At 29.4% G+C, this 288358-nt stretch overlaps 1 protein-coding gene across 1 annotated transcript; it reads left to right on the top strand.

Moving 5' to 3' along the window:
- The first annotated feature begins 69036 nt into the window (after nt 1-69036).
- Nucleotides 69037-195900, top strand: LOC142333460 (uncharacterized). The gene is made up of 3 exons (XM_075380632.1): nt 69037-69154; nt 97648-98242; nt 194239-195900. Exons 2-3 carry the CDS (start codon nt 97656-97658, stop codon nt 195377-195379), a joined length of 1728 nt encoding a protein of 575 aa, XP_075236747.1. The 5' UTR covers nt 69037-69154; nt 97648-97655; the 3' UTR covers nt 195380-195900.
- Nucleotides 195901-288358: the final 92458 nt, after the last annotated feature.

Genomic DNA, 288358 nt, shown 5'->3' with positions numbered 1-288358 from the left:
ATAATTCTTCATTTCTAAAAAAAATAAAAGATATCTATGTAAAAATTAAATATGGTATAAAATGTTCAATCAAATTAGTTTTGTATCATGTTTTCAAAGTTTTGCATTACATTTTTCAAAAACAATAGATTTAAACTGAAGATTAAGTAACACTATTCCAAAATATTTAAAAAAAATTTTTTTAATTGTTAATTTTTATTTTTAATTTATCTAATGTTTTTTTTTTAACTGAAGGCTTTCCTCATCAGCTCAAAAACTTTAACTTACTGCTATTTTAATACTATGCAAAGGATTTACAAAGTAAACAAATTTGTTACATTTTTACAACCATTGTTTAAATATATAATAAGTAATAATACATAATATTGTTATTGTACAACACATATGTAATAATACTTAGGTTATGAGAAAAGGCTATGGAAAAATTGATACCTATTTTGGTAAGTGCAAGTATGCATTAATATTTTTTTACAATAACATATTTAATAACAGCAATAAACCTACCGGATGCCTGGGGGATGTGTAGGCCTACTACATACAAGACATTTGGTTGTTATACATTTTTAGTGCTAAAAAAACTTACTAAAATGGGTTTTACTGAATTGTATGCATTCAGTTTAAATATTTATTATTTTGTTAATATTCAATTTTTGATTAATATATCACTTCAGTAAATTCTTAGAATCAAAGAAACATGTGTAAGCTTCATTATTTTTATAATGCAGAACCATGAATATTGGTTATTTGGTTATTTTTGTGTTTCTTTATTTTTGTATGCAACATTATAACATATAAAAATCAAAAAATACTAGGTTTTTAGATGAAAAAAAAAATAAGCAAATAATCTCCTAAAGATCACATTGTTTAAAGAAAGATTTTGTATAGGTTATACTGAATTTTGCTGGAGAAGAATTAAAATTAAAAAAAAAATTCATATTAAAAACTAGTATGCATGCAGCTACAAATTACTGTTTTACAGAAGATAAACCACAGCTGGTGCCAGAAAGAACTGACAAAATAACAATTTGTAGAATTTATGTTGATCTACTTACATTTAAGTACATCATGTTTTTAATATAAGTCTAACGTACAAATTTTTTCTCTTGAGTTGAGTGAGATGTCTACAATCCACTGTTTCATCTAATACATTAATTTGTTTCTTTTCTTTTACTTTTTTAATAATATTTGGTACACGTAATTTGTAATGTTTCACAAATCCACCTAATCATTCTTATAGTGATGCATGTAAAGTACAAGAGACACTACTCATAGTTTCTTTCTTTAATAGTAATGATGTTTACTTCTAAACCAGTTCATAAAAGGAAACTGAAGAAATATGTCATGGGATTACTGTATTGATGTGGAATATAATTTTTGACTCTTTGAAGAGGTAATAAGAAACTACTCAGAATTTATGTAGATCAGTATATAATAATATACCAGCATTTCTCAACATAGGGGTCGTGAAATTACCCTACAACTTTACATGTAAACAATAGTAAAATCATTTTATGAGAAAAAAAAACATTTATTATAAATATTTTACTTACATCTGTAAGTACACATGCAAAGAAAATAAATTAATGTAATGGTTGCATTATTTTTCATTTAAAAGTTTCTCCACACATGGATCTACATTAGAAACTCACAAAATCAATCTTTCAAGTGATAAAAGATGATTCCTATATTTAGTTTTTAGCGCAAACATAGATGAAAAACCCCTTTCAAACCCATTTAAATACTTAAATAAAGGCATCAGATACACGCTTCAGATTCAAAAGTAAACTGATGTTCTGCAATTCCTTATGCTTATTTTATACTGCTGAGAGTACGACATGATCAAATGTATCATATGCATGTTTGAAAATGACACTCTCACAGCAAATATTCTGCAAGCAGACCAAATTACAAGTAGCACATACACATCAAGTTGGAACCTGTAAATTGCTCATATTATGGGGGGGGGGGGTTAAAAAAAAATTCATTATATTTTATTTTTGTATTTTTGGGGGTCATGGAGCTGAAAAGGTGGAGAATCATTGTAATATACTCTATAGATCATTTCAGTTCATCTGAAGAAGATGACACTGAAAGAAAAATATATTCTTTTCTTATATATATTTTACAAGCCAAGTAATAGTTTAGTGTACCTTTCTCAGATTAAAAAAAAAAAAAAAAATTAATAAGTATCCAAATACAGTGCAATATATCTTTAAGATTCCCTCAAAAATTCAAAATGAGTTTTCAAGATTAAAAAAATGTCGCTGTCATCATTATTTGGCTGCATAAATATGAATTATGTGGATTAATACTTAGTAAAAATAATTTTAACGTATTCATGCATTTACATTTTTTTTATCTTTGCTAAATAAAAATTTGATCCAAGACAATCAGACAATTTTAATAAATGATACATTTTTTAATCTTCCCATCAATTTCTTTAAAGTAAAAATATTTTATTTTTTTTAGTCTCTTGATTAGTTCTAACTTTATTAAATTGTACAAAAAATATGTGCTCAAATAATTTTTATTTACACTTACTAAACTGTGTAGTTATTTTATTTATTTGATCTTCATGTTTTATTTATTCTTACTTTATATATTTAATCATTAATATGAATTTTAACCACTTACTACTATGTTTTGTTTCATGATTAATTGTATAATTTGTGACACTGCTCTTATCAATGTTTTGCGATTGTTTTCCTCAAATCACCAAAGCAAATGCTTGGGCAGATCCCTTTTTTTATGTAAGTAGCGTGACTACCCATTCCTGATAACTGTAATAAATTATTATCTAATCATAATAAAATATTTATTTATTTATTTAGACAGAGAAAATCTTCAGTTAATGTTTATTTATACTGGTACCCTAATTTATTGAAAATAATCTTAATTTTTGTGTTCAAGTATTTAGAGATGTTATATTCAAGCTGCAAAAAATTATCTATATTTTATGGTTAAAATAATTAAAAATTAGATTACTTATTTCTTATTAAATGATTAATAAACCTAAAGTTGATCAGTTTGATGATATTAGGTAAATAACAGGCCAACATACATGTGTACATACACCTGAAATTTTTCATTGCTTAAAATTATGTATGTATTTTGTGTAGTTAGTAGATGATGAAAAGGGTCTGCAAAAACCCTGACGTAAAATATTTGTCAGATTAACATAATCTACCTTATATGTACAAGGCATGAGGTTTATATAAGGTAAGGCAGCGCTGCATAAATTATATATTATAATTAAATAGCCAGGAAAGTAAAAATGTAAATTTTTATATTATTAATTTCAGTTTCTCATATAAATAAACACATAATTTAGAAAAATTGTGAGCTTTACTATTTTTGTAAGTATAAACTTATTGAAAATTCCTGAAGTATTATGTACATGGAATAATGTAATGCATTATGTAGATATAGGTAAATCTTAATGTAGACATGGTGTGCATATGATTTATTAGTACTCCTGAAATTCAAGCTGATATTTCATCATTTAAGTCCATTAATAATAAATTAATTTTTATTAAATGGAAGAAGTTTCTTTCAGTTGAAGGTCAACAACCTTTACATCAATCATCATCAACTTTTATCATGAAACTTTACATTACTCAAGTTATTTTTCAGTAGTATATATTTCTGTCTTCACTACTTTCAGCACAAGCTATGTTCATGAATTGAAAATAATTTTGATATAAAATAAAGAAAGGCCATGATTATAATTGAAAAATAAATCCTGAAAACTATAACGAAAGTTAAAGAATGTGAAAAAGTTATTCCGTACTGTTAACAGCTAACTTATATTCTGGGATATTGGGAAGGATTTTTTCTAGTGACTGGGGAAAGGGAAAATTATATTAAAAAACCGCTAATAACGAAGTTGTAATACTTTCCTGTCATCGGTTATTTATTATTATATAACGGAAAAATAATGATACATGAAAATAAACCAAAAATTTTTTTTTAAACCGATATTTTTAAACTGATCGCCTCCTTCAACCCAATATTGCTTCAATGTATTTTTTGGGGTTTTTGCACTGCTACTATTCGTAGGAATACATTAAAAAAAAGTTTAAAAAATATGCAATAAATAAAACGATAGCTTTTTTTCGATTTTGGGGCAGACAAAGTTAATGGTTTCATAAAGAAGTTTGATATCTGAATTATTTGTCTTTAAAGCAAAAATTTTGGTATATTTCCTCTCATTTCCGACTTTACTGAGAAAAATTTTGGATGAGGAAGACACTATTATTCATCACAGTTTGGTTAACATACGGCTGCATTTGTGTTAGCTAAAAATTCACTTGGCAGAGTATATCCCGGAATACAAAAATGATTTTTTAGAAAGATGTGTACTGAATATATTTAGTGTAAACGTAAGTTACCGGTTGAGGTTCATGACCAACTCATCGAAATGTCTGCCAATAAAACTACAATTCACATTTGAAGAATTAGATATGATTTGGCTTGCTCGTCAAAGTGAATGTGGAAGTGTTAGTCACTGAAGCATTGAAATATTAATCCCTTTCGCTACGTCTAACTTCTGTGAAAAGAGTTTTTCGTCTATGGTTACGCTAAAAAAACAAATTATAATAATCGTCTTTTATCGCTTGAAAAAAGTTTACTTTTCCGTGTTTCTAACATAGATCCACGTAAGGAGAAACTTTTAAATGAAAAATAAATGCAACCATCTCATTAATTTATTTTCTTTACATATACACTTATAAATGTAAGTAAAATGTTTATAATAAATGATTCTTTTCTCATAAATTTATTTAATTACTGTTTACGTATAAAGTTGTAAGATAATTTAACGACCGCCCTTTCATATCACCTTTCAAATCCCAAGGTTGATGAGAAACACTGCTCTAGAGCTATGATGCCAGGAAAGTAAAAATATTTAAAAAAATAATGCTACTAAAAAAAAAAAAATAACGACAATATATAAATAATAAAGTTCGCTTGCCAACATATTAAAATTTAATTCAGTCGAACGCTTTCGGATTATTATCCATCTTCAGGAATATCCAATTAATTATAAGATATGTAAAAACTCATTTAAGTAGAATAAATTGAAATAAAATATGGTAAATTAAGTAAAATTTTATATATATATATATATATATATATATATATATATATAAAAGACAATTGATCGTCACGGTAATAAAATTAAAATAAGTCATATGTTAAAGTAGAATGCGTCTTGTTAATAAAGTCGTTCTTTAGCACTCCGTTATTCTTTCCATCATGTCCGTGCTCATATCCTCCGTGGAGAATAAACCTTGTAAATTTTACATTTGACCTTACAGCATACGATAAAAAATCAACACCACCTACTGTTTTCCGGCAAATGTTTCAGTGTATCCTCACCAAGACGAAGCCAGACGCGGTGATATACACTGATGGATCGAAACAAAACTATACCGTTGGTTGTGTTTTTGTTGACAATGAAAGAACTTGTATGTTTGGTCTACCCGGTATTACAAGTGTGTTCACCGCTGAACTACTCGCTATAAATAAGGCTTTAAATATCATTAACCCTAAATATAGAAACATTCTTATTTGCAGTGACTCGTGTAGTGCTCTCCAGGCATTAGAAAAATTTTATTCAAAAAATCCTGTCCTCATTGAAATTGAGTAATCGCAACACAGAAGTAAGTTTTTGCTGGTCCCTAGCCACGTAAGGATTCCAGGTAATGAACAAGCAGATTATGCTGCCAAAGAAGCGTGTATTCAACCTCCTTTCACCACCCGAGTTACTACCTTTGATTTTATTAATCGTGTAAAACAATCACTGAGAGCAAGGTGGCAAAGTGACTGGGCGACTACTGTTGATAATAAACTCCGACGGATTAAAGATTCAGTGTTGCCATGGGACTCCTCTTGCAGAAAAACTCGTCGTGAGGAAGTGGTCCTCTGCCGGTTACGGATAGGACATACGAAGATCACACACGAGTACCTAATGTCAGGAGGAATCGCATCCCTATGCACACGATGCAACTGCCGCATGACTGTGCACCACGTTCTCATAGACTGTTTATGTTATGCGGCGTTGCGTCGTAAATTTAATCTACCCAGAAACATCAGTGTTATCTTGTACAATAACGAAATTTTGAACCAGATGTTTTTGCATAGTACCAAATTACTGCAAAAAATTTTATATTATCATATATATTTTTATGCTAGACGAGTTTTTAATAATTTTTAACCTTTACTTTCAATTTTGATTTTTTTGATTCTATGTCTTTAATTTTATTATCCGAGAAAGGAGCCTTTTGCACAACCTATCGGAATTAGGTAAGTTTTATATGGTTTCTTTATTCTATTATGTTAACTTTTATATTTTAAAGACTCCGTCTGCGAATTTAATTTTGAAATTTATTTCACTTTTTTGACCTTTGTTTTAATAAATTTTTATTATATGATTTATATTAATTTTACACCTTATAAGTTTTATTATTTTAGAGTTATTTTACCCTTTTATTAATAAAAATTCCGGGCGATGATAACGCACAGGCGTTTTTCGCCTTAAACAAAAAAAAAAAAAGAGAAAAAAAGTAATCTCATTGTTGTGATAATATAACATAAAAGCAGTTTGGCCAACTCGATAATCATTAATTATTGTTAACAATTTATTTAAATAATATGTTGTTTTCGAATTAAGTTTGTTCGTTCATCAGTTTGTTATTTAAATAAATGCGTAATTTCTCTAGTATATTCTAATACTCGTATATCGAAGAAATCGTTTGGATTGTAATTATGTTTATATTCCAAATATGTTAAGCAAAATTAGAACGGTCCCTATTTCCTTTATTTATGCGCTTAATATGTTCTTTTATCTTAACTGAAAATGATCGATTAGTCATACCAATATATTTTAGATCACAGTTTTCGCATTTTAAGCTATATACTCCTAGTTTGCCTAAATTGTATATGTGTTATTGTATTTTATTGTATTGGAAGGATCTTTATTATTTATATAATTTACTATTTTGTTATTAGTTGTATATGCTGTATTTAATTCAAATTATTTAATGTTTTATTAAATTTCTTATAATTTATATTATATTATATTTTAACTTATTCTTTCCTTGTGATATTATTTGTTACTTTTATATATATAAAATTTAAAATAACGAAAACAAATAACAATGCGACAAACAACTAGAAGCACCTAAATTTTAAGATGTAATCATCACTTTTCATCAAATTAGAAAAATCGCTTATAAAATTAGTAAATAAAGGGTTTCCAATTTCTTATGTAGTAAAATACATTGAGAGATCGCCATCTTTCTCTTCTTCTTATACAGAGATGTAAATAAATCACCAGAAATTAAAAAAATAAATATTTTTTAGGTACATTAATTAAAATTTAAAAAAATTCATGTACAGATACCATTTGATTTGTTTAAAGAAAATAAGCAATTTTACATGAAGGTCACCAATCTACTAACACTAAAATGAAAAAAAATCTTTTTTATTTGTAATATTCTCATATATGATAATTGTCTTGCTGCATTATTCCGGTTATGAGAACGTTTGCTGTAATTATAATGGTGACGCTCCCGTAAGATGATTGCACATTATTACTTATAAACTGAGAAAAAAAAAATACTAATTTTTTTATTCCAGAAAGGAAATTTATTTTTATAACTGAATAATGCAATTATTTATTTGTACGGCTTTGATTTTGGGGTCATTAATTTTGTTCTTTAATAAACTAGATAATATAAAATTATGTTTCTTTAAACATATTTTTCTGTTTTTATAGTGAATTTACAATATATAAATGAATTTATTCATAAAGGAAATTCTGAAATACAGTATAATAATGTATCTAAACACAATTATTAAAACCATATTCATAAGTTAAGTTTAATGGATTAAAATATAATAATGCAGTGTGAATACATGCGTATTAATTAATTAAATATGCTAAGTTATACAATGATAATAATATTTTTATTATTCATTCAAATTAATTAAGAACAGTGGTAAACACGTGACAAACACGTGGCGGAATTTTAATTGTTCTGTTGTAATTAATTAGAATTTAATTTATGAGGGTGTACTATCTGAATTTTATGCAAATAAAGATCATACATAAGCATTAGATATTAATGGAAAAAAAAATTAAAGTGTATATTTTAAAAATAATCTTTGTGAATTATAAATTGTAGCGATGTTTTTTATCACGTTTAATAACGAATGTATAACTCTAACCCGTGGTATTATTACAAGAGTTATTATCGAAGCAATATATAGGGTATGTTTATGTGCGTGTTACAGAAAATAGAAGTTTATAACGCCCAGAAGGGTTAATAACTAGACGAACAGGAGTGGGGGATTTAAGATTATTATCTAATCATGTAGCATTATATATATTGCCATTTCTACCTTTAACGTGCAATAAAAAAAAAAGATCAAGAAAAATATTTAATGTTAACGTTGTTCACGTAGAATTAAAGTGTGAAACCAAGAAAGGTAAATGCTCATGTGGGATGTTATTCTTTAATTCAATGTGAATTTGATGCGTGGTGACTAGGAATATTCAAATTAGATTCTTTTGTTAGATATTACCAGGCGTGATTTATTTATTTGAAAGGATGTTCACAGACAAATGGAGAGAAAGGTATGAAATAAATGAAGGAGAACGCGTTAGATGATGTATATGGGGAGAGGGGAATCAGTAATCCCTATCATAAGTCATTGCAGCTCAATTAGGGCAGTACAGCCCCAGGTGTCTTTAACTGACAATGAGGAAACTATACTCCAGGGTGAAAAATGATCTATATTCTAATTATAAATGGTGTTTTGCCACGCAACGTAGTATGCGACAAAAGAAAGGTGTTCCAATTGTACGCGTTGTCATTCAATGAGTCCGACCGTGCTTGCTATAATCTATAAAAATGACCACTCGAGGCAAAACGGTTTTAATCGTTCATTAAAAGACGTCCATGGTCGCTGCATCATGATTTAGATGAATCGTTCATTGAACGTGATAAATCTTCTTAACTGTATATAAGCTTTACTAAGCCTTATACAATAGATCTGAGTTAGAATTCTAAACAAAACACATTAGATTTGTGTATAAGTACTAGCTTAAGCTATGTTATTAGGATGGTACATTATCAAATTCCATTTAATTTAACATTTCTTGAATTGTTTTAATTCCTGAACGCTTCTTTAAATATTTTATATAATTTATAGATTTTGCAAGGTTTCCGGATATTCAGTATAGGCATTTAATTAAATATTATTTGAAGAGATGGATATGTTTCGCAACACCAGTTACGAAACAGTTGCAAGCAAGAAGACCGACTTTTCGTTACTTTATCTTTTGTAATATTTTTGTATATTATTTTTTACGCAAAAAATATACAATACAATAAATTAAATGTAAAAACTGGAAACGGTATAATTTTTGTTTTATTTAATATTTTAAAAAATATTGTTTGTTTATAAGAAAATTAAGTTAAAACCGTAGTTTGTTGAAATAATTAAAAATAACGAGTAGATACAATTATCAAGTTTAAAACTCATTCACCACTATGACTTACTGTATAAACGCAATTGGAAAATATGAGGTCAACATAACCTGAAATTGAGTTTATGTTGTCTTTTGCCGACCTTAAATTGAACGTTACTGAAGAACGACTCGGTCAATCTTACTCAAATTTTCATATGCACAGCTTCGAATACACTACAGTACATATCTAAATTTCAATGAAATTGATCCAGTATTTTAGAGATTTACAACCAACCAGATTTTTGGAACAATTGAGCGTAACTCAAGAACGACCAACCAATCTTTATAAAATTCTCACGTGCATAACTTTAGATACGCTACTATAGCGTACAAATTTTATACATACATAAATTTTATACATTTATATTATATAAAGGCCTATGTGTATATATATATATATGTGTGTGTGTGTGTGTGTGTATAAGGGAATAACAATGTAAGTGAATGGTATTTTCTTACTTCTCATACCTCAAAACGTAAAAAAATTCAATTTTACCTCCCAATCTTACAACGAAAAGTAATACCGTACTTTTCTTTGAAAAGTCAGTAAAATTACAGAGATTTCATTCCAATGCATAATATATGGTATTAATATAACTGAGGATTAACCTTTCATGATAGACAGACAGTTTTGCGTAAATATCATATATTCAGTGATTAGTTATATTCATAATAAGTGACAAAATACTTTGGATGAGAAGACTTCATATGAATTTTTATTACTGAATCTGCTGAAAATATTAATTCTGATGGTAAGTATTTATATCTATAAGAAAAAAATAAAAATAAATTAATAAAATAAATATATTTCTTTTCAAATTAAAATGAATACTATGATCCAAAAATTACGCTTTTATTAGAATAAATTTCCTATTGTTAGGGATGACTTATCTATAAGCGGAAGGTAATGGAATATTATTAACATTCTTGAATGTTTCTCAAAGTATTAACATCATGACACAATCAGTATGAAAGAGAGTTTGAAAAGAGCTGCTAGAAAAGTAATAGGGGTTAAGAAATAGAAAGAAAGAGGGGTTATAAAGGGGTTATACAAAGAAAGAGTATATTACTGAAGCCATAATATGAAGACAGAAGAAAGAAGGAAATGGAAAAATGTAAAGGGTAATGAAAGGAAAAAAAAGGTATAGGAAATTCAATAATGAGTTAAGGAGGGAAACTGAGAGGGCAAGAGAGAATTGGATGAGAAACAAGGTGATGAGGTAAAACCATTAGAGAGAAAAGGAGAAGGAAAATTTGACATGATGACCAGAGAGGCCAAGCAAATATGTTTTCAAGGAAAAGAAGTGTATTAAGAATGGAAATTGAAAATAGATGGGACAATTGCCAGTAATCTTCAAGAAATTCTGCGAAGGTGGAAAGAATACACAGAAAGGTTGTATTAACTAAAACATTGACCAAATAAAGTTAGCTTAGAGGAAGAAGCAAGAGTAGTAAAGAAGAAAAAGGCTTTCCATATTCTGGAGGTGAAAGTGGAAGAAGTTTTGAAAGAAATGAAAAACAGAAAAGACTGCGGTCTTGATGAATTACCAATAGAAATTTTAAAAATTTAGGAAAGTTATGGAAGAAAAGAAGTTGTATATCTGTGTAATGAAATTTATGAGAAAGGTAAATGGCCAAGAGACTTCTTATTAACTATGATGACACCAGTTGAAAAGAACAAGAATGCTATCACTTGATTACATTCCTCACACACCTCACACTTGTGAGGAGTTCAGAAATATAAGTCTGTTGTCCCATGCAGCTAAAGTGGTTATGAATAGAAGGATAGCTAGCAGATTTTCTGAATCAATTGCTGAAAGCAGTTCAGAAGGTAATAGGTACATAAGATCCCACTGAATAACTGAAAACTACTGGCAAAAGGTATATTAAGAAAGGAAAAAAATGTTTATAGTTTTCAAAGAACTTGAAAAGGCTTTTGACCAACTACAGTAGAATAAACTAATGACCATTGTAAAAAAAGGTGTTGACTGGAAGGAAAGACGGCTAATAAATAAATTATACATTGAACAAGCTGAGAAAGTTAGAGTAGGAAATGATTTAATGAAGGAAGGCAAGATTGGAAGAGTTGTTAGATAAGGATGCTGTCTTCGCTACTCTGTTTAACATTTACCTTGAGGAGATCATAGGAAAGTGCATGAAAGGATAGGGAGGTGTGTGTGTTATGATGGGAAGAATCAAGAATCATGTGTGTTATGATGGGTAGAATGCTTCAGATTTGCTGATGACATGGTATTGCTAGCAGAACATAACAAGACTGGAATGTTTGAGGCTTAGGTAGAGTGTGTAAGGATTTTGGTATGAAAATCAATAGTAAGAAAACTAAGTGTATGATGACCGGCAAGGATAAGAAAAGGATGTTAGTTAAACTAGAAGGAGAAGAAATTGAACAGGTGGAGTCCTTTAAATACTCTTATCTTGGGGACACTATCTGTGATGATATGAGAATTACAAAGGAAATAAAAACTGAAATTGCAATCAAAAGAAGCTTTCATTAGAAAGACAAGCTTGTTGTTTAATAAGCTTCATGAACATCTGAAGAAAAGCCTTTCCAAATGTTTTGTATGGACTGTAGCATTATATGGGACGAAGGAGTGGATTTTATGCAATGAAGATGAGAAAAGATTAGAAGCTTTTGAAATGTGGATCTGAAGAGGGACTGAAAAGATTAAGTGGAACAACAGAATTACTAATGACGAGACGTTAGGTTGAGTGGGAGAGAATAGATCACTACTGCTGATGTTGAGAGATAGAAAAAGAAACTGCACTGGATATGTGTTATGAAAGGACTGCTTGCTTTAGGTTTTCTTAAAGAGTAAAAAGGAAGACGAAGATGGAAACTGCTCGATGATATTAAGATAAAAGGAAGTTATGAAAAAGTCACAAAGACATTTCCTGAAAATAGAAAAGAATGGGTTGCCAATGTTGAGTAAGGACCTGCTAAATAGCAAAATACTAATGATGATAAAATAATACAAGTATAATAATTACTATGGAAGCATTTAACAGAAAGATACAATTAACATGAAATTGCAGTTGAAAATGCATCTTGTGAAGTGTTAGGTTTGGAGGTTATTTCTGTATGAATGTGAAACATGGAAACCAAGAAATGAAGGAAAAAAAGGGCTGAACGCATTTGAAATATGGGCTCAGTGGAGGTTGGAGAAGATTAAATGGACAAAGTAAAAGCAAGAGTAGAATCTTAATCAAAATAGGAAAGATAACTGGGGAAAATTATGAGAAGATGATTTAATGAAATAGTGCTAGAAGAATCAATAAAAGATCAAAAAGAGATAGGTAAAGAATTAAAATTAATGTATATGGGTCATGTACCATCAACATCTTAAAAGTGTAAGTTGGAGATGGTGCAGCTATATGGTAGAAACTACGTAATTATTATTCATAGCATAAATTACAAGATAATTCGATTTTTAATTAATTAGTGTACCATTTCTATTGGCTTAAATGTTGAACCCAATTAAAATCAAAGTAAACCATTTTGATTTTTGAGATTAGTGATTTTAATGATAAAATCAAATATACTAACAAATATGGTAAGAATTTTAATGCTCCTGTTATTTAATTTTTTGAATCCATTAATTTCTTTGAATTATAACATTTAAAAGAAATTATAGTGAACAAAGCTCACTACCTACAACAAGTAGGTTTATAACCTACAAGTCATGAAATTACGAAGTTATATTGTCAGATATCTTCTGATTTCTAATATGTATCCTTTACATACACGCGCTGGCACATACACACACAACAAGAGAGATGTCAGCTCAAACCACATAATAAGCATTTAAAAAACAAATAAGAACAACAAAAATAACACACACGCACACACACACACGCGGGCGCGCACACACACACACGCGGGCGCGCACACACACACACACACACAAAAAAAATACATTAATATTATTTTATACATAAATACTCATATATATATATATATATTAATTCATTTTATATTTTATTTGACCATATCTTTGTCTGTACTATGTCAAAGACAAAAGTAAAATCTACCTTTCCACTAGCAGTACAGGATCTAACAATGTTTCTTACCTTATCTTATTGTTTCTTCAATTTTTACATTAAAAGTGCTTTCAAGGGTTTCCCTCATCATCAGTCAATCAAAATTTAAAAAAAAGTTACACATTAAAATTAAAACATTAAAAAGTTCCTCATATTTTATAGTATGTAGTCAAAAATTAAAATAAAATCAAAACAAAAATATTTCCTGTTGCCAACCAGATGTACAGTACTGTACTAATATTATATGAATTTTACTTAATAATCTATAAGAATGTCCTGCTATCTATGGCAGTTTTAATAAGAAAATCATTATTAAACTCTGTCTACAAATTAATCAAGTTGAACTTTTGTCTATATTTGTAAACATATTTTTCTAAAATGTCTAATTTTTTATTATTATCACATTCTTTTGTAATTTCAATTATTTTTAAATTTGTAACTGCCAGTGACGGAATGTTTGTTAACTATTATCTGGTCAACAAGATTAGAGAAGACTAACTTATTGATTTTATAAAATCTAAAGTATTCTGCAAATCTTGCCCTAAATGATCTATTAGTTTTTCCAATATAAACTTTATTACAATCATTACATGTTATTTTATAGACACCACACAAATAATTAGAATCATTATGTAATTTCATATTGTTTATGTGCTGGTTTATATATTTCAGCATTATAAACATTAATCATATTTTCAATAATATTATTAGTATAGAAATATTTTATACAAATATTGTCCCTGCCAGGTTTATTATTTATAGGTTTCAACATTGTTGCATTACTAGATTTCAATTTTTATTTTGTATAATATTGTACTTTCAATTAATCAGGTGCTATATCCATTTTTTACTGTAATACTTTTTATAATATTTATTTCTGTATAATTTTTCCTTATTATTCTGTCTGTAACGCACTATTCAACATGTTTGTAAATATAATTAATTTGTGTGCCCAAGGATGATTCAATCTTCTTTTAATAGTTATTTTACCTTTTGTTGGTTTCCTATATACGGACATTATAATTTTATTTCTACGTTAACATCCAAAAAACTTACTTTTCTGCATTTATTAACTTAAAAAGTAAATTTTAAATTATTATGATATGAATTAAGTTTTTTCTCAATTATAAGATGTTCATTATTTATAACGAGCTCATAGATTACCAAAACCAAAATATCATCAACGTAAAGAACCAATGCTTTAACTTTGAGCATGTGGGTAATACCGTAAACTTTTTTATTTTTGAATTCTCGTAAATAAATTTCGGACGTAACGGCCGATAAAGGAAATCCCATCGGTAAAGTATTCCCTTGTGTGTAAAATACACTATTACAATCAGTTTTTACGCATATTTCTAAACCAAGAACTTTACTCTATTTATATTGTTCCTTCTACAAAGTTCATAATTTTAAGAATCGGTGGTACAATCAATGATAATGAGCAGCAGAAGGGATTATGGAATGTAAAAAAAAGTTGAAAAACGATAATTTAAGTTTTGCATTACCTAACCTATCTAATCTTTCCAAGATTTTTTTACAAACTTTTCGTGTTATAATTAAAATCTTAATCGGTAGTTTTAATAGATTCTGTAAGTCACAGTATAGGTTGTTATTTACGCTTCGTACTACAATCGTCTTTTACGGATTTAAATGAAGTATTTTTCTTGGTTATCATTAAAAACAATTTTCAAATAACAAAAAAAAGAAATTTTTACCTTTCTTGTAATTTAAAATATTTAGTAAACATATTTCATTCGTTTAAAATTCTTCGCTTTATATTTTAAAGATAAAGAGTTCTACTTCTGACTTTATAGACAGATTGAAGAAAGAATGAAAATTGTAATTTGTAGAAATGTATATGTAACTTTATTCATTTTATTTTAAAGAAATTTAAAAATAAACTTAACCCTATACTTAATAAATTATATTTAAATCATAAAACTAAATTAATTCATTGTTTAGCAATAATTTTTAAACATTTAATTATAATTTTTAATAATGCAGTAGCAGTAAATTTATGAAATCGTGAATTTAAAAAAAAATTAGTTCAATAACAGCTAAATAATCGACAATTAAAACGTATATATTCTTAATAAATATATTCTATATCCGTAAAAAAATTATATAGTTCATAAAATGAGTTTAATTGTTATGATAGCTAAGGCGTTATTTAAAAGTTAAGTTAAAAGGAAGTTAGAATAAACGGCTGTGATATTAAAATAATGATGAACGGAAGCGATTAAGAAATAATTTTCATTTTTATATTTGCAACTTAAAGTTCAACAATAATCATTTCAAGCCTGGCATAGATAAGTCACTAAATTACTTTTGATTCAGCCCTCTTCATGTTTTTAACCTAAAAATTACCAGCAGATACTAACATAATAAAAAAATTAGCTCAGAATTTTATTAATACTTAGAAAAATGTTCTTCAAACACGAAACTAAGCGCACTCAGTTATTACATACATCTCACTCTTACGTAGAGATAATATTAACTTCCTTTATAATGAAAAAGTTTCTAAAATCTAGTTTTAAATATTAATTAAAGGTGCATTAAATATGAGTGGCAAATCAGTGAAACTCAGCATCATTTGTTCGTAGATGACCATTGTTATTTTTGCAATTTTGAGATCACACTTTTCGATATTATTATAGTGTGTCATAAATACTATATACCCTTATTCAATATTTTTCTTTAACTCAAAAGCTGTTAGAAAGTTTGAAGCGCTTAAGAACTATTTAAAACTTTAAAAAAATAACACTTTTATTTATTTATATAGATAACCAAATTCGTTAACAATTCCTGTCTACAGTTCTTCGGAAGATCAAGATATTTTTTACCCCTGCCCTGGGTATCTTTACCCACGACAAGAGTATCATATTACTGATCAATTACTTTTTGGTTTGATTAACTCAATTATATGCTGGAACGTACTGCCAGCTTCTGAACAATTTCATGAAGAGATTAAGAGTGTCATAAGAAGTCTGGAATCATGAAGTGTCTAAATGAATTATAAACTGTTTACAATTATTCAACACATTTAAGAGTAGATCGAAACGAAGTGAGCGCGCCATTGACAAACGTTGTACACGCATATCACGCAATTTTTCGCTACTCAAATGGTCTACATATAGATTACGTACTTTCAATTCATTATACTTGTATAGCATAGAAAAGTTACTAATTATTTTTTTTAAGTTTAAAATGAAATATTAATCATTTCTTTACTAATATGTCTAACGTACTCCAATTTAATAATTATAGGACGAAGGTGTAATATACGAGTATTATTTTTTTTTTTTTTTACTTATTTCTTATATAATTTTTTTTATTTTTTACTTTAAAGGTGTAAATATCTATAGCTTCCGACGGTTCGTGAAGTTTCGCGGCAGCGCAGTGTTAAATACCAGCAATGACTTGAAAATCACATCAACCACTTAGCTATCAATCTGCTCGATAACAGCAGGGACGTCCGAAGGCTGAAACGTCTTCATGTGTTCTACTTAAGAGCTACTGCATGACAGTTTGGTATTTGACAACGCCAAATCTAGCGGTATTGATTTTTATTTGTCTTTATTTTTTTATTTTATGTGGTTGGTTTTTGTGGACTGTGGAAAGTGTTGGTAGAAATATTTTTTTAAGATTTAAGATTGGACTTACAGATTTAATATTGGACTTTAAGATTACTTGTAACTATTATTATTGCTTATTTTAACCCCTTATCATATGATTCTTGTCAAACGACTTACTAATGGCTCCACTTAGGGATCCGATTGTAAATGTACTGGTTGTTGAACAAAAAGGTGTAAATAATAAATTAACAGTTTTTTGACTTATTTTAATGGAGAAGTTTGCTATAAAACGATTAGATCAATAGAAATGAAAAAAAGAAATATTTTTCAATACAAAATTAGGAAAAATTGTTTTTTGAAAAAGTAAATTATCAAAAAGTGTAAAAATTTAATTTTCTTCAGTTATTATAACATAATGATTAAAATAAAAACTACTAAGTTACTGTAAGGAACTTTGCATTATTGTTATTACTATTAAAAAATATATTTTTTATATCTACTGACATACACAAATTGTTTATAAAAAATTAATCACAAAATACCATTCAAACGAAGCTTGTTAACAGGGACTTTGTAGAGTTAAGATTCGTTATTGAAAAAATTATCGATTATTCTTTTTAACAAAGGCAGAAAATATAATTTAAAATAATTGCTATGTAAATACAAAGCAGTGAATAAAGCAAACTAAAATGAAACTTCGGTTTTTAATAATATTAATCAAGATAATAATAATAATACGATTTATCAATTTCTAAAAAAAGGTTTTATTGGAATGATTCCTAAATGTTGCCTGTAAAAGGGTGAAAAACCTCCTCGGTTTTATAATGTTAATATTTATACCAAAATGATACAACCAAGAAGAACTTTTATGCAGAAAAGAAATTTCCTACATGTAATATAAATTTAATAACAAGAAAAAAACTTTTGAAAATATTTGTTTGGAGAATAACGCTATATGATGGTGAAACATGGATGATAACAATAAAAGAGAAAAAGGAAAAGATAGTCTTTGAAACGTGGTGTTACTGGTAAATGTGGAAAATTAGGTAGTTTGATATTTAAAACGAAGTAATTTAAAATAAAGTAGGAAATGAAATTTAAAATGAAGTAGGCAAAGACAAATAGGGTAAGAATGAATTTTTATCTTTAAAGAAAATGAATGAATGTGTCAGACTCTTGTAAAAACAAAAACTCGGTGACTGGTGACCATGTATTAAGACATCCAGGTTCGATTAATTTGGTAATGGAAGAACATGTAGAAAGAAAAATATGGAGATGAAGATAAAGATCAAAATATCCGAAAATAGGTGATTTAGGATGTAATAAATTTTCTGAGGTTAGAAGATTAGCACAGAACAGAAAGGAATGGCAAACAGCATTAAACTAGTAAAATAATATACCAAAAAAAAGTTGGTAAAAACTTGATCATATTGTCAATAAAAGTATAAATTATATTAATATTTGTACATGCTTAAAAAAATATATAAAACTTATATAATATGTTTGCTTATTTATTTGTGAAAATTTTAACTTTTTGTTGTTATTTTAAATTATTAATTATAATTTATCATATTGGTCTTAATGCCATTGATAATCTTACGTTACTAGAAATAAAATGAATTATTTGTAAAAGCAAATTAAAAAAAAGCATTAAAAAATGAAAATTATATTCTTAATAAGGGAAATAAGCATAAGCATAAGTAAACTAATATCGAAATATTAATAATAAACAGTTTTTATTAATGATGTTTAGTGTATAATATACATATATAAAATTATCCTACAGACTCAAGATTTGTTTCAGGCCATTTCGTATAAAATTGTCATCTTATTAATAGAGATGACTTTATAGAGGATCAATCATCACTTTTAGTAAAAAATATAAAAAAGGCTGAAGGAGCAGTCGCAAATCCATCACGTAACGTACAAGGAACTTGGGTATCTAGTACTATGCTGTTTGGTACTCTCAAAACTGAACTGATATTATCTCCCTTCTTCTTCTACCGGCCTATAGATTTGACTTTCAATTATTACAAACAGATTCCCACTGGAAAGTAAGACCAGTAACTTAAAAATTACTAGAAGGAAATATACTGCCTTTTAAGGTAGTCAGTATGATGTACTGATAACTTTAAAATAGTGTCGCGTGTTCGCGGCTTGATCAGGATATTGAGAGACTGACAATTGAAAATTTTTATGTAACTGCAATTTATTGATTTAAGAATTAGAAGTAAAAAACAACACAAATCAATAATAATAAATGACAATAATAACAAATAATAATAATATTAATCACAACCACAACAATATTAATAATGAATAATAAGATGTTAATAATAATAATAATAACAACACAAATAATAGTAAACAGTGAAATAGTAACAGTGAATATAAAACAGAATTTAAAATAATCGTCAGAATTTCTTTACAGGTAGTTAAATAATGAAAACCAGAATTCAGTCACACTCACCAAAGATATTAGCATGACCGCTAATCTTAACACTTTTTAACAGCTAGTTTTGTATTAACAACAATAGTAAAATAGCTAAGACAAGTATAAAGTTCTTTCGCTGCAAATACCTTTGCTGTTCACAAATAAAACTACTCTAACAACTTATGAATGAAATTTAGTACATTATATCTCCTTCACTTATAGTCTTAGAGTAATTCACCGAACCACTTCTTGTTTTATTCCACTGGAATTGCTTGTGACGGGAATTCGCTCCTTCACTGACCTCCTTGCACAATATTCTCGCTTCAAACTCACATAATAACTCCTCGCTTAGAACTCTCTTGCAGACTCTCCTCGCAGCCTGATTTCAACTCGTCTTCCCTAGACTATTTATATTCCTATCTTCTTGACCTGCAGGATCAAACCTCAGTTGAGCGTGAGAACGATCGATCGAGCCCTTTCTTTTCCCCATGCCTTCCTGCTCTGGGTCCGGTAACTCTTCTCACGGCAAAACATCTGTTTAGGTGTGTCTGCGGACAGTATTGCAAAGGAAGATTTTTAAACGGACCTGTTAGTTTTACAAAAAGGGTTCCTGTTAGCTCCTTTCTGGATTCCTCCCATTATTGTATTTTCTACTACTTTCTTCTTAATTTTTAGGAATCCATTACTCAGATTCATTGTACAGGTTCATTGTTACAACAGATAATCTAGCTACTGTATTCAAAGTATTCGGTTTTTACGCACAATTTATTTGATCTCATTTTCCACGATAAAATACATAAATAAATACGGTTTAAGATTTTAATAGAAAAAATAGTCTCAAAAATTTTCAATTTCAACAAAAAAATTTATCTTTCTTGTTGGAAAATTCTAATTCTGAATTATAAAACTACCACTAATGATCAATTCTGCGGCGATATGTTTATTGATGTAACACCACAATATCAGAAACTGGACGTTTTTGTCTTTTACAAAAGATTGCTGTGTGTCGTAATCATCTACTTTCCCAAAATTTCACAATGATTTCATTAATTCAATTATTATGTTTTTTAACAAAGCTTATCGTTAAAAAAAAAAAACAAAAAAAAACTAAAAGGTTTTAATATAATTTAACGTAGAATCTACACTAAAGATACTACCAAGGACAACGATGAAATATTTTCAATGGACTGCGATGGCGCTACAGTGAAAGGAAGGCATTCGACTCATGACCAAGTGGTCACACTTGTCACTACAAACAACCAAGTAAATCTAATTTGATTTAGGTGTTTACTTTGTGTCAACTGTTGTATTGATGTATATAACAAAGCTTTAATTTATGGTTACCAAAAAAAAGGTTGAAACGACCGGTTATGTAAACTGAAAATTTATACGCAGTGTTACCGACTAACAATGGTGTGGGATCGTTAATCAATTTGGAATTTAATTTTCTGTATTAATTTTTTAATTTCCAGCCAAGTTTACGGATCTCAATCGCTCATTTTTAATCAAATTAGGCTACTTCATTTTGAAATAAACATCCGTCCAACTTTTTTCTTTGAATACAACTTACCACTTTGTTACTGGGAATTTCATGGTTTAAAATTTCCTCTAATCGGTTTAATTTTTATTAAATTAGATCGGATAACTAATCTAATTGTAAATGCATGCATGTGTTTTGAGATTTTACTTTTATAACTTATACGCTTAATAAAGATAAAAAATCAACGGCAAAAATCAATTTAATTGCTTTGCAGGTTTGTAACAGCAATGTTTAACATGCATGTTTAAACAGCAATAAAACATGCTGTTTAAACCAATAAACTTGTTTATTTTTTAAATCTCTTGAAATAGTGGGCAGTATTCCCTGAATTTTTGTCTAACTAAGATAAAGGTTATGACTTTTAAAGGCAACCTTTAAGAAGTAAAGTAGCATTGTATGATAGAGTGTTGGTGCAGATATCTTGGGTGTGGTATTTTTTACCAGTATTACCGTGATAAATATAATAAGATTTATCGATTTCAGTTTGTGTGTGGGATGATTCATAGTGATTTGAAAATTCTTACGAGAAGTGATACCCGGCTACGATTTTATAGAACAATGGCAGTGCCCGCTCTCTTGTACGGGAACGAGACATGGGTAATGTCAAAGAGAGATTATGATAAAATCCAGTCGACAGAGATGAATTTCTACGTCGTACGCATGGATGTACAAGAGAAGATCGAATAAAGAATACTGAAATAATATGAGCGAATTTGGAACCTTTGCGGTTGAGGAAAAGATTACGGAATGTCATGAGGATGGCGACTGCATCTTGACTGAATGGAGGAAAACAGGTTGCCGAAGCAAGCGTTAGTCTATGTAGCAAGTGGAGTGAGAACTCTGTGACGTAATAGGAAAAGATGGAACGATTTTTGGAGTTCGGAACAGCCAGGAATGTGTATACATGAAAGGAAAAAGAAGAAGAAAAAATAAAACTTAGTATGACAACAGGTTGTACAATTATCAGTAAAATTGCAATATAGTGTAATTAAGTATTACGTATAGTAGAAGATGCATAAGTTTCAATATATTGTTTTAATTCTTTGTAATTTAATCAGGTTATTCTTTGAAATGATCTTACAAGATAAAAATAACTCTCTTTAAAAAATTAGTAATGATAATATTCCGTATCCCCCTGCAAGCGTTTCATTCAGTGATCTGATTAACAAAATAGCTGTCAATATTTGACTATTATATGAAATGACTGTTTTTAGTTCGCATCGGTAGCAACATAGCACATTTCTGTTTTGCCGTTTTAAAAAAAGCTGTTTCTTTTTTAAACGTTATGTTGTAATAAACACTTTAACAAGATATAATTGAACAAAATCTGTAGTTGCTTTATTTTAACCAGTAATGTGTGTGTGTGTGTGTGTGTGTGTGTGTGTGTGTGTGTTATACACATACACGCGCGCACTAGTATATATAGCTTAAAAGAAAATAAAAGAATGAACAACAGAATAATAACAACTGCTCTTACTACTATTACTACCTTCAGGGTAAAAAAGTAAATACAATAGTAGATTCCTTGCAGGTATAAAACCTGATTGCCCAAAGGAACCAGACAACGTTAAGCCACCTTACTCGCCATCATGATAATAATGTTAAAATAAATTGTAGTAATAAAGCTGATTGTCATAACTTTATCTAAATTTTAATTTTAAAGACCAATTCGTAACGAACCCAACAAAATGTCTTCTACATATCTACGAGTTGCGAGGTATCACATCTAAGTAAAATAAATTTAAAAAATTAAATTGTATTGATGTTAAATGAAGTTGAGCAGATCCATTAAATAAAAAAAGACCGATAATGGTTCACAGTTTGAAAAAATGTGGTTTTGGATTAGTAAATAACAATCAGCCACTTTAATGCTTTCTGAAACAAAGATCTAAAAAACAGGTTTTTTATTTTTTTTTAAATATAAAACCTCTGAAATAAAGTGGCTGAAAAACATTTTAAAGAAATCAACAAATGTAAAATTGAGAAAGTTTAATCGATCACCATGTATACGTTTTAAATCTTACAGAAAAACGGAATAAATTGATGGCGATTGACTTATTTCTACTGAAGACCCTATTTCTTCCACTGTACTATATTAGCAACGCTAACATTATTTCACATATCCTATGAAGACTTCAACGCATTTCTACGTCTTTATTTTATTGAATAATACTTACACTATTTCATCTGTAAACTTTTTGGCACCGAGTTTTTAGTTATTTTAAAAAGAACTTATTTTCAAGTTTTCTCCACGCCTTGACATTTTTTACCTCCGCGACCACCGTTAGGTACTGCGCCTTGACCTACTCAAATTATTTTATGTTATAGTAGCTTACAAAACTTATCCGTATCATTAAAAATGTACTCATTGCGCTTGGTAGAAATAACATTAATTAATAAGCATACTTATTAGAACTTAATTACTTATTTGTTTTTTATTACTGCTTTATCTCGAAACTTTAATAGAATAATCAACACTAAACATATCGGTATAATGCAAAGTAGTATGATGAAACAGTATTAAAAAGAAAAAAAAGCAGGAAATTGCAATAGAAAAACTATTGAAACAATTGCATAAGCTGGAAGTCGGTCTCTTAGATAATATTATAGCGCGTGGGTGTCATTTAATTGGATTCTGCCATAAACGGTCAAACGATGCTAGAAAAACCGCAGTAACTATAGTAATATAAGAAACTGTGTGTCGGTATTAAATACATTAAATCAATTTGTTTTACTCTAAGTAGCTGGAAGTTGTCTTTATATGAACCTGCTCTGAGCTCACGCGAGAAACAGCGAACTATTTCATAAATTTAATTTAACTTGACCCAAACATGGTCAACTGGTCGGTCCAGTCTTCTGCCTGTCACATAACTCGGTGGCAATAGCCACCGTCAAAACAACATTTTGATAAAAAATATTGGTACTCACGAATGATCATTTCTTTGCTACTTCAGAAATAAAATAATTTACTACGATGTGGTAGTTGTTCAATTTTTTTAATTTTTTTTTCCTGTATCACATTTATAATTCTTTATTAAATATATATGATACTAAAAAATACAATCATTGACCTATAAAGAACAAATTTAAAATATTCTTTCATGTAAGTGTCTAAAGAGAAGACACTTGTTATTTTTATTCTTTGTATATGTTTGCACATTAATAATAAACCATAATTTTTTATATTTTTTTTTTACTATACCTTTAATTTTTTTCAGTGTTTTTAATAAATTTGAACAAAAATTTTGCATTAAATTCAAACATGTTTTTTTTACTTTTATCAGTATGAGGTGGATGAATTTCGGTAATATAATGTTTATTAATAGTATTTTACTGGTGAAATATTCGTTGAATATAAAGTTATTTCTCAATTTAATTGTGTTAATCTTTGTTCGTATAAACTAGGATTGTTGAGTTTCAAATTAAAAACAAATTTAACGTTTCATTTCTTAATTAATTTATTTTTCGAACACGCTTGTAGAAAACCACGGAAATATTTTAATTTCTTCTGTTCCGATTTTTCCTTTTTCTCCTGAAGAATTTTTTCATTCTTTCAATATGCTATGTTTTTCGTTCTATCCAGCATACGCGCTCTCTTTTCTTTTTTGCAATTATAAGAAGAACCTCTATTCTGTAAATTTTCCCTTCATTTTTTTTTTTTATTTTGACAATTTTTTCATATATATGCTTTATTTAAATCATCCTTTACTCGGTTTATGTACGAAGGAGAAATTTTACATCTCCAAAATTTATCAAAATGTTTTTCGGTCAATTTATCTGAATCCATTCGAATCCTACTCCCGCAAAATTTAATTTTGTCTTTTGGATAGCGGTTTCTGAAGCTTCAAAATTGCTATTTTTTTGTATTCTTCTCTTAAATTTTGTAAATATCTTTACTTGACTTCATTCTTTATCCATTTTTCGTTTTTCTTGTGCTATCGATCATTCTTAAAGTTTTCCTATCTGTTTTTAAAAGTGATTCTAGATTTTTTATATTGGAGGTATCTGTCTTACAGAGCCGTAAAGGATTACTGGTTTCAATTCTGTATTATAGTGCTTCAATTTTTCAGGTTTCAATACTGTATTGTAGCGTTTCAATTTTGCATTTATGAATAAATTTTTCTTATTGTACGTATTTTTAGTTAAAAATTTCATTCTCTCAAAAGTTATTTTTCTATTTTCAAACATCTTTTATCCGAATCATTTGATGTTATTCTTTCACCTAAGTATTTAAATTTATACATGTATTTAATATTTTCAAATTTGATTTCAATACGTTTCTTGTTTTGTTTAGAATTTGTCATTTATATTTTACAAAAGATTTATAAACCAGGTTTTTCAGCAATTATTTTCAAATTTTCAACTTTAGAAATTGCCTCGTTTTCTGAATTCACCAATAAAACCAAACCATCTGCGGAAGCTAAACAATGTACTCTTATTTTTCCTTTCCATGCCCCGATTCCAAAAGCAGTTTTGTTAACATTCCAAAATGTTTTCACTATCTTATCTATACTAGGTTAAAAAGTATAGGAAAAAGGCCATAATCCTTTCTCAGACCTGTTTTAATTTTGAAAAGATCACTGATTTCGCCTAAAAATGTTATTTTTGAGTATATGTTTGTTAGAGTTAGTTTTATTAGGTTTAAAATGTTCTGATTGACTCCTTATTTTTTCATCAAATCAGTAATAGTTACTTTGTTTACAAAATCATAAGCTTTTTTTAAAATCAAAAAATGTTACTAACATCAGTTTTGATCTTAACATCTGGTTTTTAATGATTAATTTCAAATTTGAAATTTGTTCTAAACAAGACCTACCCCTTCTGACGCAATTTGATTGAATCAATTTGAATTTCTTATCCGTTTTAATAGTAGTTTAGAGAGAATTCTATTTGTTACTGGTAAGAGGGAGATCCCTCTGTAATTATTCACATCTGTTTTTTCATTGTTTTTATGGAGGATGGATTACTGCAGTTCTCCAATCTTCTGGGATTTTTTCCTCCTGCCTAATTTTATCAAAACGTTCTACTGTTTCCGAAAGAAAAAGTAAGTTTTCTTTCACCGAATACACGAAGTGTTTTAAAATTTAATTACGATTAAAATTAACTACAACAAATCTACAATAAAATATTTACTTATATTTATTTCAATATTACAGGAAAATGTAATTTTTTTCCTGATGAAGGGGGAATCCCATTTACGGACAAAGTGTTGGACTCGCAATAGGTTCAGCGGAATCTGTTAACAATTAGCGAATCGTTATTAAAGTGTATATGTATGCCTGCGCCCTACCGATTAAACATAACAACCTCAACTCTCCATCCTGGGGCCGGATCCGCGATCAAGCACTACACACATGAAAAAGCCACAACAGATTTTAATAAAACCTTCCGGGTTTGTACTTTAGACACTTGGTCAATATCTCCAATTGGAATTATCACAATTTTTCTAATGAGAGGTAAGATATTAAAGATTCATTAAATTAAAAAAATAAAAATGAATCCTTTTATTTTATTATATTTTTCTCACTATAGCAAATGAAGAAAGATTCCAGAGTTCATATCTGTACACTAATCATGTAACCTAACCTCTGAAATATAAAATATTTAATATTTTAAATACCGTATTTATTCGAGTACTCCCCGCCCGTTTAGTTCAGAATCAGTAGGTCAGTAAAACAAAAAGAAAGTATCATGTTGAAAAGGATCATTTCATTACAATTTTTAATATGGGATTTTATTTTTAATTAATCACTGTCACTGTAAATGTCTGTAGAAGAGTTGCCGGTAGTCTCCACGTCGTTCTGCCAAAGGTCTTCACTACCATCAAGTTCATTAAATTTTCCGCATTTTTTAAAACTCTTCCTTACTAATTCCTTCCCAAGCATCTGGAAATACCTTTCCAAGCATCTTTAATCCAAACACAAATCTGGTTAAAATCTGGGCGTTTGATTCTTCCTGTAGACGTGAGAAAGAAATTTTCATCAGCCATCCATTTACTGTGCAATTGTTTTAATGCAGATTTAAACGGTTTATTAATGCAGACATCAAATGCAGACAGATATTAATGCAGTGGTTGCAAGAGATGTCAATCCGCCTGGAATTATTACTTGATCTGTCATACCCTTTTTTAAAATGTCTTTCACTTTATCAGTAGTATGCCCCCGATAACTATCCATTACTAGCATACTGGTATTTTTTTTATTAAGTAAATCTCCTGATCGCTTTTGCCATACACACCTGATCCAATCTAAAATCAAGGTTTTGTCCATCCAACCTGATTCCTGTACTCTGATAATAACTCCATTTACCTGTACGGTAGAAAGAGTTTTTCTTTTAAAAATAATTTACGGAGGTAATTTTGATCCATCAGAAGTAATGTAAAGTATAACACTACACCTTTGTTTTTCATTACCACCAGTGCGAATCGTAACACTTTTTTCACCTTTTTTGTTTACTATTTTGTCAAATGGCATTTCAAAATAAAAACGGGGGTTTGATCAGCGTTTGCTATTTGAGAAGGTAAATAGCCTTTATCTTTTCTAAGTTTTATTATGTATTTGTGAAAGTGACATATTTTTTGTTCATAAGCGTCCGGAAGTCGTTGAGAAATGGTCGTCTTTCGTCTTATTGACAAATCATTTCGTGCAAAAAATCGTGTTATCCATCCACGGCTTGCTTTAAAATCAACTTTATTCAATGATTTAGCGATTTCATGAGAATATGATTGACAAATTTCTGTCATGACAGCATAACCGCATTTCCTTTTTTCCATAAAATGTCATACAATTTTTTTTCTGTCTGTGTATTTTGGTTTTAAGCTACGAAAAGCCCTTTTATTACCAGTGCCTTTCACAAAAAGTTGTTTCTTCTTACGCCAGTCTCGAATGCAGCTTTCATCTACGTCAAATGTTTTTCCTGCCGCCCGATTTCCAATTTCTTCAGCCTCTTCTATAACACGCGGTTTTTCATTTACTATAAAAGATTGTAGACGCTGTCCTTTTGTACTCATTTTAATGCCGTAATTAAAATAAATCACCGTATTAAACTTTAAAAGATAAACTAAACAGATTAAATGCACATAACCGTCCACATATACAAACAATACAATGACTATGGCGAATAGACAACACGACGATGGGTAACTGATACTGTAACTGTAGTGTCATTAGAACCGGATGCAGCCAATACAGAATGAATCAGTTTTATAAAAATACCGTAACTTCGTTCCTATCGATAATATGAACGGATTTTAATAATTAAGGATGTATTCTGTATAAGCGGAATCCGGTATTGATAAACGAAAGCCTAATTTAACTATATTTATGTGATTGAATTTAGGTACTTCTAAGAAAACGTTTACTTTACATGTTATCAAGTTTACAAGTTATCCTGGCTAAAGGCTGTGTTTCAAGTAAGCACCGCACCCTTATTTTTTCTCTCCAATTCCAAGAAAAAAAGTGCGGGGGTACTCGAATAAATACGGTATTTTATTAGTCTATTATTATTACTATTAATAAAATTTTAAATATTTTATTAGTTTATTATTATTATTATTGTAATTAGCTTAAATTAGCAAATTTAGCGAAATTTTATGGGTATGGAACTTTTTATTTTAGCTGACCTGTCTGGATTTTTATAGGTTAAAAAGAGCTTGTGTGTACTATGTACGCACGTAAGGAGTTATACTTCTTTGGCGTGAATAAAAAAATATTTTTTTTACGCATTCAAACAAATTTGAACTGAGTCAAACGATCAGTGGACGACATTGAATACAATCAATAAAAGTTTGAATATATAACACTTAAATTAAATTAAGTAGTATTTATTTTATACAAGTTCATCGAATATATTTCGATTAGTTTAGCTCCATTAATTCTTCGGATGATGATTGAATTGGCACGAGGGTTATCAGCGGCTTATATATGTAAAATACTACAGAAATAGTTTTATTTTATTATAGTGTATTTTATAAAAAAAATTGTTTTTGGTAAATTTAAAATTATTTATGAAAAATCAAGAATTTATCTGGCGTGTGCTGTTTTCTTTGCCATTAAAAAATATAATTTTACTCATAAAAAATAATACTTAGATATATATAACCTTAAATCTTGATGAACAATTTTCACAAAAAAAAAAAATATATATATATATACGCTGCAACATAAATTAAGTTTTATGAATATGAACAACAATATTCACAGTTTAAAATATCCGTCTTCCGAAATCCGTGTATATAACTATGTATTTATTACGACTCAATATCTGTTATGTTTACAGCCCGTGCTATCACTTAATTGCATTAAACGACTCATTGGATCAGACATTACACGCATGTGCATGCAAACTGATCCACTAGGGCCTGCAAAAATCTTCATGGTATGTTACATCGGCGCGCGCAACTTCCGTAACTTGCTGAAAATACACTCTTATCAGTTTCTCCTAACGCGTTAAAAGAAGTATAACTTCAAAAAAGATGCTTAACCTTTCTTATTATTCAAAGTCTGCTAAAAGAATGAGAATATTTCGGTCCTCAGAAACAGCTGACGTGCGTAATATTTGTTTAGCTGCTGACCGCGATGCTATTCCCAGACTCTAGCTGTAACTCCATCTACAACACGAGCGTACCTGGGTCAAGTATGAAGGAAACGTTAGAAAGAGAGCTTTCCAGGCTTTAATCGTCATTTATCAGATATATTTATATAACCATGAGAATAACGAACGCAACGGGAGGTTCAGGCTAGAAGGGAAGAGCGAGCGAAGGCCAACTAGCCCTGAACAGCCACTAAAATAATGATTTAATTTTACATAATATATAACAATTTTTAATTTTAATTTTATAACTTAAATGAGATTATCATTTCCGTATAAATTACCATTCATTGAATCAATTTTCCAAGGCTTACTAGATTCTCCAAAAATGTATGTCTGCATGTATGTCTTTAATGTTAATGTATGTCTTTAATATAAGCTGTTTTTTTATATTTAAAACTCTCTTATATTCAATGAGAGAGCTCATTTCTTAAGATTTTTCTGTCACCAGTATTTAATGGCTTTCTTTGCTTATGTTACTTTACAATATACTTACTATATAACTTTAAAATATGTTTAAATTATTACTTCTATCAGTTACACGTTTAAACATTTTAAATTTAATTAATGTTGGTTTAAATATTAACAAACCGGTTATAAAAAATGTTCGATATTAAGATCGATTATTTTAATTTCGATATTTTTCTTATTTTGTAATTGTGTTGCTACACTTTATCACCCAATATGCAGTTACTTAGCAAATTCCTTGTTTCCAAAGTACTTTTTAACATCTTTAAAATAAAATTTGACAGGAAAATAACTTAACCTCATTCAAATAAGTTTATTTTGGTTTAGATTGTAATGATGAAGTGATATCCGAAGGATTTCGGTTGTTAGATTTTGTTAATTCGTCGTTTTTATGTATTTTTTGCATTTTATTTGATTTTTATGATTTATGAGTTCAATTTTTAAGATATTTTATTGAATGTAAAACTTATTTTTACGGTTGGACAAGCTTGTTTTTATCATAAAAAACTTATTTGTTATTATCATTTTTGTCACCAGAATTTACTACATTCCTTTTCTAATGTATTAAACACAATACATTATATAATTTTAAAATATGTTTGATTTATTTATTCTATCAGTTACAAATTTTTCGAATAGTATTATGTATATATCGGAAACATTATGTTAAATATTAACGAAAATGTAATATAAATAAAATTGACGTCTATTTCTTCACAAAATTTGCCGTTTATGAATGAAACATTTAAATTTTATAAGATTGAGTAGCAATATAATGAGACTGAGAAATAGGCAACTGAATAACGCATAAAACCGAGAACCTTAATGCACAAATAAAATTATGAAAAACAGTATATTACACAAAACTGTATACACTACAGATAATTTTTAAGTTTAGAATTTATCATCTACTACCTGAGAAGAACAATCCTAATTTGTTTATTTAAAACTGGTTACCTTTATTTTATTTATCGCTCCTGGCGTCTGGTCGTATTAGGAAACGTACAATAATTAAAACAGTTAATAACAGTAGAAGTGTTTTGGTAGTTTTTGATAATTTAATCGTTTTGATAATCTAATTTTGCATTAGAATTCTTTATTTAAATTAGCTCTAAATATAACTGATGTGGATTACAAATTCATATAATCATTTGAAAAATATTCGTAATTACATAATTAATTACTCTCAGAAAAACTAATTTTGATTGCTGTCTCTAAATAGCAACAAATTGAGATCTGCTTCTATTGAGAAGTAATTAAAATAATAATAGTAATAAAAATAAATAATTTTTTATCTACCTCATTCAATACTAGAATTTGACTTTTCATCAGCCGATAAATTTTGAAAATGAAAGGAAAAGATTATTATATTTTATTATAAGAGAAAGATATTTTAAAATTACTACGATGTTGTTATTATTATTCTTTTCTTTTATAACTGTAATTGCTAGTCTCATAAACAACCCAAATTCGTAAGATATAAATTGTCATTCGATGACTTACTCTCCCTCCCACTAAAAATATGATGTAATTTAAGATAGTAAATTTGTATATTTAATACTTCAAAATTTATCTTAGACAAGGTGTTAAAGATTTTTAAAGATCACTTTAAACAACAATGCTTTTAAAGAAAATAATTTACTCGTATTTATGTAAAATATTTGTTCTGGCGAGATAATAAATAATATTTTAGATATTTTTAAAAGCGTAATATTATTTATTTTTTAGTGAAAGGTACTGATGAATTAATTTTAATAGATGAATATTTATCGGCAATAAAAATAATAAAGAAACGAAAACAAAAACAAGAAAGATTGCGTTATTTTAGTATGCATTAGTATTTACAGCCCACGGTCTATTTTTTAATTATTTGTTGTGTAATGTATCAACTAAACTCATGAAAACTACGGCTACAGATTAATTTGCATGTTAATAGAATTTGAATTGCACTCGGATAAACGTAATAAGATGTGAAGAAGATGACGGTAATTTCATGCGCAGTGGACTTCGTTCATGCCGTTCACCTCTAGATCGGTTGACCTTCTCTGTAATAAACTAAACAAAATGGATCTCCCTATTATTTTAATTTCATGTTTTTCTATTTTAATTATATATATATTTTTATTTAATCATTATGATAATCAAAGTTTTTAAAATGTATAGCACGTAATGTCTTGAAAAAATAAAAAAATAATTGTTTAGTAAATTAGATTATAAATCTTATGCCTAGAATAAGCATCGATTACTTAGATAAAACAACTTTGGAGTATTAATTTTAAAGAATATCTTATGTTTTACCTGGTAATTAATTTGCTTTAAGTCGAAAAAGTTATAATATTCTTATCATTCTTTATTTATTATTATTATAACATCAAAAAACTATCTATGTTAATTAACTTTTCGACAAATATGTTATGATTTCTTCTTTAGTTTATTTTTATAATAAAAGTTTGATTTTTCATCTTAATTTTAAAGTCCCAAAATTTAGTAGAACTGAGAAATAAACTTTATTCTGTTATTTGTCCCAAAAATAAAAAACGATTTGTAACCAAGCTGATCTTATAAAAGTGAATTACACGTATTATTATTATTGTTATTAAATAATTTTTATCCCGCATTCCTTTTTCGATTTCAGATTGTTCCCAGATTGGATTAAAAATAAATCAGAAAGTTTGCAGAAAAAGTATTTTAAAAAATTCCTTAAAAATCCAGTTTAAAAAATTAAAAATTAATACATTTTTTTTAAGATGGTCCTTCATTTTTTTAAATTTTATAACTTTTATTTCACGTAAAATCAAAAGGATTAAGAAAAATATTAAAATATTTTTTTCTAAAACGGGATAAGAAAACTATTTAAAATTTTTAAATCGACAAAAATGTTTACCAAATTTCAAATTTAACATTTTATTATTCTTATGTAGTTTAAATTTAATCAGAACTATTACATTTAAAGAAAAACTTTTAAAAGAGGGATGTTCTTAAATAATTTATATTAAAGTCTTTATGTTTAAGTCAACTTTTCGCTATCCAACTTTTCAACTGATTTGAGCAAAGACTATGCGGGTGGGTACATCAATAAGAAGGAAGTTGCTTCAAGTTATTTTTTTTTATTTTTTTTTTTGCTTGATGATATCGCCACATAAGCTTGAAGCTTGTGCGTAGGATATGAAAATGGGATTTTTGTAACGCATGAAAAATGACATGCCTGACCGGGATTCGAATTTTGCTTTTAGAAATAAAACAAATTGTTTTCTGAATAATATAAAAATAAAATTTCAGTTTTTATGTATTTTGTTTTTCTAGAAGCAGAACTCTCTTTTTTTATAAATAAGCTAAATATTTCAATATTTTTGTACTGAATGGGAATAAGGGGCATTATGGAGTTCTTACAATTACAATATTCAGGATTCCCTAATTGGACAATCAGATTCAAGAGTTATGTGGTTCTACACTTTCTCACGCTGAGTTTTTTACCAGTTCCTGAGAATACAATATGTTATGAAAAAAGTAGTCCGTATGTAATAAAATTGTAGTTGTTGCAATATAATTAGAACATTCAGGGATATAAAACTAAAAGATGAAAAGATTTACATAATTAAGTAATATTTCTAAAGGCAAAAGAAGACATTTTGAAGAAGAAAGGTTCAATTATGTTTCAATATTGATGGCATATTTCAAGTGATTTCCTTTCTTAACTGAGGGTTTTTCGGGTGATGATTATGGAGTTCTTACAGTTACAATATTCAGGAATGATTGCCTTCCATAATTGAACAATCAGATTCTAGAGTTATGTGAATGTACATTAAAGGACTAATTGAAATTATACTTTATATTTTACTTAAGAAATTTTAATCATATTATAACAAAAGAAATGTAATCAGTGATTAATAGTTATGGAACTAAGTTTTACACAGCCTAAATCATTTGATATGATAGTGAAAGGATTTGTAAGTTGAACAATGAAAGAATTTTTTTCATACTTTTGATAGTTCCATAAATTATATCGGACAAATTTATGGACAAAACACACTTTCCTTTTTATAAAATACTCTGTAAAATATTTCAAAATAATGCTTAAAATAACCGGATTATATGAAATTCGAGTTTGAAGATGATATCTGTAAATATATATTACATGGTATCAGTAAATACTGAATATTACTCAAATTAAAAAAAAAATGAATTTGGGAATACTATAAAATTGTATAGACATTTTGGCTAAACTATGAGATGTAATGATCCTATAAAATCATATATTTCGAATTTTTTTTTAAATTGCCCTGGTAGAAAAAGAGTTACGTGGTTTAAAAAAATGAAATGATAGTTTTAGATGTTTACAGAAGCATTTTCTAAGCAACTGTTAATAAAATTATGATACTGAATATGGTAGCAAGCGTGACAGCCAACGATCGTTAACGGTCATGATATTAAAAGAAGAAGACGTATAAATTTCGTGAATTAGTTTTTAATACTTATCGCAAAATACCCATAAACGTACGTAAGTGTAACGTGACAAGTTACATGAGATGATGCTGTTACACGTTATGTCACGTGATGTTGTTTACGGATGATATAAGGAAAAATAAGCCATGCAGTTTTTTAGTATATACATATACATGTATATACCATATATATATTAAATTCCATATTACTTATGTACCAAAGATATTGACCAACTTATTAATGCTGTTAAAATATCTTAAAATATTATATTATACACGTTATATTATAGTATCGGCTATCAAAAGGAATAGGTAGGCAGAACTGCAGAGACAGTGCTAAATAAGATATACTGACGAATCAGTTACTTTCCTTTAAAAACTATGAAAGGTGTAGTATACAAAGAAATAAGTTCAAAAATTAAAATATATCAACTGCTGATTAATAATCCTAATGTAACAATTTTCCAAAAGACACCTTATCACTTACGGGAGACATTGAATCACATAGCATCCTTCATCAATCTCTCATATTTAGATACAATCCCTTCCTTCAATTTCTTTCTTTGAAATATGTCTCATAGTTTAGCCAAAATATTTAAACAATTTTATAGTATTCCCCAATTCAAATTTTTTTCTTTATTTGAGTAATACTGAGTAATTTTTGATACTATGTAACAAGACAGACTTGAATTTCATCTAATCCGATTATTTTAAGCATTATTTTGAAAATTTTACAAACAGTATTTTACCCGAATAATTAATTAAACGACTGCCAAAAAAGGAATGTAATGTATTTAAGATGTATGTTAGTTCCAACTGTAGCAATTCAACGGCTGAACCGATTTAGATTTATAACCTGCGTTGGAATCTTTACGTTTCCGGGAGTGTCATAGGGTATATATATATATATTTATTTATTTATATATTTAAATAGATTTTAAAATTTGAATAAAGTTATACACAGAATTGTCACCAGCACGCTCTTTAATTATCTTTTATTATAGGGTATTAGATTATATTAAAGGGTAATGCTTGTCAGAAATTTTTTTTTTAAATTGTGATTTTTAATATTTATCGCTTGTTTATATCTCTTCATTCGCGGTTGACTGTCACTATTAGTTTTATTGATGCAGGAATTTGCTTTAGTACGACTGGAAACTAATCGGTTGTCAAACGTCTATTAATTTATATTTTTGCAGTATATTTAATTTGTATTTTTTTTATCTAATTAATTTCTAATGACTAATATTCCCTTGATGTAATATTTTTTCATAATAAAGAAGAAATAATATATCTTTATATCTCGTCTAAAAAAAAAAAAAAAATAGTAGTTATAAAATTTGCTTCTGATTAAAAGTTATATTCTTTTTTTTAAACAATACAGATATTCGTGGACAATTTTGTTATGCGTGGAATAGCATCATATTATTAATATTAATTTTGGTTTGATATTAGGATTTTATTTTAATACAGTTTGTATGTTACACACGTAACCTAGTGTAACAATCATGGATAAGCTGTTAACTGATCGATTTGACACAACTGAAATTACGATTGGTGGAACCAACTCTGGTAGAAAATGTGGATCTTTGTCAACTTCAAATGTAGATCTTAGGAAATTATCACGGTGTAAGCTTATCCAAGAAAGTCTTGTGAGCGATCTGAATAGCTTGGACAGTGAAGACCATTAAGGATTAAGATTACCAATCAGCGACTCCGTCATGGCAAACAGTTCAGGTGCTGCGTAAGAACTGGACGACGCAGACTACCGGTGTCATCACCAACAACTTACTTTGTAGAAGAGGTATGAGGACTTATCGATGGAGAAATTAATACTAAAACGTACGGGAAAGATGCCGTAAAAACCACCTTCGATTGTCCTCTGTGAGATGACGGATGTGTTGCATCTCTATGAACTAATCGACTCGGTCGTGTCCAAAAGTGACTGCTATGTTAAAATTGTCAGTGCTAAACCATTACGTGTGACGTCGAAAAGCGTACACATCTACAAAAAGTAATAGAATTTGTCTGTGAAAACAAGCTATTAAAAAACTAGTGTTTCTTTTTCGGACACACATTTACGAGAAAGAATGCTCGTGATTTTTGGCTGGTTCTGAGGGATGTACATTATTCAATCCCGACTGAAATCAAGAGTGAAATTGAAGAACAAGAAGTTTTTAATTTCCCGAGAGAGGTTTAGAGATCTAGAGGTGAAGAGGTCTAGAGAAGCCAAGAGGGGCCAAGAGGCCAAGAGAGGTGTAGAGATCCAAGTGCCCAAGAAAATAATACTCTAGGATCTTACGTCGCGGTTGTGGATACAATACTCGTGAATTACAGAAATTGATGGATTACAGAATACAATAATTGACTTTCATCATAGAGTTTCTAGTTCAGAAAACTGGAAGTATGATAGGCTTATTCAGCAAGGTGATAGCCAAACTCTGTTAATGATCAGATTTCTTAGGACAGCTACCTGGAACTTGAATGGTCTTTCTATCCACAAAAAAAAAATTAGAGACGTTTATCTCTACACAGAATCGTAAGATATTGTTCTCCTCAGTGAAACTCAATTCTCTAATCGGAAAAATCTTCGTCTTAGGAGTTACTCAATACATACAAATAATCATCCGGACGGTTGGGCGCATGGAGGCACTGCGCTGATTATAAAGAATACGATTAGACATCATCAATTTCCAAATTTCTGCGAGATAATATTCAAGCGATCTCGATTGAAATTTTACAACGGCTCGGGTGTTATCAGTAGTTTATTGTCTTCTTCGCCATATGATATTTGAGAGAATTATTCTCTGAGTATTTTGCAAGACTAGTTGCACCTATTGAATTGAAATGTTCGGCTGATGTGGAATATGTGACCGGTTACTCGATCTCGGTGTTACAGGAAGAAACCTGGCCCTCAACGCCTGGGGAAAAAAGCGACAGGAAAGGAAGCGGATTATCTACGAGAAGTACAGGATCTCATTTCAACCAAGAAGCGGCTCAGGAGGAGATGGAAATGTTTTAGAAGACAAAGAGGACAAGAAATTGTTAAACAGGGCTGGTTGGAGATTAAAGTGAATCTTGAAATTTAACAATTCAAAGGAGGAGAAGAAATTACCAGGAGGTGAAATTTAACAATTACCTCAGTAATTTTTCACGAAAAACTATAAGCGACCATTATCTCAGTTCTCTCCACTAAAGAAGTTTTTGGGCTAAAAATATTAAAAAAATTATAAAAAGTTGAAAATAATAAAAATGCCGACTTTCTTGCTAGTCGCGATCGGTCTTTCAGCTACTAAACTTCTATAGCGCTGATGAAATGGAAATTCTGGACTCCAGTGAATCCTCTGATAAGTCTTTCTCAACTAGGGAAGTGTTGGATTTAAAAGGAGCGGAACCTAAAGATTTCCATGGACTTTGATTTGGTTACAACAAATACAAAAAAAAGCTGTTTATGCACCCATCTAAGGTCATAACTTATACGACCCAACTGTTTAGTTGTATCTTCGAACGACGTGTTACCCGTCGGAGTGGAAAGTGTCTCAAGTAGTAATAGTACCTAAGCCAGGCAAGTCGTGCGTTACAGTTTATTGGTAGCTTTATTGATTATTAGGTAGGAAATCGCAACTATCCTTATCTAACAAGCTACTTATGTACAATATGATTCTAAAACCGGTTTGGACATAACGAAATTTAAATCTGTGGTACGGCGAGTACCAGCAGTACAGAGATTATTCAGCGTTTCTAGAATAAATTTATGAGATTCATTACACAAGCGCCGTGGTTCGTACGGAACAACGTAATTCACGAGTACTTAGGGTTACCGAGTGTTCAAAAAGTCAATCGATTTGCAAGTGCAAAATAAAACTTACCGGCCTTGTAAACTATCTGGCAGTTAACCACTTAGACTACGGCGAAGATGTAAGGCGATTAAAGCGGGTAAATTTACTGGACCATGAACCTTATAGTGACACACAAAACTTCTTAAGCGAATCTTCTTAAGTTTACATCATCAAAAAAATTTGTTTATTTATGATCATTTACGTATATTTCTAATGTTATTTTATTCCTGTGTTTCGTTTTGTGTTCTGGTTTTACTCGTTTAGGTTTATGGTTTAGAAAATATTATGATTTCTAGTTCATTTCTAGCTGCAATTTATCGATGCATATGCTACATTTGATTTATTGTTGATTTCTAGAATGTATTTAATAAAAGTGTTTCAAGGGAAACGTCTTTATAACTTGATTATTGAGATTCAATTTACTTATGGATTATAATCTACGGAACCGATTGTATGTATAATTTGATATACAAAAAAAAGTCTAATCAGCGTGCTACCTTTTAACAAAGACTTAGTATATCCTATATTTTTAACCAACTTCAAGAAGGAGTATATTTTTAATCAACTTCAATTCGACTTATTATATATAAATTTGTTTTCTGTCCTGTCATAACTTTTAACCAAGTGCAAGAATTTGAATGGTCTTTCTTTAAATAAAACAAAGGGGTCCTACACCCTTATCCAGACTAATTTTTTTTTATGGTACTAGACCATTAAAAAAATGATTAAGCTAGAAGCTCCAAACTAGGCAGCAGAACGTATTTATTGCTTTTCAAAAATCTTTTACATTGAATATGGGCCTTAAATTACTCGATATTTGACGCATTTTCTCAAAACGATTATGTCTTTTATCGGCTCTTTCATTTCGCAATTTTACAGTCAGTCGAAGGACACGTTTTTTAGACGATTCATTAAAAATTCTTTCATGAATTGAGGAAAAACGCTATAATCTGCATTTTAGACAGCCTCTTCTTTAATGTGCGGTATCATACTATTGACTCCAAATTATACGCATCTTTCCCATCAGATCTTTAAGTCATTTTAAAAATCTCTACTTTGTTTCAACCGAACATTCTTTTAAATTGTTTTTGTTGTTAAGGTAATAATTCCTATTATCTTTTCTGCTAAAATCACTATAGTTACAATCTTTAGTACTGATTACCTTTCTTAGCTTCATTCTTCCGAAACGCGTCAACAAGAAATAAAAGAATGAAGCTAAGAAAGGTAAGCAGTACTAAATATAGAATAATTTTTACTCTTACGAGCATTCTGTTTCGTAGGCCTGCCCATATTTTCGCTTCAAAAATTACAAAACTAAAAAAAATAAATACAAAAAATTGTACGCTCTCTAAAATGGGAAAAAACGCAAGAAATAATTTTTCACTAAGCTCTAAATACAATCTTTGAAACTTATTTTTAAAAGTCGGTGCCAAACTTTAGAATTAGTCTGAAGAGTTAATTAAATAAATTTCATAATCCGTTACTGGTGTTTTGGTAATGCATTTAAAGTAGTTTCAAAGTTTGTCCTCTCAGCATAAATGAATTAGATAAATTAATTTGAATAAATTATTTCTCCCTTTTCAGTGAAATTTTCTCATTTTAGAGTCGCTTAAATCTCTTTTTTAATTAATTAATTTTTTAAATATTTATTTTATTTTATATAATTTAAATACGAGTATAATGGAACATATTATAATTTAATAACGTACAAAGATAGATGAGGTGTTCTGGATGTCTAAACAAATTGAAATTTTAATTATTATATTTATATACTTATTGCAATATTATTATTCATAAAATCTAACAATTAATTTACATACATAATTATTATATGTTTATATTCGTAGTTTGAATTTAAGCAAGCTTAAATTAATAATAATAATTATTATTTCTTCTTCTTCTTCTTCTTATTATTATTATTCTTAATAATTATGGAATTTCAAAATAATATACAAAATTTATTACAGCAAATATTAGACTAAATTCCTTACTTAATTTTTTTACCCAGCAATTTTCGTACGTTCGTTCTGTTATTTTCTTTAGATTTTACGCTTCATTAAACCGATTATTTATACCCTCGTAGATAAGTATTGGTAAATTAAATGATGACGGAACATTTAATTTAGAACGTCTGCTAGAAATTAATGTTCGTGAGAAAGTGTAATTTAGATTAGAAAGAGAAAATATGCGGCCTGAATTGTACAATATGCAACTGGTTCAAAACTCTCTGGTCATGTTTTATTAGTAAGCTATATGGTTTTCTAATGGTATGGTGTGGATTTACTGTGCAGTAGTTATTTCCTACGCGGCTAGTTGATGCATAACTCCAACGCATCAACGAACACTTCTAACAACGAACACAACTAAGTGGCGTCCATTTCACAAGTTTTTCAATTAAATTTTTTCTTACAAAAAAAAGTGTTGTAGTTTCAATAACGAGGACCAAAATAAGATGAAACAAAATAAAATATCTTTATTCAAGCGCGAGGCTTAGGTTATATGTTCTCTAATACATATTTGAAGAATTATGAAAATTTATAAATAACATAAATTATTGAGTTTTTGTTTAAAAATTATCGCTGTACATTTTCTTCGATGAACATAGAAAAACAAAATGAGAAATCTAATCAGGAACTCTTGAAAGCAAATCTACTATAAAAAGTACTTTTGCTAAACATATTCTGTTGTATTTTTGTATTTCTAACACACTAAGCTATACAAGTATTCTTATAATTATTGCACAGTGTACAACAATTTTAATGTAGGTAAATGAAAAACTAAATTAAAATCTTCAGCAACAAATTTAGTAAACCGTACACCAGCAAGAATTTTTCGCTTTTGATCTCTGTGATTGAAGTATTCAATTAATCAGTAACAAGAAAATTAATTTTAAATTAAATACGAACACTTTAAAATTACTTATAAGTTTTAAATGACGATAGTACTATAAAAAGGGGCATTCTGGGACAATTATGATTTTTCTCTCCGATGTTTTTTTTTGGGGTTATGAAATCAGATTTTTTTATAAGTTTTCCCACCATTTAAAAATAATCAATTTGTAATATGAAATTTTCCCCTGCCAATTATTAATTTTTTTTTGAATGCGCAATATTGTGCAATTTTTTTGGCATTGCATAAAATTGTGCTTTTTTTATAAACATTATTTACTAGTTTGAAAGTTATCTAGCGATAATTCATCTACTTCACTTGTTAATTTGAATGATAAGACCAACAGAATTGTATAAATACCTGCCAAAATTTCACTGCAATTATACCACGTTCTACCTTATCAGCGAAGTAAATTCTGATCAACGCTTTTTCATTATCAGACAATTAAGCGAATCAATTAATTAAATTATAAATAAATAATAATTATGGAATTTAATTATTAACTTAAATTAATTATAATAAATAACAATTATGATCTATAAATATTAAATGCAATTAAAAATACTTACGCACATTATCAGACAGGTGAGTGAAACGATATTAATTTTATTTTCAGTTTACAATTAATATTAGTATTATTTAAAGCGAGTAATTAAAATGGAATTTAGCTGGAAAAATAAAAATACACGCAGTGTCTAATTATACAATCATTATATAATTTTATAAAAATAATTTAAGGTAATATTAATTCAATTTAATTTTTAAAATGTGTAATTATATTTTATAAATGATTTTAATATTTTAAACCTATAGTTATTAGTTAAAATTCAGAAAATAACATCTATCACAATCCCACAATATTCCAATTATTATTATATTTATCATTTACTACAAATTTTAACAAGTTAATTTAACTTCAAGAACCACTACAAACATTAATTTTATTTCTATCGTGCAATTAATATTTTATTTTATATAAAAAAAAAAAAAAATTCATCTGCTTATAAATATTATTTAATGTGCAGAATTAAACTGGAAAACAGAACATATAAATTGCATAATTTTAAAATAATTATTTATTGTAACGTATTAATTTTAACATAAATAATTTTATTTATAGTGTGCAATTTTTTTTTATATTATAAATACTAAGCTAGGACTTCGACTTACAAATATTATTTAATATGCGTAATTAAACTGGAATTAAGCTAGAAAATAAAATATCGTATTGCATCGGCTTTAAGATTCACCTATTATTACAGATTAAAGGGTCAAAATATACGTCTTAAATTCGAGGTGTGTCTTCAGTTGAAGATCTAATGTCATATGACATAAACGCATAGTTAATAGAAGTAAAGCTAAGATTTTTGAATCCGTACACCTGTTCAACATTGAATGGAAATCAGACAGGAAACATGAAAGAACATTTTTTAACGTATTTAGAAGAACACAAAACTTCTACAAAGATGACTCACCTCAAAGAGCTTCTCAACAGTTTTATCACTGTTCTCATCATAATTTAGTGATGAGTTATGGTTATGGAGTTTGAAAGAGATTATTTGCGTTTAAAAAATAAAAGAAATTTTTTTAACAACCAAAACACGGAAAATATCCGGAAATCGATGCTGCTGTTTTGACTTTTTTTCAAGAAGCTCCGCACTAAAGGTCTTCCAGTGACAAGAGATGGACTGCTGTTAAAGGGCAGGGAAATTTCCAGGAATTGTATTCAATTTAAAGTTAGCCGTGGATGGTGTAAGAAATACATGAAAAGAAATGTCTGTCGCTGCGTCGTAGAACCTCCATTTGCCAGAAGTTACAATTAGATTCCGAGCATAAATTAGTGCAATATCAGCGTTACGTAATCGATTTTTGATTAAAGAATCAATACTGTTACAGTCAAATTGGTAATTCTGATAAAGTTGCTGTGTTCTTTGATATGCCTCCAAATTATAACAAGTAACGGTAAAAACAACTGGATAGAAAAGTAAGTAAAAAGTAAAAGTAAAAAGAGTAACTGTAGAGTGCTACTGCCGACGGAAATAAATTATCGCCATATGTAATTCTGAACAGAAAAACAGTGCCAAAAGAAAGGTTCTCTGATGGTGTAATTGTAGAACGCCTCAACAGAACGCCTGAATGACGAGCGATCTATTGCAAGACTGGTTAAGATGTGTATGTAGACTGGGTGAAATTCTGAAACGAAACAGTATGTCAGTGTTGGCCGCTTTTTAATTTTTTTTTTTAAAGTGTTGGCTTTTTTTAAAGATCGTATTCGTGCACTATACATTCAAAGGTTGACTGAAAACGTATATCCCCTTACACCGAGCGATATAATTAAACGAGAGTCATCATCTACAATTGTAAAACGGATTTCGAAAGTTTGGAATGATTTGCCATCAGAAATAGGTAAAACATCATTGTTGAAGTGCTGCTGTCGAATGCATTGGATGGTTCTGAAGATGACGTATTTTGGAACTACAGTGACGCAAATGAATCCCGACTAAGATGAAACTGACGATGACGCCTCAACAACATAAAAAGCTAACGAGATACACTGTTTAATCACGAAAAATGACTGTGATTAGTGAAAAAATATTGTACTTATAAAGCTAAATACGCACGTTGTTAACTATATTAAATTAGACATACTATAATACAAAATATAGTGTTAAGTGCCTATTTAAATGCTTTACTGCTTATTTGGAGTGTTCAATAAATTGATATAAGAAGCTGCTATTTAATTTTTTATTTTTATATTCATTTTTCAAAATAGGATGAACTTATTGAAAAATACTGATGTATATAAAATATTGCATGACTTATCGTAATTTATAATAAATAAATTATACAGTATTTTAATGTTTTCATTTTTTCTAGAAATTATTTACTAAATTTAGGGTGCGTCTTAAATTCGAAGAGCTACATATATAAAATGCATCTGGAAAGGAAAAGATTTAAAGTGCGTAATTTTTTTAACTGCATATAATATTAAAAGAGTATAATATAATTATTATTTTATTATTTATATTCATTTATTATTTAATAATCAATTTACTCACCTGTCCGATAAAGTGCGTAGTTAATTTTAACTGCATTTAATATATAAAGATCATAATTTATATTTATTTTTATTTTACTTTAATATCTAAATACCATACTTATTATTTATTTATAATTTAAAAATTTCGATTACCTTTCTGATATTGAAGGTAGCGTAGATCAAAATTCATCTGGCTGATAAGTAGAAGGTGGTATAACTGCAGTGAAAGTTTTGTGGGTATTTATACAAATACGTTGTTCTTACCATTCTCATAAACAATTGACATAGATACATTATCACTAGGTAATTTTCAATATAGTAAAAAAGTTTAATGCATAAGAATTATTTCGAAACCAACAAAAATTTCACAATATTGCGCAATACAAAAAATGATGGGAAAATAATTTTAAGAGACAAAAAAGTAGAAAAAGATGATAATATCATTCCAAAAATGTACAATATTATGCAATCAAACAAAATGGTGGGAATCTTATCACGTGATCAAGAAAATGATGACGTCATCGAGGTCAATTTTTTGCGGGGTTTTTCGCCCATAAAAACCCATTGACGTCAAGGCTAAAGAGAAAAATCAGGATCAGAGGTCAATGTTTTCTGTGAATGTACCTATTCGTCGGTTGTGTAAACTGTATAAATTAAGTAATGCCGGAAAACCGATTATTAATAATCACTTCCTTTATTTACTTTCAAAATTTACACTTCATTAATTATACATTGCAATGAGTTATAATAATTTATGTTTTAAGTTAAGTTCACATATATTGTTCACATTTTAAATATATATTAAATATGTCTAGCTAGAACAATAAAGATTTTGTGATGTTGCTAATACCTACATCTTAAAGGACAGTAAATTCATATAATTAATTCTAACAATAATTAAGTTCAGCTGAACTTAATTATTTAATAATTAATTAAATTCATATAATTAATTCTAACAATAATTAAGTTCAGCTGAACTTAATTTTATAATTTATAATTTTTTAATTATAATTATAATTTTATAATTATAATTATAATTTTATAATTTATAAGAAATAAAAAGAAAGAAGAAGATGACAGGAAATGTTTACATTAAGCAAGAGAACAAAGAAAACAAATGAATCTTAACATACTGCCTGTCAAAAAATAAGTTTTTTTTTTACAATAGCATGAGAATATCAATAAGTTATAATATCAGGTACATAAATGTTATACTAATACAATATAAATTATATCATTAAAATGATGTAGTAGTACAAGAAAAACCAAGCATATAAAATGATTCAGTAGTATAAGACAAACAAAATATATTTATTTTACTTTTTTTATCAATATAATATGTCATCATCATCATCCATCATGGATTATGATCACTGGCCTGTTTCGGCATTAAAAATTTTCTTGGGCATCCTATATCTCTTCTTCCCCTCAGTTTGTATCTCCATACTTAAGACAGAAATCTACAAAGCGGCATTCGCATCAGATCATCACTCCATCATTTATGATATTCCTTTAATGTACCCAATAATGGCATCACATTTAGCTGTATTCTTATCTCCGCATTTTTTATTCTGCCTACTCGAGTACATCCTTTGACCTTGACCGCTCTCAAATACCTCATCTCAGCAGCCTGAATAGATGACTCATCTCACCTCCACATCGCAAAACCCACATTTCACTACCATAAGTAACAACAGGCATGGCCATTGTTTTGTAAAACCTTAACTCTCCTGTCTAGCCTGTTTCCCTAACATCCTGCATATTAAACCCCAGACTCCCCCAAATTGGCTTAACTTCTTATCAACATCTGTATTTCTGTTGTTTGATAGATCACAACTAAGATAATTAAAGACTTGTACTTGTTCCAAGATCTGCCCTTCCAAGATTATTTTCGAGTGTATTGATCATTTACTTTTAAAAGCCATAATCTTTGATTTAGCAGGCAAGATTTTCATATCCAATTGCTTACATGTTTGATTTAGAATATAAATTGCGAGTTGTAACTTATTATCACTCTCAAAAATAATTATGGTGTCTGCATACAATAAAGAATTTAAGTACGTACCATCATAAAGCCTAATGCCTGAGTCAACCTGATGTTTCCAAGTCTTTAAGATTTTATCCACATAAATACTAAACAGTGTTGAAGACACTGGATAGCCTTGTCACATTCCCTTATTGATCTATAATTTTCCCGTTATTTTATTTCCACCATAAGAAATCACTAGATTACAGCAATAACTGCTACAAGATGTCTCGGATATCAATTTCTATGCATTATATCGCATACCAAGAGCCTCTGAACATTTTCAAAAGCTTTTTCCCACTCTATAAAAGCCATGTGAGTGTCATAGTTAATTTTGCAAATATTTTCTATAATTTGGGATAAAACAAAAACTGCATCTATACATGACCGACCTTGGGGAAAACCCATTTGCTCTTCTCCAATCAAATAATCTGTTATTGCTAGCAAGCGCTGATTCAAAATAAAGGCATAACATTTGTAAGCAGTATTAAGAAGACTGATCTGTAGGTAATTTCCTGGCTGTGATTTTAGTCCTTTCTTATAAATAGATATTACTTTTGAAGAAGCCCAGGCCTGAGGCATTCAGTGTTTCTTCCAACACATGATGTAAAGGTTTAATAATCTCAAATGAAAGAACTAGCCACCACATTTTATAATCTCAGCATTCAAACTATCTAACCTGTTGCTTTCTAATTTTTTAGATTCTTAATGGCTTTCTGAAGCTCATCCGTGACAATATCATCAACATGACAGTTGGAGCAGTCAACAAATTCAGAATCAGGAGAAGCTTCATCATACCATAGACCAATATAATGCTTATTCACTCCCTTAATCTTTCCCAAGAGCTTTGATGAGCCTGCCTACCATTGTGTTTAACATTATTTCTTATTCTTTTATAGTCATTCCTATTCTGTTGCATGGAATTAGCCAACCATTTAATATAAGCCTTTTGCTTCATGAAAATAGCATCTTGAATTTCATCACTCCACACTTGTAAACCTTTCTTTTTGTTTTGTCGCTTATAACTTTCAAAAGCTTCAGAGTCAGCTTGTTTTAAAGACTTCTTTCCCATTTTCTATCTAGATCTTCTTCTACAGGGACACTTCTCAATATGAATGTTAATCTATCTTGAAACATACATTCCACACCTGCATAACACAATAAAGGTACTTTGAAAGCTTCTTCACTACTACCCCTTCTATGTGACAGAACCCGATGGATGATACCATCGAGAATACAAATCAATCTTTCTTAATATCTGAATATGTATAATATATAATAATTTATAATAGTGATCACAAATCAATGATAATGTATAAAAATAGTAATACAATAAGAATAATAATCATAATGCACATAATATTAATTACTTTGTATTAATATACGTAAATGTATATATATATTCTTGCAAACTTGTACCTAAAATCTTATAGCGACTAGGATTTCTTTAAATGTGTTGTTCGTGTCGCACCTATTGCAAGAAGATATGTGTTCAATGACTCGAATTACCATGAAGTCACTGGCTAGAAGGTGCAAATAATGATGACTTATTGCATCTAATATATAATATTTGTTTGTTATACGTGTGTTTATGTGTTTATGTTGTATGTGTTGTCATGTATGTACCTGCATGTAGTATATATGTATATGTAAATGTAGTATAATAATTGGTCTGTAGAACAGAGTGTTAGAAATTTATGTAGCATATGAGTAAGATATAAGTATATTGAAATAAATACAAAATATTATGTTATAATAACAATGTATATAACATTTATGACCATAATATAAATCACAATTGAAAGCATATTAATAAAATACAATAAATGAATTACAATAATGAAGTATAATATCAATCAATAAAATTATTTTTTTTAGAAATATTCTCATTAGTAGCATGTGAAAGGTTTTTTTTTTTTTAAATAAACAATATTTAATTAATTGTCAGTTACTGACAGCAAACACAGCTTATGCACACGTCTTTGGAGCTGACCATTAGCAGTCGTTAAATTGACAACTCAAAGTAACTGGTCAGGTCTTGAATTAGCTTTAGTGATAATTCTGAATTTCCATTGCATTGGTGAAAAGTTCTTTTTAGAGATTAATACTAAGTCTCCAATAGATATTTTAATGCAATTTATTTCTCTGCTGTAGATAATGAAGATAGTCCTTAGACCATTATTTCCAGATGGACTGGACAAATTTCTGGAGTAAATGCCAACAACCTAGGCGGTTAATTTCAATTTCTTTGTAATCAGGTTCAGGTAAAGACAAGTGGACAACCAGTAAGATAGTGTCCAGGTGACAGTGGTTCTGGGTCTCTGTGATCTATAAAAACAAAAAATGGGCAAGAATTAAGACAGGCTTCAACCTATGTTAAAACTGTATACATTTCTTCAAAGTTCAAGATTGTTTCTCCTACTGCACAATGTAGATGATATTTTATGTTTTTAATTGCTCTCTTCCATAAGCCACAAAAAGGGGTTAAGAAGGTGGAATAAATGACCATGATACGTTTTGTTTAGATGAAAAGAGTTAATTATTTGATTTAAAATTTTCTGAATTTATGAATTCAAATTATGAATTATGAATTATATTCAATATAAAATATTTTTAGCATAATGGAGGTTGGAACCATTATCTGAAAATATTTGGGTAGGAATACCTCTTCATGAAATAAATCTCTTGAGTGTTGCAATGAATGACTATATGGTCAAATCAGAGACCAATTCTAAATGAATTGCCTTGGTACTGAGGCATATAAAAAGTGCAATATAAGATTTACTTTAGGCTTTGGACTGCTGGCATGACAAATTGTAAGTAGACCTCCATAGTCTATTGAACAGACAAACAATGGATGAGAAGGTACTACTCTGAAAGGTGGTAACTGACCTAGTTGTTGCATTTGAAATTTTGCATTAAAATGAAAGAAATTCAAACATTTATTAATGATTGATGAAATGCTTGTTTTAGCATTTAAGATCCACTATTTGTGGTATAATAAATGATGCGTCAAATGTGTACCAGAATGTAAAAGATGTAAATGCTCAGCAGTAATAATTAATTTAGTTATATTTGCCTTTGAGTGTAGGATAGTAGGATGTTTTGATAATATAATAAAGAGTGTTGTAATCTACCTCCCATTGGTCCTAAGTCATCCAAAAATGGATCAAGTGAAATGATTTTACTTTGATTAAAAATAATTTGAATGTTTTTAAGTTTATTTATCTCATCACTAAAATGTACATGTTGAGACTGTTTTATGAAAAAGGTAAGGGCTTGATTTAATTCCCTTGTAGTTAAATGATGAGTGATTAGTTTGGACCAATTTAATTTAAGATTGTGTATAAATCAGAAACAAAAGCTAAATGTACAAATTAGCTTGTATAAAGATGAAAATTGTTGTATTTAGTCAAATAAAACAGTATGTACTAAAGGTGTTGATATATTTTTATGTTTTTCTATAAGACATTCCGGATCCTTACTATAATTATTAAATTTAATATGAGTATTTGGCCAATGAGGTGAATACTATATGAGCAAAGGAGGACCATGCTACCAAAGCCACATATTAATTAATTTACTTGGATTACAACCCCTAGACAATGTGTCAGCTGGATTTTCCAAAGACTTAAAAAAGTGCCACTTAGCATTTGAGGTATATCTTTGAAATTCAGTAATTATATTACTTATAAATACCTTCAAAGCAGACGGATGTCCATGAATCCAGGACAATGCTATTATCAAATCTGAATACAAATCTATTTCATCAGTATGTGTATTCAGAACATTTATTATCTTCACTAATAAACGTGAGAGTAGTAAAAATCTAGACAATTCAAGCCTTGGTAGTGTTATTTGCTTTAAAGCAGCAAGTCTTGATTTGAAAAAAAGTAAATTACATGAAATTGTTTGATTAGAAAATAAAGTTCGAATGCAGATACAACAGCCATAACCCTTTATGGAAGTGTCTGAAGATCCATGTACTCGGATTGAGTTAACCTTAATGCCATTGTTGAATTTAATTTGACGACTTATCTTAATTAATTCAATTAAGTGCAACTGAGTGTATAATTTATATCATTGAGATAACATCATTGTGGGTAATCTATCATCCCAATTAATTTTAAGTTGACATGAAGATTGCATAAAACATTTATGATAGAAAACGCATAGGACTAATAAGACCTATTGGATCAAATACTCCTGCAATAATAGAGAAAATATTTCTTTTAGTTTAAATTTTAGTATCAATGGACTGAGTAATTTGAAATGATAATGTGTCTGTAGAATTGTTCTATAAAATGCCCAAGATATGTAACTCATGTTTCTGAGCTAAAGAAATGGAACAATTATTCTCAGGAGTAACAATATTATGACTTTTAGAGAACTACTGATGAAATGGAATATCATAACATTGGAGTAAATTAGAATTTTTAGTTGGACAGCTTCATCTAGATGGTCAGAGCCTGAAATAAAATCATCAATATAAAAATCATTTCTAATAGCATTGCATGCTAATGGGAAATCTCTTTGGTTTTCATTTGATATTTGAATTAAGCTTCTAGTGGCTAACTATGAAGGAGAAGCGGTTTCATATTTTATAGTTCTAAGTGCAAATTGTTGTAGTTGATTTGGAGATTCACACCACAAAATGCGTTGTAAATTAGTGTTATAAGGTTTAACTAGTATTTGATGAAACATTTTCATTATGTCTGATGTAATGGCATAGTTATGAATTCTAAATCTAAGTATTATTAAGAATAAATCTTGTTGAACAACAGGCCCAACTAATAGTATATCATTAAGAGATAAACCATTAGAGGTTTTAGCCAAGCCATCAAAGACAACTCAACATTTTAGTAGTTAGACTTGTGGGCTTAAATATTGGGTGGTGAGGTAAGTAATATACAACTGATACATTAGTTAATAAATCATATAAGTAATGACATATGACCTAATCTTATGTATTCTTGCATAAAGTGAGAATATTCCCTTTTAAAATTAGAATTGTTGCACAATCTTCATTCCAGATATAAAGAACCTATTTTTAGCATTAATGAAAGAATCACCTAGCCAGATTTTATCGGATTTATGTGTTAATGAGACGATAAATTTGCCTTCATTGTTCCTAGTGGTATTAAAGTTGTTTCACATTTAGAAGTTTTATTAACTTAAACATCAGAATCAGTTTCATGAATTATCCAAAAATTTTCAAATGTAGTTGAATGATCTCATATTGTTGCTTGTAAAAAGGGATGTAATAGTATTTTTATATTAAAATTTAGTACGAAGACAACCACTAAGAGTACACCCTAACTTAGTCTGTTGAATAATAGGATATCTTGAATCTCAAATAAATTTACAAGGTAAAATAAGATTTAAGTAAAATTCGACTCCAATTAAAATATCAATATTATTTGATGTATTAAAATTTAGGATCTACAAAGAATAGATTTAGAGGTAGATTAAGATGAGAAGTTTCAAATGTATGTAATGGAAGGTTATTAGTTGTGTCTGGTAAAACACCACAATACGCCTTGAATGAAAAGGTTTTGTATCATGAATGCAATGTATGTACTACACTATAATCAGATTTGGCTCATGTATTATTTATGCCTGAAATAGGCAAATCTTTATTGAGTTGAAGTCCCAATTTGTGAGCAAACTTATATGTGCAAAAGTTTAATTGACTGTCTGAGTCTAAGAAGATTCTACACTAATGAAAATGACCAAAAACCTCATCTACAATACATACAGCATAGACAAAATTACATTTTTGTTTAATTGTGAACAATAGTCATTATTAGTAAATTTATCATTATTTAATTTAGAATCATTAATTTTATCAGCATGAACGAGTGTGTTCAGTGGTCTCAAGAAATTTCATAAACTCTTGAAAGTTTGGACAGCCCTTATTTGATAATCTTTCCTTCCATAATCTGGCAGCATTATAATCTAGCCTTGTTGTTAGAAATTGAATTACAGTGAATTCTAATTTGTTAACTGGAAGTTGGATTGCTTCAAGTGAGTTGACATATGAAGAATGTCATTAATTAATTTAGATAGAAGATCTAATGATTCTCTTTTTATAAAATATTTTTAAATGCGATCTGCATTCAAATATGCAGTCATAAATTTATCAAATCTTTGTATGAATAAATCTAATGCGATTTTATAATTTTCATTGATTAACGGAAGATTTTTAATATTGGCTAAGGCTTCGTCTCTTAGCGACGAATGTAAATAATGTAATTTTTGAATATTTGCTTAATATTTCAAGTGTGGATTAAATCATTATATATATTATTTATATAATATATTATATATATTTAAATATATTATATAAATTCGAGGCCATTCAAGAATGTCACCTTTAAACAATGGTAAATTGATAGGTTACAAGTATAATTGTTTAAAACAGTACCTACAGAATGTTTTTGATTATTTACTCTATGCTGACTTTTTAATAAAGTTGCAACTATCAATTAACAAACTATCATCATCAACGTCCATTTCTAATTATATTTGAATGGAATCATATTTGGCGATGCAATTCAAGCAAATTTCGTAATTTGAGTTGCAAAGCGTAGCTGTCATCTTGTGACGCTTCAAATTTATCCGTGAATCTTCCAATTCTTGTAACGGATGCCTTAATTGAATTTCTTTGTCTTAATAATTGTTCTTTATCCATAACGATTACAATAACTAATATGACCAAAAAACAAAATAAAACTAAATTATACAAATAATATTATGTAGATAATGGCGTTAACGGAAATTACGAACCCAGATTAAATGTAATGAAGAAAAATCTAAAAGAATATTTTCGTTCATTCATAAGTTAATTATTATTATTGAATATCACCGATGAAGATTGAATTTTCCAAGCTGCAGATTATTTACATATATCACAATATTAAAACTTCACATGTAGCTGAAATTTCACATAATTATTTATTTATCCGGTCTTATTCATATTTTTTAATATCCGGCCCGGGGACCAAAAATAATGTACAAAAATTTCAGCCGTGGAGCAATTAGTTGTTTGTGTAAAGTGTATCGATTAAGTAATACTGGTTAACCAATTACACTGATAGACAAAAATCTGTTTTTTAATGTTTCTCTAAGTGTAATATCATTTCTTGAATTGCTTTTTTGCGTACATTACACATTTGTAAATACAATTTTTCTATTACCCTTAGTTTTAAATAAATTACGCTTCAAAAAAAGATTAAGGAAAAATATTGTTAAAATCAGTAAAATTTATAATTTTGCATGACCATACCTGTGTTAGAATGATTTCACTGATGCTTTTCTTTTATAAATAGCCTCAGGCACATCCCGAATAATTGTCCAGTAGTAATCTGCTAGCATGTTAGTATTCCATTTCCCTTTATAGCGGTTTTCCCACCGAAATGTCTAGGTGGAAACGTTCACCGTGTTCATCACTTCCGAGGTTGTCCGGGAAAAAATACAGGTGTGAGTGGAGTAAATGTATTTTCAAAGACATATTACACCCGTAGCTCTGTATGAAGTAAGAAGTTGATTAACAGTATCGTAGTAATTGTCAGATATTTTTCCGAGAAAAGTTTTGCAAACTCTTTAAAAGAAGCCCAAGCTGCACTTCCAGATTATTTAACACCGAGTTAAATACATCATCTTTGACCAACTCTCTTATTTGAGGGCCAACAAATATTTCTTCTTTAATTTTTCCTTCGCTTCCATTTGGAAATTTCTACCTGGTGTACAAAAATCCGGACTATCCTTCTTCATTTCTTTTACAAAATGTTTCATTAGTCCTAGGTTGATATGGAGAGGGGGTGAAAATATTTTTTTGGGTTCAACTAAGGGCTCATGAATAATATTTTTCCCATTTGGAGTTAAGTTGTCTCGTTTCTTCCAATGTTTGGTAACATAATGTTTATCCTTAGCTCGGCTGTCCTATTCGCAAAGAAAACACATATACTTAGTATAGCCTAACTGCATGCCTAACAAAATAACTATAACTTTCAAATCACCACAAATGTTCCAGCTATGTTTTTATAATTTATTTTTTCAAGAACGTCTTTCATCACATCTTATGTCTGTTTCACATTAATACCAAAAGCGATTGGTATTCAAGGATATTTGTTACCGTTGTGTAGTAGAACAACTTTTAAACTTTTATACTTGGACGAATATCTGAAAAAGCGCCAGTCCTCAGGTTTATGAACTTGTCCTAAGTGCAACATAAGCTCTTCAATATGTGTAGAATAAATCAAATTATTTTCATCAATAAAGTACTGAGAAAGTTCTTTTTGTCGGCTTTGAAAGCCCCAAATTTTTGTATTTTTTAAAAATAAATTTCAACATTGCAGTATTGATCCTAACAGTTCAGCTTGATTTTTCGATAAATTTAAATCTCTAACCAAGTCATTTAATTCACCTTGTGAATAAGATGTGGCTTATTGGAAGATAATTCAAAATCAAAATCATTGTTGTCTTCTTCAGTACTGCCTAATTCTTCATCGCTGCTTTTGAAACATACATTCACAGGTAGCTCAGGAACTGGAATAATTTCACTACGAGGTACAGGCCTGATTGCGGATTGCAACGAAGAATATTTTACAGTACGTTTAGATTTTTTATAAATTCCAGACACACTTGTTAAACAAAACTAACAATATGTTACATGATCCTTTGGTTCACGCCAAACCATAGGTACACCAAATACCAAAGCCTTAAAAAGCCGTAAATTCATATAATTGATTCTAACAATAATTAAGATCAACTGATTCATTAACAGTTAAGAAGAAAGGAGATGACAGGAGATGTTAATATTAACCAAGAATATAAAGAAAACAAATGAATCTGAACAATACCACTAACGTTACAAAATAATTAATACCAAATTTCAATTCCCATTTGTTTCATTTGTTTACTAAATATTTAATATAGTATTAACCTAGTGATTACCTTTGATGTCATCACAGCTATAGTAGTAGCTAACATTTTCTGGCACAAACAAACAAATTTTTATTATCTTAAAATAGATTATTTAAAATATTAGCAGAGTAATGGTTTTCTCACATAACACAAATATTATCCTACAAAATCAGCTATATACTAGCAATATTGTTTCCCAATAGCATTTCATTTTAAGCTTGAAATCCCTTTTATTTATGGTGTAAAGTACTAAATACTAAGAAATTGAATAAAATAGGTTGAATGACTAATATGAAATAAGTTATTCAGTAAAAGTGTGTAAAATATGGATATCCATAGACAACATTATTTACACCGTATTGTTATCACACACACCTACGGCAAATGAGGGTTTGCTAGATTTTATGAACCCGATGAGCTAGGCTAGGCTACATATCTCATTTCTTTTAATTTCATCCAGTTTAATTTATCTAGCCCACTTCTGTATTCTTAGGAAGCGAAAAATTTGGTTTATAGTTTATCAAATCAAAAAGAGTACCCAAAGATTACATATTTAGGGTTTTGGATCTTCTCAAATTCCAGGAGAAAATGACTTTAAGTCTTGTGGAAATAATCAACACAATGGGATTCTTCCAAGAAAGATTCATAATTTTCATCAAATTTCATGAAAATTACGAAATTTTTTCACTCAATAACTGATAACTTTTCTAAGATTTTATCTATTTAATCGAAAGATTCATTTATTAAGATCAATATGTTGAAGATAGTTAGAGATACCTGGGTAACTTGTAATTTATATGACTAATTTTAGAAGGTAGCGACAATAATTCTGTATGCTAATAAATTTTTTTAGTACATGCAAAACATTTTTAAAGAATATTTATTTAAGAATATAGTAAATAAAATAAATTTAAAAAAATTCATTTCTGAATTTCTGTTATCCATTCAAAATTGAAGCTATGACGATGAATAGAAATAAATAACAGAAATAACTACGATTATTTGACCACTATTCATCCAATCATCGACCTCTCTTGTTGAAATATTCTTTCCCTCACAAAACATTTAAATAACAGCATCTAGTTGAAAGATTAGATTACAAAATTAAGAATTAAGAACTAAAACAGTTGGCAAGAAAAGAAAACATGGATCAATATATCATTACTCTATATTATTTATAAAATAAATATTTTGCAAAAAAAAAACATGTTAGACGTAATAGAAAACACTAATTCTGCTTTCAGCCCAAAAAATATAATTATTTAATCTAAATTCAATATGAATAATCTCTAAGAACAAATTTAATACATCTGCTCACTAATGAGGGATATTCCATGACAATATAATCAGGAGCATCTCTAAGGAATTCCTAGGATAATCCGTTCCAAGTTCTCCCATTATTAATTCCATCTTTTTTCTTTACATAAATTGAATATTTAACATATAACATGTTATTAACATATAACATTTATTATAAAATTATCTGCTTCCAAAAATGGTATAAGTAAATAAGTGATTTTACAATAAACATGACAGAAATTGTTGTTAATGGCTTTTTTTATTTTCAACTGTGTTATGCGCTGCAGAAAATGACTCTTTTTTTGTTATAATCAAACTTTTCTTTATAAAGCAATTAATAAGCCTAATCCCAATAAATGAAGGTTAATCAAAAAACAATAAATAAAAGTTCGGCTCTTGTTAAAACTAATTTGAAGAAATAAGTAGAAAATAAGAATTTCTATGTTTTGTGATGTTAATGAGCATTAATATTTCACGGCCTTTTATCCGGAGGACTCCAGTTCGAATCCCGGTCAGTATGGCATTTCCACACGCTACTTGTCATTCATTCATTTCATCCTCTGAAGCAGTGCCTAACGGTGGTACCGGAGGTTAAGAAAATAATAATAATAGGAATTTGTGTTTCTATTTAAATGTTATTCAAAACAACAATTTCATTGCAAAAACATTTCTTCGTAGAGTAAAGCCTGTTTTTACCATTGTTTCTGCCGGAAATGACTACTACTTTATTTGTTTGTATCAGTCATAGAAGATATTATGTATATGTATCAACAAACGTTATGATCGTTTGTAATCCCTTTTAAGGAAAGAAAATATATACTGTTTTTATTAAAAAAATAAATAAATACATGTTAACTCCCACAGCATGAAGTAATATCCATTCCAATAAAAGTCTCATAAATATTCAATTACGTCATAAAATATCAGATTTTTCTTTCTTACAGTTAGAATTCATAGAATAGTAGTAAGTTAATACAGTAAATCATATACCACCGCCTTTTATAGTTCATAAATAAGTTAGTGGATTGCGTGAGATAAGCGCTTAACCATATAAATAGGATATTATTTTTTCCCTTATTGTAGAAACTATATAATCCACCTTTCAACACGTTGCTGTGTAAGAAATTTTATAAATTTAAAGAAAGAAAATCGTATTTACTCGTTTTCAGTATCATAAATCTAAATCGATAAATTCATTTAACTTTAGATAACTAACTCGATAAAAAATAATATGAAGTATTCCACTAACTTCGCCATAACAAAATGTACTTATATTTATAAATCAGTTATGATTTAAAAAGTATTGAAAAATTTTTAAACTGTTGTTAAACTTAATGTAAAATATATGTTATAAAGCAGTATAAACAATTCTCTTCATGCGGTTACAGGTATTCTCATACTATCTCCATCAGTTAATGTCTCATCGTCTCCATGAATAACAGAAGCATCCTCTAAACCCATAGTCATTTCTCTATATTTCTATTTATTTTTATAACCACAGTAATATGGACAGACTTATCCTAAATATAAGTATATATAAGTAAAGTAATAAAGTGAAATTTATGAGAAAATTACGCACCTAAGAATTATTTATTACGTTCTTTAAACCCTGGATTTTACATCCAGGTAAAATTATAATAAATATTCAGTATTTTAATGATAAAAAAAATAAGAAATTTAAAAATTCTATGTGTGATTTAGTATGAATTTTGTAATGTGTTTCAAAAGCTGTTCCTTGTATGCTAAATTTTAAGTAAATAGACGAATGATATTAATTTTCATTTATCAGTGATAGTTTTGTTATAATGTTTTCATTTATGGGCTTTGATTGGGCTTCCAGAATTATTAAAAACATTCAATAAATGCCTTTTTTTGTCAAACAACTTCTGCACCGTCTGGTATTTCAGCATTTGGCATTATTGACATATTATATTTTTGAGGAAAGCAATGCAACAAGAGTTACATTGCTGTATAATCTACTATTAATATTAAAATGCATAACAAATTTCTAATCTTAAATTCCTATAGGTGTTTTGAAAATAATTTTTAGGCCATTTGTTTTCTCAGAACTGTAATATTCCCTATTTATTAAAACCCTGGAGTTAATATTTTATTTTTTAGAACATTTATCAACGGGTATTAATATTACACAACTAAAGAAACCCGATATCTGTAACGAAGTGGTAGCACCTCGGCCTTTCATCCGGGTTCGAATCCCAGTAAGGCATGGCATTTTCTATATGAAAATAAATTCAATTTTCATATCCTACGCACAAGCTTCAAAAGCGTATGTAGCAAGTAATGTATAAAAAAAAAAATTGTAAATGGGTACCGCTGAACTATATATAAATAATCATAATAATTTTCTCAGATAATGCAAAAACGTTGTAGTTGTCATTTAATAAATTATTATTTTAAATTTATGTTTCTAATTGTTTTACTATTAAATATAATTTTTGAAAAGTAAAATACTTTCTTTTTTTTATTTCTGTATTTTAAAAATTATACTTTTTATAATAACTTTTCCTTAAAATACTTATTATATAAAATTAGTAAAAAACGTGAGATAACTTATTACCACATCGGTAAATACTATTAAAACTTTATGAAACGGCAGTTGTTTCTCTTTTCAATTTCACACATGAATTCCTATGATATCCTGTTATCAATGAATAAATTAGAAAACAGTTTTGAAATCCAGTATTTAAAGTAATTTAAATAGTTACCGATATATTGATATACAAGGGATTTGACATGGAAAAGCCGTTTCGCAATGTTTTTTTAACAATTCCTATATCCCATGAAGGTATTGCGGGATTAATTTATTGATTTGGCACTGACTAAAGTAACTCATTACACTATTTGTAGTTGTTTCAATTATAGTGTTTTAAAATAATAGGCGAGTGGAAGTTACACATTTTTTTCTAAAAAAAGTATTATTATTTAAAATATGTATGGACATTTAAGGCAAAAATTTTTTTGGTCACTTAATGACTTATTTTCAGAATATAGGGACTGACAGCCTCGGGGCTTTAGCTGGTTGCAACCTTTCTTGTAAATGTAACAGACTATACACCACACCCATCTAACACGACTATAGTACATTACACACTTTCAAGTTTTAAAATGTTCATTAACAACAATAAAACTTAACTAATAGTTTCATAAATATTGAGGACATAAAAACTAAAATGATTAAAGGCAATGAAGCAGAAAAATTTCTACTGAAAGAAATAGTTTTTTCTACGTCTATTAATTTAAAGATATAATAAAACTTATTTAAAAAATAATGACTTTAATTAATTTATTAGCGCAGAGAGAACTTTGCTACTACAGACGGTAAAAAACGGATTCCCTGAAATTGTACAGATTTCCCAGATACTTGCTAATAAAGTTTGTCATGTTAAAAAATTGGAGAAAATGAAATAATAATTTAGTAAGTTGCTCAATTTGCGTTACATTCTTTCACAAAATAGTTATAGAGTACTATTACAGTTTATTTGTGACAAAGATATTTAATATAATAAACTGCAATAAGAAATAATTGCACAATCAGAAAATAATTATACTATTCAGATTTTATTAAAATTAAAAGTTTTTAAGTCGATTCCATATTAAAAACAAGTAATTATTAACCTTTAATTTGATACTGATTTCATAATATGAAGAGAATTCAATATAAATTGTTAATATACATTTTTCTTAAGTCCTAATATTATTTAGATAAATATATTTTAATTAAAAGACATTAACTAGTTTTTTAATTAGAGTAGGGCTATAAAAAATAAAGTTTGCAAAATGGTAAAAAAGCGATAAAGTCGATAAATTATTAATTTTAATAGAAATAAGAATATAAATATATAGAAACGTGAAGCAGCTATTATCGAGTGCGAGCTAAGACTGTATGAATTGTGGGAATATGTATGTTTACCTCAAATTTCTATATAACTGTAATATATTTTCCAACTAATTTTATAATAATTTCACATGGCATACTCAAATATCAGAATGACTTCTGGCTATATATCATAAAAAAAAGCTGACAGCAAAGTTGTAGGACTTTCACGTCACGCGGTTTTTTTCTGCTTTCTGCTGCACGGCTTACACACACACATATATATTTATAATTTTATTTAAAAAAAATATTTTTCGTTTATTTATTTAATGCCTCTAACTAAAGCGCGCGCACATACCGTATTTCATCCGCGCAGGTGTGGCGGTACTAGCGGTCAGGTTAAATACTTTTTTAGACTTTAAATATCACTCATTTACTTAATTTTACCGCTCATCTATGGCGTTAGAACATAGGAGACGACTACAGCAATCTCAACGGGTTGGTCTAGTGGTGAATTCATCATCACAAATCAGTTATTTTTATAAAGGCAGTTATTTTTATACCGATTTGAATACTAGATCGTGGATACAGGTGTTCTTTGGTGATTGGGTTTCAATTAACCACACAGTTTTCTCTCAGAAATGGTCAACCTTTGACTGTACAAGACTTCATTTACATCCATACACAAAATCCTCTAAAGTGATACCTTTCGATGGTTCCGGAGGTGGAACAGAAAAGAAAGAGAAAGACGGCTAGCGCAGCTGTACGTCAGTGCTACACTAGCGCTCATGGTGGGTGAGCAGGGGTACTAATGACGCACTATATCCACTTAGCCACTAGTTTATTTACAGCCTTCTTGGGGTGGGGGTGCGACTTTGCAAAAATGTTATATTTTTGGAAATATTATTATTTTTAATTATTAGAAAATGTACCTAAGAAAAATAAGATTTTAATCCGGCGAAATCACGAGAACTGAGAGTGACCCTGCTCTACATCTTCATCCTCGTGACCTTTTAAGTTGGAAATTTAATGGCATCAGTACCCTCTCCCCATACATAGAAGTAATCTGACCAAGTCTGGACAAAATCCGTCGATTAGTTCGAAATATATAAGGTGATTTAGGGTGCGATACCTAAAACAGAACACACGTGGTGGAGGAAATATTTCTGGAAATGTTTCTATTGGAAATATTTTCAATGACTTACATAAAAAGAAAAATATCCTTACTTCCTCTACAGAATAGAAACAAACCATTGATATCGGGTATGACTAAGTCTTACACATGGTTGTTCTTACTCACTCTATCTCTCTCGCGCGCACATACTCGCACAAACGAATTTACACGCGCGCGCACACACACATACATCCCTGCATGCAGAGAGAAAAAACAAACATTTGTATATATATATATATACAACTAAATATATATGCATATTAACTAAATTTGTTTACCTTTTTTTTAATTTTTAATAATGTTACAATAAAGTTTAATCATAATTCAACCCTAGCCAAAAACGATATCTTGGGTAACGTTTTGTATAGGTTATACATTTTTCTGTGGATTTAAAAAAACTTTTCCCCATTTAACAGTGTAAACGTAGAAAACAAAAAAAATTCTTAGAATGTAATTTTGGTGGTGGGGAAAGCAGAAAAAGGTAAAAAAATACCGATTTTTGGAATTTAAAAAAATTTGTTTGGTTTATTTAATCATATAATGATAATTTTACAACAAATTTTCATCATAAATTACTCTCATCCCAAAAAATAAATCTATGGTACTTTTATCATGTATCATAATTTTTCCACTCAATAAGAATAAATAACCTTTGCTAGGTAATTATTACAACTTTATTAAACACTTTTTTTTTACTGATTTGTAAAATACAAATTCACTTATTTAAGTCACGTCTGATTTTTAGTACAATTATTTTACCACACCTGATGTGAGATGAGATTTTATCAAGAAGATAATGTTAAATCTAACAAGGATTCAAATACAGAACCTTCTATAGGAAAGGAAAAAGATACTCATATTTTGCCTTTGGAAGTTATATATATATATATATATTTTAGGCATATATATATATATATATATATAACAAAACTGAAAGATATATTATCAATATATTTTTTAAATATATTATTATATCTGCCTAAAATGTATTCTTCTTATGAATATAGAAGAATGAATCTAGATTCATTTATTTGAAGCTTAGTGAATATCAATTCTGAATTGTATAAAGTAATCAAATTCATACAGTAACAAAGTCGATTTCCTAGTCACGATTACTTTTTCTTTATTTATTTTTATTCTGATACAAGAAATAATTTTTGTAGTGTGTAAAAAACATCAAGTGTGTCTAGGGTTCGAACTCAGAACCATCTTTATAAAAAGACGAATATCTTTTCGTTATGAAGGCCATAAAAAATAACGATGCTTAGAAATAATCATAATTATATCTGTAAATCTACGAAATACTTTTTCTCATAATTAAAACATAAATTTATACATAGTCTACTATAAATTAAATTAAAATATTTCTTCATTTTAAGACATCAGAAAGGAAATTTAATTTTTAATTTAGGAAATTAATTACAACGTTGCATTTAATAATTTAAATGAGTTGTATAGAGTGTAAAATAAATATTACTTGCACGATTTACCGGTATAAAAAAGTTTGTGTTCTACAAAAATATTAAATTAAATTTATATAAGGTTTTAGAAAATATAGGAATTAAGAGTTGTAAAAGATATTATGTAAAAAATAAGTTGCTATGTAGAATTCCGTGATGAACAGTTTTAATACCGATTCTATAGCGACAAAAGACCACCTGCTGAGAAATTATAATAAACGAATATCATGTAAAAACCTGTAACACTCTAGAAAAAAGATTTTAACTTCAAGTAAATTAATTTGATTTTATTTAAATTAATTTCACACTAGATAAGCGTATAATAAATTTTCGTTTAAATGAAAAATTAATTTTAGTTTGTAAATAATAATTTTATAGAAGACATTTATTATATATGATAAAAAAAATTCAATTCAATAAAAGAAATATTAATTGAAAATTTAATTAGATTATTACTACTACTACTATTACCACTACAACTTTTTACTTCTTTGTACGAAGTAAAAGAAGCATTGTCATCGCGAAAAATTTCGGTTTTCACATTTCAACGGAAATATTCATTTTGACCATCCCTGAATCCAGTTTGACTAGTTTAGACGTGACGTCTGAACATACGTATGTATCTCGCATAACTGAAAAACGATTAGCCGTAGGATGTTGAAACTTTTGATATAACACTGTTGTAACATCTAGTTGTGTAACTTCTATATTGTTTGCAATCGACTGGACCAAAAGTGTCCATAAAAGCCCAAAATCAAAAACATTTGGATTTTTTTTTTTATTAATTTAAATATATTGATTTATTAATAATTATTAACCTGTGATTGAAAAACAAATTCAATAAATAATAACTCAATAGTAACAATAAAAAAAAAAAAATTAAAAAAGATCTGAAGTTATTAGTAAAATAAAATTTTATATACTTTTTATTTTAATTCAAAAATGTTTACAGAGGTTAATAATAATTAATAAATCAATATATTTAAATTACAAAAAAATGATAAAAATCCATTCGTATATAAAATCAGATTCGAACCGATGTGTGCATGGTTACGGATCCGACACGTTCTCACTACACCACAAAACTATTTGAGCGCCGTGAAACAAAGTTAATAGATAAACTAATATAAAATGCTGTTACGGACACCACAAAATATGTGATATAATGTGGTGTTCACCACAATGCAATTATGTAACTTTCCACTTTATTAAAGAATTGGAGAATCGTATCTCACTTTCAAATGAAATAAGTTTAAATGAAGTGCAGTAAAATATGTGTATATGTAATATAATAGGCGTACAAGAAAGTTATGTGGTGACCACATCAGATTTTTTATTAAAAATATGTTATTTAAATGCTATAATGTAGACTATTAATATGAATGATTTGACACTACACAAAACTCATTCTATAAAATGAAAATTATTTAAAAAATAAAGTATCTCATAGTAAGTACACGAAAAAAGTGAAAGCGAATTAATTAGTTTCCTTTTGTTCCAAATAATCTATTGAATACCAGCATGACAAACCCACCAAAATCATATTGAACATCTTTACTCTCATAGAAAGTAACTTTGAATGGTTTTTCTTGTACCTCTGATACTGTACATGAGTTGCAATCATACGAACGCTTAGAACAGAATAACTAACAAAGTAATAACCGGAAATAGTTCATTATACGAGTATATCCTCTCTCTCTTTTTTCTGTTTAGCCTCTGGAACCACCGTAAGGTATTACTTTAGAGGATGAATGAGAATGATATGCATGAATGTAAATGAAGTGTAGTCTTGTACCGACTCAGGTCGACCATTTGTGAGATGTGTGGTTAATTGAAACCCAACCACCAAAGAACACCACTATTCACCATCTAGTATTACAATCCATATAAAAGTAACTGCCTTTACAAGGATTTGAATCTTAAAACACTTGACTTCGAAATCAGCTGATTTGTAATGACAAATTTACCACTAGACCACGGAACGGAACGCAAGGATGTCGGAGGGTGCAATACCCTCCTACTTTCCGCAGTATACGGACTTCCGTCCTTTGCTGCTGGGTGATTCTAATTTACTGACTGTTATTAATAGTGGCTGACGTTTATTCGTTTTGTGAAGTTTGGATTGCGTTCCGATCCAATGGAGGGTTTGTCGGTAGGGGCCCGGCGGAACGATTTGCTAATAAGGTTATCTTCCGTGACGCGCTCCATTTAAGGAGGCGTCCTCTCATAAGGAAAAGACGTTGGAGGCGATTTTTGGACCTACACTTAATTATTTACTTAATTCAATTCAATTTAACTTGGTTTGAATTAAGGAAATGTGGTTGGATGGATTGCTCTGGGGCGTTGCGCCTCAGAGCTATCTCAGTCAGTAGAAGTATGGTTTACGATTTACTATTCTGAGCGCGATATACCTCTATTAAGGATTAGATGTCTGCCCGCCGTAAGGGTAGGCAGGAGAGATATACATAACGCAGGTTGTTTTTTGTGCGCCCGTGCGCCGGGGTGGTGACAATTTTGAATAAGACGCCCCCCTATTATATATAAATTTGGACTTGATGCAGCTGCTGGTCTAGCCCTACAAAATATAATGGTCCGCGGAGGGTTTGGGGGGTCTGGTGGTGTCTGGCCAAACACGCTTTCTTCTAGCTGTATTTGTAGTACTTGGAGTTTCACCTGAAAAAGAAAAAGCCCAAGCGCACAGCGGATTGAACTGTTAAAGTGGTGAGAAAGATTGCTCTTTCATCACCGTGGTATGTGGTGGTGACGGGTTAAGGCAGACATGCTGCCGGATGGGTATGGAAGTGGGAGCGGAATTTGGTAAAGTGTCCTCCTGTCTTCCTTTGGTGGGACCTCACTGCGAAGCCGTAGACCTTGCCTAACTCTTCTCTTGAGTAACCTTTAAGTCACCGCTTTGCTTGTAGTTCTAAGAAGAACTAAGCGGCGAGAAGGCAGGTTTCTTCTTTCAGCAGCAGTTCTTTCTTCATCGTCTTCTTCTTCTGCTGCCTCGTCGTCTCTTCTTTCTTCTGGTGCGGAAGGTGATGGAGGATTGAGCAGAGGGGATTGGGTTTAAGGGGTTCGCTTATTGTATATACGCATACTATCCTACAAACATATGTGTACGTGTATTCCTCAGTAATTTATAACCACTATTTGGGTTTTAATTAGCTTTTGATGACATAATTTATCATGTCATTATGTTGACTCTTATGTGCAAGAGTCAGATATGTTTTTAACCTCAATTATAATTGCCTGTGGCAGCCCGGGGGCAACCCACGCTGCAGTTGTTGACTATTATTAATATAATAATTAAATGTAATAATTATATATGTGAATGTTTATATAATTTGTAGTAGGACTTACCTCTTCTTCGTGGCATGGCTTACCTGGCCGGCCGTTACCTTACGGCGGTTCGTCCAAGACTGCATGTGGTCGTTTCCTGACCACCTGTGGTTGCGGGTCCTCCCTGCAGATGTCCCGGATGTGCTGGAACTCGGAAGCAGCAGCTGAGCTGTAGAACCGCTTCGCCTGCTCCAGACCCACCTCGCAGACTGTCTGCAATCTAGCGTCTCTGCGCAGAGCTGAGTTCCTGATGAACCAAGGGGCCCCGAATATCGTCCTGAGGGCGATGTTCTGGACGACCTCCAGTTTCTTCAAAAATTGTGCGCTCGCCAGTCCTCCCCAGGCCGGGAAGGCGTACACCATGATGGGAATCACGTAGATCCTGAAAAGTAAGATCTTAATTAGGTTCGGCGTTGGACTTCGTCGGTTCAGCAGCTGGTAGAGTGCTCCTCGAGCCTGCCTTGCCCTCTCGGTTACACTTAAGATGTGTTCCCGGAAGGTCAGCCGGTTATCGATGATCACCCCCAGGTATTTCGCCGACTTTTTATATTCGATAGGGTCGCCACAGATTTCCAACCGGACTGGCCGTTTCCGCTTTTTCCCGGGAGGAGTAAAGATCATGGCTACGGATTTGTCTCCGTTCACCTTGACCCGCCACCTCTCGAGCCACTTCTCCAGCCCGTCCAGCTGTTCGGTCGTCTGAGCGTTAAGCAAGCGCTTATCGTCAGGGTCTAGGATGAGTCTGTATCGTGTTCTTAGCCATCGCTTCTCGGCTATTGCTTTAGTCACTCTAGGAGGAAGCCTGTCCCTACAGCAGTCTATCGGGCTTTTCGTCGTACAAGTACTAAGAGCAGCCCTGATAGCCGTGGTAACTGACTCGGTCTCGTTATCAATTTCCTCGGCCGTGCCCAGCAGATCTAGTGGCTCTCGGTGATAGGTCCTCTGGAGAGTTTCATTGAATCTCATCCAGTTGACCGCCTCTTTACACCTAGGCGGCGGGTATCGGGCGGCCCTATCATCTTCCAGTTCAAGCAGAACAGGGAAGTGGTCGGAGCTGAGGTCCTCGATTGTCGCGATGGACAGTGGTTTATCCACTGCCTTCACTATGGCAATGTCGAGGACGTCAGGCCGAAAACTACACGACCTATGCGTGAACGTGGGAGTTTCAGGGCCGAGTACCCTGACCCCCGCCCTCTGTGCATACCCGCTGAGGGCGCGGCCATTTCTGTTGGCCCTGCGGCTGTTCCATGACGTGTGTTTTGCGTTCAAGTCACCCGCAATTATTGCGGGTGATTGCGCATCCAGAAGGAGGTCCAGGTCATCCAGCGGTAGAGGGCAATTTGGCGGGTTATAGGCCGCAATCACCCTGTACACTGTCCCCGCGAAATCCAGCTGGACGCACGTTTGCTCCAGACAACGCGTCTGGATGTTAACTCTTGAGTGAGTTACACGTCTGTGGACAAATACCGCAGTGCCCCCAGCTGGAGGTCGCCCTTGCGATACCGCCCTGTCGGTTCTATACGCCGTATAATTCCGTAGTGTCACCTTTTGTGCAGGCGTGAGCTTAGTTTCAGCTACGCAGATGACGTCTACTTCTAGGTCTTCCGCAAGACGCAGTAGTTCCAGCGTCCTGCTTCAGAGCTCATCAGCATTCCACCCTAAGTACCCGCTTATGCATAGCGAGCAACTATTGCGGTGATAGTTTCCACTATTATGTGGAGTATCTCTCGTATACCGCTCGCCTGCATAAGCCTGGGAACGGCAGCCAGTATGTCTGGCACCATCCCCGCGAAGGAGAACCGCGAGCTGTCACTGCCCCCCTCCCGGGGATTTTCTCTCGCGACCCGGGCAGCCGTCCCCTGTGCCTTAGCTGGCCCAGAGGGTGGACCCCGCTCACTAGGCCAACCCGGTGGGTTTCATTATATACCCTGCCCTTAGTTAATAACGTAAATTCAGTAGTTTTATCTACTTGTACTGATAATGAAAAAATGAATTGTTATAAGAAAAAATATATATTTTAAAATTTTTATGAATTTCAATTAAAACTATTTTGAACTAATTCTTTCAAACGAAAAATATTTTGATGAAAAAAAATTTTTTGATTTCACTTTAAAGTTTAAAAATACCTATAGAATTAAACAAATTATAATTTAAAGATTTGTTCTTCAATTAAATCTTTAGTTTTAATGCAAAAATTTAGTTTCAGCTAGACTAATAAATAAAAGATAAAAATTATTACACCTGCAGGTTAATGACGATAATCAGATTTCAGCAAAATGTTGGAATAATACATAAACTAAGAAAAATTACTTTTGATGAAATTTAATAAACATAATAACAAATAAGAATTAAACCGATTGTCAAGTTTGAAGTTATAACTCCAGCGTGAATAAATTATTTCTGGATAATGATTTGGACGGTAGTGGTGCTTTGTGTGGGGTGGGAGTGGCGTGCCTGCTCGGCGGCTTCGGTAGTGACAAAAGTGACGGCCACGATGTGGGGAACCACAGGGTAGCGGGTAGTAGCGGCGTGTGCCGGTAGGTTGCGCCACTGCAGCATCCCGCGTGCCGCCGCACCTCGCCTCAGTCACTGGCCAGCCTTTGTGCTTTGTGGTGGAGTGCCTTGTGTCAGTGCCTTTTGTATAATGTTGACCTTTGGATTTACTTCTAACGTTTATAAGGTAATGTATAAAATTAAATTTTACTGTACTTATTTTATTAGTTATATTTTTTGTTTTTGAAAGGAATATTTATTTTTCCTTCTTTCAAATTATATTAAAAAAATGTTATATTCCTGTTTTAAGATTTAGAGTAAAATTTAATGTAAATATCCTCAAAATCTATTCAACAGAACTTATTTATGTTAATAAAACTGGATTAAAAAAAAAGGAAAAATTATTGCTCGTGAACTTATCTGTGCTCTGGACTTAAAATTATAAATGCGACTGGTATAAACAATCTTTTAACAACATAAAATTATTAAATTAATGTATGTGAACATGTTAAATTTTAATTCGTTATAATTGTTATCATTGTGGTAAGGAAATGAAATTTGTTTTATAGGTTTTTCGTCGTAAAAGTTTGCTGATAGCCAACATCATTATAGAAAATGTTATAATGTTTATCTTATTCCTCTTTAATGTGAGCTGCATTTCATTTTAATGTAATCAAGTCTAAGAAATTAAATATAAAAATAACATTTTTACGTTTAAGATTTGGTAATTAGAACTTTTCGGAATAATGCCGCGAAATCAGGTCTGAAGTCGGAAGTTAAAATAAAATTTCTTTTAAATTAGAAATATTTGTTATTTTTAATTGAAATTTATTCATAAATCAAGGGAATAAGACTGAAATATTTATTTAATTAAAATAAGTACTTTTTAAATTACTAAAAATTGTTTAAATTTAAATAGTTTATCAACAATCATAATAAACTACATGCTGTAAGTAATTATTAGAATCGTTTAGATGAAGCTGCATTTTAGAGGAAGTAGAAATTCATGTTTTGTTTATCACTTTCCTTTTGTTTATCACTTGTATTTAAAATTTAAGAATTTTAAATCAATTATTAAATATTTTTAAACATTTTTTTTACATATTTACTCTCAAACTACATATTCTAAAAACATATTTTGATAAGGTTTATTTCAAAGAAAAAATTGGGTGTTTATGAACGATGGGTATTTGAGGAAAATCAAAATTAACTGGGGGTAAACACTTATTGTAAATTTAGTAAACTTTTAATGGAAAGAAATATTTTAGAAAAGTTATGTATACGTTAATCTGAACACAATATTTAAGTATTACTTTTTCATTTTACAATATTTTACTAACTTTTTATTTCATAATTTACTTTTTTAAAATGAAAAAAAAAATAGCCAGTTCTTTATTCAATAACTTATGTACAAGTTACTAATTCAACACATTCTGTAAGATGCTTATGCACTTATTTTGTCGATTTGTATGTAATAAAATTTTTCATTTCAAATTGGTAATTCGTGTTTTATAGCGTCCTTTTCTTCAATAAGTAAAATTTATATCGATCAAACTAGTGCGCTAAAAATTTTAAGGAAGTTATACTTTTATTGATTAAAATTAAACTGAAAGAATTTTTTACTAGTGTCAGTAGAATAAATTTATTTCAGTATACTACGTCTTTCTCACTAATTCTCTTGTTACGTTTCGTTTTAAGAAATTCTCCTTAATTCATAAAGCATGAACTTTTTTAAATTTTATTATTAGATTGTTATCTGAGATCAGTAGTATTAATATATTACATTTTATGTTACTATTTTAATGGTTTTTGAAAATATTTGTTTTGTGACAATCATATTCATTTTGTTGCTATTACGGCACACTATGGACCACGTTTAAGGATCCTCTTAGGGTCTCTGTCCTTCCTTGCTCTCTTGCCAATATCTTTTAAGTAACTCACTCGTGTTTTTCCTAAATTTTTCTGTTACTATGTATTTTTTGTTTATATAAAAATGTATATTTTTGTTTAGTGAAAATCTAGTTTTTAGGATTAATTAATGAAAAAATAACATATTAATTTTTTTTCTAAGTATAAGCTAGAAATGTGAAACGCTCTGTCACACGCATATACAGATTCTGTTTTCGTTTATTCGAAAAATAGTTGAAGAAAACTAACTGGGAAATAGTTTGTTAAATAGGCTTATTTTAATTGCAAATAAATCTATTTTTTTTTTTTTTTTATTTTAAAATTAATTCATTCGTTTGATTTGTATATTATAAATCTAAGCATTTGAGCTGATTTGAAAAAAGTATAACTTAAATATCGATATGCAATGTTAATAATAATTCACGCCTTAAATTTTAACCAATTATTTATTCATTAAATAAGTGTAAAATTCGTATGATTAATATGATTTTCCTTTTTAAATCATAAACCTATTTAACTACGTCTTGTATATTGTTATGTTAAATTGGAATCTTATATTATTTTGGTACAATGTAATAGGTTGATGTCATGTTTTATTCATTATACTTTTTGTAAAATAAATCTAACCCATTTAATTTACAAATAATGAAAGATTTAAAATTGTAAATTTATTATTTAGCGGTGAATGTAACTTGAAGTTATATATTATTCCGCGGAGAGTCTGTAGGTTGAATATACTTACTAGCATCTATAGTAGCAGTATAGCAGTGAGTGGGTTTGTTGTAGCTTCTTTGATAAAAGGTTGGCAGCAGTGGTGCCACTCCAGGTCACATTTTGGTTGGCACGTAAAGCGTGTTTCCAGAATAGCAGTGCTGCCAACCTGTAGAAGGATAGCCGCGTCATGCTACTTTTTTCTACCTACACTAAATTCTGAACCTGTTGCCGCTAGTACGATTTAAATATCACATTCTTTATATTTAATATACATTATTCCTTTTCTTTATTTAATAAATAAAGCTACTTTATTATGAAGTACGGATTTAATTTAATACAGTATATTTACACCTGAAAAGAAACATAAAGACAATAAATCTGTGACTTCTGACTCGGTATACTTGTATACATGAAAGAAACTGCAGTATATTTCCAGCTTTATGCGTCAGATTTTTTTCCTTTTTCACTTCACTTAATCAAATTGTATTATTTATATACATTATATAAGTAATGCTTATAATTAATGGTACAGATTTATGGTAACAGTAGTCCCAAGTTTTGAGTAATAGCTACAAACTAATGGTAACAACAATTTATACTCACACTTATATTAATATATATATATATATATATATATATATGTGTGTGTGTGTGTTGTTCTGCGTGTTTTCGTTTATAATTTATTCTGTATTGAGACATAAAGATGAATATTTTACTAAGAACTACAGATGCAGAAATAAAAAATATATTAACTGTTATAGATAATAAAACAATTATTTGTCAATTTAGTATTTTAGGGGAAAGAAAACTTGTAAAATTGTTGATTTTATTAAACTTAAATAAATTGTAATATTAAGAAGGAATTCAGAATTATCAGCTATAAAATCAATTTATAATTTTTTCAAAACTTTATAAAAAAAAAATTTCGAAATGATCTTAATGGTTGTTATTCAAATTTTAGTTGAGCATCTTAATTATAAAAAGAGTATATTTTTACTTCCTTGTACAGTAAAGGAAGTATTGTGATCGCGAAAAATCTCGGTTTTCAGATTTCAAAGGAAATATCCATTTTGAGTAGTTTCGTCGTGACGTCTGTACGTACGTAAGTACGTATGTTGAAATTTTGGCTTTATTACTATTGTAACACCTAATTGTGCACCTCCCGTTTTGATGGAAATCAACTGGATCAAAAGTGTCCAAAAACGCCCAAAATCTCCCAAAAAATTGGATTTTGGACTTTTTCTTAATGTAGTAATAAGCGCTCATTCGGAATTTTTCAACAGTATATCATAAGTGTTACTTATTTTTATTGGTTCCAGAGCTATAGCCAAATAAATCTTTAATTAATGAAATAATTGGATCTTACAAGGCACATCGGTTTGAATCAAACTTCATCTTATTTTTTTAACTATTTTTTTTAATTTAAATATATTGATTTATTAATAATTACAAACCTTTGACTGTAAAAAAATTACGATAATTAATAATTTAATAATAACAATAAAAAAAAATAAAATAAAATTTATCAGAGGTTATTAATGTAATAAAATTTTGTGTACTTTTCATTAAAAAAAAAAACGTGTATACGAGTATTTAATTAAATAGGCGTACAAGGAAGTTATGTGGTGTTCATAGCAGATTTTTTTATTAAAATGCTATCCATGAAATCTGTTTAATCAAATTTAATTTGGATAAATTATACTTTTTTAAATAGTGATATGTATTTATACAATATTATAAAAACATAAACAATTATTACAAAATATTTACATGATGTCTATCATTTCGATACGTAGAAACAATTTACACAAAACTCACGAATTTAATATATATATATGCTGAGAAATCTACCTATTCAGTTCGGAAATGATATTTATAAGAAATATATATATATATATATATATATATATATTTCTAATTACTTATATGTTTTTGTAATTACTTTATTATTTTTTTGTAATATTATTTTTATTATTATTAAATAATAATAATATTATTTTTAAATTTTATTAATAAAATGTTTTTAAATATGTTACTTTGATAAACACTACATTTTTGTAAATAATTATATAATGAAGAGGTTAAAAAATAAATATTAGGCAAGATCGAAATAAATTAACAAAAATGATTATATAATACTAAGAAAAGCCTTCCAAAAAGATTTATGTTTCATTAATTCTTAATGTTTATTATTATCTATAATGGAATTGTAATTGATAATTCCAGTTTGTTTTTCTATCTATTAACGTTTAAATTGGTTCTTGAAACTTTAACTTGAAATATCAGAAAAAACAGTGACTGCAATAAAAAGATGATCTAGGTGTAATAATATTCAAGTCTGTGTTATGTTATAAAGTTATCTATCATAACTACGTCGTTAACTTAGTATCAGGTTACTTTTAGAATTCAGAATAACTTACCTGATATTCATGGTATTAATTATTAGTGTATATGACTTGGTAACAGTAGATAAAAATAAAGTGGTGTAAGATAAATAGAAAGACCCAATTTAATTATTACGTTTAATATTAGATTTTTACTATGTTAGGTAAAAAACGAAAAGAAGAAAGTTGTATGTTTTCGTTATACTATTATACTTGTATTATAATAATTTTAAGAAATATATTAATTATTTAAGATCGTTTTTACAGAGCATTATGAGGTTTTTTTAATTAAGATTCTTGAACAGGCTCTATCCTAATTTAACGCCAATTATCAATACAAAAAAAGTAGATGGCCATGAACACGCACACATACACACACTTACACATATATATATATATATATATATATATATATATATATGTGTGTGTGTGTGTGTGTGTGTGTGTGATTACATTTTTTTTCTTTAGGCTGACAGAAAATTTCTATTTATCAATACAAAAAAAAAATATTATAATCTAAAGCATTTTTATATATACTTCTTAAAATTCAACTACTTTTTTTTTAATAACGAAATAGTTAAAACAAAATATATTTAATTATTCAAGTTTAAAAAATACTCAAACTAATTTCATTATTGTTACTTTTAATAAAAATAAATAAAAAACAAATACTTATTTTCAACGTAAAATATGAAATAAGTATTATACCCTTGTGATATGCGCTATGTATACATTTTGTAATGATGTTTACTTACCAAACGAAATAACTGAATTATTCAGGAACGCATAAGAACAATATTCTCAGAATAATTATATTATTGTACTATCACGAAGATGCACACTGCCGGATAGTTAGGTTTTTCATTTTATTAATTTAGAAAAAACAGATCATCTCGTAATAATTAAATAAAAGATTGCACGCTTAGAAATCAAATTATACAAATACTATTATTTTTCATATGACAAACCGAACCAGATTCAAACTTAATTTTCGTTGCAATTTTATCCGATACTTGCCTATTATCACTGATGATAATCTGAATCGATCGTAAGCATATTGATGGAAGTACAAAACGTCAGTTAAATCTGAATTTATTTCAGTTTTTTATTAAAAGTTAATAGCTTTTTGTAATCTATAGTATTGAATATTTTTATTTCTTTTATTTTTTAATGACGATTGATGAATCCAATTTCACGTTTCCTCCATGTTACAAAAATGAAAATATTTCTTTTTAATGTATATGTCACAATTTTTTAGAATATGGTTAGTAAAATATTTTAATTAAATAGCGAATATAACCAACTATTTATGTTAAGTTTGTTTCCAGTCAAGTATCTTAACTTTAATGAAATTTATTACGTACTGCCGTCGCTTGTATATTGTACGCTATATTTCATGCCTTCTCTTCATTTAATTTATGGAATTAACTACTTTCCTTATTTCACTTAAAAAAAATTGTAAAAATATTTTTAGTTTAAATTTTTAGAAGAATAAATGTTTAAGTAAAAAGTAGAAAATACGTCGTAATTAATGATGTACATGAAACATAACAAAACGTACTTAATAAAATATTGCATTAATTTTAAATTAACATGAAAATTTGTTATCAGGAAATTTCATTCAGTTTATGACGTAAAATACAAAATTACAATCATAATAATTCTTGTTTACATCAGTATTCAGTTATGTTGATTTATTACAAGAATTATTCCTGTCTTACTGTCTGCCAGTAGACCTCCTGGTGTTAAATAAATAATGTAAATAATACAAAGAATATTCTGATGTCTGCTGAGATTCAACAGTTTACTTTTCTGCAATGAGAACATAACCTACATGAACTCTATTGCTTTTTAATAGATGTGTTCATATAAATTTGTAATAACTCATGGTGTCTGTATTATAAATAAATTTTTTCTTTCTTACCATTTCATACTAACTGAAAAAAAAAGCTTTTGCTAGTTAAACTGTACTGATTTATTTTTAAGATGTAAGAAAATAAAATTCATTCATTTCAGGTGTATTAATGGTTATTTTTTAATTAGTTGATAGGTAAGATTTTTGTTTTACTCTTAAACAAATATTTATTTTTATTTATAAAACGATTACTCAAGTCTGAAATAGCTATTTGTTGAAAATAACTGATAAATTCAAAATCTTTTGTCCAAAAATCGCTCATACTGGAGAAAAACTGTGAAAAAGATTAATTATTAGGTTGTAAATAGTGCATATTATGAGATTTAATTTGCAAATGCGGTTCTTTAAAAAGTTACTTTAACAGCAGTTATATAACTTTTTGTAAATTTCTAATTTAGCAATAATGCAATCAGTCAGAAAATTGTTTGAATCGTAAAATAACGTCGTTCTCGAGTTTTCTCTTATTAACGGAATTGTAATGATTTATTTTCTTGCTAAAAATTTAATACAACTAGAACAGATAAAAACTTAAAACAATGAATTTATAGAATATTTATTTAATATTTGGTGATAAAAACCCGTTTATAATAATAAGATTTATTCATTATATCTGTTTATTTTTAATGGTGTTTTATATATATAGTATTTATTGGCGATAGGTCAGAGGTTGAAACGGTTTTTTTGTTATTTATACTATGCCTATATATTTTATTATTGGTATTTATACAATAGCATTATTTATACTAACCAACTGAATTTACCATATTTGTAACGTACCTACTTCTGAAAATTTCTATGAAAATGTAAGAAAGGTCTTGTATTAATTATACCAATGTTTCTCAGATTATTATTTTGACTTTAATTTTTGATAAAAAAATTGGTGTTTAAACACATCGTAATCTTTTTTCACTGAAAATTATCAGATATATATATTTTAAGAGCGTCTATCCTAATTTAATGCTAATTATCATATAAAGTTAGTAGAGGAAGGGTAGTAGTGTGTGAAATTATGATAAATTTTGAGGATATACAACATGCATATACAAATTTTGAGAATAAAGTGTTTCTGTGTGTTGTGCGCGTGTAGATTGCATGACAATACAATGCCATAACAAAACATTTCATCTAAGTACTCATACTATTAAACCAAGGTATGTGCATTATAAGCAACAAGTGAGTTTTTTACGAGTAAAACTACTTATGATAATTTTCTACAAAAATCAATAGTTTGCCTGTCTTGTCAGAATTAAGTGATATAAAACGCTACTTTTTACGAGTTTATAACTCTTTTAACGCAGAAAATATGTTTTTATTTTGTATCTTAAAATTTATAATTCATAAAAACAAATGCTTTTAAAGTTATTTCGTTATTTTCAGTATTTAAAGTCTCATTTCCTTACGAAAATCGTCAGTAAATTCACCAAAAAGAGGAATTTTACGTATTAATTGTTTGTATGCGTAAACGAACTGCGTTTAGTTCTATGTAATTTGTAAAGGGTTAACGAATAACTTCGATCAGTTTAGTAGGTTTTGATATATATTTTATAACCTCTCCGAAAACATAAAGATCCAGAAAAATATGAATAATAACACTGAATCTAATAGCCTTTAAAGACTGAAATGTAGCAAACTTTTTTATTTCATAATTATTAAACAATTTGATATATTAATGATAAAAATTAATTTTTATTAAAGGCTGGAAGACAAAAAATAAACTTATTTATGGATTCATTTTGAATTCGAAAAATTGGATAATTTTAGAAATAATGTAGGTTTCTGTAATTTTTGAAAAGTAAAATTTTTTATTAATTTAGAATTTAATAATTTTTTCGATGAAAAAAAATTGTTGAGGATAAAATCCATTATTTAATTATAAAAATCTTATTTTATGGTTCTGATTATTATTTTTCTTATGTGTTACTGAAACGTTTTTGGCGAACTCATCGAAAAGCTATCAGTTTCTACGTCTTTATATATCAGTGAGCTGTGTTTGTATAATTTTCTTAAACAAGTTCGTAGGAAGTAATAATTTCAGTCAAGTAGTTATTTCAAGGAAATTAATTACTTCTGTTATTTTAAAAATTTTCTTTCAAAGTGGTGCTGAACTGTTATTTAATAGAGAATATTTATTGTTTTTAATGAAGAAAATATGGATTAATATTTTTATTAGAATTGAAAAAACTACATGCAGTGAGAAAGATTACACAAGAAAATGGACAGTTGGTAGCTAAGTAAAAGAAATAGTCTTTTATTTATACAGAAGAAATTCTATTTGTTTAATATTTAATTGTTAAACAAATAAAAGGTTGTTCGAATAAACGCGTAAATATTTTAAAATCTTTAGAGCTCAAGATGCACAAAATAGAAAGAGAACATTTTTTGACTTACTATTAAATACAATCTTTTTAGGTAAAGTTGAACTTTTGTATGTCCATAAAATGTAGGTTTAGATCTTTAATTTTGCATCATAATATACTCTTTTTGTTTTTTGGTCTTCAGTTATTTGACTGGTTTAATGTAATTCTTCACCTTTTGAACCATATACCCCTCTTAATCCTAAAACCTCAGTTATTTGCTTCATACATTTTAATTTAACCTTTAAGTGGTTTCGTAACCAAATTCTTTAACCGTGAATATTTTATTATACAACTATAAAATTTTCATTCTCGTAAGATCTAATAAAAACTTCCCCTTCTATAGTGCATCTCAAAACGACTTTATTTCGTATTCTATCAGCCTACCCAATTTTTATAATTTTCTTAACATCATCACAAAATGCCTATTGCCTTTTCTCATGGCTTCTCTTATTTTCTATGTTTCTCCGCCATAAAACGGATATTTTAAACTTTCTTCTAATTTAACGTATTTTAAATTCTAAATTTATTCTTATATTTGAAGTTTACTTATTAATTAGTAACAGAATAAGGACATATTTTTTGAAATAACGAGTAATAACCTATTGTATTATAGTATTATCCTTTTCATTTGAACGCAAAATGAATTATGCCTTAGGTTGAACAGGTAATCTAAAATCTTTTATCGAACGTAATTAAAGATATATAGATTTATAAATATCACAAATGATCAAAAAATCCAGTTAAGAAGAAAATATATGTTGATACAAATAAAACGTTAATCGAAAAATAAACTCAAAAAGTTCACGTTTCATACTTTAAAATGTATTAGTTTTGACAATAATATATGCGATTACGAAATATGACGATACTAACTTCTGACCTATTACGTAAATCATTAGAATAATTGGTTGTTATAGAAGTAACAAACATATTAAATATGTATGTACACATAGCTTTCACCCACAATTTTGAATAAACGTTAATCGGTATCTTATTACAATCTTTAATCTATTCATATGTGATAATTAAGTATTGCGAATGACTCTCTATTAATATTTGTAGATAAATTTTGTGTAGCTAATGATAAAAAATTTGTATTAAACTGCATAATATTATCCTAATTATGTATTATATCTTTATACATACTTAGCTATATAAATGTTTCACATTATTATTAATATCTGCTAATTGCTTATTCAATCCTTCGGTCGAGTTAATTAGTATTACTTCTAATTACCTATTAATGATGATTCGCAGTGCTATACGGCTCGATTTTTAAATCAGATTAATGAATCCTTTCTTTCAATGCTACAATTAAAATTTATTTTTTAACTGTATAATTTTTTGTATGTTTGTGTTCTCTACCTAGAATTTGTTTTTCTGTTATATTGAGTTGTGTTCGTTCTGTTCTATAATTGTGTTTTGGAAGTTAATTATCATTAGGCGTAAGATTTATTTATTTTTTTCTTTCATATAATCTTGGAGGTTCATTCGTTCCGCCGCTCCGTTGCTAAGGAGTGTTAATTGTTTGTTTACTGTGTTTTTGCTTTTTTTTGTTTATTTTTTATGGTTTCAAGTTTATGCTTATGTACGCTTAGTTCTTGCACGATATGGATCAGCTGCCTTCGGCAGATATGGTAGGCGAGGGGTCATCTGATATCGTAGATTATCGTGACCGTCCCGGAAACCTGGTCCGCTACCGTCGTTGGATAGGGACCCGTGGAGGGCTGCGCACAGGGTGCTTATTAGGGACGACTTGGCGAACAATCTGTCAGCTGCGTCGAGTGATAACGAGAGTGTAACCATGGAGTCCCAGCCTACTACTAGTCAGTGGAGGACGACACCTGTGCCAAGGAGGAAAACAGTGAGTCGTAGTCCTAGCAATGGCGACTTACAACTATCGAATAAGTTTAGTGGCCTTCCACTAGAATACGGAATTTGTGAAACAACCTGAGCCAGTCAAGCCTCCTCCGATTGTGCTTTACGGAATAAACGACGTGCTGAAGTTGTATGAGCTGCTGGAAGTGGCCGTGTGCAAGGGTGATTCGACCGGTTGGAGGTAAGGAGCTGAGAATAATCTCTAGCGACATCGAGGCGTACAAGAAGATTATACGTGTTGTTTGAGAGCACGGTCTGGTAGGTCGTACTTTTACAAGGAAGGAGCAACGAGCCTTTCGTGTTGTAATCAGAAACCTGCACAACTCTATTTCACTGGAGATGATAAAGGACGAAATCGAAGGCCATTGTCATAGGGTGAAGGACTTGATAAATGTACACCACAGGATAACTAAGGAGCCCACATCGACTTTCTTCGTGAACCTGGAGCCACAGGAGAACAATAAGACCATTTTTGAATTGGAGTACATTGCCAATTCCAGGGTGTCATTCAAGACGCCACGGAAGCCTACGGGCCTCGTGCAATACATGAGGTGTCAGCAATATGGGCACACTAAGAACAATTATATGAGGCCTTCCGCTGCGTGAAATGTGGGGAGGGCCATCGAACAGCTGACTGTCCCAGAAAAACCAGGAACAATCCTACAATCTGTGCCTTGTGTTAGTCCGACCATCCGGCAAATTACCGAGGCTGTATAGTATATCAAGAGATATTGGAGAGGAAGCGTAGGCGAAAGGCGAATTAAACTCGCAACTTACTCCGAGAATCGAACCCGGTAACTGCTAGGTGGCCGGCCTAACGCTTGATGATAAGAACTTTCCTTCGTTGGGTCGTGGGGTTCCGAAGACAGTCAACGCGGAGCCTGAATATCTCCGTAAAACGTATGCTGCGGCAGCTGAGCGTGCTAGTGAGTTTAGTGTGGACAAGCTGGAAGGCTTTCATCAAATATAGACTTCCTGGTTCAACAGATTGGGAGGCTGATAGCATTGCTCACCCAGGTGCTCTTCAAAATCTGTTGATGTGCAGATTTTTACGAATCGCTGCATGGAACGTTAACGTCCTACTTTATAAGCGTGAGGAGTTAGGCGGGAGTTTCAAATTTCCTGGACGTCATTTTGATATCGGAAATGTACTTTACTGACCGGAACTACCTCAGGATTCACGGTTATTCTGTGCATGTGACGAATCACCCAGATTGAAGGGCCCATAGAGGAACCGCGATTCTGATTCAGAGTTCTCTGCGGCATCATCAACTTCTGGGCTTCTGCACTGACTAGATTCAGGCAACCACGGTTGAAGTTACAGACTGGTTGGGGCCTATTAGGCTGTCTGTTGTATACTGACCTCCACGGCATACTGTAACTGATGAGTTGTTTTCTAATTTCTTTGCGACTCTGGGTTCTAGATTTATTGCCGGAGGAGACTGGAATGCGAAAGACCCGTTGTGGGGATCCCGGTTGTGTTCAAGATCTGCGCCTGGACGTGGTATTGGGATTCCAGCCGACATACTGGCGTACGGATCTGGCAAAGATGCCGGATTTGCTTGACTTTTTTGTTACCTCGGGTATTACATTTGCATACACTTTGGTGGAGAACAACTATGATTCATCGTCAGACCACTCGCCCGTTCTACTTACATTGAGCACGACGGTGCTAAGGAGGAAAGAGAGGCCTATTCTTCATAGGAGACGAACGGATTGGGTTTCCTACCAGGATTGGATCGAAGAGAAACTGACTGACCCGTCTCCACTCGATACCCCTGGGAATATTGATTACGCGACGTACATTTTGACGTCGGTCATGCAGGAGGGATCATGGCGGTCTACACCTGATGATTTACACTGAGCCCCAATACTTATCCGAGGGAAGTGACAGAACTAATTGTCTCGAAGCGGCGTCTTCAGCGGAATTGTCTGTGTTTCAGCAGGCCAGAAGATAGTACTCTTCTTAATAAGTTGGCGCGGAAGCTGAGGAGGTTGTTGAGGACTATAAGGGACGAGACATTCAAGGAGTTCATAGGAAATCTTTCTCACCTGAATGGGGACGGATGCTCCTTATGGAAGGCTGCAAAGGGACTGCAACGATCATCAAGAACGCTCTCCGCCCTACAGAGGCGTACTGGATCAAGGGCGAGGACTGACAGAGAAAAGGCCGATCTGTTTGCTTCACATCTACAGGTAATTTTCCGACCCCACGATGCTGAGAGCCCCGGTGATGTGGATGTTAACGACTTCCTTGAGAGCCCGATACCAATCAGCTTCCCGATTAAGCCGATCTCTGCAAGAAAGATACTGAAATTAGTCAATCAAGGAAGGCCCCAGGCTTTAACGTAGTGACGCAAAAAAGGCTTGTAATATTACCCCTTAAAGGCAGCAAGTGCATTAGAAATTTGTTTAACGCTGTTCTGCGGACGTCCTACCTCCCAGCGGAATGGAAGGTGTCGCTGGTAGCGATGATTTTGAAGCCAGGGAAGTTTCTTCTTACAGACCAATTTGCCTGTTACCGGTCTTATCTAAATTGTTTGAGAAGCTACTACTGCATAGGCATAGGCCAGTTTTGGAGAGTAAGGGGATAATTCCGGACCATCAGTTTGGGTTCAGGTGTGGCCTTTCCACAATCTAACAATCCAATAGAGTCACTACAGTCATTAGTGGGTGTCTGGAGGAGCAGAAATTCTGCTCGGCGGCGTCCTTAGACATCCAACAGGCCTTTGATAAGTTATGGATACCTGGCTTAGTTTACAAGTTAAAGCTACAACTTCCTCAACCCTACTTCCTAGTCTTGCGAAATTATCTTGAGGGGCGTTTTGCTCAGGTGCAATGTAATGACGAGTTTTCAACGTCCTTTGAGATTAGATCAGGTGTCCCTCAGGGCTCTGTGCTGAGCCCTGTGTTGTATTCCATATTCGATGCGGACATTCCGGTCCTGGATGATTGCACCGTCGCCACGTTTGCTGATGACACTGCTATCCTGGCCGTTAACGAAAACCCTGGCTTAGCCTCGCAGACCCTACAATGGCGCTGGATCTTGTGTGTGTGTGTGTGTGTGTGTGTGGCAGAAAAAGTGGAGGATTAAGGTTAATCAGGGTAAGACGAGGCACGTCACATTCGCCGTGCGGAGAGTTAACTGTTCCGGTGTATACTTCGATGATATTTTGATCCCGCAAACAGATACTGTGCGGTATCAGGGATTTCACCTGAATCGATGTTTGACCTGCAAGTGTCACGTGAGGATGAAGAGGAAACAGCTAAACGCAAGGTACAGGAAACTTCATTGGCTGCTGCGGAGGAACTCAGGCCTCACGTTATCAAACAAGATCTTAATTTACAAGACTATCCTGCGCCCAATCTGGACGTACGGTGTGGAATTGTGGGGAACGGTTAGTACTAGTAATGTGGAAGCACCGTGGTTCACGCGGAATGATGAGATTCAGGATTGTCTGGAGCTCCTATTGGTTCGTGAGATTGCACGACAGCGCAATGTCAAATACCTGCAGAGGCTTGAGAATCATGTAAACCGCTTTGCAACAAATCTACTCGATAACAGTATAGACGTCCGATGGTTGAAATGAACCCATGTACTCGACTTAGGATCTGCGTAACAGTTTGGAATGTAACACTGTCAAGTTTAGTGGTGTCGTATCTAATTTCTTGTTACTTCTCTTTCTTTTTCTTTTTTATTAATGTTTGTTTTGTAGACTGTATGGTGCTGAAATTAATGATTTGTGATTTATGACTGAGCTTGAAATTTCATATTTGACTTTAAGTTTGCTTGCAACTATTTATTGTGTACTATTTATTTTGGGGGTTCCTTAAGGACCTTCTTATCACGTGCTTTTGTCATGAAACTTACTTATGGCTCCACAGGAGAGCCGATTGTAATTAAAATTGTTATTGAGCAAAATAACTGTATAATTTGGTTATTGGCATTCAATTAACGGTACAGTCCCAGGTTGACTAAACTAAGCTGCAACAAGCTCGTAATTTATTTTAGGACGGCGTGGCTCCACTGCATGACATATTTTTACAAATTCACTTTACAATTCAACAAGCTTGTAATTTATTTTAGGACGGCGTGGCTCCACTGCATGACATATTTTTACAAATTCACTTTACAATTCAATTTACAGAAATCAAATTAATTAACGTTTAAGGTAATTGGAAAGTTCTTTTTTTGGTTCAGTATGGAGTTGCAGCCTTCTAGATACTGGAAATCCGTATTGGATAATAGTGGTAGATTTTACATCGTTTTCTCCAGAAAAGGCACTTTATATGTTTTAGATTTGTTACAGCTTTAGTAAAAGTTGGAATTTATAGTTTAAAAAATAAAGTAGTTAATACCTACTGCTGTCCGGGGCAAGTGGATTAATACACTGTCTCTACTTAGTAGATAAAATTAAAAGTTACTTGTTTATAACTAAAAAAATAAATTAAATTTCAATCTACCCTTCCTGTAAGATTAAATCGGTTTATTTATCGGACATTTTAAATCTGACGTTTAATGAAATTTCTTTTATGTTAAAAATATAATTATTTTGTCATTAATGATTTTAAATACCTGTTTACGGTCAGAATTGGATTTATCTGTTACCAACAATTAAATTTTTGAGTAGCGGAAGCAATATATTTTATCTCTAATTGTTATAGGCTTACTACCTACACCGTTCTGTTTGTATATGGTTCCTATCTATTTATCAAACTCCCCTTTACAACTACTCTTATCTTTTATGATATTGAGCTAATTTATGTGGTATACTTACAAAATTGGCTGTACTAGGTATGACAGTTAAAAAATATATTATTTTTTTTAGAAATTACGTATTAGTTAATACGTTATTTCATTAGTTTAATTAGTTAAATTACCGTTTTAGTTAAATTTATTTATTCTATTAGGAAATAATTTTCTTTGAGTAAAAAATACATTATTTCTGTTAAATCGATAATGAAGTTTTGTATTACTGTAACTTTTAAAGGAAAAATTATGGAAACTTGTAATCATATTGAATTGAACAATTTTTAAAATTTACCTTTTATTCTATAAAGTATTGCGTGAACTCCATTAATTATCTGGTATGCATCAATATGGTAATTTAATTCCTGTCAAAATCTGTGCAGAATATTAGGGTGACAGATTCAGTTACCTTCTTGATCCTCTGTTTCAAATTTACATGAGAATTTTGAAAATATTTTGTTTCTATAAACTTCAGAATTAAAAATCTAAAGAAGGAAGATCAGAAGATTGCTTCAATTCACTTCTTCCCATTCATTGTTGAAAAAATATCTTAGTTTTTTTTAGCCGTTGAAAGATGGAATTATTATGTTTTTGACAGAATTAAATATAGTTTAAGAATGTCTATTTTATTGTGAGTCATTTCAGTAGTCCAAAAATTAAAAAATTATACATAAATAAATTTGTCTTATTAATTAGTCTTATTATACGACAAAACAAACAAATAATTTAAGAAAAAATGCGCTCATATTCAATAAATTCATATAGAATTTCTACATGTTCCATTTCTTCATTTTATATAGGTCAGTATCTAAGAAACTTGAACTGGCTACATCATTGAAAAATGCATATAAAAAATATTTATGGTAGCAAAATATACTCGTTTAGAATTCGATGCGAAATTCATAAACCTTTACGTTATTGCGTCGACGTGGTTTGACCAATATTTGGAGTTCATAGAAGTGAGAAGAAGGCATTTTTTAATACCTTGAAGACGCCTTTTTGTCAGTCTGACTTGATTATAGTTAGCGCAGATTTCGTGGGACTGTAATTTCTGAAATAATTTCATGTATGCGACAAGGGTTACCTTAAAGTTTCTAGTTCAATTGTCTTTCTGTTTATTTCACGTGCTTGCTCTAACAACTAATGTGGTTTTGATGTCTTAATTAAAAATACAATGATTTTCTCCTTGCACCAGAATCACGAATTCTAGTGCATCACGAACTAAATTGTGTTTAGTATGGTCGCCAATTCTGTTAGTATGAGAAGCGTTGGTCATTTTGCGTGCGTACTCTTTCTTACGCAATTGTATTCTACACAGAAATCTATCAGTACTTCAAATATTATAATTCTCTTTATTAATATGGTTGTAAGAAAAGGTTGTAGTTGGCGTTCAAATAAATATATATTAATAATTTAAGTATTATTTTAAAGGTTTATAATGTCCCTTTTTTCTACAGATATGTTAGAAATGCATAGAATCTTGTTTTAGTTTTGTCACTACACATAAAAGTTACAAAATATTTCTTGGTAGTTATAAGTTTCATTCTCTTTTTCCTCATTGATTGAGTTACTATAAATTTTATTACTTCGTATTTTAACAATGTATATTAGTTTTTATTGAATAAGAAGCATACCACCTCAAAAGTGACAAGGAAAATAGTTTCCGTGGCTTATTTCAATTTTCTAGAAGTTGCTTTACTAGTCCTTGCTTCGTACTCTCTTTACAAACTAAGTGGAAGATCTTTATACGAAAAACTAAGAGTATATTGTTTGGAGAATATTGTTCCTGTATTTATTTACGGTATTTAAGATTAGATTGTTATAACATAATGATATATAGTCTAGTCATATTTGTATCCCAAAATTTCTCCCTTGAAATAAAAAAATTAGTTAAAAATCTTTAATAAGAGATAATACTCAACACATATTTTCGCTCTAAACAGCCTTACCTCAACGGTTATTTAGTATTTAAAATTTAATTTTCGTACTTTAAAAAAAATTTAAATAACTTTCTTGAGATTTTTAATTTTAACTTTACATTACTAGTTTAATATAAGCAAATTTATTAGAATGGCAAATAAAAGTAAATCATTTCGACGTATAAATTTTCTGATAATGGTTTTAAATCTCGTTTATAATTATTGTTGCGTAACGTCCCGTGCAATCTTTTTTCTATGAAATTCAAGAAGAAATTTAATATTTTAAAAAGATTAATTCCAATAATTTTAAGATGTTTATAACCCACCTGGTTATAAACATCTTGGGCTGCTCTAAACAATTCGTCCTTAAAATCAACCAGTTTCTAGTCAATTTAGACGTCACGCCGAAACTAGTCAAATTGTATTCAGGGATGGTCAAAATGGATATTTCCGTTGAAATCTGAAAACTTAATTTTTTCGCGTTCACAAAATTTCCTTTACTTTGTACAATGAAGTAAAAGGGTGTTTTCATATTTATATATATATATATATATATATATATATATATATATATATATGTATATATATATATATATATATGTATATATATATATATATATATTATTTTTTTAAAAACATTTTTCTTACAACGAGATGAACGGATATAATTAATTTTTAATCGTTATTTTACTAATGAGTTTAAAATTTTAGGATTGTTTGAATTGTAAAATGTGTATCACTTTATATTTTTAGGATTATTTTTTATCCTATCAAAAATTTGCATGTTATGTTAATTAATTTAATTTTAATATATATATTTTCTTCTGGTATTAAAAGCAGGTTAATATTTAACACTCTTTTATTTAATATCTTGAATCATCTTTTTCATTGTGCGTTCGTAATTTTTACATTAGTCGTGTAAAAATCAGAAAACTTTATTACGCAATTTAAATTAAATGATTTTATGAAAATATTACTATTTTAAATATAAAAACAAGTTTATACGGTTGTATTTACTAAAATTTATATTTCATGAGAACACCTATTTCTTCGTTTTTCTGTTAATTACTTCTTTGAATTTCTTATAATTAATCAAGTGTGAAAAGTATTCTAAGTCACAATTCATTTGTTGTTTTTAGTTATGCTAGGTATAAGAAAAAGGTGCCGCTTAATTTAAAAGTGTGAACAAACAACGGAAGGTGCAATATTTGTCTACGTACTTGTATACCTTGTGAGTTTCTTTCTCTATTGTTATCATATCTTTCTCTCATTTTTTATTTTTTTTATTTAAATTTCTAGCTCTTACTAATAAATACGTAATAACGAGTTAGTATATACCGTGTTAGGTGTTAGTATACGTCTGTTTGTGTGCGCGCGCATACACAGGTTTGAAGGTTTCATAAGACTATTGTATACAGTACATCACATATCGGTTAGATGATAAGTTACCTCATGAATTTCAAATATTTAGGTATCGGATTTCATTTACAATATTATTTAACCTTTAGCAGTACACTTTAGTATCTACTTCTCAGAAGACAATTAAGTGTAGAGTAAGTCTTTATTACTATATAATTATGTTACTTGTTTTGAAAACACCACAAGTTTTAAAATTCTAATTATCCATTCAAGATAATCACATGTATAGAAACCTATTGTTCTGTACTGTGCTCTTTAATCTGTACCAGTAAATCCACTTCTTAGTGTTTTAGGTGTTTAGTAGAAGTACTAGCTTTGACTCAAAATCTTTGCAATAAAGAGTAAGAATATTATAATTTCTTATAAGGATCATATCTTAGTAGATGCTTAAAATACTTTTAGGATACTAATCGTAACCCACCGGGTTGGTCTAGTGGTGAATACGTCTTCTCAAATCAGCTGATTTGGAAGTAGAGAGTTCCAGCGTTCAAGTCCTAGTAAAGTCAGTTATTTTTACACGGATTTTAGTACTAGATCGTGGATACCGGTGTTCTTTGGTGGTTGGGTTTCAATTAACCACACATCTCCTGAGATGTGTGGTTAATGGTCGGCTAATGGTCGAATTGAGACTGTACAAGACTACACTTCACTTACACTCATACATATCATCCTCTGAAGTATTTTATCTGAAAGGTAATTACCAGAGGCTAAACAGGAAAAAGCAAAAGAGTACTAATCGTATAGAAAAAAGAATACAATTATAAAAAGTTATTAGGTTTGTAGTAAAAAATTAAGGGTTTATGAAATCCCTTATTCCTTTAAAAAAAACTTGTAATCCACAGATATCGTTTTTATAGAATTATTTGAAATGGATTTATAATTTTCACTGTTTAGATAATGAAAAATATTTGTAAAATTTATTAAGTATAGATAATTATAAAACTGAGAATGATAGAATCTTTACAGGGTAATGAAATTTAGCGGATTTAATGTCCTTTACTATATGCAATAGCGAGAAAGAATAAAGAACTTCCATTTATATCTTCCATTAAGGCGATTTATAAAACTAAATTCTTTAAAATCAAATTAATTTGTGGTTATAAATTATTAACTGTTCCTTTTTAATACGCCTGAGAGAATTTGATTCTTTCTTTATCCAAGTATAGAATACGCTTATTGAGACGTGGAAAGGAAAGATTACTAGAATTGTATAATACATGAATAATTTCTTATTCAAATACGAGTAGTTTTAATTTTCATTACTAGTATACTTTAGTGTCATAAAAATTAGTATCATCATGAACTGGTATTAATTCATATATTTTCATAGACTATGCACCATTTTTGAAAGAAAATGTGTGTTTATCTAATGCAAAATCAAATATTTCTGTATACTTTTTTTATAATTAATTAAAAACTTAAAAAAATATTTTAGTTGATAAAAAACAAGATCGAGTTACATCAACCTTTGTTTTTTCTGTTTTATTTTGTACTTGCTGTGTCATCTACTTACAGGCTCTCATTTTGCTTATGAATATATTTTATTTAATCTTCCTTACTTAACTTATTACTGCTGAAATATTCTGATTAAGCAAAATTAAAAAAATCAGCTTTTCTGCAAAGAAAATTAGATTATAATTGTTACTTCGAAAGCATTATTTCATAATAGATTTTATATGGGTGTCAAATTTTTTTCTTATGAATCCAATTTATTGGATTCATAAAGAAGAATTCTTTACTGGTATAAAGAAGAAAAAAAAATTTTTCTCTAGAAGGTATAACACCCTTTCGTATTTTTAAGGTAATCCTATGAAATAGTCATAACTGATTATTTATATAATCGGTTATTTTTATCACATTTATTTATTTATTTACATATTAAATAGGGTTACATAAAACAATAAGATATAAAAATAAAATAATTTGAATAATAGAAGGTAAAAAATTTATTTCAATTTTTAAAACTCTGATAGATTGATATGATAAATTGTTTACGGACATCAATTGAAAATGGTTGATTTAGGGTTTATCGGTAGGCAATTGTTTCCTTCTTTACGAAATGATTATGGAAAATCATAGACCAGGGTAACTTAACAATTAGAATCCAGCGATTAAAACATTGTTCTGAAGATAGTATCAAGGGCCGACATCATTAAAATATAACTAGTTCGAACATGGCTCGAACAATCGACCTACTGCGGGAGAAGGGTAGTATTAATCTTTTATTCCATTCTTGTACCCTAAAATAAATAAATTCCTTGCAAAAGAAGATTACTTAAATTTTCTTTAAGTTATAATAAATCAACAACGTTACATCGATGCCTCGTCTTCAATGTGTTAAGTAATATTTGCTTCTAATAACCAGTAAAGTAAGTCATCATTTACAAATTTATAACCTGTCTGAGACATATCATATTATAGTAAATAGCCTCTAGCAAATAATACTTACCTCGTAATAAATCTTATGAATTAGAAATGTTAAGTAGGATGTACCAGTTTTAAATCTTATGATGTAATATTGCTGCATGAAAAGAAAGAGTAATATCATCACTTTAAATAAACAAATATATAAACTGAGAAAAAAACCGAAATCGTACTTGAGCTTTATTTTTACATTAAAAATAAGGCCATTTTATTTATTCATTTTTTTTTTAATTTCGTTTTTAACGTATTTGAAATAATAATGAAAATTTTAATCTTAAATTTAATTTTACTTATTAATAACATAATCAAATATTTCGTTTGGCTTTGGAATAGAAAAGAAAGAGATATTAATGTCTTACTAACGAAGTACTCGTTTAAAAACCAAATGATAATAAATGCTTGAAAGCAGATGAGACTGGAACAAGCTGTCAACTATCGCTGCTCGTAAAATTGAAATGACAGTAAACAATAAATAATTTGCTTCCTGTCGAAAGAAACGCATTACTAGTTTACTATTGCAAAATATGAATAACATCTTTTCAAAATGACAGGTGGTTTAACGATAGACTTTTAAACGACCGTAACAGTAAATTTTAAAAGGAAAAGTAGCTATTGTTTTTTTTTTTGTTTTTTTTATTTTTAATATCTTTTACAAGGGATAACTGTTTTAAAATTGCCTACTTTATAAGTACATATTATAATGCAGAACATCTTTATGTTCTTCTATGTTAATCTATCACACTATTTTCTATGCTGTTATGGCATAAAAAAGAGTGTACAAGATTCGTTTTTTACGTTATTCTTCCAGAATTCCGGTTTGATTCCCTTAAGATAAAAGTGTATTTAAATCCGTTCATGGACTGTTTGGTTGCTATAATTATATTCATTTAAAAATGTAATTACTGGTTTATATATGTAATTATGTATAGGATAAGTTTTTTTAATAAAGTTTTTCTCTTTTACTGATATTACATATTAAAAAAATACTTTTCTAAAAATATTTTGTAGAAATATCTGAAATTTTCTATAAAAAGATATGCAGTCATATATAATATGCCACAGAAAGGGCATTTTCAAAGAAAAAATTTACTTGAAAGAAATTCTATACGAAATACTATTTCATTTGATAGTTATTGTAGTATGTAAAAGATTCAAGCAAAAAAATATTTCAAAAGAATTTTTTTTTAAGTATCTTTATACAGTTTACTTGTTTCAGTTATGAAAATAGCTTTAACAATTTATCATCTATTACTATATTTAAAATAATATTAGAAAATAAATTCAGAGGATACAGTTGATCTCCTTTTTTTATTATTATTAATTTAATTACCATTAAACAGATTAAGGTTGCAGTTAATGAAACTTCTACTTTTGTACCTAAATGCAAAATTCCTTATTTTTCACTTCCACGGACTTGTGGAGGAAAGAGTTTCAACGTGACGGTATGTCATTACTCCCATGTATTTTTATCATTTTTTATAATTTTTTTAATTGGTAACTAGGAACAACTTTATTATTATTTTTAAGATTATTTACTATTTACAAATACATTTATCCTAAGAATACATAAAAATCTGGTAGTTTGGAATTTTCAGTTTGGATTTTAGCATACCTCTGAATTCTACAAAATATTTATTGATTATAAAAAATTATTCTTCAACTATGAAAAGTAATTTTAATAAATAAAAATAAAACTCCACTTGAATTATTTTCACATCAAAAATTCTTATTAAAAAAAATCATGCTTTCATTAATTTTAACATTCAAATGAATATAATTAAAAAATTATTTGCGTATCGCCACTATTTTTTAAAAATAACTTTGTAGAAAAGATTTAGAAAAATTGTTTTTATTTAAAATATTACAATTTTAGGTTTGTTGCAAAATTATGTGTAATTATGGAGATCTGTAATTTAGATTTTTTTATTTCAAATTATACAGAAAATATCATATTATTTTGGTAGAATTACTTTTCCAATCTTTCTAACATATTTTAATAATAATAATGACGTGTAAAAGAGTAAAAAACCGGTTATAAATAGTTGTTCTGATATACATTATAAAACACTTTTATAATCACTTTTAGAAATATTATCATTAAAAAATTACTGTTTTAGATATTTCAGAATATTTAGTTATATTAAATAATGATGTAAAATAAAATTTTAATTTAACACAAAAAGAAATATTTTTTAATCTGTTCTTTAATTAAATTTAAAACAAGTTACAATAAAATTTAGTATGAAGCACAGGATCGTTTAAGTATACAATTAGGATGATACTACGAGTATACTCAAGAAAAGAATGATCTAAAATTATCAGTGCTGAATTCTACTTTTTTAACTTACACCTAATAACAATGGAAAGCTGACTCTTTTTATTCAAATCTTTAGGGTATATCATCAAAAATTGATGTCAATAATTTTTTGATTCAATTAAATTAAAAATGATTCTTCTGCTACATACAAAATAAAATACCTTCATTTAAGTTAAAGATAAAGTTTCTGAAAAAGTAATACCGAATTCAAAAAATGCATTAAAGAGTATCAAAAAAATACTATTACAGTTTTCTTTAAATTTCAAAAAGTTTAAAGTCGATGTTATATAAAAAGTAACTGAATAAAAGAAACCTAAATTTCTAATCTTTCATATTGCATTGATTTTTAAAAATTAAAAATTTTAAGAAACAAAAAAAAATTGTTTTTAATTATATATTTTTAACTATTTATCTTATTAAACAAATGTTACATTATTATTATTAAAGTAAATCATAGTCCTTCATAATTACACGTAACTTACAATTTTAACATTACATATTAATAAAAAAACACTTTTTCATTTCATTTGTCCAAAGGTTTTATTGTCTGTTACACAGTATACAGTTAGTTATACAGTATAAAAAAGACTTAAAAGGATGTAAAAACTTATTTAGATCACTTACAGATTCGGTTGAAGTCTCATATCATAATAATACACAAGTTTTGATTCACTTAAGTTCATTAGTATCGAATTTGGCCATCAGTGAGTAAAAAATGCATATATTTACTGGTGCAGAATGTGCTCGCTGTGTGTTTTGGTTTCACGATTTCCAATTAGCAACTGCAGTTCAACGCAATTTTCGTAGAGAGTAACATCAAGGGGATTCCTAGTAGGCATACAATTTACACTTGGCACCAATCGTTCGTTAAGACAGGTTATTCTGTTAAACATACATAATCACTAGATCGTCTTCCCGTCCCTGAAGTTGCTGTAAAACAACTCTGAAAAAGCCTTGCACGTAGTCGAAAGAAATCAACTTGACGTGCGTCACATGAGACTGGTATTCCAAAAACGCGTAAACGTGTTGGGCGCGTAAACAATCGCAGTAAGTATACAAACTGACTAACAGTTTAACACCTTAAATCTGACAATAACGTTGCTCAGCTGCAGTTTTGTTTGGAAATGATGGATAGAATTGCACACTACGATACATTTTTAGTGATGAGTCAGCGTTTTACATCAGTGGCAAGGTGAACACCCATAACTGCCAAATATGGGGTAGCGAAACCCTAATGAAACTTTGCAGCTCATTCGTGATAACCCTAAGATCAATGTTTTTTTGCGACTTAAGCAAACAAAGACTAGGGCTCGTTCTTCTTCCAAGAGGCAACCGTAAGTGTTATAGTTTATCTGGACATGATTCAAAATTTTCTAATTCCTCAGTTAGACAATGATGAGCAGGATGGACGCCATTACTATCAGAAAGACCGGGCACCATCTCACTACTGACTAGAATTCCGGGATTTTTTTAAGTTCGATCGGGTTTATGGGTGCATAAACCCGATCGAACTTCAAAGGTACTTCACCTTTACCTGCTGATCTTGTTGAGCTAAGAATTCGAATTAACGTCGCAACTGCAGAGGTTAAACCCATCTTGCTGGCTACAGTCTGAAATGAAATCGACTTCAGATGAGATGTATGTCGCATTACAAATCGAAGCCGTATCGAGTCAAAGTGAATGTTGACAAGCTTGATATTTTTTTTCTATATAATGAGACATTAACCGAAATGTAAGTTATTTCAATAAATTTTTATATGCTTACAAATTTGTGAAGTCCTTTTTTAATCAATCTGTATATTCGTTATTTTATTTATCCTATGTATAATAGTAATAACAAAAATCACTGTCCGTATGAAAAAAACAATATTGAAAAATAAAAAAAAAAAATGGTGAGAAATGAGATAACAGCATTATCACGAACGTGAGTTTAGAATGCGGGAGTATCTATGTTATACATTTTACTTTAACTTTTAAATGTAATTTCATGGATTTTTGCGCGAACGTAGTTTAGAATACCTGAATGACTACTAACACCACGTTATTACTCTATAAAAATCTAACGCTGTGATTGTTAAAAATCCTCAAAACAGTTTATGACGTATGAATATAATTTTTCGTTCAAAATAATATTTTTGTTATCTGAAAGATTACTTACTACAGAAACATCTGAAGAAGTTTCTCTAAAAAATTTATAAAGTGATGACTGTAAACAGTTCATTTAGTTTAGAATATAAATAAAAAAATAAAACACAAGTCGAATTGTGTTGTCTTCCTTTTTTAAAGTTAGTTAAAATACTAAAGTTAGTTAAGTTGTAAAAAAACACGTTGTAAATTGTAAAAATAATCTAGCTGTTAATCTACGAGTAAATTGAATAGAGTATCTTAGATTTGCCTGTATTATTTATTTACGATAATAAGGAAAGTTTCTAGTTTTAAAACTTTTGACTGCTTTTACGTGTATCGCGTGTTTAAATGATCACTCTGTATTTAAGTTACATAACATCAATGAAGTATAATTGTTATTTTTTTGTTTCATAATGATGTAAAGGTTATTTTTCGTGGCTCTAGACTTACAAAAATGAGTCACTGAATATTAATAAAATTTTACATTCCTGTTCAGCAATTTTGCTTTAGTATAATATGGCCCAGTTTAAGTGTTCCTAGGGGATCCCTTTTCTCTAATAAACGGGTGGGTGAATGATTATTTAAAATCATGCGTGGCACGTTGAACTGCAGATTAAATTTCCAGGGGACTTGTCTTTTTTACTTTACTTTCCCGCCTAGCACTATAGCAGAGCTATAGGAATTGAAAGAAAAGTATGATAATCGGTCCAATTTCAGTATATGCGGTTTTTACCGGAACTTTACGTTTTGATAGCTTATGAACCCAAAAAACCGGTTGAAAATTTTTCGGATGTTCGTATGTAAGTATGTGTTTGGTGTTAGGTGTCGCACCCTAAATCACCTTATATATCTCCAGAACTACTGGACCGATTTTCACCAAACTTGGTCTGATTACTTCTATATATGAGGCATAGATGTCATTAAATTTTCAACTAAAAAGGCAAAGGGGGTGAGGCTATAGAGTAAAGTCACCCTTAATTTCTCGAAATTTTGCCTAATTAACGTCTTATTTTTCTTATGCACAATTGTTAAAAAATAATAATATTACCAAAAAAAAGTCTTTTACAAAATCCACCCCCACTCAAACAAATGTTCCAAATTAACTAATGGTTAAGTGGGTATTGTGTGTCATTAGTACCCTCTCGCACCACATGAAGCACTAGTGTAGCACCGACGTTCAACTGCTGTAGTCGTCTCTTTTTTTTCTGTTTAGCCTATATTGTATTTCTACAATATTTTCTTCGTTAGTTTAGGTCAATCGTTTTTTTCTTGACAATAAAATAAGTTTAGTAAAATATATTTTGGGTAATTTTAGTGTGAGTGTTCATGTAAGTAATGCGTAACTAAGCTCTATTTAGGAAGTAAGTAAGGATAACATACTCCCATTAACGAAGTAATGTTTGCAAGAACTGACTAAGATAATTTAGTCACACTTTATTTAAGTCAGCTTCACTGTAATTTGTACTTTATGAAAATCTCCAATTAACTTAAATGTAAAATAGTGATTCAAAATTTTTTCTACTATAGTTATTTAAAATACTGAACCAAAATAATAAATCAAAGAACTATATTAAATGAATAAAATTTTATTAAACTTAAATTATTAAATTTACATTTTGTAATTTCACTATCACTCTATTTACACATACACCAAGAATGAGAATTTGCAGAACTCTTAGAAATATTTATGTGCATGTCGTGGATTGAACTAAATATACTTACTATATACTAACTAGATATACTAACAACAGCAAACATCTTTAAGTGTATTTATCAGTCAATCGTTTCAATAATTGAAACTCAAATAAATTAAAGAAGGAACTCGCTTTAAACTTTGAAATTCTCTTAAAACCCTAGTTTACTAAACCGGATCGACTTATATATCAGGAATCATGAATTATATATATATATCAGTAATATGTTTATAACAATAATTAACTTAAAAAGTGTTGTGGTAGTTTTCACCATTCAATTTTTGAAGATACTTAAGTGTAATTTCCCCTTTAACTACATTTTGTTCAATTTTTGCGTTAATTTCAATTTTTAGTCATCTATTTTTATTTTTTTCATTCAGATTTTTTGCCCGACATACATATTTATAATCCGATTTAAAATTAATAATTCCGATTCTCCAATGATGAATCGACTTTTAAGTTTGTTGTACTTTGTTATTTTATTCATACTGGGTAATCTCTATTCTGATATAGTATTATGAAGTTACGGTAATTTTGTTTATTTTTGTTTATAGATTGAAATCATAAGAAATTATAATGTACGATATCTTCATTTAGCTTAATGACATGAACATGATAGATGAAAAAATATTAAATTCGAACTGTGGTTATTACTTTCAGCCATAAAAATAGTACATACTCTGCTATCTGTGCCGAATGTTTCACAATATATCTTTACATTTGATTCTCTTTGACGTTATTTGATAGTAAAACGTACAACCAGTTTCTCACCGGTTTTTCGTTTAGGTTAAATTATGACATATATATTTTCGTAAATAATAATCTTTTTAGTAATATGGAAGTTAATCGATTAATTTCCTTTTTTCTGTTACAGTTGCAGTGATGCCGAGCAGTGGTGCGGCCGGTGCCGGTACCCCGAGGGAAGAGACCCGTCCCCGGGCTCTTTCTGCGGCTGCTTATCATATCCTGCACCGTGAATCAACGTCTTCTGCTTTTGTACCGGTTGTTCCGAGTAGAGCTATGCATCTTTATCAACCGGGAGACGATCTGATGGCGATGATGGCCGACAAGCGCAAAGAATTAGCACTTCGCGAGGAGGCGGCCTGTGTGGCGGCAGCTCACGCCGCAGCTGCGATGCTATTACCTCCAGGTCCTCCTCCCGCTCCATACGGTCCGCCAGGATTATTTCCTCCAGGAACATCACCTCCTGGATTTCCATTTCCTGGATCCGCCCCGCCTGTTTTCCCACCTACAGCTGGGCCTCATTCGCATTTGGACAGAAGATTACTTAGAGCTCCTGGTAGAGCTTCGCGGCCGAAGAAACAGTTCATTTGCAAGTTCTGTAATCGGCAATTTACCAAGTCGTACAACCTTCTCATTCACGAACGTACGCATACGGATGAGAGACCGTATTCCTGTGACATTTGCGGGAAGGCCTTCCGCCGGCAGGATCACTTAAGAGATCATAGGTAAAACAACTTTTTCTTATTTATTAGTTTTAAGAAATGATGTGTTTATCTGTGCGTACGGGCTTGTTCGCTTGCATGTGAAACTACTTTCTGCTTGTACAATACCTTATCTTGAATACTTAGTATCATTTATTCAATATGCTTAATGCATGTTTTGATACTATTATTTATGAAAATGAGTCTTTGAAAATTAGATACAGGAATACAACTTATATTTTTACCTGCTTTTAAATTTCCAAGCTTAATTGTAGTATCAAAAAGTAAATAAACCAAGTCAAAATATCTGCAACAAAATAATATACCAAAGTTTTTCCAGTCGGATCGCCAACAAAATTGGGAAACGTATTTCCTATGTCTTAAACATTATTCATGAATTTGCTTGGTTTTTACGTCCAATAATTGAATATATTTTTATAATAATGCATGGCAATATTCTCTCTTACTTTTATCCGATGTTCAATTTTTCTACAGGTAAAATTTTAGCTATTTTTTTTTTATATTATCAGTGGCCAAAAAGCTTTGCGATTATTACGTTTTTATTTTATTTTTACCATTAAGAAAAAATGTACATTGAATGAAATCTAAAAATTAAAGTTTAAATCAATTCTTTTCGTTAATTAAAAATAATTCTTGAAATCTAATGAGTTTAATTATATTTATTAAATAATTGTAAAGGTATAATAAATTACAAACAAAAATTATGAAGTTATTTTGTAAATCAGAATTAATATTAAGGTTAAATATTGTTCAAAATTTATAAACATTAGATCTCCTTGGATGAGCATGTTAATGAGAATTTGTAACATATGCCTTTCCTAACATATACCTTTCCTTCACTAAGGTATCATATTTGATAAATATTACAATATCTCTATTTGTAATTATTTATAAATAACTAATTTATTTGTTAATGTGAAAATTGTAATTAAAACACAATCTTTATCTGAGCTTAGAAATAAGCTATCCAAAGTGTGTTATTTATACTCAATTCTTATAATACAACACGTGACCGTAGCGTACGATGCACATCTTGTAATTCCAGCCCTGTCTTAAAAATGATTGGAATGCCAGCCAAGAAAATTATCTTTCTTGTAATAGCAAAGCACGGCCTCTATTCTCCTCTTTCTCAATTAATTTCTTTTCTTCTCTTTTTACAGCTTGCTTCTTTCATCCTTCTCTTTCCATAAGAAAGTCGTTTTTATCGTTTGAATCCGATCAAATTTCTTGTATTCATTTTTTAAATGTACTATCACGGTTTCAATTCGTTCAAGTCCTTTTTTTTAATGTAATCTATTTTTAAATGTGATGCAGCTTGTTATAAATAGTAGTACGTAATTTAAAAATAGGTTCAATAAATATATAGATTAAAACCTATTTACTGCATTGAAGTTTTTCATTTTCTAATAATTCACAGAATTCAGAGAAATTAGTTATTTAACAGCGTTTTAATTCCAAAATTATTTCAAAATTTAAAAAAAAGATATGCTATATAATATTTTTTAAAGTTTGTAATTTTGTGTTTTTATATTTTTATTTAATCCTAAAGTTCTTTCCTGAACATAATAATTATAAAAGTATTATTTATGATAATATTTCCTGGCTGGGATAATTAGTTTTATTTACGTATTTTCCTCTTTTTGTGTGTAAAATCATATTATAAAGCGTATCAGATTGTATAAAATGTAATAATATTTGTTAGAAATACAGTAAATTAAAGTTAAATAATTAACTCAATTCTTCATTACGTCTGTTCACGTTTTATAATTAATTACACTAAATCTCTTTTTAAGATTTTTAGCATCTACAAGGTACGAAATAATAAAAGGAAAAGTTTGAAAAGTATTTTACTATAGACACAATGATTAGGTTTTAAGTTTGAATATGTTTTCTGTAAATATCATTTTCGAATAAAATGTTTTAATTATTAAATATAAAATCTTATTACTAGAGATAAAACCGCAAACGTATACTGAAAATTTAATTTATAATATTTACGCAAACTAAAAACTTTTAAAAACTAAATGAACAAATATTTTAATTTAACAAAAAAATGTAATTATATAAATAGATTTTATCTACAGGTACGTGTAAAAAAAAAGCTGAATTTTTTTTTTCAATGAAAGTTATGTTGCTTGCAGTTGCATCTTTATATTTAGTTAGTTAAAAAACTACTACGAAATTTGGAAAAAACTACGAAAAACCTAAATTATTGTGTTTTTCCTTTTTATTTAATGGATTTATAATTTTTTGTACAACGACTAAGTCAATATAAGTTTGATTTTTATGTTACTGTGATCTTTTATAAAAAATTAATTTTTTTAAAAATCTATATCTATTCTAACATAAAACTTACACAAAAGAAAGCAATTAATAAACTTAATACTTAAATACTGTTAGACGATTGCTTTATTCCTTTCTTACTTGCATAGTATTTTTATTTTTAACATAAGAAATACAAATTTAAGTTATGTGTGAATTGTAAGAAATTTTAGTATGTAATTCGTTTGGTCTTTTATACTATGGAGTACATTTTATATATATATATATATATATATATATATATATATACGTTATATGTTGTATAAGTTTGCTATTTACTTACAAGTTATTAAAACATGAAATTAACTGCTATGATATATGAAAATATTACTTGTTTGTTAAATACATATTCATATCAAACTTAATAAAAATAAGGTTACTAGTTTTTTAATTAATTTTAAAAATATTACTTCAGAATGACGTAGCTTTTACTTAGAAGACAGCCAGTAACAGAAAAACTATTCGCCTGTAAATGACAAAATTTGCGGGAAGAGTGGTAAAAGACTAGTTATCCGGTATTGATCGAACTTATTTGTAGAACTATTTTTCGTATTCATGTGCATAACTCTGAGTAAAATTAAAAGAAATGAAAGAATGGAATCCTTTCATTAATTTTATTTTAGTGTTTTTTCTGTATTACTTTTTTACAATCGGTTTCCTGAACGATGAAACTGTAAGTAAATTGTACAGAGTAATAATGACGTGAAAGGGAGGTATCCAGTGATACCTCCCAAGACAATATAAAGGTTTAATCAAAGTACAGTACATTAAAATATATAGCAAATGAAAAAAATAAATAAGCGTAACAAAGTACAAACAATTCGAAAATTAATTTTTAATAACAAAACAAAAATTTAAATGTTAACATAGATATTGAGAACAATAAAATTAAATTAACAAAACAGAACAAGCAGTTGAGTATAAAAAAATGTCACAAGTCATACACGAGAAAAAAAGAAAATATAAAACAAAACTACGAAAACGTAATTTTGTTTTATATTTTCTTTTTCTTTTCTTGGCCACATATAAGAAAAAGTCAAAACTACGAAACTTAAACAGTTGTAATTCACAAGTAACAAAATGAAAGAATTCATATTACTAAATTAAAATAACTCATAAATATTACCAGCAAAAGTTCAGTAGCAAAAAGATGATACCAACGCACAACAGCCTCTAGATCCAATACATGCAGCCTCTTCAGCCATCTCACATTTTCACTATTATCCAAAAGGTGAACAGCCAAATTTTTTTCATGCGCGTTAAGCTTAGTACATACTTTAAACTTAGTCGGTGAATTTCTTCATGAATATATGCATCCCTAGGTAATCGTTGATCTGCTTGTTCTTCTTAAACCTTGGCGCTTCCGAAATGTTCTTCAGCACAGTTCCGTAGCACTAGATATGAAACGAAATAGCATGTATTAAAAATAAAATCAATGTAAATTAAAATAAAACTGTCTTCAACATTTACTGCCATTATGAAGGGAGTTATTAAGCTTGAAACTCCTAGGCAACATTACAATGCAATTATTTATTATAAAGCTTTACTTATATTCGTGGCAACAATCATTTTGCTATTTTTTTTTTAATAAATATGTAAATTTATTAGCAATTATACTATTTATTTATTTTTTTTACGTACTCAGCTTTTTAAATATATTAAAAATTATATTATATTCAAAATAACTTTTTATATCGTATTTGATTTTTTAACGATTAATATTATTATTCACATCACATTGAGCCCATATACAAATCCCATATGTACGAACGTTTTCATATAAAACACTCCAAGCAAAATTTCATATTGCTTAATTATCATAGAAGTCGCATTGTTTTAATGGTATCCATGCAAGCTTTAATAACAATGCGGTATCTGATATATTTAATATAAGTGACATCTACAAATAAACTATATATTTTCTCATGAAACAATAACAATAATAATACCATTATACTACTTTTAAACCTCCATAATATTGTATTACAAAATAGAGTAATTTCTACGTTATGATTTTTGTACAAGCTAGTTTTATAAGTCGGGGAATGATTCGTTTATTAATGTTGGAAGAAATTACAATCCGCTTGCGGCTGATAGGTTGCGAAATGACACGTACCTCTAGCCTATACACGTACAACAAAATGGCAAGGACAGTTCAACAGCGGCAAGCGGCAAACACTTTTGTACTAGCCTATAGCTGTACTAGTCTTTATAGGTGCACTATAAAGTGTCCTATGTAGTGGACCTTATCTTGTTACTTAGTTTCCTTAAGGCTATTTCAGTTTATTTCATTGTATCCAGGTGTCCAGCTTGTTGTTCTACGTCGTGTCTTTCAATAGCTCCCCACTATTCTTAATTGTTGTTGCAGACGTTTTAATATTTAAAGAATTATTGAGTAAGCCTTTTATTTATATGATTTTGTACAAAAATGTTGTCTGGAATTTATCTATTTATTTTGTGTGTGTACGCGCATGCGCTTGTTTGTATAAGTGATGAAGTTCAATAAGCTACAAAACAAATACTTAAATCCTCATTTAGTCTAAATGAGATTAATATAACCTATAAAAGTAACCCAATTTTTTTATTATTGTTTTTTTAATGTATAAGAATTAAAAAATAAAAAATAAACCGGATTATTCAATGATGAAACAATGAACTGAATTGATTTTTTTTTATTTAAAAAGATAAATAAAGATTTCCAATGTATTTTATTGCTAACAAAATAGTAAAATTTTTGAAATATAATGTAATTAATCAAAATTTTCTTAAAAAATCTATTCACTTTTCAAATCAAGTAAAACGAATAATACGTTTATTGTTTTTTAAATTTAAAATAAAATGACATCCTTCAACGTAAAAGGATTTTTTTATAAGCAAGTATCTATTTTAATTTATTAATTTTGAACTACAATGGTGGGCCATATTTATCTATATTATATCACTATTACGTTTGTTATGATTTTCTGATGTCATCGATTTATGATGCGGCCTGTATAATTTACAGTTAAATGGAATATTTGATCAATATGATAAATAATTAAAAGAGAAATTAAGATAAAATATTAAGAAACCGTTAAATAAGATTCGAATATATATATATATATATATATATATATATATATATATATATATATATATCTTATTAAATAAACCTTGATTTTTACTTATATTTTAAGAAGGAATATCAGCTTGATGAAATAAAGGTAAAAATATTCCAAAAGTCAGCCTGAAATCTAACCCATGACCAGTTGATAACCAGCTGAGTAATAAGGTGAATTCTACAGCAATTAGTCCCTAATGTAATATTTTTAATCTGAATGTTAATGTGTTTAACCAAACATTTTAAAAAAAACATTTATCTTGGGTTGACAAAACGGTCGTTACATATAAAAGAAAATTAACAATGTGATGTGGATATCAAAATAGAATTAAGTGAAGACCAAAATTTAATTTAGTTTATCTCCCCAATTAAAAAAAAAACTATATACTTTATTGATTATAAATGATTTCGATAAACTATTTTTTATAAAATTTTGAAAAATAGAAGTGCAAAACTCATGCTTTTTTATACAGATACATGTTTTTCACTTTAATACTTATTAATTTACTATATTAGAAATACAGTTTAAAAAAAAATATATTTTTTTTTTACAAAAACATGATCTATTTTCATTATTAAAAAAAAAATAAACTCTCGCACTAAGAAATAATTAACAAATAAAATTATTTCAGTAATATTTGTTTATTTATTTAATTTTAACAATTACTGACTAAATGTCCAAATACAGTTGATTGTTGTTATTAATGTTATTGTATACATAATTTTTAACGTTATAAAAGATTAATTATTTTTATTATTAATAGAAATATAATATTATTAGTTTAATTCAAATTTTAGATAGAATATTTTATCAAATCACACCGTTTTTTGCTTAAATAAAATCCTTATTATACATACCTCAGTTATAAACAAAATTTACATTTGGTACAAATATCAAACAACCATTAATTTGGTCATATAAACATACATATATGTATATCTCTACATAAATCCGTATTTATATATATCCTTAACATCTTACGAATTTCTAACAAGCAATTAAGGCACACACGCGCGCGTGCGCTCACACACACACACACACACATATATATATATATATATTTAGACTTTCTAACTGACTGATTCATCAACGCCCAACAAAATCTATTGACAATAAATTGATAAAAATTTGTATATATGTTCTTACGGTGTAAGTGGGCAATAAGAGGAATTTTTTTTAAATCCCTAGTTTAAAGGGGTAAAATTGAGCAACAATGAAATTCAATAAAGTTTTTCTAATTTCTCGATAACAAATGAAGATATCAACTTGAGTTTGTGTAATCACAATGAAGTGTATCTAACCTTCATATAAATATGTAAAAACCAATATGTAGACTTTTTGAAATTCGACCTTGAAAGGGGTAAAGAAAAGTACAAGAATGGGATAAACAAAGGTACATGAATTTGAATAATTATTGCAAATTTCCCCCAATTTCCGACTATACTAAACGAGATAATCAACTAGTTTGGGACTTGCAAATACTCTTCAGATAAATATCTAGAAACCATTTCCCGGTTTTTTGAATTTTGATTTTTTAAGAAGTGCAACAATGCATGGCGCGGCGATTCAACCAACACAGTCACTGTTATTGTACGTGCGATACGACTGGCTGCATCTGCCTCCGGTTACTTGACTAAAAAATATAAAATAAAAGTAATATAAAAGATTTTTAAAAATGAGAAACGAGGTAGTCACCTCCTAGTGGTTTTTGTCGGGTAACGCTAAGAACCGCACAAAATACTTTTTTACTGTAAAAATAAGAATTTTAAAATTCTATTTTATTTTTTAATTTATTTTTGTTTTTAAAATGGAGCCCAACTTTTTAAAACCACATTCTTAGATCACTCAAACTTTTGAGTCCTCTGCAGGCAAAACTGTTGCTTCGAAGAAATTACAACACACTGATATATTTTATAAATTAAATAGCCTTAATTTCTATTTATCATTATTATTGTCACAAATATGAGTTTAATGAACACAGCGGGATCCAACGGGCAGATCCATCTGGCTAGACGAGAAGGGAAGTGAAGCGATCTATGACAGGCTAAGTAATCCCTGACTGCAACGGGTAACGCAAGTAATCATGTAACGCGGACAAAGAGGCGACAGGGATACTGGTTAAATAGCGTTCCCCCAAGCGATAGGCAACAATTCTTTGTTTATCGTACAGTTTTAATAAAAAAATTTATTTACCATTTTATCAGAATTTAATAAAACCTAAAAACAATATTCATGTTTAAATAATCTTTATAAATAAAAAAGCTTGCTATTAAAAAAAAACTGCGGGTGAAGCCGTAAAGGAGGAAAGCTAGTATATAAAAAAATAGTTCCAGTATGAAAACTATTTATTTTTAATTTCGCTACCGCGAAAAATTGTGTAACAACAAATTTTGTTTATGGTTTCAGTGTTTTGCATAATATTGGCAGCTTTGAAAGGGATCTTTTTATTGCGGAAAATTGTAAAAAATTACAATACAGCATGCAGTAATTATATTAAAGCTTATAATGAGACAGAAAACAACTGAAAATAAAATCAAGCAAATCAAACGACTAAATGCCTCCCAATAGAAAAAAATGTATAAATAATAATAGTATTAAACGTGTAAGTAGTACAAATTTATGAAAACTGACAAATTGACACGTCAATTTTCTTAAAATTGGTTGGTTGGAGAAATGAGTTTAGTCATGATTTTAATTATCGTTCTTAATCTTTCTAAACAAAACATAATTGTACTCTTTTATGATAATTGTTAATTATTTTCTTTGATTCTTATTTAGAAAATGAAGGCAATTACAGATGGAATTACAATATTTAATTTTGTTAGCAATTTGTACTGACATGTGGTTTTTCATTCTTTTTTTTACAATATTTTTTTCTTTAATTAGGTGTATCATAGAATGTTATTTAGAATATTAAAATGTTTATAAACCTTACATTATAACAGAAAAAAATTCTGGTGATAACGTAGCATTAACAAAATTTTTTAATAAAAATAATAAATATTGCTAATTGTTAATAAATAAATAATCTAATAAACGTTCGTTAATACAAAAATTACAGTAAAATTTATTGTAAAGAATCAGTTCTAACAAAGAATCAAATGGAGGTGGTTCATTATCAGAAGGAAACAGCTGTTACGTGAACAATTTTTTTCTCAGAGATGAAGAGAAACATCAAAAGGCAATTACAGCCTGATTATCCTAAATTGCAGAATACAACTATTACTACAAAAGAACCTTTGAAAACAATTTTTTTTTATAGTATCTTGAAGATGGGATTGTATCATTTCATGAAGTAATAACTTTTTGTTGTTCTGCGGTATGATCAAATAAGAAGATAATTATAGAATGTTTGAATTTACTAACATTATAATAAAACCATATAATGTACGATTCATTAAAAGAATCGTTATGAATAAGATTTTATTTTTAACTTGTTAACTGAGATAATTGCGTCTAGACAATTGTAAAAGAAAAAACTGTATAAATACTTGAATTTGGATTTTTTAAATTTTTCTGTTATTTACTTTACTTTTTGTTTGTAATTAATTTGCCTAGAAAATTTCTAAATTTTATATCATTTTTATCGAATTGTAGAAGAAAAGTACGGTATTAGTTCGGTGTGAGGGAGAATGGGGTAAAACTGAATTTTCTTTACATTTTGATGAGGAATACGAAAATAAAATTCACTTAAATTAGCTTTCCTTATACATAGATGTAGGCCTACGTATAAAATTTTGTACCTTGACATTTTACAAAACTACTAAATCAATTTCCTTCAAATTTTGATATGCTGTATTAATGAATTTGAAGCTGTGCATGTGAAAATTTTATGAACATTGATTGAGTCGTTCTTCAGCTACGCTCAATTATTTAAGGTTGAATAAATTGAGCGGCGCAAGGTAGAAGCGTAGTTTATTATGATACTGCAATTTTGAAGGTTGTCGCTCCTTTTTATAAATGTTTTAAGTGTTTACCAATAGATAGTAGCACAAAATCATTAATTTACTAAAATAAAATTTTAAACATAAATATTTGAATAAATCATTTTAATGGTATTTATTTTATATAATAAAACATATTTTTTATTTATTTCATTGAATTACGGTTATGATAATTTAATTTTATTATAAACAGAAAATATATGTTAATATTAAAAAAAAATTTTACCTGTTTTATTATCTCATATTTTGTAAAATGCTAGATTAGAATGACTTGAAACATTTTCAAACAAAACAAAATAACGGTTGTAAAAATAATCTACGGTTGTTGACTCTATGCAAAAAATGAAATCAAACCACATTCTGTCAAGCTTAAAGTTTCATTTCACGATTTTCCTTCTACATAGTTTAATTTTTATTTCAATATAAGATAATTTTTGTTAACTCCACATACATCTTCAAATCTATGCAAAAAATGAAATCAAAACACATTTTGTTAAATTTAACCTTTCATTCCATCATTTTCCTACTACATGAAGTTTCCTTTATATTTCAATATAAAACATTTTTTATACATGCAACTCTATGCCTAAACATATTTGTGTTGATCTAATATGCTTTGCAAACCATTTATATACTAGACCTCAATGAAAGAGATGTGATGAACAAAATGTATCACAACTTATTTTTAAATTGTATTCTTAGTAGAGTTTCGTATATTGCTGAATTCATTCTGCAGAATCGTTGTACATTAAAAACCATATGTCTCGTATTAAAATATGTCCTTATAGAAAAAATGGAATCGACAAAGTCACCCAAATCGTTGCTTGGTTTATTTTTAATCGAAAACATATGAGATTTAAATTCAGACATACATGTTAAAATTTGATGAAAATTGGTTAAGTCGTTCTTGACCGATCAGGATCAGCTAAATACGATCAGAATTTCGAAAATCTGAATATTTCTGGAATGATTACTGTGGGACTTTGATGTGCTCTAATAAAAAACAAGAATGCTAATCGAAGAAATGTTTTGCGCATACGAATTCATTTTTATTCAGGATTCTTAAACACAATCATTCATAAACACATCATGCTTATTTATTTAGTAAAATGATTTGAAGTTACGGAAGGTGTCGGAACCCCCTATTTTAAAGATTATAGAGGTGGCGTCACCGCCTCTCTGTTAAGTTGTCATACTTTCAGAGGGGGCGCTAGCGACGCCTCTCGATAATAAACTGTGAACAAACTGCACTTAATATAAATTCGCGTTGAACTCAATCAACTGTTTTTGGAAGCCCACGGTAGTTTAGTTATCGATTTTTTAATAATGTAACGTATACTTATCGATATGCGCACTTAGCATAAAGGTTAAAATAAAGTTTACTGTAGCTGTAGATTAGATGTGAACAGGTTCTATTGGAAAATAGCGAATTACAAGCACGAAAAGGTAATGACGAGGTGATCAGCTTACGGCATTTTTATTGCGATTTTACTAATCAATTCAATCAGTAGTTTAGCAATGAAAAGATTTTAATACATATCTTTTTAGCATAAAAACACTCCTTTTTACCGGCTACGCAAAGCACCGGAAAGGTACCCGGGTACTACAAGTCAAATTATTTTTTTAAATATAGCATTTACACCAAAGAGAATAAAAGTTAATTAGTAAATTAAACTCTTCCTACTTCTACTTCTGCATTACTTCTTCAGAAGTTTTTCTTATCCGGTCAGGGACGATGGTGAGAAAGTTGGTTCATGGCAACATGATACAATATTTATCAATCAACTTAAAATATTGTAACTTTTACATTATACATTTTTCTACGGTGTGTAAAAGATTATAATAGAAAACAATTACAAGAAATACATGTACTAACAATACATGTACATTTATAAAAATAAGTAAGATTAATTTTGTACTGTACATACAGCAGAAAAAAAATTAAATTTCCTTTTTTATTAGATTCTATAGAAACATTAAAAATATACTTTTAATCTTTGTTACTGTCTAAAATTTATTTTTGAAGATAAGTTTACCAGGAAATTATTAAAATTCATAATTTTTAACTGACATCATTTCGGAAAAAAGTCAGTCAACTCATACGAAGTGAAAAAATTCAAAACTATTAAAAGTTGTCTATCGTAAACAAAATTAGTGATACAAATATATTAAAATATAACACTTACAGAAAGTTTTACCTTACAGAAAACGCTTACCGTACAGAAAGTTTTTCTCCTGAATAAGTTTTTATTTAGAAAAAACTTATTTATTTTTTTAAGGAATAATTTATTTTTTGTAATAAGAAAATTCATTAAATACAATTTCAAAGGGTTCAAGTTTTTCTTTTTTTAATTTATTTGAGATAAATAACAGGAATAAAAATTATCTGTAGTAAAAATAATAATTAAACCTAACTTTACTTATTGGTTATATATATATATATATAAATTTCGGTTGTTTTTATACTGCATTATTTCTATGAATAGTTTTTGAACTTAAAAAAAATAAATTTAAATAAGTTTTATAAACATTTATGTTACCGTGAGAAAATGTATTATGCTATGAAATGTTATTAAATTTTTATATGATTAATATCACGTATTTTGTATTCCATTATTAAAGTAATTATTAATATTATTTTGAAATTCATCCAAGAAGAGGATTGTTGTTAAAAAGTAATTTTACGGGTTGGTTGTTTTGTAATATCTTTCAACCCACATTCTTTAGTCGAAGAATATTATGATGTCTGTCTTTCATGGCGGAATTCAATTTGTTTTTATTCTTTTAGTTGTTCAAGTTAACTAACTTACTACAACTTCAGAATTGTCTAGATATAAAACGTTGTATTTTTAATGCAGCAGCTTCTGTCATCATTTATACCAAATGTTCGCGGTTTTACTGCGTTATGACGAATACATTATGGGATTAATTTACGAAGTCATTCCTTGAACACAAGCAACTGTCGTGTTTTACTGTCTATCCTATTCTTTAATAAGGATAATTAGCTAATCTGAAATATGCTTACTCCCTGAACGAATAAAATATATACAAAACTCTCTTCTCCATCAACTATTTATTCAGTTTTTTTTTTAATAGAAAAAACTCTTTACCCTTGAATAAAATCTGATGAGTAATTACACTGAACAGACTTTAATTTATATTTTTTTACTCAGAGTGTTAATTTTATTCCAATGTTATATATGTTTTTGTAAATACGCTAATTTTATGAAGAAATGTGCTACATTCTTAGCAGTTCTAGCCTACCCATATTTTCCAGTTATACCGCAAATTTCAAGATCAACAGTCCACATCCAAACATTTTACAAAAAAATAGACTTCTACCTTTCAATTGTTTGATTATTTAACATTTAATCTATTGGTTTATTTATAATATGTATATTTATTACTTTTTTGTTAGACTTTCAATTCAGTTTAAAATACATATAATTCACAGGAAAATGAAAAGATAAAATTAAAATGAATTTTCACGTTATAACAATGAATAATAGATTACTAACAAACTCATTCAACGTAAAGAAGTAGGGTATTTGTGAATTGCGGGTAATCAGTAAAAATTATCTAGTATGTTCTATTTTGTGAGTTTTCCATAATAATTCTTGGTTTTGTGAACATTAACATCGCTCATTTTTTTTACTGTTTTTATCAAACTAAACTTTATAATGAAATTAAATCTATTAAAATAAAAATAAAGAGTTACACAAAACTGTTGATGGTAGTTAATTGTTGAAGGAAATCCTTCATCAAAAATTTCTTACTGGATTAAAATTAGATTAATTAGAATTTTTCTGAAAATCAGACATAATTCTTGATGACCGTCGTAATTAGTCTATTGAAAATCAATCTAATATTAAGTAATAAATTATGTGATGAAAAAGGAATGATTATGTACAGCGGCAAAAGAAAATTTAAGATAGAAAATTTCGTTTTTAATATAGCGTAAAATGGAAAGGAATAAGTATCTTTATGTGTAGACCATGAGAGACAGTTGGAAATGAGGGTGACGTCAAAAGTGACTCGAATCAGGTGTGGAGACTACCTGTTCACTCTGTTAATAATAGTTACTTAGTGTCAAAAACTTCATACGTCATTTCTTCTTCAAAAGGTTGACTCATTCAGATATAGTAGCAAACATTTTGAAGGGAAAAATTTTAATAAAAGATTATTACAAAATCGTCATTCTTCCTAATAGCAAAAACTTCAGCGAAAAATTTCTGAAATATTGGAAAATTCTTTTGGACTTACTGGTCAAAATTACACAAACCGGAGAATAGAGTATTTAGTTTCGCTCATTCAACTATCTCATCTACGGAGTGAAGATATTTTTACTTGACTGATTAACTTAATTCATTTGTTTCAGCTATTCTCGCTTTTATTATTACTGTACTTACATATAGACCAGATACCTGGATTAAAAGTATTAACCGTTAGAGTAATGATATTTGTTACGAAATTTGTCCATGTGGTGGATAACTTGAATATAATCATGACACTATAATTACAACATTTAAAATGCAGTGTTATCTGAATGACAATAATGAATGTTGAATGTTGTCTGAATGCCAACGCAGAAATGCTGATACGCAGCAGTATATCCGGATCAGTAAAGAGTACTACAAAAAGGAACTTTATCTTTAACTTTTCCACTTAAGTCTAATTTGAGATGATTGTCTAAAAAATATATATTACGATAACCATAAAGTAAATATATTAACAAGGCTTGGTTGGGTCGTGCTAGATTTAAAAAAAAAGAAAGAAATTATTAATTATAGCGAAAAAATATATTAATTTAAGGCTTTTTTGATTATTATTACTTTTAGTAGTAAATGGTAATATAGGCATATTATTACTCTTCTTCCTTTATCTTAAATATCTTTATGGTAATTATTTATATAACTAATTTTAAATTTCACTAATTCCTGAATTTTATGAAATAAGTATAATTTTTTTTTTTTTTGTTCAACTGGGTTTTTGTTCATTTTTTCGCCCAACCGGTTATGACTACACACATCTTTAGTTATATTTCTTCGAATATGTATTTGCATATATATGTATATATTCATGTAGGTATTTAGTTAATGTAGATTTTAATTTCAAGTTTGGAATGGTAAACTGAAATAACAATAATATTAATAATAATGATGTTCTTTTTACTTACAAACAACTACGCTAAAAGTCACAGTTCTTTCTTATTCAGAATAATAAACACATAATTAATTATCAGCTACATACAGAAACCGAAATAAAAATAACGTTTAATACTTAATAATTTTATTCCGGTTTAATAATTAGGTAATTTCACAACAGTAAGAGGAAATAAAAATGTAACATATCCCAAGAATTTTGTAGATAAATTCTTAATTTTACTTTATAAGATAAAAATTTTAATGAATCTTCATGAAATGCGATAATTTAGTTGAGTCGGCATTAAATAAAAGCGGTTTAAATGTAATGTTCCGTTTAATGTAACGTGATAACTTAGCGTTTGCACCTTTTGTAAAATGAAAGCTTAGCGTTCCAAGTGATATCGGAGGTTTCATGTAACGTCAAGCTGCTAAACGGTTTCTTAGAAGCTAAAATCATAGTGTGAAGAACAAACTGGAGTAAAAACGTGGAGGGAGTATAACGGCGTCCTGTCAGGTGCCCTGGATCCGGACGGCCAGGGACAACTTTCAGCGGCTTCGTGGAGAAATCGTGCAGAGGCTACGACGCTATACTATAGTCTATGATCCGTTCGTTTGTTCGATCCCTCCATTGTTCAAAATATTAACCGTACCTTACTCATACGCGCACTTCTTTCGTATCTTACTGTCACTCTCTGTAATCCTTTCACCATCTACAATAATATATGTAAAACTCTTTTTTTTACAATCGGCAATTTAGTATATGCTTTCAGCTATTATAACTTATCTTTTGTTCTATTTTATTTATTATTTCGGTGTATGTTACTTCTATAGATATTCTATGAAGAATATTATTTTACTTTGTTATTTTATTTGAAAATTTGCATTTGAATTCGGTAAAAATTATTAATTATTATACACAAAAATATTGTGTATTTTTCTATTATTTAAAAACAAATAACTATTTTGAAATACAATAATTAGTATTATACATTTTTTAATTAAGAAGTCTGTTTATCATTTTCCTATATTAATTTCATTATTTTTCATTAGGATACATTTTATCGTCTTCCAAAAAAGACGATTATTTTTTACTATCAGATACAACGATTCTTAATGATTCTTTTAAATTTAACAGAGAAACTTCCTTTTGTCTTGCGTAGCTTCTTATAGATTACATCAGTAGGAAATTCATTAAAGATAAAATCATTCGTTTATTTAAAAGATTGTAATATATTTTTATTTTAGAAGCCGAAAATCAAATTTTTAAAGATTAGCAAGTAGCTTTTTGGTTGTTTGAATTTGATATCAAATTCAAAACGTTGAGAGATTTTTTTTTTTTTTTTATTAAATTTTTTGAAGACTTTATCAAATTATTTTATGCTGTTGGTTTACTCTTGGAATTTTCTATTAATAATATTTTACTTTTATCAGTTACTTTATATTTTAATTCTTAACTTTTCTTCAAATTTTTTGAACTCTAATAATCGCAGATATAAGAATAAAAATTAATTTATAACAGAAATTTACTTAAATTTTTGTAAGTAATTTCATTTATTCATTCGATCTTTTTTAATAACTTGATTTTTGAATTATTTGTTTTTTATACTTTTAACCGTACCTTAAGTGGCTGAATTAAACGTATTTCAAGAAAAAGCAATATAGAAGTATCCTTGAAACTAGAAGGAAGGAAATTTATTTGAGGTGGGATAGGTTCCTAATCGTTATCATATTATTTAGTGGATTTCAACCATTGTCATTGTTTTCCGAAAATATGTTGATCTGACTACAGTTCCTACGTTTATTTTTATTTTATAAGTAAAATAAATAATTATAAATATTATTATAATTTAATATAATTAAATAATAATTAATTATAAATAATTAAATTATTCATTATTAAAATTATTTTATAAATAAATTTTATAATAATCTTCCCTTAAATCTGTATAACTTATTTTAAGAGTATAAAGTTGGAGTCCTGATCAAAAATATACAATTTTATTGATTTTTGGTTTATTGGAATTTTTCTTTTTTCTTCCTCAAAATGTAATGATAATAGGAATGTAATGAGTGGAATAGTTTATATAAAATAAAAAAAAAAAAAACATACTTTTGTGAAATTGTTTATCAGCGACAGTAAAAACATACAAAAAACTGACAACGTAGTTGCAAAACTTTCTCATCGGTATTAAGTACCACCATGATGCAAAGGGGAATTTCTACACCCAATCTCAAAATATTATAAAAGTTTAACATCATTGCCTCCTACAAATGTATGACTATCTCAAATTTCTTGATTTTACGTTCGACTTTTACAAAGGTATTAAACAAAAATAGACTAAGAGATACATTCCCGAACGACAAACATAGACACATACATTCATGCATATTCTGATAATATTTTAAGAGACTTGAGGTAAAAACAAACTAGTGAAAATATAAATCAGGGTTCAAACAATATTATCGATTTAGTTTCGTTAAAATCGGTTCAGTTGTTTATAAAAAACTGTTAATATTTTTATTTAAAAAAATATATATATTAATGTTATATTTAAGAAAGTTACCATCAAATTTCATGACTATACCATAAGCAGTTTCAGAGATGACCAGCAAAGTATCATATCCATTCCTATAAAATTTCGTCGTAGTTTGATTTTATCTATACAATTTTTTTTTTACAATTTTTGACTCGTGGAACGCAAAACATTAGTTAGCAGAGATAAATCCGGTTATCCAATATTTTAATCCACCCATTTAAGCCTATTTTACATTATATTATAACAGTTGAGAAAGTACTGAGTAGATACTGGAATGAATTTAAGATTTTTACCTAGGAAAATATTTTTAACAATGTGTGAAGAGTTATACAGGGCTTTAAATTTTATTCAGATGACTAATAAATTAGATTCTTTCATATAACTAAGATATAGACGTCTAATTTTCGGATGACTTTTAAATTATGAGTTAAGGGATTAAAGAAAAAATTTCCGAATAATTTAATTTATACCATCAATTGGCCACTTAATTCAACAACGTTATTTTTACTTATATTAAAACTTTTTAAGTTGCGTAATTTTTCGTAGTTACAAAATTGATTAGTTTTACTTTTTTTAGAAGGTCTTATAAATTTAATTTTACTAATTCCGATTTTTAATCATATGTTATCAAACTAAATAATTTTATAAATATCTTTCAGTAAGCCTTCATACTAAAATTATTTCAGTATTCAAATTCAATTAGAAGCGAAAAAATTGCTCTAAATACATGTAAGAAATATACATTTATGACGTTGTAGAAATATATATTATATATATTCTTTTTGTTTCAATCAGCAATTTAATATATGATTTCAGTTAGTACAACATATCTTTTGTTCTATTTTATTTATTAATACGATGTCTTAATTTTTTAATCGTTATTTATCGCTACTAAAGCTATAATCTATCAAAAAATATAAATGTTTCGTTTAAATTGTAACTATTTCATAAATTTTCTTCATCGATTTGAAAAAATAGTATTTTATAAAATAAACTAGGTTTATATTTACCAACCTGTTTATCTTATTTATTAACTAATTTATTTTTCAGTAAGTTTATTCATAAACATAATTTACAAAGAATAAACATAAAGAATGAGAATGTATGAAACTTGACATGAATCGGGTTAGAATCGTGTCCTATTAATGCGATGTACTATTAGCTACGCCTGATCGTGTTAACTAATTTAATTTGCAATCGTAATGCTGCTGCATTTAAAAAATATATTAAAAAAATAAATTGTTACTTATTTAATTCAAAATGTTACTTATTACTTAACTTTACTGCAACTGAAAAAGAAAATGACAACTTTACTGCATAATTTATGCAAGAAAATATGTTTACTGATGAATGTAATACATAAACATTCATTTATTTGTTATAACTTGCATTTATCTAACACATTTACTTAAATAACAGTTCCGAGATTGAAATAAACTATCATACACGTTTTAATATCACTCAGAATTTTTTGTTGCATGACTTAAATAACAAAATTAAGATAAGTATAAAAGTACATTTATATGCATTCAGAACACACATAAATTCATTATGTGTAAGGATGATTTATCTTACTATAAAAAGAGTAAAAACTTGTTTTAAAATAAACAAAACGTCAACTCCATGTGAAATGCATCTCCAAGAATTAAATTAATAAAAAAATTATTAAAAGCGGCTGTAAATAACGTAAACTAAAAGTAAAAATTTATAATTTTTAAATTCTATAACTCTCAAATTTTGATCGAGGGAAAAATTAAAAACAACTACCAACAAAACACTAACCTTTAATTAAAATTAACTTTAAAAATTTGTCATTTAAAAGAATTAAAAAAAAAAAAAACTTTTTTATTACTTTAAAAAAACAGTTTCATTATTATTAAAATTTAAAATTTATTTTGTGCTATATGCATGTTGTTATTCTACTTTAAATTTTTCAATTAATTTCATAAATTATGGCCCAAAAATTAGTATGATATAATAATCCCCAATTATGCACAAAAAAACTGTCATTTATAAATTTACTTCTTAAAATATATAATTTTTAATTAAAAAAAATTCTTCTTCAAATTAAATTTAGGCCCCCTTTTTTCTGTTTCTGTTTAGCCTCTTGAACCACCGCCGCAAGGTATTACATTAGAAGATGAATGAGGATGATATGTATGAATGTAACTGAAGTACAGTCTTGTACAGTATCAGGTCGACCATTCCTGAGATGTGTGGTTAATTGAAACCCAACCACCAAAGAACTCCGGTATCTACGATCTAGTATTTTCAGAAACGGTCAGTCTGAGTTTGTTCAAGACTGCACATTTACCGGTTCATTTACATTGCATTGAAGTCGCTAGTGACTTCAATTGTTGATGAACTATAAAATAAAAGCGTTAAAAAAATAAATTAGATTAAATTGTATATAACAGCTGTTATTCATGATTGTAGTGCATAAAAACTGTTTTCTATTACTAATTATTTTAATTTTTTTATGAGTGCTTATAAACATCTGTGAAAATTAAGTTTAGTTTGGAATGGTATTATAATATTATTAATATTAATCTTGATTAGTTATTAGGTTTTTAGTTTGTAAATAGTTGGTGGGTTATCCCCACAACCTAACAAAATTTAAACGTGGGTCAGTTGTTCAATGGATCGATTTGACACCAGTGAAATTATGACTGGTGGAACTACCTATTTTTATTTGGTAGAAAACATGAATCTTAACAACTTCGGATAGATTCCCTAGGAAGTTATCTTGGCGTAAACTTATTCAATACAATACTGTTAGCAACCTGGATGACTCGAATAGCAAAGGTATCGTTGATGACTTAGTCCCCAGTCAGATGTTCCATCATGGCAAACGATCCCGATGCAGTTTAAGCCGAAACCGACGCGGACTATCAGTGAGGTCGCTGGGATCTTACCATCTTACTACTGGGATGATACATACCGGAAGGAGGTCATCAAACTACCTCCGATTGTTATATATGAAATCACAGATGTGTTGCGTCTCTACAATCTGATAGAGTCAGCCGTCTCCAAAGCAAACGCTATATAAAAATTCAGTACCTAACAGTTACGTGTAATACCGAAAAGGATTGACGTTTGCAAAAAAAATAATATTGTTGGTTCAAGAGTACAACCTAATCGGACACACATTTACGCGAAAGGACGAGCGTGCCTTTCAAATAGTACTGAGAAAGCTTCACTTCTCAATCCCGATTTAAGTCATCAAGAATAGAATCAAAGAACGAGAATACAGAGTACGAAGTATAATAAACGCCCGTCATCGCGTCCCAAAAGAACCGTTGTCTAATTTCTTCGTGAAACTTGAGGATGAGAACAGCAAGGAAATATTCAATTTACCAAATATATCATATATATATGTATATATAACTGTAGCGTCACATTCGAGATACCCAGAAGAGCTGCGGGTCTAGCCCAATACATGAGATGTCAAAAATACGGTCATCAACAATCCAAAGAATAACTATAAGCGGTTCCGCATACAGTGGAGTGTGCAGAAGGTCAAGACTGCTGACTGTCCTTGAAAGACCGAAATAATCCTACTGTTTTTGCACTTTTCCATTCAGATCATCCGGCAAATTTTAGAGGTTGTAGAGTCTATAAGGAGATCCTGAAGATAAAGCAGTCAGAAAATGCTACGCTCCAAGAGAAATGCTAGTTCGTACGGACTTAGAAAAAAAGAGTCGACTTCAAAGTTTAATCTGAACAACGCCAGGTTTCTTTAGGCCAAGAGATGTCTAGGGATCCCCACACACAATCAGAAAATAATCTTGGATCGCCGCAGTTGTGAAACGAAATGCCCGTGAGGATCCCGAGCCACATTACAGAAATCGACATAAAAAATAGTTTTTCGTACAAAATATTGGAAGCCTGAAAGGCTTACTCAGCAAGCTGATAGCCATAATTTGTCAATGGCTAGGTATCTTAGAAAAGCTACCTGGAACATTAATGGTCTTGCTGCCAACAAACAAGATTTAGAAACTTTTATCTTCACAGAATTGCTAGATAATCTCCTATTCGGCGAAACTCACTTTACCGATTAAAACTATCTTCGTCTTAAGGGTTACTCTATATATACGACCAACCATCCGAACTGTAAGGCGCATAGGGGCACTGTCCTGGTTTTAAGGAATACGACAAGACATGATCAATTATCAGGAATCATATCCAAGCATTTCAATTGAAATTGAAGTTTACAAACTGATTGTAAATACGATTTGAGTCCCCAGTCAATAAAAGAAAAAATAAATACATGGTAAACGTTAATAAAGAAGAAACCTGGTTATTGGCAATCTGAACTTTTGTTTATGATACCGCAACTCTGGCTGCGGTGAAGGAGACAAAACTACCTTCACATTATTTAGAAGATTATTTATTTACTTTGTTTTAAAGATCGATTGAAGAAATGGAATGTTAGGGTTAATACAAACAAATGTGAATCCATGCTATATATACTCTTCGTAACTTAGTGTACCTTTCCGTGATGCTAGGTAACGGTTGTAGTAGTCAAAAATTTCCAAGTATTTGAATATTCACCCGCTTATTCTTAATTTTCAAATATGAAAATTAAGAATAAGACTCGATTTGTTGTTGTGAAGTATGTAACGGTTGATTGGAAAACAGTGTTCACTCTGAAATGAATAAAGGTGACTGTATACAATTTCATTTTGAAAGCCTTGCTCTAGAATTCAACTTTAGGTTAAATCGAGTAACTTAAGTATTGAAATTCTAAACAAAATACCTACGGAAAATTCTAAGGATATTATGGTATATTAAAAGTTTGTTTATATTCAACAATATTCGGCTTAACATCCTTAATTAAGGAATTAAAGCATTAATTAAAACATAAAAAAGATACAACACCATCCTAATCGCGCTTAGTGCAAAATGTTTTGGACAGTCGTAGTAAAGTATTTGTAATTCTGAACAGATAAAGTAGGATGCTGAACAGATTTTATAAGGTTTAGGTTTTATGTTTCTAATATAAGAAAACGGTTAAATTGAGAACGTTTATTGAGGTCAACTTGAATATGAAGGCTATCTAAAAAACGTTTTTTTATATCCTAAGGTGCAGTAAAGCATTTTTAATTGATAGAAATATACAAAAAAAAAAAAAAAACAACAGAAACAACTGAGCTTTTGAGTAAAATATTGTTTATGAAGATATAAATGAGGAACAATCTAGAGTGAGTTGGTAATTTTATAAATTAAATTCTGTAAATATACTGTCTAAGTATATTTTCTTGTCATTGCTAGTTTCTGAATACTGAAAATTTATTGTAAAAAACAGACATCTGCCATTTTATTATTAAATGTAAATTCTTCAAGATTATTTGATAAAATCCTCTAAGTATTACATTGTTTGATTTAAAAGAAAAAGTTAAATGTCTATAGTTAATGTGGTAATGAACAAGATTTGATATGCTTCTCCAATACTTCGCAGATTATATCGGTTGAATAAAACTTACAATATACGTAAATAAAGACTTTATTGAGGTCTAACAACAGATTCAATGAAATCAGTATAATAATTTATTAACAACATAAATTTTTTCCATTTTGATAAAATATTTTAGGATGGCAACTAATTAAACAATATTATTTTAATCGACTGGGTCATGGTCAACAACAAACTCTTTGATGAAAAATAAGTTTCCATTAAATGACTGATATATTGGTAATATAACTAAAAATCCATTCAGTAAATTAGGCATTGTCATTTTTCATACGCTACCAAGTTCCATTTTCCATATCCCACAAGCTTCAGGCTTATGTGACATCATCAAGCAAAAAGAAATTATGAGATAAAAATAAGTATAAATGTATAAACAGGATGTAAAATTGCATAAATTATTAAAAAAACCGAAGGAACAAAATTTTATTTTTTTTATTTTATAATAAAATTTTATCATTACTTTCTTCATTAACTAATTTAAAAATACAAATTAATATTTAATATGTATTTAATTTTTGTAGTAGAGTTATTTATAATCTGTAAAAGTTCCTGATAGCTCTAAAATGTATTTACTGCAGTGTGAAGATGAAAACACAATCAAGGAAAAATGCTTTTGAAATGTAGTTTATAGAATAATTTTAAAAAAATTAAATGAATCAGTAATATTTGAAATAAAGAGATCTTAAAATGTACGCAAAAGGATCTTGCAGACAAATTACGCTGTTAGACTATTTTTATGTTTTAGATCGCGGGATTTATAGAAGGGAGAAGCTATGAGGATTGAACAAAAAAAACCCAGATAATTACGTATGAAGTAAATATGCTCAAGTAAAAAATTTAGCGCGGCATAGGAATGATTGAAGAAGGTATAAAACAACTTAAAACAAATGATGTAATACATAAAACAAAAAGTTCTATTGTACGCTAGTAGACTTTTATTCTATACTTCAGGAATGGTTTAACCAAAAGTCATAAAATTTGTGCAGTGACGGCTTGTAAAGAGGATTAATTCAATAAATAATTAACAATATGAAAAAGAAATGACAAAACATTGAAAGAGTATTATGGCTTACTGAAATTGAACTTAATGAATTTTTTTTTCTGTTAGCGTTTTTTTTCACATTATCAAAATATGTAGCATTTTGAAAACGTATAAAAAACAAGAAAATCATCGAAATTTGAGTTTTGTAAACTCTTTTTTTTAATTTTTTTTCTTTTTAAATAGAAAACTGAAAACTGTTTATTAGTACAAATGAAATTCTATTAAATAGTTTTTCATTGGAAATCTACGTTTTTTTTTTTAAATAAAATTCTAAAGTTTTAAATAAATTTTAAATAAGATTGACTTTAAGTTTGCTTGCAAATATTTATTGTGTATTATTTGTTTTGGGGATTCCTTATTTCCTAGGATTCACGTGCTTTTGTCAGGAAACTTACTTATGGCTCCGGAGGAAAGCCGATTGTAATTATAATTGTTATTGAGAAAATAAATAAATAAATAAAATTCTATTAGTGACAGTTTTGAAACATTATCAAAAAAGTATGAAGTTTTTTATATCAGGTTTTTTTGTTAAAGCTAAACACTTTTTAATATAAGGTATATTTAACAACAAAATTAACAGAGTAGCGTCCATTGCAAGTGTTGAATTTATTTGAATTTTTATAAGCTTTAACTAGGTAGAGAAACTAATCTCCATAATTTAAAAAAAAATTTCTGTATGGAAAATTACTTTTAAATTTTATTAGGAACAGAGGATGTAGTTTGATTACTTTAGTTATTTACCAGGAAATTTCAGAAGATCTTTTCTAGTGTTTTTTAAATACATTGATATTCCATAAAAGCCGAGATATTTTGTTATCAAAGATACGAGGTAAGCTAAAGCGAACATTTTATTAAAGGAAATAGTTAAATAAAGTTCATTTATGTAAACATATACATATATCTATTTTTTTTCATCTGTCTCTTGATTGGTTGATTCGCCCTCCATTCATATCTCTTTCGCCAGCCTTCTACCATAAATTCATTTAAACCGTACACTAAAAGTAAATAAAGAATGTATTTATGTGAATAATGTGTTATGGTTTCAATAAGTCATGCCTAATGATAATCTTATCTGACGGGTCTGTTCGCATGCCCACACAGTTCGACACCCACGCTTGTTACCGTATCAGGTTCAGTTAGTATTTCATACAATTGTTAGGGGACGTCGTGTGTTTGTTTGTGTTCCTTTCATTAACTTTTACTAATGTTGAAAAAATAATAAATCCTTTGAAATAAAAATAGCGTAAAACCAGTTTAGTAACGCAGAAAAAATACTTTGTTGTAAAAGCTAAGAATTTGACATGAAATGTAATTCAACAGATTTAATATCCGTCATTGTAAAAAAACGTTTTTCGTAAAGAGAATCTGTGACCCGTGAGTATTTAACGTTATTTGTTGGTGTAAGGCTATTCACGAATTACAGTCTAATAATATTTTTTTTTTAAATATTGTACCTCATAACACGGAGAAAAATTTGTTGATTTCAGTAAACGTTCTCTCCATTGAAAAGTGAATATACTTTATATTCTAAATAAGCAGTCATCAATTGATAAAAAAAATATGGTAAACAAGGTTAATAATTTTTAATATTTAGTGATGAAATTAAAAAAAAAAAGTCTAAAAAACGATTAATTTAAGATTATAAAACACAGGCGAAAATATTAACAAGTTTGATTATATTTTGTATTTAAAAATTATGTAGTACTGGGATATCTATTGAAAATTTGTTATGTGAATCGGTTGTATTTTATAGCCTTATACTCTCTATGGTTATTTTGATGTTGTATAGAAAATAATCTGAATGAAAGAAGTATACTGTTACACTCTCCGTTATATATATATATATAAACACACACACAGGCACTGACTCGCAAAATCAAAATACAAAAAAAATTCATCTAGACAAATGCTTTATTTCTCTTGATTTTCTGTCTGATCGCCATTTTCAGGTTTTTAATAAAAATGTTAATCTTAAGAATGAATTAAGATTCATTCTTAATTCATTCTTTTGTATTTGTTTACCATCTGATGAACTTTGTATTTCAAATTTTGAATAGTTATTTATAAGAAGAGGAATCAGTAGATATTGAACAGAAAATTTTGAAAACATATTTTTTTTAAGGGCCTAACATATTTAGCTCCAACTAATTTGGTGTAATTTTGGTGTAAAAGTAACCAATACAAACAGCTAAAAAATAAATAAATTTGAAAGACAACTTCTAAAAAATGAAAAAAAGCGGCTATTAATAAAATGTTAGATACTTAAATATTAGCTTTATTTAAATTATATTAAGTAAAATGTTAAGCTTTTTATTTTGAACAAAATGACACCTTATTTGTTCAAAACAGTTAATAATCATTTTATTATTAAGGTGGATCGTAAAATTATGTAATATGATAATTCTGTTCTTGTTCTATTACTAATAATAGAAATTATTATTAATTATCTTTATTTTAATGAATTAGTGAAGGAAATAAAAATAACCTCAAAGTTGTTGTAACCCTTCCGGTATACATAGAATATATATATATATATATATATATATATATATATATATATATATCCACTTTCATAATTTCAACAAAGCTGAACTTAACCATTAAGCTTAGCATAACCACTTATGACTACCTTAATACGTAATAAATTATATCAGTATAAGTTAAGTGTAATATAGTAATCATATACAAACATAATAATCATAAATAAATAAATGTAAAACTCGCTTATTAACTTATAAAGAGTTGGAAAGGAGTGAAAAACTCAATAACAACATTATTAGATTTTATTACATTTTCGAAAATTTGGGTATTCGATTTTTTCCTTTAATATCAATAAAGAGATAATAAATAAAAATGAATGATTAAATTAGTTTGACTAATGAAGTGCAAATGAATAAATAAGGAATGAACCTAACTTATCATGTTTGTATTTGTTTACCATCTGATGAACTTTGTATTTCAAATTTTGAATAGTTATTTATAAGAAGAGGGATCAGTAGATATTGAACAGAAAATTTTGAAAACATATTTTTTTTAAGATCCTAACATATTTAGCTCCAACTAAACTATCACTATAAATTTGATATTCCAAAACGAAATAAGTATAAAAGAGGAAAATACATATAACATTTGTAGTTATGTTAAAGGAATCATATCAACACACAGGTCCTACAACGTGAATATAAAGGAAAGGTTGATTTACAAATTTTCCTAAAAATATCTGAACTATCTTGTAATCCAATCTAATTTCTGTTGATCTAAAATTGACGTTGTAAATATTTTAGTTTTACTTTCTCGATTGGTAAAACATAAAAAATTTGGACTTAATGATTTGATTTATTAATGTAGGACACAAAAAATTACAGTCTCCTTTTTTAAAATTCTTTTTTTTGAGTTGGAATAAGGTTAATTTTTTTTTTAAATAAACATATCTAAGAAGAATTATTAAAATTAAAATTTTCATTCTCTTTACAATCATGTCAAAATAAATAAATTAGTTAATGAATATTACTTTTTTCATGTCCATAGCAATTAAAATGTTCGAATTATTACAAATTACTTACAGTTGAAAAATATAGTTCATAATAAAATCCGTAGGATGGTACGGGCGTATTGCTAGTTTTTACATGAAAATAATTTTATCCTATTCTTTATTTTAAATCAGAACGGAGCGATTTTTTATTACAAATAAATATAAATTATTTTAAATATAGTTTCAGTATTTTAACCATAAAACGGATTTTTTTTATAGTTATAATTTTCCTAAAAATAATTAACAATGTTTAATGTTTCCTGATAAATATATCTACATAAAACCTATGCACCACCTATAAGTGAATACAAAATAATTCTATTAAAAGGTATAATATTACCGTCGACGGGATAAAATCCTAATTCCTATAATATCTGGGACTGTTGCTCTTAAATCAAAGCTACTTAAATTATTTTTTTAAGCATGATATCTAATGAACGCGTGGAAACGATTAAGTAAATGTTGGAGGCATTTCAACGTAATATATAGAACCGTTCGTTGTTATATTAGTTAATAATTTTATCGGTTTGAAATAGTCGATATATATTGAGGTATTTCATTATTAAACAATGTGTTTAGAATAAAGTAGGAGAAGTTGCTATGTAAGAGAGCTTGCAGTGAGCTGTTACAGAGTTTGTTTACAGAGTGGGTCGGTTACATGCATGTGTGTAGTAGTAATATGTACTACGGTCGGTCCGGTTGACTATCACAGCGAGCAAGCGTGCAGGCGTGACACGGGTGTGCAAGTGCCCGGCAACCCGGTCTACCTGTGGCGTGGTGGCAAGAGTTAAGAGTAATGTTGTTTGGGGAGGGGGAACAACATTCCATGGCGTAAAGAACGAGAGCAACATTCTACCTCCCCTCCTCTTAATTCACTGGCTCTATTACGAAGCATTACAGCCGCCAGAAATACCTCCTCCACCGTATTATATTGTGCCCCGATAAAATTTTCCCATGACATATTTATAGTGCCTAATGTAAAGCATATGATTCCTTCAGCCCTGTTTCTTTAGGGTCTTTTTTTTAATATCTATAATTTTAATAGCGCAAATAAATATCCTAAAGGAACATTTGATCTTATGTATCCAATTATAAACCAGTACCGATAAATATTATTATGACATCATTTTAATATTGTAAATTAGGCGACTCTTTTAATACTCGTTTATACGTATTAAAGATCTATTAAAATCTAACATAAATCACAATTTTTAGAAAAATTAATTGAAGCTCTTGTATTAATTTTCTTGTTTTAAGAGGCTTGTATTTTAATAAATTAAAAAATATTCGTATTTTATTTATTAAATTATATATTTAGTTTCGTTATTTATGTAGTCTATAATACAGGATGAGTAATTAACTTTATCATATTACTCTATGGATTATTTTTTACAGATTATATTTTTATCATTTTATTAATATTAAAAATGTCTATTTTCTTTTCTTACTGAAAAGTAGTTCACTTTTATCTCCTTTTCTCATATTTCCATCAAAACAAATGATATTATAATGCGTTTTCACCTGTTGAATGGTTATTCGGTAAATAATAATTTTAGGGTCTCAAAACTAGTTATTAAATATTGTACCCTAAGGCAGATCTTTCAGACTACTAATTTCCGTCATTTCTTACTATTTATTTTATTAATCAGTAATTTTCATATTTTCTTTCAGATGACCTGTAATTTTATCTTTCAACAACGACTATTTTTACTTCAAGTAATCAATCATTATGAATTCAATTTTGTTAAATATTCTCCTCTCATCACATGATATAAACAATTAACTAATCTATCTTCTTTTAATCGATACAATTAATTAATTTTTTGTTCCATATAAATATTATACATAATTTTTTTATATATATTGTACATAAATATTCCACATAATTATTGAACTAACAATATTATTCTTTTTGTTTCCATATTCACTAATTACTTACAGTCCGTTGTCTCGATCCTTTTCGGTTAATGATTTTTTTATTTTGATTCCTTTTTTTGTAAATATTTTTACTCAATATATAAGTTTTCATACTTTTATCCTAATTATTATTATTTTAAGATATTCTGTCTTGATTCATGTTCAGTAAAACTTGAATTTTGTAATTAATAAAGTAATAAATTATTTTATGGTAGATAAATTGTATTCTTCTTTCATGTTTTTCAATATCTTTTTTTTAATCTGAATAAATCGCAATATATATATGTAATTGATTTTATGTCGACCATTAAAATATATTTTATATAAATTTCAGGAATTAATCTATAACTACTTGTTAGGTTACAATTGTTTTTTTTTTTTTTTTGTTTTTTTTTGGCGGGCATTCCTTCATACATTCCTACTTATACTCTTAAATAATTAAATTTTTTTGTAATGATTTAACAGTTAATACTTTTATAACTGTTTTTAAAGTTTTTCAGTTCTAGTAATCTAATATCTTCAGTACTCTCAGGTGGTAATTTTCTATGACATTCGGTAGTTTCCGTTTTGTGTTTATTTCCTACCTGAGAGCATGGGAAAAATACTATGAAGTTTATAAAAACCTTAAACTCGGTATCTTGTTTTAAAAATTGAATATGCATACATTCATCATATTTTTTTTGCTCAATAACAATTATAATTACAATCGGCTCTCCTGCGGAGCATTAAGTAAGTTTCCTGACAAAAGCACGTGATAAGAAGGTCCTTAAGGAACCCCCAAAATAATTCATCGTATAAAATTGAAAAATTTTCTGGTCGATTTTTATTTCATTTTTAGTACCTTTTTATTTTCCTTTATTTATTTTAATTTATTTACATATTTTATAACCCTTTTTTGGGCTAAAATTCTTTGGACATTAAACTATTGAACCGTATCTGATTTATTTTTAATTGTATTGTTTTTTCTGTATTGTTATTCGTGTTCTGTATTGAACCTCTGTTTTCTTTATTCATCTGTGCATCGGTGTTGTTAACACAACACCGATGCTTAGTTTGTTTTGCATTATTTTTTATTTCTGGTTTTAAAAAAAATATACTAAAGTTTGAGAAAGGCTGGTACTACATAACTAGAGTTATCGCTATTCATAATTTAACGGATGAAACAGATTAATTTGGATGAATACTTTACAGTCTTTAATTATATTTATAGTCGTCATTCTTTATAATTTTGTTACCAAATTATTTATTTGTTTACGTATGTTACAATGAGGATACAAATTGATATTCTATAGACATTATATCAACGAATAACTCTAAAGAAATCGATATTCACAGAAAGAATGATCGGTGTAGACAATATATATCTACACAGACAATGACATTAAACCTAGTAAAGGAAGCAGGTTATTTATTTATTGTTTTTTTTTTTTTCGGTGAGTCTAGTGGAAGGAATACCATTTACGTACTGAGTATCGGACTCGCTAATAGGTTCCGCAAGATGTTATTAAGAGTAAGTATGTGTGGCTGCGCCCTACCGACTAAACCTCCTCTCTCAGTAACCTTCCACTCCCGGGGCCGGACCGGCAGTTAAGCATCGCGCGACCACGCCATCGCGTTCAGGGGATTTAGTATTCGTGCCTCATCACCTCAAACACAGACCAACGACGGTCCGAAGGGAGCTATCCTTTCCCCCTCGCCAACCGAGTATGTTCTTCTGCCTCCCTCAGAGGACTTTGCATTGTTCTACTCCACCTCCACGGTACTCGGGGGAGTGTTCTTCAGGGCTTCGTCATCTGTCCAAGATCTAGTCTTTACCCCATTTACGGATGATGTGTATCATACGTATTCATTGAAGGATGATCTCTCTCCTTGCTTTTTACTATCTCCACAGTATATTTCTCGGCAACATTCCATTCTTTCTGCCCACTGAGCGTGTAAGCGACGGTCTTCTGAGTTTAACCGGTCAAGTTCTAGTTCTTCTCTCATCTGAATCCATCTCAGACAGGTAAAGATGTACTTAGAAGAATCTTCTTCCCCTCAGTATATACACCATGGAGAATCCCTTAACCCGAATCGAAGAAGGTATGTACCAAATTTACCAAGTCCGGTCAAGTGAACGCTCGCTTTCTTTTGAATCATGACTTTATACTGGGTATTATCCTCTTTGTCCACATACCTTTATTTGAGGCTTCCCACTCGGCCTGTCATTCAGTGGCAAGCAGCTCACATGCTTCTACCTTTGTCATGCCTTCACGAGCTTTGACCAGCTGATAAGCTCTGAGGATTATAGGTGGTACACTTGCCAATACCTCTACCGCCTTCGTAGAAACCGTTTTATATGCAGATGTAATTTTTAGTACTGCCTCCTTTGGAAAGAGGATAGCCTCTGAACGTTCCTTTTCCACTGAAGTGCCTCATGCCAGGCCGGTAAAGCATATAATAACACTGAATGGGCAGCTGATAGTATCAGTCTTCGTTTATCTGCCCTAGGCCCCATCTATTACCCGTTATCCAGATTATTTATTTACACGTTAATTCTATTTATGATTTATCCAGTAGTGAGGATGATGATTGTGGTAATTATCACTACTATTTGTGATAAAAATTCCGGGTGTGTAGTCAAATAACTATAGTTAAAATCACGTAATAACCATTACGTGACCACATATTTCAGCCAAATTTTATTATTATTATTTTTTTATAACCATATTTTAGTTTTCGCGGTTGTCGAGAACAAACGTAAAAGACGTTGTCTCTTTTTATAGTAGTGTGATATATATTATTTAACATTTACTTGAAATTATATTGTTTTCAAATTGTCTATTCAAAGTAACAAAATTGTTATCATTTATTTTATCATGCAAAACATGTTTTCTACACAGATAATGTGTACGTGTATTTAAAAAGCTTTTGAAACTAATTAAAGAGAATATAATAACTGATTTACTTTATAAGTAGCCTGATAATTTACTTTCTACTAAATAATTTGTAGTAAAACGATTAATAATCTACTAATAATTACGTATATGTAAACTTGTTCTAAAATATTTTTTTTCGAAAGGTTATTGCATAAATGGAAGCCTCCTTCCTAATTAGGAATTTCCTACAAAAACTAGTCTTTAATATCAAGTTTCCTGTAATAGTTTCATTCTCTTTACATCATTTTATTTCAAAATGATGAATACACGAAAATAAAAAATAATCCTTTTCACAAAATTATACACTTTAATGTTTTGTTATTAAAATAAATTTTCTAGTACCAAATCGAACATTGTTTTATAATTTCTTTTAAAATTTCTGGAAATATTTTGCAATTCTTTAAACATATTATTTTAACTATAAAACCTCCTTACATTTTTAATCAACTTATACAACTTTTTCTAATATTATGTAAAATCTTTATTTTTGCTCGCTTATGAACAGTTTTTAATTCTAATTACTAAAACTTTGTTAAGAAACACTTCTAGTGTTTTAATATTTCTGACATTATTTTATTTTTATTATGTTATCTTCTCAGAAATATAACATTAGAAAGGACTTATAGAAAACTGAGAAGTGTTGTAAGATAGAAATTTTCCTAATCTTCTTTTTCTGTAGAAAAAAAAACAAACTCTTAAAATGATCGTAAAATGTATTATTGATACACCACCTTAAAATTATTGTGGTTCCTTAAAATAAATAAATTAAACAAGAAAAATGAATTACTTAGAAATTTATCTATAATATTCTTCTATTTACTTTTGTTATAGTTGAAATTTCGGCAAAATAACAAGTATAATTTGTTAAATGATTTGGGAAAGATAAATTGATGAGATGTGAATGCGTGTGCAACGTCGTTTAGCCTACACTTAGTCTAAATACAACTTTCACAAGTGGATGTCATTGAATAATTTATTATATGTATAGTATGTATCTATCATTGAGGTCATAATTTTATTAATAATAATACAAGTAGTAGAATTATAATTTTATTTATTTGATGGAAACAATATAAATATATAATGTTAGCTTTTTCAGTCGGAAAATATAAATTATTATTGTAACGTAATGAGAATTTAATTTTTCGTGAGAAAATACTTAATTTTTCGTAAGAAAGATAAATTTTTCTTATAAAAATTCCCTCTCTTATTAATATTATTAAATCGAATGGTTATAAGTCTCCAAGATACTTAAGTCATATAAGTTACTCTGCATTATTAAAAATTGCCGTAGCCTATTCATTTCTGTATATTTTTATGAATGCTAGATCCTTTCTGGCTGATTAGAAATATTAAATCTCTAGAAAGACGTATTCCAAACATGTATAGTGTAAATGATTTCGGCTGATTGGAGTTCCCATTTTTAGAATATGTTTTACATTCTTCAAAAATTAATGAAAAACCCGACAGAAGTCAGCAACTTATAGTTAAAATCCTGGTAAAAACGGGTCTTTCTAGATCTTTCTATATATATGTAGTTATTAAAAAGCAGAAAATCCTTCTTCCTCGTCCGAATGAGTCAAGAAATTTGAAAAGAGTTTACTTGATTGATAATGTAGTTTATTTTCTAGACTTTATTTCTTTTATTTATTATCTCTTATAATGTCCATCTTACAGCACTACTTACAACGACTGGTTCTTTAAATAATGAAGTTACTAATATTTTCAGGCTATTGATTTGTTAAAAGAAATACGCTTTTTAGGAAGTGCTAATCAGAGATATTCATTGTTTATAATATCACTATTACCCATTACTTAATTCAGCTCTAATACATACATTTAAAAATATTTGAATTACAAATAAAAAATCAAGAGATTTACTACTCTTACTATTCTCCTATTCTGGAATATTTCTTTGGTTGGAAAAACAGTTTGAGATACTGGTAAAATGTCTTTGATTGATATTTTTTAAAAGGAAATGTAACGGATTTAAATTATTTAGCGAAAATCTAAAACTCTGATATACAATAGTTTTTAAAAAAATGAGTATAATTTGAACAGAATTGAACATAACATAAAATTTTATCTAATTAATTTTACTATTTGCATATTAATTTTAAAAAGTTAAATTCCTTTTTTTTAGTGATATTAAACTTTAACAGTAACAAGGCGTTAACCACAATATCTACAATCAGACAATCAGGAAATGCGTTTGTTTAAATTTATTCACTTTTTTTTTAATATCAGTTTCATTGGTTTTCTAGCATTTTATAGCATAGCGTGCAACATAGTGCAACACATATGCTTTACGAAGACATAAAATTATTTCTGGTACTTAAACTATAATGATTTACATCTAAAATTTACAAAGATGCTAAAAATAAATAAATCAATATTTGATTTTTTTTCTTCTTCGCCTATTAATTCATATTAATATAATACAAACATAATTAAACGATCATACGATTTTTTGTTTTTTTCTGTATTAATTTAAAGAAATATTTTCTAACAAATACAAGATTACGTTTTGTAATAACGTTAAATTTCTTATTTTTGTTTTGATTAATAAATTATTATTATTATATACTGGCGGTACTATTTTGTACTAGTTGATGTTTTGTAGTAATTTTTTTTCTGAAAGGAAGGGGTAGTAGCTACAGCGGAGTTAGAAAGGTATGTGACGGAGTAGGGTCGGTAATTAAGGTCTGTCGAGGATGGATGGTGAGTCGAAGGGATTAAGAGGAAGGATGAAGTGAGTGGAAGCTAAGGTTGAAGCGGGTATAGCGAGAGATTGTGTTGTATTGTGTGTCTGTGTATGTGTGTATCGGAGAAGTTGAAGCTAAAAATTGAGGCTGAGCGTTCGGTTGTGTTGTGTGGAACGAGTCAGCGACAGTGGACACCAGTTAACCTTGGACAGGCGGGGCGAGCGTCTGCTCTGACTGTGTTCTGCTCCAGCTCGGTTCCCCGCAGCATCACAGCTCCACATAAACATTCCATTACGATAGATTTTTATCAATGACCGTAAAATATACCTCATATTTAGTATAAATCATACATAAGACCGATCGACATTGCCAATTGCTTCGGGTAGAACAATGTTCACCTGATGAGAACACCCTATCTCTTAATCTTTAATTAACATTGGAAAATAAATAACATTTGAGACAAAGTTAAAGTTCCTGAGATAGCCGGTCGAACCAGCTATCCGTTAACAATCTATTTTATATCTTTAGACGCCGTTGTATTGCAATAATTCGTTCTCGACTAATTGTAATATAAAGATTGTTTAATAAAATGACATAAATTTTATTGGCATCTGTTTGCCAATTTGTATTTTTAATTTTATTTTTATTAACAAGAAGTATGCAAAATAAACGATGTTTAATAATTTCAACATGCTTTTATGAACACGAATTTGTCATAAAAATGACTACTAAGGCAGGCTATAAACTGTTTGGCTAATCTTATGATTCTTGATTGCAGTTCATTGCGTATAATTAGTATTATATATGTAGCTGTACTGATATATTTGTAACCTAGTTTTCCTATTTGATTGTTAATTAAATTCAAATCTAATAGAATGAGTTTTGTCTTTGCTCATTTAAAAACTGTTAGTTTAGACATCGAAGTGAAATTATAACCGATAAATTTCTAACTACAAAATTTTGTAAAATAAAATCAATATTTTATGTATCTAATCATCTTTCTACATTTCTACCGGATTAGTATATGAATAATAAATAACATTATGGACAAAAAAAGATTTATTTTGAAAACAACGAACCTTATTTCGTGTTAATTATTAATTTATATGTAGAATATACAGTGCTCTAGAATGACTTTAGTTATTTTGATGTACTACATAAAATATCTTTAATAAATCATTTTAAATTAATAGAAATTAAAATTTTTGTATTTTAGTTTAAAAAAAAAATTGAAAAAGAAAACAATTTAACTGGGGAAAAGATTTAATAATAGAGTTCACTTTAATTATTACCTTTAAATTCATCCATCATCTTGGTTTTTTACAGAATAATTTTACCATGTATTCTGGGGGTTTAGTAAAATATTACAAACAAAATATTCATCTGAAAAATCTATACATATATATATATATATGTGTGTGTGTGTGTGTGTTATTTAAAATTAATTTATCTTATTCTCTTCTTTAATTGGTGAAATAGATTTTTCCAAAAAAACGAATGGAGATTTTAACGTTGGGTTACAATGAATGTAAAAAATCATTGATGTCATTGAAGAATAAATTTTTTTTTTAATTTCTTCAAAATTTGACATATTATTTAATTTTTAAATTAATTTTTCATAATGGCTGGCATTTAAAAAAATTAATTCCAATTTTGCTATTGAAATACAGAAAACGATTAAATACAAAATTCTACATAAATTTGTTGGAAGAACCTGAGCTCTTGCTTATAAAATTAAACGATTGAAAAAATAAAAGATACAAAATTTATTTTTTCTTTACAGACTAAATGCTTTATAATGCTTAACTTAAGTCTGCAGTGTTTTTTTTGCAAATAATTATACGTAGTCAAATCGTTCTGATGCTTAAAAAACTTACTTTTTTAATCATAATTACTTTTATTTACTTAAATATCACTTTTATGTGAGCATATAAATTAACTAGGTACAGTTTTTACTCATTATTTTTCTTAGATTAATATTAATGAAATATATTACAAATAAAAACTTTTGTTAATACTCTATTTAAAACGCATTCTTCTTCTTCTTATTTTAATTAAAATAAAATTTATTATTTTTTTATTGAACTGAATTATGAATTATCTATTTTGAAACTAGTTAAATAAATCGTTCTTATTAAGATATTCTACAAATAAACTAAACTTTTTTTATTAATCCAAGTTGATAAGATTAGTTAAAAAGTTCTAAAACCCGAGGCAATATTCCAGGTTCTAAAACCCGCGGCAATATTCCAAGCCGACGCACACCTGCAGTGCGAAAAATTCTGATCGTGGAATATAACATTCTCAACTGCGTCATCAGGAGCTGTAACAACACGCCGTGCTGTAGTACGCGGCCTCCTCACGTCTGCTGTTCCTGCTCTGTGATTATACCTTTTCTCCGCTTTGTGCACGAATCATTCTCATTTAATTTCTTTTGAAATGTGGATTCATTCCTTTCAAATCTGCAGATGTTTTAACTTATATTAGTATCTTTTTTTTGTTAATGTCAAAAGAATTATTCTTTTGAGTATTCAACTTTTGATACGTTCTTGAAGTTTTTATGTGAAATGGTTCCCTCATCATTCAGAATTCTTTTTCAATATGTCAGAGTATTCAGTATTAGAATGATACATACTTCCATAGTTTTATGTTATACTTAATATTTATCGTATAATTTTATGGATTTATCCAGATCCTAAATGTTTCTCGAAATTATTTATAAGCGATTTAATTTCACTTGTCCAACCATACCGGCTGTAAATCATACACATAATGCCACAGTAAATAATAATTTTTAGCTTTATATTTCCTGATTCGTGGTGTTAAAGATGCAAAACGTAATTCATATAAAGTTCGTTTATCAACAAACAAGGTTTGTTTATCGTGCTAATTGGAAAATGAGTTCTAATATTTTTAAAAAATTATGATTTTTTTTATTTTCCATTTTAGATGTTTTAGTATATTGTTTTCTTTTAACTTTCCCATTTACAAAACGTAAAAATATACAAACTGAATTGTAGAAGATCATTAAAAAGATTATTTTTTCGTAAAAGGTTTTATGAAAATGAGTTTTAATTTCTCCTCTATATTTATTTAAATCTTGTAACTCGTTTTTAACACTTAATTCCATGCGCACTGGTTTAAGAAGTAATTTTATATTTATGTTTCAATGCTATTATATATATTTTAGTTTCAATAAAATTTTTATTCATTTTTTACTCTTAACAGTTCTTCTTTTTATTTCAGTTTTAAACTTCTTTGATTACGGGTTGAAATAAATACTGGAAAATTTGTTCTGTATGTTAAATGTTTGTTGGAGAAATCTTATATTAACATACATATTAATTAGTTAAAATTATTATAATTTTATTCTAATTTCTGTATGTAATAGAATCCTGTAAAGTTATTAATTAGTGACTGCAATCATATTTTTTTAAACTGAGTCTGTGAAGGATATTAATATTTTTTAAGTTAAGTCGATAACAATTATTTAAAATTTCTGTGAGCAAAGTATTCCGTTTCAGAATTATTTTTTAAAATAGTTGTAATCAAATCAATATTTTAATTTGAAAATAAATACTATATGGCATGAAAATGTTTTAATTTAGCTTAAACTTGAGATTTTGAAAACAATTAATGATAGCTTATACTTATTATTTAAATTATTTTTATATAGAAACAGTTCACTCCCAATTTTTAGTGGAATTGAAACATAAAGTATATACCATGCATGGAACAAAATATGTGCAATACATTTTTAATTGTGATTTAAATCTGCATCGAACCTGAATGTAATAAAGAATTTGTATTTTTATATCAAGACTACAGTTAGAATTATCTATTTATGATTTTTTTGTTGTAATTTTAAAGCAAAAGAAAAACAATAATTTAATGTTTGTAAATCTAATTATCATGAGATTATAATATTATATCTTGTGTAATCTAATTACAACTACATCGTGTCTCCCGCATCGTAGTACTTAAAACTTAGATTAAAATGGAAATTAAGATATTTTAATGTCAAAGTTCTTGTATCTATTAAAATTTTCTATACCACTTAACCGAAAAAAATTCACGTGAGAGAAAAGAGAAAAGAATTAAATATCAAGCTTAAAGAGTACCGGTTATTAAGAAGAGAGTCCGTGTTATCATTAAATAACGAACTTTGTTGTACAAGGTGTTTGTAAAGCAATATGGGATACAAATTTTGGGTACGGCAAGCAACAGCAATATCGACTTCATTCAAAGGTTCCAGAGCAAAGTGCTGAGGAACATTTCGGAGGCGCCATGGTTTGCAAGGAACGAGGATATCCACGATTACCTTGGGATGCCATCTATTTGTGAAGAAATTCACCAGCTAAGTTCAAATTATGTATTTAAGTTTAACGCGTACGAAAACCATCTGCCTGTTAAACTTTTGAATAATAGTGAAGACGGAGATGACTGAAGAGGCAGCACGTATTGAATCTGGAGGATGTTGTGCGTTGAATATTATTCTTTTCTTACTGAAATTTTGCTGATAATATTTATGAATTATTTTAATTTAGTTAAATTCTTTTGTTTTGTAGTTTATGAATTGTTTAAATTTTGTGGTTTCGACTTTGTTTCTTATATGTGACCAGAGTTAATTTGTTATGTCTTCTTTGTTTCTCATATATGACTTGTGACAATTATTTTATGCTTAATTGTTGACTCTGTTTTGTTAGCCGATTCATATTATTGTTGACTATTCCTATGTTAAGTTATGTTACCATTTAATTTTTATTTTCTTCTTAACAATTAATTGTTGAATTGTCTGTACTTTTTTACGCTTAGTTATATTTTTATTCGTTATACTTTTTATTTTACTGTTCTTCGTTTAAACCTTTTATATTGTCTTGAATTGTATCACTGAATGCTTCCCTTTCACTTCATTATTACTTATAGTTTTGTCGTTCAGGAAACTGGTTGTAAATAAAGATATACACCAAAAAAAATTATCAAAAAACAATCATATGTTTCATAAATAGATAAACTCTATTAGATAAATATATAAGTTGTATAAGTGTTTTAAAAGCTGATTTCTAGGACGGAATAGATTTTCTTTTGAAATAATAAATAAGTTTTAGATATTATAGGGTTGTCGAACTTGATCCTGTTGGTTTGATTACAATATCAGTTTGTAGAATATTTACAAATTCATTTTGACATAATTACTTTATTTGAATCATAGCACGAAAAACTATATTTAAATAACAATAAATCTGAATGGTTCGACTAAATGCCTCGTACACTGAAGATCCCATTTTGATTTTTTTCATAAGGTTCATATGTTTTTGTAATTTTTAATTCATCTTATTAGTGACACGTTGGTAAAAAAAATAGGTCAAAATACTTGTAAAATTAAATAAAATAACATTTAATTTCACAATAAAGAGCGTTTTTCCTATATTATTTTCAGACCTTGTTTTACGATAATCTAGTTTTTACTTCTAAAACGAAATTTATATGTTCGACATTTCTTATATAATTGCTTAAACAAAAAAAATCATATTTTAAATTTTATAGTTCCAGTATTATCTACAGTTTATAACATATAATACAAATTAATACAGACTTATTGATTAAAAGTCTGTTTTTACGGTTATTTAAGACTGTAATAGATCAGAATTCACAGTTTGCAGAAATATAATATTCATAATCGCTTATATATTAGACTTCGTAACATGTGTTGCATAAGATAGCAGTAATGTTGAAATTAAATTTATAATTGATTTACTTCAATAACCTGTATTAAAAATTATGGTCAAAATTAATTAATTACTTTTATTATTATTATTATTATTATTATTATTCTTATTATTATTATTATTATTATTATTATTATTATTATTATTATGAGTTAAACAAATAAATAATCTGGTAATCTACTTCTTCATCACAAATAGAGTAAATATAAAAATTTATGCTTGTACTCGTAAAAGATTTCTCTAGCCGTATTGTCGAATGTTTTCATTAAGAATGACTTAATAGTAAAAGACGTAATATACTTTTTCAGAGTTAAGAAGTAAATTTAAAGTTAGTGATTGGTAAAAGAAAATAACATTTGATATAAATATGAATTATTTAGGAGACTACAAACGAATGATAATGTATTGTTTTCTCTCTAATAGAACAGTAATTGTGAAACCAATTGCCTGTAGTCTTATGATCATAAAAGATTAGTTAACGTTGGAAGTAGATTAATGTTATGTAACATATGTTTATAAAAACTATGTGTTTTTATAATATAATTATTACGCTACAGAGAGGGGGAAAAGAGAAAAGAATTGACCTGTAACAACTAACATGACCTCTTATACCCTTTTATACTGCTGTATGAGTATTTTATAGTAGCCGAAAGGGTTGCATTCAGCTTTGTTAACTTAAAATATAAATTATATATACAATATGAACATAACCTAACAATGTAATGAAGTTTGTAATTTAAATTAACTTAATTCAACTAATAAATTAAGTTTTTCTTATAAAATATGCCAGAGATCTTGATAAAACAAATTCGTTATTTGTTCAATCATTCAAGCGCTAAGCGCTACGTTGTTTTTTTTTTTGTTACGTGATAAACCATAAAGGTCACATGAGTCATTGTAAAAAAAAACCAATATGATCGTTCCCAAGAAAAAATAACCAGCATACATATGAGGGTAACAAAAGTGAAGAGTGAAGTGGCTCCGTGTTGCCTTTTTTCACTTATTCGAATATGTTGTTGCGTATTAAAATGTCATATTCATCGAAATACTAATGTTGTACAGCTCTATTAGTAACACCTTTAATCTTTTAAATGTTGTCGTATAATTAACATCATTACTCTTATAGAAAATAACTGTAGCTCTTAACCTCAAATGTTTTATAAAATGTCATAATCATAAGAAATAGTGATAAATCTTATATAAAGCAACGATTTCCGTGGCGAAGTGGTATTGTCTCGGCCTTTCATTCAGAGGTTCGAACCCAGGTCTGGCATGGCATTTTTAAAAAGGTACAAAATTCCACTTCCATATCACATCCCGCGCACAAGCTTCAAGCTTATGTGGTGATATCATCAAGCTACCCCCCGAAAAAAAAATCCCTGTACTCTTTTTTGTGGCATTATACATTAGATATTTTAATGCTCATTCACTTTGCACATTTAATATGGAAAATAAATAAACTTCTTTTTTTGCTTTAAGTCTGTTTTAAAAAAATAATTTTTTTTTCAACAGCATTATTTATAAGAATAATTAAGTTGTAAAGGTTAATAAAATTATTAATACAATTGCGGTTGTTTAATTTAATAATACTAGGATAAACAGTTCGTGTTATATTTCTATTTATTTTTCTACTAAACTTCAACTTTTGTTCGTGATGATAATTTTCTTTATTTTAAGTTTAAACTTCTTGTATGTTATCTTATTTTACGGAATCACGTCGTGTATTTCATTGTTTAAAATATATATTTATCTGTATTAGTTATATAAAAATGGAAACGTGAAAATTTTCTATAAGACGGGTGGGCAGCAGTAAGGAGTCTAGTGATCAGAAGCGGCAGCAGTATTCGACGGTCGGGAACAACGGCGGCGTTGTCGGCGCATCGGCATTGTATGGTAATACAGTACTGCCAGCCAGGAGTCCGTTCTAGAGAACAAAAGCGCGATAAATCCTGAACCTGTGTCACGTGCTTACGACTGTGAATGGCCCCAATCACCGCTTGCTCCGTGACAAACAGGGTGCATTGTGCTTTAAAACCACAATACACAGAAATCATACGACTCCAATGGGTCATCAGTTACACTTAATTGTGCATTCATGCAAGTTATTGTATACATACATATATATATATGAATATTCCATTGCTTCTTATCTCCTTTTGTTTCCGTACATTATACTAATACGTGTAATGCAAAACACTAACATATCATTTTCTTGATAATTCTGTTACGCTAAAAGAAACAGCAGCATTATTATGTGTTAGTTACAGAATATTTTTAAATTTGCAGTTTATTTCGATGTTTAAGAAATTTATTGTTATTATTTGTACTTTTTTAATATTTTTAAGTGTTGCAATGCCCAAAATTAAGGAAATACCTAATGTCTATAAAGAACTAGTTGTAACATTCAAAATATTATTAAAAATATCACGTGAATTTAACAATAAAATATTTTGCAAATAATGAGTTTAGTAATAATTTAATACGATTATATTACTTTTACCAGTTAAATATATCCGTTTAAAGTTACTGGGAAATCAATTTTTGGTAACATCTCTATTAATAACTATATTTCCATTTTAAATTATGTTCTATTAGAACATTTTAGTATGGAGGGGATAATAAACATCTCTATATATATTTCTTAGGGAAACACTATATATTACTGTTTGAAATTTATTTAATTTATATATACTAAGGTGTTCGAAATGGTAGTAGTTATAATAAAAGATATTGACAAGTAATTTACTTGCTTTTTCTTATTAAATAATGATAGAATTTACGGTATGTAAATAATTTATTTTCAGAAGTAATCATGGAATTGTGCTCAATACCTTTATGAATCACAAGTGCTACCATACATAATAAAATTAATTTTAAATGAAATGGAAATAACCATCAAAAAATTACCTTCCTTATCCTGTTTATTTCAATAGTAAATGATCAATATTCTGTAAAAAATGTTTAAATATTGCGTTTGCTTTTCGACAGAAAATTTATTTATTATTTTTTATTGTCCCAAGACGACTTTTTGTTACACAATTTTTTGTTAATATGATGTTAACTTTTGAAATATGTGTCACTGTAAGTGGTTTAATTTTATGCTTGTGTATTTCAAACCGCTTATAATTCCAATTCAAATTAGAAAATTCTTCTTCCCTTTCACACCAGGTTTTCCTCTCAGTGCATATTATTCTCATTTCCTTCTTTATCTAAAACGTTTTTTCTTCCATGTCTCTTTAAATTCAAAAATGAATTTATCCTAGATTAAATAATCTATTATTATTGTATAATTACATTTGATAGTAATCTAATTATTTATATATCAGGGTAGTAAATAAAAAAAACTATACATTTTGTTATTCAAACTTATAGTCAACTTAAAAATGTTCCTTCTTGCAAGAATACGAATAAATCATAATATTAAAATATTTTTTAAATTTTTATAATAAAACCCGTATTAATTAATTAAATGGAATATTACCAACCAGACAAAACTTTTTTAACGATGTTTAATTGAATTTTCAGTTTTTAAATATTTTTTGTGTAAAATCTTTTGAGTTAAACAGGGAGATGTTGCATACTTTTTGTTATACTCGTAAATTCGTTCTTTTTTGAAGGCTACAAATATCTAACAGTTTCATTTACTCTAAATTACGAAAAGGAAGGTTTTTAAATCTAGATAACGAAACAATTTCGTAAAGACTTTCTTTATTTTGTTAGAATAGAGAAATACATCTTGATATGACATAATGTAGCCAGTTCTACCAGTTGTGTCTCCTCGGCTCTTCAGCTGTTGAAATAGTAACATATTATTGTTAAACATTTACTGAAATTTATTTACTAGTAAATAGATGATACAGTTTAAGGTCGTGATATAAATGTTTTAAAGAAACAACTGTCTAAAGAATTCGATTTTTAACATTTTTCTCTTTATGATGTAAATTAGTAATTTTGATACTAAACTTAGATTATATTAATTTAAATCGAACTTAACTCAAAAAAAAAAATTATTTATCAGTGTTAAAATGACATTGAGAGGAAAAATTTACTAATCTATTCGTATGATAATCAAGAAAGTTGCATTAAATATCTTATAACTTGACCGTCTTTCTTGATTTGAATCCTACAGGCAGCTGAGTTCGTGGAAATAGACTCTAGTTTGATACATGTATGAATTGTCAGGTAAAATAAATTGTTAATTAGAATCTAGAAATGATACTCGGGGGTCTGTATCGAGGACCCATCTGCCTGAAAAAATAAATAGTTCAACCGAAATTAAAACTATACAGTTTGGAGAGGCTTTAGTTCATTGTTTGAAAATGCCATGCCTGACCGGGATTCAAACCCGAGACCTCTGGATGAAAGGCGGACTCATTACCATTCGTGCCCCGGACAGTTTGAGAGGCTAGCGGTAATTATCTGAGCCACACTTAACACGAATTGAAGAAATATTTAGCTTTTCGTCGTGTAAATCGTAGCAGTTATCTTGTAAAAAAAGAAATTGTAAACATTCAACAGAATTGCCTCAAAAATTATAAATCATCATTTGATATAAATCAGCAACAAATAAAATGACGTTTAAATAAATGTTCAATTATATGCATTATAATGGAAAATAAGTTCTTTACAACGTTAATTTTAACATCATAAAAAACCGTTCAGTTATCCATTACTTTTATTTTCATAATGACACTATAATATTTCTCTTTATTACGGCCTTTATTATGCTTGTTAACTTTTTAACACTAAATAAAGTATAGTATAATCTTAATTGTGTGTACTACAGCGAAGCATTTATGATGAATTTGAGGTTGAAAGATGGATCTACAATTTTTAATACTTGTACGTTGCAGAGAATTTTCATTATTGGTTAATTTTTTACTGATTTGTTAGAAATGTAGAAGATCAAAACCTTTTTTTTTGTGTTGCTTTACAATCAGTTTTCTGATCAATGAAACTACGTGTAAATTGTACAGCCGTGAAAGAGAGGCATCACGTGATAACTTTCAAGACAACACAATAAAAGTTTAAATAAATTACAATATAGTCAAACATACAACGAATAAAGATATAAATAAGCCTAACAAAGAACAAACAATTCAAAAATTAACTGTTAAAAATTAAAAAAAAAAAGTTAAACGGTAAAATAATATAACATAAGTATCGAGAACAATAAAGTTAAACGGTTAAAAAATCCGAACAAGCAATTGAGTGTAAAAAAATTTGTCACAAGTTACACATGAATAAAAAAAAACAACTAATTAAGAACAACTAATTAACACTGGTCACATAGAGGAAAGAAAGTCAAAACCGTAAAACTTAAAAAATTCATAAACAACAAAACAAACAAAATCAGATTACTAAATTAAAATAATTTATAAGTAGAGTCAGAAAAAAATGCAGTAACAAAAGGATCACATTCATCGCACGTCAGTCTCTAGATCCAATACCCTCTTTAATTGCCACCAATAGCCTCTTTAGTGGTCTCACATCTTCACTATTACCAAAAAGGTTACCAGCCACATGGTTTTCGTACGCGTTAAGTTTAAGTACGTACTTTGAACTTGGCCGGTGGATTTCTTCACGAATAGATGGCATCCCTCGGCCACCGTGGATCTCCTTGTTTTTCGTAAACCATGACGCCTCCGATATGTTCTTCAGCACTTCGTTTAGAACCTTTGGATGAAGTCGATGATGCTGTTGCTTGCTCGGCGTACCCTAAATTTACATCCCATATTGCTTTAAAAACGCCTTGTACCACAAAGTTCGTTATTTAATGATAACACGGACCTTCTTCCTAATAACCAGTTCAACAACCTAAGCTTGATATTTAATTGTTTCCTCTATTTATATAGTTTCCTCTACATTCATTTAATAATTAAAATTTATATATTTTAAATAATGTAATAGTTAATTAAAAACTATTTTACACAATATTTCAGTAAGAACTATGTATTCTTCTGATATGTATTATGTATCTATTATAAATTTATTTAAATTCTAAATCTTTTCCATAACTGTTGTGTCAGAATATAAGTTAGTTTTAGAACATAACATCTTTCTATTTTATTGTTTTTAATAGCTATATGATATAGCTTTTTTATAAAAGTATCCTTGGGGAAAAAGAAAAGATCTACACAGACTGATTATTATATAATACTAATAACAAAATGTTTTTAAAAATCAGTGTTCTGACAGTAATAAATATGTTTTCCTTTTTTTAGTTCAACTACACATTATTATGTAAAGCTGCCCACCCTAATATTTCATTGCATTATTTATTATCTAATACTGATCTGTAGTTTATTTTTTACTGTGCTGTATTATTTCTTGACGTGAATAACTGTACTGATTTCATAGTAATCAACTAAAAATAACAAAGTTTTAAAAAAAATTACGTCGATATACATAAGTTATATATTATTACCTGGATATGCTTTTTATTAGTCCAATTAGTATATACATGTGTGTGTGTGTGTGTGTGTGTGTGTGTGTGCATGTGTGTTTGTACACACATACCTTATAAATTCCGTACCTTTATAGGTTTCTTTGTAGCTATATTCACTTAAAAAATAAGTACTGCTGAGCCGATATTAATTTTTTTCTACCGATTTATTAAACTTTTATATATTAGGAAACTTATCCGAATAACTTCATGATTAAACGAGTATAGTAAGACTAAACCGGAAGCATTCGTATTTAATATATCTATTCTTGGTATAATTTCGTTTTATATCACTGATTTAATCGGGTTATGTAACAATTAACTAAATGGCTGAACGTAAATTTATTTAATTTATCAAATTGGGTGATCATTTTGTAAATGTATCTGAGATTTAATAGAAAATTTGACTGCTTTACAATACGATTATTTTCATATTTGTTAGTAAATTTGAAGATAGCGTTTTATTTTTTTTTTAACTTTAATATAAAAAAAAATTGAACTAAAATACCTATTATTTTATCATATTATGAGATTATTTAACTGTGTATTTTTGGGATGACAGAATTTGGTTTGAAGAAATTTACAGAATGAAATTTATAGCGTAGAACTTTATATAATTAAAATTGCTTCATTTTACAATATTTTTACTTGAAACCTGTACTAGCACAGTCTATTCAAGGATAAAAAATATATTTTTGGATTTACGGGACCAGAAGGCTCTTGAGAAAAAAATAAAGAAAACAATTAAGAATTTTCTTTTAATGATATATAAAAAAAAATCACCATAAAAAAGGATGAATTTATACAAAACAAAACCGTTTTCAAATTTCCTTCCGGTGTGTACTTCGATGGTATCTTGATCCTGCAAACGGAGGCTGTGTGGTACCTGGGACTTCACCTGGATCGGCGTTTGACCTAGAGGTATCACGTGAGGATGAAGAGGAAAAAGCTGAACTTAAGGTACAGGGAACTTCATTGGCTGCTACGGAAGAACTCAGGCCTCACGTTACCAATATAAGACAATTTTACCAAGGAACGGTGTAGAATTGCACACTAATACTAGAATTGCGGTGTATGAATTGTGTAGAATTGCGGTGTGGAACAGCTAATACTCTCTCTCTTGTTTCCTGTTTAGCCTCCGGTAACTACCGTTTAGATAATTCTTCAGAGGATGAATGAGGATGATATGTATGAGTGTAGAAGTGTAGTCTTGTACATTCTCAGTTCGACCATTCCTGAGATGTGTGATTAATTGAAACCCAACCACCAAAGAACACCGGTATCCACAAATTAAACAATAATACTAATAATAACAACAACTAATACTAGTAATGTGGAAATTATACAACAATTCCAGAACAAAGTAGTGATTGCCAAAGCGCCATGGTTCACGCGGAATGATGAGATTCACGATTATCTGGAGCTCCCGTCGATTCGTGAGATTGCACAGTAGCGCAGTGCCAAATACTTGCAGAGGCTTGAGAATCATGCAAACCACTTTTTAATTAATGTACTCGATAACAGCAGGGACGTCCGACGGTTGAGACGTGTCCAGTTACTCGACTTAGGATATGCGTAACAGTTTGGAACCTGATACCGTCAAGTTTAGTGATGTCGTATCTAATCTCTTTGTTACTTCTCTTTCTTTTTATTCCTCTTTTTCCTTTTTATTTTTATTCTGTATTATTGAAATTTATGTTTTGTGATTTATGACTGAGCTTGAAATTTTATATTGGACTTTAAGTTTACTTGCAAATTATTTATTATATATTACTTATTCTCGGGCTTCCTTAACGACCCTATTATCATGTACTTTTGTCAGGAAACTTACTTATGGTTCCGCAGCAGAGCCGATTGTAATTGTAATTATTATTCAGAAAAAAAATTATCAGCAGAATATATTATTATAAAAATTTTTGAAGTTTATAAATTTTTTTTGTTTTATTTAATTCTCCGACTTAATCTTTAAACTTGTGTACAGGGTATAAAAATACAAAGACCGACTGGAGATTGAAGCTGGATTTTTCCATATTAAAGGCTGTAACACTATCTTTTCACCAAGGAGGTCTACTAATTTAAAAAAAAAATAAAGTAATAAAATTTTAATTAACTTTCATAAAAATATTTTTGAGATTATAAAATCTTTATGGACGCCCTTTTACTATCTTCTGAGAAGATTTTTTTTATGAGTAACTCGGTTATATATTTCAGTAAACGTTTTCAGAAGGACAAGAATTAAAATAACTAATTTTTGAAAGAAAAAAAAACTTTTATAAATACACTTTTTTTTTTTTTAATTCTGGGTAGCAGAACTGGCACCCAGAGAAATCCCGGGCATTTAGATTATTTTATTTCACTTAACTTAAAAAAGTTTGCTTTATTCAATAAAGTTAATAGTCATATTAAAATCTAATTTAAGATCCGATCCCCTCCAAGTATATCTATTGTATTTTGTAATACAATAAATACACTTTACAATATACTTCTACAGTATATATATTTAAATAATACTTTAATATATTTTAATACTAATATTTTTGCACAACTGCCCAAAAACGAATGTAATGTACTTATGGTGTATGTATGTTCAACCATAGCAGCTCAACGTCTGAACAGATTTAAATGTATGACTCAACGTTGGAATCCTTACGTTACCGGGAGTGTCATAGGCAATATATATATATATTGCACACACGTATAATATATATTTAAATAAATAACTATTTTTTTTTTTTTTTTTTTTTTTTTTTTAGATTTTACTATTTAAAAATACTATATATAAAATTATCACCGATATGTTCTTTAATTATCCTTTATTACTAATATTCGATAACAAAGAGCAATTAGAAATTTTTTTTTTTACTGTCGTGTTATTTTTAATATTTATCTCTTTTTATTAATTATTCGTTTTCTACATTAGCGTTTTTCTTAAAAAAAAAAAAATAAATAAATGAATAATGATATGTTTTGCGTCGTAACAGAGTTTTTGTTTCTCTTTTACAGTAGAGATTTTTTTCCCTACAAGAAAAAAGTATTACTCGAGTGAAATCATGTTTAATACTGAGATCTAATTTATACTCCTTAAAAATATGCAATAAGTCCAATTAACAATCAACAGTGAACCTTGAAGATCATACCTAAAACAGTTTCAAAAATTTTATCCTAGTTGTCCAGTTAACCGATTTTAACTGATATTTATTTCATTTTCAATTTATTTACTCCTGTTATACGAATGGGCTCCGTTCAGTTGATGTTGATTTGAATCCGAATCTTATACAACAAAATGGCTTAAACTAATCTTCCAACTGATCGTTTAAAACCATTTTTTTTTGTTTCTTTTCCTTGTTTGTTTCATTTAAAATTTATTCATATTTAATTACGGTAATCAAGGAATAAATAAACCAAAATTTTAATCCATTACTTTTTTTTAGTAAGGAATGTGAATGATTCATTTTAGGAAATTGTTAGAATATAAATGCATGAATTACCAACTTTACTGAAGTGAAAAGGAATTTTAAAATAATCAACTAAGGTGGGATTAATCCTTGATGGATTGTGGTACTTCGTACATGCCGTGGTGTACTACGCGTTGGAATTTGTTTCAGAGTGTTTCATCTTTTCCCCATTTAATTCTACATTTCTCTACATCTTTAAGAAAGATCTCCTATTTTAGAACATAAAAATCTCTTTGGTTTTTTCAATTGTAATTATTTGTTTTTGTTTTTTTTTTATCATACTAATTTGTTATGTATGTGAATCGTATAAATATTGTAATATCCTTGACTCAAAAAGTTGATTTAATCGGTATTTCTGTGATACAAAATAAAATTTTTATATTTATACACGAACCCATTGTACAAATATTTGAATAATTTTAGTTAAAAATTTTATGTTTAAAAACAAGGATACTTATTCGAGTTTTTAAAATTCATTTTAAATAATAATCGTAAATTTCTGAGAGAAAATTTTCAGATAATGTTTGAAAAGATTGGGTTTTTAATATTTAATAGCATACCATTTTTATACGCTTCATCAATTCACTCAAATTTTGTTTTAATTGCATTGTATTGAAGACTTCTTATTAGTTTATTCTTTCTTTTTGTTATATATTCTTTTAATAATGAAAAAAGAAAGTATATGTTAAAATTTATTTAAGGATTTATTTATACATGTAACTAAAACTGATGTTTTTTCCCCAAACATAATAAAAACCTACACATATGTATCATAAGTGTAGGTTGGTAGGTTATACATATATGTGTGTATATATATATATATATATATATGTGTGTGTGTGTAGTACGAACATTTCATCATGATACTACGCACTATAATTCCAGTGTGAACTATAATACGTAAATACATTTGTTTTGATTCATGGATTGTAGTTAAGCACAGCTGGTAATATCTTACAGCAAGTGTTGGAAATGTTCACCATTTTCCTGAAAGCAGGTTCAAAACCCTTTGCACCGTATTTTTTTGAAGCCCTTCATAGGACATCAGGGCTAATGAAATTCATCTCTTATTCTTGGATACTCAACGTCAGGGTGCTCAAGACAAATGATGTATGCGACAAAATTATCTCACTGTAAATTAGTTACTTTTTATATATATATATATATTTTTTTTTATTTAATGCGTTTGCTTTTTTGTTTTTTTTTTGTATAGTTTTTAATAATCTTCTTTTAGCATAAACATTTATATTTTTATCTTTTACATTCTCAGTTTTTTGTTTCATACATTCCATTACCAGTTTTCCTTTACTGCTACTATTCTCTACACTTCCTTCCATTTAAAATTATCACAAGATCTGAGTGTCTTAATATATGACTATTAACCTAATCTTTTTTATCAATATCTGGTTCATAATTTTTTCTCAGTTCGTCTTCATATTTATATTTATTTCTCAATACCTCTTCTTTTTCCACTTCATTAATCTGTATAATTTTATAATATTGAAAATTCACATCAATACATCACATTTCAAAAGCATAAGTTTTTCTTTTCATAGATTTCTTTAGTGTTTTAAAAATCGTTGTTTTATTATTTATTATTTTCAAAATAAATTTCCTTCCTATTAAAATATTTTTTGTAATTTATCTTGAGTTACATCTAAAAGTAAAATATTGTCAGCAAATCTAAAATCTTATATTTTTTCTTATTTACATATTTTTACTTCATTTTGATATTTTTATTTTTTAATTTCTTTTTCTATAACAAATAAAATGTTAAGAGAATAGATTATACACTTTTCTCATTCTTTTCAGTGCTGCAGCTTGCCTTTTTTCGTTATTTGCTCTTATTATTAAAACTATTTAATTCTTAGAGAAGCTAAAATAATCTTTTTCTATACTTCACTTGATTTTTCTAAAAAATTTAAACATTTTATAATATTATCAAATGGTTTTTCAACATCTACAAATGCTTTGTTCAACGCTTTAACCATATTCTTGTGGACTGCGTGTGTTATGTGGTACTGCATCGGAAATTTAAATTAGGAGCTAACATCCGAGATATTCTAGGAAACAATAAGATGATGCTATCGAATATCTTGTTGTTTCTTAAGACCGTACATCTGTATTCGACTATTTAATGATTATTGAAATATGTTTTCTTTTCTAACATTGTATTATGTTTGTTCCGGACGATGATAAAAATGTATAAACGATTTGTTTCGGTCGAAAACTTTTAGTAAAAACGATATTCACCCATATTTAAGTCAAATATATTTATTATACAGATGTAACTACAAAAAAGAAATTGGGAACTGTTAAAATTTATGAATATTTACATTTAATAAAATATATTTTTCTTTTCCTTAAATTTCTTAAAAATGATACTTAACTTCGAAGTGTTCACAAATCTTACATCATTAATTTAAATCTATTTTTTTTGTTACATTTTATTTATTCAATTAATATCGTAATAAAAAATAATAGATATTTGGGGAAATTCCCCGAAGATCACCTCATTTTCTTAATCTTTAGAGTATGTGCTAGAACACCCATCTACACACTACAGATATAACCAAAGTTAAGATTTTATTAATCTGTCGAACGATTTTAGCCAAACTTTTAATAAAAAATAAAGTAAATAAAACGTCTTTCGTAACATTCTTTTATATACCTATCAATACACTTGAAACGTAGTCAATGGAGGAAAAATATTAGTGTACAGTCAAAATTGATTTGTAGTATCATAAAAAGTATTCCAAAGAAACACGTGCAAAAAATATTTTTTCATTACTGAGATCACAATTTAAAAAATGTGTTTGTTTCATAAGATTACTCTACCAACTTAATAAAACTAAACTTTTTAACAACATAATATATTTTAAGTTGGGAAGCCGGCTTCAGTTATCGTCTTCAATTTTCTACTAATTTAATCAATAAGATAAATCTTAAATGTGTCGTTTCTCTAATTTGGAAAAGAGAATTAGTTATAGACCAGAATTCGCTCTATAAAAAAATTAGAATTCAACGCCTTGAAAGTATTTTTTGCAGCTATTCTAAATGCATTTTTCTGGTTGTTACTCATACTAAGTGTTTATTGTTACGAAAAGTAATATAAAAGTTTCAAAAGTTGTTTATTTAAGGTTGTCATTTTAAAGTTATTAAATATTTTTAAATATATAAATGTTCCATCATATTCAATTTAAAAGGTCGTATGTTTACCGAGTCTTAATTTTACCTCTGCGTAAGATTAAATTTTACTAAGCCCCACCCAAGTACGTGATTAACATTCGTGACTGGCTCCTTCATAGAACAGCTGGGGTTCTAACCGAGACTTATGAAAGCGGTTTAGCTCTCCAAGTAGCATTTGTTGCAGAATCATATGTTAAATAAGCACACAACCTCCATAAAATACATCCATTGAACACATAAATATTGTATCGTTTATGATATAAAGCGATGCAAAATACGGTAATACAGATTTTAATAAAACTAAATTCTAGACTAACATTATTTACTTTTGATACTTTCAAGAAAAAGGCTAAAAAATATAAATTATTTTTATTATATTGTGGCATGAAAAAATTAAAATTTCTGACATTAATTAAAACTTATTGTCTGTAATTCAGTATTAAATATATCCACGTATAATTTGAAACAACGATTTGGGGAATAAATTTCTAAATTCAGTGATACATTTCTAAAAAAAATAAGATTATAAAATCCGTTTCAAGTTTCTTAATCGTGATACTTATAAAAAGTAAGTAATTTCGGTAATAAAAGATTTTAACGTAAAATAAAATCAATAATAGATACATATATCACCGTTAAATTAAATTAAATCTTTCAATTCACAAAAAAATATGCTTACAATTTTAATAAAAAAATAGATTTTCTTTATTTTTGCTAGTGTATTTTCTATTTATAATCGTAATAAAAACGTTTGATTAAATGTTGTAATATTTAATGAACTGCTTATCTTTATAACTAATTTTTGTGAATAAAATATTAAATTGTGTATTATAAAATACAATGAAAATGTTATTAAAATCGTATTGAAATAAACAGGAAATTAAAAAACACGCTTAAAAACTGTTACAAAAAAGTTCACTTAAAATGTAAAACTAGAGGCTATTTCGACTGATCATCATTAGTAGATATAGCAAATAGTATATAAAAAGAAAGTAGTTAAAAAACGAACCATTACAAAACGAGTTTGTCTAATAGCGTTCATAGAATAGTTATATATATATATATATTGTTTGAAAAAATCCCAATCGTAAGGTTAATTAATGTTAGCGTAAACATATCTAAACCACTGAAACCTCGAACTCGGATTGCCCAACACAGCCTAATATATAATACTCCTGTATAGGTTTAAATAAGATAAGATTAATCACAAGAATGATAGATATCCATGAACCTTAAAATAATCAAATCGATATCACCTCCCTGAATAAAATTTTAGGAGGGATAAACACTTGATATTCATACTACAGGAAAATTTACAAAGCATTTTTAAATTTTATATAATTAAACTTGTCATTGTAGACAATGAACTTGTAAAGGTATTCATGTTCTATTTATAAAATAAGTTTCTCAACTATCTGAATTCTATTTATTACGGAAATTTTTTTAAAACTCGTTTCTGATTAACTAATTCTGTGGACAGTTTTCAGGCTATCACCAAATTCCTTAGATCTTTTATATTTATTATGAACAAGATTCTTCTTGTATTAATTTTTCTTTTAGTTTTCTCTACGTATCACAAATTCCTTATATTATCTTTAAAAAATAAGTGTTAAATGCCCAATCTAACCATAGGTTATAATTCTATATTTACCATTTCTGAGACCCAGGCATTGTAACATTAGTTGTGATTTTTAAAAATATTTTTACACTGCTACCATATGGAGAACAATATTCAATTTTAGTTCATACTTAATATTCAAAACGATTTATTGTTTTAATATTCCATATATTTTATTCATATCTACTTACGATAAAATAATCGAATAATTTAAACATTTTTTAAGTAAAATGTTTTGCAAATAATTTTGAACGGTTTCTTGATTTTACAAATCACCTTGAAATAAAATTATTTGAATATAATTACTTTAAAGTTATGCAAATGTTTACCAGTTATTTCCTACAGTGTAGTATTTCAGTGTATAGCATGGTAAAAACATATTTATTTTTAACTTTGATAAATTTTTGCCAGTAAAAAAATGATTGACAGTTAAAAAAAGTGTAATTTCAAAAATAATTTAAATCATTTTAACAAATATTTTTAATATACTTTATTTAATGTCCGGTCTCACTCACTGTCCAGTAACACTATTTTTAGTAAAAATATTCTATTAAATGAAATCTTCAACGATTTTCTCTTTCTTCAAAGAGTATGATCATGAAGGACATTTTTGGATTTAATGAGAAAGAATTACGTTTTTGTGACTTATTTTTATGAAGTGGAAACATGAAATATATTAATGAACCTACATCAATACTCCTTAAACTGTAAATTTGTTTGCAGCTTCTAAACTATTCCGAAAATAATTTTTTTCTAAAAATCAATTATCAAAAGAATTTTTCTGATCTGCAATCAAAAGATTTTTAATACCATACATTTTTTATTTTATATTGTAAATATAAAAATTGTATTATCAGATCTGAAATGACAGCATCATTTCTTAATTTTTTGTTGCACACCACAAAATATGTGCTTTATCAGTTTTCTTAGAAATTAAATTAATGCTGACTACAAAGCTGTAATACTTCCTTGGGATTGATTATTTATGCGTACATAGAAAAAATGTATACCGTGAAAGTAAACCGAAAATAATTTCAAAAAAATTGAAGGGCTCCTCAAAACCCAATATTGCTCCCAAAGTATTTTTTTGGAGCCACTTGCCCTACTACTAAGCCTAGGAAGACAAAAAAAATAAAAATTAACATAGTAGGATATAAAAAAATGCAATAAATGAAAAAAAAGAAGCCTTTACGATTTTTGAGGAAGGGGGAACTTGGAGCAATTTTTTTCTTAAATCGTAAGATAAGCATACACGCTTATACTAAGCTTGATATAAAGTGGGATTATAAAAATTGGTGGAACTTAAAATTTTGAGAAAACTGACCCTTAATATCTATCTAGCCCCACCCCTGGAGTTATTGACTCCAAAATTTTACTCACAAACTGCCTTACATATATATTCCATTTTCCATAAAACATTTTTTTTTAAATCATTGATTTAGTCAATAATTATTGAGCTTTAAAAAGCCTAAATGCGAATATTACCCCCACTTTTTTTGTTTTTTGGCATACCTGGGTTATGAAACGCCAAGAATTACAAAAACCCACCCCGTATTCTTTGACCTATTACTTCTTGCACCGTAGCATAACTCTAGAGTTAAGATGGCAGGAAATTAAAAATTTTAACACTGTTCTTATTCATTAAACATTATTAGCAATATTTTAGTTTGTAATCAATAATAATCCGTTAATTTCATAATCATATAATAATAGTCTATATAGTTTCACTGGTGATTCACATCAGTGTTTCATTCGAAACATTTTAGGTCCGAATTCAAGACAAGCATGAATTTTTCATCCACTACAGTTGTGCATTTTCCATTACTCTACATTTGAGTCAGGAAAGGAATCAAACTATAAAAACATTTTATTAATTTTACTTGCGAATCAAAATTTGTGCAAGGAAAATATATTTTTAAGAAAATTTTGATTAAATTAAACGGTTTAGATATTTATATGTAATATTTAAAATTAATTATCATAGTGATATATTTCATGAAAACGAAATTTATGAATTTAAAAAAGAACTTGGTGATTAATAAGAGAAATTCTGAAAATGATAAAATATTTCATATTAATACCTCAATTAAAAGTTGTTCAGAGAAGAAAAATTTGCCAAAAATCATACGGAAAAAATTTTTTTGCTCAATAACAATTATAATTACAATCGGTTCTTCCGCGGAGCCATAAGTAAGTTTCTTGACAAAATCACGTGATAAGAAGGTCCTTAAAGAACCCCCAAAATAAATAATACACAATAAACAGTTGTAAGCAAACTTAAAGTCAAATATGAAATTTCAAGCTCAGTCATAAATCACAAACCAATAATTTCAGCACCCTATAGTCCACAAAACAAACATTAATAACAAATAAAAAAGAAAAAGAATTATTAACAAATTAGATACAACACCACTAAACTTGACGGTGTTAGATTCCAAACTGTTACGCAGATCCTAAGTCGAGTACATGGTTCGTTTCAACCGTCGGACGTCTATGCTGTTATCGAGTAGATTGATTGTAAAGCGATTTACATGATTCTCAAGCCTCTGCAGGTATTTGACATTGCGCTGTCATGCAATCTCACGAACCGACGGGAGCTCCAGATAATCCTGATCTCATCATTCCGCGTGAACCATGGAGCTTCGGCAATTACTCTCGCTACTTTGTTCTGAAATCGTTGTTTAATTTCCACATTACTAGTACTAACCGTTCCACACAATTCCACACCGTACGTCCAGATTGGGCGAAGGATAGTCTTGTAAATTAAGATCTTGTTTGATAACGTGAGGCTTGAGTCCCTCCGTAGCAGCCAATGAAGTTCCCTATACCTTGCGTTTAGCTATTTCCTCGTCATCCTCACGTGACACTTGCAGGTCATACGCCGATCCAGGTGAAGTCTCACAGATAGCGCACAGTCTCCGTTTGGGAGATCAAATCACCATCGAAGTACACACCGGGACAGTCACCTCTCCGCATGGAAAATGTGACGTGTCTCGACTTACCCCGATTAAACTTAACCTCCACTTTTTCTGCCACATGCACACACGATGCAGTGCCATTTGTAGGGTCTGCGAGGCTAGGTCAACGGCCAAGATAGCAGTGTCATCAGCGAACGTGGCGACGATGCTTCCATCCAAGATCGGAATATCCACAGCGAATATGGAATACAACACAGAGCCCTGAGGGACACCCGATCCAATCTCAAGACTAGGAAGTAGGGTTGAGGAAGTTGTAGCGTTAACTTGTAGAGTAAGCCAGGAATCCGTACCTTATCAAAGGCCTGTTGGATGTCTAAGAACGCCGCCGATCAGAATTTCTGCTCCTCCAGACACCCATTAATGACTCTGATGACTCTATTGGATTGTTCGATTGTAGAAAGGCTACACCTGAACCCAAACTGATGGTCCGGAATTATCCCCTTACTCTCCAACACGGGCCTAAGCCTGTGTAGTAGTAGCTTCTCAAACAATTTAGATAAGACTGGTAACAGGCTAATTGGTCTGTAAGAAGAAACTTCCTGTGCAGGCTTCCCTGGCCTCAAAATCATCGCCACCTGCGACACCTTCCATTCCGCTGGGAAGTAAGACGTCCGCAGAACAGCGTTAAACAAATTTCTAATGCACTTGATGCCTTTAAGGGGTAACATTACAAGCCTTTTTTGCGTCACTATGCCAAAGCCTGGGGCTTTCCTTAATCGTCTTCCTTGGTTGACTAAGTTCAGTATCTTCCTTGCCGTGATCGATTTATCGGGAAGCTGATTGGCATCAGGCTTTCAAGGAAATCGTAAACATCCACATCACCGGGGCCCTCAGCATCGTGGGGTCGGAACGTTACCTCTAGTTTTGAAGCAAACAGATCGGCCTTTTCTCTGTCAGTCCTCGCCCACGATCCAGTACGCCTCTCTAAGGCGGGGAGCGTTCCTGATGATCGTTGCAGTCCCTTTGTAGCCTTCCATAAGGAGCATCCGTCCCCAATCAGCTGAGAAAGATTTCCTATGTACTCTTTGAGTGTCTAGTCCCTGATAATCCTCAACAACCTCTTCAGCCTCCACGCCGACCTATTAAGAAGAGTCCTATCTTCTGGCCTTCTGAAACGCTGCCAATGCCGCCGAAGACACCGCTTCGAGACAATTAGTTCTGCCACTTTCCTCGGATAGGTATTGTCTCTTGCTGAGTGAAAATCATCAGGTGTAGACCGCCATACTCCCTCCTGCATGACCGACGTCAAAAGGTACGTCGCGTAACCAATATCCCAGGGGAAACGGGTCAGTCAGTTTCTCTTCGATCCATTCCTGGTAAGAAACCCAATCCGTTCGTCTCGTATGAAGAATAGCCTCTCTAGTTTTTAAAAACAGGCGTGAATGGGTCAAACTTAATTTTAATATTTACATCTAAATATTCAGTTTACTTAAGAATAATAGTTTGATATTCATTTCGTTTTAATTTTAATAAAAAATAATTTTCTTCTTTTGCTAAGAAGCTAAAATTATTCTATACTTCCTATTATAAAAAACAGTTGTGATTTTGCGATTTACTAATTACAATGGTTTATTTTGAATTATAGATTTGAATTCTAAATTTTATTTAACCGAGTTATTTTTAATTACATAATCTTTTAATTCTTTTTATTTTGGTTATATTTTAACTGGTTTACAAGCTAGTAACTACAATTCTCAAAAAAAATAAAAATAAATAGAACAACATAACTTAGGTGCAGCTTGGCTTCAGCTATTATACATTTTATTATTTAACTGTACAGTCTGTTTTTAACGATGGATTTTGGTTTTAATACACATTGGCCTAATTGTAAAATGTCTTTAAAATTTTGTAATATTTCTACATCGTTTTAGTATTTTATTGATTTTTTAAAAACAGTATTACTTTTGTTGTCGTGTGCTTTTTAATCGCATTGAATTTCGTGACAAATAACAATGATTTTAACGATTTAATTTACTGAAAATATTTTTAAGTAATCATTGCTTTTATACGTTACACAATAAGTACGAGTACATTGCATGTGTTTCAAATGTTAAGAGAAACAATAGAACATCCTATTGTTAGCGATGGGTCTCTAATTCACCAGAATCAGCCGTAAAACGTTCCCATTGTCGATTCACTAATAGAAATAATTATAGATATTCTAAATGAGAATTCATTTAAAGTTAAAAGTAATTTTCTTACTACCGTATTTTTATGACTGTCTATAATATAAAGGAAACAAACACAAAGCCAACCGATATAGTTTAATAGTTTCCACCGTTTGTTTCTCGTTTCTTACCACGCACAAGGTACACGCGCAACTCACCTTATAATCATGCTCTTTTCTCAGTAGCTTCTGCATACAATAGATGTAGTCTGACGCATTCAAACATCTTGAGTTGATAATGAAAATGAATGATTGCGTTCAACCAAGACTAATATTTATGATCTCGCTCGAGTGATAAAATAAACTTGTATTCAGTAAACTATAATTACTATTTTATTATAAACTAAACCAAAAGAAATAGAACGAAATTTTCTGTTTTAATTAACTAGTTGCAATTACAGATTCATGTATTTTTATTCGAATACAATATGGATATATAAAAAGAGAAAACTTAGAAAAATGCAAAAAGTGATTATTCTTTGTATGCATCCAACTAAATAATGTTACATCTAGCCCTGTGCTTTTTATCAATTCATTTATTACATAAACGTTCATTATAATCTTTGTTGTATTTTTAGAGTTCAATAAAAATGAATTATATTTATAAAATATTTCTATAATTTATATATGCTTTCATTTAAATTAACATTTCATTTAAAAATGACGTTCTGTTAAATTTAGATAACTTTTTAATTTTATTTATTAATTCTAACTATTATCCTTCTTGTAAACGTTTTAAACTTTTTGTAGTTTCGAGCTTAATGGAGCGATAAAGGTTTAATTATAAATTTAAATTATTCTTATATAATAGATAGAAATAATTTACTTATATGAAATTAGTCCACTTTGAACTTATCATCCGCCATACAAGCGATATGAACTATAATATTTAAGAGAATATAATCACTAAAATGTGTGACAGAAATATCAAGTTTTATTTTTTCTTCCTTGTACGAAGTAAAGGAAGTATTGCTATCGAGAAAAATTTCCTTTTTTTGGATTTCAACAAAAATATGCATTTCGACCATCTCTGAATCCATTTTGACTAGTTTCAGCGTGACGTCTGTACGTGCGTACTTATGTATTTCGCATAACTCAACAATTATTAGCCGTAGGATGTTGAAATTTTAGATTTAGGAGTTTTGTAAAATTTAGTTATGCACCTCCTCTTTTAATTGGAATCGACTGAACCAAAATTGTCCAAAAAGGCCCCCAAAATCAAAAAAATTTGAACTTTTGGACTTTTTCGTAACTGTAATAATAAGCCCTCGTTGAGAGCTTTTCAACGATATATCATAAGCCGTACTTTGTTCTGCTATATATCATAAGCAGTTCATTATTTCAACTATTATTTATTTATATTCATCGTTTGTGTCTTTGCTGCTTAGTACATGTTTATTATTTCAGATCGGTTTAAAACTTGCCACTTAAACGACAGTCTGAACATCTTTTTTCCCTGGATGGCACAATTTTACAAATAATTCTAATGAAAGTAACTTGTATAAAAATAACGTTTTGAGACCTACAAAGTTGAAAAAATATATTATCTGGACTGTGTATTATTGCAATTTTATTTACATGTGACGTTGGATACCTTAAACGTAACGATTGATTCTGATCTGATATGAATCATAAATCATTCCAAAACGGAATAACAATTCTCAAGAATATAAGCCATCCAAGCCAGTTACTAGAAAATTTGAGTGACGTGGTTCTTTATGCATTTTTTCTGAACAAAATACGTAGCCACACTTCAGTATTCCAAGTTTATTAAAATGCAGGGGGATATTCCGCCCAGAAAGATACTTACTTCGTTTCAAAGAGGAATTTATTGTATAATAAATATATTGTAGGCTATTAGAGAAAACAGGACTTTATTAGCACTTCTTGTCCTCAAACGCATTATATGTGTCACTTGCATAAATAATATTACAAAAATATTTCAAAATTTTTAAAAACTGGCTTTATAGTATTTAGTATTACTTTATTCAAATTATTATATTATACATAACATGAGTTTAATTAGTAGGATTTCAAAAGACAGCATCATATATTAAAATTTCTAATATATTTATAAAATATCAAACAAATTTTCAATCAATATTTATTACACAAAACAACCAACTAGTGAAGTTATATAGTGCATTTTTTATTTCCTTTACTTAATTAACTATCACAATTTTTGGCAAAAGTTTTTATAAAAGATTTCTCATTCAATCTCTGATAATGTATCATTACTAGGAGCTGTGTGAATGGTACAGAACCGAGTGAACCGTCAGGAGCTGTGTCTCAACATACTTCCCGCCAAAAATTATCTGTATTTATATATATTATGAGTAATGACGAAATATTATCAAATTCGAAACCACAAAAACTGCCGAACCAAGTTTATATAATTTTTTTTAATGTCAAACGGCTATCGGATTTGTCATCTGCGACCCCAATAAACCCGCATAGCCGTTTTGCAGATTTTTCAATTTTTTACACTCGCACCCTTAATTTCCATCCTTAATTTACTTCTGTATGAACGTTTGCAAAAGTAACGGTTGAATATTGTACTGCCGACCAACCTTAGTAACTGTGCAAAACTTCATCAAGGATGCAAGATTTGAAGACAAACATGAAAAAACATTAAGAGTTAAAGAAAAGCAAGTAAAAAAGGAAAAAATTATATAATATTTATATTATATAATTTATATTTATAAATATAAATATAAAATTTTGAATTGACGGTGGTTTTGGGGTCTGGAGGATGTGAAACACGAAGATATTTCAAAATTTTTGGGAAGTTGAATCATGGCACCCATTACAATATGTAGATTTCTTATGAAATCTACCTAAAAACATTTACGTAAAAAACTAATTAATGTACGCTTTTTCTATAAGTGACCGTAACTAATTTAGCTGATTAACGAGGGAAAAAGTAATATATTGTATTTTAATATTTATAATTCAATGTAAAAAATCTGTTTTATTGACCTTTTTTGTAATAGTTTAATAATAGGTAAAAACAAAAATGCTTAAAGTATATTGTAATATTAATCTATTTTTATAAAAAATAAAATGAAAAATCAAATTAAGGATGCTTTTCACGTGTGATACGCCTTTAAAATCCTGTTCAAATTATATTGTAAGAGGAAATTAACACCTCAAAAATACGAAATACTTTTCTAGTATAACACTGATATTAAGGTGCCGAGACGGTAAACAAACGGCGCTTGTATTTTGACTCAACCTAAGGGGGGAAATAGGAATGCAATCCATTTTTTAAAAACTAATGTGTTTCATTCCAGTTGCGATACAACAGTAAAATTTGCCGCGAATATTTTGGAATTTTACGCATTTTCCTTAAAACGATCTCTAAAAGTATTTGCTAAATTTGTATTACTAATTAACTTGTATTAGAAATTAAATTATAGACTCTGAATGTATTTAAAAATAAATTCTAAATCCAACATAGACAATTACTTTAAGATTCCATGAAAAAATTGTTGGATTTTCCCTTTAAACTATCTAAAATAGTGATATTGGATAAAACTTAGATTTCACATATCCCTTGTATCTCATAATCTGATTGTGATAGAAATTAGATTTTTATTCTAAAAATAATTACATTATAATGTGGAATAATGAGATTTATCTTTTGCTAACCTTAAAAGGTGAAACCAGTTATCAACTTTTCCTTACTTTAAATCCTACCTTTCATTTTAAATTCGTTATTATGTCCGGATTCTCTTATGCCTATCTACTCAATTTTAAGTTTTAGGCAGAAAGTCGAAACTCACAAAAGATTAATTGAAAAATTTAATTACGATATTATGGAGAATACTTTAAATTATACTTAAACTAATTATTATGTTACGTGATGAAATAATACAATTTGTACTTTAGAGATTATTTATTCTTTAATAAATTTCGAATACATTATGTTTTTAAAACTTAATAAACAACAAAACCACAACAGTAACAAAAATACAAAAGATAAAGTGGTAAACTGAATAAAGGACTTTCAAACATCCACTTTATATTACAAAGAAGTGCTTTTAAATATTACATAGATAATGATCTCCGACGAGGTACTAAATTTATTTTCATGAATGGCTACGTTCTGAATATTATGTTAAAGTTTAGAGAATTCATTATATTTGGTGATTTTTATTGCATCTTCATCCTTTACTGGCTAAGTTTTACTTATTTCATGTTAAAAAAGCCACTGTAGATTTAATTAAGGTCATATTTGATAGAAAAATTCATTTTTATTATAAATTTAAATTCTTTATCGAATTAATTATCCAATTTTAACTAAAAATTTCTTTATGTATTTACTGGGTAACAGTAAAAACTTCCTTAAAGTTACGTTAACATTAAAGTTAGATTACGAATTTTTATTATAAATACCTGTAAAAATCGGTCTCCATTGTAGTTTTGATGGCCATATGAGGCCTTGGCCTTGGCCATATGAGGCCATAAGAGGCCATAAGGCCTTGTTTCCTTCATTGATTGATTGACGTGATATAAAGTGCTACGAGTAATTTCATGAACTTATAGATATTACTAACTAATAATTTTATTATCTTCTAAAAATATTAAAATATTCTGCCAATGATGTAAAAAATATTTGCCATTAATGTGTTACATAACTAACAATTCTGTTTTTCTGATAATCTTGCCAAATAATTTATTCGATTGGTTTTTAATTAAATGCCATTTACATTAGCAAGAAAAAATATTGATCCCTAAGTATTTTAGAGGGTAATATAATATTTCTATATATATATATATATATATATATATATATATATATATATATATATAAGGAAAATTAATTTTAATGTTAAAATTTTAATATTTCTTCTACAGTAAAGAGGTGGAGGGTTAAGATGCTCAATATCACAGATGTTGACTACTATTGTCATGTCTGCAACAGAAGGAGTACCGACCCCGGTTCAAATCGGCCTTAGGCTAATATACTCATTGTTTCTTTCATTCAACTTTAAATTAAAATCAAAATATACAAAGGGATCCTTTTGTTAATTTACAATCATTAGTTCAATGACTTGTCTTCTACGAACGGATTTTTTTATATGTAACTTAATTATTTTTTACAAAGGAATAAAGGAGCAGAATATTTCATTGCGCTTTCATTATACAAAAATTGTTCGCATGTTACATTGCAAAACTTACTTCTTTATTGTAGCCTGTAATTAACATAAACTTTTTATATCACATCATTTAAAATCTTATTCATTATAGATGAAATCAAAGATTTAAACTGATATTCGTTATTCCAATTTCAAAATCGTTGAAAAATTTCATTGGGTTAGATTATCATAAATCTACGAGCATTTTACTTGTTCGGATGTTATTATATTCGTATACATGTGTATATTAAGAAGTAAAAAGATGTAGGGAGAGATTTCAGTATTGTAGATTTGACTACTACTTTAAGTAGGCTGCTGTATAAAAAAATACTAAAACTAATGAGCTGCATTTATGTTAAAGGTCATAACAGTAAAGGTTGTAGGCGAAATATCGCTCCCGAACACTAAGTAACAAGTCATAATTCACTCCTATTCTTAAGAATAAACGAATCAAATGCCAGGCTTACCTAGGAAAGTAAGGAGTTCTCATTTTGCTTTATTCATTAAGCTATATGTCTGAATGCCAAATCTTCCAATAAAAATCGTTTTGTCAACATTTATTAACAAATTTACTTCATTTATTTTAATCTTATATTTATTATTAGCCTTTGAAAAATAATATACAATAAAAATTTAAATTATAATTTTAAATGTAAGTGATGTTCACCTCTAAAATCGATACCTTTACTCTGTTCATAAAAATTAACTGATAGTATACATCATTACTCTTAGAAAGAACAAATGTAGTGCTTCTAGTATCTCTACCAATCATACCTTTAAAAAAGACTAAAAAAAATTATATAACACAATGACTTTTGTAGATTAAAAACGCTTTATTCATAGTCATTATGCCATTACGAGAAATAAATTTTCTATAAAATGTAAATGAATGCTTTCTCGTAATAAATAAAAATAAAATAAAATAGACTGTATTCTAATTTATAAAATACTCTTTTATTATAGTATTGCTATGTGGATAAGTGTTTATATTTGAATAAATTTATTTTTTAATCTGATCAATGATAGCTTACATTCGGCATTAGCTAAGCGCTTCGAAAATAAAATTACTAATTTTTTTTAACAGCTGTACGTCGGTTTACCCCTAGTACTAGAATTCTAGAAATACTTTTCTAATTTACTGAATACATTTTTGAAAATTTCTCATTTTAAGGGAAATGATTTTTACTTGTACGAAATAAAGGAACTTTATTTCGTACAAGTACAAGTAAGTGATTATTGTAATCGCGAAAAATCACGGTTTTCAGATTTTAACAGAAATATCCAGTTTGACTAGTTTCGACGTGACGTCTGTACGTACGTGTGTATAACTCAAAAACGATTAGCCGTAGGATACTGAAATTTTGGATTTAGGATTGTTGTAACACCTAGTTTTGCACCGCCTCTTTTGATTGCAAACGACTATATTAAAAGTATCCAAAAAAGCCCAAAATCTGAAAAAAATTGAATTTTCTATTTTTTCCTAACTACAGTAATAAGCCCTCATTGAGAGCTTTTCAAAAATATATCATAAGTGGTATTTATTTTCATTGATTCCAGATTTAAAGCGAAATAAAATTTTAATTAATGAAATACTTGGATGTTGCAAGGGGAAGGGACATCGGTTCGAATCAGCCTCCATCTCCTTTTATTTTTTATTTTTATTGAAATATATTGATTTATTAATAATTATTAACCTCTGATTGTAAAAACCGTTTTGCAATAAATAATAATTTAATAATAACAATAAAAACAAAATATGAAAAAAATCAGAAATTATTAGTGAAATAAAATTTTATTACTTTTAAAAATGTGTAATGTAATTTAGTAGGCGTACAAGGAAGTCATGTTGATGTCCACATCAAGAATTTTTTTTTTTTAATGTAAAAAATTGGCGTCCTCTTTCCTTTATTTGTAAGTTTATTTTTTTTTTAATTTTTATAAGATTTTTTTTCTTTTGTAAAACATGATATTAAAAAAAAAAAAAACAACCAAACAAAGCAAAGCAAAACAATTTGTATTAAAAAGTAAAAGATAAATTTGTTTTCAAGAAAATTACTGGTAATTTTCATTAAAATATATAAATTTTTACTCTTTAGTATGATTGTTTTACTGTTAATTTTTGTTTTTTATTTATTTATTTAATTTTTAAGAAAAGCATGTTTTAAGGATAGCATCTTGTTCTTTAACTTTTGTTATAATTAAATGAAATTATCATATTTTGCAAAAAATATTTATATGCAGTTTTATTCTGTTTTATACCCTGGATAATTAGTTTTAATTATAAGAAATGATACCATTTATTTATAACAAAATCAGGCGATTAGTGTACATTATTTTAGATGGTAAATTTACACCAGTTATATTAAAATTATAGCTGCAACAGCCACCTAATTCCACTCATACTGATTCAACAGCCAAAATCAATTGATTCCTCAAGATGTTACCCTTGCATTATGCATAGACATATTCATATATATATATATATATATATATATATATATATATATATATATATATATATATATATATATATATAAATTATAAAAATATATGATATTAACAACTGAATATTGTATTGTGGCTTACATGGCTGTGTAAAATTTTGCCATTGTATGACGTCGGGAAATGAGTTTCAATTAAATATTTATTTTCAGGTTTAATGTATTCTTTAATGTTACTGCACTAATAGACAATCCTGTTCCAAACTTAAGAAAGATATTTATATTCTCAATAGAATGGACATTACAGAGGTTAATAACAACAGTATTTGGATTGAATATCTAAGGATTATATATCCAATCTAGAATTCAAGTAGTGCATGTCATCCGGATAATGAAATTGAGTCTTGCTTGTTTAATACAGTATATAGATATATGCAAAGTTGTTTGATATAAGTCATTAGATTAACGATGATAAAATGATGATGATTTCGTTTACGTACCGTTTGCATTGTTATGCCTGTATGCGTAAGTTAAATTATTAAAAGAAAGTAATAAAAATACGGAAAAAAAGTTAATGAGTGATCTTAGATTACTGTTTTATAGTTATTAGATAAATTCATTGCCATCAGGAATTTCACGATAATACATGTAAAAATAAACTAAATCAAGCATAAAAGATCACGTAAGTAAATAAAAAAAGTGATTTGTGTATAGAGTAATAATAATAAATTTTGGTATTAACATAAGAGAAGCATCCTGAAAAAAAATAACAATAATTTTTATGTAATACGATATAGCATAATCGCATAAATCGAGATGAATATGCATTTGAAGAAAGAGTGGTTGCAGCCGGTATATAAGTCGAAATACAGCAGTAGCAAAGATGTATGACAAACAATCACATTAATTGTGGGGCCTACAAGATGAACACACTGGTATGCTAATTGGATAACCTTACGCTACGGGGGGCTTCCTTGTCAGTGTCATGCATTCTCCCCCTCCTGCCACTTCGTAACAACAATGAATGGGGTACTTAATATTCATGAAAGACCTTGTCCTCTCGTCCTGATAACCAGGAAAAATGGCCGGATCTAAATTGTCACTATCTTATAAAATATTATCTGACGATATTTTTTTCTTTAATTTATGTCAAGAATCTGTATTTAAAACAAAATAATGTATTATGTACATTAAATGTATGTATACAATATGTATTTTGATTTCTTAGAAAAATTTAAGGATTTAATAAAATATCTCAAAATATACAATAAATAAATGAATTTGTTTTAGTAGATTTCTTCTTTGATTAAAGAAACCTGTTTTCTCATTTTCATATAAAAAAAACTGAAAAAAATGTAAATATTATTTATTTTTATTTATTTGTTTACTACGGTAATGACAATTTGAAGACTATAAATTCCATACGATAAAAATAGTAGAATGAAATTTGTAAAGATCATTTTGGTCCTGCGAAACTATTTTATCGTACATTACAGAAAGTGTCTTTTAAATGACCTTTTCTTATTTTTTTATTAATTTTAGGAAATTTTATAAAAAAAAGTTTGTGGCCAATTTTGACAATAAAACGGCCATATAATTTTCCTCATAGTGTCATTTAGACAAAGAGAAATCTTTTATTTAAGAATAGATCATTATATTTCAAATATTCTAATTCTCAAAATGGTAAATGTTTGTAAAAATTCAAATACTCATTCGATGCTGAATTTAATATTTACTCGTTTTTCTTATTAAAATTTTATCCATCGAAAATATTTCAAAAAATTTCATTTGAATAAATTGTATGTGTAATACAATAATGTAGTTATTTTTTATTGGTTTGTTATGAATATTTTTTTAAATGATACTGATAAATGAATAATTAGTATTAATTACAACAAATTACCAGAAATTATTGCAAGGCTTATATACATGAGATTAATATTAGACTACAATTTAGTTCTATTAAATAAATCATAAGTGTTGATTCAAACGTCTTTCTCCAACATCAGCAATAAGTTGCTGATCTATATGTTTACGCACGTAATATAATTATTTAATTTCCGTTCAATTTGTTAGAAATTTTAAAGGTTGTCTATCTGCAGAGATGGGGTTGATAGCTGATCGATACAAATATTTATTATTTAAGTAAAACAGTTTATTCATTTGCTTAAAATAAATCAAAATAAATTTCTAGCTATTTTTTGTAACTAAAGTATAAATATTATAACTATTTACTGTTTATATATTTTCGTTTATAAATTTAAAAATATATGAATCAAATTGTTCTAAATTTGTAAACGGAGTTTTAGTTTCATAAAAATTTTAGTTCTGTAATTATTTTATAAAATAAAAATTACAAATTCGTAATTCATACCAACAAATTTTGGTAAAATCTGGGTTTATATTTTTCATATTTTCAATATATTGATTTTGAAGAATCGATGGATAGAATAGGTAAAATATTTAAGCATTAATACCAAAATTTTTTGAAAATTTATTCTCACATTATGGACTTCTTAGAAATATGATTCCTAGTTACCACTTATATTAATATTTCGTGTTTGTTCTATTAGTCTAAGAAATAGGATTTTTACATAAAAAACATTACGTTTAAAAAATGTTTTTAATTAAATTGTTGTTTATTTAAAGTTATCTATTTTATATTATTAAACATCTGTTTATAAGAGTAACTCTTTTTATCTTAAATAATTTTTCGTTTTCTGATTTTTTTTTATAGGGACCATATAAAGTCTAAGAGAATTATTCTTTTTATTCTTCCAGTATTCTCTCATTCTATGACTTTGTTCTCGTTTTCTTCCTTCAATCCATTTTATGCCTCATCTTGTAGCTTTTTCTGGGAGTCTACCGTTTTTTATAAGTTTTCTAAATTGATCGCGGTCTTGTACTGTGTTTTGGTTTACGTTTAATTTTTTAATGTCTTTATAGACTTCCGAGGACCATGTAAGTTAAGCTTTTGCTTCGTTAAATCTATCAAAGATTTCTTTTGTAAGTCTTTGTGGATCCATTCTGTACAAATGGCCGTAAAATTGTAACTTTCTTTTTCTTGTTGTGTTGTAAATTCTATCTCAGTTTCTGCTTAAGAAAAACCAAAAGGAAAAAAATTATAAGACGAAATAATAATTCGTGAGTTATGGAAAAGCATTTTTCATATTGATAAAATGTAATTTTTTCGTTTAAATTAGTAAAATATTATTTTCACCAGTTAAAGACACCATTGAAATTTCAAGTTTTAAATTTGACCTGCATATATTTCTGAATAAAATATATTAATGAAATAAGACAACAAATTTCTGACTCTGCTCTTATAAAACAATATTAATTAATATTGTTTTAATTTACAGATTTGTACCTAAGTTTAGAAATCTTATGTCTGATACATTCTATATTATTTCAAATCTATCGTATTTTTTTTTTTATATGACATAAAAATTGCAAAAAAAATTAAAAACTAATGATGATTAGAACTATATTATTATTATTATTATTAATAATTTTTTTTTATTATTTGAATTTACTAAAAATAGATCCTTTAGTTTTTTTTTTTCTTTTTTATGATAACCTTGAACAAATTAACTATCAGGAAAATCATCAAAAATCAATTCCATTTTTGTTTCTGACATTATTTCATTGTTATAATTAGTACTAAAAATTTATAATTTTATACTAGCCCAACAAATTTTAAAATTAATAAACATAATGATTAGATTATGTAAAATCTAATATAGTAATTTATTTCATTATCATGAAATTAGATTTAATTATTTGCCGTAATTGATGGTTAACAGATTATCATTACATAATTATAAATTTAAAAAAAATCATTAAATTAGAAAATGTACAAAAGGAGAACTATGCAACAACTAACAAAAGAAAACCTGTTGGTTATAGTCGTAAATAAGATTTTTCTAGTTTAAGATTACAACAGTATTAATTACAGCAACAGATTAAAATAATTACATACTACAAAAGGTAAATAAGAAAAATTATGATTTAACTAAATTTATATGAAATCAGATTGAAGAAAACCGTTTTCCTTAATGCAGTCAAGGATAATTGGTTTAAAATTATTTTTATTATGATCATTTAAGGTAAAGGATTAATATAAAAATTCGATTCAAAGAGATTAGCCGTCTTCTAATACCTGTAAAATTAAATAGATAATAGCTGAGATTATTATAATTGTTCTTCCTTACATTATAAATACAATTATGTAGCGATTCGAATTCATTATTATAGTTATAAAAATATTTATTTATATTCAGAAGTTCTTATTTCATTACATTGATGTCCTTAAACATAATTTAGGACTAAGCATTCTTTATATAAATTTATATTAATATTTAATCTTAACAAAGCCTGTTTGTTTTAAAATACAGTATTTGTAATGTTTTGATTATCTTAAAAGCAAAAAATAATAAAAATAAAAAAGTGAAAAGTTCATGAGGGTATTTTTATTTTTTAGATATTTATGCACCATAATGAAGTAACAACTATTTAATTCAGTAATAGTTAGGGATTTAATTTATTTGTATTAACATGTTTAAAACTTTTCGCTTAATAATCTATTTATGTATAAAACAAAGTGTCGACTGACTCATAGACGTGCATCTCGGACTACTTAATATAGATGGGGAATTTTGAAAATGCATTGTGTTTTACAAAAAGAGTACCCATTAAGAATGGATTTTGGGAAACTCCGTCGATAATATTATGAAAGAGAAAAGGTTTTTTTTTATGAAAATTCTATATTACAGGAAGCGAAGGTGTTTATAGTCGTGATAATTGGTCTTTAGACTCTTCCTTCAAAAACATTAATATTTACTTATTTTCTTCGATAAAATTTGTACAAAAAAGTATCCGCAAGAAGTTTCTTCTCTTAAGAATAAAAAACGTAAAGTATTTATATTCATTAGCAGCGTGCAAAAAATATCGTTTTTCACTATTTAGACTAGCACTGCCATTCTAATAAATGATTAGAACTACCAGTGAGAAATTTTCGTCATATAAGATTAATAAAATTATTCGAGATCAAGGAAAAAACATTATTGACGATTAATATTATTAAGAAAAAAATTAACTCTGAAACTGGATTTTTCTCTAAACTAACGATGTAGTGTTATTTTTATACATATAAACTAGTAATTTCTATAACATAATTAAAAAATTAATCAGTTTAAAAAAAAATACATATACATCTAAATTTGAATAACTACTACATTCAGCCTTATATAAGTGACCACCATGACAGAAAATTAGCATATCAGCCAATTCGTACGGAAAGTCCCGGGTTCGAATCCGATCAAAAAACATTTTTCATACGCTAAAAAATAGTTTATTTTCCGTATTTCCATACCTAAACATAAAGCTTTTATTAATCATCTTTAAAAAGAAAAAAAAATGGAAGAGAAAAAATCACAACTAATATATTTACTGAAAACAATTCCGAACTGGTGAAGTGGTAAGCAAAAACGAATCATATGGTAAAGTATAAGCATATGGGTAAATCTATTAAATTTAATGCTCTTGCCTTTAATAATATTAGTTTGGTTTATTGTCTCAATAGGCGTAAAGTTAAATACTCTGAACGTGATCCAGTTTAAGGAAATGTGATACCACATTTCTTGACAACGTATTTTTTTCCTTATTAAGGAGCATTAAAAATGGTAAATCATACAAAGAAAAAAATTCACTATTTTAAACGTCTAGTTTTGTACCATTTATGGGAATTTTTTTTTAAATTTACTGAAGAATAAATTTATGTTTTTTAAAAAATGATTTTTTAAAAAACGATGACATTTTTGCAACTATGAAGATAAACAAAAAACTTATTTTTAAACCTATGAGCATTAAAAAATATCAATGATTATATCATAGTATAGGAATAAATTTCATTTACCCGTGACTAGTAGTTTTTGAAAAATTAAACTTTTTTGCTGTGAAACAAAAATTAACAATCGGCTTCTTCAGACGAAACCACTAGCGGTCGTAAGTAAGTTCAACTATCACCTCTGGATTCTACAACTTGTCCAATCTACGGACAAAATGTTTTAATCAAATAGAAGACAAACACCGGTAGATAAATGAAAGAATGAAAACATCTTTAAACAATAATAAACAGCAATAGCGTTAAAAAGAATTGTAAATAAAAATTTATAAAAAAAAGAAAATCGTAACAAGAAATGATACCAGAAAAAAACATCAAAATTGAGTACTTTCAATGGCCATCAATAAGGGAAAGCACATAAACCCTTTTCAAGCAACTAATGTCATTACCATTGTCTAGCAGGTTCAAAGCAAGGGTTTTACATGTCTGTTTAGTTTAACCATGTATTTTGAACTGAAACGGTCACTTTCATCCCGCCAATACGGGATCCCCAATTATTCATGTATTTCAGAATTCCTGACGAACCGCTGGGTCACATTCCTCATATCTTGTTTTGTGACCTTTAGATCGCATTAATATTACTATCACAAGTCGTCCCTCAAAGCTGAATCCCATACATCCATATCGGTTTCAAGAAAGTTTTATATCAAAGGACTTTGTTAGAGACGATTGGGAACCCTTACCCATTAGCCGATGTATACGATTGAATTTCTGGTCAATCTGCTTCTTCTCAAATACATGACCTTTCCACGTCAAATGTCGATCTAGGTGTAAGCCAAGGTACTTCACACTAGTTATATGTAGAATTCAACGTTATCCAAGTAAACTGAAAAGCGGTCTCCTTTTTCAATCGCAAAGGTAACGTTGTTAAAATGTCATGGGATTGACTTTAATCTTCCACTTCTGCAGCCACTGATTGCATCCAACGCCAGCTGAAACTTCACTGAGCTACAATCCGGAAATCGTCAACTGCTTAAATCGCCGTATCATTTGAATACGATGCAATTCCAGCAGATCTTGTACAATAATATTTTACTATTATAGTTAGAATTGAATTTTCGGAGATTTAAGGGAAAATATATCCTTATTAATGCATACCAGCTCAGTAGTCAGGATCATCTGGATCTTGCTTTTCTTCATCTTCTATCTTCCGTTTCTAACCCCTTTTCTAAGTTCTTTTAATAAATTTTAATTATTTTACTTTAATTTCTTAAAGCATAATTTCCTTTAACAGTTTTCCAGTGTTGAAAGCTAATTTAATACCAAACTGTTTAAGAACATTTCCTCTTTCCATACATCCATTGATATATGTAAATTTAGTACATCTGTACTAAATACATCAATTTTAACAAATGTAGTTTTAGGTAGTTTACTCCAAATGACAGCACTGAATGCCTGATTTGGTATTTGCGTTTGTCTATGCAAACAGTTACACAACAGCTTTGGACCAGCTAGATTTGTAAACACTGGTTTTATAACTTTTCGTAGCGGATGGTAATGAATTTTTGTAGTTGTAAATTTCTCCTTCCTGTTTGGTTGTGTAAAATCCAATGGAGCAAAAAATTCAAATGAAAATGGAAAAACCAAGAAAGAAAAAATAGAGAAAACAGAAAATATCTGGTATTTATAGCATAAAGTAATGAGTGAAATTTTATATTTAAAATTGTGTTTTTAATATTTTAAGGTTGTAATATGTTTAAAAATTTTATATTTTAACGAAAAAAAGTGTTGATTTTATGAGAATCTTTGGGGTTCCCCCTTACCTTAACTGAATTACTTCGGTTTACCCAATAATTGTTTTCATTATTGAAAAAACCATAATGATTTACTGAATTGATTCAAATTTCTTTATTTTAAAACTTTTTTAGATGTTTTTTAATCCATATTTATGTATATATCGTTTACTTATTTTAATTTACTACTGGAAAATCACTACTAAAATAAAAATTTGAAATGATTATACATTTATATAATTTTTATTAATGTCTCACAACCGGTATTATAGAGTATCAAGTTATTTTATAAGTAAGGATAAATATATTACGAAATATGCTTCTTTTCATAGTTCAGTGGGTATTAGAATAAAAATAAGTAAAAATAATCCGAATTTATGTTAATATAGTTAAACTGAATGTCAGAATAAAGAAATAAGTTCTTCGTTTATATTATATTAATATATGACATGGCTAAATGTTATTAAGAAGATTAGGTTATGCTTAGAAACAGTAAGTAAAATGGTATAATAAATATATATACCTGTTAGTTTAGAAGCGTTTTTTATAGAAAAAAAATTATTCAGGAATTAATTTATAAGCTGTGTGTTATTTTGAATGTAATAGTAGGCTCTTTTATTGTTGTGCTTTTTTTAATAATTATTATATTTTACTTATACGGAAAAATGTAATTACAGTACAAGCAGTTTTTTCTTCACTTCTTCACCTTGATCTTTTTCAGTAGATTTCTTAGTCGCTACTCTTTCAACTTCGCTGAGGCTTCAGGTTTCTTCTATACAGAAAAGAAGCCCTCAGGTTTCTTCTCCTCAAAATACAAGGTGATTTTTATAATCAGATCGGATGTCTACATAAATGATATGTTCTGATACCTGTTTGGAGGTTTTTTTTCTTTTCTTATAAGTAGTCATTATAATATAATATAAAATGTTAAAAATTGCGTAACATAATGAAATTCTACTGTCTTCTTTAAAAGTATTTATTTTTTTAAATTATCTTAAACTAAAAATAAATTATTTAGTAATTTTAGTAGTTCAATTATTTGAAGAATCGGCTATTTTACCAAAGGCTCCTGGTTCAAATTTCAGGTACGTTTTGGTATTTTGTTTTTATACCTTGATGAATTTCATCGTTATTAATTCATTAATGTAATACATTCATTCACAGTTTTAAAAAAGCATCGGAAAATAGATAATATACATAAGTTATAAATGAATCAAGATTTTACGTATTATAATTTATCATTAATAATTTTATTATCTCCAATTCTCAATAGTAGTTTTCAATTTGCCTATTTTTAAAAAATACTGCAATTTTTTTTTAAAGTTTATAAATCGTATTTGCATCACACGATACCTGAACTCAACGAAATTTTCATCGTATAGATACTAGTTCTCTTTTTTTGTTCAGAATTTGTAATTTTGATTTATAAATTAGAGTAAAATGACTTTATCACTAATTATTTATCTCTTCTGTAAATTTCATCTTCAAAATTTTATTTTTTGAAAAGAGAAAAAAATAACATACTAATAATCTATAAGATATGTATTCCTTATTATTCACAAAAATTTGAAAAAATAGAATACTGAAAATCCTAATGGCTTAAAATAATATTCCAAAATAATTTTTTATTTTATATAGTTGTAAAATTCAAATTATTAATCTTTAAAAAATTATTCGTTATAAATAAAAATATTTCAGCCTTTATAGGAAAAAAAAGTCAGTTCTAATAATAAAACGCATCAATTATAAGCAAAAGTAATATTATTTGCTTAAACAACTTTAAGTACTGCACATGATCAAGTTTTGAAATAATCTCAATTGAGTATTTTCCATAATCATTAACAACAGTATTTGTCGACGCTTCTGATATTCCAAAGTGTAAATAAAAATGATACTTATGCTTAGTCATTTCTATTCAGCATAGTACGTCTGTGTGTTTATTTGTAAGATAATAATAATTTTAGCAAAGGCTCCTGGTTCAAATCCCGGTTAGGTTTTGGTATTTTGTTTTTATACCATGTTCAATTTCATCTTATTACTAATTCATAAACGTAATGCATTCATTCACAAATTTAAGAAACCATTGGAAAATAGAGAATAAAGTTATAATTTAGATCAAGATTTTACGTTTTATATTATAATTTATCAATAACTGCCGATCTTTGTAGCGAAGTGGTAGCGTCTCGGCCTTTCATACAGAGATCCTGGTTTCAAATCCCGGTCAGGCATTATTCATACTCTACAAATTTCCATTCTCATAGGGCAAAATGACCAAAGCAGTCGATATCCGTCATGATAATTTTTTTTTTTGAAAACTAATCTTTTGGTTAGAAAATTACGACTGTATTATATTTTTTTGTCGCAAACATTAAATCATTCGTTTAATGTATATAAAAATCGTTCTCAAGTAATCGTTCATCAATCTTAAAATGTTAAATGTACCTACAACAATTCTGTAATCAATAAATTTTAATAATTTTATTTAAATACAAAATATATTTAGAAATTTTACAAGTTGGCTACTTCAAATTTTTTTTTTTAATTTAGAAGTATGAAAATCAAAGTTAATTAATTATTAATTATCACAATTTTCTGAGTAAATAAGACACTTTTTTTGATAGTGTATTTTATTGTTATTTCTTTTTAGTAAATATTAATCTTATGAAAATTAAGTTACGAGATATGTGTAATAAAGTATAAAAAGATTAATAAAGAGGTCATCACAAAAACATTAATTTTACGACGAATAGAAACGGATAGAAATCAAAATTATTGAATTGTACGTTTTAACGTAAAAATTATCGTTGAAATTCTAAATTTAAAAAATTCCTAAAACCTCTGCATTAGATTACTTTTTTGAACATTTCTCTTTAAACGTTTTTAAAATAATTCTTTTAAAAAGTGTTTGCAATATTTATTCCTTTTCCAATTTTAATATGCTAATTGTTGGTAATTATCTACTTTAATTATTAATTATTTGTAAATTTTAATAATAGAGAGTTTTGTTTAGTTACTCGGAATTTAATAATTATAATAATATTTATAGAATAATAATTATGCTAAAGTATGAAAATTTAATGCGTGTGCTTTTAGTAATACACACTTGGTGAAAGGAGTCGTCGAGTCGTATATTATAACGTAAGCAATGTCACCGATTGCAATTATCAGAAGTAATAGTTAACAGTATTAGAGACAATAATTCCTGTCGGTCCATTCAATGTAAATGAAGTCAGAAGGAACAATGGAGCTTCTGAGGGGAGCAATTAGAAATCTCGTGTCACCTAGCCGGGCATGAATAATCGGTTTTAATGAGAACCGAGCTAGTCGGCCTCTACCAGTGCAGTCGCTGCCAACGCTGCCGCCGCCGCCGCTGCTGTCTGCCGACATGCTACGAGTTATAAGAATCCCCGCGACCCCCCAGTATTATCGGTCCCCGCTTTGTTCCTTCTTCCACCGCACTGCACCATCAGTTCACCTGTTCGTGACACTGCGGCTAGCCGGTTTGGCATAGCCGCAGATTCAGAGTAAGATAGCTTGGATACCGTTAGGACAAATCATGCCACCGCTTTGGTTGAACACCTAAACTTTCGTGATCAGTTTTTTTTTTTTTTTTAAATGACCGCAGATAATGGTTTTAATCACTCGGTGATATTAAATATAAGAATAAACGATCATATCGCCTGATAAAATACAATAAAATCAGTTTTTATATGTGTGTTTTGAAATGCTACTGCCATGAAAAGAAATTAGAAGAATGTTTTGAGCTCTGCAAAAAAATAAATAAATAATATGGTATTCCAACATGCCGTAATTTTATTATTTTTTTTTTTCCATAAAATATTGTTTAAAATATTTCACTCCTATTTTAAAAATGGATAAATATTAATTCTGAGTACTTAATTTCTTAGGTTTTTTTTTGTCTTTCTTTACCGTTCGTACTATTTATACTTTTATCAGTTATAAATTAACTGTCGATATATATCTTAATAACCTTTGAAAACTATGCGGTAAGATTTTTATTCTTCCAGTAATTAATATTTCTTAAACATTTTAATTACGATCAACCAACCATACTTTATTATTAGACTTATTTCCTCTTTTTATGGGTATTTTTACTTTTAGTCGTTTCTCTCCTTCTTCTTAGGTAGTAATTAATAAAAATTATTCAGTAGTTACTTGGTATATACTAGTTTTTATTCTATAAATGAAATATCGAGGCAAAATTTATTTTGTAATTAGGATTTCCTATAAACGTATTAATTTTTACACATGATTTTACTTTAAATTAAACTTTTTAAAAGATATTTTACGCTTACCGTAAAATTTTATTAAATAACATTCTAACACAATACTATTTATTAGCTACTACCTAAAAATGTCTAATATTTCAGTTTGTTAAAAATCATATGATTCTTGTTTCTTTATGAATTAATTTAATACAGAGAGTTTTGTGAGATGGAATACGGAAATGGAATTTTATAGCGTCAAGCCTGACTGGGATTCAAACCCGGGATTGCTGGTTGAAAGGCCCAGACGCTACCATTCCGCTATCGTGACCGGAAAATCTGTTATTACTATAATTTTAAAATAAGAAATCATTAGTAACAAATTTTTTGTTTTTTATACAATCTTTGATTAAAATAATAATTCTAATTTTCAAATGAAACTGAATATATTTTATTAAAATCTGATCTATTCTACTGCGTTAATTTTTAAGAAATGATACTGACTAACGTATTATTTATATTGTTAAAAAGTATTTATATACCTACATATGTAAAACTGGTTTAGATTTTCGTTACGCTTCTGGATTATATAGAAATTCTGTATCTGCAGCGTTAACACCAGCACAAAAAATAAATCCATGAAATAAAAGTTTGTAAGTTTATTTTAGTGATATAATACAAACAAAAAAAATATGTGTAAGAATAAATATATATTGGTAGCATAATAGAAATTAATAAAATAGTTCTATTTCTAACTTTGGTCGATATTTGAATAATTTTAGGTAGATTATAAAAGAGCTATTGTAATGGGTACCGTGATTCGACTTCCGTAAAATTTCAAAATTTCTTCCCATTTCACATCTACCAGACCCTAAAACAACTGTCAGTTCAAAAGTTTACATATACATTTAAATATATATATATTTCAATTTCTTGTGGACACGATAACTCCCGAAATTTTGCGCCAATCACTTTCGAATTGATACATAAAATATAACGACAGAAAATCTCTGACGAGTCTTTTAATGGGCAAAATCGGACTATGGGGGTGGAAATGGGGGGGGGCTTTTTTGAAAAAACAAAATATCGCTATAACTTTTTTATTAAGTAAAATATCGAATTCGTTTAAGTTTTTACTATTCTTTGGATAAGGACCTAAAACTTATTCAGTAGTGTTTTGATATCACCAACCAGGGGCTGAAAAAATGGGGTTTCAAAGACAAAAAAAAGTATACTTTCCTTAACAAGCACAGTATCGAATCGGTTTAAAGTGGTGGAGTTCTGTAAACATTACCTAAAACCTTTGTTTGTAACAATTTTTGATTACGACCAGCCCTAACGGCAAGGGATGACCAAAATATGCTGGAATTGTAAGAAGATGGAGCTTGTGGTATGCTAAACATCTGAAACGTTTTTTCACATGCAACCATTGTCGTATTGAGTAAATTTGAACTTTTTCTTAATTTTAAGGTGGAAATCTTTTTTATCCCCTACTTAGCAACTTATCACCGGTGAAATCTACCTTCCCTTTCCGGCGTCCTGAAAGGGATTTTTTTAATCAATATTGATTGTTTTTCTATTATCTTCATAAGAAATATATTTAATTATATACCCTCAAAAAATCTAATTTATTATGTATAATTATAGATTCTGTTTCTACTATTATTGTTAAAATATTTTAATCAAGGATTTACGAATAATTTTCTTAAAATATACTTATTTAATATATATATAGTAATAACTTTTTTAAAACAATAGCAATTATTTCTGCTTTTGATGTTTTTTTAAATTTTTTTGCCTGTTAGTATGCCTGTAAAAATTTATCAGTTGTTTTATCAATTTAAAATCAACGGGTTTTTAAATTTGTTGGTAATGGAACCCTAACGACTAAAACAATTCAATAAAATCCTCATTCAAAACTTGTAAAAATTATTTACCTATATTTGACTTTAACCCGATTCTTGTAACAACACAGAGAAAGAGCAAAAAAATATCTTAAGGATGCAATTAACTCGGCCAATCAATGGATTAAAAAAGAACTTTACATATACAAAAAATGTTTAAATGATTATTAATGAAACGGTAAATTTATTGACCAGGTAACTCATGTTGTAAAAAAAATTATGTGTTTAGTTCCTGGTCTTTTAAAATAATTTAAAACCTTAAAAGTATTGATTATTTCGTTGTGATTATTTTCTATCATAACATCTGATTATCTAATGTGAGATAATCAGTTTATTATTACCTAAAACATTTTAAATATTACCTAAAATTGAAATGTTATTTCAATATTAACTGATTTTATTAGTTATTCAGGACTATTATGCTATTTTTAAATATAAAAATACATTATTAAAAAAAAAAAGAAACTAAAGTTTGAATATGTTTAGTTCTCTGTCAAAATTGTAAGAACAATATTTTCAATTACAATCATGCTATAATAATATGACACGAAGCTGCTGTAATAATTTGTTTGTTTGTTTGTATCACAATTCGTTTATTTACATTCGGTTCATAAGTAAGTAGAATTTTAGTAAGCACTTGAAGAAGGCTTTCCAATGAATACCCGAGAGCTTTTACAAAAATCGGATTCATTTGCATAAATTTACTCTAATTAAGTACTAAAGTTCGTAGAATTAACAACAAAAAATCAAATACTATTACAAGACAAAGTAAAATAAAAATAAAACGGTAACTTAATTAGCTTATATAAGGATTTTAGGCACTTCATCAAGGTGTAGAAAAGATGTTCATCACTTAAAGGATGTCATCCCATCCCAAGAGTCACTCAGACTCCCCCAGGTCCAGCACGTGAAACCGTTTGAATCGCCGGACATTCTCACTGTGGTCTAGGAGATTTAGCGCTAGATGGCTCACATGATTATCTAGCCATAGTTTATAATATAATCGAATCGTTTGATTTCCTCGAGGACATAAAGCAATTACAAATAGTTGTGAAATTCTACGTGCCATGCTAACCGCGTCGCCTCTGTAATGATTCACGACAACTTATTCTGGAAACGTATAACCTAAATGTTGCTCTTGCTCGTTGTACAATAATTACGACTATAAAATATAAGTTGTTATTTATATTTATTATGCAAGATATACAAATATTTTAATAACCTGAAAAAAATATAAACTTGACAACATTCAGGTATTGTACTATAATAGTGTTGTGAAAATTAAAATCAACGCTTTTCTAATAAGATTCTTTTAATACAACTCAATCAGATCTTTCTTTTTTTACATGTATAACAAATTATTCCATTAAAAATGTTAATAAAGGGGAGTTAACTGATATTCTTGTGAGTGTGTTTTGTGTGTGTGTGTGTGTGTGTGTGTGTGTGTATTTTTTATACATCAATATCATGCTGCAAACTCTATATTACAAGTTAATAGTTTATTTTATATGATCACTGACTGACCGGTTGTTGATAGAGGCTTTAATTTAAGCCGAATGAAAGACAAAACTGAGTGTCCCTTTTCTTAAGAAGTAAATTAATTTTGTTTGGTTAAATTAAAGTAATTTACTAAAACTTGGTAAAAATTGGTAAGTGGATTATGTTTTTAGTAGATTCATCAAAATCTTAATATTTTTATTAAAGTATTTAATTTATCTTGGTGTATAATATAAAGAAATTATGTTTTTGATATGCTAGTTCTTTTTTTAACTGAACAATGAAGTAGAAATTCAGAACTGGGTAATTTTTAAATATTTACTTTTGTGAATTTAAAATATATTTTTGCACTTATTACAAACTGTGATGAGTATTTTATATTAAAAGCTTTTTTTCATATGTAACATTAAAATTTTTATTAGTTTATTGTTTATATCGCTATAAATATTTAATATTTTGTTTTATCGTTTTTTGTGTATTTTAAAGGAGCATTACTCATATAAAAATACTAATTCTTATTATCAATAATTTGGTATTTTTTCAAAAAAATACCAGTAAAATAGCTTTTTTTAAAATTAATTTTTAAATGTGTATATTTATGTTAATTGAAGCTTTTATGTTGTAATAGCAAATCTTTATCCTAAAATTATTTATGTAATTTTTATTTTAATCATCAGTTTTTGAGGTAACATATTCTTTTAATACGATCTGTATAATCTACTTGTTTTGTTTTAACAATAAATAAACAGTATTTATTATTTATTTATAACAAACATAATATAAACATGTTACTGATAAAAAATTTATCTAAATTTTTAATTTTCCAATAAAATGTCTTTCTATTTTTATTTTTAATTAAAAATTTAAAATATCTGTAACAAATTTATTGTTAATTAATTTCTACAAAAAATCCTACTCTCTTATTTAAATTACCTATATTTTGAAACCCCATATTTTGAAAACCGCCGGGTTAGTCTAGTGGTTAAACACCTCATCGCAAAATCAGCTTATTTTTGAAGTCGAATGTTCCAAGTTTCAAGTCCTTGTAAAGGCAGTTAGTTGCTTTTATATGGATTTGAATGCTAGATTCTGGATTCCGTTGTTCTTTGATGGTTGGGTTTCAATTAACCAGACTGGGAAGGCAAATCACCCGTAAAACTCACTAGGAAAATTCCAATGGCAAAAACATCAACGCTTGTGAAATCGCCAGGGATCGAACACGACTGAATGGCTAAATTTAATTTTGAATATTTAAAAAAAAATTAAGATAATTAAAGTTACAATAACTCATAGAAAAATGTCATGCTTTTAATAGTAAAGAATATAAATTACATAAATTTAATCATACGTGTTTAATTAAATTACAATTGGCAAGAAGACCTGTTTTACTATTAAAAATACTGAAATATTTTTAAATTAGAATTTATTATAATTATTTAATATTTATTTATAAAACTTTCTTATTATTTATTAGTACTACTTTAATTATTTTATATATATATATACAGTTCAATAATAACAATAAAATGAATATTTTAACTTTATTTAAACTGATTAAATATTTGAACAGATGAATATCCTATTTGCGATTTTTTCAATATTAACTAGAATATAATAAATCGGGAAATCAAATGCTCATTCAATTTTATGTAATAATCTGAATAGAATAAAGGCAGAAATGTTAGATATGATAAGAGTTAAGTGTTACGTGTTTATTCATCTGTTTTTAAATAGAAATATCAATTTTACTGATATATATATTATTATACCATGCTCATTAAATGAGAACTGGCAATTTAATTAGATCTGGCAATTTATAGGATGATAAAGATAAGTTAAATTATTATTTCAAAGAAATTTAAGATTTGTTTTAAAGTCATAAATTGTATTGCAAATTTAAATACATGTAATCTATCTTCAGTGAAAAACGAAAAAAATAAATAGTAAAGAAATTATAAATAAATCGTAGCTTTTTTTTCTTTAAAATCGTAGATTTCATATAAATATACGCTAAGGAACTTATTAATTTTATATTTTATTGATGTTTTGTAGGTGGTTATTGATAGTTAAATTATTTATTTATTATTATTCTATTGTTTGGAAACTGTAATTATCTAGTGTTTATTACTCATACATTATTTAGTTTATGTAGGGTGTTGTGTTTTGCATTTCTAATTATCATAAATACTGTTGAACTTCACGGACGGTTAATAATCGCAAATTTCAATCGCCGTAAATACGGCTTAATTGACATCATTAGGTACTTCTTACTATCGCATGATGTGTCATCAGATTTTACATTTATTCTAAAATCTAATAAATTATGCAAATCGAGTTACTTAGTGATTTCAAAGATTTAAATTATAACACGTGAATCCGAGATGTTGAATCTGGTATTAGCGAAGGTCGATAAGCAGTCCGATGATCTGCATGAAGCCATTAACATTTTGATACGAACTTGCCGTCTATAATTCAAATGTGTCGGGCAAAAGGAAGTGTAGTTATAGTCATCATTTTTTAAATCTCGGATAGAGGGAACTGGTTGTTAAACTTGGCAACAGTGCGCGGGAACCGGTCCGAAGCGGCCTCCTAGCTGGAAATTGAAACCTGGTCGACCAACCGCCGCCCGGCTGCCTTCCTATTCGATCTGAATTAAATCAATGCCCAGCAGGCGTCTCACAATAGTCTTTAATTAAACGCTAGGAAAAGTAATTTCATTTCAAAATGTTAATGCCGGTGAGATGATCAAATGAATAACAGTTTTTTTCTATAATATTGAATTCATTTAATTTAACGAATCCTTGTTAAAATGATCAGTGAAATCGATTCCTAAACGTACATTTAAGTTATTTTATTGTTTAATTAAATATTTTTTCCTTGATTGCTTACATTTATGTCCAACAATTAGTATATCTGTATCAAGTCATCTATTATACAGTATTTAAAACACAAAAATCCTTTCTCTTGTCTAAAGTGACAGGTTTAACTTCAAAACACATACGCTTATCAATTTTCGGTGTGTTTTAATTAATTTGGATTCTGTCGTATAATGCATGTTGAAACTCTATTGACTTTCTTGGGAACAAAACTAATATATAAAATAAATAACTTTCTTTCTAAAATAAGGAATACCTTTCATCAAGTTACTTTTTTTCTAATACCATAGTAAAATCTTACTTCAATAAATTTTCTACTATTTATAATTATGAAGAATATTATTAATAAATATGTGTGTGTATATACATATATATATATATATATATACACACACACACATAATGGATATATATATATATATATATACATTATATTTTTACTATATATATATAGTAAAAATTTAATATACTCTTATATAATAAACTTTTACTGAATATTGTTCCTAAGGTCTAATTGATAAAATTATTACAGGATTTCAAATTTCAACAGCCAATAATACAGGAATACCTTTCAAGTTACTTTTTTTCTAATATCTAAATAAAATCTTACTTCAATAAATTTTCTATTTGTAATTATGAAGAATATTATTAATAAATATGTATGTATATATATATATATATATATATATATATATATATATATATACATTATATTTTTACTATATATATAGTAAATTGATAAAAAATTATTACTGGATATCAAATTTCAACAGCCAATAAAAATTAATCTTATCTCTGTTTTAGTAATTCATTACTTGTTCACGGTTCATCTCGCAGATTCCTCATTTTATTATTTAGACGTTTTTAATAAATTATAACCTGTTTCTTGAAATCCTAGTTATTTTTATTCTATGAAGCAATGGAATTAAGCTTAAAAATCGTAACTGTAGAAGAACTTTACAAATATACATCAACCTGACCATATACCTAATACAAATGTTCTTAATTTCTACATTAAAATTTGCAAATTAAATATTTTGATCAACAGTGAAGCAAAATTTATCATATTATTCCTAAAAACTGACCTCATAACTAATCCCTTTTACTGCTTCATTTTTTATACTATTGTTACATTTATTGTGTTCAGTACTAATCAGTGTTATTGCTGAGTATGTGGATGATTATATAACCTTCTCAAACAATTTAGAAAAAGTAATCTCACTTTTTTCAAGAATTATATATCTTGTGAGACTAAAAAAGTTCAAAAAATATGAAAATTTTCTTAAAAGGTTTCTGAATACCTTGGTAGGTATTTTCACCAGCATAGTTACAAGATTATTTTCTTATTTTTATTAGTACATATGGATAATGTTAGATATATTTAATTTCTCTTATTACGACAAAAAAGCCATTAAGTACAGTCAAAGAAGGAATGAAACAAAAATTCTAATAATCACTTTCTTCCATGAGAGTGTAAATAAATCTACATATGAACTAATGTTACGGTGAAATTTTTCATGTTATATTCTACTCTTCTGTATAAGTAGTAAACAAATCTAGATGAGTTGTTTATTTCCATTCTTCATAAGAAATAAATAAGCGTTTGATTTAACCATTAAAAATAATTTTAGCCAGAAATGTATTATTCCAAGTACCATATAAAATACACGTAGCTTTTAAATGTGGTTTTTCATATTTAATGCATTATTGAATAAATGTGCGATAAATCAATATCAATAGTTTCTCATAACAGAATTTTGGTTTAACTTTTTTTTCATGTATAAATTTGTAGCAATAAAAATAAAATTTGTACTACATGGTTATTAAACGTTTTAATCAAAATTTTTATAGATTGAAAATTTAATAGATTTGAAAATAATCGCTAAATTGGGCTACGATAAAATAATGAAAATAGTAAGGCTACTAGTAATAACAAATTTATTAATTTTACTCTACAGACAACAAATGGATGTAATATAAACTATTATTGGATGTTCGTTTATTAAAAATATAGAAATTTCACCATTATTTTTTTTATATACTTAATTTAAGCTCAACGCGCATTCTATAATCTCTTGTAATATAGATTTTATCTTTTGTTTCTTTAAAATATCATATATATTATAGAGTATACAGGAGTTATTTTATATAGCCAGGAGTGTCCTGGCTATATAAATATATATATATATATATATATATTTACACTATTATATAAAGACGAAGAGGGGTTTTGTTTGTTCGGGATAAACAAAACAAAAACTCGATCAATCGTAACCAAATGATTACCCGTGTTTCTTGTCATAAATGAGAAGGATTTTAGTTAGACATATTTCATCTCAGAAAACTAACTAATCAATTGCTTTCAAATTTTTCAGGGTACATTTTTGTTATACCATGGAAGATTTTAAGCCATTGACCGAGGTCCTAAATCCCGTAAGGTTAAATTATTCATTATTTGTTCACCAGCAAGGAGGGAAAAATTGTAAATTAAAGATATTCATTAAATAAAACAAAGATTAATCCTTTTACTTTATTATTGTATTTCTGCCTCCATGGCAGAGAAATAAGTTATGAATTTTTCTTCGTCAAAGTTGTGTCTACTTTAGTTACTATACTATTATTCTGTCTTTTATAATTTAATTTCTTTTTCATTTTTCCATAAAGCCTGAATACGTTATTGTTCATTATCAGTATTATTCTCACAATCAAGAGGATAAATATTCCAGGAGGCGGGGCTCTCTGGGTAGACGGGAATGGCGAGTGAAGCGAGCTCTGCGGGCCTAGCGTAGGCTACGTGGCCCCGGGAGGCCCTGAGAAGCCCCTGAGTTGGCTCCGGTGTTCCCCTGGGCCGATCTGAGCCATGAGGGTCCAGATTCTGACAAAACGGGCCGGCTACGTTCAAATGTCTAAATAAATTGGCTTTATTTGTTTAAATAAATTTTTAAAAAATTGAAAAAAATTATTCGTTTATATATACAAAATTGCCATCCCCACGTTCTTTAATAGTTCTGTGTTAGTAATTATCCTATACTGTTGAGCAATGTTTGTCACCAGTACGCCTCATGGATTCAGAATACACTTTTTGAAAATCAAATTGGAATTTCAAAAACCGTGCCCAGAAGTTTCCGATTTCGACAACTAGGTGGCGAACTTTTTTTTTTTGGCAGTCAGGTTTTTAATTTTTAGCAAATTTAAAACTTGTTTGCAACAAAAAGCAAGGTTGTATTTTTTTTTTGAATTTTTAGTAAAAAACTAACATTTTAATAAAAAACTTTATAATTTTCGTAATAATCAATTTTATATTTAGCTTTAATTTAATAAAAAATTCGCATTATATTAAAATGCTTACAGAAGTAATTTTTTCGTAAATTTCTTTTGGGGTTGCAGAAGGATTAATCGGGAAAGGAGTATAACAAATGGAGTTAAAATTTCCTATCTCGGAATATTTAAAAATTAGTATTTTGTGCACATATTTTTAATAAAATTTAAATAGAAATCTACAGTTATAATGAGAATCAAGTATTGTGAATTCAATTTATGAGAATCAACGTAGCATTTTTATTGGATCAAAAATCACGATGAAGTAAACATTTAAAAAATGATATAATTCTTATTGAAAAATCTTTCACTCATGACTTGCAGTTCAAAAATAAATGTTTTGTTAAGAAGAAAGTTAAATGAGATTATTATTTGTTTCTTCGAACTAAAAATGAGGTTAAAAAATGTAAATTTATTTCTAGCTGAGAGATTAAAATTACCTTAATAAAATAAAATTAATGAATCTAAAGGTAAATACTATTACGATGCACCATAATGCTAATGTATAAACATTCTTTTACATCCTCTAACTTCCAGAAGTATAATTATTACGTAATAAAACTATTACAGAGGGAAAAATTAAGACATTATTTACAGAGTGGCTAAAACGGAAGATAATGTTCTTATAGAAAAGAACGTTACATTTTAAAGCACTATAAAATAATATTTCGAAAATTATAGAAATCCATTAAACTATTTGTGTGAAATAAAAATTTGAATAGCATTGAAATATCTTAAGAAAACAAGTAAGGTAATGGTGGAAGCATTTAAAAAATTGAATTTTATGACATCTATAAGAAATAAAATGAGTTTACATATTAAAATAATGAGGCGATTTTATTTATTTAATCGAATATAAACACAGAGTTCAATGCCAGTTTTACTTTCATAATAGAAAGAATCGACTGCAAAGTACAATGTAGGTTAGAAATTATACGGTATAATTGTAATGCAGTAATTATTATACATGTAATATAAAAAATAATACTTTCGCATACTTACAGAACTGTCAAAGATAAATGATACTATAATTTGCATGCTCTCAATTTATTTAAAGGCAAAAAGTATTCATGATTGCAACTACAAATTCAACTTGAAACGGCAAACATCAGCAAAATGAATAATAGTATAAAAAAATGATTACTTTAAATTATAAACTAGTCGGTCCACGGTTAGTCAGTGTTATTTAAACTGCCTTTAGTAAATTATATATTAAACCAAAATGTGCAAGTTAAAAGAGCGCTTTTTATTCTTTTAAACCAAACCTCCATATTTTTATCTGTATATATAAAAAGTAATCAGAAAAACCTGATTTTACTTTAGTATATATTATAATTATATATGTATATTATAATATATTATAAATATAATATATTAGGGTAATATATTATAAATTCTTCCTCCATTTTTTCCTTTTATCGTCTAAAAAACAAAAATGTTGTTGCTATAAATAAATCAATTTGAATGGAAAACTAGGGTTTGTAAAACATATTGTTCGTCGTTAAGGTTGCAGATGAAGATTTCTAGCAGGTAGCAGACAAGATGGTCGGGGATATTACCTTCCAAAAGGATAATAAAATAAATTATTTCCTCCAACATATTACAAAGTAGCTATAAAAAGAAGACTACTAGACACTTACATTATTATAATACCTTATAAGCCACCGGAAAGTTTTCACACTGTATTGAGCAACTGTTTTTTTCTTCTTTTTTAATAGGTAAAAAAACTAGTTTAGTTTCCGTAAAAAAACTAAATAAATTAATATAAGTAAATCTGGCGTGACGTAGAAGAAAATTATTAACGTTTGAAATTATTTATCATCGATGATGTGTAGTATTTTTTTTTTGAGATATTCACTACTGATTTCAGTTAATTTTGGGTTTCTCAAGCCTAAGAGGGTTCGTCGCGTTGCTAAAAAATTGCCTTTGGTCATTTCTTACCAGCTTTATGGATTCTTCACAACGATTTTTCTCTCTTCTGGCTTTTTCTATTCCAGTTTCAGTAACATTTTTGAAAAGATGTATTTCCCACTTCTCCCTTTTACCATTAAATTATATATTAGTACTCAATAACATACAGCGTACATTTCTTATTTTCATGTTTTTCTTTATTCAATTATTTCTATTTTCATTGGTTACTGTTTTAGATTGTTCGTGTATGAAAAGGAATTACCAAAAAATAATATAAAACTCGAATAAAAGTAAGGTCAATCGGTATGATACTATTCTGCCCATTTTTTCGATAAAACGTGTAAACTTTTTTCTTAAATTTTTTCACAGTGATTATTTAATTCAACAAGTAGATCAAAATAATACAAATTCAATGTATATGTATATATTTGAAATATTCTCAATTAAAAACGAATTTTAACATATCTTGCAAAAGTAGCTGTAAATTCATAAATTGATGAGAAAATCTAAATCTAAGACTAGACTAAATCTAAAGACTGGTACTTTTTGATTTTTTTTTTAATGAAAGTTTGATAATTTTTTTTCTTTTATGTTACTAGTAAAATTCTTGGTCAGTGTCTACAATGCTAAAAGAAACAACTAATGTTACTGATAGCAAATGTATTTTCTTTCTAAAACTGCGGGCTGCGGGCTATAACATAAATAGTTCAGGAGACTAAAAGAAAAAAAAGACCAGCCCACCGAATTGGTAGTCTAGTGGTTAACTCGTCATGGCAAATCAGCTTATAGTCGAGAGTTCTGAGGTCCAAATTCTAGTAAAGCAGTTTATTTTATATCGATTTGAATACTAAATCTTGAATACTGGTGTTCTTTGGTTGTTGGGTTCCAATTAATCACACATTTCAGGAATGGTCGACCTAAAAATGGACAAGACTACAATTCATTTAAATTCATACATATCATCTCGTTTATCTCTGAAGGATAGACCACCTTACGATGATTTCGGAGGGTAAGCAGAAAAAGAAAAAAAAAAGATGACCAAAGTGAGTAGGCTTTTAGTAAGCTATAGATGTCCACAACACATTCCATTTTTCTCTACTGGGCTTAGATGTTGGCGTAGTCATTGGCGGTTAGGAAAGTACCGCATCTGTACGGCCTTTGTTCATTTTTTCTTTTAACCTCCAGGACCACCGTTAGGTATTGCTTCAGTAGATGAGATGAAATGACAATTTTGTAGCGTGTGAAAATGCCATGTCTTCTCTCCGGGATTCGAACCCGTGACCTTCAAACGCCAAGACGCTAGCACTCGTGCCACGGAGGCCGGTTGGCCTTTGTACATTAGAGGGATTCTGAAGATCGTATGTCCATACAGGACGCAGTCTGAACCACTGTTTTGGTAGTGATTGGGATGATCTAACTACCTCCTCCCTCCGGAACGTAAGGAAATCAGCTCAGCCAGCTGACTAGCAGAGCAGTAGTAGCTTAGCACGGTTGCTAGCGGAAGATGGAGACAGGTGGCAACAGAGATAAGATGGCGCAGTAACAGAAAAGTGGATCAGTCGTCTCATTAAAGATTCTGGATAAGTCGAATATGCGATAAGGTTAATTTTTTTTAATACTCCGGAGCAAAGGGCATTGTATTCGGAGTTAGGGAACTCTCTCCACACAACATTGTCCAAGCAATGTTGATGAACAAGATGGCTTGGGATTCGGTTAACGTCAAACGGATTCTGAGAAGTAAGAAGGGGCGCTTTGCGGACCCATAGAGGCTAAGGCAAGAGACAGCATGTTTCAGACTGATGTATTACGAAAACGGTCCCGGGCCGGGGAAAACGTAAATGATAGAGGGAGTTTTGGTAAGATTCCGACAATTATTTTACCAATTAGAAATTGGTAAAATAATTGTCGGAATCATTAATTGTCATTTTTTTCTTAATTTTTTTCACCTAGTATTATTTCAATAATGAATTAAGATTATTTTTATTAAATATCATTTTCTTATACATTGCATATCGTTGTTCTACAATGAATCTATTATTCAATGATTTTGAATTTGCTAAACGAAATCGTTAAAAATTATGTGATGCAGTATAATAACTACCCAGACTACTTATATCAAAAGTAGTCATTCAAAACGTGTACATATAATGTGGATTATATACTACTATTTTAAAGTGTCGGTGTTATGAAATGATTAAAACAAATTTGTATACCTATTGAAGAGTTGATTACCATGAAGTTGATGGCGTGCAGACATTGCGTGACGAGATGTGCACTTTTTGTGGAACTATTGTGCATAAATCTTCTCTTGTTACAATGTTCTTAAAACGAAAACGAATTCCTCACCTATTCAAATCAGTGCTCTGGGACACGCAAATGATCTCAGATTCCTGGAACTAAATATTTTTTTTATGAATTGAAAATTATTTTGGAAATTTTATATCGCTTACCATATGGTCTTACTTGATGTAAGTCGGTAATCTTTGTAAAATAAATAAATAAAATCTATTATTTGATATTTAAATACAGTAGTTATTCAGTTAATGTCGCTTCTCGGCTTCTTCGCTAAGATCAAAGTGTAGATATTGAGTTAAAAAAAAATTCAACCATTATGCAAATACATGGTGGTCAGTCATCAGCTTGAAATAAATTCAGTTAATGAAAAACTGGATTTAAATAAATATATGAGTAAATAGAATAGCATTCAGAAATATTTAACCATTCATCATATTATGAACTTTTCTGTTATCTCTCATTATGAATATTAACCTATAAATTAATGTAATATAAAAATCTGTTAAAAATACCGGTTTTTTGTTGAATTAAATACATTTCCTTTACTTGCGGTAATTTTAATCACCAGTAATATTAATAGCTGATAAAAATAATAAACATAATTATTTAACAATAAAGAAGTTAAACACTTTCCTTTAATTTAACAATAAATAAAAAATGGAGAAATAAATATAAATTAGTATAAAATAACGCCTTGTTTACCGTTTTGAGAAAAATATTTATACGCGAACTTGTGAAAAGGTTGTTCTACGGGATGAACTCGCCATCGCAAATAAACTGATTTTGAAGTCGAGAGTTCTAAGGTTCAAATTTTAGTAAAGGTATTTACTTTTATACGGATTTGAATACTAGGTCGTGGATACTGGTGTTCTTTGGCGGTTGGGTCAATTAACCATACATTTTAGGAACGGTTGACCTGAGACTGTACAAGACTACATTTCATTTATACTCTTATATATCCTTATGAGGTATGCTACGACAATAAATGCCTAAATATATTTCATAATTTTACGATATTCATTTTTTACAGCAGTTCGAATATATTTGAACGACGAAACAGATTTCTTGACGTGTTTTCAGATACGGAATTTTTTTAATATTCATAAACTTCTAGAATACGAGAATTTTCTTGACCATCTGTTGATCGTCCACTTAAAACCATTATAAGGTACTTATCGCTGACAAACTATTTCGCAGCTATTTTGTAATCCTACAGGATCTAGATGTAAATCGAATCTAGTGTATCAACAGGATTTAGACATCCATTTTATCGTTTGGCCGTTTTCTGGTGGTTAGATTCCGTTATAGTTATTATGTCATGGCTGGTTGATTTGAAACTAGACATTAACAACTAAACTACTGACGGGTTTCTAGCCTACTCTAGGAAATTATCATATAAAAAAAAATTTATCAACAACTTACGTGTATAAAATAAAACAATAAACGTCTACTACTGATCGTTTTAACACTTTTTTCTTTATATTTTTAATGAGTATTCAAGCTGCTGAAGTTAAATGTTTATATATTTACTGGAAGTCCATTACGTTACAGAATACAAGTGTCAGCAGTCATGCAACTAACACTATTACTTAAGAGTTATAACGGAAATCTTTAAGGAGAACGAACGTTCATGCTAGAAAAGTACAGCAGTTTATTTAAAGATTGCAAAGCAATGTTGAAGACTTTTTTCAAGTCCAATGCCCAATTATCTCAATTATCTCTTGGTTCCCATACTTCAGGTTACTTGTTTACTTCTTACAATAGGTGACCTTTGAAACGGAAACAATGGGCTCCTCCTTCCTAATATGTGTTTTCCGCAGTTACTTCTTTCAAATGCTAAATAATCAACAGTTTGTTACGTATACCCGTTTATGAATACATTATTTTTATTAGGCTTCTCATTATCACGTATTGTAACTGTCGTTATTTCCATAATTTAAAATATTTTTTGTCTTTAGTTTTTTCTTTTATCTAATAACTTGCCGTCTATGAATAAATATACAATTTAAAATAATGTATTGTGTTATAGCATAAAATGTAAGGTAGTTTTGCTGTGTTGCTTAAATAAAAAAATTATTTTCTTTCTTCATAAGAGATAATTGTTAAAACAGGGTATATTATCAGGCGTTTCGTATTATTTTGTTTATTTACTTTTTTTACCATGGTAATGTTTGATTTTCCTTGAGCTTTAACTCATTAACTATGATACAAGCCTTGAACGAATCTTATATTAAGGCAAACAAAAGTTAAACGTACACAATCAATATTTGTAAAATTAATGCATTTATTTAAGTGTAAACTTTATTGTAGTTGAATGCAAATAATAACTAAAACTTTATTAATCTATTGCAAAAAATAATTTCTATGACAAAGGGTGTGGTTTTAGTAGAATTAAACTTCTGTTACAGACTTATGCGAATAGCTTTACTTGATATTATAGAACGATTTATAATTTGGATACAAATATTTTTAGTGATTTTTTTTAACAATTTTTATTGTTAGTTACTAAATAATATATGATTTCTTTGTTTTCCAGGTACATTCATTCAAAAGAGAAACCATTCAAATGCGGTGAATGTGGTAAAGGATTCTGCCAGAGCCGTACACTTGCAGTGCACAAGATCCTTCATTTAGAAGAATCACCTCACAAGTGTCCAGTTTGTAGCCGGAGTTTTAATCAGAGATCCAACTTGAAGACTCACCTTTTAACTCATACGGATCACAAGCCTTACGAGTGTAATTCCTGCGGTAAGGTATTCCGTCGTAACTGCGATTTGAGACGTCATGCCTTAACACACGCTGTCGGTGACGTTCCTCCTGATGTTTTATCCGACTCGCCTCCTCTAGGTGGAAACGCTCCAGAAAATCTTCATAGAGATCTCATTTCAGGAAATTCGCCATCAGGAAGCAGGTCATCGGATGAGAATTCAAGAGCTCCTTCATCAGAACGTTGCGTCATGCCACCAGAAAATTTTACGCAACCGTTCCGAAGGAGTTCGCCTTCACCCAATACTACAGTACGTCGTCAATCTCCATCGCCGTTACCGACTTATCGTCGGCAATCGCCATCTCCTATTCCGTTGTTCCGTAGGCAGTCCCCATCGCCTCTCCCAAATACCCGATGTTCCTCTCCACAGCCCGGTCACAGCCGAAGACAGTCACCTTCTCCGCTGCCACTATATCGCAGACAAACCGCTTCACCCATTCCACTTTACAGACGACAGTCACAATCTCCAGTGCAGTTATTAAAACGACATTCACCGTCACCAGTGCCGATATTCCGACGACAGTCTCCATCATCTATACAAAGGAAAAGATCACCTTCACCTAATTCGACAAAATGTCATCACCAAGACGCTTCAACATCTAGTTCTTACACGATGCGTCCACCAAATGCTCACCCTCAGGTTCAAGTAAGGAGGGATCTTCACGCTCCATCTGCAACTATAACCAGTAGTCAATCTAATCAAGATCCGGCTGCATTAGGACTCGGAATCTTCCGTCGACGTCTTCCTGAACCGCCAGATATTCTACGGTCCTCATCACCGCGTAGAGTTTCTTCCACACTCACAATTACTAGAACCACTCTTCCTCCTAAACCACCGCCACCTCCACCCCAACAACAGCCTCCTGTTAAAAAACAAGGTTTCAGTATAGAAGAAATAATGCGTCGTTAGCAAAGAATGTTGTTGTCAATTTTAAAATACGACAGAGGTACAATGTATATGATAATAAATAATCTATCCCCAAAGATAATGTTCTTCGAAATTTTAATTATTGCAAAATCGTTTTTTAAGAAGTCGAAGACGTGCAATAACATTTATTTTGCAGTTGTTTAACTAACTGTTGTTTTGATAAAAAATTGTTGACTATTTTGTGGTCTTCATTTGTGATTAATGTGTAAAATTGTGATTTAAGTGGAGATCTCATTGTGCAGGAAGGTTCCCAGCACTATAACAATATAAACTTGTGTAAAACTATAATTGTGAGTTTTATCGGTGCATTTTAATAATAATTTTTACTTAAATAATTTCTGAGGTAATTATGTGTAAAATGTTTGACTCGGTGATCAGAAAGTTCCAGTTTTAATTGTATAAGCTCATTGTTTTTACATTGTATAGTTTGTTATATATATAATAATAATTATTATATTTACAATGTTATGAATTTTCGTTTGTGCAACATATCAGATAGTATTTATCCATGGATTTATGTTATGTAAATAAGATGTTTTATTGTAAATGTGCTGAAGATCTAACTTTGACTTGAAAAATGTTTATAGTATATTCATTTTATCTTATTTATAATAATTAAAAATACCTATTTTTTTTTTCAAATTTTAACTGCTGATTGATTTTATTGAATATTTTTCGTAGTCTTCTGTTTGCACAGTCGAAAAGATGTGCTCTGAATTTTCAAGAAAAAAATTAGTTAAAAAATCATATAATGTTATTAATTCTTTTTTATATTTATATCTACTACTATATAAAAAATTATTGAATTAATTTTTGGTATTCCTCGTCAATAAAACGTTTTGTTTAAAAAATACTTCTCTATTAAACTAAGTTTTCAGAACTTTGATTTAATACATAAAATAATAATTATAATCCTTTCAAAACCTTTGCTTATGTATTGACAGTTCTGAAAATCTACGTTTCACTTAATAAAAATTAATAATACATATATGAACACATATATGAATTTATATTGCATATATTAATAAATTATACATATAAGACCCACGTCTTGTACTATTCTATCAAATTGGGATTCAAACTTCTCCCTTACATTTTCACCTCAAAATGTCTTCAGTTCGTACCTTATGAACCCACCTAATTTTCAATATTCTCCTAGATGTATATTCTATATTCTTTTCCCTGGATTCCCTATTGTCTTTGCTATGCTGGTAAACCCAATGTCCTAAATAAATATTTAAAGGAATTTCTTTCCAATTCTTTTAGTTTTATAGCTATTTCTTCTGAATAAAATCTTTCAGTAAAGTCTGAATAAAAGTCAGCAATTAATATCCTCTTCACTTCGTAGACAATTTACAAATTGAGTATCTAAGTAATATATATTTACGTATTTTAATATGTTTCACTTGTGTAAAAATTTTAACTTCTCATTAGTCTGACTTTCTGTAAAATTGTATAATCCTTTTTTTCTTTCAAAATGGATTTCTCCACCAAACGATGAATCCTTCTTTTTAATTTTTTTTCAATATTTTTTTATTCATTCATCCTATATCTATTATTTAACAATTTTCTTCATAATGAAGTGGTGATAGCTTCTCAGCCTTTCATCAGAAAGGTACTGAGTTTTAATCCCGATCATAATAGATATTTTTCATCCGCTACAGGTTGCCTCATATTATTTCAGAGATGGAAGTATATTAATGAAACGTATATAAATGCATGTATTATATATTATATAGATCGTCCTATGTTTAAATTTAAAAGAAAATTTTATGATTGAAATGAGAATAAAACGGAAGAAATCGTCATTACTTTCTGATTGCTGTTATGACAGCCTTCTTACTTAGAAAAATCATTATCTTCCCTATGACAGGGTGCAACTAGTAAAGTGAGGATGTTAACATGTTCATAAGAGATTACCTGCTTCAAGCAAAGTATACTGTAATCAATTCGAATTTCTATAGAAATACTCCAATAACCTATATATGAGTCACCGTCTATATATCCATACTGGGTAGCGTCAAAGAATTGCTAGACAGATATTCATCACATTTCTTTGACGACAGAAAAGAATGTCATTTTATTTGAAGGTCAATAATATAATAGAGAATACCTCTCCATTTGGTTTGTTAGAATTCATCAACGCAAGGAGTATCATTTTTTATAAACCTTGTAGACAAATTTAAATTAATATTTTAAGTGACTGTATGAACAACGTAAATAATATAGTAATTGTTCCTTTGCTTAATCTCTTCCACCAATAGAAATCCTTCAAAATATTTGTGATCGCTGTTAATTGCGTCATTATATCAATACTAAATGACATCGAATACAACTTTTATTTGCAATAACCTTACTTACAACTGTAGAACGATTTGGTAGATTTATTTAAAAATTTCTCTGGTTGGTTATAAGTCTTTGAAAGTTCAGTTTTGCTAATTTTCTTAAAAGTTTGCTTAATAAAAATTCTGGTTAGGAATTAGGTTAATGACACATTCTATTTTTATTTAGATTCATTTGACAACAGGATAATTAATTATTTCTTGATTACGAATGATACTTTTTTCGGGAAAGCTGGTGCTTCTATTTCGAAGTTGAGATAATGGTGGAATAGCTTTCTCTTAAAGATTGAAGTTATATCTTCTTGTTGTTGACATAATCTGTCGATCAGTTTGCCTTCAGATGTAATGATATGTATGCTATTGTATTTAGACGAATTAAATTTGTAACGTATAGATTATATGGTTTTACTACCAGCTATGAAAAGTGTTTCAGATCTTAAAGGATTCATTTCTGTTCTAGAGTTATAATACGAATTATTTTTATTTTCAATCCAACAGTGAATTTAATTCTGACGTCATTAAATAACATAGTAAATAATTAATTGGAACATTAACATGAGGATTCATAATATTATACTGATTTTAATCTGCGTCAACTTTTAATTTTAAAACGTTTAAATTATAACAATTTTATTCAAATTTCTTATTTTATGTTAAGATACAAATTTAGAAGAATTATAATTACATATTTCTATGCAATTTAATACTGTTAAAATAAAATTTACTCCATTTGATTAATAAAACTCGCTAATCTAAACTTTACTCGCTAATCTGAAATATATTCCACTAATCCCACGCCACTGAAAAGACTGTGAATCTTGTGGTTATGCAAAAAATCATTACTATTAGCGTATATCGTTTTTCTATCAGCCGCCTAGATGTCATTGGTCCATGTAGCCTTAGAAAACACGAAATCATAAAATTTGAGAAACACAGCCATCCTTTTCAATTTAAATATGCAATAAAAGTTTTCTCTCAAAGTAATAAATTCATCATCGAAACTTAATATTTTTAAATTCCCCTGACCTGATAACTCCTCTACCAATTTTTTATTTTAGATGTTTTGGTTTACTACTTCTTCTACAATTAAATTATTATGTAAAAGCAGCAAGATACATCCTAGTTTCTGTCTTAATTTATGGCACTCTAAAAAATTATACATATCTCTTTTTTCTTCACTTCTTTCTTTAATCATTTTTTTCTGTAAAATCATAAACGTTATACATTATCAGAATGTCATAAAGGTTCATTCAATATTTATAACTAAAAACTTAAATTTATATATTCGTTGCATTTTTTCACACCACAATCTCTTTGTTTAGTAATACACATTTTAGTTAATAAATAGAACTATTTACTCTAATCCACGTATTTAATGAAACTAAAGGGCTTTAGTTTAATTCACTCTACTTTACTTTTCTACATTTACCTTATCTGTTATAAATGTCACAAAGAAAATTAGTTTTATTTTTAAGTTAAATCATAGATGCATTCATATAGAATTTATTTTAAAATAATTTATAGGTTTTGTTACAAATGATTCAGAAAGAAAATCAGTAAAGTTTATAATGTAATCCGATTAATTTTTATCATTTAAGTGATGATATGTAATTTATTTAATTTGTTTATATTTTTCTTTATTAAAAAAAGAGTCTATATATGTAATATTATCAACTTTCATATACTAAACAATTAATTATTCATGTCAATGAAATTTAACATTATAAAAGTATAAATAATAATAAGTAGTTGTAAGTTGTACACGATGCAGTTACGTTTATACTATCAAGATGGTACAATCGAGCGAAAGCTAGGTTGATGTCGATGGCTGTACAATGTGTTGGGTTTGTGGCCGTAGGGAAGCCCAGCTGATTGTATCACAGACGGAACTAAGAGCATTCCTGTGGCGGGGTTACTGCTCCTTGCCTATGAATAGGCCTTTGTCATGATGTTTCTTCTATTCGTGCTATCTAGCAAGGCTGCTGTTAGAACATCCATGCTTTTTTATACTCACCTTTTTGTCTTATTTTTTTTTAAGATGACATTCGTGCGTGGTGTTTGTTGTATTTAGTATGTGTCTTTGTGCATGCTAACAAACTGATTTTTTTAAAAATAAACTCTAGTTTAAAAATTTGTTCAATAAATGCATTTTTCTGGTTTATTTATTAGCTTTGACTCCGCATAATCAAATAATTATTTGGAATTATCCTTTTTCTAAAGTTGGTAAAAGCCTATTGGGTAGTAAAGAAAAAAATTATTTATATTACTACATTACAGTTTTTGAAATTATTTATAAAAATATATACATATGTATTTATATATGTGTATTTAAGGTTGTGCATAAAATCAGTATTATAATTGTATATCGTTTTCCTATCAGCCGCCCAGATGTCAATGGCCTAAGAACCCTCGACTTCGACATCAGCTGATTTACGGCAACGACTTTTACCACTAGACAAACCCGGTGGGTTTAATTTTTCTTTCTGTCATTTCATAAAAAAATAAGAAGAAAAAAGAAAATAGAATTACTCTTGTATATCACACATTCATATGCGGATTGCCATCAAACGTTTTGTAATATTAGTATACATGTATAAATTTTACTTGATGTTTTCTCTTTTTACATTTTTGATTTATATAATGATAGAAATTTGTACTCATTTTTGTTTAACACATATTATAATGAATGTATTTTATTATATTCCAGTAATAATAGTTTTGAGTTTATAATAATATTATCAGTTTCAAATTGTCATAAATTTGTCGTTAAATAACAAAATAAAAACCTAAGATTAAAAAGCAAATTACTACACTAAGTTTGCATGGAAATATCTCGGGATCACGACAGTGATTCGTTCGATACATTTTATGTGTTAACTCATTAACAATACAATAATATGTTCGTATGAAAACGCGAAACGTATCTCTGTAAAACCAATGCATTTCTCAATGCGTTATATTTATTAATTTTTTGCTTTATATTGATTTACAATGAACGCAATACCTTGTAGCAGTTATTTTAACACCAGATGATGGCGTTCCAATTTCAGAATTCGTAGTTATATTTACTACAAAGTTTGCAGTTATAACATCTTATTTATAACTTCATTATTATTATGGTTATTATTATTACGTTATATATTGTTCTTCTGTTTTTTCTTTGCTAATCTTTTGTAACTTGCATTAAATAAAACTTCTAGTTGTTACATATTATAATATATTTTCTTCAAACTGTTTTAGTTATCTGGTATTTAATTAAATTAATTAAAAATCATTTCCATATATCCCATTCAATTTTAAACATTTTTATTTATATTTTTATTGTTACTAATTCTGTTTTAATAAAAAAAAGATTTTCTATTTATTTAAGTCAAGAGTTCTAAGGTTCAAATCCTAGTAAAGGCAGTTACTTTTATACGGATTTGAATACCAGATCGTAGATATCGGTGTTCTTTGGTGGCTGGGTTTCAATTAACCACACGTCTCAGAAACGATCGACCTGAGACTACAAGATTACATTTACATTCATATATATCATCCGCATTCATCCTGAAGTAATACCTAACGGTGATTCCGGAGGCTTAACACAGAAAGAAAGAAAAACTATTTATGAAATACTGATAAAATTACTTATACGTTTTTTCCTGAAACAAAGAATCTATCTACTGAAAGGCTATGAATAAAGAAATTTTGTTTTATTTCCATTTTTATAAAAATATGTGAGATGGCAATCTTATCCCGGTATTTTCCAATATATTTGAAATTTTCTTAATATTTTTTTTTTTTTGTCATATAATAATAAATAAATAAAATTACCCTTACTCATCATTGCTTCAGTTATCATAGTGTGTCATTTTTGAGGAATTTCGCTGAGGACTTGTAAATTTGTGATTGGGGATGTGTTCCAATTTAGTAAAGGTTTATGTAAATGCAACAGACTGTAAATAAGTTTTGTAACAATAAAAAAAATAATAAATATGTATCATTATAACTGAATAATCATCACAGCTAATCATCAGAGAAAATCTTAATATATTGAAAATAATGTTCAATATAACGGTGTGGTAAATGCAGAAATAGATTCATTTTTTTGTTTTTTTGAGTGGGTTTTTTTTTATGATAACGCCGTCTTTTACAGTCGATAGGCAATCAACAACACATTTTTTTAAAAGTTATTAACTAAATGTCAACATTGCTCAAATATAAACAAAGAAGCATAAAAAACTTATAGATCAAAAAAATCTTTTTTCTTCGTAATATACAATTATATTTTTAATAATGTTTTAAAAAAAGATTTCGTTGATATGAAAAAAAATTCCACACAATTTTTAATCATTAAAAACATTGTTTGCTTTTACAAGCAATGTATGATTATATTTCATAATCTTTAATTATCTTCAATAAAAATAGAAAAAAAAATATGGTTGAAGATATTTTTATACTTGCACATTTATAATTAATTATGTGGTACCACTTATATGAAATAATGATTAAAAGAATAAATAACATTTTTGAAATAATTTTCAGTTTTAAAAAACACGATACTTAATGATTTATTTATCAAAATAATTTATAAAATCTATTTATATTGGTGTAACGATTAGATTTCCTGAAATTAAATTTTTAGCTTACCAGAGAAGTAAGAGTCAAGTAGTTCATAATGAACAATATATATTTTTTCTTTAAAATTTAATATTTTATAGTTATATTTTTAGTAAGTTTACTTTTCTTAATTTTGTTTTCTTTTAATAATACATAGTTATTGCCTATAATAATAAATACTTAAAGAAAATTATTTATGTAGTGAATAATAATACTTTTTTCATGTTATTAGTTCATTTATTTAAAAAAGAAATAATATATAGTTCATATTTATTAGTAATACAAACAAGTAAATCTGTACAGAAATTTGAGTTATAGTTTTAATCTTTAAGTATGAATAATATTTGTATTTATTTTTATTTCATAATTTTAGTGTAAAATGATTTCCTTTTTACTGGAATGTAAGCCTAATATTTTTTATTACACAGGTAAGGAATATGTCTATTAAATATAAATATACGCCGTCATATAAGCAAATTATTTGTTTACTACATTAGGCCTATATATATCAAAATTTAAAAATAAATTCATTTCAAGTTCCTATATAAAGTAAGTTATCCTACATATTTTAAATACTTTATTACATAAAAATAACTTTTTGTTATATGTATAGATTCGTAGTAAAACTGTTTTAATAAATGTTGTTTTTGCATACTTTCTCGGATGCGTGATTTTATGAACATATCCATGGTATTACATGTAACTATTATTTATAGAGAGGCATAGTGTATCATTATTCATTCATTTCATTCTGTAATAAATATTCACACAAGTGATGATAGTGTTATTCTTCTTGTTTATTTCGTAAGAGAACGGTTGATAGAAATCGTAATAATATTATCTGCCACGTTGAAAGGAGAGTGGTTATGTTTTTAGTACTCAAGTATCACAACTGATTGATAGTATACCAATAGCCGGTATGATGAAATATAACGAAGTTACGGTAATTTTATTGAAATATTACTTAAAAATAATATTTTCGTTAAAACTTGTAATCTGGGTTATTAGATGTTAGTCACAAAATATGTAAATTAAAAAAAAAAAATGTTATAAAATTTACATAACTTAAGCACACATAAGAAAATATTTAACTTGTTCAGAAAATTACTTTATATACTTAATGGGTTCAAGGTAATAATAGATCTTCAGAGATTTTTTTTATTTATTTGATCTGGTTATATTTGGCTGCTTATAACTGGAGAACCACTGAACCAAATATGATATTTATTCGTTATAACTCGGATTTAGTTTATAATTAAACTAAATTTGAGTTTTTTCCTTTTTTATAACAAAAATCTAATTTTAGAACATGTGTTTTATTTTTGATTAAAAAAAAATTAAATAAAAGATAAACAACAATTCGATATGTTGTTTTAACCCCTTGAAATTACCACAAAACAATTATTTTATTCAAGTTAAGAAGATTGGTTAACTGGTTCTTTCATTATTAATGTTCTTTTTTTTAAATTTTATGTAAAAATTAGTTTAAAATACGTCTCTTTTTATTTTTTTAATAATTATTCGTATTCTATTGTAATATTAGTGCAAGATAAATTTTAAGTGTAGAGTTTTATTTAATTTACGGAATATTTGTTTCTTTCATAAGATAAGACATATTGTAACAGTCAGCCACATGGACTGCTTGTTCTAGACTCCGTCCACCTGGCTGGTATCACGAGTTCATACTTTCTTCGCCTTAAGAAAAATATGTAATAGCGCACCGGGTGTACTATAACTGAGAGAAAGCTATTGCCAACGTTGTTACGGACTACTGGGTGTTTAAAAACACTAACGTAACTCTTTAATAACTGTTATTAATAATATTCCTTACCTAGTTATTTTCAAATAATATTTACTTTGGATATTATGCTCAAACATTTCTTAGTAAAAATAGTAACTAATTATACAATCTGTTAAATTTATATATAATACTGTCTGACATTATATATTTTATCCGTCGTTGTTTTATTACAATATTATTTTAAAGCGAGTACAATCATTCAAAATATTTATATTTTATTAATATAGACTATTTTTTTTATATATAGATAAAATTTGTAATTATAACTGTTTGTATATATTTATTGTTGAAATGACCATATTATTTGTTAAATAAATAAGTAATTATTTGTAATGTTGAAATTAAATTCTTTTCAGATTATTGTGTATGAATTTGAGTAGTAACTATTAAATCTTATTATTGTTTATAATGAGTTATAAGAGGGAATGTTAGATTTATTATCGAATAAATGTGTATTTTACTATTTTTATTTTTTGGTTGTATTTGTGTAAGAGTTGTGTATTTTTTAAAATAAAACTAAAATAAATTATGTCTGTGTTTATTATTTATAAATATTTTTTTAAACCTTTATTTTATGGTTTATGTCCGAGTTGTTTTACTTTCCCTGTGAATATAACAAGAATAGATACAGATAGAGAAAAGTATGGTGATCATTGAAAATTGAGGGATCGAGTTTTTTTCAAATCTATACGTTCCAACTAGAGCATCTATATAAAAAGAAAACATTTATATGTATGTGCATCGCTCTGCTTTTGATCTTATACCTCGGCATTAACCAAAGGGATTTTTTCAAATTTAGTTTGAATATTTTTATATATGGGTCATTGGTCACATTATTTTTTTCTAAAATTTGTTAAGGGGTGGAATATGTTGGGAAAAAACAAATTACATTATTTTCAGAGAGATTTTACAGAAAAATCTGTTAAAGCAAATTTGTTACAAACAATGCATATATAAATAATCCAATTTTTTTTTCGATTCCCACCTCTTAAAGTTTAAATATATGTATTTGTTCTTTGCTCTTTTCGGTTCAAATATTTTTCAAAAAAATTTGAAGGTTTATTCCAGATCTGAGGCAAAAACTGTTTAAAAATCATGTAGAATATCTCTAGATCAATTTAAAACTTGAAATACAAATTACTTTATAAAATACTAAACTGTCATCTAATTAAACCTCAGTTTTCTATTACTACTATAAAAAGTCAAAATTAAAAATAGGGAACCTTCACTCTCTTTAATTTTGTTCATAATTTAATTCCGTCAATGCCCCATATATAAAAAAGTCTGATGTAGACACCAAATGACTTCCTTGTACACCTATTAAATTACATTTACACATTTTTTTAAAATGAAAAGTACAAGTATATAGTTTTTGTCTTGCTATTATTGAATTGTTATTTATCGTAAAAATTTTTACAATCAGAGGCTAATAATTGTTAATAAATTAATATATATAAATTTAAAAAAAAAGTTAAAAAAAGAAGATAAAGTCTGATTCGAACCAATGTGCCTTTTCCTTATAAGATCCAAATGATCCATTAATTAAAATTTCATTTGGCTATAACTCTGGAACCATTGAAAGTAAGTATCACTTATGATACATCGCCGCAAAGCTCTCAATGAGGGCTTATTACTGCAGTTAAGAAAAAGTGAAAAATCCAATTTTTTTGGATACTTTTGGTTCAGTCGATTGCAATCAAAAGGGGAGGTGCACAACTAGATGTTACTGCAGTGAGTGCTACGGTTAATCGTTTTTGAGTTATACAAGATACATATGTACGTTCAGATATAACGCTGAAACTAGTCAAAATGGATTCAGGGGTGGTCAAACTGGGTATTTCCGTTGAAATCTGAAAACCGAAATTTTTCCCGGGCACAATAATTCCTTTACTTCTTTCAAGGAAGTAAAATCGAACCCAAATTCTTTGTTTTATTAATATTCTAATATTTCTGCACTCAGCCTAAGCACTGCATAATTAATTCATTAGTATTTTATAATCCTATTAATTTGAAATAAAAATCTGTCAAGTGAAAAGCCGGAAATGTTACCGGCTTTTTACTTCCTTGTACGAAGTAAAGGAAGTATTGTGATCGCGAAACATTTCAGTTTTCATATTTCAATGGAAATATCCATTTTTACCATCCCTGAATCCATTTTTAGTCGTTTCGGCGTGACATCTGCATGTATATGTACGCATGTATCTCGCATAATTCAAAAACAATTAGCCGTAAGGTGTTAAAATTTTGGATTTAGTGCTGTTGTAACATCTAGTTGTGCAACTCCCATTTTGATTTCAATCGAAATTAGAATTAATTAGTTAATTAAATTAAAATTAATTAATGAAATATTTGGATCTTAAAGGGAAGGAACATCGGTTCGAATCAAACTTCATTTCCTTTTGCTTTTTTTTTAACTTTTCTTTTTTTAATTTAAATGTATTGATTTAATAATTATTAACCCGTGATTGTAAAAAAAAATATGATAAATAATAATTCATTGATAATAAAAGAATGAAAAAAAAATTATTAGTGAAATAAAAATTATAAGTAAAATAAAATAAAAACAATAGATTTTGTGAAATATCTGATTACTTTAATTAATTGAAAATTGTAATTTAGAATCGTATTGCTTTTGGACTTTCTTAGCAAATTCTTATAAAAATTGTATATTTATTTTTTTTTTAAATTAATTTTATTTAATGATTTGACAGAAAAATAAAATCATTTTTGAATTGTATTCAATTTAAAGTGATTATTGAATTTTTTTTCACTTGTACACAATATGCACAAGATTTCTAGTGTGTCGTATAAATAACAGTTAATAATAATTAAACTATTCCGTTTAGTGAACTCCTGTATACTGGTTACTAATATTAATTTTGACCTTACGGTGTATAATAATCAGTTTTTATTACTGGATAATTTGCTAAACAATTTATTTACAGAGTAATCAAGGACTTTTACTCTAACCTAATACATCAGGTAAGATTGTTGAATAAATAATTGCATAAATATATGATGTCGATTAAAACTAATATTTAAGCAGTTGTGTAACACTCCACTTTTTTAAAGAATTGGAGGATCGTATCTCACTTTCAAATGAAATAAGTTTAAATTAAGCACAACGAAAAATGTGAATACATAATTTAATAGGCGTACAAGGAAATCATTTGCTGTCCGCATCAGATTTTCATCTTGTAATAAACACGCAGGCATTTTTGAAAAACCATATTGTATTAAGTAACTTAATGAATACACACCAATAAATTGACATATAATAATCGTTAAAAATGTGGGCGTTAGGTTACTTCCCAAATTTTGAATTTTCATTTCGTTACCGAAATTTCTCTTCAAAATACTGAAGAATGCATAAAGAAAAGAACTCTATTTTTTAATACTTTTTATCTCTCTTTTTTCTGTTTTATCCTCCGGAATCACTAAGGTAGTGCTTCATAGGATGAATTAGGATAATATGTATGAATGCAAATGAAGTGTAGTCTTGTACAGTCTCATGTCGATCATTCCTGAGATGCGTGGTTAATTGAAACCCAACCACCGAAGAACGCCGCTATCCATGATCTAGTATTCAGCACTTTTTTCTAACTCGACCTATACCTCATGCGAGAAAAATTCTAAAGGTATATAACCTCACTTTTATAGTACTTACAATTTTTAAAAATCTAATTATTTTTTTAATTGATCAATTTGCTAGTACTATGTATTTCTGGTTGGCATGATTATTTTTTAAGAATGTTTCATTATTTATTAGTAGATTGTACAGAATATAGATTATTACATCGCTGATAAATTAACGTTTGTAAATAAATTTTTTACTAAACATTTCGTACCATTGCTGTTCATGCTACGTTAACGCTCCCTAAATTAAAATTATTAATCAGTCATTGTTTATAAGCAGCTGTCTACCGCAATCAACCTATTTATTCTTTGTACATATCGTAACTTTGTATCATTATTGAAAGTACATTTTTTCTCCATAATACATAATATTACTTTTTTAAATGTTTTTATATCAGTCATTCCTTTCTTGATAATTGTTACTTTTAATAATTATGTAAGTAAATTTTCCTAACTTGCAAGAAAAACAAAATAAAGAACAATAATTTATAGACTTCCAAATTCAGCAAAGACGTAGTTTAAAGAAAATATTCGACATATTTTAAAGTTTCCTTTTTTAAACTTAAAACTCATATTCGATTAGAAAGTAATCAAATAAGGGTACTTTAAATATTCTTTAGTTTTTAAATAAAAATTTAGTAATAAAATGATAATGTATAGTTTAACAAAACTGTGATTATGAAACAGAATAAGAACACATTCAGTTTTCTCCCGTTATTATGAAGCGAGTAATTAAGCGTCATACTTATCAACAATGATACAAGATGATTATTTTGGCTATGAATTAATGGCAAAATGAAAAATTTTATTATTGATTTATTTAAAAAAAAAAAAAAAACAGAAAATATCAATATTGTTATGCTAAATGAATGAATAGGGTTACTTAAAAAGATAAAAAATAAATAATATGCCGCAAGATGCGTAAAAATAAGAAAAACAAAAATATTTGAAAACAATTTTTTTTTTTTTTTGCCTTCCGTCATTTGACTGGTTTGATGCAGCTCTCCAAGATTCCCTATCTAGTGCTAGTCGTTTCATTTCAGTATACCCTCTACATCCTACATTCCTTACAATTTGTTTTACATATTCCAAACGTGGCCTGCCTACACAATTTTTCCCTTCTACCTGTCCTTCCAATATTAAAAATAATAAAAACAATTTATTACTACGTCTATTAACTGATGTGTTATAGACCATATTAACCAAGACACCTTATAGTGGCCAACATTACAAATATATTATTAATTTGTTTCTTTTATTTTGGCTTCTTTGTTTATGGTTTATTTTCAAATAGAAAATAAATAAAATTAATTTTCACAAAAATTTCTAAAAAATCTTTTTCATAAAATAATTACTTCATGTCTCTAATCTTTGAACCATGAAACTAAGAAATAAAGGGAAAACCAAGAGATTACAAGTATAATTTGCAGTCGAACTGAAAATTATTCGTAAGATTTATTGATGGAATTAATATATGTTGTTTCATATGAGAAAATTTGAATGAAAATCGAAAACAGATGATAATTAGATTACAAAGCCAGGAATGACAAAATTCTAAAGAAAAGGATGTAGATAAAATAAAATAAATAAATTATGGATAGTCTTTACCACAAATCAGGACTCAAAAATATTAAACAGCAACCACGTACGTGAGTTGAAGTGTCTTGAAATGAAGTACTAGTCGCTCTCCAAACCTCAAAGCCGTTCTCTCAAAACAATCATCACACCAGGCTTACAGTGAGGACAGAAGTGGTTTCACTTTTACCTTGTACAATAAGCCAAACATAATGTTTCATATCTGTTCATCAAACTCTTGAAAACGGGAAAGATATATAGCTTTACAAATGATACAGACCCACAGTTCACCACAAGCACTTCTGAACATAATTTTTCTTTAAAAAAGTAAATCTGTAGAAGTTAATGCTCTTTGTATAGCAATTACTTTATACGAATCGCAATCATCAGAATTCTTTTCTGATGAAAAGTAGATTATACAGCAATAGGAGGATAAATAAATACATAAATGTTTGCTTTGTAATTGATAAATTATTGTATTTTATCTATCATGAAAGGACACATTATAATTTTCTTCTATTCAGTTAAGGATATGTAAAATGTACAATATGATAAAGTAGTTAGTAGAATCTGTTTAATTACAGAATCAAAAATGCTAAAATTTTAATTATTAAATCTCAGCAGTAGATTTTTTTTATTATTATAATTTCACAGAGTGAATCAAACAATATTTGATTTAAGTGATCTGTTACATTTTTTAACCATCAGTTCACAAATCTCTTTACTATTATTGAAGTATAATAGATTGAGTAAAGGTGTAAAAGGAAGTTGTTTTTCCTTCATTAATGGATTTTATTACTGATAAGTTACTTACAATCCTCACTGATTTTTATATTTATTTTTACCAAGACCTGTTCTCGATAAACTGTTTTCAAGCTTTATCTATTCTTCTCTTTAAAACAAATTAATTGATTTTTTTTTGTTGTATAAACAATTTGTCGTTGCTACTAGTTTATGTGAGTTAATTATTTCACGATCACGAGTAATTTCAATGAAAACTAAAATTAACTCATTTAACAATCTCAGCCTTCTTTTCTGTTATTCTTTTCTTATATATATATATATATATATATATATATAAGAACTTCAAATCTGCTTGTGCGAAATTATTTTGAGTTTTGGTATCTTCCAATAATATTATAATTAAATACGATTTATTAAATTAAGTTTACATATAATTACCATGAAATAAATCTTACGAGCATTTAAGCCTAGGATAATACATTATTGTTTCATAATCAAAAGTAATAAAAAAAATTGTTCAGTAAAAAAAAGAATGTTTTTCAGTTAAATATTTATTTACGTCATACAATTCCGCGGATGGTTAAGGTTGTTCCTTAGAACTCATTCAATGTTCTTGAATGGCTCATAAATTCCTGTAAAAGAAATTTTCGTTGCAGAATTAAACGATGTTATAGAGGTACATTTTGATAAGGAAACATGAATAACAATACCAATTGCTCATGACGTTACAAAAAACCAAAACAAAATTAAACACTTTTTAACAATGTACTAGTGTTGCTGCCTGCCCAAAGGAGTTCTTGAGTTACAATTTCTACAAAGTTAGATCATTGTTTTTTAATACCCTACCCCTTATCCTTATCCTTTTGACATTCTTTCTTATTATTGGTTATGCTGGAGCTAGTTTGACCCAGCTAAATTCTCTAAGCCTAGCCGGCCTCCTTGGCGTGAGTGGTAGCGTGTCGGGCTTTCACCCGGAGGTCCCGGGTTCGAATCCCGGTCAGGCATGGCATTTTTCACACACGCTATAAATCATTCATCTCATCCTCTGCAGTTAAGCATTACTAAGAAAAAGATTCTCCAAGCCTACCCAACGGGTTGGTTTAGAGGCGAATTCGTCATCGCAAACCAACTGGTTTTGAAGTCGAGAGTTCTGAGGTCCTAGTAAATCCTAGTAAAGATTTTATACGGATTTTATTACTAGGTCGTAGATACCGGTGTTTCTTGGTGGTTGGGTTTCAAATAACTACACATCTTAGCAATGGTCGATCTGAGACTGTACAAGACTACATTTCGTTTACATTCATACATATTGTCCTCATTTATTCTCTGAAATATAGCCTACAGTGGTTCCGGAGACTAAAAGAAAAAAAAAAGATTCTGCAAGCCGACAATGCTGAGACCTGTCAGTGCAAACTTAGTGTACGTGGTACTCGGATTGATTGCGATTTGACTCAGGAATTCATTTCTGTCTTATGACTGCACAATAAGCTTATTGGCTAAAATGCCTGTAGCTGGGGATCTTTAAATATAAATTGATTTTAAAAAACGTTCAGTACAAAATATTTCAAGAAATAAAGTGTTTATATAACTGCTGAATATTAATTTAAATTAAACAATTAAAATTCCGTATTATTTCAAGATAACAAACCGTCTTGAATATTTGGAAAATTTAACATTTAAATAACTCCGACGTTAAAAAAACGAAGTAAAATATCAAGAATTAAAAAATATAATAAAATAAAAAAAATATATATTTATGATATTCGTAGCTCAGACCATCGGCGGAAAATGACAATTCTGTGAAAGAACCAAGTCGATAGCTGCAATAGCTACCGAGAAAATCGTGAACGTACACTACATAGGTGAAACACGCAACCTCCTTTTTCGCTTCGCTACGATCGGGGGTTAGAAATAATACTATATTTAAAAGAGCTATTAAACAAATTCTTGAACTTTTTTCATTAACTTGGCCACATTTCAAATTATTCATTTACTTGGAATTTTTGTTAAGTCTTTATCTATTTTTTTTGATTGCAAAACATTTTTTTTTGTCGTTTCAGCTTAAACCTTTGTTTCATATTTAAAAATTTTTGAATTGATATCAAATTCAAGTTATAAAAACCTGAAATTTTCTCAGTTCTGCGTCCATAACCATTATCAATATAAATTATATTTTCAAACTAGTATTATTGGAAAGATATTCCTTAATTGCAATAGGAATCAGAACTCAATGGCGATCGTAAAAAAACTTTAACATCTAAAATCCGCATATATTTAAGTAATTTAAATAAAAAAATCATAGAAGAACAACATACAAATAACTTGTATGAGTTATACTCGTAATACCTTGTATTACGTAATTTTCTTTTCTTTTCACAAAAAAAGGTAGATTTGATCTTACAGACGTAATTAGTAGTATATACTAACGGATGCGAAAGTTTTGAAAATATATTTTTGTAAAGTGTTTAATTTTGTTTTGCTTTCTTGAATATCGTGCGTTTCAAATTGAATATCAGGGTTTAAAAGCTATGGAATATTTCTAAAGTTTTACATATACTGATTAACTAAACAAAAAATGAAGGTGCACTTCAAAGTTTTAAATATATGCAAACGAATAGATTGTTTGTTGTACCTTCTGCTTGAAAGTGCTAGTAGCAAAGATGGTGACCCCCCCCCCCCCCAAACAGAAAGCGTTCTGTGTTTAGCAGTTTGTAAAGTGTGAATCTGTAATCACCGTTCATCGTGCATTACGTTTGAAGGTCTGTTATGATCCACCGAGTAACAATAACATCTGCAAACGGTATAAACCATTTGAAACGACCAACTGTATTTGTAAACGGGAATAGTGTAAGACGATCCAGTGTATGTGAAGACAATCTTGAACGTGTAAGAAAGTCTTCTATGCATAGTCCTAGGAAATCCTAGGCTTTGCTACTACTGTGGCTTTTTCCTCAACTGCAATATGAACCAAAGGACTTTATTTGATAACAAGATAGTGCGCCTCCTCACCGGCATAACTCTGTACGTAATCGGTTGAATGAAATTCTCCCCTACCACTGGTTGGTCGCCGGGGAGCAGATAAAAAGACTTGTTAGCCATGGCCTCCACGTTCACCAAATCTGATCCCGTGCGACTTTTTTCTTTGAGAGTTTATAAAGGATCAGGTGTATTTGCCACCGTTACTAGCTGACTGACCAAACTTGAGACACAGAATGGAAGCAGCTATCATATCAATTACTCCAGACTTGCTGATTAAAGTATGGGATGAACTTTTCTATCAGCTGGATGTGTGCCCTTTGACGAATAGTGCTCTCATATAGAAACAACTGTTTGTTTCTCTTTCTTCTCATGTATAATTTATCAATGTACGTAAAGCTTAATCAAATTATATAACTAAAACCCCAATATTAATTTTGAAATACACGGTATTTTCCTTCTTTTTCAATTGCTGTTATCTTATTTTATAAAATATCGTTTTCCCTACACAATCATTCTTTTATATTGAATGATCCAGTCCTTCTACTCAATTCTTAACTCGTTAAAATTAATTTCATAGCGCTTATTTAGAATATGAGAAACTACTCCCTAGCTATGTTGTCCGGCACAAAAGAGTAATTATTATTGTAATGGAAAATCAACGTACTATTTAATGTGATGAGCAAATAATCTCATTATTCGTGTTTCCTTATCAAATTTACCTCCATAAATAATTTATTTTTTCAACATCGTATGATTTAAGGATAAATTTTAGTTATTATAATATATAAATTTGTCATAATTACTGTTATCCTACAAATACTATTAACAAAATTTTAATATTAAAGTTTGAATTGGATTTTCGTGAATCTATTTGTTTTTATTTTTATGTTTTGCTTTTCAATCATTAATTAATTTTTTTATATATTTAATGATGATGTACATGAACGTTCGAAGAAACAATGTACTTATAAATTTCCTTTTTTTATGCGCTATTCTTGAGCGTTTCTCTTTGAAATTTTAATTATGTTTAATTAAACTCTTAGGTATTTTTAATAAGTATAATTTTTATTTTAAACCACAAACAGATTATTTTATATATTTCTCTTCTAATTGGGCTTAATTATCTATGTAAACCATTAAATATACAGATATATTACTACTTTTTAGTGATGACTGGTTGAGACAGCTAGGATTACAACTCTTCAGAACTGGCATAAAACCTGTTTAGAATATACTAACGTAGAAGAGCATTTTGACACAGAATACTTAATTCTTTTGAGGATTAAATTTCCGACTTGTCCATCAGTTTGACATAAAAGCCGTAAGTATGTATGTATGAAGCAAATTTACATGAGTAAACATATCCTTGGTAATAACTAAATAATTATGTTTTTTTTTTTTTGTTGCTATGTATAAAACGATGAAGGGAAATTAATGGATAAATTAAAATTAAAGTATTATCTGTAAATTATTCATTACAGTTACGTGTAACATTAGTTTGCTTTACAAACATTTTTAGAAAAATTTATATTTTATTGTTTCATGGTTTATTAATCCAGAAATCAGGCAAACTTTATCTTCTAATCAATTCATTAAAAGTTAATTCAAATATTATATTAGTATCTAACGAGATATGATTGGTAAGTTTTATATCCGGATTTGCTTCTCTTAAAAATAACCTGAGTTTTAAATTGTTAAAAAATCGTATAATTGTTTCTACTCGTATATTGATTGTTTAACGTATAATTTTTAATGAGCTTTTAGATAGATTTCATAAGAAATCTAGCTACCTGTTTTAATGGGTATCATGATTCGACTTCTGGAAAATTTCAACATGTCTTGGCGTTTCACATCCCCCAGACCCAAAAACAACAGTTTTGGTGTATTATAAATGAAGTAATTGGTATCACCGTCAGCTCAAAAGTATAAATATTTATATTTATATAATAGCGTACCCCGTCGCGAATTCGCCCACAATATAGATGTTGCTTCACCCGAAATGCTTTTTTAATAGGAAAATTATTTTTTTATAAATAAAAAATATTTACACAACAATATTATGTTTAGATTTTCATTAAATACTGATAAAACGGTGGATAAAAATTTTTATTATTTTTATTGTTGACCAAATCTTAAAGAAACACTAAAAAAGGAAGATAAGAAAATTGCACTATATTTGTTAGACCAATGAATTTTACGAGTGAATTAAAATAGTTCAATATAAAAGTTCAATAAAGATAAACAAAAAATTTATTACAATCCCAAATCTAGCATCCCCATCGCGGTTTGCCCGTACTCTATGGTTACTTGCGCTTCCCGTCACGATCAGAGGGTCATGGCTTGTTTCGCTCTCCCTTCCTGTTTCACTTTCCTTCTCTCGTTTCTCTTTTCCTTACTACCCTTTCCTCTTCCTCTTCTCCCATTTCCCTTTTCCCCTTCCTTTTTTCTCTTTTTCCTTACCATTTCCTTTTCCGTTTTTCCTTTTCTCCGTTTACCCCGTTTTTCCCTTTATTTCTTTTTTCCATTTTCCCCTTCTTCCCTTTTACCTTTTTAGATTTTCCCTATTTCTCTTTTCCGAATTTTTTCCTTTCTCCCTTTTTCCCCCCGCGTAAATCGGTACAGTAGTTTTTTAGTTTATAGCAGACATACATGTCTGAAACATTGCAATGGAATCATAAAATATTTAGTATAGCGTACGTTGCTTTTACGTCCAACAGTTAACGCTGTCAACACGAAATTTAGTTTTTTATCGATTTGAACCTCTTAAAATCAAAATTTCGCAAAATCCTTTCTTAATGCACGCCTGCTTAAAGATACGAAGGTACCATAAAAATTTCAAGTCTCTACCTCTAATAGTTTTGGTTGTACGTTTCTCTTTTATATAAGAGATTTCACTTTCTTGTGTACATGATAACTGCCGTAATTTTGAGCCAGTCACTTTCAAATTATTCCATAAAAATAACTCGTTCCAAAATCTCAGTATATTTTTTAATAGCCAAAATTGGACCATGGGAATGAAAATGGGAGGGCTTTTTTGAAAAAATAAAATATTGCTATAACTTTCTTATTAAGTAAAATATCGAATTCGTTTAAAGCAGAGGTTCCCAAACTTATTTTTCTCATAGACCACTTTCAAAATTTTGCTGGTTCGGTGGACCCCTGCAGCTACATTTCTACCATATTTCCAGTCGACGGAAAATTTGATGATTAGATCTAACTGATTTACGCCCCTAACAACTACTGAAAGAGCTGCTGCCCTCTTTCAGGAATCATTCCTTAGTCTGGCTCTCAACAGATACCTCTCCGATATGGTTGCACCTTCGGTCCAGCTACTCTGTATCCCTGAGCACTCAAGCCCCCTCACCAACGGCAAGGTCTCATGATTCATAGAGGAGGAATAATCCTTGTAATAAGGATAAATTCAAAACCTAAACCGACAACGATTGTTAACGTCTATATGCCTACAAGCGCCCATGATGATGATGAGGTAGAATGTGTATACGAAGAGATTGATGAAGCAATTAAACACGTAAAAGGAGATGAAAATTTAATAATAGTTGGAGATTGGAATGCAAGCATTGGAAAAGGCAAGGAAGGAAATATAGTGGGTGAATACGGGCTGGGCAAAAGGAATGAAAGAGGGGACCGACTTATAGAGTTTTGCACGAAGTATAATTTAGTAATTGCCAACACCCAATTTAAAAATCATAATAGAAGAATATACACTTGGAAAAAGCCAGGCGATACTGCAAGGTATCAGATAGATTATATCATGGTTAAGCAAAGATTTAGAAATCAACTCGTGGACTGCAAAACTTACCATGGAGCAGACATTGATAGCGACCATAATTTGGTGATAATGAAATGTAGATTGGGGTTTAAAAACCTGAAGAAAAGGTGTCAGATGAATCGGTGGAATTTAGAGAAGCTTGAGGAAGAGGAGGTAAAGAAGATTTTTGAGGAGGACATCGCAAGAGGTCTGAGTAAAAAAGATAAGATAGAAAATGTAGAAGAAGAATGGGAGAATGTTAAAAAGGAAATTCTTAAATCAGCAGAAGCAAACTTAGGCGGAATAAAGAGAACTGGTAGAAAACCTTGGGTTTCAGACGATATATTGCAGCTGATGGATGAACGTAGAAAATATAAGAATGCTAGTGATGAAGAAAGTAAAAGGAACTATCGGCAATTAAGAAATGCTATAAACAGGAAGTGCAAACTGGCGAAAGAAGAGTGGATTAAAGAAAAGTGTTCAGAAGTGGAAAGAGAAATGAACATTGGTAAAATAGACGGAGCATACAGGAAAAATAAGGAAAATTTTGGGGTACATAAATTAAAATGTAATAATGTGTTAAACAAAGATGGTACACCTATATATAATACGAAAGGTAAAGTCGATAGATGGGTGGAATATATTGAAGAGTTATACGGAGGAAATGAATTAGAAAATGGTTTTATAGAGGAAGAAGAGGAAGTTGAGGAGGATGAAATGGGAGAAACAATACTGAGATCTGAATTTAAGAGAGCATTAAAAGATTTAAATGGCAGAAAGGCTCCTGGAATAGACGGAATACCTGTAGAATTACTGCGCAGTGCAAGGGAGGAGGCGATTGATAGATTATACAAACTGGTGTGTAATATTTATGAAAAAGGGGAATTTCCATCAGACTTCAAAAAAAGTGTTATAGTAATGATACCAAAGAAAGCAGGGGCAGATAAATGTAAAGAATACAGAACAATTAGTTTAACTAGTCATGCATCAAAAATCTTAACTAGAATTCTATACAGAAGAATTGAGAGGAGAGTGGAGGAAGTGTTAGGAGAAGACCAATTTGGTTTCAGGAAAAGTATAGGGACAAGGGAAGCAATTTTAGGCCTCAGATTAATAGTAGAAGGAAGATTAAAGAAAAACAAACCAACATACTTGGCGTTTATAGACCTAGAAAAGGCATTCGATAACGTAGACTGGAATAAAATGTTCAGCATTTTAAAAAAATTAGGGTTCAAATACAGAGATAGAAGAACAATTGCTAACATGTACAGGAACCAAACAGCAACAGTAGCAATTGAAGAACATAAGAAAGAAGCCATAATAAGAAAGGGAGTCCGACAAGGATGTTCTCTATCTCCATTACTTTTTAATCTTTACATGGAACTAGCAGTTAATGATGTTAAAGAACAATTTAGATTCGGAGTAACAGTACAAGGTGAAAAGATAAAGATGCTACGATTTGCTGATGATATAGTAATTCTAGCCGAGAATAAAAAGGATTTAGAAGAAACAATGAACGGCATAGATGAAGTCCTACGCAAGAACTATCGCATGAAAATAAACAAGAACAAAACAAAAGTAATGAAATGTAGTAGAAATAACAAAGATGGACCACTGAATGTGAAAATAGGAGGAGAAAAGATTATGGAGGTAGAAGAATTTTGTTATTTGGGAAGTAGAATTACTAAAGATGGACGAAGCAGGAGCGATATAAAATGCCGAATAGCACAAGCTAAACGAGCCTTCAGTAAGAAATATAAGTTGTTTACATCAAAAATTAATTTAAATGTCAGGAAAAGATTTTTGAAAGTGTATGTTTGGAGTGTCGCTTTATATGGAAGTGAAACTTGGACAATCGGAGTATCTGAGAAGAAAAGGTTAGAAGCTTTTGAAATGTGGTGCTATAGGAGAATGTTAAAAATCAGATGGGTGGATAAACTGACAAATGAGGAGGTATTGCGGCAAATAGATGAAGAAAGAAGCATTTGGAAAAATATAGTTAAAAGAAGAGACAGACTTATAGGCCACATACTAAGGCATCCTGGAATAGTCGCTTTAATTTTGGAAGGACAGGTAGAAGGGAAAAATTGTGTAGGCAGGCCACTTTTGGAGTATGTAAAACAAATTGTTAGGGATGTAGGGTGTAGAGGGTATACTGAAATGAAACGACTAGCACTAGATAGGGAATCTTGGAGAGCTGCATCAAACCAGTCAAATGACTGAAGACAAAAAAAAAAAAAAGATCTAACTATGAAAATTTGCGTTACGGCAAAAATTTTCGAAAAAAAGTGAAAATTGATATTGGTTAATTTTTGATTGACTGTGCTGTGAGTAGATGTCAAAAAAGTAAAGTTGGCCGATCAAAAAATTGCTTCCATCCAACTTTACATTTTTGACATCTACTCACAGCACAAGAAAGCAATCAATTCTCACTTATTTTATTTAGAAAACTTCCCATTAAGAGTAGTAAAAAGCAAAAGAAAAATAGTATATTTTTTGTGTTGCATTTATTAAAATATGTAATCATTACACTATTATTATTGTTATCATATTGCAATGTAATAAAATAAAATTGTCGTAATTTAATTAAAATTAAAAATTAATAACGTAGTGTAACTTCTACAATGACAATCACAAAATAGTTACAATTTTAATGGGAGGGATGGTACTTGATGGATTGACAGCAAATTATCAATATTTGGCTTCAGTTTTGTTAGGAATAAGCGCAAATCTCCCCGTTCTGTGATATTGAATCTGCTCCTTTTTTTTTTGATAAAAGGTTTGTAATGACACTCAAACTTTTTTTGACAAGATATGACGAGGGAAACGCTATCAAATGCTTTCTCGCAATTCCCCACAGTCCAGGATATTTTTCTAGTATTTCTGCCTGCAGCCAAAATGTTTGATACTCTCTTTTAAATTTCACCTTCAGCTCCTCATTAGTACTAAGCTCGAGTAGCTTCTCTTGTAATATCACATTCTCCACTTCTGTTTCATCAAATGGATTTAAGATCCATGGTGGTATTTCCATCGTCAGAATATCTTCAAATCTGATTTTGAAGTCATCATGCAGGGCAATTAAATATTGAACGTATGTCTGAATATCCTCATCAAGGCATTCTACCTGTGACAAGTTTGAAAACTGGGAAAATACGCGCCGACTTATATTTTGCTTCATAAATTTCAATTTTCCAAGAAAAGCTGAAATTACATCCTTTGTTTTTATTAAATTGAGACTGTCCCCTTGTAATTGTAAGTTAATGTCATTAAATTTTTTGAACAAATCTGTCAAATACGCGATGTCAGCTTTCAAAGTGATCAGGTTTTCTTTTAAATCTGAATCTTTACCTTCCAGAAACTCTAAAACTGATTCAAAAAGTGAGTAAAATCTTGTTAAACATGCACCTTTCGACAACCAGCGTACTTCAGTATGTAAGAGCAATCGTTGGAAGTCTTCATCATTTTCATCGCACAATTGGGCAAATAAACGCGTATTCAATGCATTGCTTCTTATCTTTTTAACAGCATTAATTCCAAGTTGAAGCAGTTGGTGCAATCTATCACTCAGATTCTTCGCTACTAGGTGTTGTCGGTGAATAACACAGTGAATTGCAGTTACCTCTGGTATAATTCTTTTAAGATGACTTATAAACCCAGGATATCGCCCGACCATGGCAGGAGCTCCATCTGTTGCCACCGAAATGACGTTTGTGAATGGAATTGATTTTTCGTTAAAAAAATCACTCAGGACATTAAATATTGATTCACCTTTAGTGTCCGTCTCCAAAGTTTTCGCGAATAGTAGCTCTTCATGAATTTCTTCGGCCATAACAAATCGAACATATGCCAATAATAATGCTTCATTACCAGGTAAAGTTGACTCGTCCAGTTGAATAGAAAAATGAGTTGTTTGCAGATAATTACACAAGAAACTTTCAATATCAGAGCTCATTTCATCAATACGTCTTTGTACAGTGTTGTTACTCAAAAGGAATTCTTTTGAGTATGTCAAATGGAGATTTGTGCAGAACAGTTTTAAAAACTTCTTCAACAGCGGGTAAAATTAACTGTTCTCCAATGGTGTGCGGTTTTCCAGATTTCGCTATAAGTAATGAAATATTTCAATGTATTTCAAGTATTTCAATGTTTGAAAATATTTCAAATCTTTACCTATTTTATCAGGATGACACCTTCTTAGATGATCGTCGAGCGTCGATGGTTTCATAGAGTCATTGCTCAAAATTTTGCTGCACAAAAGGCATATAGGCAATCGCTTGTCTGCCTTTGATGGAAGAAATCCAAATTTTAAATAATAAACACTGTACAGTCGACATTTCTTCTTAGATTCAGCCATGTTTCGTATCAGTTATCTACCGGTAAACAAAAAAAAAAAAAACTTTGTTTTAGTAATCTCAAGGCTGTCTTACTTAACAGAATATGACTATTTTAACAGAATAGGATTAATTAATTATTGCAGTGAAATAAAGTGCCAGCGGCAAACTGATTCTAATTATTAAAAGCAATAAATCGGTAAGATCCATAATAAAGTTTTATGAAAATGGCTGAACCGATTTTAATGTGATGTAAAACATTTTTTCATTAACTATATTTTGATATATTTCTGTAAATTCTATAGAAAATACTTTTAAATAACCAATATTTTGATATCACAACTCTGCGATTTTAATCATTTATTTATTACTTTGATACACGTTACGAGTATGTAAAGACAGGTACAATTTATGAAAATATACAACGTGTTGCAGAATAAGGGTTACAACCGGGAAATGGTATGTTCAGGATCAGTTTTTAAGTCGATTCCAATAGTTTTTTTTATATATCTGAAAAAAATTTAGACCAAAAATTAATAAATCCTTAAACGGAAGAGATTTCTTTTAGGAATAAGCCTCGCCTTTTGTACCTACGTATTTTTTGTAATTTGTGAAGTTTTTGCTTACTGAGGTGTACAATAAATTGTCAAATAAATAAATAAACAATAAATAAAATAAAAGTAAGTATAAAAAAAAAGCAGGTAAGAACTTACTACTTTTTCCGACACTGGCAAACGCTAACATCTATTCACTTTACTTTTCTTTTCGAAATCCGGAAACAAATGAGTAATCCTCGGCATCATGAGTAATCGGCATGAGTAATCCGTTATTCCTCGGCAATCGTGTTTATATTAGTGAAGAATCAAACAAGTTCATGCAAGATTGCTAGCACACACACCACAAGTCGTATTTCGTCCCTTTTGCACGTCTGAACAAGCGTTGCGGACGGCGGCGGCGGCGCTTTGCAAGTCTCGACACGTTCGTTGTACTGAATATGGAATATGCAAGTTTTTACAAGTAACAGTCGCTGAGCTTCTGAAAACATAATCGGCTTAGATTGATACGCAAAGTCAAGCCAACATTTTAGTTCTTCACTATCGAAACCAGATGAATTTTCGTGGACCCCCGCTTACGAATTGTGAACCTCCATTTTTTTGTCACGCCAATGTAGACCCCCGTCGAGTCTCCCGTGGACCCCTGGGGGTCCACCTGGACCACTTTGGGAATCAATGGTTTAAAGTTTCTACTATTCTTTGGACAAGGGCCTGAAACGTATTAAAGTAATTTTTTTTTATATCACCAACCACTGGCCCAGGGAGTTCCAAAATGGGGTTTCGAAGACAAAAAAATCATACCTTCCTTAAGAAGAACAGTATCGAATCGATTTAAAATGGACGTTATTCCTCTAGATATTATATAAAACTTTTGTCTGAAATAAATTTTGATATGATCCCTTACAGCAAGGGATGAACAAAATATTGCTGGAATTGTAAGAAGATGGGACTTGTCGTAAGCTAAACATAATAAATTTTTTTCACATGCAATCATTGTCGTATTGAGTAAATTTGAAGTTTTTCTTAACTTTAAGGTGGAAATCTTTTTTATACCCTACTCAGCACCGGTGAAATCCACTTCCGCCTTCCGGCGTTTCGAAAGGGATTTTTTTTTTTTAAAGTAATATCATGACGAATGTTAATTTCATTCAAGTAGCATGTTGACTGCCCGCATTATAAACTTATTTATTTTCAGTAATAACTCTATAATTATTTTAATGATGAGGATGTGAATCAAATATAGGAAAAGTTTAAAAAAAACTTTAAATATATATGAATTTTTCATTGATAAATGTATTATTTACTTACTCTGTACTTTTTAAAAATAAAAAAAATGACCCAGACGCTGAAAGTAATAAAAGAACTGAAATCCTAGAAGAAAAATTAATTTCCTTCACTGAAAATTTCTGAACAGAACTATTATAGGTTATAAAAGTCTCCGGTGAATTCACTATTTAAAAATATTTAAAATCATACTTGGATAGCTGTCAAGCACTGGCACAATCTTTAACAAACTAAGAAATTTGGTGAAAAAACTGTACAACTAATTAAATTGTAATCAGCCAATTTATAACTTATATGGTTACCTTATAAGGAAACACGTTTTCATCACAAGATAATACAGTAACTTTTTTCTTTTTCTTGATTTTATACATTTTAAATATTGTGTTAAGAAGACATAATGTAGAAAATAAAAATTCCATTAAGAAAAATATAAAAAAAATAATTTTTTTTTATACAGTAACAAAAACCATTGAATATAAGCTATCTTAAAGTGTTCAGTTAGCTTTAGTTAAATTAAATATTTATTTGTATAAATTAATATGCGAGCCATTAATAATCAACGGCCAGCAAATATTACTGAAGATAACTAGATGAAAATGTATACACACGTTTTTCTTACAGTGTAAGTGTATGCTAAGAGAGAATTTTTTGAAATTTCGAGTTAAAGGGTTAAAATAGAGTAACAATAACATTTACTATTTTTTTAGTTTTTCAGAACAGATTTAGACATTAACTTGATTTTTAATATGTATAATATTCATGCAAATAATGTGTATAAAAGTAAACTTCTTGATATTTTTTAAATTCCGAGATAAAAGGTTATAATGGATTTTTGAATTTTTTTAAAATCCAGCTATAACTATCAAATAAAGTTATCAACCTAATTTTTGGGTAAGTAATCTTCATATGAATATCTAAAAACTAGTTTCATGATTTTTTGAAATTAGGCTTTGAAAGGGGTGAAGAAAGGTAAAATAACTTTGAACAATGATTGCAAATGTTCCTTATTTCTGACTATACTAAACGAGATATTCAGTAGATTTTAGGCTTAAAATAGTATTCAGATAAATATTTATAAACCAATTACGGTTTTTTTTTTAATTTTGATTTTTTAAGGGGTGTGACGGTGTATAACGTGGCAGCTTAACCAAGATAATGGCTACTGCCATTGTTACTTAAGTGGGACGCGACTGGCTGCACCTGTTCCCGGTTACTTAAATAAAAATAAAATTGACCACGACGGGAAACAGAAGCAACCATATAGAGCGCGCGAAGCTACGACGGGAGCTGATAGTGTGTATATATATATATATATATATATATATAAAGAATGAAAGAGTGGGCACAGAAAGAGAGAAAATAAAATAAAATAATCCAAGTAAACAACAAAGAGGATTTAGTGGTAAAGGCAATTGAAGGGAAAACAGAAAAATTAACAATTACAGAAATTTGAGGTTCTAGAGGTAGAGGGCTGGAAGAGCACAATGGAAATAAAAGTAAGGATAGCAATGGCAAAGGAAGCCTTCATTAAGAAGAGAAAATTAATATGTAGTAAAAATGTAGACAGAGTTAAGTAAGAGATTAGCCAAAATTTATGTATGTTGTGTCCTATTGTATAAAAATGAAGCAGACACAATGAGGAAAACAGAAAGAAACTGGTTTGAGACTTTTGAGGTGTAGGTGTGAAGAAGGATGGAAAACGTAAAATGGACGGATAAATTGAGTATGAGGAAGTAATGAACAGGATTAAAGAAGAAAGAACACTTATCCGGTAACTACATAAAAGAAAAGGTAACTGATTGGAGAGAGTGGAATCTGCCAACTGCATTGGAAGGGACAGTTGAAGGAGAAAGGAAGCTAGGAAGAAGAAGAATGAAGGTAAAATACGAGGTGAATCTGGGAAACTGTAATGAAACGAAGAAGACGGCTTGGGACAGAAATGGAGGGGAGAGCGATGGCATAAGACACCTACCCAAAGGCAAAACACCAAATGATTGTGATATATTACATAGTCTGTGTGCGTACGCACAGACGTCCCTTTTGACTTTTTCTTACAAAACAACCTTACACTCTTCCCGAATCGCATGGCAAAATATCCACATCTCACCCACAAGCTTCAAGCTTATATTACGACATAATCAAGCAAAAAACAAATTAACCATGTGTCGTTGCAATTCCTCAATAAACGTTACATGTATTTAAGAGTATATATCATATTCAATAATGTGATTCGCATAAAGAAGCCCACTTTCAACAACTACTATAACTTAATTAATTTTCCTATAAGGTTGCATCACTAAATGACCAATTTATTTAACTTTTTATATCAATTTATAACGAAAACATTTTATAACAATTTATGATTTACTACTTTTAGAGGAGAAATTAATCTTTAATAATTTTATGTAAGTTTTAAAAGGTTTCAAATAATAAAAAAAATGGGTAAATGAACGCAATGAGAATAATTAAAAATTGGAAATAGATCTGATGTACATAACAGTTATCAGTAAAAACCAAATATATATTAATGACACCAAATAGTTTATATCCTCTTATGCCAAAACGCTAGAAAAATTAATTGAAATGTAGGTAAAGACCATATTTTGAGTAAATAGAAAATAAAGTTCCTTAATAAAGAAATTTAAAATTTCAGTTATATTTTATATTTATACTGAAGTAAATAATTATTATTACTTAATATTGTGATATCAAGTTGATGTTAGTAAGATGATATTTGCTTTTATCCTTGGGGAAATTCTACTTTATCATCCTGAAAGTTTCAATTCAAGTCCTTTCGGGATTAGCATTTTTCTCACTCTATAAAATTCATTCCCTAATCAAAAAGAGTAAATTACCTTTAATTTCTCATATTACTCTAGTTGCTAAATTGAATAAATAAACTAACATTAAACTTCCAGGATTTACCTAAACTTCTGAATCAGAAAGTGATTATGTTACTACTGTTTTGACTATTTAATTAATTAATTCATTACTTAATTTTATACTACCAGTCTCCCGTTACTAGGGTCTGTTACCTTAGCAATGATAGGTTATGCTCAGTTTTTTGTAATTTTCCAATTATTTTCGTTACTTTTGTTGTGTAATATTGTTTGATATTTTAAAAACGTTTTACAAGTCATTAGGATTTAACGTGGTTTATAAAAACATATTTTTCGGTGTTCGATTATAGCAGCTGATTTTTGTTTTCAAGTTTTGGTTAAAAAGTTTTACTAGTGTAACTAATTGGTCTGATATACCGCTATTGTGGCTGGAGATCATCCAATGGAGCATGCTAGTGGCAAGGGCCGCAGCAACTTACGCCCATTTCTCTAGTGACATTAATTTTTCAGACTCGATGCGGGGCACTTGGCTACCTCTTTTTAAGACGCGTAAATCGCGGCTTACAGAGTCTGGAATGAAAGAAACAAAACGAAAAACAGTTACCAGACGGACGGCCGGACAGCGGGGACGGAGGATGAGGTCTGACATACAGCTACAGAAACGTGTCGGGATGGACCTGTGTGGATCGGCGAAGACCATAGTAGTGGACGGAGATCTTCTCGCAGGGCTCAGAGGGGGTATGAACCCGATCCCTCACTTTCCGATGGGCCGGGCTCCGTATATGAGGCGAACATGAAGGAGGAGGATAACCGGATACGACAGAAATCGACGAATAAACAGCCCATACTCAGCTTCCCGCCATTAGAAATATCCGGGAAGAAATCGAAGGCGATTACAAGCCTCTCTTCTGTGCAAATGGGGCAAACACAAAGAAACTTCACGGACCCCACAGCTACGCCTGTTTGTCAGAGATGAGATCGCCTGAATGACGAAAGCTTCCTAAGCTTCAGCTTTAAGTTTCCTAAGAGTGTAGACTCGACTAAAGCTTCTTAAGTTTGGGGAAACAAGTTAAGGTTCTGAGCACTTTGATAGCGAACTGCACGAACACAAAGGAGGAGATCAAGACTTGTTCTGGTACCATAGACATGCTTTTCAAAAATGTCATGATGGCTGGTGGCCCTTGTCGAATTGGGAGTCTGCCTTTTGCTTGTCAGGTCTACAGCACGGAGCCTCTGATTCAGGTAAATAGGGCAACACAAACTCAGTTACAGGGTCGTAGAATTTGTAACCTCAGAGCAAACGCTGACGGATGAAGAGATAATCAGTGCTGCCATCTTGAAATGGCCAGCTGATGAAGCGTGTTAAACACTGACAAGTCGAACTAATAACGAACTAATATATCGTTTTCGTGACCTCTCGGCTACACAGACTACGACGAGCCCACCTAGTGTGAGGCACGGGGATTTAGTTGAGGACAGGTTCAGAATACACTGGCGGGATGAAGTACCTACTAGAAACAGGAGGTTCACGAACGTGTTCACTTCGACTGAATATCCGATGACCATAATACATTGTCTATTATTCTGGCCTCTCTCAGAAAGATGCTATAAGAAACCACGCCACCTGTGTTTCTTTTACTGCATATCAGCATTGGCCGGCGCTTGGAAAGAATAATACTATATGTTATCGGGAGGTCAGGAGCTTCCGTAAAATTTATTGCTTCTAGGTCAAAATTGTTGAACCCACCGGGTTAGTCTAGTAGTGAACGCGTCTTTCCAAATCAGCTGATTTGGAAGTCGAGAGTTCCAGCGTTCAAGTCCTAGTAAAGCCAGTTATTTTTACACGGATTTGAATACTAGATCGTGGATACCGGTGTTCTTTGGTGGTAGGGTTTCAATTAACCACACATCTCAGAAATGGTCGAACTGAGAATGTACAAGACTACACTTCATTTACACTCATACATATCATCCTCATTCATCCTCTGAAGTATTATCAAAACGGTAGTTACCGGAGGCTAAACAGGAAAAATAAAAAAGAAGGTTAAAATTGTTGAAGGTTGGCATGATTACCTGGGTGATTAAGAAATCTACGCCATCCGTACCAAACAGTGGCACAGTCATCATAAAGACAGCTGAAAATTCATATGCTAAACTACTTTCAACTGTGAAAGACTCAGCGACCGTTGAAGATGTGGGCGACGTGTTGTTGCTAAGGAAAAGAGCAGGTGTGAACTGCAGATCGGGGGAAGGGATCTGACAAAGAGGCCGAACTCAGGAGTAGAACTTCCTACCTCCCAGTAGACCTAAAGTCTCATTACAGACGCAGTCCACCTAAAAGCTTTAGATTGCGATACCACCAAGGAGTAAGTTGTTATGTAGGTGAAACGGGTGGTGGGGGAAGATGGAGAGTTAAAGTAACCTCGCTCCGTCCAGCGTACGGTGATACGCAAAATGCCACTATTATCACATTATATGGCATAGCGAAGAAACTCAAAGACCAGAGGATTAAGATGGGTTGGATCCACTTTGGGCTCGAGTCAGGGACCCTTAAAATTACTGCTTTAGATGTTCGTCCGTCCGTCCATCTGGTAACTGTAAGAGGATACAGACTATTGGGTGACATTAATATATGTAAGGTTTTTACTGATAACTGTTATGTACATCAGATTTATTTTCAATTTTTAATTATTCTCTTTTCATTCATTTACCAATTTTTTATTAATTGTAATTGTTTAAAAACATACATAAAATTATTAAAGATTACTTTTTTCGCTAAAAGTAATAAATCATAAATTGTTGTAAAAAGTTTTTGTTGTAAATTGATATAAAAAATTAACCTTATAAATTTTTCATTAAGTGTAGCAACATTATAAGAAAATGAGTAAGTTATAGGAGTTGTTGAAAGTGGCCTCCTTTATGCGATTCACATTATTGAATACGATGTTGCATACTCTTAAACTCATGTAACGTTTGCGATACATGGTAATTTTTTTGCTTGATTATATCGCCAAGCAGCAACCTTGTGCGTCGGATGTGGAAATTTTTCGGGAATACTTTAAGTTTGTTTTGTAAGCAGCATCTTTAAGGTATCTCCACAAGAAAAAGTCAAAAGGGGATAAATAAGGACACCGAGAAGGCCAAAATCCCTTTGAAATCCCTCGTCCAAGAAAACACTGATCCAAGAAAATCATAGTATTGTTGGCTGTACAAGCTGTAACATTGTTCTGTTGTAACCACGTGTACTCTAGCCGGTCTGCAGGGACAGTGCATACAAATTGTTGCAGCATCTGTTTGTAGTGCTCACTGTTCAGTGTGCCGTGAAAGAATGTCATAAAGATTAGCCTACGTGAAATTGCATACCAAACACCCACTTTTTGTCCGTGCAGAGGAGACTTATGGAGCTGATCTGGATTTTTCGTACACCAAATGTGTGAATTCATTGCATTTAAGTATCTATCAAAGTGGAACCATGCCCCGTCAGACCAAACCCAATATCGAGTTCTTCTCCACCTACCGTTACAGATGACATGAACCGCTGACAGAAAGCAACATGTTTTCCAGCGTCTGCAGGTAACAACTCGTGAACTATATGAATTCTATACGGATGCATTTTTAAATACTTGCACAGTGCCGTGTGGACACTAACAACGAAGAGACCAGACTGGCTAGATAGGTGTCATACAGACTTCTTGGGACTAATAGAATGTGCAGCTCGCACGTTGATCAACTTTTCTGGTGTTAGCACTTTAGGTCGACCAATTTTGGCTGCATCTGTAATATCCCCTACCCCTTGGAACTTTTCGTACAGTCGCTTGATGGAGGAATTTTTGGTGCATCCATATTGTACTTTTATCTAAATGCATTCTAGGTCTGGGCATAACTGGCACATCTAATTTTTTTTGAGACAATGAGTATTCTCTGCTACATTTTGTAACCCATTTTTCCTCTACGAAACCTATAATAAAAAAAGAAACATTCTTCCATAAGGTTGCTTCACTTTTTGAACACGCTAAATAATTAAACAACTAAACTCCTTAATAACTGAACAATTGATGCCAAAACAAAAACAATATGAGATTGGATACACTTAGTTGCAAAAAATGGCATAGAAAACCACAAGAATAACAAACAAATTATTCTTGGCTTGCAAAGAGAAAGAAAAATGAAGTGGTTTTTGTTTTACCTTTGTCATTGATCCTAATATCTGTTTGATGGTGTCCTGCCAACCATAGTGCAATTATAAGTCTATTATAAATTACTCCTCTACATTGTTCATCATAGGAACTTGCTGTATAGTAAACCAGTTATTCGTAACCGTACCACTAACGTCTTAACAAGAATCAGAGACATAAAAGTGACTGGAATGGATAGCGTAAAGGTACAAATAAATGCACTCGTCTCTGTTGCATAATGGTGAATAAGCTGATTGCCTCTACTCATTACGAAAATGCAGTAAAAAAAATTTGTTTTTTTTAATTTCAACAGATTTCATCCCGTATGACTAATAACAATTTTTACTTACTTTATTATCATGATATGTGGAATTAAATGAAAAAATTTTTTTTAACCAGTCTTCAAAATTAAAACGTGTTATCAAACTCAAATTCGATAAATATTACGGAAATACTTCTAACCAAATTTCCATATAATTTTACATTATACAGTTCCTATCTATGATAGGTTTATTGTCAACTTGTAGAATTCATTTATACTTTAAAACACTACCTATAATTAAACTGCACTTAATTACTTTAAGAAAATACCGTTATTGTAAAAAGGTGGTTTATATGCATGTATTCATGTAATCTACCTAGTTTTTAATAAAAAAAAATTAAACACCAATCAGATGTTCTTCATTTTAATGTGTTTGATAATCTAATGCCTCCGATTATTTATAGTCAGCCTAGAGTTGTTTGAATATTTAAGCTTAATCATAGAACTCGGTAGATTAGAACCTAAAAATAAAACACGCTGTAATTATATGTCTTGACCGAAGTGAAGGAGACCCGCTCTTTTCTCATGCATTCTAAATGCATGTGTCTGTTTAAACTAATAACGTAGCCATGCATAGTTCCAGATGGCTATACAAGCAGTAGCCTTCAGTTGCACAATCCCTCTGTTGTAAATACATTAATGTTAAATAATCCTTATAAATTATATTTAAACCTATAAATTTTATACGCTTTAATGTTACAATTATGTATATTAATATGATATACATACATACGTAATATATATATATATACATAATAACAGATTATTTAGAGTTTTATATTAGTAAAAAATATTAAAAAAATATTCTGCATGATGAAAATATCAAACAGCACTTGCTAGATAAATTAATTTTGAATCGTCCTTATCATACCAATAAAAATCACACACACACATTTATGTTACTGATAAGAGGCATTATCTATTTTATAAATAAATTGCCAAACATATTAGTTTGATCTGGAGTATCTGTTCACATATTTTTCTTTTAAAATTCATTTTAAAAGTATTATTTTAATGTTACTTCTAAAAAATTAGGAAGTAAATTAAACACCTTGGTATTTTTCATGAAAATGTAAATTATCATGGTTTCTAAATGTAAATTTCTTTTATAATTGTTAATTATTTATTCAATTTCTTAAATAATTGTTAATAAAATGATATATAAAATGTTAAAAATGTGATTATACGAAAATAAATTGCAGGTAAAATTATAAAAAGCATTACAAAATCAAACAATAACATATTTTACTTCTTGGAAATTAAAATCCTACCTGAAGTAGGATTATGCCTTGAGGTAGGTAATCCCCACGTCCGGAACACAACATCTACGTTCCACGTCCAGGGCGGCAACAGCTGTACTCACGTACAATACATTCAGCAGGCTAACGGGGTTCCGAGTGTTCTCGGATACGTTCATTTTCGGCCGAATTACATCAGCAGGCCGAATTTCAGGACTGGATATCGCGGCCACATGCAAGTACGAAACTTTTAATGATTATGGACATCGATTGATACCACCTTATGAGCTGGCGATGTGGCGGCCACGGTCGAAGTTATTTGCAGGTATAACGGAGGCCTTTCATTGTCCACATGCCCCCCGCGATGGCAAGCATGTAGTTAAGGTGCCCATGTTTTTCGGGGCATGGGAGCCCTGAAAACCTCGGTGTGTAAGGGCCTGGAGTCAGTGCAGAGACTGCGCATTCGCTCTCTGAGAAGACATATGCCTGTTCCACCGGAGTATCGGCACAGACCTTCAGGGTTGGTAGCCCTGGAGTGGGGGTGTACCCTGGCGGCTAGCCTTACTACAGAAGGGATCGTTCTACAATGCAAGTTGAACAATCAAACGTGGCAGAGGGTTCACGTAAACACTCTGGTTTGGAACCAGCCGTTTCGCCTCAGTCGAAACGGAGGAAGAGTGCGGAATCTAGAAGGATTGAGATTGAGGCTAGAAAAAGCTTATAAAAAGCTTTTTTTAAGAGTAATAATGTACCTAAACCCAAATACTTGGTCATTACAAAGGAAGATGGAAATTTCTCGAGGATGACTCCTTTTCTCCTTGCTCGGGAAATAACTAAATCCGCTAGAGGCCCTATTGAAGAAATAAGGAAGACCTTATGTTGAGACTGTAAACGATACTCAGTCTCAGAAGATTCTAGGGCTTAAAAAGATTGGAGAATTGGATGTACGTGTCAATCCCCACGGTATGCTCAATACCTCAAAGGGTGTGGTCGTCTGTCGGGATCTTCTAAATTGCTCGTAGCAAGAAGTTGTTGAAGAACTTGCATCACAAGGAGTAATAGAGTGTCGCCGATTGAGCATGAGGAGGAATGGCGAAGTCTTACCTTCGGCCTCTCATGTTCTCTCATTTAACCTGCCTACTTTGACGGAGAAGATAAGAGCGGGGATACATCGATTGGATGTGCGGGCATTTATCCCGCAGCCAATGAGATGCTTCAAGTGCCAACGCTTTGGCCATACCGCTACCAAATGTAAGAGAACGCAAATATGCGTGTGCAGCGATGAGGTGCATGAGGGAGAGCTGTGTAAAGTGCATGCGTCAATTGCAAGGGACAGCATTCATGTAGATCCAGGAATTGTCCTGTCTATAAAGACGAGGTAGCAGTGCAGGAAGTTAAAACCCTGCAGAAAGTCAGCTACTTCGTAGCAAAAAAGATTAAAAGATTATTAACGCCCGCAAACCCAGAGCAACAACAACTTTTGCTCAGGCTGCGGCTGCTGTTCCTACTCCTGCTCCAATTGCTGTAGATGAGACACAAATTATAAACTTGAGCCTACTTTGGCAAACATGATTGAAAGGATCATCGAAAACAAGATGAAGCCTTTCAGCAGCAAAGAGTTTGTTAAGCCAAAGATAGTGGTACAGCCTGCTGAATATAAATCTGTAAAAATGAAAGTTGCTCCTGTAGAGAAGAAAACGGACGCCAAACCTGAAACCCAAGTCCGTCTTAGTGAGATTCTAGTTGATGAAAAGAAAGTAACAGCTACAGAGTCTGTTATGGAGGCTCCCAAGCCTCCTGTAACTGAGGTGACCTCTAAGCCACAGAGGCCACAAAAAATTTCACAGGGGGGTGAGTGTGCCCCCTTCCACAGGCGGTGACCGGTGCTGCTCCCGTATCGGGAATTGGCCAGGTTACCGCCTGTCAATCGGCGCCTGAAACCGGTGCCGATCCATGCCCGTCGTCCTCGGCGGCTTCTGTTGTCTCCGATTCGGAGACTGGAAGTTATACGGGTGACGACGTTCTCCGTGAACACGATGCTGTTCGCAATATGGAGAAGAAAAGAAAAAAGGGATGGCCGAAAGGCAAACACAGACTATAATTTAATTTAAAATTAGCGAGTTGATTGTACAATGGAACATCAATGGATGTTCTTCAAACATCCATGAGCTCCAATGCTTGGTACATGATGTAGACCCGATTTGTCTGCAAGAAACACATTTCAGCCGAAATGAAAATTTTAAATTAAAAGGATATGACATATTTCGGCGAGATCAACTGCCAAATGTTAGAGTTAGAGGTGGAATAGCCATATTACCATCGACCAGAGCTACCACCGTAGCGGTTGTTCTAAATACAAACCTACAAGCGGTTGCAATTAGAATGAAGCGTCCGCTTCAGGTCCCTGTCTGCAGCATATACTTACCGAATTTTGATTGGAAGGAGGATGACATAGCGCGATTAGTATCTGAGCTTCCCCCACCTGTCTTATTGGTGGGTGATTTTAATGCTCATAATTCTCTTTGGGGAACGGATCGAGTAGATCACCGCGGAAGAGAATTGGAAAGGTTCCTGATGAATTCTGAAATTATTCTTTTAAACGACGGGTCAGGATGCCAGAAATGGATCGACATCCTGTACAGCTCTTGCACTTATAAGCGGATCGATAGCACCGAGGTACAGCTTCCATGTTTTAGACGATTTGCATGGAAGCGATCATTTCTCGGTGCAAATTGTAACTTATGTTTCAAGGAAAATATATCCCATCTCTTAAAGATGGTTGTTTGAAAAGGCAGATTGGACGAGCTTCACAGCTAGAACGATACTCCCTGAAACAACTGGAGTTATCGAGGACGATGTCGACGCTATAACAAAAGCAATACTTGAGTCGGCATCGAGATTCATTCCCAAAACATCTGGGAAACTTACAAAACGACCCGTTCCATGGTGGAACGATGAAATAAGTGAAGCTATTAAAAGAAAGAAAAGAGCGTATAACGCCCTTAAGAAACGTCCTACCCTAGAAAGTCTTATTGCCTTTAAAAAAATACAGGGCGTATGCAAAACATCTCATGATAGACTCGAAGAAACGATCCTGGCAGCAATGCGTGTCATCCGTCGACAGAACCATTACTGCATCAGATGTTTGGAGGAAAGTGAAGGCGATTTGTGGGCGTAAAAATTTTGCACCCATAACTAGCCTTCAAGATGAAGACGAAATTAAGGACACTCCAAACGAAATCGCAGAGTTATTATCCATTCACTTCGAGAAAGCCAGCAAAACGGCTATCTACGAAGAAGATTTTCAAGCGAAAAAATAAGAACTTGAAGGTCTACTAAATTTCCGTACTAAGTATAATTATTCATATAATGTACCATTTAAAATAGAAGAATTCATGAAAGCGTTGGAGAAAGCAGGCAACACAGCTGCTGGTCCGGATGAAATCCATTATAATATGATCAGGCAGCTGAATACCACTGCAAAACGCAGACTATTAGAACTGTATAATCAAATATGGCGGATGGAATGTACCTGAGCAGTGGAAAAAAGCCCATGTTGTTCCAGTACCAAATAAAAATAAAAATTTAACAGATCCCAATAGCTATCGTCCTATCTTCTTGACGTGCGCTATGGGAAAAATACTCGAAAAAATGATTAATAATCGACTCGTCTGGGTTTTAGAAAAAGAAAACCTGATATCACCATATCAAGCAGGTTTTCGACAATACCACTCTACCACCGATCAAATGATCAACTTAGAGAATATTATATATAACAACTTTATTACAAGAAAACATTGTGTCGGAGTCTTTGATCTTCAGAAGGCTTTCGATATGACCTGGCGACGTGGAGTAATGCTCCAGGTACATGAATGGGGCATTCGTGGCAATCTGCCAGTATTGCTCAGCAACTATCTGATTGACCGTACCTTCCAAGTACGTGTCAACAATGAATATTCATCTGAAAGAATGTTGGGTAATGGCATACCACAAGGTTCGCCGTTGAGCGGTACCTTGTTTACCATTGCCATTAATAAATTGATATTAGCCATTCCAGCAGAAATCAGCAAAAGCGTCTATGTTGATGATCTGGGATTTGTATATGGCACCAACAAGACTGCTATGGTGAGGTACAAATTGCAACGAGCGATCAATGCTCTAAATGAAGTTGCAAAGAATAACGGATTCCAATTCTCACCAGAAAAAACGTGCTGTGTACACTTTTGTAGGAAGAGAATTCCTCATCAAAGTCCTGCGTTGACAATTGATGATAATCCAATACAATATAAAGACAATGTAAGATATTTAGGACTAGTATTGGATAAATCCCTTACGTGGGGACTACACATACAGGACTTGAGTGTTAGATCAAAAAAGCCCTAAATGTTTATCGGACATTAATTGGGGCTCTGATAAAGAGATATTATTGAGATTGTATAAGGCATTGGTTCAATCGAAACTCGATTACGGATGTATTGTATATTCATCCGCTAGGAATTCGCATTTAAGAAAGTTAGACGTTATTCACAATAGCGGAATAAGATATGTAACAGGCGCTTTCCGCACAAGTCCGGCGACTAGTCTAATATCTGAAGCCGGAATACTGCCACTACATTATAGAAGAGAGATCCTTTTGCTAAGATACGCAGCAAATATATGGGCTTTTCCAGCCCATATAAATAACATACTTCTTAATAATCATCCTATGGCTGCATTATACGAACATCGTGCTACCTATTCCAGACCAGCCGGAATTAGGTACCACGAATTAAGAAGAAAATACGAAATTGCTATTCCGGAGACTCTATCAATTTTCACAAGAGAAATACCGCCATGGCTCTTGCCAGCGGTAAATACAAGGTTGGATCTCTCTCAGGTAGAAATAAAAAAGAAACCAGCAGTGATCATCCAACAGGAATTTTTGGCAACCGTTAGTAGTTATGAAGAATATATTAGAATTTATACTGACGGTTCTAAAACCGAACATAGTGTTGGATGCTCCATATATGTTAATTGAGAAGCCCATTCTTGGAAACTGCCAGATATGGCCAGTGTTTATACGGCAGAACTTACTGCCATTCGTCTTAGCAACACTATTGTTGCTAAGAGAGAGTGATAATATGTTCCTATTCTCTGAGTGCACTTGTTGCAATTCGGAACAAAAACATTAAGGATGTCCTAATTTCAAACATCCTGTCCATTTTGTATGTTCTAAACCAACGAGGACAGCGATGCGTATTTGTATGGGCATGCACCAGGGCATGCTGGTATTACAGGTAATGAAAGCGCAGACGAAGCTGCCAGAATGGCAACAGTCTGCGATGATTTGGATGCATTTCCTGTAAGAGTGGCGGATGTTAAAAACTGTCTAACCAACATAGTAAGAAACAAATGGAATACTGATTGGAGGAGTTTAAATACAAAATTAAACTCAGTGAAAACTTCTCCATATAAATGGAAAAGCGACTTTAAGTTGACTCGCCGTGAACAAGTAGCTGTGACCAGACTTAAAATCGGTCACACGCGATTGACAAATTCATATTTGTTAACTGGTGAAGAGAGTCTGACTTCGGCTGAGAATTGAGCACATGAAGCTAATCCTCGATAAATTTGTGATGCGTGCAATTAACATGGTCTGTAAACCTCTTATTCATAAATTCCCCAATGTTCGGGTTTATTAATACACTGTTAAACCTGGGTTCACATGTGTAGGATTTACTTAACCGAAATAAATACATCAAAAGAATATCGCTGTTTGTCTGTATTAGTGGAAAGAAGTACTTAATTTAACGGGTTTACTTACGTGACTTCCCATTTTTGGACTACTGTGCGTACATTTAAAATAATCTAAAGGTTATATTCCGATATCTGTTAACCATTTGTTCCAGTATTTGATCCAGTTTGTTATCCGATGTTTGGTGTTTGTTGCCTAATTATTTATGATCACTTAGTTTTAATTAAGTCACTAACGAAATGGTATCGTTGATGCGACTATAAGTAAACGATGGAAAAAAATATTTTGAAAAATAAAACTACAAATTGCAATCACTTAAAAATAATAAAAATCTGACAATTTTGATATTACAACTTGCCAATTTTTATTTGAACTTATATAATGTTTTTTCGAAAGGGTATAGGCCTACATTTTTTTAACAAACATATATAATTAACCATTCCTTAGAATAAAATTCTATACTCAATAAAGCAATATACTTGCAGAATATGAGAAAATTAAATTCCATTAAAATAGCAAGTAACTTCGTTAAAAAAAATTAATGTTTGTTTTTATTTGTTGGTTATAATGTTTACACTTATATTTCATACTATTGCCGTTGAAATAGGCATTAAATTAAGCCTTGTTGCCTATTTTTTGTTAATTTGATGACGGCTTCAAAAAAATTGAAATTAATTTTTTTTTTTATATTGCTTTATTTAGAACCAGTTTTCTGAACAATAAAACTATAAGTAAATTGTATAGAGTAATAATGACGTGACAGTGAGGCATCCAGAGGTAAGCAATATAAAGCTTTAAACAAAGTACAGTACAATAAAAACTATAACTAAAGAAAATATAACTAAGCGTAACGAAGTACAAACAATTTGAAAATTAATTGTTAAGAACAAAAAAAAGTTAAGTAATAACATAACATAGAAATTGAGAACAATAAAATTAAATTTTTAAAGAAACAAAACAAGCAACTGAGTACAAAAAAATTGACACGAGTCATATGTTAGAAAAAAAGAAGACAACAAATTAACACTCGTCACATATAAAAAAACAAAGTCAAAACCAAGAAACTTAAACGATTCATAGACAAGAAAACAAAAGAATTCATAATACTAAATTAAAATAATTTGTAAATAGTATCAGCAAAATTTTCAGTAAGAAAAAGATTATATTCAACGCACAATAGTCTCTAGAGCCATTACATCCAGCCTCTTTAGTCTTTTTACATATTCTTTATTATCCAAAAAATTAACAGCCAGATTGTTTTCGTATTCATTAAGTTTAAGTACATATTTTGAACTTGCAAAGCAAAGTTAATGCAAAACAATTGAATATTTCTGTTTCTCTTTTAAAGTCGTTTTTATTGAATTTCTAAGTTATTTAATTGTTTTTTAATGAGTTGTACTCTGAGAATATTTTGGCTACTATCTACAAAAAAATTTATTAGTGATCTGATAAAGTTTTTCATCTCTGAGATAATTTTTCACTTCTTAGTGTAGTAATTTTTCTTTTATTTTAAAAATTATCAACTTGTAGATTTTCTTTTGTAATAAATAACGAGACACTGGTTAATCATCTTAGGTGTTTAGACTAATAACATTTTGAAGTATTTTAAAAATAAATGAGTCATTCCAGTCTTCAGATCCATCCCTTAAGTTCAGACTGTGTTCAATGATAGTCTGTTACAAGTTTATTTTTTTACATGCCAGATATTTTTTACGTAAAGCCAGATATTTTTACATTTTTAAGAACACGGTGTTCTTTGGTGGTTGGGTTTCAATTAAACACACATCTCAGGAATGGTCGAACTGAGAATGTACAAGACTACACTTCATTTACACTCATACATATTCTCATTCATCCTCTGAAGAATTATCTAAACGGTAGTTACCGGAGGCTAAACAGAAAAAAGGGAAAAAAAGTTTATTTTTTAAGGAAACTTGCCATTAACTGTCTAGCCAAAATAAATAGAGCAGTTCCCACATTTTTTTTCCACGTTAGACATTTTTGTCTCAAGAATAACCCTTAACAAATGAATTACTAATATAAAATCATAAATTAAGACGACTTGTCAGAGGAATATCTAAATTCCCTTAATTAGAGAATACGTTTACCATTTATCGCTCAAGTCGGACAACTTACCCTTCTTAAATCAAATTAAATAAGTTGATTTATCTTCCCGAAATATTCTTTTATTTTAATCTTTTTTCGTTTAGCACATAGAGATTTTTCATATGCTCAAATCTGATTAAAAAAAAAAAAAGTTTTAACAATATAATTTTGTACTTTCATGAAGTTTGATTAAATTCTTGTTTTACTATTTAAACAGTAAGTAAATTGTTTAAAAAATATTAAATAAGTTCAGCAATTTTTAAATAATACTTTTGGGTAAATAATTCAAAGTCTAGGAAACTTTCTTATATTAAGTCTGTATACTTTTTAACTTCAGTAGTAAATATGTTTGAGAAAATTCAAAGATACCCACAAGAGTGTAAATATATATCCCGCTAGCATAAGCAGGATAACACGTAGTCTATATACATATATGTATTACTATTCAAATACATTATATATATATTATATATATATATATATATATATAGTAGAGTTATGGATGTAAGTATTCCTGCAATAATAAGGATATGATATTTCTTAGCATAATTTTACGCCGAAGATATTTTAAGACCGCCAACAGGAATAAAATATTCACGCTCATAACTGCGGCCAACATGTTAGAGTTATTAGAGCTATGTCGACCACAACTGTAATCTTCAAAGATATCTGCCGGCTGTTCTAGAAATATAGATATGCTTATAATATTGTGAACAGTTAATCAGAAATTAAAATGCACGTATCGACCAGTATTTTTTTTTTTTAATATCGCGTTCTTGTTGATCCTTATATATAGAAAATATACTTCAGAATTTTAAGTTTAACATTTTCTGTTTGAATAATTGGAGTGAAATGAAAATAAGAATTAACTGAAATTTTATAGAAAGTATTTGTAAAATATAAATTTTTATTTCTAAAAATTCGTAAATTGTTATTCGTCTGATTTGTTGAACCAGTTTATTAAAATCGGATTATCTTGTTGCCTTTATTACAGAATTGTCTAATTTCATTCAAAGCATTTACTTGGAAGCAGACCTGCCCTAGTTTTAAAATTAAGTGATAGTTTTCTTTAAAACCTTCAACTTACCAGCGAAGTAAAAGATTCGTTTTAGAAAACAACATTATGAGTCAGGACCACATTGATTATTTAGGTATATGCTTATTTAATTTTCTCAGACTAGCATTAGTTGATTGAACAAGTGACAAAGGAATAAATCTTAAATAAACTCAAAAACCAACAGATTAATATAAACTAATTAATATATATTTCCACAAGGGAGATGGGAAACTGCATATATGTACAAATATATACAATGTATGTACGATATTCATTCAATTGAGATCAAGAATTTATAGGCACAAACTTTTCATTATAAATTAACAACATTTAGCCAACAGATTTTTCTTGAAAGCGGGATATCGAATATTTATTTATAACATGTAAAATAGCTAACTCAGAACTTAATGATGCTAATACTGCGCCACGGAGATTGAAGTAAAGGTGACTTCGGTTGGAGAATATTTTATATAAAATAAAATGTTTAATTTTACTAAATAAAAACCAAGCATGTTTAAATTATTAAATTAATTCATACACCAAATAAAAATGGAATAAAATAACAATACTGACTTTACCGCATTAATAAAAATGTTCTAATTATTTAAAAGAAATAATTAGTAATTATTTATTTAATAATTTATATATAATAATAATATCAAAAAGGAAGTTTAAAAGTTACTTTTTAAGAATAATTTCCAAGATGAATAACGTTAGTTCCTTTTATACGCTGATATGCTAATTTATAAATGATCAAAACTGGTAATGCTTTCAAAATTAAACAGTTGAAGTGTTATCACGTTAATTTTCAGTATTAATAGATTACCTGCATATGCCTATTAATTCTGAATGGTCAAGTTATTAACGTTATTTCACTATAAAAGAAAAAAAATTACTTGATAAATAAACTTGTTTGAATCTTTGAAAACAACAACAAGAAATATTCCGAAGTACCTGAATAATTTAAATTTTATTTTAAAATTTCTTTCTTATTTTCTTTTGATCATAACCAGTATAAATACATTTAGAAATTACAATTGTTTATTTAAAAGAAAAATTTTAATTCAGTAGTTTTAGGGGGGGGGGGACTTTTATAAAGCAACTTTTATAAAAGTTTTGCTTTTAGTATGTTGAGAAGTTTAAAACAAATTAGTTTATCGTGGATTTATAAAACTTCATCAAATTAGGTGTAATCATGTCTCTGGTCGATTAATTGCATGTTTTTTTTATTACTTCTAAATGTCTAAAAATAGTTGGATATAATGCCAGTGAGCTTGATAGTCAGACTAAAGCCTGAATAAGAAAGACAAACACCCCACCGTTGGACGATGTCTAACTTACGGAAATTATCTGTTTGTATCTCTAAGTAATTTATGAATTATTTCTTTTAAATAAATTTAATAAAAACTATTGAAAAAAAAGTAATTTGTCTAGTTTGCAAAAAAACATTGTTGAAACATTTGTATTAAAATCGGATTAGCTTGTTACCCTTTATTACAGAACTTCGACTTATATTGAAAGGATTAGCTAGAAAGTACGCCAGCCCTGGTTTTAAGCTTACTGTCATTTAAACTCACATAAATTAAACGGAAATAAAAATATTCCTTTCACATAACACATGTACTTTCAGAAAATGAATGTTTGGGATGCTTAAAAAGCATAAAATATACTAACGATAGAAAAAATAGAAATATTTAAAACCGTTATTCTCCCTCTCTTCTCTCTCTCTCTCTCTCTCTCTATATATATATATATATATATATATATATATATATATATATATATATATATATTTATTTATTTATAAAAAGATTCATAGAGAATAATAGATGTAATTGATTTTTTGGTACAGCCAAAAATCAGAAAACAAGAGTTCATTAGTAAGTTAACAAGAAGAGATATCCTGCCAATCTACAAAAGTGCTAAGTCTTAGTAACACTAAGATTCTATTCTAAACCCAAATTCAAAAGATGTTTAGCTAAAACGGATAGAAAACCGACGAGAAGAAAATTCAAATATAACGGGAATGGTTAGACAGCAAGGAAAGCACAAAGATGATCCAATCACAGAGAGAAAACGTAGTAAGATAAACAATCTTACTACTTTGTCCAGGTTGAGAAAATATTTTACTGATCAACGAATTTGCATTGATATATTTTGAAATACATAATGTAAAACGATTTTAGTCCAGCAATTAAAAAAAGGAAATCTAATCAGAAGAGGCTTGAGTTCCTTTCAGAAAAATTTCGTCAATTCTCAAAATATTAAGCCGTATAGAATATCTAATTAATTATAATATATTACAATCAGATCTTTACTAGAAGGTAAACATCTGAATATATATTTTGGAATAATATAAAAAGCTGAATAATCAGTTAAATTACTATCATCTCAGCCGACTTTTGTGGAGGAGTGTAAACAATCTTTCGTAAGAAAAGTTTCAGAGTTGAATTTCAATCAGGCATGATATTTTTTAAAACTATAACATTTTCATAAAACGTTTTATACGTAATTTTGTTTCATCTTACGAGATGAATTAACCATTTAAAAAAAAAATTATATATATACGCACGCGCATGTGTGTGTGACCTGAATATTACATTCATATTTTATATTATGAGTAGTTAGTTATATTGTATAAAGATTTTACTGAGGGTTTAGTGACCTAGATTTAATAAAAGTGGGATTATATCTCTTTTCCTGATTTACGAAACTTGGTAATTATTGATACGTAATGTGACTAAAATTAAAGTTCAGTAAAGGAAAAAATGTAAATATACCTCACTATATAATAAATTAAAAATTAATAACCAGAATGAACTGTTCATCAAAATATACAAAAAGAAATATTTTATATCTTACTACGTACACAAAATACAGGACTGATTTGTGACTAAACGTTTGTTAGTCTTAACAACGGGTGCTGTAGCGTGGGGGGTCGGCTGTTGACCTCGGAAATTTGTTGCAATTTGTTGCGCTCATTCTGGACGGCCAGACTCTATCAGTCGGTCGTGAATTGAGGGAATCAGTTAAGGTTTCTTCCACCTCCTGGCTGCGTGCTTTGTCTTCAGCGACCCCAGGTTTTATTCAGTTCATCTGCAATTGGATTAATGCCCCTCCTACCCGTGTTAGAATAACCCGGGTAGTCCGACGATCTTCTTTTGTGCTGCTACCGAGATTGCGGTGCATGTTATTCGGGAACGTTTCCGAATTCATGGAAGTCGCATCACCGGTGTCATGATTCCATAACTGGGATCGTATCCAGATTGTTGAGTACTAAAGGATTCAAGGTTGAGATGGAGCACGTCTACAACCCTTCAGTCGGCAACTGAAGTCGGACCTTGACGGTAGTTGGGGAGTGACGGCTTGGATAATCGATGCTGAAATAGTTTTTGCAGCAGGTCAACTTAAAAATAGTCATCAAGCCAAGATCAACATGTACAATTTGCAAGAGCTTTAAAACCGAGTGCGTAGCCGGTTTGGTGAGGCGGAAGTGCAAACTATATATTGCATTTTGTCTTGGCACGGGGGTTGGATTAAGGAAAGTGACTTTGGTCTTGGAACCTTGGCCTCTCCATCAAGCCCTTGCGTCTATAACAACTCGTGTGCTGCAGAGAACTCACACAAACTTCAGCGGGTTCATGTCAATGAAATTTCGTTGTGTCAGAGGGAATGAGGTGTACGATTGAACTGAAGAAGGATAGGACTTTCCTGGGCATTTATCCGGTGAAACCGCCACCATCCTTTCATCTTTTCTAGTTCTGGCTTTTTGTTTACCCTTCTTCTGTTTTATTTTGTGTATCCTTTATGTCTTTTACGGTTCCAATGTGTTGCGGGTAATGTTTCTTTTTTCGCTTCTACTCGGTCTAAACAAAAATTCCTGAAAAGCTTTCTATAAATATTTTTGTACAATATTACTTTAGCAACTGAATAAGTTTGAAAGTGAGCAAAATCATTCCATATTTAGTGACTTAATGCAAAATATATGGACATATAAATTATATTTTTCTTTGCGGTAAAGGTAAAATATTTTTATTCCTTCCACTATTAAAGGCAAGGTTTGTGTAAAAAATAGTACGCTTGTGCATATCCTCTTGCCGTGACTAGAGCATAACGTGATTCTTCAAATTGTTTAAAACTAAAAGGTGACATTAATTTTTTTTTTCATATACGCACCATAACTGGTTTTAATTAATAGTAAATTATTATAGATTATGTATATTTTATTTGAATATTCTTTCTCTAATTCATAACAGAAATCGATTTTCATTTTCGATTTTTGAAAATAAAAATTAGAATAAAAAAGCTGACAACACAGTTGTAGGATTTTCTCGTCACGCAGTTTTTTCCGGTGCACGGCTTACACACACAACTTAATTAAAAATATTTATCAATTATAATTAAATGTAATATTTTCACTTTTGGTTGAGAGAACCTGATCTTAATTACTAAAAAAATGTCTAATGTTATTAATCTAATCTAATTTTGTCTAATCTAATTTTTAATCTTAAATGTAAAATAATCCCAAACAGAAATAAAAGTTATGGAAAGAAATTATGTTAGTTTTAAATAGAGTTTCCAAAACTTCGCACTGTACTCCACTTACTATTTCTTGAAAAAAAAACAAATTAATAAAAATTTCTTTAAGTTGAAAAAAATATACATATAATATTTTGTTTACTTCATATAAAAACTTTATTTAATTCTTTTAAAAATAACTTTGCTTCAATACATTTTAATGCTACAAATAATGATATCAGAATATATAAAAGAAAAGGGTAATCTCTAAAATTATTTTATGTCATTACGCTATATTTAAGATTATAAATATATAAAAAGTGGTTGTAGAAATTTGTATTTTACATGAATTATTATGCCATACATTGTATTTATTTATAAAATGATAAATTATGAGTAAATATATATATATATATATATATATATATATATATATATATATGTATATCATATATTTTTTATACACGTTTTTAATGCTTGTACATAAAAAAATTTATTAAAAAGTATGAATACATATTACCACTTTATCTACCGGTCGTGCTACCAAATAACATCATTTCTTAGTAGATGTGCATAATAAAACTGACATAAACCGGAGAGTTTGCAAGTTAGCTAAAGAAGTAAAATAAGGGTTAATGTTAATGCAAGAACACACACATACACACAAACTGAGCCAGTTGTTGGTCGGTCAGCAAGTTAATCTTGTATCATTCCATCTCAAGAATGTTAAATCCCTCCTTGGCTTGTTTTTCTTAATAATACTTTATTGAGCTCAACTGCCGTTCCTGCAGATCCTGTTTCTCTACGTTTTCTTTGCGTATTTCAACTACTATACATTTTGAAAACATATTAATCCTTTTACTTATACTTTGCTAAAATATTTAAAAATATAAAATATTTAAAAAAAATTTTATAAACACAAATTAACAAGAATTTTTTCTTTGTAGGTTAATAGATAGTCACGTTTTTCATTTCTATTATTATTATATGAACTGAAAATTTAACTTTTTTAAAGTTCTCATAAAAATATCTTTGACTTCTCTGTGTTTGAAGGATTTCTGTGGATCGATAACACTGAAGCTGTTCATTTTTTGTACACCGTAAAATTTGTCTCCCATCATCGTTGAAGATGATGATAGTTAACAATATTTTTTGTTTTACTTCTTAAATAAAACATTTATTTATAAGGAAAATTATAAATAAATCCTTATTGACATAAGCATGTCAATCTTTATATCGATAAATAAATAAAAATTCCCATTTTTAGAAGCTAATTATTCTGTTTTATTTTTTATTTTTATTGTGTTAATCAAATTTTCATTGATTTGAATTGATAAACTATTCAGTGAAAGTTTTTTTTGTGTATTTATGTGTTCATGATTCCTACTTCTAATCCAAAGGAGATCATATAAATGGCTGAAATACAGGTTCCTATTTTGGAATATTTTTAAAACGATACCTGAATTAATTATAGGGAAAAAGTTTAAGGTAATTTTATTTGAAGTTGAGACTAAAAAGTTATATATATATATATATATACATATACACACACACACACTCAAAATATCATCTATTCTTTGGCATATGTGTATATGAATGTATCGAGATCATAGAATTCATGATATTATTGTAATATTGCTATAAATATATAAAGAAAATTTTTGTGTTTCCGTTAGTCTTTATACAGATCTATAGTTTTATCCTAATCGAATGAAATTTTGACAGTTCTTAACAAAACGAAAATTGTTATTTCCTCTTCATTTTGAAAAAAACTACCCCATCACGTTTTTCACTCGCTCATTGTATCTCTAACAAACCTCAAATTTTGAGATTAAGTTTACGAAAATATGGAAAGAAAATAAAGTTGTTACTATGGAAATCGATAATTATTGAAAAAAATATTTTCGAATAATAGGACAATTAGAAGTGGAAAAATATTGTGAAAATAGTTGTTGGAAATGGGGCATTGGAGAATTAATAATTTTGAAAAGTTTACACTGGAACTTTTAGATTGGAATATTTGACTGCGTATACTTTAAACTTATCAAAATGCCACCAAAGAAAAGAAAGACTATTAGTCAGATAATTTCTTCAGGCAAAAAACGTCAGTTTGTAAAAAATCACTGTTATTTGGCAATGGAGAATTTCCTATTAAATCCCGCTACCAGTCCAATTTTGTTTCCCTAAAATTTCTGCAACATTGTCTCTTCATTCGATAAAATTATAAAGTGTTTCCTTATATACTCGAAAATTACAAATCGTACCTATCGCTGTGCAAAAGGACCATTTTAGCTCCCTAAACAACAGTTATATTATTTTAACTATTTCATACAGGATATGTTTCCCGGCAACTCTGTTATTTACTCATCCATTGATACAGTAATGGATACTGAAGAATCTTTTTTTTACGCTACGGGGTTTTTAAATTCCCTAAAATCCCTGGGAATGCCGCCCCACAGTTTGACTAAAAAAGAGAATCCCGACCATTCTGTTACGTTAGATATATCCGCCAAAACTCTGCAACGGAACAAGACTCATCGTAAACAATTTGTTGCCTGCCCAACTAATTATCATCTGTAGCCACAATCATCACGGGGAATAATGCAGGTGAAAAATTATTTATCCCACGTATTACATTTATACCCAGTGATAAAAGTATTTCTTTTAAGTTCAAACGATTGTAGTTTTCCATCAGACTTGCTTTCACTATTCACAAGGAACAAGGCCAATCATTTTGTGTGACAGGTATTAACTTGGAAAATTCATGTTTTTCCCACTGCCAACAGATTTATTTGACTGCGCTGCAGATGGACAAATCAAAAACGACGTGTACCGTCAAACTTTCCAGAAATTTTTGAGATCAATAAAACTATTTTCGATATGCTATCTACTAATTCCTCCCTTCACCTCTTATTTACACACCATAAATAAAAATATTTAAATGAAGCCTCCTTATTGTAATCTGTGCAAAGTCCGGACAATGCCGGGTAACCGAGGTAGTAAAATTAATTTTATTTATTTTTTAATGAAAGACAATAATTAATATTCAGTAAATATCGTCTATTATGTCCAAGAATGTCTAATAAACCGACGATTTGAGGTCATTATAACCGATAGTTACAAAAACCGATGTTTAGGTAGCTAAGTGGTACTACTTTAATATGCCATCTATACGGGTATTGTAATACAGTAAAATAATCATTAAAAATAATAATAACATTTATTTCCATAATAAAATAAAATAAAAAAAAATGTGCAACAATAAATAAAAATACGGTAGAGTAAAAGAAGATTCAGAAAAATTGTAAAAATTACTTTTTCTACAAAAAGTCGGTTATTTTGCTATGTTTCGAACATTTCGTGTAGTATGTAATCAATAGAACTTCAAAACTGTAATAGAGTTTTTGAAGGTTCTTTTCTAAATAATAACACACTCTTTGTTTCTTCATTAGCAATTTCTGTAAAACTGAGAAATCGGCAAATGGTTTTCATTACCGCTAAAACTTCTGGAAGATTTGGCGAGTTGATGTCTTCATCATTGTCGCTTTCATTACCTTCGTTGTAATTATCTACTTCCCCGTCTATTTCTGCTAGTACTGAAGACACTACATCATCATCTGTTGTTTCATACGTTTCTAAACCTTTGTCAACCTCTTGATAATCTTGAAATAATGTATTTAACAACGATTGGTTTTGCATACTATTACCCCATTCCGCTAAAGATTCTTCTTCGCATGCGACGTCAGTAACTCCGCCAGCCTATGGTAAAATCCTGCATGTCGAAAGTAATTTTTTACAGTCAGCGGAAAAACATCATTCCATCATCTTTCTAATATAATTATAGCATCCAGAATAATTATTTTTGGTTCCTTTTTTTTATCTAAATCCTGTCTGTATATAGTGTAAAATTAAGTGTTTTTTGTAGTGGACTTTTACCGACTTGATCTCGCTGTAAGACTACTGTTGTTTTCGGTGGTAAGAACACTAACTTTATACACGAAAGTTATTAAACGTGTGGATGAGCCGGACAGTTGTCAATGAGCAGTTCTGTCATTTTCAATCTTTAATTCACAGTCCCATTTCCGTAACCAAGACGTAAAGATATCACTTGTCATCCAAACTTTCTTATTAATTTCGTACAACAGGAAGCGATTTAAAAGTTTTAAAACATCAGGGTTTTACAATTTTCCCTATAACCAGAAGTTTTTTTTTGCCAGTTCCAGTCATATTTGTTGCAGTTAGTACTGTTAATTTTTCTTTTGATAATTTCCCCCCCGAATACGTTTCGCCTTTAATCCGAAGGGTTCTTTATGGCGTCAATTTAAAAAAAAGACCGGATTCATCAGCATTATAGATTTTTTCGTCCGAATAGCACTCTCTAAATTTTGGCCAAATGGTTTCTAGCCATTTTTCTGACACACCGGTTGGAGCTGTTGCGGCCTCGCCACTTATTCTCGCCGACACAATATCGTGATGCTGACGGAACCGTTATATCCAAGATGTTTTACCGAATGGTAAACCATGGTAGTTTACCATTGCCATGGAATGTTAATGATGGGTTACCGAATTTTTCAGAAAAATCGTTCACCTTAGTTTATAGTATAGGGGCGTTAATAGGAATATCATTAGCGACCTGGTATTTAAACCACTTTAACAGCGCTTGGTCTGCATCATTATGTTGACTAGGCCGTTTTTTTTTATTTCATAGAATTTGTTTCACAATTTTTCTTAATTTTTTCACTGTTCTTCCATATCACCGATATTGTCGAATGACCTTTTTCTGTTTCTTGAGCAATGTCTTTATTAGTTTCACCATTCTCTAACCGCCAGATAATGTGCGCCTTTTCCTCTATCGAGTGTTTTTCACGAATTAATAATTAAAATACTATTAAATGAATTACACAGGATATGTAAAATAATATAGTGTACCCGCACGATATGATACGCTCACAGCAAAACATTAATAACAACTAAACGTGGCTTCTTCAGTTTACAATAATCTGATACGGGAAGAAAATGGGAAAACAAAGCAATATGAAAGTAAAAAGGAAAAGGTGACTCATTTTAACCGTCAAAATATTTCTGTAGTTACAATGTAGATATACTACGTTACTGAGGAGTCACTTCCGTCCGTCATTATAAGTTATAAAATATCGCATTGCAGTTTAAAAAATAAGTCATAATAACCGATATGTCACTACAACCGATGTAATTATAAACAATGTATTAACAGCGTTCCAAACCAAACAAGAGACAAGTTTTTGGTCACTATATCCTACATGTCATTACATCCGATGTCGCTATAAACGATAATTACTGTATTTAAAAATTATATAAAAATAATATTCTAACACGTATAATTTGAAAAAATAAATTAGTACTACTCAAGATAGGATAAATTGTGTTGGGCTGATGGGACCCACCTACAAAAACAAGTAGAAGATATCTCATCATAGAGAACTGTTATTCTAGTCTAAGTAAATAAATTGGTTTATCAACTTTATTTGCAACAAAAATAAAAAAAAAATTATTAAACAAAAACGTATCATTGTATCATTGACTGCTACAGAAGAGTGAATTTCAACTCGTCATATGAAAGATAATCTAAAATGATCTAGAATCATCTGAAAAAGATGATTTAATATGTATTATAAATTTTACTCATACTTTTATGTAAATCAACAGAATAAATAATCCTAAGAAAACTTGAATATTTACGTGATCTGCTATTTTTATTTCCCAATCATGTTTTTTTATGATCGTTCTTTTTTATTTATTTATTATCAGTATTGAAATATAACAAGGTCGAACAACTAACATGTAGATCTTTCTTCATGAATTTTTTTATATTAGCTAATGTTAATGATTGAATGTATATATATAATATGTATATACATTCAATCATTATATATATATTTTATAAAAATATTAACTCTTGGATAATTTAAACCAGGTTGCTTTATTTTCATAAACTATAAAAGATAATTTTAGTATCAACGGGAATGATGGTTCTTAAATGCTTCTATCGAAGATGAAATATATATTACTTAGGTTCCTGTTTCAGCATTTCTGTTAATAAATAAAAAAATATGGTATTCAGAGATAACATCCAGCACGTTCGGAAGTATTATTGCATAACTAGTGTTGGAACAAGTGTCCCATTATAATTACTTGGATATAATATTAGCTTTATTATCGATTTTAATGTATAAAATAAAATAAATAAATTTCAAGCTACCTGTGGTAATAGTAGAGCTATTTAACCGTGAACAGTGTTTTATCCCTCGTAAAAATCTCTTAGTTACCTGGCTGCCTGAAACTTGCTTTCTACTAGATTCGAGGTAACCCACGATTCACCACCGTGAAGAAGTGCTGCCTTTACTTTATAACATTTATTTTGTCATTTCACTGGTTTTATATCGACTTGGAAATTTTATTGAATAAATATGAGAGTTTAAATTAAATGAACTGAATTAACTGTGTATAGATTGCAAAGGTGGATGATTATCGTTGTAAGTTGAAACAAGAATTTTTTTTAAAATGCTAAAGAGAATGTAATTTTCAAGACATATATATTACGAGAGAAAGAAAATTTGGACATCATGCAAGGCCAGTATCTATTAGTCGTTTAAAACTAAAGCCTTCTCTAGAGTAATCTTTATTATTTATTTGTGTGCAGGTAATTGGGGAATTCAGAAGAATTACAAGCCTTATCCTTGATAATTTGAAGAAGAGATAAATTGTAAATATGACAAGTTTATTAATTACTAGATGGTCAGCAAGTAGGCGGAGCCCCTGAATCTCTGCTATGTCCGTTATCGTCATGGTTGTGAGAATAACATTTATACGTAACAATTAAAGTCTGAAAAGCTCTCTTCCCTCGTTCTTCACTTAGAAGCTCCTGCTTTAGACGAAGCTATAACACGAGTTTGGGCGTAACGCTCTCGGTCAGCAGGTAACAGAGAATCACGCACTTCAGCTGATTCTCGAAATTCTCTCATTCTTTTTGCAGACTTTGAATAATAAGAAAGATTACTTCTCTTTCTTGAAGACATATTTTTTTAACTTTTGATAATCCTATAACGACAGACAAAATAAACAATCGAAACTTATAAACGTGTTAATTTAATTAAGGTAATTACAATAATAATAAAGTAATAAATTAAAAAAATATTAAATATTTTACAAGTATCCATTAAAGAAACAAGAATAGTAATTATATTTCATTATATTCAGAATGGGCTTGGATCGATCAGGCTGTTCGCAGTCTGCTGTCCTCCTCGCCACGTGATATTGGTGATTCCTACTCTGACTGAGCTCTTCTCGACACTAGATTCGCGGACTATAGTTTCTTTTCTTTTTTTTAGGCGAAAAACTCTTCGGCGTTATCATCGCCTGGACACTGTTTGTTGTAATAAACAAACATATATTGCATTTTATGTTACAGTTAAAATACTAAATTTTCATACTGCTATACGGTAATTAGCATGAGTAGTACACACTACATAAAATAAAAAATAAACATAAAATAAAAACATTTCATCATCCACTATAAGTTCGAGGGTAATCTCTGGAATGCAACCTACCTACTGGCCATCGGGTTCAGCTAAGATCTCAAATTTATAGAACTTTGTCACTTCGGGTGTATCATCACTCTACACTGATATCGGTAATAAGTATGACTCAATATCTTGGTATTTTACTGTTCTGCTCACATTCAGTACAGGGGTAAGGAGAAAGAACTCCCCTATGCTCCACAACAGCATGACAGACTTGTTCTCTATCAAGGCTGGAATGATAAACTAATTATTCCCCTGAATAATTCCTATTCCCCTGAAGTGTTCCGATGACATCGATGTTGCGACACAATACCTGACCTCAACCCTGCAATAGACTGCGTAGTGTTCAACATAAGAGGCTAGGCGTAGGGACCGGGAAAACATGAGCTATCCAAGAGAGGTATGGGGCTGCATCCAGAATTGTTGGAAAGAAGCTCTGGTAAGGGTGCTCTTAAAACCAGCAAAGGATGCTAGTAAGTTCGGCAGTTATCGACCCATAAGCTTCTGGCCGGTTATCGGTAAGTTAATGTAAAGGCTGGCTGGTCGTGGAACAGCTTTCGGAAAAAATCGATATGAACTGTTTTCTAAATCGAGGCCAATACGGCTTCATGAAAGGGGTTAACACCGAGGATTGTATCTTAAATGCTCTTGGGGAGGTGGAACGCGCCGACTGTAAATATGTTTTGGCAATTTTTATTGAAATATAGGCAATATTCCCTTCCTTATGTTGGAATTCTGTCCTGTATGAGTTGGAAAGCCGCAATGTTTCCGTAGCCCTGCAGGCCGTAGAACATGACTACTTGTTTAACCGCACGGTTCTGTTTAAATATGCGCACCTGGTTGTGGAAAACTCCGTTACCAGGGAAAGGCCGCAGGATTCCTTTCTGGAACGCTTACTGCGGAACCTGCTATTTAACAGATTTCTGGAATTGGCATTCCCAGAAGGGGTCACGGTGCAGGCTTTCACCGATGACTGTCTCCTGTTATTATGTGGCAATTCAAGACTGCAGCTAGAAGACAGAGCTCAGGCGGCTTTGTCAACCGCAGAGGGCTGGATGGACGATGGAGAGAGTGTGCAGACGAATTATCGTACAGTCAAAACCCCCATATCAATTATAAAGGTTGTGTAGTCAGCCGAGTGAGAGTTCGTAAGTACCTAGGTGATTTTTTTTTTTTTTTATGAGAAGTTGCTGTTCAACAACCGCATTAGGCAAGTGGCGACGTAAGCCGTTTGTGTGATCCACAAACTTAGGAGGATTGCTTGGAAAGACTATGGATTGTCAGGCCGTCAAATTTACATGATGTACCGAGGTGTCTTCGAAAGCATGACCTCTTTCGCGGCTCCCGACAGGGTGCATAAGATGGATATGAATACAGCACTTGTTCAAAGTTTAAGGAGTGCAGAAACAGAGGAGTGCAGAGCCTTAATTGTATGCACTGATGTTTTAGAACAACCTCCCACTAAGCTACCATAGTATTGTGAAAGGTTCTCCCGATCGATTTAGTGGTGAAAGTTCGGGCATTTATGTGGTGATTACGAAGAAGCAGGGAGGCCGAGGTATTTGGGATGCGGTTTCGGGCCGGGCCAGCACCGGAGCGGAACGGTGATCACAATGCACTGGGTCTAAATTTTGAACAGTCACCCATCTCCCGCCTGCGGGAGAGGCTTCCGAGCCTTGGGATGGACGCATGGCAGCTGAAATAGCATACCACATCTAAGGGAAGATTGTTATATAAATATATACAGGATCTGGGGGAATGGCATGCGCCGAGCTCGTTCTTAAGGGCAACGTGTGCCCAGGTGCTCATCAACTACGTAAATCTGAACCAATATCTGTTTCGGTTTCGTTTGACAGTTTATAAACTGTGTGTCTGCGGGGAGGAACATCTGAATTTGACTACCCTGCTCTTGGAGACGCCAGAGACCGGGCCAGCCTGGAACTTATAGGTCAAGGGGAAAATTGGCGAGTCAATGTGGCGAGAGCCACATTGTCAGACCGTATGGGAGTTCCTTGATGTGGTTGCGTTGTTCAATCTGCATCATTAGTTTAATTAAGGGAAAGGCTCTTACCGAACTGCTGAGGAAAGCTAACCCTGAACACCAGCCAATCGTCGCTCCAAACGCTATAAAATTGTGGTGAGGTACTTGCTGGAACTCAACGACCTAGGCGTGGCAGTTTAAAAAATGTGCAAGTTGTTGGGCAGGAAGTCTCAATTATCATTATCTAATTATCTGTTATTGTACTCAAAAGTCGTGAAAAAAGTCTTAAAACCTATTATTACTTATGGTATTGATCTACAGGGAATAACAAGCAAGAGCAACGTCGAGCAGCAATTCTAAAACAAGTTGGCAAAGTATATAATAAAGACCCCATGGTTTACGAAAAATATTGAAATTCACGAATATTTCGGTTTACGTTTTATCCAGGAAGAGATAAAACGCTTCAATTCTAGATATAAACTCCGCCCAAACAACCACGTGAACCACTTAGCCATTACACTCTTGGACAAACACGGAGACATTAGGAGTCTTGAACGCCTCTACGCGCTAGATCTTAGTGATTCCATGTGATTTATAATGATTAGATTTGTTATATGATTGTGATGATGACTGTGATACTGGCTATATTACGATTATCTGATTTATGATATATTTATTTTAACACACTCTGTTGAGTGCTTTTTTTCTTACTCTTCTATGTTTATATATTTTTTCGTTTACTTTGTATTTCATTCAATATTGTCATTTTTTATTATGTCATTTTTTTCAATATTCATCTCTTTCATTCTTTTTTGGTTCCTTGTTGTTGTTTGGCCTCTGTTGCTATTAAATTTTACACTGTACGAACTCTCCTCACATGTTTTGATACTAGTTTTAATTATTACGGAGTTTAGATGGGAACTTCCTATGAAGTGTTTGTGCATGATTTACTTAAATTTTATCTACGATGTAATCGATTATATAAAATTTGAAAAAATAAATCTGTTACCATGGTAACAGAAATATAATGTATGTAAAATGATTATTATTATTTTTTTTTTTTTAATGAATATCTTTAATATCTTAACCGTCTATTAGGATTATTATTGATAACTCCAATTTAAGGTAATGAACAATCTCTACGACAGCGTTTCTCTCAACTTGGGCGTCAGTGATAAGAAAGGGGAGGTAGAGAGGTAGAGAAATTAGACTACAACTTTATACGTAAACAATAATAAAATCATTTTATGAGGAAAAAATCATTTATTCTAAACATTTTCCTTACATTTAGAAGTACACATGTTAAGAAAACAATGAGATAGTTGAGTTTTTTTTTTATTTTAAAAATAAAAAAAAAATTTGTTATTTTTTTATTTATTTTTTTATTATTTACTTTTATTATTTACTTTTTTTATTTAAAAAAATTTTCCATATGTGAATCTATGTAAGAATCACAAAAAAGAACATTGTTTTCAAGTGATAAAAGAGAATTCCTATATTTAGTTTTATCGCAACCATAGACAACAAAAAAAAACCACTTTTCGCAGCGGTAAGATGTGGCGAAAAGATTAATATTTTCAGTGCTTCTGCAACTAAAGTTCCGTAGCTGCATCAACGTTTGTACTAATTTGATTCAGTACCCATCTCTTCCAGAATTCATTTTTAATCTTCCGGGTTGTACTTCGCCAGATGAATTTTTTTTTATCCGAAAATGACGCTCTCACACTAAATATTATGGAAGCAGACAAAATTACAACTAGCATGTATATATCAAGTTGGAACCTGTAAATACGAGTAATTTACGTTTGTTCACTTCATATATGCATGTTCGTACCTGTCGCCATCAAAGCAGCTATATTGTTTTAATAGGTTTCATTGGGTTGGGGTTGGGGGATCGAGACGTATTCATTATAAATTTTGTTACTTTTTGGGGGTCGTGGAGCAAAAATGCTGAGAATAACTGCTCTAAGGATAAATTTGCAAATTTTTCTTAAAATCTGTCCAGTAGTTTTTTCGTGATGCCTGCGTATGAACAATTCTAGTCATTTTATTATTTGTATAGTTAAAACAAGGGGAGTTATGAGATTCCTATCAAATTTTCAATCTATACTATTATATAAAGAGGAAGAGGATTTTTGCTTAATCGAAATAAAAAAAACTACTCGATCAAACACAACTAAATATTTACTCACGTTTCTTGGCATAACTGAAAAGGTTTTTAGATATATTTTATCTCAAAAAATCTTGAAAAAAAAAATATATGTAGTAGTGGAGATTTGCCGGTTGAAACACAAACTTTAATGAATAGAATTAATGAACAGTGAAGTGTGAATGTCTGTCACTGTTTGAGCTGGATTTGAACTGAATGATTCAAATTAATCGATTGAATAATATTACAAAAATAATAGGATTAAATTTACGTTAAATAAGATAATAAATGAATTTTGAAAAATCCTGGTGGTGACTGCGTGTGAGGCTATTGTGGTGAGGTATGCGAGCAACTCGTGGGAGGCTAGGACAATCATCACCATCAACTGGTAAAGGGGTGCTCGTGAGGCGCTGTTTTGGAAAAGCAGTGGGGTCCTCTTATAATATCTCTGCAAACAATCTTCCGATTTTCAAAATCTAAACGGGGATTTGTTAGTAGGTTGAAGGCTAACTTTTACATTCATCAGATACACTCTCGATCTAACAGATCACGGTTATTCGGAAATGTATATAATATATATATATTTTTTTTTTTCTCTCTTTGTTATCGCATCACGCGAGAACCAGCCGATTACTTTCAAATTTGCAGGATACATTTGTGTTATCCCAGGGAAGGTTTTTTAAGCCATCGGTCGAGGCCCTAGCTCCCTTGATAGTTAAAATGTTAGAAATATTCATTGTTTCTTTGCTCCCCAAGGAGGGGATTGTATCTTTAAGTTGTGACTTAAAGATATTCGTTAAGAAAAAAATAGATTAACACATTTACTTCATTATTATAATTCTGTCAACATAGCAAAGAAATAAGTCATGAATTTTTCGTACTCAATATGTATGTACGTTAGTTACCATAGTTACTATTATTCTATCTTTGTAATTTATTTTCCTTTTTAGGTTTCTCTAAAGCCAGAATATTATAATTATTATTTATCATAATCATGATTAAAGTATTAAAGTATTATTCTCATAACCATGAGAATAATGTACAGTGGGGTGTCCACAGTGTGGAAACCTCTGGGTAGATGGGAATGACGAACGAAGCAAGCTCTTCGTTCAAGTCCAAGGCGTCGATCTGTAAATTGGGATTGGCAAGCGAAGCCAGTTTTGCGGCCATGGGGTAAGCCCCTTGGACCCGGGAGGCTCTTAGGAGCCCCTGACTTGGCTGCAAGTTTCGCCTGTTCTGAGCCCCGACGGTCCTGGTTCTGACTAGACGGGCCGGCTAGTATATAAGGCAGAAAATTTATTTATTTTATAGTCTTCGAAAAATCTGGTCAAAGACACCAATAAAATCACCTTTTTAACGAAAATCAAAAGTAATCAAATTTCGTTTAGGCAAAGTGATTTGTTGTATGATTGAATTTAGAGTGGTTATAAATTGTTTTTAATAATATTACACTCAGATTCACTTATTAACGTAATAAATTTTCAAAAATACTGATAGAAAATATCTTATTTGGAAAAAAAAGTTCTGATTTTTAATGTCAGAAACATTATTCTTTCCATTTTCGGAAAAATATAAATAAATATTTAAAAAAAGTAGTTCGTAATTTTTTTAGTATATAATTCTGAATGAAAATTTATTTCCCCAAGAACGTTTAGTACTACGTTTATATATTATTACTATAGCCTACGGTTTACTCTAGAAGAAAAGTTGCAAAATTATGAGAGATTTCTCTATTTAATAGATATATTTAATTCATAATAAACTATAACACAACGATAATAAATTATTTTAATATCCTATTATAAATTAAATGAATCGGTAAATTATAAAGCGTATATTTTGACGTTAATGAAAAGTAAAACTCACTTTTTATGAGAAAAAGTTGATACGATAGTATTTTATACGTAAAATAATTTAATGTTGTTTTTTTTAATAACGTAATATATTTTTAAAAATTATTACCGGCTTACTTTTAAAATGCAACAGTTAGTGGCCGGAAGATAAAAGACCATATTGATGCAGCTGTTCATTTTTCTACGTCTTACTCATGTTGTATCACCGGAGGTTGGACTGATGGCCAATAAGTAACCTAAGAATATGCAAATTACATTCGCATAAAATCCTATAAGATATTATCAACCCCATATAATATTCTGCAAAAAAGTAACATATATCTTTCTTTTTGTTACGAAAATTTTTTTTTTCAGAATTATTTACTATACTTACGTTACTGTTTTAGTGTAATCTACGTACTGTAATGCATTTTATTCAGTCAAAAAAAAAAAAAAAAATTAACGGACAATTTTTTTTTCTATCAGTCTTTAAATTCTGTTGTAGAATAAAAAAAAAAGTATTTTTTTTATTTTTAAAGGAATACATTTTTTCAAGTGAAAACATTCCTACAAAAAAAATAATAAGCTTATATATTACCTTAAATTGTAACATTATACAATTTATTAGATTTATTTCTGTTGCCTATGAACAAAATCTGATGTACAGGTGAAATAGTTTGAAGTACTTTTACTTAGAGTATTGATGTTCATCACGCAACCACTCCCTGAGAGAAACATAAGGTATACCTGTAAATATGAATATCACCTATATTTTGAAGGGCTTAATATGCTGTTATAAAACAGTGTATTTCATTTAATAAAGACGGCGAAGGAAAACAACTTCACTCCTTGTTTTCTCTTAGAAAGTTAAGTTCCTTTGTAAATGGTAGAAGCATTCTGTCTGCCATGCAGTGGTTGTTATTCTTTAAAATATAATCAAATAACAATCAGTGTTGTGTTTGAGTTTGTATGTGTGTGTGTGTGTGTGTGTGTGTGTGTGTGTGTGTGTGTGTGTGTGTGTGTTTATACACTCATACATTATTTGATATGGCTTATCTACCCTTCCGTTTTGTGTATTTCCTATATATATCCTACTTTAATAACAATTAAATTTCATGTGGTAATTCAAATTACAGGATTTACTAATCATGTTAAAAAACTTAGATATCTATTCAAATTATTTTAATGTAATTAAACTTTTACATTTTTTCATATATTTTTACCGCTGGTTACATTAAAAAAAATTTATAAAGAAGGTCCAGATCAAATTCTGGATAAATTATTCCTGTCTTTTTCCGTATAATTTTAATAATTCCTAAAGCTAAGGATACACCTTTAGCTTTAGTAACAAAACTATATTATTAATAGTATTACAATACGTAATAGCTATTAATAATTAAAGAGAGGTTTTCATTTCAACAGGGTCTGACTATTGACCGTTTAAATTCCAATAACATCGGATTAAATTCCGTACATCTTTTTTCTTTTTTTTAACCTCCGTGTTCACATTAAGTATTGCTTCAGAGGATGAAATGAATGTTTTGTGGCGTGCGTAAAAATGCCATCCCTGTTCGGAATTCGAACCCGGGACCTCCGGGTAAAAGGCCGAGACGCTACCACTCGCACCACGGAGGCCGGCCAAAACGCCGTACATCTGTAAAATTAAAACAGGTGGTTATTCAATTATAAATTACTAATGAGTTTAAGTTTATGAAAACTTATTGTTAGTATCTGGAAAAAATGAAATTAAACCATGTTTGTTTTGTTCAAATTTTGTTGTGAAATATAAACAAAAAAATGAATTTACGACTTTGATATTCTATTACGCATTAAGTTAAATGTTTTATTCTATTACTACAATGCAATTATTAACCCTGTACAGGAAATTGAATGTAAAATGCAGCTTACAAATTTCTTTAAATAATTATTAAAAGTTAAATTAATAAACGCATAGATATGAATATAGAATAAACATTTAAGAGAAGGTAAATTTTAAACCCTTAATTGTAGACCTTTTGACCTTTGCAGTATGATAAATCTAATATCAAATATTATGTTAGCAAATTTATGTTTTAAAAATTGTCCGTTAGCTTCTGCGTATATATTCTGGGAATTAAAGTTTCTAAAATGTAATGTATATTTTAATAAAATAGTTTTTGATGTGGCGATATTTACAGATGTAAGTTAAGATTCGATTTAACAGCAGGCAGATAATTTCTAAGAGAAAGTATTATGAAAAATACGGATTTGATATCGAGTAATGTCTTCCCTATCGTAAAAATTTTATGGTGCACAAATTGGGCTTTCTATTACATCTTACTAAATCGCATTATTATTCATTTATCCTAATAAATTGAATCAAATAAATTTTCCAGATAAAATTAAATCAGAAACCTTCATTTAAAATTTTCTTTCCTAAATATAATACAAATTTTGGGTAATATATAGTAATTTGCATTAAAAATAAAATAAGGTATTTCATAGATCGAAATTAAAAATTTATCTCCCTATGTTAATTTATTTTATATTTTTTTTACCTCATGTTATGTGAATAATATCAACTTTAAAGATCTTCTTTACATTTTTTGTGTATCTAGGCTTAAGTTATTGTCAGCAGCATGTAATAAGAGTTTAAATTGTTAAATAATTATTAAACTATAAATTATTTATGGTGCTTAAAAGTTTTTCTTCAGCTCTTCATCTGAAAGAGGAGGAAAAGTAAATAATGAGCAGCATTAATTCAAAATTTTCCCGTTACTAAACTCCACCATCACTGAAATCTAGCCAGACTTCAAGTCTACCAGACCAGAACCCCAGGTTACCTGGCTTAGCCAGGTGTTTCCACATATTACATAATTCTGGCAGAAAACGAAATGGTTTTTAAGAACCCTTCTAGTTGGACTGGAATAGATCTTTAATTTTTTCATCTCAATTACGTTATGCTAAATTGACTAATTCCCCAAGTAATTATTAATGGTATGGTTTTCCACTACCTCAAGGATGCAAGAGATTTCCGTTGGTTAGGGTTATTTGTTTAGTCCTGCGATAACCTACTTGTAGGGCAAAATCTACTTTCTCGTAATTTTTATATATTTCTGGTCATTTTTATTTCGTTTTAACTTCTGTGGTATAGATCACAAGAGTTGGATCTGAATGAAGATACGTGGATGCACAAGACCAGGATGTGTTAATGTGATGTTACAATGGAGCTACCAGGAAACCAACGTAATCGGGTGGTATTCTATATCTGGTAGCTGCACAATAAACCTATGGCTGAAGTACCAATCGACCCTTCTATAAAAAGCAGACTCTTCTATACATCTTAAAACATAAAAAAAAACTATCTATTAAATAGATTTCATAAGAAAGCTACCTATTGTAATGGGTACCATGATTCGACTTCCGGAAAATTTCGACATATCTTCGCGTTTCACATCCCCCAGACCCCAAAATCACCGTCAGTTCAAAAGTTAATATATACATTTATATATATATATTTCACTTTCTTGTGGACACGATAACTGCCGTAATTTTGCATCAATAACATTCAAATTTATACATAAAATATAACGACCCAAAGTAATTTAATGGGAAAAATCGGATCATTGGGATGAAAATGGAGGGCTTTTTAAAAAAAACAAAATATCGCTATAACTTTCTTATTAAATACAGTATCGAACTCGTTTAAAATTCCTACTATTCTTCGGACAAGTACCTAAAAATTATTAAGTAAAGTTGTTTTATATCACCAACCATTGTCCCAGGGAGTGGAAAAAATGGGGTTTCGAAGACAAAAACAATCATACCTTCCTTAATAGGCACAGTATCGAATCGGTTTAAAGTGGTTGTTAGTCCTCTACACATTACCTAAAGTTTTTGTCTGAAACAATTTTTGAAATGACCAACCTTTACGGCAAGGGATAACCATAATGTAGCTGGAATTGTAGGAAAATGGGACTTATCGTATGCTAAATATGTAAAACTTGTTTTCACATGCAACCATTGGCGTATTGAGTAAATTTGAACTTTTTCTTAACATTAAGGTGGAAATCTTTTTTATTCCTTACTTAGAACCGGTGAAATCTACCTCTGCCTTCCGGCGTACCGTAAGGGATTTTTTTTTAATTTTCTTTACTCATAATAAAGATTTATATGTTAAGTTTTCCTTTATTATTTTATAGTTTTTAAAAATCTATTTCCAAAATTGGAAAAATAAATTTTTTCATAGACTTTATAGTCGAGTAAGCGAATATAAAATTGCAGATTTCATGATATAAAATATAAGCAGGTCAGACCACAAAAATGTCATACTTTTCCAAAAAATAACAAGAATTCCTATTTAGTTTTATAAAATGTTATGATGTTGAGTAGTTTCTTGTTTGTTTCTTCAATAAACTTAGAATATTGTACTGTACCAGTATGACATATCTAAAACACAGATTTAAAATATTCAGTCCTTTACAAGACACATTTACTTCATTCTCCGCAAGGATTGGCTGCATAATGAATATTATTCCCACAAAAAGCAACTCTGACAAGTGACATTTATACTTAGATGCTGTGTGTTCGTCATCGCTATTATAAAGAGACTAGTAGGGAATAGTAACAACTAATGTACTCATTTGGTGGGAAAAGTTTACATACACTCTAGTTACACAGTAGAGAATATTTATATTTATTTTTCAGCGTAAGTGGAGTATTGTTATATTTTGGGATAGTACTTATACATCTTTTTTAGTAGTAATAAATATTAAAAACCAAAAATCACTACTGCAAAGAAAAAAATTGCTCTGTAATAGAGGATAATTACAAATAATAGGAATATTAAAGAGCGTGCGACAATTTTGTATATAGTATCTTTTTTTTTTTAATTTTGTTTAAGTGAAAATTATATTAAATTTATATATATATATATATATATATAAATATATATACATTTTCATATAGCCTACAACACTCCCGGTATCGTAAGGATTTCAACGCGGCGTCATATATATATATATATATATATTTTTTTTTTTATGTTTAACCTCCGGGTCCACCGTTAGCTCTATTGCTTCAGAGGATGAGATGAATGATTTGTAGTGTGTGTGAAAATGCCATGCCTGGCCGGGATTTGAACCCAGAACCCCCGGAAAGTCAAGATGCTACTACTCGCGCCACGAAAGCCCGCGGCGTCATACATATAAATCGGTTCAGCCGTTGAGGTGCTACGATGGAACAAAAATATATATATACACCCTAAATACATTACATTTCTTTTTGAAGAAAAAATATTTCAAGAACACATACAGTTCTATTAATGTCATTAAAATAAATAAAAATATATAGATAACATTAATAAATGACAACTTTTTAAGTGAAATGATGCCTCGCACGAGGTGCTCGCATCACCTCACCACTCTAGCCTCACACTCAGTCCCCACGGGAAGCACATTATTATTAAACAGACAATTTTTTAATTTATTTAATATTATTTTATTTTATTTAACGTAGATTTAATCCTATTATGCTTGTAATATTATTTATTCGAATCATTCAGTTCAAACCCACCTCACACAATGTTAGAGGCTCACATTACACAGTTCATTAAAGTTTGTACTTCAACTACCAAATCTCTACCTGCTACTACTACTAGTACTACTAATACTACTACTACTACTACTACTACTACTACTACTACTACTACTACTACTACTACTACTACTACTACTACTACTACTACTACTACTACTACTACTACTACTACTACTACTACTACTACTACTACTACTACTACTACTACTACTACTACTACTACTACTACTACTACTACTACTACTACTACTACTACTACTACTACTACTACTACTACTACTACTACTACTACTACTACTACACACACACACACACACACACACACACACACAGAGAGAGAGAGAGAGAGAGAGAGAGAGAGAGAGAGAGAGAGAGAGAGAGAGAGAGAGAGAGAGAGAGAGAGAGAGAGAGAGAGAGAGAGAGCTTATTTAGGGTGTTATTTATAGGGAGTGTCTATGACACTCCCGGTAATAGAAGAATTCCAACGTGGGATCATTCATCTGAATCGGTTCAGCCGTTGAGCTGCAACGGTGAAACAAACATACATAAATACATTACACCTAAACACATTACATTACATGTACATTACCCTAAAACATTACACTCCTTTTTGGGCAGTCATGTAAAAAAGTGGATTTGTTGGATTTAAGAATCCTTTAATGTGGTTTATAGACAGTTATTTATCAATTTTAATTCTGTTTGGGAGAAATGTTTACAAGATATCTCGGGATCTCTTACTTTAAACTTTGATGTTCTAACAGCATTCATCAATTGATACTCTTTGGCATCTTATTATTTCATTCTTAAGATTTTTTTTTCAGATTTTGATAAGCATTTAAGTTTTTATGAAAGACTTATAAAGGCGAATGAAAAAGTAGAAATATTCTTTATAAAAGTTTCCATAAAAAAATGATGGTATGAAAAGAATTAAAGATAAATCATTATCTTGGTTAAAATATATCTTATTTTTTTTAAGTTTAATGTATATTATCTTTCTCTTTCGTACACGATTATAATATTATTCTTATTTAATTGACTGTGATACGTTTATCTTGAAGATATAAGTTATTTTATTTTACTTTATAAAATACTTTGAAAATAATAAGAATAATTTTGTTTGTCAGACTTCTACTCAGACTGAGTTGAGGCTGGTTTGCATATAGTGGTAACAAGAAGTTCGGCAGCTTCGTGCACATCGTACGTGGCTTTATCGAGACAGATCGCATCTGACTTTAATTAAGCCGGCTGATCGTAGCCGTAAATCAGGACATCTGTTAATTAACTTTTCATGCAGTAACAGGTTCTTCCAAAAGGTAATTCTACTTTCTAACCCCCTTTTTCGATCTTAATAACGTCTATTTGACTTTTAAAAATTCTAAAATACTGTTTAATGAACTCTAATTATTATTATTATTAGTTGTTTTAAATCAATTATGTTTTAGTTTTAAAATTACTCGTTTATGAAGTGTTATCAAGATTATCTGATTTTTAAATGTGTTGAATCTTGTCAGTTTCTTTTGAAAAATAATTTTATATAAATCTATCTTCCATTTTACTCACCTTTCTCTGTATTCGTGCATGCTACGGTAAATTTTTTTGCTGACTCAATCGTAATTTAATAAATGAATACTTCTTATGATATATATATATATATATATGTATATTTAAGTATGCACATGCACACACGCATTGTATGTGTGTTTGTAATACTGGAACAAACATTTGTATTTATATAAGCTCTTATACATATATCCTGTATTAAAGCAATTACTAAGAAGGTCCTAAACAGCCAAAGTCTGGTTTTACTAATCATTTCAAACTTTCACAAGCGTGTACCAGTTTATTGCTCTGAAATACACGAAATTATATTTTTTGTGATTGCTATAAAGGTAATCATTATAAGTGACCTGTCACGATATGTGTTATTTATAAAAATCATTACTATCAAGTAAACTAAAATCATTGCAAGTACATATATTTATTTTAAAAACTAAAATAATTAAATAATTTAAATTTTTCAAACTTCTTTTATTTATTTTTTGAAATACTATTAAATAATATAACTGTCATTGGAGGTACACAGAAGAAGGTAAAAGAATAAGTATGTATTCTATAACATGTAAAAAGCAATCGTTCGTGTCAGATGGGATAAACTAAATGAAAAATTAGAAAATCAAAATAGAGCGGAAAAATTTTTTAATGAATTGTATACGAATTATAAAATGACTATGAAAACAGTAGATGAAAAAACTGATGAATTTGACATCGTGTAAAAGGAATCCAAGAGTGTAGGGGTGCTATATCTATCTCCAATCTAGTTTAATGTCTATGGTGAAGATATAATAAAAAAAAAATTAATAAAAATTCTCTAGAAAAGGATGAAAGAATAATCATATAAGAAAGAAACATTACTATAGAATACGAAATTAAAATGAATGTTAAAAAAGTAATGAAGATAGAAAATATGAAATTAAAAATCAATGAATATCCAAATAAAAGAATGAAGAATTAACGAGTAAAATTTGTAGGTACTTAGTGAGACGTTAAAAAAAAAGTTATAAAATTTAAAATGAAATAAAAATTGAAAAGATCCTAACTAAGGATGCGTTTAATAGAAATAAACAATAATTATATAACAAGGTGAAGTAGACTTGAGTAAGCTTCTTATGAAGTGTTATGTTTAAAATATTCTTTTTTGAGTATATGAAACATAGACATTAAAAAAAAGAGAAAAAGAAATTCAAGAGGTATTTGTAATGTGGCCATGAAGAAAATATTAAATGAACAAACAGAATGAAAAGTGAAGTACTGATGAGAAGGGTGAACGAGAATAGAAGCGTAAAGTAACAGAACAGTGTAGAATAGGAAAACTAACGGGCTAGGAAATTTCATGAGAGGATAAAATCGATTACAAAATTTCTAAAAGAACCAGTTGAAAATATGAAAAAGAAAAAAAAATTATAATTGTAGATTGTTTATACTGAAATGGAGGCTATTACATAAAAATTATATTTAAGCTAAGATATATTTTTAAACCGATTTTTCATTAATTTCTAAATAAATCAATTATTCAGACGAAAAATTAAAAGTATTTTAATTTTTTTTTTGGAAAATTTAAATTTATAAATTTCCATTTCATTAACCGTTTATTCCAAGGAAATAAATCCATTTATAGATCTGAAGGAAAACGTTTATTTCTTAAATGAATTTCTGTGAAAGATTTCCGTAATTATGTGATTTATACATACTAGTAATACAAATATTAAAACAAGAAATAAATATTAAAAATCTGATGTGAACACCACATGACTTCCTTGTACGCCCATTAAATTACATATACACGTTTTTTGCTGCACATCATTTAAACTTATTTCATTTGAAAGTGAGATACGATTCTCCAATTGTTTAATAAAATGGAAAGTTACACAATTGTTGAAATATTAGTTTTTATTAACATTAATTATTTATACAATTATTAATACAACAATATTACATAAAATATTAAGATAGAGTAAAAGTCCCTTTATTACTCTATTACTAGATCAATATTATTCGTATGTTCGTGAGTTGCTGATTAACAAAAGTTTCAGATTTCTGGTGTGTCGTATAAATGAAAGTTAATAATAATTAAACTATTCTGCTTAGTGATCTCCTGTTTACTGATACAAATATTAATTTCGACCTTACGTTGTAAAATATTCAGTTTTTATTATTATTTGACGAATAATCAAAAATGAAAAAGAAACAATCATACAGGAAAAAATATAACTCAAAAAAACAACAAGAAGATAAATATGAAGAGAAGATGTTAAGAACAAGGGAAAAATAAATAAAAAAATCAAGGGGAGATTATAAATATAAAGAGGAAGAAAATGTTAAAATCAAAGAAAGAATAAAAAGATTAAGAGAAGATGTTAAATATAAAGAGGAAGAAAACGTTAAGACCAAGAAAAAAAATAAAATGATTAAGAGAGGATGATTAATATAGAGAGAGAAAATCTGAAAACTAGAGTACGTGTACACAAATTAAGATCAGAAGATTTATATCAAACCAAAGAGCGTTTAAATTATTCGCAAAACAATAAACAAATAAACGAAATGATGATTAACAATAATAATTTATAAAAACCACTTACCAACAACATTTTATGTGTTCAAGTTCTTTCGGATACCAAATCTATCTTCAGGAACTCAAAAAACGTTTTTATTACTCTTAAATAAAAAATAAAAACTAAAACTTATTCATCCTATGTAAGTCGTTATATAAAATGTAAAAATCTACAACAGTGGTCGTTAGGTTTCAAAAAAATTATGTCGACTTAGCGTCCAGTCACAATAAAATGAAATAATGATCATCTCCGACTTAGGGAGAATATTGTCCGACAATATCAGAGGAGTAGTGAAGTAAAGATAAGAATTTTTTGCAATTTGTTAAAGATACGGTATGTGTGTCTCACTGTATATGTTGTTCTTATGAGGGTCTATTTTTCAGTCACTCTATAGTTAACTTTAATGTAGATAAAATTAAACAGAAATTCCAGAACAATAAAATAAAATTAAATAGAAATTAAACTAGAAAATCCAAAAATAATACGATTCTAAATTATAATATTAAATAATCAGATGTTTCACCAAATCTATTACATATACATTCGTAATAATGCCTATTAAATTACATATACATCATATTTTTAAAACCACAAAAAATTTTATTTCACAAATAACTTCTGATTTGTTTTCCATATATATATATTGTTATTATTGAACAATTATTTATTGTAAAACTTTTTTTACAATCATGGGTTAATAATTATTAATAAATCAATATATTTAAAAATTATCAATATATTTTTAAAAAAGTTAAAAAATTTTTTTTTTTTTTTTGCTCAATAACAGTTATAACTACAATCGGCTTTCCTCCGGAGCCATTACTAAGTTTCCTGACAAATGTACGTGATAAGGGAGTCCTTAAGAAACCCTTAAAATATGTAATACACAATAAAAAGTTGCAAGTATACTTAAAGTCCAATATGAAATTTCAAGCTCAAACATAAATCACAGAACACTAATTTCAGCACCACATAGTCCAAAAAAACAAAGATTAATGACAAAGAACAAAAAGAAAAAAGAAGAATAAACAGAAAGAGAAGTAACACAGAAAGTAGATACGACACCACTAAACTGGACGGAGTTAGAGTCCACTTGACGGTGTTAGGTTTCAGAGTCGATAGTTCTAAGGTTCAAATCCTAGTAGAGGCAGTTACGTTTATGCGGATTTGAATACTAAATCGTGAATAAAGATTTTCTTTGGTGGTTGGGTTTCAATCAACCACACATGTCAGGAATAGTCGACCTGAGACTGTACAAGACTACACTTCATTTACATTCATACATATCATCGTCATTCATTCTCTGAAGTAACAGCTTACTCTAGTTCCGGAACTAAACAATAAAAGAAAGAAAGGTGTTAGATTTCAAACTGTTCAGATCTTAAGTCGAATACTCGTACATGGACACGTCTCAACTGTCGGACGTCTACATATGAATCCAAACTAATGGTTCGGAATTATCTCCTTACTCTCCAACACTGGCCGAAGCATCTACAGTAGTAGCTTCTCAAACAATTTAGATAAGACCGGTAATAGGTTAATTGGTCTGTGAGAAGATACTTCCTGTGTAGGCTTCCCTGAATTCAATATCATGACCACCTGCGATACTTCCATTTCGCTGGGAAGTAAGACGTCCTCAGAACAGCTTTAAACAGACTCCTAATGTACTCGATGCCTTTAAAGGGTAGCATTCCAAGCATTTTGTGAGTCACTAAGTCAAAGCCTGGGGCCTTCCTTAATCGCCTTTCTTGGTTGACTAGTTTCAGCATCTCCCTTGCTGAGAACCGTTTAATTGGGAAGCTGATTGGCATTGGCTCTCAAGAAAGTCGTTAAAATCCACATCACCGGTGCCCTCTTCATCTTGAAGTTGGAACGTTACCCCTAGGTGTGAAGCAAAGAAAACGGCTTCTCCTTTTCAGTCCTCGCCCACAATCCAGTACGGATCTGCAGGGTGGGAAATGTTCCTGGGGATCGTTGCGGTCCATTCGTAGCCTTCCACAAAGAGCATCTGTCCCCCATTCAGGTGAGAAAGATTTCATGTATACTCTTTGAAGTCTCGTCGCTAATAGTTCTCAACAACCTCCTCACCCTCCGCGCCATCATATTAAGAAGAGTCCTGTTTTCTGGCCTTCTGAAACGCTGCCAATTCCGCCAAAGATGCTACTTCCAGACAGTTTGTTCAGGTTAGACCATCATGCTCCCTCTTGCAAGACCGACGTCAAAAGGTACGTCGACTAAAGAATACCCTTAGGGGTATCGAAAAGGAACTTACAAAGGCTGTACATCATACCAATCAGAGCAATGGTCATTGGTTACGGAATTTGTTTACAAGATTGTCACGAGGAATTTTTATGCACGTAATCAACTAAAGTGGAAAGAATTGAACACACAACAACATAAATGTTTTGTTTTGGCGCCCGTATTGTTTGTAAGCCGAAAATGAAATGAAAATAATAATTAGGCGAAAAAATAATGTTTTGGAAAACAACAATATAATGAGATGTCAGCACGTGACGTCACAAGTTCGTAGATTCGCTGGGGCAACAAAAGAATGATTTATTTTTAACATTGCCCCAAAAAAAAAACTTAAATTTAACTACTCTGGTAAAAATTACGAGTAATACTGGCATATTTCTTCCAAATTTTAATTAAATCAAACTACTTAAAATTTATGAAAAAATTTATCTTTCAATAAGTATTCTATCAATTTTATTTAAACCATAATCGTTACTAAACCAAGTATCAGGTACTGTAAAATTTAATATGTTAAATATGAGATTTCCTAATATATCTATAAGAAGAGTAAACATTATACATGGGAATCTTTACTCACTTATATGTTTAAAATATAATTAATTAATATTTATAATCAATTTCTTCATATGAATAAAACATAGTAAAACCAAAAAAAAAGGTTAATTTATTTTCTGTAGAAGTTTTCATAACTAGTATTAGTTTACAGACAGTAAGGCATAATGATCGTTGACGTTGAAAATGTTTGTACCATTTGATTAAGGAAATAGCGAGTAGGCAGGTCTGTCCTTGATATACAGTGAATTTTCCTTAAACATTCCTGTGTCTATCGATACGAGATAGAAATAAATTTATAACGGTTAAATTTATTCAGCTCTGTACCATCTTTTTCATCTTTGTAATTAGTTCCTATATTGCATAACAAAGCATATTATGATATTTGGTGTAACATAGTGATGAAGTGATTTCTGATAATTTTTTCATTTCTTTTATTAAAGTTTCGTTATATAAATTAACAAATATTTTTAAAAAATCGTAACTAAAAATATATAAAGTAACTGAATAATTAGGTTAAGCACTGTTTTAAAATAGGCTTAACGATTACATACGACATTGATTTTTAGTACTTCTGGTAAAGACACTAACCTTTACATCTTCATGAAATATGTAAAGAAAACTTTGGAGACTCAAGTGAGGGACTAGAAGTCATTGTTTTTCCTTTTAATGTGTTATTTGTATATTTTTGAATAAATGCTTATTATTGTTTTTTAATGAATAATGTTTGTCTTTTAATGTTCTTTAAAATGATGCATCATAACCCTACCACTTCAATTTAAAATATTTTAATTGCCTTCCAAGGGGTTCATCTGAGGATTTGGGATGCAACAATCTCAAAAATAGGAAAAAAAATAGTAATACGCTAAATTTTATATAGTAAATAAATTTACTTGCTTTATTGTACTTTTGAAAGTTTTTTACTTAACATCTTAAATCTTTTTAAGTAGAACATGTTATCATTATTTTAATGGTTTCCTTGAAAGTTTCAAATTTTAAACGATATTGTAGCCTATTTTTCACTTTATAAAATTATTACTGGAATAGAATAAGTTTTTCGGTTTATGTCGACAATTGAACATTATCTTACAAAAAAGAAGAGAATTATGTAAATGTGAGGACTATAATGTTTAAATGTAAATCATTAATATTATTTAATATCATTAATATAAGATATTTTGAAATATATCTTTAATAAAAATAAGGAAAACTGTGTGATTGTGGGAAAAGAATGGTTGGCTGTGTGTAATCATGTTTGAATGTGGTGTTATAACTCAATATTTAAATAATAACTTAATTTGAAAACATAATGAAACCCTTAAGTATATTTAAATCTTAACATTAATATTAATATTATTAATAATCTAAACTGGTTTTACTAAAATAATTTCTGGAAAATTGAACTTTTAAAACAGTATACTAATTGAAATTTTTGTATTCTATGATGGAAGTCTTTTATTTAAAAGATGTCAAAATTAATTAAATGAACATAAGTTTTTTTAAATTTAGAATAATGAATACGAAAACAAATTTCTTTCTTCTTACTTAATACTTCAAATATTTTTACTGCGTACATTTTGTATATATAGTTTAAGAGAAAAGTGAGAATAACTTTCCGCATATACTTTTATACTTTGTGATTTGCATATGCTGAGTATAATCGCACTCTATTAAAAGTAAATTAGCATTTTTTTTTTTTTTTTAAGCGGATCGACTGCTGCAGTCATTAGCCATAATAAATGTCAACACCATGAAGGCAAACTGCACCCTAAGTTCTACAACTTCAGTAATCTATGGGAACCGGTTTATTAAAAGTACCTTCACCAGTTGTCATTTATCCTTACTTCACACTATTCACTTTTCAGGATTTTATTCTCTGATTTAAAATGTTAGATCATAAAATTTAAAGGGATTTAACTACCTTATTTAGTACTGAATATTTCTATGATAAATAATATGAAAATGAAGCAAAGTAATCTTTGGAAAAATAAACATTCATGTGTTAAGTTTTTTTTTTTTAAATTATTATGTCAACTCATTATTAATTATTTCTTCCGTTTATAATGTACTGCTGATACTGAAACCATAATAAGAGAAGGTTTTATTTCAAATTGATATTTAAAGAACTGTTAGATCATTTTATTGTTTTAATGTATCATAAAACAGCGGATATTTTCTTCTTGGTGGTTTTGTCATTAAAAATAAAAGACGGAAAAAACAAGATCGTGGTTCAATTGTAACAGGACAAGATGATACTGAGGTTAGTTAGCGTGCACGCTTCTTCGCTGCCTTGAGGGACATTTCTTTCTTTTAATCTAAACGTGATTGAGTCCTTTAAGTACAATGATGAAGTATTCGCTAATTATAGTTTCCTCCTGAAGAATTTACCAAAATTACAGCCGAGAGAGCTTGTCTCATCAGATACTATAATTCTATTCGACCAAGGACATCACCTTAGGCTTTAAATATTTTATTAATTGCATCTTTTGCATTTATAAACAGCTTAGAAATAGTTGACTCGAATCTAAACCGACCCGGATTCCTTCCTCTGACCTTCAAAACCGCTTTAGTATATAGAAACAAGTTTCAAGAGCACTTCGATTAGTGATTGGGTTAACCTAAAAGCTTGGCAATTCAATTCTGCCAAAAAAATTAACGAAAAATGATTTTTTATTATTTCAAATACTACTTAATACTTATATTTTAATTATATTTACAATATAAACATTTTCTACGTAACTTTTTGGATAAGAGATTTTTTCAATTTTTTTTTTTTATTTAAACACAAAATTCTAGAAAATGCTAAAAATAATCCTCTTTTATAATATTTATTATATTATTTTTTAATGAAGTAACAGCGTCATTTAACCAGGCAAAAATTCCAAACCCACAAGTTTTAAAGAAAACCAGTTTCTTATTTTGTACAATAGATGGACTGTCTGAGATGGTGGTAATTAACTTGAGGATACAAGGAACGAGTAGGTGGGTGATTATGTGTTGTTTTTTTTTTTTATTATTATTATTTTATTTTAATAATTATCTTCGTTAATATATTTAATGAATTCACCAGAGAGAAATGTAAAAAAAGCTATAGTATTATGTAAAGTAATGTATGTTTTATCTAATATTTTATAAAAGAACTAAAAAAAAATTAAACAAAGCCTCCTTATTAAGAAAATAATATTCAGAATCGAATGTGTAAATATAAAAATGTCAAATTACTATTGCTATTCAATTAACCTTCTAACAAATTCCTTTATTTTTTTTTTTTCAAAAAGCAAATGTGATAATTTTTTTTATAATTGTTTTTCCACGTATAAAATAAATTTTGTTAAAGTGAAATATTGTTAATAGAATCCAGTTTTTATAACTAGATAACTTCAAGTTTAAAGGTAAGTTTTGGGATCCTACGTTTTCACTTCCTTATACGAAGTAAAGGAAATTTTGAGATTACAAAAAATGTTGAATTTCAAAGGAAATATCCATTTTGACCTCCCTGAATCCATTTTGACTAGTTTCGGCGTGACTTCTGTGCGGCTGCGTAAAAGAAAAAATCATAATTCTGTAACAAGCAGGAAAAAGAAATAATAGAAACAAGTTTTCAACTATGTATGTGCGTACGTATGTATCTTGCATAACTCATAAACGATTAGCCGTAGGATGTCAAAATTTTGGATTAAGGACTGTTGTAACATCTAGTTGTGCACCTTCTCTTTGATTGCAATAGATTGAACCAAAATTTTCCAAAAAAAGCCCAAAATCCCAAAAATTTGGATTTTTTACTTTTTCTTAACTGCAGAAATAAGCACTCATTGAGAATTTTTCAACGATATATCATAAGTGGTATATATATTCATTGGTCCCAAAGTCACAGAAAAATAAAATTTTAATTAATTAAATATTTTTATCTTACAAGATCGGTTCGAATTCGACTTCATTTCCTTTTTTAACTTTAATTGTAAAAAAATGTTTAAAATAAATAATTCAACAAAACAATAAAAAAAATCAGAAGTTTTTAATGAAATAAAATTAAATGAACTTTTAATTTTTATTTTAAATGTGTATACTCGTATGTACTAGTAATTTAAAATAATAATTTAAAATAGGAGTACAAGGAAGTCATGTGGTTCCACCTCAGATCTTTTTACATGACTTCCCAAAAAGGAGTTTATTATATTTAGGGTGTATGTATGTATATTTTTTCTTTCGTAGCAGCTCAAAGGCTGAACCAATTTAGATGTATGACCCCTTGTTGTAATCCTTAATTTACCGGGAGTGTCAAAGGTTATATAAATGTGTTTATATATATATATATATATATATATATTTATATATGTGTGTGTGTGTGTGTTTAAACAAATCTAAAAAGTTAAAAAAAAATAATATTACATACTAATACCATAAATAAAACTATCTCCGGCACCCTTTTTATTCATTCCATATTAGTAATTATCTTATACTAAAGAGAAATTTTTGTTATCTATATACGCAGCAAAATAAATTTGTAGAACGTAATGAAAAATGTTGTTTCCAAAATATTGGCAACGGGATGTTTATAGTACGTGGACATTTTAGCCAAGGCAACGATCGATTGGACCAGACTCACGTGGTCACCAGTGTATGGCAATTGCTGCGACGACATTGAATATTTGGTATTGAAGACTGTCCAATTATTCGTTATCAGAATTGGACAGAGTTTTGCTAGCTGGTGACAGATACTTCTTACAATGCTAGATGAACTTGACAGATCGGCGAGACTTCTGAATACCGAATAATGGTTGTCCCGTGTGACTGTTGGTGAACATGCGTTAACTGTATATAGTTGATGGACTTATAAAGCCCACTGTGCCTGAAGAATTACCCAAGAGCTACTTCAGCAATATAAAATAGGGCGTCGAGCACTTCTTCCAGAGCCATGAGTGCGGGATCGTGATTTTTCAAAACCAGTGGTCAATCGCTACATTTAAGGATAATGCTCATTTCTATATTTTTGACTTCCATTCGAGAAAGCCAAAAGGAATTTTAGCGGGTGAAAAAAGGAACGTCAATGCTGATACGTTTTAGCGGCAACAGACTTGCTGCTGAGCAGTCATCTGTTGATCGTCTTACAAGTACGGAACGCAAAAGATCTGCAGTTTTCCATCAGTGCAGTGGCAGTCTGTGTTTTTATTTTTAATAGATTTAAAAATTGTTCCCATTATAAGTTTTTTTTTTCAGTAGAAAAAACAGTAAGCAAAAGAAGTATAAAAAATTAATATAAACAAAATTAACTGGAAAAATGAAGAGTTATTGGGGAGAAGAAAATAAGTGGCAGGATTTTGTAAGACGAAATAAGTTGCTGAAATTGCATTAGGAAGCACAGGTTTTGTTCATAGAAGAATACGTTAAGGAGAATTGATTTGACAACCATTCAACTAATTGATGACTCATATCGGGGCTTAACCAGTCCTGAGATGATTAATTCAAATCTAGCCTAAAACCATTTAAAAACATCATCAGCTACTGTATCTTACTCAGGTGATTAACATTTAACAACATGTAGCTGTACGAAAATTGGGATAAAAAAGTATTTAAAAACTAATACTTTTTCGTGTTTTTTCGTTGTTACGCTATCAGCATTGTTTTCTTAAGTTGGTTTGAAATTTTTTACACACTTGTCCTGAAGAAGTAATTATTAGTTGTGTTGGTCATTACTCAATTATTTATATAACATATAATAATTGATTTCATATTTTGTTTAAAATACTTTTGTTAAGTTAAATAATTCCTCTAATTTCCTACTTACTTAAAAAGAAAAACAGATTTATAGCTGGTTTTGTTGCAGTTGTCAATAAATCTTGACTTTTTTAATGTATAAGCATTTCATTTTTCAACAGTTTACAGTTTGATTTAATTAAAAATAACTTCAGATATCAAATCTTCATAATTAGTACGAAAAAATGTATTTATTCTACTGATAGATGAAAACCCCTTACGTTTTCATTATTCCTTATAGTACTGATTTTATTGACCTCTATTAAAATTTATCATAATGGGAGATTTTCCCATTATTTTTTCTCTTTTGTGCTTGGTTCGATTTTGGATGATTTCTGCTGTGGTATAAACCGTACAAAGATCCATTATGGAGAACACCAAAGCTTCTACAAATTATTTGGTTTAAAAATAAGTTAAACCAAATTATCATTGATAATTTGTGCATGGTAGTTCCATTTTGCTTTTTTACTGGAACCAACTGCTTTTATAAGTACATCGGCAAAGTTGATGAAGATTTCAGAATGTTAGCCTAAAGTTAATATTAACTGTCTTAATTAAAAATATTATGGTGAAATATGACTTCAAGAGTCTTCAAATTATATTGTCTTATGATCAAAACTTTTACATGAATTTTGATAATATTCAAACAACTATAATTGTCTATTGCATGAATTATTTTTTAAGACTTATAAAACCAAGTTTTATCATCCAAATCATTAGAATGTTTTAATGATAATAGAATATATCCGTTAAATATAATTTTAGTTGCTTATATTTTTTAGTGCGCACTTGTTGAGCGCTAACAACTGTACAATGAATACCAGATCTCACATAACAATAGATTAGAACCAATAACGATTTACTAGCTAAATAATTTACTTTTACGGTAGAATTAATCATGTCTATTTGATCCATATTTTGATATAATATTAAACACCTTAAATATCTGGATGAAGGCTACAAAAAAACAATTTAAATAATGTATGCAGAATTCCAGAATGAATGCTAAAAATAAATAAAATATAATCCAACATAATACTTTAAATGAAACTTTATGTTTTGTTAAACAATTTTATCCGTCCTTAGAATGAAGTTTAAAATGACGAAGAGTTTGAAAATGAAACAATATTACACAAAGAACTATTTATAAGAAATGAAAAAGCGAAAGAAAGAAGCAACATTTTTAAACAGTGTAAAAATTAAGAAACAACATCTAGGAATATTTGTTTGGATTGTACGTAGCGAAGAAAAATTAAACTTCTTAACTATTAGAATTCAGCATCGTAATTTTTTGTGAACTTGTATCAGAATATAGGGTACTGTTTTGGATCAAAAAGCTAAATCTTGCGTACAATATGTTTCTTCAAATGCGGAAGTTTATTTAAAATAGTTTATAGGTCCTATCGTAACGTGTGGTAACGCTATATATTTCAATTTTATATTTATATATTTATTTTATATTAATAGTCTTATATTTCAATTTTTGACCCAAAATTGATCATAAGACTCTCTCGCGTCACCGTATTTTTGTATAAAAAGTAGTACGATATATAATATTATTGTTACAATATATAAAAGCAACGATCAAAACACTGCAAAAAACAGGGCAACGCAGTTATTTTAGGTAGAACCCATCGTTTGTGATTTCATTAATTCTTAGAGTATTACCTAGAAAGTGAATGTCCTTGCATCATCCGTTGATTAGGTTTTAACAAGCTCTATAAAATAAATTCAGTCAGTTAGATGAAAATAAGTATTTTTTACGATCCTGCCACATTACTTCATTTGATTTGTAAATTAGGTTGGAATTTTTAAGAAAAGACTGCATTTTAATATACACATATCAGAATTTACGGGTTTTTAGATTATGTTTAGTAGTGGAAAACATTCAAATTATTATTTGGAAAAAAGCAGATTTTGATGAGAGAACATTTTCACTGAAAAGCTGAGAGCGATTTTAAATAGCAGAACTCCTTTTAAAGATTAATCGGCAAGAATAATAGTTAATTATTATTGGCAAATATTTCTTGAAAAAATAATTTTTCAGGAAAAATTTTGTAAGATAAAAAATAACTTTGTATACCTGATAAACTTTTTTTTCTGTCAAAACTTCACTTTTAGAAAAGAGGAAAGTAGAAAATGTTTCTTAAAATGTTACATTAATGATTTTTTTGGGGGGAAAGGAACCTCTAAACTGCTGAATTATCATTGAGATGGTAGATGAAAGAAATTGTACTCCTTCCTTATCCAACTGTCGAACTAAGAAAGAAAAATAAACGAGGGATTGTAATTGTACTAGTACAAAGAAATACTGAAGTTTGTAAAAAAAAACATTGAAACATTGTAGTTCGTAATAATTTTCATCACCATAATCACACATTTTATTCAAATATAAATAAGATTGCCTTTACAAACATCTGGGTTATCTCATCTAATGTATGGAAATCCCTGCAAAGAAAACCTCCCAATTCTAAGTTTTACGTTCAAAGTAGGACTACGTGCACCATAATCCGGTTCTGTACCTTGATATTAGAACTGTAGTTACTTCTAATACATATTACTAGGTACAACTTAACTGGAAAAGAGAAAATCCAAACAAATTAGACATTGGTATCGTTTAGATATTAAATTTTTGGATGGATGAGATATATGTCAACTGATACTTTGATACTACATCCTGACCCTATAAGGGAAGACACCCGCCTTGTGACCATCGTCGCTACAACATCCCCCTCCATTTATAGACCTGATAGGCTTTACCGTAAGTAATCTTCTAGACGTTCAATACCTGATTACACATTTCAGCTATCAGTACGGCCTGTGTCAGAATGGCACCGATGAAAATCCCTTGAAAGACATTTTCATCGGTGTTAAAGCCTATCAACTAACAAAAGATATTTTTAAAACTCACCTAAACCGATTGAAAAAACTGATATCCAATAAAAATTAAAAAATTAAGCTATAACAATGTATTAATTTCATACCCCAAAAATTGTTTCCCAAATACGCTGCGCAGTCAGTTCACTCGACTTCTTTACTGTGTAACGTAACTCACGTTCCAACCTAAGGACATCAATTGGTTTAACAACCGCGATAACTAGGAAGTTAAATAGATGTATAACCCCTCGCCACAGTAAGTAACAAGAAACGGTAAGCCCTGAACCGAATATCGTGGTAGCTTTTATACTTCATTCTATTTGCCTAAACAAGTGCTGGGTAAACCATAATCGCCTCGGATACACCTAAATGCAAAATTTTCATTCTTTTAAAATTTAGACCGCAATCGGGGTGGACAAAATGCTGAAGAAGGCATCACACGTCTTCTTAGCAGCATTCTAAATGTGCTCCTTGAATCTGACATTCTCATGGAGTACACCCAAATCCTGTTGCAACGAGATATAATAAATATGACGGCCGGTCATCAAATCTCGGGCTCGCCGCGTAGCGGCCAAACGGCCCTTCAGCATCATTATTGTGGTGTTCTCAGGGCTAAATACCATTTTGTGTTGATTGCTCCACACCACTAGTACTCTACAAGCTTGTGTTGCTCGAAATTCGACCTCGTTACGCGACTCTCCTTTGATCAGCAGAAGCCAGTAATCGGCATAAGCGATGACACAACATCCATTGGGCAACCTCAATCGCATGAGAGAGTCAAACTCCACAATTCAAAGCAGAGAACCCAGCCCACTCTCTTGGGGACATCCCTTGGACAGCATCTTATTCACCTCATTGTCACCATCACGAAAAGTGATTTGAACCACGTCATAGAAATGTTGAATATCTTGATACTTGTACAGACGGTTGTGACGTGACTAAATCACTTTTAGCAAAACGGAAATAATAAAATAATTTAATAATTATGTGTGTTAGAGTAGTATGGTAAAGGTTAGCTTGTTTTAGCAAAATCCGGGTTTTATTACAGGCAGTATAATTAATTTCCTGTTTAATGACTTAGGATAAGTTATAAAGAATGTGAGCAATGTGTAACTGGGTTTATTTGCCACTGTGTCTTTCTATTTTCAATAAAATATAAGTAAATTAGAGTATTATCAACTCTTCTACCCATAAGGTTTGAATTGAATAAAAACGCATAAATACAGTTAGCAGTCTGTTGACATGGATGTACTTATTTCATCAATAATTATTATTAGAACTAAATTGTGATTCTAATTATTACTTATTTTTGCAGATATGCACATGAGATATTCCATGGCCACCTCTCTACTGATGTACAAAAAATTCTAAAGGATTTTATAGAAGATGAGATTTGTATTATTAACTGATCATTAACTAATTGTTTTATAAAAATCTTGAAATGGTTAGATTGAAAAATTAAAAAAAAAAAACCTAATTTTGAAACTTATTAGTTAAGACAATCCTTTTTTGCTTAATTAAGAAAGGTAAGCTTTTTATCATGATAATAAAACCACAATCTAGACAAGTAATACTATAACGAAATATTCCTTGCTTTTTGAAAAAAGATTTTATTTTACTTTAATACTTTTACTTCTTAATTGCTTGTTTCAACTTTAAACTTATTCCAAGTTTAATTTAAGTTGAATCTATTAAAATCGATCGTTTTTAATAGATCTACTTTTCTGATATATTAACCCGATTTATTGTCATTACATTTTTAATGATTTTTGTTGAACCTTTTTCACCGCTGAAAATAACTCTCCATAGAAAAATAAAATCAAGTAATTATAGTTTCTTTGTAATGAATCATGGTTCCTTTTCAAAGGATGCTACTTCCTTTGGAATTAATTATATATTTTACAAAAAAAAATCTTTGTTCTCTCGTAAAACAATAACTATATATCTTATTTGTAGACATTTTTGTTTGTAAAAAAATGTACACGTTTAATTATGAAACTGTACTCTAATTATTAACTTAAAAATAATGTGTACATGTTTTTACAAATGTATTTTTTAGGTAGCATAAATTGAACTCGTATTAATAATTATAATAATTAACTGCATTATTTTATTCATAATTTAATTTTGTATTTTAATTACTGTAAATAAAATAACACCACAAAAAAATAAAATTCTTAATGTTTTTTTTTTTTTAATTTGAGAATTTTTACCAATTATTAATTATGTACTCTTACATTGTGCAGTAATTACAGTCTTACCTTGAAGGAATGTAATTAGCTAGTATCGCAAATTAACTGAGAGAGCCATGGTTGAGGGCATCGCGTGCATGTCTAGTAATAATTGCTAGGCTTTGTCTAGTATACCCTTCTTTGAACTCGGTATGCTCCTCGACGGGGATCATGAAATAACTTGCCCCTTTTGATATATCCATTATAAGACGATACAAACAGTTATAAAACTGTATTCTTCTAAATATCCAATATATTATAAAAAAAACAACTAATAATAAGTAAAGAAACTCAGATAAAATGAGTGCTAAATTTTATCAATGAAGTTTTTCTTATTGATTAAATTTTTTTAAAATGGTTTCGTTTTAAATTCTCATAAAATTTTATCTGGTTTTGTTTAGTATCTAATCAAAAATTAAAATACTCTACTCGCTTAATTTACACTTGTTTTATTTGAGAGAAATATATATTTTCTCTTCTAGTATAATTCTGTTTTGTACCGTACAATAAACTAATACCCACCGAATCAGTTAATACATAGTAACAATTCGGAGGGCCTAAACGTTATTATTGCTATATTATTTTTTAGTGCGGAGAATTATTTTTTATGCAAATTGAAATAGCATGAAAAATTACGTCTGTGATTTTTTATTATTATTAAAATATAGGAAAAGTTTTATTTGATCATATAAATATTGAAGTTCCCAGGTTTCAAATAATAACATTAAAAATTTTTTAATCATATATATTTCAATACAATATATCCGTGCTGGAAACAAACTACAAGGTCTGAACTGATTAATCTAGTCAATCATTAAAAAAACAATCAGTTGTAATCCTAATTTATAAGAAGAAACAAATCAGTCAGTATTGACTAGTTTAAACAATAAGTTTAACTCTACTTTTTTCACTACTACACCTTCAGAAATATATTTACTCATCTATTTAATGCACAAGTTGAAAAATAATTAACATTTTATAGGTTTTCATCCATGAAATGTTTTTTGTCAAGATTTATTTTTTTTGTGATTGTGAGTAGGTACTCACAATCATTGGAATAGGGCGATGCGTGTACAGTTTTCACCTGCTTTTTCTACCGCTGTATGTAGACTGGTTTTCTTCGTATGAAACAAATTTCCGAGTGTCTGTGTTTGTTTTGTGTGCATGTCTTTTTGATTCCTCACCCCCTTCTTTTCTATATCTGAGTGTGACCATTTGATGATGCCAAAAGAGTACGTGAGGACAGGTATGGCAATATATGTTGATGGCTTTGGTGAGGATTATGGAATTTAATTTTGTTTTTTGAAGTTTAATAAGCCGGTTTTGGAATTCGGTTTTTAATTGAATTTTTAAATGTGTGGGACGGATTTTGATAGAAGCCTAGGTATTTGTATGTTTTGTTTTTGAGCATATTATCGAGTTTTTCATTTCTTACGGCTCCCGTTTCGGGGTGATCTTACAATTGGGCATAATTTATGTGAAGTGCCTTGCATTTACATATTCTGAACTCCATATGGATGTCTGAGGTGAAAATGTCTACGGTTTTGAGGAGTCCTTTTAGTTGTGTCTCTGAGGCTGCGTAATGTTTAATGGCGTCCATGTAGAGGTAGTGGTTTACCCTGTGATGGTTTCATTTTTTGGTATCTGAAGTTGTAGCAATAGCCAGTATTGTTAGGTGCATTTGAGAGTGGGTTGAGGCAGAGACAGAACCAGAGGGCGCTGAGTTTCTTTGGAAAATTCCGAGTCATATGCAGAGATCTTCTGTTCAAATTTGTTCGGTCTATATTTTATTGTGGATTTTGGTCCGCCATGTCTTAATGATTTGTGTTCGAGGTATGGGTTGATCTTTTAAATCTGTAAAACTTTGATTACCCATTATGTGGTACTGTCAAAAGCTTTTTTGTAGTCTATGTAACAGGTGTGAAAGTTTCTCTTTTTTTTTAGTTTGTTGCATGATGATGCTTTAGTTTGTCCCATGATGAACTGTTCTTTGTATCCTTTTCTCTGTTTCCTGCATCCTTTTTGCTCTTCTATGAGAATGTTGTTTTCTGTTAGGTTTCTTCTATCTTCTTGAATATTGTTGCAGAAATATTTTTTTATTGCAAAAGATAAGGAAAGGGATAGATTTTTAAAATCATTTATTTTTAATGTTTGTGGAAAATATATGTCTACATCAAATTACTAAAATAAGTCTTCTCAATATACAACAATAAATGTTAATTAGGACCTTCATTATTGTTGAAAACTTTAAAATTGTTTTGTAAAGACTATCAGTTATTTTTGTTTTGCTATTGTTCTTACTTTTTACTTACGAGTATATTTTTTGTATGTAATTTTACCTTATGCTTTTAGATATAAATATGAATTAGTTCTAGAACTCAGTGTGATTTTCTAAAATGTGTTTTTCTAGATATAAATAAATAAGGTTGGTTTTAGACTTATATCAGTGCTAGAAGCTTTAAAATTCTTTAAAATTCTAGAAAGTGTGTTCTAAAGTGTGTTTACTAAAGTGTGTTTTTCTAGATATAAAAAAATAAGGTTGGTTTTAGACTTTTATCAGTGCTAGAAGCTTTAAAATTCTTTTTAAGTCATTAGTTGTATTTTTTTTATTTTTTTTTTATTATTATTTTTTTCAACATTTAGTTTATAATTTTTTCCATTTTTTTGTCACAACTCCTCGGACGATCAAAAAATAATTTTTTATAAGATATAAAATTTTATTAAATCACTTTTATTATTATAATTATTACAAATATTTTATCATAATATAATATTTTGTCTATAAAACACGAGGATCTCGGGTACTATTGCACTAACTTCTTAAAGCCTTTACTGATATGACATTAATGTTATAGTTACATGTACTGTTAGTAATAGTAATAGTATATTAGTATACTGTATGTACCATTACTACAGCTAAATATTACTACGATTTGACTTGATTTGGGTGAGCAATGAACGTAAACACGTAAACAGCAAGTATTCATCGAACAATAAAAAGCCAATAAAATAGTTGTATAGGTGTTAAAAAATAAGCTTATTATTTAACAACTCAAGGGTTAATTATAGCTCTATATTAACATTTTCTTTAAAATTGTGGTCAATGAAAATGGAGTCTAGAAGAGCGAAAAAATAAATTATTTAAAAAATGTTGCTTTATAAGCTAATGTACGATTTTAAAATTAAATTTTATTATTAAAATATACTAACCTAAATTGTTTTTTAACTTAAATTCAAGATTTCGTAATAGTATATTTAAAATAATATAATACACAATTTTAATATGTGATTCATTATATATATATAAAGAGCCTAAAATAGTCTTTCAAAAAATTTTTTTTTAATTTTTTCAACTAAATACAGAACTATGTGAACTTATAACCAACACATTCAACCAACATTCCTTACGAGTTTTAAAAAGGAATTTAAAAAAAATAACGAGTTTAAAAAATTACTGTAAGAGTCCGGACAGCATAATCAGTCACCTGAAACAACTACTAGTGCACGAGTAGCCGCATCTTCCCTGTGTATTTAGGAGTTTACAGATCGCTCCCCTTTACGTTATGTTTAATCGTCCATGACGGAGGGTCAAATATCGCTAGAAAGTAATCCTTTTATACTCTGATGCAATATCTGATCTAAAAAGATCTTTCGTGTTAATAAGTTTCGTATAAAAATAAGAAAAAATAAATAAAATAAGGAAGAAAATTGAGGATTGGTGAAAAACACTATTAATGAATCGGGAATGTTACTAAGAAGTGATGTACGGAGTAAAAGATCAAGATATGTAAGAGGTGTATTATTTATATTGCACATCATAGAAATCTTTTTACCAGCCGATTCTTATACATAAATAATACCTCCCAATTTAGCATCTATGTTGAAGGTGATTGTAAAAATTCACGAAGAGAATTTCGACTTCTAACAGGAGCAGTAACCGGAAAAATTCTATTCTGATGTCATTAAAAGTTGTTTACAACTAAACAATAATAAGATCAAAAATCTAAAAAAAATTTACTTAAATTTTAATTTCAAAACGTTAAAAAAATTCAGATATACCACAAAATTGAAAAATATCTAAACAGTTATTTTAATCGAGTTAGCGACGAATTGGATTAATCAATTTTTCTTTAATAACTATGTAATTAGTATTTTAGGTTCAAAACAAAACGGTTGAAACAACCATCCTATAATGAGATACAAGTCAATTGTCCATGAAAGTAACCTTGCCATCGCAAATAACATATATTCTTACCAATTGTTAATTGAAGAGAGGAAATTAGCACAATATACTGCTGTGAATCAGCATCAATGATGGCGCATTTAGACTAAAAAGTGGCTTTTAGTTTGTTCATCACAACGAATAACTGTAAGACAACATTATTCCTCTCAGAGAAAGTAACCAAAATTATTATTCGATGTATTTCAGGTAATTTACATGCATCATAGCCATAAGATGGATTACGAGAGGTGGTATGTATAAACCAGCTAATTACCGCATCCGTTTCTTGATGGAATGTGACATTATATAGGGAAAATGCCAAAATATTTATCCCTCACACCAGTCGTACACATTTATAAGTCATTTGCAGCAAAATATTTATGTATTTGCTCTGAAACTCGTTGATTTCAAATTCTTACTACTGAAATGTTCGTTCTGAATTCTGCTGCAAATGTAAAAAACATTCTTCATGAGACACAAGTTATGAGACTAGATTTCAGAACGATGTTTCCAATAGGTTTTACAAAAATTATTGTAAAGCTCATTAAATTGGGTAGAAAAAATTGTTTTGTTCTGAAATAAATTGTCTATGTTAAATTATTTAATACCAATTTTTTTTTAAATTTGTAAAAAATTGAATTAAAACTATAAATAAATAATAAAAATTAAAGAATACGACCGCCAAAAAAACCATTCCTCTCTTTACTATAGGATAAAAACTAATGTAGGATAATTAAAAAGCGTGCGTATGACAATTTTGTACATAGTCTAAGTTTTTTCAAGTATTTATGTAAACATAGATACATATATATAGCATATGATACTCCCGGTAACGAAAGGATTCAAATTCGGGGTCATACATCTGATTCGGTTAAACCGTTGTGCTGCTACGGTGGAATAAAAAAACATACATATATGCATACACATATATACCCTAAAACACTCCCTTTTTGGGCAGTCGTGTAAAAAAAATGTTAACTGTTAATCAAAATCAAAAACAAGTTTTCAGATACAAAGTTTTTTTTGTGTTTCATGACACACCCACACACACACAAACATATATATATATATATATATATATATATAGAGTATGATAGCGCTTAGATTCCAAGCAGGTTCAAAAAGTCATATCTACCTCCACCATTATAAGAACTGGAATAATATCCTTTCAGCCTAAACTGGGAGAGCTGTGCCACGGCTAAGGAACTTAATAACTTTTCCTATCATTGAAAAAGATTCAGTGGTTTTTATTTCATCCGACTAATTTTTCTGTTAATTTGAGTAACATCATTTTATAACGGAAATTAATTTTTAAAAACTGAAATAAATAACTAAAGAAAAGAGACTTTTGAATACTACATTTTTAATTTATTCGATTTTACATCTATGTGAAATGCGAGAGAAATTTTTTAAATAGTTAAGCTGCGTAATAACTAACCATTTTCCATTAATAGGGAAATTTTTGCTTAAAAAATCTCAAATAGGCTACCTCAATCAGAAAGGAATAGTTGTTCGTAAACCATAAATTTAATAAGAAGGTGAGGAAAAAGGTACTTTAATAAAAAATCTTTATATTTTATTTAACAATTTAAAAAAAAAAGTGACCATTAAAGAAACATCCCTTTTAATATGTACAGATATGAAGCTAGTTGTTAAACTCTAACTCATCAGTAAAGATATAACGTTCATCCTAAATATCTGTTCTTGAAGATCTATATAATGTTTACCAAAATAAACTCCAGCAAATGCATATATGGATTAAAGTTATTTAAATGTTAAAAGAAATTGGGTTATATTTTTTATGAAATTTCAATTTACATATAGTTTTGGTTTTAATCTCACTAATAATAAATCTAAAACACGTCCAGAAACTAAAATATGAAAAGGATAAATCTTCTTAGTCATGAAGCCTGTTATTTAAAAAGGGTTGAAAATCTAAAATGAAATGTAAATTATTCTAGTGAAACAGAGAAGGAATAGATATATTTAAACCAGCTGCTGATCACGACACAGATGTCTGAGTGGGTGGTTTTGACGGCAGGCTAGTCTACCTATGCCTCCGCTCCCGTACCCTGGTTTAGTAATCATTCTTCGGCAGTTGCTTCCATAATCATGATCTTTACTCTTCCATCACCTGCCCTTAAAAAAGGGCAGGTGTAGTTGTTGCTACCCTTTGCTACTGAGATAAAACGTGAGGGTTGTACTTAGGTAGCAGTAATAGGATACAGTGGTTGTAAACGACTACATTGCAAACA

This window comes from Lycorma delicatula, chromosome 1 (assembly GCF_047948215.1).
Source record: "Lycorma delicatula isolate Av1 chromosome 1, ASM4794821v1, whole genome shotgun sequence".
In the NCBI taxonomy this organism is placed as follows: Eukaryota; Metazoa; Arthropoda; class Insecta; order Hemiptera; family Fulgoridae; genus Lycorma; species Lycorma delicatula.
This window is presented reverse-complemented; position numbering and strand designations above follow the sequence as displayed.

Excerpts from the sequence above, each read along its gene's own strand:
- LOC142333460 (XM_075380632.1), top strand. The coding sequence starts at position 97,656 with ATGCCGAGCAGTGGTGCGGCCGGTGCCGGTACCCCGAGGGAAGAGACC. Across the intron at positions 98,243-194,238 it reads GATCACTTAAGAGATCATAG|GTACATTCATTCAAAAGAGA; the intron begins GTAAAACAACTT and ends TTTGTTTTCCAG.